This window comes from Balaenoptera musculus, chromosome 4 (genome assembly GCF_009873245.2).
Source record: "Balaenoptera musculus isolate JJ_BM4_2016_0621 chromosome 4, mBalMus1.pri.v3, whole genome shotgun sequence".
In the NCBI taxonomy this organism is placed as follows: Eukaryota; Metazoa; Chordata; class Mammalia; order Artiodactyla; family Balaenopteridae; genus Balaenoptera; species Balaenoptera musculus.
The window spans coordinates 39,184,897-39,461,244 of record NC_045788.1 but is presented as its reverse complement, the minus strand read 5'-3'; the positions used below and the strand labels follow the sequence as shown (position 1 = coordinate 39,461,244).

The 276,348-nt window shown below is 41.4% G+C and overlaps 2 protein-coding genes and 2 pseudogenes across 6 annotated transcripts; 2 read left to right on the top strand and 2 right to left on the bottom strand.

Moving 5' to 3' along the window:
* The first annotated feature begins 21,004 nt into the window (after positions 1-21,004).
* Positions 21,005-23,608, top strand: LOC118893959 (annotated as a pseudogene).
* An 11,656-nt stretch (positions 23,609-35,264) lies between these two features.
* Positions 35,265-161,307, bottom strand: SCHIP1 (schwannomin interacting protein 1). 5 transcript variants are annotated; one of them, XM_036850423.1, is made up of 9 exons: positions 160,627-160,792; positions 159,413-160,099; positions 65,012-65,130; positions 44,512-44,629; positions 43,364-43,561; positions 42,354-42,477; positions 39,814-39,907; positions 39,271-39,387; positions 35,267-35,906 (listed from the first exon to the last, which is right to left on the bottom strand). In XM_036850423.1, the coding sequence occupies exons 2-9, from the start codon at positions 160,079-160,081 to the stop codon at positions 35,855-35,857; spliced, it is 1,491 nt and encodes a 496-aa protein (XP_036706318.1). In that variant the 5' UTR covers positions 160,082-160,099; positions 160,627-160,792; the 3' UTR covers positions 35,267-35,854. The 5 variants fall into 5 exon arrangements, with proteins under 5 accessions (XP_036706320.1, XP_036706318.1, XP_036706317.1 ...); XM_036850422.1 differs by lacking the exon at positions 160,627-160,792 and adding an exon at positions 160,318-160,550; XM_036850424.1 differs by lacking the exons at positions 39,271-39,387; positions 160,627-160,792 and adding an exon at positions 161,242-161,307.
* A 26,424-nt stretch (positions 161,308-187,731) lies between these two features.
* Positions 187,732-187,941, bottom strand: LOC118894311 (cytochrome c-like). Its single transcript, XM_036850428.1, has one exon. It carries the CDS (start codon positions 187,939-187,941, stop codon positions 187,732-187,734), a length of 210 nt encoding a protein of 69 aa, XP_036706323.1.
* Positions 187,942-210,989: 23,048 nt separating this feature from the next.
* On the top strand, positions 210,990-211,300 carry LOC118894310 (annotated as a pseudogene).
* The last annotated feature ends 65,048 nt before the right edge of the window (positions 211,301-276,348 follow it).

Sequence of the window (276,348 nt, the reverse complement as noted above, 5' to 3'; positions counted from 1 at the left end):
CACTCTTTGACATAAATCACAGCAAGATATTTTTTGATTCACCTCCTAGGGTAATGGAAGTAAAAACAAAAATAAACAAATGGGACCTAATGAAACTTAAAAGGTTTTGCACAGCAAAGGAAACCATAAACAAGATGAAAAGACAGCACTCAGAATGGGAGAAAAGATTTGAAAATGAATCATCGGACAAAGGATCAATCTCCAAAACATATAAACAGCTCATGCAGCTCAATATTAAAAAAACAAACAACCCAGTCCAAAGATGGGCAGAAGACCTAAATAGACATTCCTCCAAGGAAGACATACAGATGGCCAAGAAGCACATGAAAAGCTGCTCAACATCACTAATTATTAGAGAAATGCAAATCAAAACTACAATGAGGTATCACCTCACACCAGTTAGAATGGGCATCATCAGAAAATCTACAAACAACAAATGCTGGAGAGGGTGTGGAGAAAAGGGGACCCTCCTGCACTGTTGGTGGGAATGTAAATTGATACAGCCACTATGGAGAACAATATGGAGTTTCCTTAAAAAACTAAAAATAGAATTACCATATGACCCAGCAATCCCACTACTGGGCATATACCCAGAGAAAACCAAAATTCAAAAAGACACATGCACCCCAATGTTCATTGCAGCACTATTTACAATAGCCAGCTCATGGAAGCAACCTATATGCCCATTGACAGATGAATGGATAAAGAAGATGTGGTACATATATATAATGGAATATTACTCAGCCATACAAAGGAATGAAATTGGGTCATTTGTAGAGATGTGGATGGACCTTGAGACTGTCATACAGAGTGAAGTATGTCAGAAAGAGCAAAACAAATATCGTATGTTAACACATATATGTGGAACGTAGAAAATGATACAGATGAACCGGTTTGGAGAGCAGAAATTGAGACACAAAAGTAGAGAAAAAACGTATGGACACCAAGGGGGGAAGTGGCGGGCAGTGGGGGTTGTGGTGTGATGAATTGGGCGATTGGGATTGACATATATACACTGATGTGTACAAAATGGATGACTAATGAGAAAATATAAATAAAAAATAAACACACACAAAAATATATCCACCTGGATAATTCAGGATCATCTCCTCTTCACAAGATGCTTAACTTAATCGCATCTGCAAAGATCCTTTTTTCAAATAAGGCAACATTTATTAGATTCCAGGGATTAGGACCTGATATAACTGGGGGCCATTAATAAGCCTGCTACAGACTGCTATTGATTTTGGTGTGTTAACCTTGGATTCAGCAACATTTAAAGGGTTTGTCTTAAGAGTCAACTTTTCTATATAGACAATTATATCGCAAGAAATTAACAATTTTGTATTTACCTACTGATTCAAAGAAGTTTTATTCTTCCTTTTCACTCCCTCTCCCTCTCCCTGGGCACAACCTTCTTTGCATTCTCCTTCTTTTTCTCTTTCTTCTCTTTATTACTTTGGTCTTATTTTCTTCTTATTTTTTTTTAATTAAAAAAATTTTTTTTATTTGTTTATTTATTTATTTTTGGCTGTGTTGGGTCTTCGTTTCTGTGTGAGGACTTTCTCTAGTTGCGGCGAGCAGGGGCCACGCTTCATTGCAGTGCACGGGCCTCTCACTGTCGTGGCCTCTCTTGTTGCAGAGCACAGGCTCCAGATGCGCAGGCTCGGTAGTTGTGGCTCACGGGCTCAGTTGCTCCGCGGCATGTGGGATCTTCCCAGACCAGGGCTCGAACCTGTGTCCCCTGCACTGGCAGGCACACTCTCAACCACTGTGCCAGCAGGGAAGCCCCTTATTTTCTTATTTTTAAATAATGAGAATAATTTTCAAATAATTATTTTCCTTTTGTGTTTTTTAAAAAATTTGTTTATTTTTAACATCTTTATTAGAGTATAATTTCTTTACAATGGTGTGTTAGCTTCTGCTGTATAACAAAGTGAATCAGCTATACATTTACATATATCCCATATCCCCTCCCTTTTGCGTCTCCCTCCCACCCTCCCTATCCCACCCCTCTAGGTGGACATAAAGCACTGAGCTGACCTCCCTGTGCTGTGCAGCTGCTTCCCACTAGCTAGCTATTTTACATTTGATAGTGTATATATGTCAGTGCTACTCTTTCACTTCGTCCCAGCTTACCCCTCCCCGTGTCCTCAAGTCCATTCTCTATGTCTGCGTCTTTTTTCCTGTCTAGCCCCTAGGTTCTTCAGAACCATTTTTTTTCTTTTTTCTTTTTAGATTCCATATATATATGTTAGCATATGGTATTTGTTTTTCTCTTTCTGATTTACTTCACTCTGTACAACAGACTCTAGGTCCATCAACCTCACTGCAAATAACTCACTTTTGTTTCTTTTTATGGCTGAGTAATTTTCCATTGTATATATGTGCCACATCTTCTTTATCCATTCATCTGTCATTGGACACTTAGGTTTCTTCCATGTCCTGGCTATTGTAAATAGTGCTGCAATGAACACTGTGGTACATGGTTCTTTTTGAATTATGGTTTTCTCAGGGTATATGCCCCATAGTGGGATTGCTGGGTCATACGGTAGTTCTATTTTTAGAGTTTTAAGGAACCTCCATACTGTTCTCCACAGTGGCTGTATCCATTTACATTCTCACCAACAGTGTAAGAGGGTTCCCTTTTCTCCACCTCTCTCCAGCATTTATTGGGTGTAGACTTTTTGATGATGGCCATTCTGACCGGTGTGAGGTGATACCTCATTGTAGTTTGATTTGCATTTCTCTAATGATTAGTGATGTTGAGCATCCTTTCATGTGTTTGTCGGCAATCTGTATATCTTCTTTGGAGAAATGTCTATTTAGGTCTTCTGCCCATTTTCTGATTGGGTTGTTTGTTTTTTTGATATTGAGCTGCATGAACTGCTTGTATATTTTGGAGATTAATCCTTCGTCAGTTGCTTCATTTGCAAATATTTTCTCCCATTCTGAGGGTTGTCTTTTCATCTTGTTTATGGTTTCCTTTGCTGTGCAAAAGCTTTTAAGTTTCATTAGGTCCCATTTGTTTATTTTTGTTTTTATTTTCATTTCTCTAGGAGGTGGGTCAAAAAGGATCTTGCTGTGATTTATGTCATAGAGTGTTCTGCCTATGTTTTCCTCTAAGAGTTTTACAGTGTCTGGGCTTACATTTAGGTCTTTAATCCATTTTGAGTTTATTTTTGTGTATGGTGTTAGGGAGTGTTCTAATTTCATTCTTTTACATGTAGCTGTCCAGTTTTCCCAGCACCAGTTATTGAAGAGGCTGTCTTTTCTCCACTGTACATTCTTACCTCCTTTATCAAAGATAAGGTGACCATAAGTGCTTGGGTTTATCTCCAGGCTTTCTATCCTGTTCCATTGATCTATATTTCTGTTTTTGTGCCAGTACCATACTATCTTGATTACTGTAGCTTTGTAGTATAGTCTGAAGTCAGGGAGCCTGATTCCTCCAGCTCCGTTTTTCTTTCTCAAGATTGCTGTGGCTATTCGGAGTCTTTTGTGTTTCCATACACATTGTGAAATGTTTTGTTCTAATTCTGTTAAAAATGCCACTGGTAGTTTGACAAGGATTGCATTGAATCTGTAGATTGCTTTGGGTAGTAGAGTCATTTTCACAATGTTGATTCTTCCAATCCAAGAACATGGTATATCTCTCCAACTGTTTGTGTCATTTTTAATTCCTTTCATTAGTGTCTTATAGTTTTCTGCATACAGGTTTTATGTCTCCTTATGTAGGTGTATTCCTAGGTATTTTATTCTTTTTGTTGCAACGGTAAATGGAAGTGTTTCCTTCATTTCTCTTTCAGATTTTTCATCATTAGTATATAAGAATGCAAGAGATTTCTGGGCATTAATTTTGTATCCTGCTACTTTACCAAATTCATTGATTAGCTCTAGTAGTTTTCTGGTAGCATCTTTAGGATTCTCTATGTATAGTATCATGTCATCTACAAACAGTGACAGTTTTAGTTTTTCTTTTCTGATTTGGATTCCTTTTATTTCTTTTTTGTCTCTGATTGCTGTGGCTAAAACTTCCAAAACTATGTTGAATAATAGTGGAGAGATTGGGCAACCTTGTCTTGTTCCTGATTGTAGTGGAAATGGTTTTTGTTTTTCACCATTGGGAATGATATTGGCTGTGTGTTTGTCATATATGGCCTTTATTATGTTGAGGTAAGTTCCGTCTATGCCTACTTTCTGGAGGGTTTTTATCATACATCCATGCTGAAATCTGTCAAAAGCTTTTTCTGCATCTATTGAGATGATTATTTGGTTTTTCTCCTTCAATTTTGTACTATGGTTTAACACATTGATTGATTTGCATATATTGAAGAATCCTTGTATTCCTGGGATAAACCTCACTTGATCATGGTGTATGATCCTTTTCATGTGCTGTTGGATTCTGTTTGCTAGTATTTTGTTGAGGATTTTTGCATCTATGTTCATCAGTTGTATTGGCCTGTTAGTTTTCTTTTTTTTGTGACATCTTTTTCTGGTTTTGATATCAGGGTGATGGTGGCCTTGTAGAATGAGTTTGGGAGTGTTCCTCCCTCTGCTATATTTTGGAAGAGTTTGAGAAGGATAGGTGTTAGCTCGTCTCTAAATGTTTGATAGAATTCACCTGTGAAGCCACCTGGTCCTGGGCTTTTGTTTGTTGGAAGAGTTTAAATCACAGTTTCAATTTCAGTGCTTGTGATAGGTCTGTTTATATTTTCTGTTTCTTCCTGGTTCAGTCTCAGAAGGTTGTGCTTTTCTGAGAATTTGTCCATTTCTTCCAGGTTGTCCATTTTATTGGCCTAGAGTTGCTTGTAGTAATCTCTCATGATCCTTTGTATTTCTGCAGTGTCAGTTGTCACTTCTCCTTTTTTCATTTCTAATTCTATTGATTTGAGCCTTTTCCCTTTGTTTCTTGATGAGTTTGCCTAATGGTTTATCAATTTTGTTTATCTTCTCAAAGAAACAGCTTTTAGTTTTATTGATCTTTGCGATCGTTTCCTTCATTTCTTTTTCATTTATTTCTGATCTGATATTTATGATATCTTTCCTTCTGCTAACTTTGGGTTTTTTTGGTTCTTCTTTCTCTAATTGCTTTAGATGTAATATTAGGTTGTTTATTTGAGATTTTTCTTGTTTCTGGAGGTAGAATTATATTGCTATAAACTTCCCTCTTAGAACTGCTTTTGCTGCGTTCCATAGGTTTGGGTCATTGTGTTTTCAGTGTCATTTGTTTCTAGGTATTTTTTGATTTCCTCTTTGATTTCTTCAGTGATCACTTCGTTATTAAATAGTGTATTGTGTAGCCTCCATATGTTTGTATTTTTAACTTTTTTTCCCTGTAATTGATGTCTAGTCTTATAGCATTGTGTTTGGAAAGGATTCTTGATATGATTTCAGTTTTCTTAAATTTACCAAGGTTTGATTTGTGACCCATGATATGAGCTATCCTGGAGAATGTTCCATGAGCACTTGAGAAGAAAGTGTATTCTGTTGCTTTTGGATGGAATGTCCTATAAATATCAATTAAGTCCATTTTGTTTAATTTGTCATTTAAAGCTTGTGTTTCCTTATTTGTTTTCATTTTGGATGATCTGTCCATTGGTGAAAGTGGGATGTTAAAGTCCCCTACTATTATTTTGTTACTGTCGATTTCCCCTTTTATGGCTGTTAGCATTTGCCTTACGTACTGAGGTGCTCCTCTGTTGGGTGCGTAAATATTTACAGTTCTTATATCTTATTCTTGGATTGATCCCTTGATCATTATGTAGTGTCCTTCTTTGTCTCTTGTAACAGACTTTATTTTAAAGTCTATTTTGTGTGATATATATGAGAATTGCTACTCCATCTTTCTTTTGATTTCTATTTACATGGAATATCTTTTTCCATCCCCTCACTTTCAGTCTGTATGTGTCCCTAGGCCTGAAGTGGGCCTCTCTTAGACAGCATATATACAGGTCTTGTTTTTGTATTCATTCAGCTAGTCTATGTCTTTTGGTTGGAGCATTTAATCCATTTACATTTAAAGTAATTATCGATATGTATGTTCCTATCACCATTTTCTTAATTGTTTTCAGTTTGTTATTGTAGGTCTTTTCCTTCTCTTGTGTTTCCTGCCTAGAGAAGTTCCTTTAGCATTTGTTGTAAAGCTGGTTTGGTGGTGCTGAATTCTCTTAGCTTTTGCTTCTCTGTAAAGGTTTTAATTTCTCTGTTGAATCTGAATGAGATTCCTGCTGGCTAGAGTAATCTTTGTTGTAGGTTTTTCCCCTTCATCACTTTAAATATGTCCTGCCACACCCTCTGGCTTGCAGAGTTTCTGCTGAAAGATCAGCTGTTAACCTTATGGGGATTCCCCTGTATGTTATTTGTTGCTTTTCCCTTGCTGTTTTCAATATTTTTTCTTTGTATTTAATTTTTTTTTAAATGGGATTTATTTATTTATTTATTTATGGCTGTGTTGGGTTTTCGTTTCTGTGCGAGGGCTTTCTCTAGTTGCGGCAAGTGGGGGTCACTCTTCATCACGGTGCGTGGGCCTCTCACTATCGTGGCCTCTCTTGTTGCGGAGCACAGGCTCCAGACGCGCAGGCTCAGTAATTGTGGCTCACGGGCCTAGTTGCTCCATGGCATGTGGGATCTCCCCAGACCAGGGCTCGAACCCGTGTCCCCTGCATTGGCAGGCAGATTCTCAACCACTGCGCCACCAGGGAAGCCCTGTATTTAATTTTTGATAGTTTGATTAATGTGTGTCTTGGAGTGTTTCTCCTTGGATTTATCCTGTATGGGACCCTCTGTGCTTCCTGGACTTGATTGACTATTTCCTTTCCCATATTAGGGAAGTTTTCAACTATAATCTCTTCAAATATTTTCTCAGTCTCTTTCTTTTTCTCTTCTTCTTCTGGAACCCCTATAATTCGAACATTGGTGCATTTAATGTTGTTCCAGACATCTCTGAGACTGTCCTCAATTCTTTTCATTCTTTTTCTTTATTTTGCTCTGTGGTAGTTATTTCCACTATTTTATCTTCTAGGCCACTTATCTGTTCTTCTGCCTCCGTTATTCTGCTATTGCTTCCTTCTAGAGAATTTTAAATTTCATTTATTTTGTTGTTCATCATTATTTGTTTGCTCTTTAGTTCTTTTAGGTCCTTGTTAAATGTTTCTTATATTTTCTCCATTCTATTTCCAAGATTTTGGATCATCTTTACTATCATTATTCTGAATTCTTTTTCAGGTAGACTGCCTATTTCCTCTTCATTTGTTTGGTCTGGTGGGTTTTTACCTTGCTCCTTCATCTGCTGTGTATTTCTCTGTCTTCCCATTTTGCTTAACTCACTGTGTTTGGCGTCTCCTTTTCACAAGCTGCTCATTTGTAATTCCCGTTGTTTTTGGTGTCTTCCCCCAGTGGGTAAGGTTAGATCAGTGGGTTGTGTAAGCTTCCTGGTGGGGAGGACTGGTGCCTGTGTTCTGGTGGATGAGGCTGGATCTTGTCTTTCTGGTGGGCAGGACCATGTCTGGTGGTGTGTTTTTGTGTGTCTGTGAACTTATTATGATTTTAGGCAGCCTCTCTGCTAATGGGTGGGGTTGTGTTCCTGTCCTGCTAGTTGTTTGGCATGGGGTGACCAGCACTGGAGCTTTCTGGTCATTGAGTGGAACTGGATCTTAATGTTGAGACAGAGATCTCTGGGAGAGCTCTCTCTGATTGGTATTATGAGGGGCTAGGAGGTCTCTGGTGGGCCAACGTCCTGAACTTGGCTCTCCCACCTCAGAGGCTCAGGCCTGACACCCAGCTGGAGCACCAAGACACTGTCAGCCACACGGCTCAGGAGAAAAGGGAGAAAAGCGAAAAAAAAGAAAGGAAAAAAAAGTTATTAAAATAAAAAATAAAAAAAATTATTTAAGTAAAATTAAAAAGTAATTTAAAAAAAAAGAAGAGAGAAACCAAACCAATAAACAAATTCACCAATGATAACAAGTGTTAAAAACTATATTAAAAAAAACCAGACAGACAGATTCCCTAGGACAAATGGTAAAAGCAAACCTATACAGACAAAATCACACAAAGAAGCATACACATACACACTCACAAAAAGAGAAAAAGAAAAAAAAAAATATTTAAAAAAAAAGGAAGAGAGCAACCAAATCAATAAAGAAATCTACTAGTGATAATAAGCTCTAAGTACTAAACTAAGATAAACGTAAAACCGGAAACAAATTAGATGTAGAAAGCAAACCCCAAGTCTACAGTTGCTCCCAAAGTCCACTGCCTCAGTTTTGGGATGATTTGTTGTCTATTCAGGTATTCCACAGATGCAGCGTACATCAAGTTGATTGTGGAGATTTAATCTGCTGCTCCTGAGGCTGCACAGAGAGATTTCCCTTCCTCTTCTTTGTTCACACAGCTCCTGGTGTTCAGCTTTGAATTTGGCTCCGTCTCTACATGTAGGTCGCCTGAGGGCAACAGTTCTTCACCCAGACAGGAGGGAATTAAAGGAGCAGCTGATTATGGGGCTCTGACTCACTCAGGCATGGGGGAGGGTATGGTAGTTATAATTGGAATTCAGGGTGAGCCGGTGGTGGCCGAGGCAGGTGTGACATTGCAACAGCCTGATGCACACCGTGTGTTCTCCCGGGGAAGTTGTCCCTGCATCACGGGACCCTGGCAGTGGCGGGCTGCACAGGCTCCCAGGAGGGGAGGTGTGGAGAGTGACCTGTGCTTGCACACAGGCTTCTTGGTGGCGGCAGCAGCAGCCTTAGCATTTCATGCCCGTCTCTGGTGTTCGCGCTGATAGCCGCAGCTCGTGCCTGTCTCTGGAGCTTGTTTAGGCAGTGCTCTGAATCCCTTCTCCTCACGCACCCTGAAACAATGGTCTCTTGCCCCTTAGGCAGGTCCAGTGTTTTCCCCAGACTCCCTCCCGGCTAGCTGTGGTGCACTAGCCCCCTTCAGGCTGTGTTCACGCAGCCAACCCCAGTCCTCTCCCTGGCATCTGACCTCTGAAGCTCGAGCCTCAGCTCCTAGCCCCCACCTGCCCCGGCGGGTGAGCAGACAAGCTTCTCAGGCTGGTAAGTGCTGGTCGACACTGATCCTCTGTGTGGGAATCTCTCTGCTTTGCCCTCTGCACCCCTGTTGCTGCGTTCTCCTCCATGGCTCCGAAGCTTCCCCCACACCCAACCCCCGTCTCCACCAGTGAAGGGGCTTCCTAGTGTGTGGAAACTTTTCCTCTTTCACAACTCCCTCCCAGAGGTGCAGGTCCCATCCCTATTCTTTTGTCTCTGTTTTTTCTTTATTCTTTTGCCCTACTCACGTACGTGGGGAGTTTCTTGCCTTTTGGGAAGTCTGAGGTCTTCTGCCAGTGTTCAGTAGGTGTTCTGTAGGAGTTGTTCCACATGTAGATGTATTTTTGATGCATTTGTGGGGAGGAAGGTGATCTACACGTCTTACTCCTCTGCCATCTTGAAGGTCAGTCCCCTTTTGTTTTTGTAACAGCTTTATTGAGACATAATTCACATACAATTTACCCATTTCAATTGTAAAATTCAATGGCTTTTAGTATATTTACAGTTATGTAACTATCATTACAATCAATTTTAGGACATTTTTCATCACCCCTTGTAAAAAACTGCTTATCCTTAGGACTTCCCTGGTGGTCCAGTGGTAAAGAATCCACCTTCCAATGCAGGGGACATGAGTTCGATCCCTGGTCAGGGGACTAAGATCCTACATGCCACGAGGCAACTAAGCCAGTGCACCACAACTATTGAGCTGGCGCGCCTCAATGAGAGAGCCCGCATGCCATAAACTACAGAGCCCACGTGCCCTGGAGCCCGTGAGCCACAACTAGAGAGAGAAAACCTGCACACCGCAACGAAGAGACCACGTGCTGTAACGAAAGATCCTGCAGGCCTCAACGAAGAGCCTGTGTGCCACAACTAAGACCTGACGCAGCCAAAAAAAAAAGGAAAACTTATAAAATAAAATAAAAATACTCAGTCTCTAAAAAAAACCCCAAAAAACAAAATAACCCTGCTTATCCTTGAGCCATCAATCCTCAATCCACCCCTCCCCTGAAGCCGACTCAAAGATGCATCCTTACATTAACCTTTTTCCTTCCTTGCTTCAACCTTCTATCTCTCACTTTTGCTTCCTGAGATCCCATTCCAAATAAACTACCTACATGCAAGCCTGTATCTCAGGCTCTGTTTTCAGAGAAACCCAGGCGAAGACAGTTTTGTCTTAGAAAGTAAGTTGGTAGCTTTCTTTCTCTTTAAAATTAGTTTGCTGAGATTGTTGCATTGGGTAGCAATAATCTGTTGAACGGTGTTAAAACCTGCCTATGAAACCACATTGTGCCATTTGTGAGAGGACGAGGGGAATTTTTCTCCCCTGGAACTTACTTAAGTTCTTAAATATTGTTGGCTTATTCAACTCTTCTGTTTTGCTTTAAATTTATTTATATGATTATATTTTTCAAATTTATAATGTTGTTCTCTCATAGTTTTAACAATTTCTACCGCATCTGTATTTATGTCTTCCCCTTCCTTTCTAATGCCATGCCGAATTCATGGCTTCTCTCATTTTTCTTGGTCACTGTAGTCAGGAATTTATTTATTGTCTCTTCAAAGAACTGGCTTTTATTTTTATTGATCATCATTAATTTCTGCTTTTGTATTTATTTCTTTTTTCCTGCTTTCTTTGAGTTTACTTTGAGTCAAATGCTTCCTGAGTTAACTCCTTTATTTTTCTTCAAAAGTTTTAATATATGAGATATCCTGAACACCCAGAAAACCAAAAACCAAACAACTCCCCACCCCCCAGTTAATATATATGTAATAGACACCAATGTAACTAAAACCCAGGAACAATTCTCCACCCAATTCAAATGTGTGGGAAACTGGGAGGAGGGTTTCCCATGGCACCAGGCAATTCTCTGACACCAACTGTGTGTCTAGCAATTCAATACAATTCTGACACTGTCTACCTGGAAATGGCATCAGATTCCACAGGTTAAGGGCTCAGTCTCACAAGAGTGTCTCCCCCTTCATTTCAGATGCCACCTGTGCTTCTGGTGGGAGGTTCCAAAAACCCCCTCTTTGGGTTTGATTAATTTGCTAGAGAAGATCACAGAAGTCAGAGAAACATTTCACTTACTAGCTCACCAATTTATTATTAAAGGATATAACTCAGGAAAAGCCAGATCGAGAAGATGCATAGGGCAAGGTATGGGAAAGGGCTCAGAGCTTCCTTACCCTCTCCAGGCACACCGCTCTCCCCCAGTCTCCATGTGCTCGCTAACCTTAAAGCTCTCTGAACCCTGTGCTTCGAGTCTTTACAGAGGTTTCATTAAGTAGTTATGAGTGATTAAGTCATTGGCCATTGACGATTTATTCAACCTTCAGCCCCCTCCCCTTCTTGGAGATCGGGGGTGGGACTGAAAGTTCCAACCCTTTAATCCCTTGGTTGTTTCCTCTGGTGACCAATCCCCATCCTCAGATGACCTAGGGGCGTTCCAAAAGCCACCTCATTAACATAACAAAAGACACCTTTATAGCTCTCAACACTTAGGAAACTCTGAGGGTTTTGGGAGTTCTGTGCCAGAAATCCGAAAGACCAAATATATATTTCTTCCTATAAATCACAATATCGTACCCAGATTTTTTAAATCTTATTTACTAAATATTTCTTGTATTTCTTAATAAAAGCAGTTAAGACTACACATTTCCATATAAATACAACGTTCATTGCATCTTGATTTTTTAGAGCTTTGATTATCTTTTAGTTACCAATATTTTGAAATTTTCTTGCAATTTCTTCTTGTACCCATACATTATTAGAATGATGTCCTTAAAATTCCAAATGTATTTTTTCCTATCTTCTCACATTGATCTCACACTGATTGATTTTATTGCTCTGTGGACAGAGGATATTAAATCTATTCTTTGAGATCAGTTGATACTTCTTTTATTGATTTGGAAAGATGCCTATGACATATTGTTGAGAGAAAACATCATGTTAACAATGATTGCACTGGGGAGAACAAGTGTGTGCATGCCTGCAGGGAGAAAAGGTGAAGGGGATGTAAGCCCAAATAGTTATCTGCCAGATAATTATAACCAAAGTGAAAGGACAGTGGAAGGTTTCTGGTTTTTTTTTTTAATTAGTTTTGTTTGTTGAATTTTCAATAATTTCTTCAGTGAACATTAAAAAATTAAAAATCAGTTTACTGTTTTTGTTTTTTTAATTTGTATTTATTTATTTATTTATTGGCTGTGTTGGGTCTTCATTTCTGTGTGCGGGCTTTCTCTAGTTGTGGTGAGCGAAGGCTACTCTTCATTGTGGTGCGCGGGCTTCTCATTGTGGTGGCTTCTCTTGTTGCAGAGCACGGGCTCTAGGCGTGCGGGCTTCAGTAGCTGTGATGCACTGGCTTAGTTGCTCCATGGCATGTGGGATCTTCCTGGACCAGGGATCAAACCTGTGTCCCCTGCATTGGCAGGCGGATTCTTAACGACTGCACCACCAGGGAAGACCCAGTTTACTGTTTTTAAAAAGTATCGATCTCTGCCCATTCAAAAAACTTTTAAAAATATAGAAATGTATACTCTGGAAAGTTCTTGCTCAATTTCTAAACATACAGAGCATACATTTATTAATTTTGAAAATGGCATTACATGTAAATATATATGTGTTATACATGTATATGTAAATATTTCTGCAACTTGCTTTTATCCCTTAAAATTACATTATGAAGACTTTGCTTCGCTAGAGCAGGCTGACCATACGATTTACACACTTATCCTTCTCAAATCTCATTGAAATGACAGCACAAAAGTATCCCTAAAGAGACCAAATCATGAAAATAAATTTTGAAAAGGGTAACAAAAAATAAAACATAAAACGAGTCTCAGGAAATGGTGGTACCATTGTCCAGGAAGGTGGGGGGAGATGGGTGGGGGCGTAAACCAGATGTGTTTGGGGAGCAGACCACTTCCACTTCCTTCCTGGCCCCAGTCAAGAGTTAATTCTTCAGAAAAATGGGTCAGAGATGCTCTTAACTTGGGGACGCCAGACATGGAAATTTCTCCAGGATATAATAGTAAGTGAAACAAACAAACATGCTGTAGAACAATACACATGAGCTAATCCCTTGTGCATTAACAGACAAAATAAAAATAGAAGTACATAAATATGAACTTAAGGGCACAGAATAACTGGAAAGGTACTCACAGTATCTGTGGTCATACTGTAGTTTCTCAAGGTTAGGTGCTGGGGTTCCTCTGTAAATTTTCTTCCTGGGTGATCTTATTCATTTCAGTGGCTTTACATGTCTTCATGCTGAAGACCCCCAAATTTTTGTCTCTTTTGGAAGGGGTTCCAATTCTGGCTCAGGCTAAGCCAATCATGGTACTGCATTCTGTGGCCACAGAGATTGGTTTAGGGAAGAGCATTAGACTCAGTTAGAGCCTATGTGACTTTGATGGAACTTCTTCCAGCTGGCTTTGAACCTAAGAGGAAGAAAAGTCTTGTAGCATTCCTGCCATAGGCTGTACAAGTTCACACTGCCACCAAACTGCTACTTATCCTAGGTATTACCAATTATTTATTTTTCTCTTTGCCAGTGTGTTAGGAGCAAATATATCCAGTTTACATATTGTTCATTTTTAACGAGGTTAAGAATATTTTCATATCATATGGTCATTTGTATTTCTTTTAATTTATTTATTATTTATTTATTATTTATTTTTGGCTGTGTTGGGTCTTCGTTTCTGTGCGAGGGCTTTCTCCAGTTGTGGCAAGCAGGGGCCACTCCTCATCGCGGCCTCTCTTGTTGCGGAGCACAGGCTCCAGATGCGCAGGCTCAGTAGTTGTGGCTCACGGGCCCAGTTGCTCCGTGGCATATGGGATCCTCCCAGACCAGGGCTCGAACCCGTGTCCCCTGCATTGGCAGGCAGATTCTCAACCACTGCGCCACCAGGGAAGCCCTGTATTTCTTTTATAAGTTGCTTATTCATTCTCTTTTGTCATTTATGATTTGAATTGTTAGTCTGTTTCTAGTTGATAAGTAAGATGTTTTAAGATATTGTGAATAGTAAAGCAACTATACTCCAAAAAAATTAATTAAAAAAAGATATTGTGAATATTATGCCTTTGTTATATGTGTTATAAATATATTTAGCACCCTGTTTCAAATAACTATTTTCTTTGTGTGTTTGTGTGTGTTCACAGCTATGATTTACTATAGCGAAAGGATACAAAGCAAAATCAGCAAAGAGGAAATGTACATGGAGCAAAGACCAGAGGAAACCAGGTGCGGGTTTCCAAGAGTTTATTGCCATTGGAGTCATGCAGAATGCACTGAATTCTTCCAACCACAGATTGGGACATGTGTGAAATGCTGTCTACCAGGGAAACTCATTAAGACTCAGTGACCTGGGACTTCCCTGGTGGTGCAGTGGTTTAGAATCCACCTGCCACTTCAGGGGACCCGGGTTCGCTCCCTGGTCCGGGAAGATCCCACATGCCACAGAGCAACTAAGCCCGTGTGCCACAACTACTGAGCCCGTGTGCTGCAACTACTGAAGCCCATGCACCTAGAGCCCATTCTCTGCAACAAGATAAGCCACTGCAATGAGAAGCGCATGCACCGCAATGAAGAGTAGCCCCCTCTCGCCGTAACTAGAGAAAGCCCATGTGCAGCAACGAAGACCCAACGCAGCCAAAAAAAAAATAGACTCAGTGACCAGGGTTCTTACTGGGAGCTGGTCATGAAGGCACACTCTGCCTAGTACATACCAGAATTCCAGACTCTTAAAAGGAAGGCAAGTACTCAGCATAAGCCATACTGCTTGCACATTTTAGGCACAATGAAACATTCTCGTTAAAATAACTATTTTCTAATTATTTTAGTGTTGTTATTGATGCTGAGTGTGTCCTGGGACGGTCACTAATCTACCGCATCTATAATTTACATCCTAATGAAAGAGCGTAGCAGGCTCTTTCTAAGTGCTTATTCTAGCAGCGTGTCCCCGCACTGGTTTAGTGTGGATTGGTAAAATATAAAAATTCTCCTCCACAGACTGTTAAATCTTTGAAAGCATAGACTATATTCTTCTTAACATTTTCAATAAAAAGAGTAAAACATTTGAATAATAATTTTTCCTTTATTTATTTTACCACTGAAAATACAAATTGCATCGAACACATTGACTTATATGTTATTTATCTTATTGATTATGAGTCATGTGAGTTTTTGGTCTTAAAAACTAAGTCCATTTAGCGGTAGGTTTTTGTGGCCTCTTTGAGTTCCCTGGACCAGCAATTAGGAAATGCTGATTTATCTGGCCAGTAAATAATAGGATAAGAATTAGAATAAATAATGAACATCGAACATTTATAAGCATCAACAATGTGTCAGGCACTGTCCTAAGTGTGCTACACACATTACATGCTTTATTTCTTAAAACAACCCTGTGGGGCAGGTGCTATGATTATCCCTGTTCTCCAGATGAAGGAGCAGGTGCAGGAAGGTCAATCAGCTTGGCCAAGCTCACGTGGCTACTTGGGGAAAAGTGTATGAACGCAGGCAGGCTGTACTCACTGGCTACACTTGAATCCACTACGCATGCTGCCTTCTTAGTGCTTTGTTTTGTTTTATTTTGTTTTGATTTGGTTGTCTTCACCTTAATTTTTTTCACTTAAACCCATATGGTGTAGATCTGAGTTTTATGTTAATATGGCATGGAAGTGGGAATTCAATGTAAAGACTCTTAGTGTGTTTAATATTGAGCTCTCCAAATAGCACTGGCCTATATTTCTAAGAGATTAAGAATCACTGAAAATATTCTATGGTGTTTCATGTAGTCTTAAGCAAGAATTGAAGTCAGATTTTGGAATATTTGTAATTTTGACCCATATGCAGAATATGGCATATATATATATATATATATATATATATATATATATATATACACACACACATACATATGTGTATATATATATGTTTCATATATACACACATACATATGTGTCATATATATACACATATGTATGTGTGTATATATGTTTCATATATATACACATATGTATGTGTATATATATGTTTCATACATACACATACATATGTGTATATATATGTTTCATATATACGCATACATATGTGTATATATGTTTCATATATACAGACACATACATATGTGTGTATATATGTTTCATATATACATGCACACATACATATGTGTGTATATATATATATTTCACTTAGTTTGTCTTTATCAGTCTGGTGGCTTGTTATTTCAGATGATCAGAAAGACAGATACCTGCTGTCTTGGCAGGGTTATGGGGCTCCCAAGTGTCACCTTAGGGTATGTTAGCCATTGCCTGGAGCCAGGCCGAGCTAGCAGGCTGATCTGGGCGGTGCAGGCTGCCAGGGCCCTGGCCACAGGAGCCGAAGGGAAGAGCAAGGAATCCAGGTGAAGGGACCTTTACCTCTTGGATGCACAGCTTGGGGAAAGCGGTGCTGGGCAGTAGGGGTGTGGCCCAGGCACAGTGGAGGTAAGATGGCCCAGGGGGTGGAGGTGCACTGGTCCCAAGGAGCTTCAGAACACGAGTCTGAGGAATGTGGTAGCCAGTGGGTCATTCTGACTGGATTCAGTGCCGTTTTGTTGGGCACAATTCTTCATCTGAAAGCAGCACTGTTCTTAAGCTCCTGCTCTCATTCCCCTGCTCTATCCCAGAACTGGTAAGGAGATTTCACGGCCAATAGCCTCTCATGTGGCATATACTGGGGAGCCCTAGAAATGATGATGTTTAAAAATATTAATAAGAACTAACATCTCCTGAGCTCAAGCGATGGGTCAGGAATGATTCTAAGAACTTCCACATGTACCAGGCCTCTGAGGCTGGTATTGTTTATATCACCTTCTTCCCCATTTTATAGTTGTGGCAGGTGAGGCCAAGGGAGCTTATGAAAATTGTCCAAGGTCACCCTGCAGTAAAAGAGGCAGGCAGAAAGGGGGAATGGGTTCAAGCTGAGGGAGTTTGGCTCCAGATCCTGCATATCAACTATTATGCTATATGCCTTCTTGGTATATTATTAAGGGGATTCCTCTCTCTGGATATAAGAGGAGCCCTGAATTTGCTACACTGCATAGAATAAAATATGTCAGGCCCAAAACAACAACTTCTTTCAGCCCTACAGCCCTCTCCTAGAATTCTAATTGTGCACAGTCCTGTACTGGGTTGTCATTTGTCCAAAGGTCCTCGCCTCTGGATTTTCTAGGCTGGGGAAGGGTTCAGTTCTCGGATTTTAAACCACAGAGGAGGTTTTATTACTCTATGAATAGTTAGTACGTCTTTTTACTGCTGCTTTCTTGTCCTATTGTGCTCATTTTGCCCATCAAGTTGCTCCTGAAGAACCAAGACAATCTGTGTATGCTGAGTGATGGCCAGCCACCTCCTGATTGACAGGTCTGGCATGGTGACGTTGAGTTTTGACTCGCCTTCTGAAGGCATCACTTATAGGAGAATGTCCACTGAGGCCAAGGATCAAAGCTGCTGGAACACTGAGAAGCCAAATAGAGGAAAACTACTCGTCTCAAAACCCAAGTTCCAGACTTCCAATAGGGCAGAGTAAGCAAGTCAGCAAATCATCTCCTTAGAAAATAATGATAAAACGAGACAACATTGTAAAGCACATCAATTTCAGGGCTCTGGAAATTGACCAAAGGCAAACAACAAACTGAGAAGTGTTTTTTTGTTTGTTTTTTTTTTCATAAAGAACTGCTATATTTCATTAAGAATAGTGGGAATCTGTGACATTCTTCCCTGGACTGGTCCCAGCCCAGTGCCAGCTCAGTCAGTGAGAAGGTTCTAGAAGGATGGGACATACCGATAAAGCCCGCAGCTTCAGTGCTTGGGAGAGTGCAACTGAGTTTTAGCAGAAGGCAGAAAACCCACCCCCGGTTGTGTTGTCAGTTAAAGGAATGATCCTGGTGGCAGGTTGGGGAAAGCAGTATTATGGTTGACAAGCTAAGAATTTAATTAGGAGATCCTAGAAATGAGACAACTACAGAACAGCTTGAACAACTACCCCACACCCACTGGCTGCCTTCTGAGCACGTGCTGGGCGGGGTGGGGACCAGAGATGATCCAAGCTCTTCACTCATCCCTGGCTAACTGATGCCATGAACTTGCAGAGATGTGAATGGGCATTCGGGAATCTTACGGGGTTGATAGAAATGTTCTAAAACTGGATTCTGGTGATGTTTGCCCAACTCTGTAAATTTATCCCAAATCACTAATTTTATACTCAAAACAGATTGATTTTAAGGTATGTAAATTATACATCAATAAATCTGTTAAAAACATTCAAGTTCTAATAAACAGCTCTAAGAAATGTTGTTTTAATTTTTCTTTGGTTATATTATGGCACTCCAAAACCAACTTCTGTCAGAACAATAAATAACTATTTTTGGTGATAGATATTGATCATCTACAATGAGTTCTTCAGCACTTTCTGTCCTGCAAAAGAGCTTAGAAGACTTTAAATACCCAAGATCATCAATAAGCAAGACTCACTTGAAAACCATATATTTAAAAAAAAGATGTGCTCATGATGTGTCAACGTTTATTGAGCACAGAAGTTTGCCACAGACAGAAGCTAGGAGGCATGCTGTTTAAATTTGACTACCCTCAAGGAATGTACACTGTTACAATTGTAAGTTAACATACAATAGTATGTTAACGTTAAACATTATATTAGTATTACTGGGATGGGGCTGGAAAAAAAAGATGCAGCCAACCACACCTGATAATTTATAAAAGATCTACTGCATTCACTATTGCATTTAACCCTCATAACAACCTTGTGGGTTTTGCCAAAAGGAGGGAAACCGAGGCTCAGAGTTGTTCAGCAACTTGTTCAAGGCCACATACATCAAGCAGAAGCTGAGATTTGAATCCATGTGTCTGATTCTCAAACAAATGTTGGCAAGGATCTGGGGTAACTGGCACTCATACTTGGTAAGTAGGATGTAAGCTGGTAAAGTTTCCGTGGAAGATAGCTTGGCCATACCTATCACATGACAGCTGCATATATTCTTTGTCTTTGGAATTTCACTTCTAGGATGCTTGTAGTAGAGTAGAAATGGCCATCAATAAGGAATTAGTTAAATTAGGCTCAATTCATAAAATGGAATCCTATGTAGCCATTAAGAAAGAGATGCAACTGAATATAGATATATGAGTAGAATGGTCTGCAAGATAATTATTAAGCTAAAAATAAGCTGTTCCCCACACTTTCTGTGTGTTGTTTTAAAAGGGACTGAGAAATGGGGAATTGTGGATACTATCAGGAGCCAATTACACAATTTTTAACTGAGGTCTGTGGTTAATTTTTAACTGGTGTCTGTGGTTTCCATATTTGCAATTAGCAAAATAGTGAGCTGTTGACTAGGATATGGGACTGCCTTGTGATGAAGTGAGTGTTTTTATGGTATTAGTGTTGTTAAATTCAAGTTTGTGTGCCCAGCATAGTGAGGCCAAACAAATCGACATGTCGGGGTTTGGAGCAGAGAAAGGTCTATGGAAGGTCCAAGCAGGGAGAACAGGTGGCAAATTTGGGGGGAGGGCTGCAGAATGTGCAACCTTCCTCTGATTGGTTAATGGTGAGGTAGCTAGGTGGTGTTCCAGGAATCTCAGTCATCAGCCTTCTGGTTCCAATCTGTCTGGGGTCCACATACATGTGCTCAGCCTGAAGCTACCATCCTCCACCTGGGTGGAGGCCTTAGTTTCTGTAGAAGAACTCAGAGATGTATATCAGATTGTTCTCCCCCAATCCTCCACCCCACCCCAGGAGGAACCAGGACCCTGTCCCATTGCGGTACTATTGTTTCTTTCTGCCTTCCTTCACTCCCCTAATGAGTAACTGTTTGAATCCATCCTTTGGAAATCAGGGAAGGTCTAAGAGGCTGAAGCCTTTTTCCTACAAACAGTAAACAGGGGACATGGAAAGGCTATTGTGCCCAGGGTTTTATTAGTTAGAAGGAATTCTTCCTAACCTTTCTTCTTATACTCTGGAAGCTCTTCTTTTTTCTGACTTGGCCCACCTACCTCTTCAGAGTTAGAAGGAAACTTAGAAATCATGTAGCTCAGTATTTAACAGCAGGTTTCAGCCTCCTAGTGAGTCCTGTCATCAGTTTTGTGGGTCACAACTAGCATTACTTCAATCATTAAAAATTTAGGGCTTCCCTGGTGGCGCAGTGGTTGAGAATCTGCCTGCCAATGCAGAGAATACGGGTTCGAGCCCTGGTCTGTGAAGATCCCACATGCCGCGGAGCAACTGGGCCCGTGAGCCACAATTACTGAGCCTGCGCGTCTGGAGCCTGTGCTCCGCAACAAGAGAGGCCGCGATATTGAGAGGCCCGCGCACCGCGATGAAGAATGGCCCCCACTTGCCACAACTAGAGAAAGCCCTCACACAGAAACAAAGACCCAACACAGCCATAAAAATAAATAAATAAATAAACCCAAAAGTTAAAAAAAAAAAAAAAATTTAAAAAAAAAAAAATTTAAAAATTAAATAATATGGACAAAAAGTATCAGAGTACATTGTACATAGAAAGGCTACATTTCACATTGAGAAACTTTGTGTTTTACAATACGATTTGTGTGTACATATGTGTATTTGTGTGTAGCAGGTGAGTTCGCGTGTGTATATGTGTGGTCTGCATGTGCATATATGTGTTTTTTGTGTGTGCATTTTTGTGTGTGCTGTGTGTTTATGCATAAGTGTCTCTGTGTGTGTGTGTGTGTGTGTGATGGTTGAAATGTATTTCTTACTGTTGATCCTGGACTAAAAAGTTTAAATCTATTGTCCTAGTTCAAAATACCTTGTATTATGGGTAAGGAAATCGAGGCTCATACAGGCCAAGTGACTTGCCCAAGATGAGTAGCAGGGCTAGAATTCCTGCTCACACATCCAGACTTATAGGTTTCCTCCTTGTTTCATATTTCATAGATGCCTCTGTGGCCAGAGCCACTGAAGGACTTTGCAGAGTGGAAAGGTAGGTAATTGGATTTGCTTTTCTGAAAAAGCATGAGGAATGATGTGGTGGATGGATTGGAGGGAACTTTGTGGAGGCTGGGACTCTGGGGAGGAGGTTTTCATATCAGCTCTGGTAAGAACTGGTGACTCACTCCAGTAAGGCATTGGCCCTAGGCCTGCTGAGGACGAGCAAGGTGTGAAATGTATTTAGAAGGCAGCCATGAGAGGACCTGAGGATGAATTTGAATTTGAAGTGGTTTCAGAGAAAGAGTCAAGAAGAAGTTCCAAGTTTCAGACTGGGGTACCTGGATAAATGGTAGGGCTGTTTGCTGAGCAAGAGAAAATAGGAGAAGGAGCAGTTTCAGGGGCAAAGATAATGAAGATAATTTGCCTGGATTGAAGGTTTCTAGAGATTTTTCCACTGGCCACAAATACAGCGTCTGTCACTGACTAGATTCATGACCTTGACAAGTTGCTTCACTTTTCCAGGCTTAAATTTTCTTCTTTAAGAAAAGGCAAAATGGTCTTTCTGCACTAGCCAGAGAGGGGTCCATATGAGATGTTTTGGGAACCCTCAAATAAAGACTTCCAGAAGGGAGTGAGAAATCCAGCTTAGGACACAGAAGAGAGCATGGGGATGGAGCTCATTACCTGAGAGTCACCAGTGGAGGCTGAAGGATAGCTATGAAGTGATCTCTTCTTTGGGTTTCATTGGTCCCTCCCCCTGAGTGTGGTTTCCAGAGTTTCTTATTGGAAAGCCATGAGCAGAAACTTCTCACAGTATATCACTTCAATCAAATGCTACAGAAATGCAAAGTGAAACCACTGGGGACACACCCAGAAACCAAACCAACAAATTCTTCTCTCAGAAACTCTTCCTTTATTTACTTGTTTGGTTTCCATTTGTGCCAGGGTAATAAAACAACTCTTTCTTTCTTTTACTTGGAACCTCTTTATTCAGCCACCTGGGACTTCCCTCTAGTAGGGGCAGCACCTACCCCAAGGACTTACCCCAGAGGCCTCAGAACAGAAGCAACTGCATTTCCACTTGAACTGTTATTTCTCTGTCTAAGGAATCTTCCTGACCAATAATCCTGCTAACCCTTTATGGGAAATTTGGCCTTGGGGCTCCGTTTACAGATATTAAATTCACAGTGAAACTGTACAAGACTCCCATTCATTAGAAATTCCATTCATACTCTCCAAGCTAAAAACCAGAAACCACATTTTGTGTTGTAGAAGTAGCCACTCTAAATGACCCAATTGACCTATTGTTTCTGTTATGATATATATATTTTGTGTGAATTCCAAGGGAATTCATGAAATAAAGGGAGAAACATTTTCTTATTTCACTTTTTATATAGACACTAAGGTTGCGTTGGGAGGTTACATGGGTATGGGGCAGGGACATTTCTCAGTGGCAACTATCAAACTGGGGCAACGTTAAAGGAAACTGGATGCAGAATTTGCCTGGATTGAAGGTATCTAGAAATTTTCCACTGGCCACAAATACAGCATCTGTCACTGTCTAGATTCATGACCTTGACAAATTGCTTCACCTTTCCAGGCTTAAATTTTCTTCTTCAAGAAAAGGCAAAATTGTCTTTCCACACTAGCCAGAGAGGGGTCCATAGGAGGGCGTTGTTCTGGGGTCCCCCTTGTAACTTACAGGGAAAATTTCACAATAACCGGAGCCCTTGATGTCCTGCAGATGAAGGAAGAGGATGTCCTCAAATCCCTCACAGCAGAGCCCACTTAGGTGGCACCAACCTGACTTCCAAATGGAACAAAGGAAAAGTGATGGCGTTACCTCATAAATCTGAAGAGAACCCGGGAGAAGCTTCTGCCAGCAGCTCGTGCCATTGTCGACACTGAAAACCCAACAGATGCCAGTGTCATGCCCTCCAGGAATGCGGGCCAGCGATCTGTGCTGAAGTTTGCTGCTGCCACGGGAGCCTCTCTATTGCAGGTGCTCCAACCACTCCTGGCAGCTTCACTAACCGGATCCAGGCAGCCTTCCACTGTGTGTTGTGCGGTTATCAGGGTGACCACCAGCCTCACAGAGGCGTCTTATGGTAACCCGCCTACCGTTGCTCCACGTCACACAGACTCTCCCCCTGCGCTGTGTGGACACTGCCATCCCTGCAGCGCAAGGGGCGCTCCCGGCGGGTCTGATGTGGTGATGCTGGCCTGGGGATTGTGCGCCTGCGCGGCTCCGTCTCAGGTGCGCGCTGGTGGGAGGTCAGGTCCCATCTCTGCTTCTACAGGGATCGTGAAGAGACTGAAAAGGAAGAGCAGGCGGGTGCTGAAAAGGCTGAGACCCCGGAGGAATTTCGGGGTGAATGAGCCGCTCCAGGTCCCGAGCTTATTGCTACTCAACCCGAAGTTGCAGACGGGTCTGAAGGCGCAGGTGGCCTCAGCACTTTCCAGCAGCATCTCCTGAAGGACCGCGGCGCGCAGCCAGCCTCTGAAGGCCAGTCTGCAGCTGCTGCTGCTCAGACCACTAAATGGGGAGAAACAAGCAGAGTGGTCTCAAAGCTGCTCTTCCACAGACTCCTAAACAGAAGATGGAAATAAGGTCGATGGAAAATAAGCAATTTCTTAAAAAAAAAAAGAAAAGGAGAAATGGGATCAGGTGGTTACTGAGTTTCCTTTTGGATCTAAAAATGCTTTGATTTTAGGAATGGTTCTACAGTATTCCTCCTTTAAAGGACAATTGTGTCAGACACTTTAGAAAGATAAATACAATTTCTTTGACTTGCAACTTCACTCAATTAATTAGACAAATTTGTATGAAGGAGCCTATTATGTGCCTGGCATTTTGCTTGGTGCTGGGGAAACTTAGGACAAAGGTCACAATATCCTCTGCCCTTGCAGGCTACAGAGGAGACAAGACAGCTGTGTTCCAAGATCAGCAGCTGCCTGAGCTTTCTATTTCTGGCTCTGCCATGCATGTCCATGTCATTGTCACGCTCAGTGTAAAATGGAGTCAAACTCTGATAATTTATTGTCTATCTCCTCCACTAGCATGGAAGGCAGGAATTTTGTCCCTGTTATTGATTGTTGTATGTCCAATAACTGGAAGAATGCCCAACATATTATTGGTGATTGACATACAAGGTGTAAGCATGGGTCACAAGTTTGAAGGATATTTTAAAAGGTGATAGAAGCTAACACAGTGGTCTTCAAACTGCAGTATGCTTATCCAGAAAGAGTTTACAGAGACTTTCCAAGAGATGGATGGGATGGATAGCTTTAGGGGAATCAATTTCCAGATCTTCAACTTCTGTATGAGTTATTTCTCAAAGTTGCCCTGCCTGAGAATGCACTGAGAAACGTGTCCTGCTGGTTTCTTTTCCATCTTCCGTTTTACAATCCTTTTCTCTTACTCCACAAATGAATAGCTTTTCTCTCCCGTCTTACTGAGATGCTTTCCCCCAGGTGGTAAAAAAACACCCGTGAAGAAACTCTGGGAGGTATAGGGACAGGTGTGAGACAGTAAATGGCTCTAATGACTGGTTAATATATTTTTGCAAGTCAAGTGGTTTCCAATACTTTGCTGTCACAAAACTCAAGAACTAATGGAGTTGTCATCTGAAAGATCACTAAAAATAATTTTTGCTGGTAGATCACAACATGTTTTTGGCATATAATTCAAAGGGAACTCAAAGAATTGATTGATGTCACTGTACAAGGGTCTTTCCATTCCCACCTACTTAATTATGAGCAGGATTTTTCCAAGATTTACATCTATAAATACAATAATGGGAATAGAAATAATGGAGAACTCTGTCTCATTCTGTCAATAAGTAATATTCATTGACAGATACATGAATGAATTGGGGAAAAAAAACCCATCCTCTCAATAAAAGGTGCATTTCCAATACAATTTCCCTTCTTATTCTATAATTGTCCATCAAAGTTTATAATATATGTATGTTGTTTTAGTCAAATGATTAATTATAGTAACTGTAACAAATATAGAAGACTTTTTTACTTAGAACCTTATGGTCACAGGAAACTTAAAAATGTAAATTGATAGTTATATATATATTTATGTGTAAAGAAGTTTGATAAGGTGATCAATAAACCATTTTGAAAAACTAAATAAAATTACATTAGTACTAAATTTTGAGGGGGAAGTAGAATAGAATAAGAATAAATAAATTAGAGCTCACTCATTTATTTTTTTTAACAGGATATGATAGGGAATTCCCTGGCAGTCCAGTGGTTAGGACTCCACAATCTCACTGCCAAGGGCCTGGGTTCGATCCCTGGCTGGGGAACTAAAATCCCACAAGCCGCGTCGTGGCGGCCAAAAAAAAAAAAAAATGGATATGATACTCAAATTGGTTTGGTATTTAAGTTCCATTGGACATTTTTTTAATTTATTTTTTTAAAATTAATTAATTAATTAATTAATTATTGTTTTGGTTGTGTTGGGTCTTCGTTGCTGCACGCGGGCTTTCTCTAGTTGCAGTGAGTGGTTCCTCTAGTTTCTCTTCGTTGCAGTGCACAGGCTTCTCATTGCGGTGGCTTCTCTTGTTGCACAGCACGGGCTCTAGGCGCGCAGGCTTCAGTAGTGTGACACGTGGGCTCAGTAGTTGTGGCGCACGGGCTTAGTTGCTCTGCAGCATGTGGGATTTTCCCAGACCAGGGCTCAAACCCGTGTTCCCTGCATTGGCAGGTGGATTCTTAACCACTGCACCACCAGGGAAGTCCTCTATCAGACATTTAAAAGATGCATTCCATTGGACACATCAGATATATTTTTAAATGTTTATATTTAGAAAGTTCTGGAAATGATATTTTTTGCAGTTCTTTAAATATAGGATGGACAAATTTTGAAGTCACCTTAGAAATGTATGAGGAGTGCAGAGTTTTGAACATTTTTCTGGGGGCTATGCCAACAAAAAGTCTGAAGACCACTGGGCTAATACTACAAGTGTGGCATTCTAATCCTGGCTGCACAGTTACTGTCAAGCCTCGGGAAATGCCCTTCTTAATTCCTCTGTGTCCATTTCTCTTTCTGCAAAATAAAAAGCACACCTGCTTGCTTTCCCTTATTCTCAGGAATGTTCTGAGATCATACGAGATAATGAACTAATGTGAAAAGTCTAGATTATTTCCTGGGGGCAAGTTGGACACCTCTGGGAAGTTTCAATAACTTTTTCAGGTTAACAGGATACTGTTAGTTCTCCAGAAAGTATAAATGAAAGGTATTCTTATTACTACCTCTACTTTACTATGGTCTCCACTTTCCCCCAGTTTTGATTCAGTGTTGGGAACTTCACGAGAGAGATCTAATATCATAGGGTTAGTTTCTGTGTCACTGCATCACAGGGTTAGCAAGGAGGGACCTAACTCTATTTCAGGGCTCAGTCCAAGGTTCTACTCTGATGGTCAGCAAGAGAAATCACAGACTGACTACACAACAGGAAAGCCAACAAGACTAAACTTTCTTCCCAAATGTATCTTAGCCCAGAGAACATTGACTCAGCCAGAGAACATAGTATTGTCACTATTAACACCTATTCAGGTAACTGAGGGTGGTCAGTCCACATAATAAGCCTTGAACATCATGCAGAGAGTTTCTATTTTATCCTGTGGGTGACAGGTTTTAGTACATTGAGCAGGGACATGTCAAGGTCAGATGTTTCTTAGAAATGTTACAAGATCACTTAGCTGTGTGGAGGGTGGGTTGAGGTGATAGGGACAAGGCCATAAGATCAAAGACAGAGTACAATCAGGACTCTTTCAGTCTTGACAGAAACTTGACTGAACTAGTATGAGAAAAATGGGATATTATTGGCTGCTATAACAAAATGTTCAGGGGAGGATCTGGCTTCAGACTAAATCCAAATTCTAGGATGTCATCAAGGTTTTCTCTTTCTCCCCCACCATCTCTTGGCTCTGCTGCTCTCCTTAGCTTCTGATGCAAACTCTCTCTCCACATAGTATACAAGAGGGCTGCCAGGCTCTTATTTTCTCAGTGGAGCAAGTCCAGTATCTGTATACCAATTCCAGGGAAGCTTCTGATTGGTGTTGCTGGGGTCACATGCACATTAATGAACCAATTATTAATGGAGGGTGGGGGGAATGGGTATTCCATTTGGGGTGACTGCCTGGGTCACTCCTGTGATAGAGAGGGTAGGCAGCAAGTCTCCCAGCCCTGGCAGAACCACACAGAGTTGGAAAGAGATCCCCAAAGAAACCAGAAGAATGGTAACATGCACTGAGAATACAAAGACAATAGCTATCACTGATCACAATAGCAGAATCTGATTACAGTATGATAGTGGAAATATGGAAGAGAGGACAGACAAAAGAGATTTGGGGTGGGGTATAGTTGACATCAGGACTTGTTTTTATTTACTTGATCTTCTAAAACAAAAGAGATTTCTGTCTTTGGCAGCTACCTGGAGATTCTACCACTGTGAGAAGTTTCCAGGTGTTGTTAGCTAGAGAGGGCTAAATAAATATATAGAGATAAATATATATATAAAAATGTAAATAAATATAGAGAGATATTTATTTGCTTATGACACCTTTCTCGGTTCCTCAAAAGAATTTGAGGCAACTTATTGGGATAATACAGTCACTTAACAGTTACATCACCCCAAGTTCTTAACTAATTTGTCATAGGTGTGCTGCAAATTTAGTTCTTTGCTTCCTGGAAGCCAAAGCAAAGAGGGCAACATTATCAGTCAAAAAATTGACAATGATCATCAGAGAAACTTGACTAATATTGGTGCTGACACCTGAAAGGAATATCTCCCCAGGCCCTCATAAAGTTGTCATGGTGTAATGTTATAGTAATATCTTTCTGTCAGTAAACATAATAGTACGTTTTGTGGGGCCCTTTCTTAGAATGACTTTCAATGGTGGCTAATAATGTCATATAGCTAAAACATTAGTTAGTAGAAGTGATGTACTCTGCAATGAATCCAGGATATTTTTAAATCCTAGAAAAGTTTTGCAGAAGCCAGCTCAGCTCAACAGTTATGTGTGTAGTTAGCATTTATTTAGCTGTGAATCCCTTTAGTCAGGATATGTGCTCTCCATCATTCCTTTTTGTTTTATACTCAACTTGTTTCAGTTACTTTCATTACCAATCTGGCTCCTAAATAGGTCAGCACGTGTGACCTCTGGAAGAGATGTACATAACCAGTTGTCCAACTCCTTGCCCCTCTACACAGGTCAACCTACATGTTAGTGTACCTCAGTGTCTTCTTTTCCCCTTCCCAGCTGCCTCTAATACTGGTTTTATCAAATACCTCTTCCATTCTCCTCCAATCTTCTTTGGACAAGTCCTCATGGTCGACCCTCTTGTGCTCTTGGCTTCAGGACTTGGAAGGTAAGGCTACCATTTTCATAAAGACCTGGCACCCCCCCTCCCCCTTGTAGTTGTTGTGAGACTGGTCTATGTTTTGGATGGTTTGCATGACTGGCCTGGAAAGTGAAGCCAAAGGAATTCCCAATGAAAATGCTTTCATCTTGAGCCAAGAAGCCTGAGTAACTTTGAGTTGGGAATGACCATAAGTATTGTCTCAGAAATCTGAAGTAGCCCTAAGATTTGTTTTTCACTTTCTGGTGTGATGTGAAAGCAATGCTGCTTGCCCAATTAATTGGTGGTAGAGGAAAATCCATGCAAGCACCTGAAATGAACGTCATTTGTATGTGAACTTCCTGCTTTCTTTGAAATTCAAAATTCTGAGGATGAGTAAGTATATTTGGCCCCAACTTGTATGCACAGAGGCTCTTAAGATATGAAGTGAAGGCAACTGCGATGTTTTAAAGGAGCGGTTAACTGCCTCAGATAAAAACAACTCTTGGATGATTTTATAGGCCAAAATTCTTGACAATGAGTGTAATTTAGGAAGTGATACACATGTGTGTACTTTTGAAAAGAGGAAGTGGGCATTGAGACTTTTTAGTTTAGTGGATTGGGGAGGGCATTGTTGGTACTACATTGACACAGCAGTTATGCAAATCAGGGGACTGGGCTGATTATAGTAGAAACAAGAGACCAAGAAAATAAGACTTGAGATACAGTTTAGATTTCAAGACAACGATTTATCTAGGACTCTTTCTTGTAAGGGGCAAATGGACAACAAATTTCAAGTGTGGCCAAAAGGGGCATAATTCTAAACTTTTACGTTTTATTTTTTATTATTGGATTTACCCCTTCCCTCTAAAGCCCATTAATTTGCATTTCCTGAGTGATTCTTGCCTGAGTGTTTGGGGGAGATAGCCCTCAGATCAGCTTGGGAAGTAGAGGAAACTCAAATGAGGTTTTTAATTGTTTACATATTGCTTGCAAAACTCATAACACCTCAGTTGTTCAGCCCCTTCAAGGCTGCCTTTGCCAAACCCCTTCCAGGCCTCAGACCTCCTGGAGGCGGGCCTGCCTCAGAGCTTCATGGGGTCCCACTGGGGACTGCAGAACATAACGTCCTCATGGGAAACTGCAGGTCCCTGAAAGGCACGCTGGGAGGTCTCTACCTCTGACTCTCACAGAGGCAACAGCACCAGGAGCTGCTTGGCAAACGGGTTCCAAGCACCAAAATGCCATCGCGGAGGATGTGGCCATCATGTGAAGTCCTGCAGCAGAGGTGCCCTGGTCTGCAGATGTGGCCTGGTTTCCTGGGCCGCTCATTGAAGCGTCCACGTCCCCAGTCCGCATGTTCGCCTCCCCGGCTCTTGGCCTCGGGTCCGGGAAGTGAAAACTGCTGTCTCCCTAAAGACCCAGCACCCCGACTTGCAGTGTGGTCAGACTGTTTGGGAACTCCGAAAAGGCCCATGTACTGTTTTCCTCCCACTCTTAGTTTAACCAGAACTGCAGGGAGACGGATTTATTCCTCCCATACGAAATATCCCCACACCAAATTATTGCTCCTGAGGCATTTATTACTTCCCTTAAAAAAATTACTTAGCCTGACAGAGTCGCCTGGAGCTCCATCCTCAACCTGATTTGCATCGGAGACAATGACACATCTTAAAATCGGCCTTCTTAAGCAGCAGGGATGGGAGTCCTTGACATCACTGGAAAGAGGAAACGGATGCTTTGTGATAAACAGGAAAGTCCTCCCTCCCTGTTGCCTATAAGAGTCCACACCGTTTTCACCTTGAACCCTCACATCTGAATTGCTCCCAAGGTGAACCCCTGGTTGTCTTTCAAATGCTATTTCTAATACATGGGGGTGCTCTGTGACCTAAAAAGCCCCCTCACAAGGTGAGAGAACACGTCATTACAGACTGTAATTTCTACTGAGAACTAACAGACATCTGGAAGGAAGTAACTTTATGAGGCAGAAAATTAAAGAACTCACTTCCAGCCTTGTCTATGCATTACCAGAGTCAGGATACACGCCACTATTTTCTGCAAAGCCAGAAAGCAAATAAGGTATTGATTGAATATAAAAGGAGAGAGACTCTGGTAGTAAATAATCATGAAGAAAGTTTGAATGGCTAGTCTGGAGGGTGAAAATAAAACTGCTTTTCACAAAGTATCACTTTTCTACCTTGTGCTCTTGTACAGTGTGCAAGGAAGTGGATTCAGTAGTCTTAAAAACAAGGGCCATGTTACAAACATAGGCAGAGCGTTGTTATAGAATAGGGGGATGGATGGAGAGAAGGATGCTCAGGCAAAGCATTTCTTACGGCCAATTAATTAGTCCTGGTAAATCATTTCCTACCAAAGCTACTAAATGAAAGACCTTTTGGATTCTCAGAAATTAGGAGTGAGACGTTCTTTTCATTCTGCGCAGCTAGACCATAATTCATAAATTATTTAATATAATACTAATTTATACCAACAATTGACTATAAGCCTCAATTAAAATATCCTGAAAAACTCATTACCCATCAACCTACTTCATAATGAATGTGTCATATCCTATTTAGAAAAAATAAGTGAACGTCAATGCAAAAGGTAATTGCATTTCTAAGCATCAGAATTCAGCTGGGGTGGTAATAGTCAAAGCCTGGTGCTGAGGATTGCAGATACCCAAGGCTCTTCCAGTTGGACACCAAAGTAGTCTCCTGTAGTCACTTGATAAATATTTGTGTTTCCGACATTATAGTAAAATCCAAGTTCTTGTTTCTGGCATGAATTGATTGTTTGCTCATGACAAATCTTATTTTGACCTTATCCAGTTTCTGCCCCAGTGGCTAAAGGAAAATATAGACTGGGGGTTAGGATTTAAACTAAACTGAAGAGGTCCATGAAGTGAAAAAGGGTGAGTCACTGACCTAGAGAAGATTTTCTAGAGGGAAGAGGCACAGCCTCTAGCAGTGTGGGTTGGTGGTTAAGAACACAGGGTTTGTCTTCAGAGACCTGGGTTTGTGTTCCAGCTCTTTCTTAAAGGACTATGGCTGTCTTTGTTAAGGACTTGCATTAGTTATGGTAATGCTAGCTATGGTAACAAAGAGATTCAATGCAGTATAATGGCTCAAACATAATCAGAGTTTATTTCTCACTTCTGCAACTGTATGGGGCAAACCCTACTGGACAGCAGGCAGCTCTCCTCATGCAGTGGACTCAGGGACCCAAACTCCTTCCATATTGTGGCTCTGCCTTCCTCTAGGTCCTTGTGATAGCAGCTGGTGCAAGGAGAAAAAGAAACCATGGAGAAGGCAAACCCCTTCTTCAAAGCCTTGGCTAGAATTAAGACACATCACACTCACTCTGTTGGTGAAAATCGGTCATGGGTCACATCTAAATGCAAATGGATGGTGGGTGGGAAATGCAGTCCCTGTTTGTTTAGCCACTTCCCAGGGACAACTCTGTAACTAAGAACATGGTGGAGAGGGATGAATTTCAGTAGATGGCTAGCTATACCCGCCATAGGGCTGTCTGTCAGAGACAGCAGAGATGACATTCTGTGGAAGGAAAGTCTCCGGGATCATAGATCAAAAATTTTGAGAGGGGAGGGACTTAAGAAGAGACAGCCAGTCACAGGGTTTCAAGCTTGAAAACAATGAGATTAAACCTGAGTGAAAATCAGGCTGAGGGGCTCTTCTGGCAGCTGAGAGAAGAGGTGTCAGGCATCAGGAAGAGTAGGGTCCACCAGCTAGTGGAAGTGTCAAAAGGGTGGGTCCCAACGATCAGCGTTTCTCTTCAAGAGAAAACTCTGCATTCTGTGCTGAGAGCTATCATTACAAAGATGGCTGAGGTTTGCCTCTACCCTCAAACAGGAAATAGAGAAAAATCTGTATTCAGGAAGCAGATGACAATCCTTGGAGGCTAAGTTACGTGTGTGTGTGCGTGTGTGCGTGTGTGCGTGTGTGTGTGTGTGTAATAGAGAGAAAGAAACAGTTGCATCAAGGAAGTAACACCTACACTCTAGAAATGAGTTGGTGTTAGTCAGATAAGGGGAGCTGGTCTAATTTTGTTTTAAGAAACTGAACTTCTCTTCAGTAGACTCACCTGGTCTTCCCTACCTTAATTAGCTCTCTGTAGTTTGAATTATCTAAACAAATACCAAGTAATGGTTAAAGAAAAAAATGAGGTCATCACAGAATTAAAGCACAAGGACATGTAAGTACAAGCATGTTTATTGCATCGCTGTTTTTAGTGGCAGAGATCTGGGAAGATCCTTCATGTCCATCAGTAAAGGGAATGACTAATAAAGTATGTTCCAGCATACTGGGCATTACTATACAGCTGTTAAAAAGAATGGCTTAGGTATGTATGTACTGACCTGGAAGGGTGTCCACGGATAAAGCAGGTTGCAAAGCACTTGAGTTTTACATGCTCCCACCTTTGCATAAACAAATTGAAACACAAAACCTGTCTGTGTGTATCTGTTTGTATAAGTGTGGAGAAAGGTGTGTGAGAATACACTCTAAGTTTTAACATCAATATTTGGAGGAGGGAGGGGGGCTTGAAGATTGAAGTGAACTTTTCCCTTAAGCATCTGTTTTGTAAGTTAATGATTAATAAACAAGAAAAAGCCTACAAGGATGTGTTAAACCTCAGAAACTGGTAAAATACCGAATGCCTCCTCCACCTAAACTGTGATCATTTACTTCTCCTGTCAACAATTATTGGGTATCTACTGGGTGCCAGTGCTTTCACGGACACTGTTTTATTCAATCTTTAGAATAATCCCAGGAGATCTTATTTGCAGAAGGTAAAACAAGATAACGTAGGGCTTTAGTAACTTGCTTAAGGTCAAATCACTAGGAAGATGGTGGAGTCAGCATTGGGCCCAGTCCCTTCCGGCCCCAGAGCCTGTGCATTCTTGCTCACACCTCTTTCTTAAAATTGGGAGGATAGGTGGCCCTATTTTTTAACTACAGGAATTCTAGCATCTAACTAAGCCAGGTAAACTAGTGAGGGTGCTAATTAACGTATGGAAGGGTGATCTAGTGCAGATAAGAATCCTGTTGGGAATAATCCCAATCTTTGCTGAAAAAGCTAATCAAAGGGACTGGAAAGACCCAATTTTGAAAGAATCCCCTTGGAGGTGAGTCACTTGGTGACATCCCTACCAGAGGCAGGGACATGTGAAAGGAACATGGGTACACTGGTATAATCTCCTTTGATGGTCTTGGGGTGGTGGGGAGAACTGCTCTTCTTTCAGCTGGCTTTGCCCCCGGAAGTGTTTTGAGGGGCCCTTGTGGGTGTAATCTCACTTCCTTCCTTCTCGAGTTAGGGCTCTTCACTTATAATATGGGTTTCAGACAACTGAAGCGTTTCGAGGCCATGGATTTCTTCAGAACATATTTCAAACCAGAGAGGCGGCATTGCTTAAGACAAAGAGAAAACTCATTTCTAAATTCTTACTGGAGTTGGCAGTTCTGGCAAGGATTTAAAAAATGAAGATCGTCTTTCTCGGTGGGCTGAGTTTTAGCGTCAGGATTTCAGGTTACAGATGTCACTGTAGGAGGTTTCGGTCACGTTACCAGTCTCACTTGGGCTCAGGCATTTTCGTGGCACTGTTCCTAGGTTGGCTTTCCCCCAAAGTTCCAAATTAATAGGAATATATTTCAATTAGAAAAAAAAAAATAGATACTAAAAAATGGTTTAAGAAAAGCTAAAAAAGAAGGAAGTCCAAGGCAGTGGTTCTTTACATTAGTGTCACCAAGGGACCTTTAAAAAATCCTGTTGCCCACACCACACCCCGGACCAATTAAATCAGTGTCTATGGGGGTGGGACCCAGGTCCCCGTGGTTTCTAAAGTTTCCCAAGTGATTCCACTGTGTCGCTGAAGATGAGAACCGCTGGCTTAGTGACCAATATTCTCACCCAGCTGAAGCAACAAAGCTCCACTAGCTGTGCCTGGACTTTCAGGGCTGGGGTCACCCCAGGGGAGCACTGACAGCTGGTGCAGGACTTCGGGGCTCAGTTAGACACCTTGGTGCAAAGAGGACTTCAGGCTCCACCCTTCAGCCCCGTGGCGAGCAACCTGTCCTGCTCCGTAGCCAACTGTCGAAAACCAAAATATGTTTATGGGCTGCATTATTTTTCTATTCCAAATGAAAATAACTTGATTGAAGCCCATAAAGAAATGATGAGTGTTTCAATGTAAGATGGACTATTTTACTAAAATAAGAAGGCTATGAAAATTGGCAACTCTGAATTACTTAAAATATCTATCTGGGTATTTTTGAAAAGGGAAACTGACTAACCTTCTATCTTCAGATTACATCACGGACCTTATAGTGAAACCAGGTGGTCTGTGGGTGGTTCTGGAATGTTGATTGCTCATCTCAGCTTTAGTTTAAGGTTCTCTAACACCTGCATGGGCATTTGCTAGTGACATCGATTTTCTGAAACTCTCTACCTATTGAGGAACAGTCTGTAATCTGCTTTAGACTTGGCATTTTTCTTCATGAGACCAACATAAGTGGTTAAAATGTGAAAAATGGCACCAACCGGCCTTGGGAAAAGTGTAAATGCAGTTTGGATGCAGTCATTGGCTCTGACAAGACCAGCAGCTATTAAATAATAAAGTATTGAAATTCCAGACTGATAACTTTGAGCAGTAACAGTGCTGGCTTTGATGTGCCTGATGTTGTCTTCTTTGGATCACACACACACACACACACACACACTCCCATACTCTCCACAATCTTCTTGGCGATTCCCTGCCTTTCTTGTCCTCCGGAGCCCTTTGTTTCTTCACTGATAAAAGCTTCCCGGTGGGGATTTCAGTTGAGGAAGAGTGAAGAGGGAAGAAGTACAGCCAGTGTAGAGCTTGCTAGTGAGCAAAAAGACATATCCTATGAAACAAAGTTTTAATTTTTATTTTACATATTTATACATAAAACTTTTAAGGAACCCTCTGAATCCAACAGAATGTTAATAGCACATCTAAAAATGAACTTCAGGTAGTCAACATTCACAAAATGTTGAAAACTGATTAAAATATACATATTACGGAGACCTACAACTTCACTACGAGGCAGGCATGTATTTTTTGACTTGGATAGCACCGTCATTTACAGTTCTTCTTTAAAACTACAGTGAAGAATGAAAGCAGTCAATGGTAAAATACTGCTCCAACTCAGAATCTCTAAACAAATAAAAATAAAGTTAAAACTACCCTCTTTGATTAACCATGATTTGTGATGGTGTAAGTACTGTACATTTTTTGTAACAATATTTTATTAAAATGCCTGATATTTAGTGGCACAGTAAAAAAATTAAAATAAATTAAGAAGCAAAGGCCAATCACTGGACGTTAAGCTTCAGACATTATCGATGACTAACACTGATATTTGTTTGTTTCTGTGCCACCTTTAGCAACAGCATTTTTACAACCACAGAAGCAAAATAAATTCTAGCTTGTCCTCTGGTTGGATGGCTTCTTTTCACTTTGCAGGCATTTTCTCGGCCATGTGCTTCTGCTGACTCTCAGCGTGTCTGTAAAATGAATAGTACAATTATTTAGTGCTAAGGAGAAAGCCAAACTGCTTTCCCATCAACAGCTAAAATATCCTCCAAACGGAGGCTCGGAGTTACTCAGAGTGAAATCAAGAGAATCAAGAAACGGTACTTAATTCAAATGGAATTGCCCTCTTCCAATTTTTATATTCTATGTATGATTCCTTTTGTTTAGTAAGCCACTGGATTAACCTGAGACATGTAGATGTCACATTCCTTTGAGAAGAAAAGTGCCATGTTTAAAAATGAAAAGAGGAAAGTAACTAGGATAATTTATTCAACAAATGTTTAATATGTGCCTTCTCTGTGCTCCTGGTGCTGGGGATTTGGTGGTGAGCAGACAATGATCTTTGTTCTCATGGAGCATGTATGCTAATGGAAAGAGACAAGAAAGGAACAGACAGCAAGCAAGGAGATAGCAGATAGAAGATTAAGTGCTAAGCAAAAAGTCAAAACAAGGTGTTGTGATAGAAAGTAACTGCGTGACTACTTTATCCAAACACGCACATAGATGCAAATCTAAGTATTAACAAGGCTCTTGTTAATAATACAGTAGTTCAATTTTATTCTTACAAAGGCTAATGTCTTCCAAACAAACGGTAGGTCTTTGTGGATGTCAAGATTTCCCACATTTGCATATTTTTTCCCCCACAGTTAGTCCCAAGGGCATGATCACGGCAGTGAGGGGGGGACAGGGCGGGGTGAGTCTTACTCATCAAGCCCTATTACGGCCTGTGAGCCCAAAGTTGGGCTAACCAGCAGCTGGCCAGTGGAGACGGAGTGGGAGGAATGGCCAAGCTGCTTACATCACTCGATCCGGCACTAAGTAAACGTCTTCCCAGAGAGTGGCAGGGTCTGAAGGCTGCAAGAAACAAATGTTTTGAAGGAGGATCTTAGGAAATTATAAATCTGGCAAGAGAAAAGCATCTAAGGGTGTGGTTTCCAGCTGTCATCAAAGGTCCAGGGGCAGTTTCTGGGTGCTGCCTAGACTTGGGTAGTCAGTGACATCAAGTTTAACTCACTGGTATTATGCAGAATGTCTCCCATCTGTGTTACAGGGAAGACCACAAATACATTCAGAAACAGAGAAGTGACAGCAGCGTCCCTGCCACACGCAGCAGCCCACAAAGAATATTCTGATATTCATTTACCAAAAAAGGGACTCAGGAAAAAGACATCAATAGCACCCTTTTCCTAAAAAAGAAATTATGCCTTCTAGCAGACCATCTTTTTTATCATTTTCATAAAGTAACTCATGGGCCTCACTTGAACAAATTCAGCTCAAGAAATATTTTGATGCCCAGTGACTAAGATTCCACGGTAGCTAATTAAAGTATAGTTCTTATAGCAGTTTTAAAATATGTATCTCTGTGTGTGTGTGTGTGTGTGTGTGTGTGTGTGCGCGTGCATACAAACAACAAGGGGTTTTCTGAGAGAGAAGGAAAGAACAGGCAGGCAAGAGCTTCAGAAAATATTGAAAGCTGGGTGTTATTTTGAGACATACATACAAGGGTGAATTTCATTAAAATTGTAAACAAAGGAGGGAAAGGGTTTCCGTCCGTAAAACCAAAAGGTTCTCGTCAACTATTTATAAAGTCTTTATTAGGATTTATTTCACTCAAGCCCCACAAGGACTTCTTTTTATCAACAATCCCTATTGAGGACCTACTATGTACTTGGCAGGCGCTGTATTAGGTTCTGGGGACACAGCAATGAGTGAAAATAGTGTTGTCTCTGCTTTCAGGGGGCTTATAGCCAGGTTGGTTGTCAACCATATAACACAATAGGATTAGCCTCTACTTGGGAGGGATGTCAGGCTGCCAGGAGCACAGAGGGTCCTACATCAGTCTTGGGGGATCAGGGAGCACTTCTCCAAAGAGGTATCTAAACCCGTGGTTTTCAAATTAGGCTGTGCATTGGAATCATCTGGAAAGATTTAAAAACTCCTAATGCACAGGCTACTTCACAGAATAATTAAATCAGAATCTCTGGGAGTGAGACCCAGGCATCAGTATTTTAAAAGCTCCCCAGGTGGTTCCAATGTGCAGCCAAAATTGAGAAGCACAGATCTGAACTGACACCTGAATGGCAGGAGCTGCACAGGTAAAGGGAATAGGTGAACAGGGCTTCCCAGCGGCCATGCTCTCGGCCTTCTGGGATCTGGCTGCAAAACTCTGGCACTGCTACCTTTAGGGAAGTTTAAGTATCCTTAGATCCCTCCATGAGCAAAATTATATTTCTGCAGCCAGGAATGGGCATAGAAACTTCTCCCCACCTGCTCTAATTTAAAGGGATCCTCTAGTACCTTTATATTAGTGACTCCTCTCCTTTGAACCCCATGGTTCTGCCCACCCTGTCTCCCATGATCACACCATCTGAAGGGATAAGCAAAATTCACTGCAAACCTAAGTAATAGCCTAACATTCTGAGAGAAGAGAGGAGCTCTGAATGTCGTGTCTGCAACGAGGGGCGCCAACGCCGCTCTGACGGGCAGAGAAACGGTCTCTGTCATCACAGGCAAGCCACAGAACTGACGAAAGAGTCTATATATTTTTCAGAAGATGCATGTCCTGGTTGTATATTTCACTACTGATTTCCCATAATCTTAATCCCTAATATGCAAAGTTTTTAGCCTAACAAAAAGGCAGGTGTCTTAACAATTGTTGGTGCAGTGCCTGAATACAGCTGTAGGGGGCACTAATAGTATTTGAGTGTTACTGTATTTCACATGCAGGCAAATATGCTAAGAAGGTATGAGAAGACCTTCTGGGTTTTTTTGTTTTTGTTTTTTTGTTAGGGGCGAGGCAATATAACATCCAAAGCATACAAAACAGAGTGCTGCCCATGGGTCTTTAAACACAAACTTAAACATAGTTCTGCAGCATTTATTTTGCTACCCAAGCTATTTTTATAACCCTGCGTTTAGAAAAATATTTTACCCAGTGTTACACATTGAGAAGTGGTCCCTGTGGTGAGTGCTGAGAGCATTTTCACTACATATGTTTTCAAACTTCTCTTGGATGGTTCTGGATCACGTGGTTAATTCCTTATGTTACCGTGATAAGCAGTTTTCTTTCTCTCCTTGGGAGCTTCTACTCTCTGAATACCATTTCTGGGATTAATAGTAACTGTTGCCTTGTGGTTTAAAGACTTCCTATAAACTGTCTCAGAAAAGGTGGCATCGTAAATACAATATAGGATCATAGGAACGCTCACGGTATTTCATATACTTTATATACTTATGGCGAGAGGCTTTTCCACAAGGAAAACTATGAAGAAATGCAAGATCTTGACCAGCATTAGCCTAGTTTCCCTATCCCCCAGGGAAGGAAGCATTCTTTACCTCTTTACAGACAGGCGCTCGGAACCAGGCCCAGCTAGAAACTCAAGTCTTGGAGTGTCCCCATGGTGAGAGCAATCTGGTGGCGCTGGTGCTGTGGAAAGATGCCAGTGTCCTTGCCTTCCGGGCATGGCAGATGCGATCAAGAGTCGGGTCATATAACAGCAAGTGCCACTTGGTGGCACCCACCACGTGCTGGAATCGTGCCAGCATGGAATGGCTTAGGGACGACTCTCAAGGGGACAGTCCTTCAGGATAAAGTCCTTAGGCCAGAACTGCTGGCCTGATTTAAGCGGGGGTGGACGAAGTTCTAATGCACTTACAGTCCATCACTAGGGGAGGATGGTTGTGAAGAAGCCATGCATTTGGATGGGAGCAGTTTTGGCCGCTTCCCCTCCATCTAAACAGCTGACACCAGCAGAGATTAGGCGAGTTACTCATGGAAGTAAGGAAAGAAGTTCTCTAGAGCTCGCTCGTGCCTTAATTCTTAGACTTCCAACCATCCCAGGCTTCTTCCCTTCTTTGGAAAGAGGAGGCACCACTGACCTGGTCAAGTCCTCTATGTCCACCAGCATGGCGTCTTGCTCTGTGTGCAGCTCATCTCGGATGAGGAGCAGCTGGACCAACTCTTCGTTCAAGCCTGGGGCAAAGAAACGAAAGCGTTTAGAAATAGATAAAATTGCATCTAAGTCAGGACGTGAAACTACTTATGGACCATTATATACGTACGTACGATACATACATATATACAAACAGCTAAACACAGTAGGAGACTATCTTTGCTAAAATGTAGAGTTCTTACATTAGCTTCTCATAAGCCCAGGAGAAGTCACCAATTTGAGAGCACGACTAGCTTGCGTACTTATAGAAGTGTTGAAAGAAAAGGAGTACAAAGTATATCCAATTACATTCACATTAGAGTGGGAAAAGAAATTGTTAGCTGTTAGGAAAAGAGCTTGTTAGAAGAAGCCAGATTTTGTTTTCAAGAAATGTGAACGCAAAAGTCTGGGGCACGTTAAGTTTTCCACCGTTCATCTTCAGGGTGCTCCTGCCACACGGAGAGCTGGAGGGGCCACTGCACCCGACAAGAGCCCCATCAGACCCCCCGCTGGGGAGGAAGGCGCCTTGAGGATGCTCAAAGGCTCCTCGGGGTCGAGGGGAGAAGCAGCCCTATGTGCAGGTTGTTCTAGGAAACAGTAATATCTAAAGCTGTGGGAGAACCAGATGTGTAAGACCTGAAGAAATAACCCCTGAGTTCTCCAGACAATGGGTGCTGAGGAAAATATTCTTTAGGATTTATACTGGGCATAAAATAGATGGAAACATAACTAGTCTTCCTGAAATCAGTGTACTGGGTTTAATTTGGCTTCTGCCATTGAAAAATATAAACAAGCAGGGGGCTCTCTCTTGTTTTTTCCCCCTCACATCAGCTAAGAATGAAAGCTTCTAGGTCTGGACATGTGGACACATGAGGCATAGCATTCATTTAGCAAGAGCTCTGGGCCCAAAAACCAAAGAAAGGAAGGGGGTATTCAGCGAGGTCCTCCTTGGAAATGTTTTCAGAGATCCTGACCTCAAATGATGCATTTGTCTGCCTTTAGTTCAGATTAGTTTTCAATTTAAAAAAGGAGAAAAAAAGTCATACAAAGAGGTCTAAAACTCCATCTACTCCTGAAAAGGACTAGCTGGCAATGTTATTATTTAAAAGTCTAAGGAAGATGTTTCAGTGGTAAAAGATCAGAAAGCCTTTTAAGTCCTTAATTCCTAGTAATTTATGCTCAACTAAAATTAAAATGTAGTAGAATTTTTAAAAAGCCTGTGAATCTATGGTTTCCTAATTAAAATGTTAAATCCTTTCTCTTGATTTTAAAATGCTGAAGGTATTAACCTGCCACTGAATACATCCAATTTTATTTTTTCTAGTGGGTTCTTAGGGTAGCTTTTTATACTAGTACTCAGTAGAGTGCCTGCATAGTGCGTGGGAATGTCTTTTCTGTATGAAGTTTTAAATTTTTTATTATGGACATTTTCAAAGAGATACAAAAGTAAAGAGAATTGTTTAAGGAATCCCCCTGCCCCATGCATCCAGCCAGCTTCAACAGTTATCAACTCATGGCCAGTCTTGACTCATGTATTACCCCCTTCTCCCTCTAGATCATTTGAAAGCGAATTTCAGACATCATATTATTTCATCTGTAAATGCTTCAGTATGTGTCTCTAAAGACAGGGCTCGTTTTTAAAACAATTTAACATAACCACAATACCTTTATTGTACCTGAATAAGTAAATACATCTTTAATAAAACATTTAGTCAGTGTTCGAATTTCCCCGCTTGGCTCCTCAATGCTTTTTTATAGTTGGTTTGCATTTGGTTGGCATGTCTCTTAGGTGGTTTTAATCTATCAGCCTACGGACTTTATGGACTTGTATGTTCCAGAGGCTGGAGGGCTCGTGAGTTCACCTGGGCTAAGCACGCTTTCCCAGTGAGTGAGCTCTCTCATTGGTCCAGCACCTGCCCTTCTCCGCGTAACCAATCACCTCGAGTGAATGCCACTCACTCACCACCCGCCCTGCACACTTCCAGTAGAGGTCCTTCTTCATTCTGGGGGAAAAAGGCCCACGCTTTCTCACCCTATAATTTTCACATATCGGTCACATATACTTTCACCACCTGGAGTCTCACAGCATAAGTCGAATAGAATTTGATGACCTAAAATGAATGTACGTGCAAGTAAAGCTGAGCGTATAACTGTATAATAAATGACTTGTAACTACTAAATTGTATTCTACAAACAGGTGTTGGGAGCCAACTATATGCCAGGCACTGTGCTGGGAGCTGGGGATTTCAGATGAATAAAAAGGATCCCTAACCTCTGTGAACCTTGAAAAAGTCTTAAAGTTTCTCAACATTTTACAGTAAAAAAAACAAAAACAAAAAGAGAGCCTTGTGATTCTCTTCTTTTCCTTGCAAGTACACAGGAGGACCCCAATGAAACGTACCAAGGAACTGAATCAAGGAAATAGTACTATCCATCCCATGATATTTTACACTTAATATCCCATTTTCCAGAGCATCTTACACTTACTTTCTATCTGGGAATGGAGATCATTGACTATCACTTGTAGCTGCCCAATAGTCATGTCTCTCAGGTCAGTGGGCTTTAAACTTCTTTTCATCAAGCATTCACTTATATGAGGCATGTGTGGCAGCTGAAGACAGAAAGGGAAGAAATGGAGGTGTGAGCAGCAAGCACACTGAACGTACGACCCAGTTTTCTCCTAAAAGACCCACCTTCATTCACCCACTTCAGGTTCCTTGCTTAAAAGCTTTCCCCATCTGACTTTCCCAATGTGAGGCCCTCCATATATGCACATCATCTGAAACACTATTGGCATCAGAATGGGACACTACTCAAATCAAAAGCTTTTGGACTGGTCTACAACTGAGAGTCACTTATTACATCCACAAATGAATTACCAGGGAGCTCAAGTAATGTCAGTGACATGGATAAAATTAAAAATATCAGCTATTCATTAACTTATAGCACGCTACAAGCACTGTACTAAGTGCTTTGACTACTTTTTCCACAATCGTGCTCTGACACAGCTATTATTATTATTCCCATTTTATAGATGAGAAAACTGAGACGTGTCCAGAGCCCCACAGTAGGTCAATGGCAGAGCTAGTCTTAAGCTCCAAAGCCCAGGGCTCTCATCCACTCTGCCATACTGTCTTCATTGAAAAGGGGGGAACAAGAGCTAAAGCAATAGTGAGTTTGCCATAGCAATGGGTTCTTAAACTGAGACTGCTTTAAAGGAATTAAAATATTCCCGTGACAGCTAATACTGCCCCTAAGAAACACAGTAGATATGAATCAAGAGCAAAGTTTACTTTTGTGAAATCTGTTGCGTGTGTATCCTTCAGTGATACAGTAGGAAGGAAAAAGAAACAGACTTAAATATTTCTCAATGACAGTACGTTTTACACACTGCCTTGTAAAAACCCAAGTTTGCATAACTCGGGGAAAGGACTGGGACAGCCTCAACCATTTGCAGCCACCAAACACTCGCTTGCGTTTCAGCGTTCGCTGCTTACAAGATCAGCGACGGGAGACTTTTTCCTGTTCTGTTTTTCCACTTCTACTTGCATTTTGGCCATTGGTTTGGCCATGGCAAGGGCCATTTTGGCTTCGGCTTGCAATTTCTTTTGCCTTGTGAGGAAATCCATGTCATCCAGGGATTCGGATTCCTCTTCAGTAGTGTCTCTATCGGAATAGGAAGAACTCTGTTTGCTCTGTGAAGGGAAAAAGAGCAGCCCTGAGCTTTGCGTGCCGGGTACCATCTTTGGCGATGAGCTACAGTCTTCCCTGAGCCCTCTCTCAAAGCAGCCAAGAGTCCCCTCCATCAAGGGACTCAACTCTTGATTTGATTTGTACCAATCGCCAGTAACATTTTAAAAGCTACTTTATTTTCTCAGTCAGTGACAGACTCTGATTTTAGCATAAAAAGTAACATAATTAATAATAGGGAGAATATATATTTGTAACAAACTTGAGACATTTCTTTGATTCTTACTCTCAAAACTTTCTTGAGGTGAACAGACACAGCAAAATATTTAACCCAGAGCTAAGGCGGTGCGTTGCTCCCTGGAGCGGACAGGATCTCAGATATCCAATGAAGTTCTGACGCGGCATTGTACTCAACAACCAACACGCTTTCCTGTTAGTTAGTTTTTGGTAAGAAAGGCGATAGACCTCCCAGAGAGGAAAGAAATCCAGCAACAAGCACCCAGGATCATCAAGCCATCTTCCGTAATATGTGTGCAAGGAATAGTAACCAATGTTTAACCCACATTACCTTGCTGGTTTCTCTGAGCAACATCCATGTGCTAGCCTTCCCACCTCTGCCTGGACCCCATCCCCTGCCTTTTAAAATGTGTCCCATTGCTAGTCTGTGCTCATATTTCTAAGCCCAGTGGGGAAGGATTGGTATAGGGCCTATGTGATTTCTCTTATGACTTAATATGAAAGTAGTCGCTAACTTTAACAGAGCTTATGTATCCTTCTTGGATCACAGTTTTGATTTTCCAATCACTGTCAAATTTTAGGAGCACGCCATGTCAAGAAATGTCATGAGACATTTCTTTTTTACTCTCTGAAATTTTTGCTTCTGACTAACAACAGAAAAGAAGCTAGATGACCAGGAAAGCACACTCTGAGCCCCAGTGGCAGCTTTGGGACTCACCATGGGAGACAAGGGGGTGTCCAAGCTCGTTTCAGTCTTGCTGTCATCAGCATCGCTGTCCTTGTCGCTGCCGCTGTCGTTGACAAAGCATATCTGCAGGTTCATCCCACTCTGCAGGCTGGGCACAAGCAAACAGGACACTCATTCCATTCAGCTATTTGTTATCTGGTAGCATCCAAAAGAACTGCCTGATTTTGCTAAAGAAAGTAGTTGAATGTGCTCTTCACAGGGAGCAGTGAGTGATCAATATTACTCCCGACTCTTAAATGATCACTTTTACTAGAAGATAAGAAAGATAACTTGATAAGTCGATAAATGATAAGATGATAACTTTTAACTCATACTGTATTAGGTTTTTTTCCACACACAAATTCACGCTGGGAGAAAAGTAATTTCAGGCCACGTTACAGCCCCCAGCACAATACCAAACACATAGTTGGTACACAAGAAAAATGCGTTGAGACACTGAGTTTACATTTTTTGTCGATGAAGAGGAATGGGTCCCCAGCCAAACAAGGCTGCCTGGTGTCATCCAGTGTCCTGCCCCACGGGGACAATCCAATGATGCTCATTAGATCCTGCATCCTGGGGCCAGAGCTCTCCGAAGAAAGACTCCTTTTTTTTCCCAAATAGAATAAGGTCGTCTGAAGGAAAATCTTATTTGAGGCGGTTGTCAAAAGCCAACCAAGGGAGCCCACTTATGTCATTAAGAAAAAAACACACCAGAGGTTCACCCTCGAGAAACTTAAGGAAACCTCCAGCTTAGTCAGAAAAGCAGAACGTTGGAACACAGCAAGGCTCTACAGATTGCCTCGCGTACAGAGCTTCAGAGGCAGAGATGTCTTGGGAGCTCATTATGTTTGTGGCGAATCCGGGAAGCTTCAGAGGGATGTTGCTGGAAATGTGGTCACAAAGGGCCAGCCGGCTGTGTATCTGCTATACACGCAACCAGGCTGTGGATCCAACTCTGTGTCCTAACCTTCATTTGAAGTCGAACACATTTCATTGCTGTTTGACAACAAAGTGTTTTTCAAGAAGCACTTTCTTAGCATCCCTAGTAGCCCCAGTCTGTAAGTTTAGAGAAAGAAAAGGCAGAAGGAAACTCCTAAGCAGCAAGGGGTCATAAGGAGGCTCCCGTAAGCCAGGTTTAGGACAGGGGACACCAAATCTGCTCTGGCGTTATTATTGTCACAGTGAGAAATGCAAAGAGCAACTCGTCTGATAGCTGACATTCCCATTTGCTTTTTTTTTTTTTTTATTCAAATGGGTAGAGATGCTCTGCATAAATTGCTCAAATGACTCATTTAAAGCACTTTGATTGAAAACAATACAGAACTCAGAAAAAGAAAATGTACTGATTTAACACAGGCACCATCATTGTTATGGGTATGTACCGCCACCTATTGTTAACTTCTCTAACGACTGAAAGTCCCAGCTTATTTTCCCCAGGAGAGAAACGCAGCCTTTCCCTCTGTAGGTCCAGTTCCATTCCCCCACTACCCTCCGGTGCAGGCAAGCAGGCCCAGGCCTAGGGCTGGCCGCAGAAAGGGACAGGTTCTGCTGTGATCCAGCTCAGGGTGCTTGGAATCAGTAGGACTTAGGTTTGAATCCTTACTTCTTTCCCAAGGCACATTACTTTATGAACCTCAGTTTCCCCATCTGTAAAATAGGGTGAATAATTCAGTGGTTTGTAGAAAGGATGAAAAGAGCTCAGAGATGGGCACGGGGCAGGTGCTCTGTTCATTATCCTCCTTTCTCTACTTTCTGAAAGCCTAGACAAAAAAACCACAGAATTTTAAAGGTGATGTGACTTTGTAAAGGGACCCTTGCAGTCACCTACTTGAATACCTGGCCTGGTCACAGCAATTCCTGATGCACAACTGACTCACTGGTAGCGTCCCGAGCTGACTTTCACTGTTAGGCAGCTTGAACATTTATTGAGCTGGAATTTGTCTCCTTTTAACTTTCTACCATTAGAACAATTTTTTTTTTCCTGGAGAAATGTAATATGTTCAGGTTACCCTTTGATCCCATATAAATTAAGTTTTAAAATTTACTGTCTGTAGTTGGTAAAAAAAAACCCCAGATCAACCCATTTTTAACAATAAAACTCAAGATCCATGGATTGGACAACAGTGGAAATTTAAAAAGTGCAAATTAAAAACAGACATATTTTAAAGTCATACTTTAAAATAAAAAAGACATTTTAAATTAAACTTAATTCAAATCAAGGATTATGTAGTATTTCCTATTTATTGAATAACTAAAGTCTTGAAAAGAAGAAAGAAGACACTATATACACAGATTATAAAAATATAACACATGATACCACTGCAAAATAAGGCTTAAAACATCCAAAGATATATATTTTCATTATGAAGAAAGTCTGATCATAAATTCTGTTGTTCTGCCCCCAAACTGACCTTTGTGCTAAGGATCAACTCAGACCTAAATCAACTATCCCACGCAGCGTTTCTAACTCAGGAAAGGCCAAGAAAAAAAAAAAAAAAAGGGAAGGATCTAGTAGCCGGAGTGAAATGAAAAAACACCTCAGGTAGAAATTCAGAAAATCGCCTTAGTAACACATTATCACCGTGGGAAACTGAGCAGAGCTTCTTACAGGGTGAGCCTTATAATTCCTTATAGCGGTAATCGCCAAGTGTTACTCTCAGGAAAAGGAAATTATATGATATTACAGCTAATAGTTCAGCGGGGATTTTAGTACAGACATCTTAAAACGGACTCAGGTTTCAAGAAGGATTTGTTTGCCTTTAGCCTTTAAGAGGGTTTAAGATGAAGGCGGCTTTGGGGAAACTCGACCACAGCTCGCAAGCAGCGGCCAGTGCTGCTGAGGGTCTCTGTGCCACTGCGTCCAGGAACGATAGCCCCTGTTCCTGGCCCCTTCCCATCCCGGGGAGGCGTGGCTGCTCTGAGGCTCTCCCTCCAGCCACTCAGAGCCCCTGCCCCTCGCACCGCGGCGTCTCGCCTATAACCAGGCTACGCAGTCTGGCGAAATCCCAGCAGCCGGGGGCTAATTTGCTTGGAGCTCTCAAGCACCATCTGAGGTGAAAATACAACACTATCCTCTTCTTGTTAATTAGTGGTATCATTTAAGGTATCCAGTTCAGGGTTGCTTGATGTTTGGAACGGCGTTTGGCAGAGGGCTATGAGCAAGAGGCTGCTTGATGTCTGCCTCGCCTGTGGATTTGATTACGGGAAGGTCTACGTCCTGGTCACCCCGGAAACCTCTTCTCCTTATGCCACGAAAAACCACACTGCAGCCCAGAGTTACTGACAGGGAGCCGAGGGTATGGAGAGGGGGTTGTCATGGATGGAGAAGGCTCAGAAACGTGACGAGATAGAGACTAAGTGTGCTTCCTGGACATCTCAGGGTGAGTGGACGTGGCTTTCTGAGTGACAGTTCCTGTTGGCCAGGATTGGGAAAGCATTTAGTTGATAGGCTGTTCAGCACCAGTGTCCACTTGGCATTTACAGTGAGGAAAACTTACTTAGAAAACATGTGTGCTGACCTCCAACTACTGTCAGCAGGGATATTATGAAAATATGCTCGGAATTGAGAGAATGATAGAGATGGAAAGATCTTAACTACTAAGAGGATATCTCAAAAACCTAGCTACCTGGTGATATGATTTGGTATAAAGACAATACCTTTTTCAAAATACAGGGACAAGACCAGTTTACTCCGTGGGAGAAGTGATGGGGTGATCTTAAAGTCTGCTGTGACTTCTAGTGGGGCAGCAGCATTGGGAATCTGGCCTTTGTTCTTGGCCTTGGGTTGCAGTGACGGGGAGTGGCCTGGTCTGACGGCCAGCTCCGAATCCCAGAACTATTTGGTGTTTTCTGATTTTAAGAACAGAAATCTCCCAGCACTAGCTTAGACCGCCAGCATCCACAGAGAAAAGCTGAAGATTCTTTGGTTCTATCCCCTGCATCACGCCTTAGTTAACTTCACTTGAACGGTTACAGTGAATTTGAGTTTAAAAGTGTGTTCACTTCACTCTCTCCTTGGGCTGTACAACCACCTGTGGATTACAGGCAAGGCAGCGGTTACTCAAAGAAGTCAGATAACTTGCCCCAGATCTGTGACAGCCTGATTATTAAAATGGTCCCAATTCTTCCCCTCTCTCTATCTGGTCCCCCTATAATAAGACTGCGGGTTCTCCATCAAGAGGTGGAGTCTATTTCCGGACCCCTGGGCTGGCCTCCTGACTTGCCTTGGCCAACAGAATGCAGAGGAAGTGACAGTATTCCGGTTCCGAGCCCCTCCATCCGCCCCCCCACTCCCCGCTGCCCCAGGGAACCCTGCCGCTGCCCGCAGAACAAGCCCAGCTCAGCCTGCTGGCAGAGGAGGGACTTCGTAGCACAGAACTCAATCGGCCGTTGTCCCAACTGAAGCCCCAGGCACCTGACGGAGCTCAGCCAAGAGCAGTTAGCGGCACCTCGCCAGCCCGTAGCCGATCATAGACACACGAGTAAGCCCCATGGGAACCCAGCTCTTATCAGCAGCAGAAATCAGTGCTTATCATCGGATGCCACTGATGTGGGTGGGTTTTTATTGCACATCACCACCATGGCAACAGATAAATGGTACAAGATCACAAAGCAAGAGACTATAGGCTGGGCCTCTGGTTTTTGAATCCAGTGGCCTTTCCCCCATACTGCACTTAACCTTAGGTTTGGATTTATTAGGTCTTGCCTGTGATGGCAATATAATTTTAAGCACATAATGCCTCCTGTAGTTGCTTATAATTTCAAGGCAATTGTATGGTTTCCTTAAGAAACAGAGTGAGAGGAAACTTTGAAATGCCTATGGATTTCAAACATGCATTGCTCATCTTCTGTCCAAAACCAGTGCGGCTGTGAGAGCCTCTGGCCCTGCCAAGCCATCCATTCATTATTCAGTATTCCCAACTAGTTTGTGGCTGGGCTGTTAAAATATATTATCTCTATTTATTTTAATGGATCTCCGATGCATTATTCAAAGGCTTTCTACATAATGAATATTATCACCCATTATCTTTTCCTGTTTCATGAGAATTTCAAAGGGGACGGAATATAAAATGTGGATTGTAATTACCCAAGGGTAGCTGTAAACACATTTCATTTTTCTAAGGATTTGTCGTGAAGAAAGAACGTGGGAACAATTGAGGTTTGGGTAAGTGTACTGCGTGTGTGATGGTGTCTCTATAGAATGTGCTGAGGTGGGTTAAAATGAGGTGCTGCTATTCCTTAATAAATTGTGAAATACCTTTCCCATTTCCCAAACCTTGCTCCTTACTCTTCTTTTCCCTACTGACTGCTTTGTATTGACATTTACCATGAAAGTTACAGCATTACTATTGGAAAGAAAAAAGGAAAGGCAAAGTTTCTGCTTCCCAATATTTGTTATTGTGAAAATATACTGCTATTTCTTATTTTACTTTAGTGGGATTGTGTTAACTTGCTTTTGCTAAAGAGTGTGCAATGCATGGGATGATAATTTGACTTTTTAAAAATTTAAAAATTTTAAAAATTGAAGTATAGTTGCTGTACAATGTTGTATAAGTTACAGGTGTACAATACAGTAATTCTCAATTTTTAAAGGTTATACTCCATTTATAGTTATTACAAAATATTGGCTATATTCCCTGTGTTGTACAATATATCCTTGTAGCTTATTTTATACCTAATAGTTTGTACCTCTTACTCCACTACCCCTATGTTGCTCCTCCTGCTTCCGTTTCCCCACAGCCATCTCTCCTAGGTGCCAAAGGTGGTAACCACTAGTTTGTTCTCTATAACTGTGAGTCTGCTTTTTTTTTGTTATATTCACTAGTTTGCTGTATTTTTTAAGATTCCACATATAAGTGATATCATACAGTATTTGTCTTTCTCTGTCTGACTTATTTCACATAGCATAATGCCCTCCAAGTCCATCCACGCTGCTGCAAATGGCAAAATTTCATTCCTTTTTTATGGCTGAGCTGACTTTTTTAAAAAGAGTGATATTCACATAACAGGTGCAAACACTGCTGGTCTAACATATACGATCATACACACAGAAGTACTATAAATGATTTTTACAACTCTATTAGAAAGAAAGGGGATGTTTAACTGTTCATTTGTTTGTTCATTTGATGATCAGGCAATAACATCTCTGCAAACCCCACGGCACCGACTGGCCAGTGCTGAGCTGATGCCTCCCCTTTGGCCAGGGCACACACTTTCTAGTTCACTACGGTCCCACCTATTGCCTTTTATCTGGGCTACTGCATTCCTTTATGTTTCTTGGTGACCCCTGCAGGTACGTTACAGTTCACGACCCCTATATTAAGTGGATGCATAGTAGTAGTTGATCCAGGGACAGAAATCAGGTCTTCTAACAGGTACCAAATGCTTGCATCATTAAATCACAATATACAAATAGAAATGTGGACTTTATAGAGCATTGGAACAGAACTCAGAAAAACACTTACTAGACACTCCCTATCTTCTAGATGAGAAAAGAAACACTTCCACTTACCTGGACATTAATTAATAAGTAAGGTGTTAACCAAGAAGAGTGAATGAGCAGGGAACTAACTGCAGTAGAAAAGCGGTCTGCGGGGTCAGGGAAGCAAATGCAGAAGAGGGATGGAAAGCCGGCTCTCCCACCGTTATGTGCCCAGAGCAGTTAAGGGCAGTTTCAAACTCTGTGCTAGAGAGAGGACTGGGGGAAAGGGGGGCACCATGTCTCTTCATGTCCTGTCCTGTCCCCACATCTTACAGGACTCAGGCTTTTGGCTTCCTCAGCGAAAGCCACGGAAGGTAGCTCCAAAGGCGGCTGGAGTGTGAATGGCCCTCTCTGGGTTTTCTTCTCCCGATCCTGCGCATACGTTTTGTCTGCTTCCTTTTCTAAGGCTCGTTAGTTCTGGATCTTCCATCTGTATGTGTTCGCGTGAGGGCTGGGAGGCATCTGACTCCACATGGCCACAGAATCTTCTCACTACTTAAGTGACGGATAGAGAAGCGGACTAGCGTTCACCAGCTTTTCTCTGGTGAAGCAGCAGCCCCTGTAGCCTAACCCGATTCTCTAGGGAGCTATAAATACTGGCATTCCTCAGACAGCTGCTGATTCTAATTCCACATCAGTGTCTCGTTCCTTCAATAATGGCCACTTCTATGTAATTAAATTTGGAATTATAGGATCTTAATGTTAAAAAATGCATTTTCACCAGAAATATTTTCTGCACGAATTGAAGACCAGAATGAGTACTCTTCTGATACTACAATAATAATGGAACAAAACAGCCATCTCTCCTAGGTGCCAAATGCGGTCTACTTTCTCTTAATTAAAGCCAAATGATTTCTCAGCAATCTACTTTCTGAAATAAAAAGAATTACCACTTTTGAGCATCTACTATACTGTAGGCACTTCATATATATTACCTCTAATCCTCAGATACACCTAAAACAAGTATTATGATCTCCATTTAGCATATGAGAAAACTAAGGCTCAGAGGTTAAATTATACAAGGTCACAAAGCTGGCATTTTATTCTAGGAGAGTGTGGTGAGAAGCCAGGGCACTATAAGAAGGCTAGCATAAATTCATGAATGGAAGAATAGAAGAGAAGATGAAAAAAAAGCAAAACAAAAACAAAACAAAAAATTGGAAACAACTTCAATGTCTAACAGTAAGAGATTAAGTATATTATGGATTGACAAATATACACAGATATGTATAAAATAGATAACTAATGAGAACATACTGTATAGCACAGGGAACTCTGCTTAGTGCTCTGTGGTGACCTAAATGGGAAGGAAATCCAAAAAAGAGGGGATATAAGTATACACATAGCTGATTCACTTCGCTGTACAGTAGAAACTAACACAACATTGTAAAACAACTATACCCCAATTTAAAAAAAAGATTGATAGAACTACAAAAAAAAGTATATTATGGTGAAATATATGACGGGCCATTATGCAGCTAGTAGAAACATATATAATGGAACAGTTATGAATATGGGCAAATATTCCTGAGGTATTGTTAACTCAAAAACAGAAACAAAAACCAAGCTCTAAAACAATAGGTATACTATGATTCCAAGTTTGTAAACAAAAATGTGGAGCTTTCTGTACAGAAAAAGTGGCAGGAAATATACCTAGATATTTTTTCGTGGAAGAAATTCAGTTGACTTCAAATTTTTCTCTTTTGAGTGTCTCTGAGCTGCTATGTGTGGGCCTTTAGCAGGAATTTTAAAAAGGAAAAGGAGAGAAAATGGGTGAGTTGATTAGCGCTCGTGTGTTGGAGAAAGGTGAGTAGGATTAAGTAATTGACAGCTGGAAGAGGATGGCTGCGTGTCTGACTCAGATGGTGTCTATGCAGGGACCATGACTCACGTGTGAGTCAGGCTGGGCTTTTGTTTTTGGCAGGGTGCTGGGGGTGGGAGATCCTGCCCCCAGCACAGGGGAGGGCAGTAAGAAACAAATTTTCTTATAAGTAAACATTTCTGTGGATGGACTCTTTGATTCAACTGTTGCCATCCCTCCTCAACCCAGTCTCAATCTCATTCTCCTTTTTGGATCTGCATAGATGATAGACTCTCAAGTAAGGGATATACACTTCACTCTTTGTATTTTTTTTTTTTTTAAAGTTCGCTGATATGGTTTCACATTCCACAATACAACTAACTCCTTATTTATTTATTTATTTATTTATGGCTGTGTTGGGTCTTTGTTTCTGTGCGAGGACTTTTTCTAGTTGCGGCAAGCGGGGGGCCCCTCTTCATCGCGCTGCGCGGGCCTCTCACTATCGTGGCCTCTCTTGTTGCGGAGCACAGGCTCCAGACGCGCAGGCTCAGTAGTTGTGGCTCACGGGCCTAGTTGCTCCGTGGCATGTGGGATCTTCCCAGACCAGGGCTCGAACCCGTGTCCCCTGCATTGGCAGGCAGACTCTCAACCACTGCGCCAGCAGGGAAGCCCCACTCTTTGTATTTTTAAAGCCAGCCTGCCTATTTACTCTGCTCAGCCCAGACAGACTTTAAACTTGTATCTGCCCGACCTGCTGATGAGTTTCAGCTGCTGGAGCTGAAGTTAGGCTCATCCCCTTCCGGACCGATGATAAGGTGTGTAAGGTCTCCTAAATATCACAGAAGTAAAAAGCAGGAAAGAGAGGCTGCCCTTGGGGTTCTAGCTTGGCTCTCAGAGTTCCGTAATGGAGGCTTACACTGAGCTCGTCATGGCCCAAATGCCAGAGTGACAAACCGTAATGATCATGGTCAGCATGTGCCCGTGGAGACTCAGCGTAGCCTCATCCACTGACCGCATCCCTCACGGGGGGACCGCGTCTCTTCATGCCTGAGGTCAGTGTCACTGACGGGACACACGTGCTTGAAGATACGGCAGTTGAAGAGTCAGTGCCTGTGGATGTTTCTGAGGGGTATGGTTAGATTTGGTGAAAATCTTAATTGCAAATTCTTTTACTGTCTTGAACACTGAATCACTGCTTTCACCACTTCTTATGGTTCATGTTTAAAATAATGTTGGGGCTGCCATTTAAGCTTGGTCCCATAGTAAGCTTCATGTCAAAGACCTTCTGTTATATGACTTAATTTGTGGTCATTTGATTCTATTCAGTCATTAAAAAGAATGCAGTAGATTTACTGAATTGCATTAATCCTATGACGCATGGTTATTCATCTTTGGCCATCTTCAACGTCGGGACATGTCTCACAATCTCAGCCACCCATGCAGCTGGTGGCATGACTGCTCTACTGAGCTGTAACTCTGTCGGCCAACAAACCATATAAGGACCACTGAAGAAGAGGTGGGCTCTGGTAGTTGACCATTCATGCCTTCTGATAACAAAAAAGTGCCAGCATCGAAACCTGCAGAATGGGGGACAGTGGCTTGGAAGGTGAGGCACAGCACCTCCTGATGGCACAAAGGGTGACACTGTGGGGAAAAGCAAAGATGGACAACTCTAAGGGAAAGTGGTTAAATGGAGAACTGAATTGTGAATGTGAAAAGGGTGTAGGACTACCTTAACCAATTTCACTTTTTCTTATTTTTTTGTATGCACAAAAGACACATGTGATAAAAATATATACCCAAATAAACCTGAAAGGACTTTTCAATAACTAAAACAAAAATTCTGGAATTCCCTGGTGGTCCAGTGGTTAGGGCTCCACGCTTCCACTGCAGGGGGAGCAAGTTGGATTCCTGGTTGGGGAACTAAGATTCCCGCATGCCGCAAGGCACATCACCAAAACAAACAACAAAAAACAAAAAAAATTCTAAGTGTTAAGGAGGCATGTGTCACCATTTAATTGGCAGTGGTTTTCTGAAATATCTTCTATGGGTTTTTTTTTTTTTAAACGTATTTTTAAATTTTTATTTATTTACTTATGGCTGTGCTGGGTCTTTGTTTCTGAGCGAGGGCTTTCTCTAGTTGCGGCAAGTGGGGGCCACTCTTCATCGCGGTGCGCGGGCCTCTCACTATTGCGGCCTCTCTTGTTGCAGAGCACAGGCTCCAGACACGCAGGCTCAGTAGTTGTGGCTCACGGGCCCAGCTGCTCCGCGGCATGTGGGATCTTCCCAGACCAGGGCTCGAACCCGTGTCCCCTGCATTGGCAGGCAGATTCCCAACCACTGCACCACCAGGGAAGCCCCATGGGTTTTTAATACATGTGATAATCTGAATGAGAATAATCTGAGGGGCACAGAAAATTTTACAAAAATACTGAACAAAAGGATTGTGTTAAAACTCCAGATGACAGAGCTCACGTGCAGTCAGTGAGGCTGTTTTCTCATAGCAGTGAGTGCTTATGTAAACTCTCAGAGGAGCCGGTCTTCATATGAGTTTTGTGTGTCCAGACACATGTGAGAGACCACTGTCTAAAGGGAGTGCAAATTTCAGTAATAAAGTCATGATAACTTGTCAAAGATGATGCACCAATGAAAAATCATTTCTAGAAGTTCTTTTAATTAAACATTTGGCTGTCCACTGGAGCCATTTTTAAATATAAAATGCAGCCCTGTGGCCTTTTTCTCCCTGTCTCCCACCCTTTTGCAGTAGCTCTGACAACTGAATTCTCACTGGCGATAATAATAAAATTCATAAGACAGAGTACAGCTGGATATGCCTCTAGCAAGATGTCAAATTTCACTTGCACAAAATTAATTGCACCTAATTAAACTGGGGTCATTGGCTTTATTGTAAAGTGAGGCTATTTATTAGACAAAGAAAATTTCACAAATGCCAATTTGCTTTTCTTTCAGGTTTGTAAAAGAGAAGAATTGCTTACACGATTAAATTTGTTTTGCCATTTTAATCTTATTACTCTTCAAAAGATCCACTTCAAATTTTGTTTCACTTTAAAAATTGTGTAATATTTTAGAATACTGCAGAGAATTCTTGGAGGAGGGCATAAAGATGATAGGTTTTCTGTAGATTACCCGATGAATTTTCAAATAGTATAAAAAAAGAATTTGCAAACTACCATTTGCAATGACAGGTACTTTGGAATTACTCATATGAAGGATTTTCTAAGCAAATTAATAGTACACATGTATGAGATTAATATGAAGTTCAAAAGGTATGTTGCATGTTACAAATAGGTTGTTGTAGTATGTACCTCTTACTTCAGGAAAGCAAATTTCATTGTGTTGAAACAGGACAACCTCTTCTCACCCATGCTGGGTATATATGACCACTGTGCTTACTTCTTCCAGGAAATTATGCAAAAATTATTACTGTCAGAGACAAAAGGATGATATATTTTCCTGGCAAAATGAGGCTGGTTTGACCTGTGATCTGTGGCAGATTATATATTCAGATTCTCAGTTCCTCACATTCGAAGCTCCTATGAATCCAATTTCTTTAAAGGCTCTCTAGATCACTGCTATCTGTCCTATCGATACAACTCCCTGGGCCATGCTGCCTCCCCGCCCCCTTCTCTCCACGCAGCCCAAACACAAGAGGAGGTGGTGGGTAACTATTACTGGTCTTATCTCAGCCATTCACCAATAAACCTATAAGAACAAGAAAGAAATGAGTTTTGATTTGGGGATGTTGGAATGGCTGAGATAAGTAAACAGTAATCATTATTCAAACCAGTGTCTCAAAAGCTCTCTGGGGAATTTCTGTTTTTCATAATCTTCAAAACGCATGGAGAGAAGGGTATATAGCCTTTTCTAGGTTACAATATTACATTGCATACTTTGTGAATAGACTGTATTATGTTGTATTTATATTTATGTGCATGTAAATAAAATCTATCTTAGGGTAAGGGAAGAAGAGAAGTCGGGGGTCAGGTTTATTTTGTGTTACTCTGAGAAAAGGAGAATGGAGATAGCAGAAAAAGTTTTCTCCATGGTGTCAAATCAGGTGGTAATGTTTGAAAAATGAAAGACTTCCTAGATGTCTATTACTAATGACCACTCTGTCTTGTGTTTTCATAGCAGCCAAGCCAGTTTCCATTCCTTTAATAACACTAAGTTATATAAACTCAGAATCTGAAATATAATGCTGATTCAAGATTAATCTGGTCAATGAAAAAATATTTTATAGCAAAGTATTATACTAGTCATAAGAGAAAAGGAATATTTAATTTTTCTAAGAACATGAGTAAATCTAACATTTCTTAGAAACTTATTTCAAAAATAGGTAATTCATTTCTCTCATTTCCTTTTAAGCTTTTAGCTGGAACATTTTTAAACAGAGAAAACTGACAAAGGTCATACGATCTCAGTTTGAAAAGGCTGATTATGTGTGGATTAGCACATTTTGAAGAAAAATATGGCACTTCCTATACTTGCCACATTTCAGTATAAGTCAAATTTAATTAGTTGAGTTATGAAGCAATATCAAAAATTCTTTTGCTGAAGTATTGGGCATGAAATGTCTTTATGGGATTATCGTAAGTCTAGCTTACATTTAATAGCTTGTCATTCTTTTAAAAAGTGCTTTAGGAGATAGCACCAATTAGAAAAATTCAGTGGGGCTGAAACCCAAAGGCCAACTGAGAAGGACCTACCCTCACAGGAGCAGCTTAAACATGTCTTCCCAAAGGACCCTCCCGCTACTTCACAATTTCTCACATAATTTGAAGTTAATTTTTACAGGTAAACACACACCCTTTAAAATGCATAAATAGAAGTCCACTATTTTGCCAAAGGATCCTACTTACCTGGGTAGGCCCTGCCTTAAAAGTAAGCTTAGCACTTCAGAATCCATTGCTTGGGCAATTAATTTTAAGTCCTGAGCCTCATTTAAAATTGAGTACTGAGCTCCTTAAAGCAGTAAATTCAGCTAATATTTACCTGGTTTTGATTATTTAACTAATTCAACATGTGTGTTATGGAGCATTTTGGAGTGCCACATCAGTGACCTCAAAGTTCTAACATCCCTCAAGTACTTTTGTAAGAAAGAGGTAAGGTACTTCTAGCTCAATGAAGAATTTCAGGAATTGTAATACATTAGAGAAAGACTAATTGTAATAGGGATGGAGAATATGGGTTACACAATTGCAACTGAACATTTCCTAAGGCTTTTCTCCTACATTATTACTGAGGAAGGAGAATGGCAGTCAGTCTTTGCAGACTTTAAATTTACAGGGAAAAAGTGACATTTCTTAGGAACGTTAAGTCTCATTATTAACCATCATCCTAAGGGGGATCCAAAAAGTCATCGTGTTCTCAGAGAGGATGATCTCATCCTTGAATGTGGAGAGGAAAACATATGAAAGAACAGGATATAAATAAACTTCCTTATGGCGAGTCAACAAGTGTAGCTTGTTATGAGCTACTGTGAAATACATATGTGTTTAGATAGCTGTCTCTCCAAAGGGGGTAGATGACTAAGTGATTCTCAAATTCTGCTCTGCCAGAAGAGTTTCAGGTGGGCTTCGAGGGTTTATAGGGGAGGGATGGTGAGGGGCACTGAATGCGAAGTAGAGTGGCATTGAAGGGAAATGGTGGGGGATGGCATGTTCTGGGCAGGGGTATCCCAACCCCTCTCCTTCAGTCCTCCTGGACCAGAGGTCTGCTTTGTCTTACATCCATGGTTTCTGCAAAGGATTTTATATTTCTGCTATTAAAAATAACAAAAACCTTCATGAGACTTCTAGTTACACATGGCATATGGAACACAGGAATTTATCTTCTCTCTCTTCTGAAATCCTACTAAAACAATATTAAAGGAAGAAATAAGGTATGAATCTACATGGACAAAGGAAATGGAAAAGGAGACAGTGGCACACAAGAGAGTTTGAAAAAATTTTGAAAGACAAAATGCAGATGGATGAGGGGTATTTGACTTAACTACTTCAATTTGCTAGGTGTCTGCAGGGGTGGCTGGTGGAGAAGGCACATGCATTTTCACTTCAGGATCCTGGAAATACTCAGGTGCATCCAAAGGCAGGGGAGTGGGGTAAGGCTGCGTACAAACCAAGACTGATTAAACAACTGAAAGGAAAACCTAGATCTTCTAACTTGCCCTGACTATGTGTGGCCTGGCAGAATGAGAAAGTTTACTATCTAGAGAGGCTGCATCAGGGGAGCTCTGGGCTAGGGCTCCCTCAGGCACAGCTGAGGTGGCAATGAAGCGCCTTACTGAAATCAAGGGAATTAAGTGAAATTCTACGTGCTGAATCGTCAACCGTTCCCCTGCTAGAGTCTTACACTGGCAGCCAGGCTTAAAATTCCTTAGGATGAAGTTGGAGAGTTCTTCCCTGTGACAACTTACAGCCCAAGAGAAAAGAACTTTGGGCACTTTTAATTGGATGCACCCTTACAAAATAGTTGTGTTTTTATTTGACCATTCTAAAGTGAAGTTCACCATTCATTAATTCAACAACTATTCAGTGACTGACTATGTATTAGACACTATCTAAGCAATAGTTATGGTGGTGAACAAAACAGACAAAGGCCTGCTCTCTTGGGGTTAATTATTTTCATACTAGAGAAAGACAAGGAACAGATTAAAAATATATATAATACAACATCAGGTAATGATAAGGACCACAAAGAAAAACAAATCAGGGTAAGAGGATAAGCAGGGTAAGAGAAGAGAAAGTGGTAGGTAGGTTGGGAGTTTACCTTTTAATTGGGTGGTCAGGGAAGGTCTCTCTGAGGAGACAATATATGTCTCCAAGCCCCAACCAGAAACTTTACAACAGCTTTTAGTGTTTTACACTTAATTATTAATAGAAATCAAAATGAACAAAAAAACAAACTCAGAAAAAATCATGGACAATGTAGAAATTAGAAGAAAACATCTTGAACAATTTAACTAAAATTAATGCCCTCAGTGAAATGAGAAAGTATGATGGGAAAAATTTTGAAAACATAAACAAAATGGACAAATTCTTAGAAAACACAACTCATCAGAACTGACTCAAGAAGAAATCAAAAGTGTGTACAATCTTAAAACCACTTAAAAAACAGAAGCAGTTAAACATACAAAGTAGACACCGGGCCCAGATGGTTATACTGGTAAGAAACAGCTCATTCCAATATTATGTAGACTTTTCTTAGACAATATGAAAGGGGGAATAGTAGCTAATTCATTTACACCAGCATAAACTTATACTAAAACCAGAAAAAAAAGTTACAAGAAAAAAATACAACAGACCCATGTGACTCATGAATGTAAGTATAACAACCCTAAATAAAATATTATGTATAAAATCCAATACTGTTCAAAAAAAGATAATACCCCCAACCAATTTTGGTTTATAATAGGTATGCAAAGATTGTTCAATATTTTGAAAATCTCTAAATGTAATTCATTAATAGATTAATAGAGAAAATCATACAATCATGTCAACAGATGCAGAAGAAGCACATGATAACATCAAATACCCATTCATGATAAAAATGTTTTTAAAATTATGAATATAAGGGAACAATGTGAATCTCATAAAGAGTAAAATTAAAGAAAACATAAAATTAACATCATCCTAAATGGAAACATTAGAAGCATTCCATTTAATATGAGAAATGAGCTAAGGATTCCAACTACTACCATTTTTAATCCTCAGTGTACTAGGGTACCTATCCAGGGCAGTAAAACAAAGAAAGAAACCAGAAGTACAAGGATTAGAAAGGAATTTTAAAAGCTGCTATTTTTTGTAGATGATATTGTTTTAAACTTCCAAAGGATGTACAGACAACTTTACTGGAAATGATAGGAGAGTAGAGAAATACTAGGTATAATAATAACGAAATGGCTGGATACACGACTAGTGTACAAAGTAAGCTGCAGCAAACAACAAGAAAGCATTATCAGGCTTCCCTGGTGGTGCAGTGGTTGAGAATCTGCCTGCCAATGCAGGGGACACGGGTTCGAGCCCTGGTCTGGGAAGATCCCACATGCCGCAGAGCAACTAGGCCCGTGAGCCACAGCTACTGAGCCTGCGCGTCTGGAGCTTGTGCTCCGCAACAAGAGAGGCCGCAATAGTGAGAGGCCCGCGCACCGTGATGAAGAGTGGCCCCCGCTTGCCGCAACTAGAGAAAGCCCTTGCACAGAAACGAAGACCCAACACAGCCATAAATAAATAAATAAATAAATAAATAAATAAATAAATAAATAAAAGAAAGCATTATCAAAGAGAATTTAAGATAATATCAGAATATCAAATATCTAGAAATAAATATAACAAAAGATATGCAGTATCTCTAAATGGAAAACAGGGATAGGAAAACTTAATATTGTGAAAATGTAATTCTCCCCTAAATTATTGGGTTGGCCAAAAAGTTCGTTTGGGTTTTTCCGTAAGTTCGTTTTCCGTAAGTTCGTTCAGGTTTTTCCATAATATCTTATGGAAAAACCAGAACGGACTTTTTGGCCAACCCAATATTTCCAGATTCAATGTAATTCTAGTCAAAAATTCCAAGACAGTATTTTGCTGAACTTGATTTGATGATTTAAAATTTATATGGAAGAATAAAAAACCAAGAATAGGCAGTAAAAGAGTAAAGAGTACAGATATCAGGACTAATTTTGAAGCTATAGTAATTAAGACCGTATGGTACTGGTGCAGGGATAGAAACACTAACCAATGAAACAGAATGTATTCCCATTAATGTATAGTCATACAGGAGTGGTCTGTTCGATCAGTCAGTAAAAGAGAATTGTTACTAATAAATATGATGGAAAAAATGGTCACGTATATGGAAAAAGATGAAATTAGACTTCTCCATACCATATCAGGAAACCAACCCCTGATTGCTTACAGACTTTAAAAAAAAAACAACACTTTTAACTCTTAACAGGAAATCTAGGTTAACGCCTTTTGGACCTTAGGGTAGAAGAAGATTTTTCATACAAGCCTCAGAAAGCATTGACTCTAAAAGAAAAGTTAGATAAAAATTACCATTAAAATTAAAATTAAGAACTTCTGGTCATAAAGACACACTGAGGAAGTGAAAAGATAAGTTACAACCTGGGAGAAGATATTTGCCATACATACAGCATATTTAGGATTAGTATCATAACGAAAGAACTTCCATAAGTCAATGAAAAAAGCATAAAGAATCCAATAGAAATTTGGACATGAGGCCCAAAAAGACATTTCACAGAAGGGGAAACAGAGATGGCTAATAAACGTAATGAAATATCATTTAATACCCATTCAGTTAACAAAAGTGTGAAAGAAATTGACAATATTGAGTGTTAGAAAGGCAATGGATCCACAGGATCTCTGAACCATTGCTGGTAGGAGTGTAACTTGTGCAACTATTTTGAACAGTTTGGCATTATCTTCTAAATAGGAACATTCATGTATTTTCCTAGGAATACCAGTCCAAGGTGCACACCAGAGAGAAACTCTTGCACACAGACAGCAGAAGACACGTACGAGGATGTTTATAAGCGGCACTGTTTATAAGAGCAGAACCTCTGAAACAACCCAATGCCTATCATCAGAAGAGTGGCTCGATGAACTGTGATACATTCACATGGTGGAATGTAATACAGCAGTCAAATCAGGGACTGGCAAAGGGGAAAATGGGGCAATTTAAACTTCAGAACAAACAATAAAATTTCTCAAGTAATCATAGTTTACTACATGGTTCAAGGTGAATAATATATGATCTTAATAATGTAAAATTGAACAGTTATTTGACCCCAAATTATAAAATAATTATATGAGGAGGATGGGGAGGGATATATAGATATGTCTGTGGGAGGGCTGTAAAAGAGAGTGAAGTCCCAACCTTCTGTATTTAGCAGTCAGTAAATGGTTTAAAAGTAAAAGGTAAGAAGATAAGCATTTTACTCAGAGATATAAATACCGGCAGAAACAACTCAGGAGTTAAAAGTTATTGTTTCTGGAGAGTGAGATGAGGATAGAGAGGGATGGGACCAGGGACTGTTACTTTTATTTTATGTTGTTATTATATACTCTGTAGTTAATTCTACTTTACTTTCAAAGTCATATAATACACACACACACACACACACACACAACTTTGATTTTAAAAACCACAGCTCCCGTTTGGACCAGATGGATATGACATGGCTGAGCAAAGAGATGGGGTTTCTAGAAGAAAACTTTTTGGTGCTTTGGGGACTACAGAGGCAGTAGCAGAGATCCATAAGACTATGGGGTCCAATCTACTCATTTTACAAAAATGAGGAAACTGAGGCATGGTAAAAACTAAGTAAATTGCTCAAGTCTCAGAATTAGAAGCTGACTAGTACTAACCCTCAGGTGTCCAGGTCCCTAGGCCCGAGCTCCTCCTGCCACATCCCACTAGGAGGAGAAAGAGGCGCTTCCATGGCAGAGGGGAAGGCTGACCTACCAGCTCTGGAATGACATATGCGGAGAGCGCGGGAATCCTCTGAGCCTGAGCTGGCCCACACCCAGCTGAGGAGGACACGCCTAAACACTGCATGGCCAGGCCACAGCTCCTGTCCCCAGGCACTAACCCACCAGCAGTGACTCCTACATATGCACATATATGAGTGTGTGTGAGTTTCTGATTTTTGCTGATTTAGGTGAATCTGTAAGGATCAGACAGAAGTATGAGGCTTACTGAAAGCCAGATAAAATAGATACTAAAGTGTCTAATTCTGGGCCTCATACGAAGGAAAGAGTGGAAATCCGTTGGCTGAATGAATGCATGAATGCTATCATTTGTCTCCCATGCCTGGTTTAACATGGTAAGTATACCTAGTATTTATACAGGGGATATTTGCTCTTAGAGAGCCCAGAGGAAGAGCTAGACATTCTGACAAGAAATAGATATTTGGGGAGGGATCAAGAGAATGCTGATGGGTCTTCAGTTACTACCATCTTTATTAAAACAATGTTTTATGCGCTTTAAGCACTTGGAATACCTGTACTCATAACAGTTAATTTTGCAGATTGTCTATACTCTCCCTAATCAAAGTGTGACCTATGGACTCGCAGCATGAACATCAGCTGGGAGCTTGTTAGAAATACAGAATCTTGGAACTTCCCTGGTGGTGCAGTGGTTAAGAATCCGCCTGCCAGTGCAGGGGACACGGGTTCGAGCCCTGGTCCGGGAAGATCCCACATGCCGTGGAGCAACTAAGCCCGTGTGCCACTGAACCTGTGCTCTAGAGCCTGCGAGCCACAACTACTGAGCCCGTGTGCTGCAACTACTGAAGCCTGTGTACCCAGAGCCCACGCTCTGCAACAAGAGAAGCCACCGCAATGAGAAGCCCACGCACCGCAATGAAGAGTAGGCCCTGCTCGCCGCAACTAGAGAAAGCCTGAGTGTAGCAACGAAGACCCAACGCAGCCAAAAATAAATTAATTAATTAATTTTTAAAAAAAAGAAAAAAATACAGAATCTTAAACCCCACCCCAACCTACTAAATCAGAATCAGCATTTTAACACAATTCGCAGGTGATACATATGCACGTTAAAGTTTGAGAAGCTCTGGTCTACAATCCTATTTTCTAGATAGAGTTATAATTTTAATATATTTTAATTGGAATTAGAAGTTATGCAAATGATCAATGATACCCTGAAATCAATTAAGATAAAAAAATAAAAACCACCTGCAGGACAGGTTAAGCTCTGTAATAAACATTCAATGATCAAAGTGGGAATTGTATTTCTCAGTTACCAGTATTCATTGCAATCAAATGCATCAGGGGGGTTAGGCTGGATGCTTTGGGACTGCTTAATGGGAAATCTGGTGGTCTGCCACACTTCTCCAAGCATCAGTCGGCTTGCTTAAGAGTGTAGCTTGATTCCCCCTTCACAGTGCAAAATCAGAATTGTGTCTAGAAAAAAAATGAAATATAGAAATCTGACCTCAAATGGCTGGGTAAATGGGCCAAAAATCCCCAAAACTAAAACCCAAAAAACAAACCCAACAAGCAGGTAGAGAGGGATCTGTCTAGCACGCAAATAAAGGTGGCAGTATTATGGGGAAAAAATACTCAAGGATTTAAAGGATATCTCTTATTAGACATACATAGTCAGATGACAAAATCCATTAGGTACATATCAGAAAATCAAATCAAAACACTCACCGGGAGGAAAGGCTTGGCTTCCCACTTTTGCTACAGCTGGTATAAATTCCCGGGCCATCATCAAAGAAGCTTCCAAGTGCCAACTTCTGTCGGATAGATTCTCTTTCATTTTTCTGTGCCTAAAATTTCAGAAAAATAAAACATGCCGATAAGCAGGCAGATATGTCACAACCAGAGGCAATCTAACTGCTAAGTCTCTTAGAACTACAATATTAGACAAAAAATAAACAGGCCAAAGCACAAGAGCATGTGAATTATTAAGACTGAAATTCAACCAGTCTTTCCTGATTCCACGTCTGTGAGCATTTTCAGTTCTTTGGAGTCCTTTATGATCACTAGTCTCGGAAATCACCATCATGGTAGTAAATGATCGTCATCAAGATAGAACCACAGTTGACCCCTGAACAACACGGGTTTGAACTGCTCAGGTCCACTTACAGCAGATTTTTCTCAACAGTAAATACTACAGTGCTACACCACCCACAGTTGGTTGAATCTGCATATGGGGAACCACACAGACGGAGGGCTAACTATAAATTATAGGCAGATTTCTGACTGTGTAGAGGGTCGGTGCTCCTATCCCCAGGGGTTGTTAAAGGGTCACCTGTAGATTATTTGGCACTATAATCTTTCTTCTTCTTACCTGCTAAATATAACAGAGTAAAGTCATGGAGGGCAAGCACTTTGTCCTAAACCAAATCACTTTTATCTCAAATGTGGCCCTTCCCTGGATCTTTTCCCTTCTTTACATGGTCCCTTCAGTCCACTTTCTCTATGGCAAGAACATTAATTCGTTCAACCAACAGGCACCAAGCCTCTCTGAGAGGCAGAAGCCACACTGTGACGCTAGAAGGCGGCCCAGGACGGATAGACACAGCCCCTGCCTCCACCCATTACAGACTTGATGGGGACTCTTGTTTCCATTCAAGCTCATCTCACCAGGTTTAGACTGTGAGAAATCCTAACCTAGTGCCTGGAATAGCTGGAGGATTCTCACTGGACCCATCTGTTTCATATTTTGAAGGGAAGTCAGGTCGGTGTGCATAGGAAAAGGATTTGGTAAACTACACTACTGAGATAACTTGGATACGTTTACAACACTTGGCTTCGCATAAAAGTCCCATAAAAACTCACCATGCTGAACTTTTAAACCCTTTAAACAACAGAAGATGAGACATGATTTCCTTAGTTAAAAATAAAACTACAAAAAACAAATAATGAGTTAGACATCCTGGGGTGAGAATGAGATTTTGGTTTTCTGTTTCGTGGGATGAGGGAGACTGTGAGAAGCACCAATTTATGTTCTGAGCAGGGGGCTGAAGGCTCTGCGGAACAAATTATATAATGAAACCCAGCTCACGCGAGTGGGTGCAGTTACGGAACGCACGACCGCCTTGATTCTCTCAGTAGGAGGTTCTGGAGCCACATTTGCTGCTACCAGTACCCACAGGTTACAGTGAAGGCTCTGAGCCATCCTCTGGGCATCACTGTGTCACAGCAATGAAATGTACAACCTATCGGAAGGGCAGGCTGAAAAATGGCTTCATTTCATCCCCAAGTGAAGGGCAATACACTACAGGTTAAGGCTGCTGTTTAATATGATAGTTACTAGTCACATGTAACTGTTTACATTCAAATTAAAAATTAACTAATTAAAAAATTCAGTCCCTCAGTCATACTAGCTGCATTTCAAGAGCTCCAGAGCCACAGGTGGCTAGTAGATATCATATGGGAAGCACAGAATAAAATATACGACAGCGCAGCACCGCTAAGACAGCGTCAGCTTCAACAGTCTGCATCAGAATTTCCTGTAGAGACTTTAAAATGCACATTCCCACTGCTTCTGAGCCTTTGGGCTAAGATCAAGTGTAAAATACACATCCCTAGACTCTAGCACTGGGTATTTAGTTTCAGTGGGTTTGAGAACTTCTGGTCGAAGGAAAGCTCATCTTTATTCTCCTTTTCTCTAACATTTTAACATTCTTGGACACTACAAGCACTCTTCCAACTTTCAAACTTAGCAATTATATTTAAATCTTTCTGTCTATATAGATATCCCCCCCCATTTTGTCATGTACCAGTGGAACTGTGTCATACTAGGAGCTCCTGTATTTGTGTGTATGTGTTAATACAGCCACAAGGTGAAAGACTACTTCTATACAGTTACAGACGTGATGCTGATCTCATATTGTTACTGGGCTAGCACAGCACTGAGCCCTGAGAAAGTAACCATGAAGTTGTAAAGGGAGGTAAGAATGCTTTTATTTTCACTAACTATTTGCAACTGTACTGCTGGGAACCTTAATTAAAGCAACCCACCCTTCCAAATATGTAAGACTGGTACTGGTGATGGTCCTGCCAAAACAGAACCACAACACTTGACATCTTTATTTAAAACAAATTCATTTCAAAATCCCCAAATCTGCCACACAGATTCAATGTAGTCAGTGAACCTATTTCTCAATCCATATAACAGCCAAAAGAGAATCTCACTCAATGTCCTCTACAGTCAGAAAACTGTTGAGTGGAATGAAATATTCAAATATAAAATCGGTAGATCACAACATGAGTGTTAATGACTAATGTTGTCTAACATTAGCCTGGGGTCTGGAAGAGGTTTTATTTAAAGAAAACACCTATCCCAGGTGTGAGGTGTGAACACACACTTGATTTCATGTCTATCTTTCCTGATTTACTTTGTACGCTAAAGCTATAGATAGTGGAGAAGGTCTTAAAAATATTTCTATTTACATTAATTACTATTTTTATACCGGAATACTTCATTAACAGTTTAAAGACAACTGTTTTGTAATACACAAACTTTCTCCTCTTCTCCTCTTCTCTCTCTGGATCCCACTGAACAAATCAAGAAAAGTATAAAGCATATAAAAGCCACCATAATCCCACCACTTAGACACAGATCGCTGCTAACATTTTGGTATATTTTCTTCTAGTTTTTTACCTTATGTGTGTATTTTTCTCTTTTTTATAAAATTGAGATCATAATGTTTATATTATGAGAATTTCCCTCCTTCATTCAAAATTCTTAAAAAATACAATTGTGAATGGCCGCATTATCATTCTCTCCTCTGGAGTTATCTTCTATTGTTACCCATTTAGGTTGTATCCAATTAAAAATTACAGAGAAGTTAGCATTTTACATAAATTCCTGCCCACATGTCTGATTATTTCCTCAGGATAAGTTCCTGGAAGTGGAATTACCGGATCAGCTGAGTGTGAGCACTTGTTGAGGCTCCTGACACATTCTGTCACACTGCTCGAGAGAAAATCTGTTCCAATGTACGTGCCCACCAGCAATGAAAAAGGGTGCAGCTTTCACTATATCCTGGCTAACACTGAGTATTTTCACTTAAAAAAAAAAATGCTAGTGTTTTTTATTTGATAGGCAAAAAGTGCTATTCTTTTTATTTTAATTTCTTTGATTACCAGTGAGATTAAATATTTAATTCTTTTCAGTTAATGTACTTGCTTTCCTCTACTCACTCCTAGCTTTGCTTATTTTTCTATAAAGATCTGAGAGTTTTGAAAATTTTATAGTAAGCATATGATTAGTCCTTTTGAGTCTGGAATCTAAATGTTATACAGTTAAGTCAATAGCTCACTCCCTCTGAAGTGTCTGCTGGCTCTGTGCTTGGAAAGCCCTTCCCAGTCCAGAGGTAAAGGATCCCACTTGATGTTGGAGGATTAAATGAGAAAATTTATGTAAATTGCTTAGTAGCAGTACCTGCCCTATGGTAATGTAAATCTGCAATAAGCGGTAGCTATTATGATTAATCCTCCAACAATTCCTGGTCTGAAGATGAGGAAACAGAGGGTGAAGGAAGGTTACTCTACTGTTAGACAGAAGAGCTAGGATTCAAGTCCTTCTTTCCGGTGCCAGATCTTCCTGCTCCTCTTCCACATCACTCCTCCACATCCATCAGTAAGGTGTCCATGTGGACACCATGCTGAAGATAAGAGGCGGGACTTAGATTCAGATCGACTTCTTTCCTGAGATGGATGTGATGCTTTCTCAGAAAAGGGGAACACACCTGACTGCAAAACATACACACCACATGCCTAATCATAACCGCAAATACTTACAATACAAATGTCTTCTTATCAGAGCCACTCATTGGACACCACTGCTCAATCTTCCTTTTGGAACAAACCGCCCTAACCTTTCAAGTAACTATGATTCGACTGACTAGTAAAATAGTTTTTCTCTTAAAATTCAACAATTGGAACCTGATTTCCTTCTTGTTGCCCACATGTGTAAAGTATGAGTGTGTGTGTGTGTGTGTGTGTGTGTGTGTGTGTGTATGTATGTGTAGTTTCAAAATTCTTTTGCTCTCTAAGGAATTACACCTGCAGGGCAATTACGTCCTCCAAACCCCCAAAGCCCAAACATGCCCCAGGGCGAGGAACAGCGAAGTGCACAGGAAAAGGGAGAGGCGGACTCAAAACTACACTCGCCAACTGTGTTTATGGCAAGCAGAGCCATGTCCCCTCCTAAAATGGTCTTGGGAAATATTGTCATAAAACAAAAGTGAAACGTCTAAAATTGATGTTGCAGGCAAAAAGCAAGAGGGCGCCTGAGGAGGAGCGGCTCGTCACTATGAGACAGAAAGACCATTATCAAGAGTGAAAATGTCCTCACAAACTCACCATTGACCAGCCACAAGCAGTTTTTTGTCCTTGCCTGTCGACGAATTCCCTGCTGCCACCCCCTGTGCCTGGGCAGATAAGGCTCACGATGGCTTCTGATGGCATCATGTGAGCCACGATCTCAGAACACAGACCACTGAGCCCTTTCAGACCCCGAACGCCGGTTCTCAGCCTTTCCCATTGTGCCACCGTTCTGCTGCAATTCCCCAAAGTCGACGAGAAGAAAGAGGGGGGATTTGGTAAAAGAAATAAAAAGCAAACGGCCCAAGCTAATGTCCTGCTTGGGTAAATATCGGCTATCTCCAAATCTGGTCCGTCCCCACGTCCTTTCCATACTTTCTTTGGGACACGGCTGCACCCGGCCCTTACACACCGGTTACCCGAGACCCTCCTTGGGTCCCGCCTTCGTCCCTCTGGCACCCCATTCACCTTGCTCGAAGCATCCTTGTGTCGCTGAAGCAGGGGCCACCTAGTCTTTCACATGCTGGTCTTATAAATGTATAAGCAGAAGACTGTGTGTCTTGTGCATTTCTAAAATTTAATTGGCAGACTGCATTTTCTTGGGGGCAGCTGCGGGCCCACTGAGGTTCTCAGAAACACACTTTGGAACATAACATCCTGAGCCTAAACCGAAAGCCAGCTGGTGCTCAGGACACTGCCAGCAGCTGCTTCCTTCTGACTCCTGCACAGATGCTGACCCCACATAGCTGGAAAGGAGAGGGCCTGTCTGACCCAGAGGAAGGGGTTCCTTAAACTCCCCAAAGGAGGAAGACATTTAAGGAAGCTTGGCTTAGAGAGTCAGGGGGCGCAGTTGATGCGAATGGCACAGCAGTGCTCTAGGAACAAAAGCAGATGTAAGCCTGGGAGCAGGGACAACCGGGGCCTGGACGGGATTCAGTTGTGGGGAAGGGAAGTGGGAGAAAGGAAAATGTTTCCTCCCAGGTTTCCTGTCTTCCATCTCTTCCCTGGATTGATCTTCCCCTCCTCCCCAGCTCCACGGTTTCTTACTTTTACCTGTGCACCATGGGAACTGAAATAGCCTGTTATATTATTGGATGTGCTTATTTTATAATCCTGCCTCAGTACAATTCACTACAAATCCAGGAAGATACCACTTCTAGCAGCCTCCTTTCTGCCTTGCTAAAGCTGTTACCTCCGTCAGTGCTTCTTACACTTCAGGGTGCATACAAATCCCCTGGGGATCTTATTAAAATGCAGATTCTGATTCAGGGGTCCTGTATTTCTAACAAGCCCCAGAAGTTGCGAGGGGTTAGCTATTTCACCAGAAGTTTCTCTCTCTAAGTTGAAGAAGCCTCCAGGCCTTGAATTTTCTTTCTCCATCTTCTACCTGGGTGTCTCACACAGGCCTCATGTCTGTTAAAGCAATGATAACTAATGGGAAAAAGGAAAACAATGTGCCATTGAGGAAAAACTTCCTAAGGGCTGGGGGCTGCATTATTCTAGAAGCTGATGAATACCCTGGTCCCCCAAGGCCCAGGAAGAAACTCTGGATGCAGGGAGGTTGCTGTGCCATCGGTGTGCCAAGTGGAGAATCGCATGGGTGGGTGCACGCACAACGTGACCCTCTCTCTCTCTCGTCACAAATTTCTTTAAACCAGTCGTGCTCAAACTTGATTATGCATGAGAATCACCTGGAAGGCTTGCAAAACCAGAGACTATTTTTCTGATTCAGAAGGTCTGAGGTGGGGCTAAGAAAGTGCATTTCTAACAAGTTCCCAGATGCTGCTGGCTCAAACACCCTGAGAACCATGGCTTTAAACACCTGAACAGATCAAGGAGCTACATGCAACACAGAGTTGGTTCTTCTTTAATTGAGCACAGATCTGCTGCCTGTGGAACGTCCAGACTCTGGATCCAGGTGCATTGCATTTGCAGTCGTCTGGCCTCTGCCAAAGGCCTTGCCAGGATGCCTGTTTTGAAGCAATTAATGATCCCGTTGCTTCAGTGCAATCTATTGCCTAGTGATATCTGGCATCATTGCCATTAGCGGCATCCACCAGGGAATGCAATTGGGATTCTGGAGCTCCCGGTGGAAAAGAACTCTTCCTTTAGTAAAATAATAGTCACTCTTATTTCTCTCCTCGGCTTAAGAAAGAAAGTTTTACTCTAAATTTATAGGCAGCATTCTAGTGTGGAGGAGTCTGAGGCTTTTAAACATTAGGAACCACAAGGACAGAACTTATTCGTTAATTAGGCAAATTTTATTAATTTTCTTTAAAACAAAAAATAAAACAAAACCCAAATATACTGATAGTACTTTCTAATTATTTTCTCACTATGGGTTTATCACAAGATCAAAATATGAAAACAGCATTCTGTAAAAATACGGATTGTATGCTTTTGAATGTCAAGGGCATAAATACTTGCTCTGTGCAGGTTATTTCAAGTTCTTGCATCTTACTTCAAGACGCAAGCTTCCTGGGAAGAGCTTTTCAATTATTAGTGGAAGTGAAAGTTAAATAACCTAGTATCTTTCCATTGTAACACTGAGTGGATAGTAAGTCTGGTTGTTTTGTTTTCAGTTTGTTTTCCTGACATTTTCTATTTCAGATACTTACACTAAACAATCCAGAAAGGTCTCCTGAAATGCTGTTGAAATCTCTTATCTTTGCATCCTCGCACCCATCTACCTAAACAAGTCCTCTGGACTAGACGTCAGGCCGGGCTGTTGGGCAATGTTGAGACCTGGGTTCGGCTTGCTCAGCATCAGAATCACGGGACAGCTGCCTTTAGATACCTGAAGTCCAGGACGGGCATCCAAGGAGGGTCCAGGGGCCTTCTGACACCTGTTTTACTAAAGGATTTGCCAACATCAAAAGGGTTGGGATGCCAGTTCAGAGGATGGAGATGTTTGTTTACAATTAGTTAACCCTGATGACGGTTTGTTTGGCCTATCGACTGCATTCCTTCTCCTCACGCTATAGGGAGAGGAGATAAACATGAGCAGGCAGACAGAAGTGCTGTCCTGCAGAGTCCCTAACACTTGAACATCTAATTGTTAAGGACCGGAGCAAAAGTATTTAACAAACCCCTAGGGTTGAAGTTCAGTAGCCATTTCCTGGCTGAATGGGAACTCTGGTGGAGGTAAAGGAGCCCAGGGTGCAATCTACAAGGATGACTTCTGTAGTGGGAGTGTTTCAATGTCAAATCCTAAAGGGACACAGTCGAAAATTAAAGTTTTCCTCACCTCTGAGCAGCATAGCCAAAACATGAACTGCTGGGTGCATCTTGAGCTCTCTCGGGTTCTCAAACGATTGCCTTCAGAGACTACTTTTATCACAGGACGGTGTTATCTGGGGACTCTATTTTTAACAGGTGCCATTTTGCAAGTCTGTAAAACCATCTCAGTCATTCAGTATCACTGTCAGAACACAACAGTCCAGAACACCTACTGCAAGGTTATGCAACAGCCAAACCACAGTCAACCACCAGGAAGCTGGTGTCCCCCGCCTCCCATGTCAAGGTGGGCTGAGGATCTGGGGGAGCCGAACACAGGTGTGTGACCAGGAAGGAGAGCAGGTGCCTGGCTCAGGGCAGTCGGGGCCAAGAAGACCCAAGTTCACCTCTTCACTCTGACACTTACTACTGCAAGTTACGGAAACAGTTTAAGCCCCAGTGTCTTTTTCTGAGAAAAGGGATAAAGATACCTTATTTTTTAGGTTGTCTTAAGGATTAAATACAATACTATATAGAAAGTACTTGGCACAGTGTCTGATCCAGAGAGAAATTCATGAAATGGTCTTGTTGCTAATATTAAAGGTAGGGGCGGGGTAACCTGCTGAGAAGAGTAGAGAAAAGGATGAAAGAGATACAGAAATGTCCAGAACAGACAAATCCAGAAAGACATTGATGATTGTGGTGGGGAGGTGGGAATCAGGAGTAATTGCTAATGGGGACAGGCTTTTTTTGGGGGGTGCTGATGCAAATATTCTGGAATTAGATACTAGTGGTTTGTAGAACCTTATGAATATACTAAAAACCATCAAAGTATATACTTGGACATGTGAATCTTATGGTATGTGAATTATATCTCAATTAAAAAATAAACCGTACCCTCCCCCCAAAATGTGTGTGTGTTTATTTTTTAAATTGAGGTATAATTCACATACCATGTGTCTGGAAAATCTAGTTATCTGAAAGAACCCACTCCCTACCACGCTGGCTTACCGAGGTGCGCCAACAGGGTTATATGATGCAAAGAGGCCTGAACTGGGAGTTACGAGGCTTCATATTTACAAGACCTAAAACCAACCGGGCCCGTTCCTCCCTTGAAAGAAAAGGAGACCCTGGCCCAGAAAGTGGAAGAGACTGTCCCGGGGGGCTGAGGTGGGGCTGGGCTCCGGGGTTCAGTAACTTAACGGAGTTCCTCAAGCATATTCAGCCCTTACAGACAGGAAGACGGGAGGGTTCACGGAGGTCGACGGCTGCTTTTCCTCAGTAATTGTGTGGGGAGGGCAGAGCTCTTGTCTGGAATGGCAGCTGGCATTCTGTGTTCCTGTTTATTACAGTTTATCTCAAGCAGTCATTTCCATTCACCTTTTTAAAAAAACATGAGGCGCAGCTGTGGCTGCACTTTAAATATTGTTCCTTCCAGCCTTTTAATTTTTTCACGGGCTCCTCCCTAATCTTTCACCATAATTGGATGCACCACACGAGAGACAGCACCCCGGAGAAACAAAGCCAGGCAAGCGGGCTTGCCCATCCTCCGACCACACACGGCCCTGTCCGCAGCTCCTCCTGCCAGGAGTAGCCTGGGCACAGAAGGCAAGGCCAGCTTGCCGGTGTTTGCTCTGCTCTGGGACAAAGTGGGAGGCAGTCCTCTACCGTGCTTCATGTTAAATTTTCTTGATTTCCTCTCTCTCTCCACTGCTATAATGTGGATCTATCCCCAGCCCTGAGATGGTGCAGGCTGTGCATTTTCTAGGGCCACAGTGACCATCTGAACGTCCTTCCAGGTGGCATCAATTCCATGGCAGCTTATTTGTTTGTACGCCTCCCCATTTGGACTGTGAGCTCCTTGAGGGAAAGCCCAGCCTCCCTTTCGTGATCCTGGCCCCGCACACAATGCCAGGGACACAGGAAGGCTCTTGGTGAGTGACGGCTGACGGGATCAGGACTTTGACTGGCAGGCTATGTGCCTCCGTGTCCTGAAGACAATGGGCTGTGGGACCCAGAGGGTCAGAGGTTGCTCAGAGCAAGGCAGGGCCATGATAGACTGGACTTACACACCTAGGATTCTGCCAAGGTGCAGGCTTTCCTTCCTAGATACTAAGATGTGCTTTCGGTTGAGTACAGTCTTACTACTGTTCCTAAACAAACCAGAGGTCCTTAATGAAACATCAGGACCTTCCCCAAGGAAATGGAACAGATGTGTACTCCTTTCCTTCCTTTGCCTGGGTGAAATCTAATTTTAGTCATCATAAAGTGACCTTTCCCCTGAAGGCTGTTTGCCTGACTTTAACACAACCTTGTAAAATAATCCCTATATACATGCAGTATTTATTAGTGCAACTGGTATAAAAAATTCTACCGTACCCAGGCAGGGATATACCAATTTTCCAAGTGTTTTGGACAACTGACCTCAGAGTGACAGGAGATGAAAGAAGAAGTTATTAAAACTTTTATTTTTATTTACGTTTTAAACTTCTTATTCTTAAAAATATCTACTTGTATACAGTCAGCCCTCCATGTCTCTGGGTTCTGCATCTGCAGCTTTAACCAACCAGAGATCAAAAATATTTGGGAAAATGCCAGAAAGTTCCAAAAAGCAAGACATGAATTTGCCATGTACCCAGTAACTATTTACATAGCATAGCATTTACACCGTATTAGGTACTATAAGTAATCTAAAGATGATTTAAAGTATACAGGAGGATGTGTGTGAGTTATATGCAAATACCATGCCATTTCATAAAAGGGACTTGAGCATCCTGGGATTTTGGTATCTGTGGCGATCCTGGAACCAATCCCCTGTGGATACCAAGGGACGGCTGTATATGTTTTATACATACAAGATGTATTTTTACAGTGGTATATATGTGTAATTTATGAATAGAATATATGTATATTAAAGGCTTGGGCTCAAAAACATTTTACTGATGAATACAAGGTGAAAAAACCCTACAGACCACTGCTTTATGGCATCTAATTTAATTTTCTAGTTAGTCAGCCAAACAGCAAAAACAAAACAGAGAAAAAAAACTTAGAAAAGAAAGATTCTACTTAGGAAAAGTGATTTTTATATTAGCTAATTATTTTCTATCCTTTGTATTTTAATGAAAGCATATGTTGCCCTGTTTCACTAGAAGTTCTTAATGAAATGATCAATAATGGTTTTTTAAAAAAGAAGCCTTTGTAGTTATCATGATATGCATACATTTGAAAGCACTTTGCCTGAGAAAAATAGTTAAAAGCTGAAATGACAACAGAGCGACTTCCATGTTTAGAGTCCACAACAATATACACTGATCTCTGGGCATCCTTCACATCTAAAAGTTTCATCTAGTGGTCTTTTGTACTAACCTCTCAGATACTATTTCTCTTGAAGTCACATGTGGTGTTCTACTGCCTTAGTGAGATTAAGGGTTGTACAATTCAACTCTGTTTTGTTGTTGTTGATGTTTTAAAGCTACTTGAGCCTTACATGTTTGTCACTTTAGTCAACGCTGTATCAGGTTGCCCGCATACCATGGCTCAGTCATTCCAGGCATCTGGGCTCTCTCTGTTTCTAAGTAGGATGAAACTACAGTGGTCATTACTTTATTGTTATTGCATTAGCAGTGGTATGTCTTTCATTTTCCGAAGTGCAAACTGGCCTACACTTTCCTAGCTGAGAAACGCTGTGACAAAGAAAACCGTGACTAGTCCTTTGGCACTGAAAATAGAGGAAATATGAGAACTGTGCACTTGTTCTACTGGGTTGGGTAAGTGCCCGACTCTGATTGCTGAGTGTCCCAAGTATCTTTTGCACACCCACTTCCGGCAGGAGGGGACATCGGAGAGGTGTCAGGGTTTCAAGACTCTGAGCACTTATCCCCTTGGGCCCTCACTTCCTTCTTGGGGATCACAAAGGACAAAAAACACACAGAGCAACAAGGCAGGTCATTTAAACCTATTTAAGTTTCAACTCCTGGAGAAAGAACATAAACTATTGTGAACTGCTCTAAGAAATAAAGTATGTCCTTAAAACAGGCCTCATACACACAATTATGTATATAAGATTTAAATTGCCATATTTTACATTATTATACGTAAAGATCTATCAAGACAGAAGCTTCTATCTCAATCTAGGGGAAAAAAAGTTAGTGACGTATTTGATCAAATTAAAAATTTAGGAGCAAGTTTTACTGTTTTAGGATATTTGCCTTTGAGGGAAAACAGGTCTTTCTTTCCAGGTCCATGACGGAAGGTCCCTGATTCTTCATACTGGGCTGTGTTGTGACCTACACTTGACTTATGGGAAATAATAAGGGGGAAGGACATAGTGTTTAGCCTTCTGTGGACAGACAAGCACATGCTTGTAGTTTAATTTCATGACCTCACACGTATAACTAAAGCTATTTTTACTTGGGGCTGTTATTACCAATTACCATAAAAAACATACCAAAAATATATTTACTGACTTTCAAAAGAAAAGGCAAGCAAAGAATTAGCAGATACTGTATCAGTTTTTTTTTTAAAACCTCACACTTCTGTTAGTAAAACTTTATATTTTTCATTGTTTAAAAAAGCCAAACTTAGAAAGATAGATTAAACATGCTAGTAATTATTTCTTGCAGGTGAACTGTCAACATGTCAGTAATTTAAAAAATTATTCCTTTACGTAAAAAGCCTGCCTAGAAACTATATGCATAATAGAATGTCTTTCAACTTCAGAATAACAACATGTGTATTCCAGTTACTGCTATAATATATTAATGAATACAAACTGGGAAACACAGAAAGAAGAACTCTCCCAGCTTAATGCATTCGATTCTGTGCATTTAGCCTTCCTGAATATATTATGGCAATGGCCACTGAGTGTGGAATTTGGCCACTCCTCAAGGGTGATCTTTCTCCCGGTTAGAAAAATGGTCCGATTGTTTACAAACAAAAGAGCTCGCCCCCCTTACCTTTTTATAATCCCCCTCCATATCCAATGGGGATTCTTGACTGATGATGTCATCCATTCCATCACTGTCCAAATTCATCCTTTAACTCTTTAGAATTTCACTTAAGAAATAACCTCCCATGAATTCTGATAGGCTGACGTGCAGTTGCCCAGGACCCTGGTTACTGCTCATGCTGACATGGAGAGCCAGCTAAGAGTCTGTGTCCGGCTGTACGTAACCTTGCCCCCCTCTGTCCCAGAGACACCGCCCCACCCGGCCTCCCTGGTCTGTCCTGCGCTCCAGCACGGGGGCAGCTGCTGTTCTCCGAGACTAACTCTGCCCTGACACTCAGCTGGTTGAGTTCAGCCTTCCCACGTCTGCTGTCACCTTACCCTGACGGATCCTGCCTGGATTCCTCTCCCCAGCACCTTTTCTACCCCAAGTCAAGGAAAAGCTGATTCAACTCCCCAACTCCCCCCTTCAGGGCTGAATGTGGGTAGGAGTTCTGTAAGGAATCCAGCAACCTTTTTCTGAACCAGGGGTAGAGTGTATGGGATAAAAATAGATGCAAAGCCCAGCCTCGCAGACTTCACTGGTAAGTTAAAAGCCGGGTCTCCCGTGCCAAAACCAAACAGTATAATTTAAAAGTTAACCTGTAAGACAGATGCTTGCCTTTTTTTCCTTTTTCCCATAACCAATCATTCCTTAAAATCAGATGTAAAAGTCTCATCTTCAGGGAGAAACCCCAGCACAAGAATGAAATTCATTTCCAACACATTTCCAAATTCATTTCTGCTCCAGGATCGCTGCTTTGTTCTATTAATGTAGGCAAGAGAAAAAGATCCATCAACTTTTCTTTAAAAGCCGGTGGCAGGCTTTTTCACAAAAGAGGACGTTCCTTTCTGCTGCTCTCTTTACCCTTTTCCCATGGCTTTTGGTTTTGTTTGCTGCCTTTACATACAGAGAAGGAAAAGGGCCACAGCTGGAGGATGTTTTGATGCAAGAAGCAGATAAACAGAAGTGCACACACACACACACTCCTTGTTATTGAATTACTACTGCCATAAACTAAAACTTATATCCAGTATTTTTTAAAAGTTACTGTGTGTGGGAGAAATGGACCAAAGAAGAATTCAAAGGCCAAGGCTCCGTTCAGCAGCACAGTCTTATAGTCTGACATGCTTCGACAGAAAGCAGCAAATGTACCAGTCAATACTTCTTCCAGTGTGAATTCCTGACCAACCTCAATGCTGTTAAGAACAGAGTTCTAGGGCTTCCCTGGTGGCGCAGTGGTTGAGAATCTGCCTGCCAATGCAGGGGACGTGGGTTCGAGCCCTGGTCTGGGAAGATCCCACATGCCGCAGAGCAACTCGGCCCGTGAGCCACAATTACTGAGCCTGCGCGTCTGGAGCCTGTGCTCCGCAACAAGAGAGGCCGCGATAGTGAGAGGCCCGCGCACCGCGATGAAGAGTGGCCCCCGCTTGCCACAACTAGAGAAAGCCCTCGCACAGAAACGAAGACCCAACAAAGCCATACATACATACATACATAAAAAAAAGAATGTAAGCAGACAAGAATAGCATTAAAAAAAAAAAAAGAACAGAGTTCTAAAGCAAAAGTGCTGTTCAAGACAGCTTTTGGCATCTGAACCTTTGCTGACATGCTCACATTCACTTGTCTACCCTTCCTCTCCACAAATTAAAAAAAATTCAATTCGTGGTAGACTTGTAGCATCAAGGTGTCTCACTGTAGTAGCCCTACTTCCTTAAAACAAATATTTTCCCTGCACCCCATGACCCACATCCAAACACCCCTTTAACTCCATCCACCCTCATCCTCCACCTCAATTCCCAAGAGAATGTCTTGTACCTTTGTCAGACAGTTTGACGGAAGTTGTATCTCCCGAGCCACACTTGCTTTTGGGAAGGGCTTCTCTCTAGCAGAGATCTCCCTTGTCCTTGGAACGTTGTCCACAGAAGGAAACATTAATAGTTCATATGAGTGCTTTTCAACCGAAATCTTCTGTGGAAACCACATACATTTAGAAGGTAAACACAGGTCTGCTCAGGTTGAAGGAGGGGGCCTACCGTGAACTTCAGTGATTTCAGCCTCTTACCTAGGCTAGCATCCTAGCCCACTTAGCAGTCTATAATCAAGAGCTAACACGGATGCAGCTATAAAAATTTATTTATTTATTTGGCTGTGCCACACGGCTTGCAGGATCTTAGTTCCCCGACCAGGGATTGAACCCAGGCCACCGCAGTGAAAGTGCTGAGTCCTAACCACTGCACCACCAGGGAATTCCCAATAAAAACTTAGAGAGTACAAGACTTAGTAAGGTACATAAAACTATAAGCCTAATTACTAATACCTTTTGACTTTAATTTTAACAGGGTGGCCTTAAATATACAGTTAAAATGACTGAACCCTCACTATTAACTATGTATATGTATAAACATATTCAAATTAATTTACATACACCAATAATACATTGACCACATACATACATATAAGTGCATATGCATATACATTAATAATATATTACCTTTTGGAGAAGGGCACCTCAAAATCCAAGATGGAAATTCCCCAGCCATACAACAGCAGCAAGGATTAGTACTAAGAAAGTACTAAAGATCATTCCCCTCCTCTACCCCCTACATCTTTTCTTGGCATAAGTGATGCTCTAATAAGTACTATATAGAGACAAGTGATAAAACATCTCCTCTTGAAACTTGGTCCCCAGTGGTGATGAATTTATTTTGCACCCTCCCTAAAGAAGTGCTCAGCACATACACTCGTAGTCCAGACCCTTTCCAGAAGGAGCTGTACCACTGCTATCTGGATGGCTTGTGCCAGCTTAAGATACCTGCTATTTTCCTAACATGTGAACTGATCTTCGATGCTTTCTAGAGCTTTGCTACTCAAAGTGTGTCCTCCGACCAGAGCACGCACATCACCTGGGAGCAGACTGCAAGCGCAAACTCTCAGCTCTCACCCCAGACCTACTGAATCAAAAAATGCACTTTTACAAGAGCGCTAGGATTTTTTGAGTGCGCTTTAAATTTTAGAAGCACAGCTCTAGACCTTGAAAAAATTCATTATAAGAGATTATATTATTTTAGATCATATTTCTAGGCATGGTGGCAAGATCTTGACTTTAGACGCCTGGGATCAACGCTGTAATTAATTTCACTTCCAAGAGGTCCAAATGAACGCAGGAAAGGAAAAAACAAAACAAAACAAAACACGACCTCAAAAGGCTTGAGCTGAACATAATGTTTGGTGGTTTTGTAGCAGCTACGCACAAACAAGGGGATAACAGTCACTCATGTCTTTCCTACAGAGAATTTTTCCTGGTTCCTTCCTCTACTGCTGCCCTCTCTAAAATGAACTGTGCTGGCAAAACATGGGCCCAGATACTAATGCTTCCCCTTAGAAAATGTACACAGAGCCACTTACAGTCCCTGAGGTTGAAAGGGCCTCTGCTCACCCCCCTGCCCTGAAATTCAAGGACTAGAACGGAGAGCTTCAGTTTCCTGTCAAGCCATGATCTGAACTGCAAGGTGCATTGCTCATGTGAGCTAATGCTTTTAAATGATCATTATCGGCCACTGGTGGAAATTATTGACTGTGAGAACACCCACCGCATTACTGGGAAATCACTCATGCATTGTCAAAAGATTCTCCTATTCCTATTGATGGAAACTATTTCATCCTGATTAACCCTTTAGCCTCCTACCGCCTTTCCTTCTACCTTAATATCCAAATTCCATGTGCTATACAAACCGACACCTGATTTATAATCTCTTTTCAAATAAACTATTTTCTTCTGTGCAATGTTCGTCTAAATTTGCTTTGCTTTTCAATTAAGGTATTCCGATAGCTAGATAAACCACGAATATATGCGTGCAATTTTGCAGTGGACTTCTCAGTGTAGGCTTAAAAAGTTAAACTAATGGCATTGGGAGCATGGAGTGGAGGAGGTGAAAATGTTGGGAGGAGACAGAGTGCCAGTCGTTGACCCACATCAGAAAAACTGAGGACCACAGACACCAAGCTTTCTGCCCAGCTGAAGACCTGAGTACAAGAAACTCAACTGCAGTCACTTGGACGACGGCGGCACAGCTTCCGAGGGAGACCAGGATTAATGCCCTCATTATGTTTTTCTGTGTTCTTAGCATTCTTTCCCCCTTAATGGCTCTCCTACGCTGATTGTCACTAGGCCTTTGGATGGTTGTTTTCTTCTGAATTCAAGCAATTTTATCAAAGTACTTTCTATTTCAGGAAGCTTGGTAATTTCTGATGCTTCTAGATAGTGCCCAGGGGAATACTAAGTACACCAAGGTTTCAAATTTTCCCTTGGTATAGAGAATATAAATAAATGATAGAATACGACGCTATTGATGTTGAGCTTCTGCATGTGAAATCTTAGTTTAAGATCGTGTGTGTGTGCGCGTGTGTGTGTGTGAAGGTGGGGTCTCTACTCTCCAAAAATCATGCATGCACTGATATGTATCATAGTGATGTTTCCATTTCCTTCCCCTCCTCTATCCCCAGCCCCTTTCCAAGAGAAAATACTAGACTTGGCTTAAAATATGCATATGCATATTTATTTCTTAAAATCGCTTGATGTCTAAAACGTGATGTTTGAGGCCCCCAGTGCTACTTTAAATAGGAATGATGTGCTTGTACTAAATTTCTATTTCAGATCAGGCCCATACTGAAATCCTGTATGAATACTGAAAAAAATCCATGATTTTTTCCCCCCATTTGGGCACCTATCACTGTGCTCCTTTTGTGGTAAAAAATATACAACATTAGATTTTCAGATATACAGCCTAAAAACAAGTGCAGACGAGTTTACATCCAGAACTATTTTCTTAATTTTTAAGGTGATGGACATGTTACTCTCTCCTCACACAAACACACCGTATCGCAACAAGGCAAAACACAACTATACCCCAACCAGGCAAAACAATGAAAACAAGTATTCTTCAGCACTTAACTATGGGGAAAAAAATTTCCCAATCAAATAAAAATCTATAGAACAAGATGGAAAAATAACTTCATTGAACTTTATTTATTTTTCATTGAACTTATATTTAAAAGCCTGTATCAAATAGTGCACTAAATGCTTTGAAATTCCCCTCTCCATTAGGTCAATATATTTTTTCCCTGCTACGGATGAAACCAGGCTTAAATTGAGTGGAATCTTAAATGAAGTCAAATTTGATACCTTGTTTTCTCATTCACAGGAAGAGGGAATTGGGAAATGAGCCCTCCCTCGCCCTGGTGTCAATAGGGACAGACTATATTTCCTTTCCTTTGTTAACCATGAAATAACCCACTAGAATCTGGGCATGAAAGGCTGTTTACTACTTTCTCCAGCAAGAATTTTTAATGTACTATTTAAACTGATATAATCCCTAGTTTTATCATTTGAGACCAATATAGGACATCTTTTATGTGCTGGGTATGACACTTCAATTGGGCTGAAACATTTTGTCCAAGAGGTATTTGGTGTTTCAGGAGCCAGTAAAATTATCCCTCTATATGGTAAAAAGATTTCTGAAAACTTCGCAAAATTCAATATATTAAGAAAGGTGGCTTGAGGATGAGTATTTGCCTCAACTGACCACAGGTATTTTGAAAAAGTACTTGGGGATGGACCATGAGGTTCACCTTGGGAAAATTCTCTTGGTGAAGGAGAAGTAGGTATGGAGGTGTGTTCTTAATGCATTGTCTCTGGGAAGGGGGGGTGTCTGTCTCTTTCATTTTCTTCATTGCACTGTGTCTCCCATCTCGGCATATGGGATGCTGGCAACTGGGAAAGAGGCTTGTAAGCCAGGTATAAGGAATACCAGGATCAGCTTCACCAACTCCCTGTTGCAGTGCACGGATCTGAGCTTCTCTCTGGTATTATGATGCAAAATCCTCGTCCTGGGGACTCGGAACAGCACCAACTGTAGAAGATGCAATTCAGTCCAACACACATTTATTGAACACATACTCTGTTTGCAGGGCAGGAAATGAAAAGCAGGTCTTTGTTCTCAAGAAGCCTGTTGTCTAGTGGGGGAGACAGACTTATATGTCACTAGCTGTAAATGGGTTCTAACAGAAGTAAAAGCAAAATGCACTGAGAAGGAGAAAGCTTCCTGAAGGAGGTGACATTTGAGCCTCAGAGTACATCAGCTTGCAACAGGTAGAAGCAGGTGTGTGGGTGGCAGACTTTGTAGGCTGAGGCATCACAGCAAAGAAAAAGGACTGATGGCAATTTGGGGGCAGAAGTATAGCAGTTTGGAGGAAGGAGTGCTTCTGCCCAGGGTTCTGATCATGGTTAGGTCTTGACTGCCATACAAAGGGGTTGGAAATTTATCCTAAAGAAAATGGGGAAGCATCAAAGATTTCTACTCTGCTTTTTCAAGACCAGGTGTGTATTTGAAGAAGAGTTTCTTTATGCTCCCAAGGGAGGAAAAGGACGAGAGTCATTCACATACCATTTTACTTTATTTCTCCTCCATTCCTGTGGTAGCTAAGAACGTGAGGGTGTGGTTTGTATCTGGGGTGGTGATAAGGGAATTTAAACAATGGAGAGAAAGGGATACAAGCGTGTCATTGGCTTTACATTCACCTCAATCTCCAAAATTAACTGCAGGGAGAGAGGAGAAAATATTTGGGAGTTTTTAAGCAAAATGGACCCTTTGACCTAAGCGTGTACTTTCAAGTTAACGATATTTCAAAGCTTTCTATCAGAGATCGTTTAGAAGAATCTGACCTCTTGAAGGCTGCCAGGCCTGAAGCTGTGGGCAAGGCTCTTTCCTGAAGAGACTGGCTTCCTCCCAAGACTGGAAAATGGAGGTTGATAGCTCTATCTTTTAACACGGCTACAACTGAAAATGACAACACATGCCGCAGCAACCTCTGTGCTAATGTAAACCCTGGGAGGGAGGAAAGTACACGAAGATGATGACAATGTGAGAACCTTTTAAAACAAAACAACCATGAAAAATTCTGCCTGAGAACTTCTCTCTGATCATCCCTCCTTGGATTAAGTTGTTCAAAGCACAGTGCATCCATCCACCTCAAGCAGTGGTTTTCAAGCTCTTGGAAGCAGTGACACTCTTTTTTTCAAAACAGTCATCTATTTGGAAAAGCAATACATGAGAATCAGCTATATCTACATATTAGTAATAACTAATTGGGAAGTGAAGTGATGTATGGTTTTCCTGGGCTGCTTATAATCTTCACTGAGCCCTTTATGTGCATTGGGAGAAGGTGTCTCTTAATTCACGGTAACTGACTTGCTGATGCAGAAAGGTGGCCTCTGGCAGGGACCTGCCAACTCTCATGCCAGGATGTTAACTAGGAAAAATCCCATTTCACAGATGAGAAAAGGAACAAGAATTAAGGGGATAATCTGACCCACAAACACTGAAACCAGGGCAGATTAATGGTAGGAGGTTAGAACAGGAATAGGGTTGAAAGTCACCCCAATGGCCATCAAAATGTAACAAACCACAATACTATAGAATGTTTACAGTGTCTTTCTTCTTAATCAACTTTATATACAGTAGGCACATCCATCCATTTTATTTGAGAGCTTGTTCTTAGCACTGGGAGAGCAGATGGACACAAACCTGAAAATCCCTGCCCTCAGGGAGCTTCCGTGGAGAGAGGGAGACAGAAAATAGACAAATGAGTAAAAGTCTGATGGCTGGTGATGAATGCCAAATATAAAAATAAAGTGCAATAGAAATATTGGGATAGAACTGGGGAGTTGGAAGTTGACATAGTAAGTCCAGAGAAGGCCTTCACAAGAAGGTGACATTTGAGCAAAGATCTGAAGAAAGTGAGACAGAAAGCCATGGGGGTTACCAACAGGACAAATACAGGATGCCAGCGTGAATCTGAATTTCACGTAAACAGTGAACAATTTTTTAATATAAATATGCCCCAAACACTGCAGATTGTTTGCTAAATCTGCAACCCTACACAGGGTACCTGGAGGAAGCACATGTCAGGCAGGAGGGGCAGCAAGTGCAGGGCCAGGCCAGCATGGGGGGAGGGGAGGAAGGGATGGAGGGAGGGGGATGTGGGAGAGAAATCAGGGGTGAGGTGATGTAAGGCCCTGGGGGCCCTGGGAGGACATGGGCTTTTATGTCGAGGAGGAGAATTTTGAGATGGGTGACAGGCTCTGACTTAGGTCTTGAAAGATCATTTTGGATACTTGTTGAAAACAGACTACGGAATGGGGGCAAGGGCAGGAGCAGTACCAGTCAGGAGGCCGTTACTGCTCTGATGATGACGACGATGATGGAACAAGAGTAATAACAACATATGTCTAGACATGTGCAGCAAAATGTCCAAGTAAGTTTGAGGGGAATGGCCTCCGAAGCCCCATTCATGGGCTCTCCATTAAGAAACCTTGGTACACATTTATGGAGGAAAGAAATCAGTCCTACAAATAAATTCCTTCTACTCACTGAGATGCTAACCCTGAGGAATTTGCTTTAACCACTACATTATCATCCTTAAGAATAAGTTAATAAATAAATAAGCCTTCATCAGAAAAGGGGAAGTTTCTGAAAAACATCGAACTGTAGATATCACCAGTGACCATGACAACATCAAGCCAAGCACTTAGAGAAACTGCCCTTTCTGAATCCAAACGCACATGGTGCCCAGTGGGTTCTAAAACTAAGGTTTCTAAGTAGGATTGAGACGTGGCTTCAAGGTTAATGTTTTTGTTTATGCTGAGTTATGAATAAAGGGAGAGCATTTCAAAAGAACATACACATGAAGATAGTCCTATAAAACTCCATGGAGATGCAGAATCTATTGCCTATTATTATCTGCCTAATGCACGTAATTTTATTGTGAAAATAAGCAATAAATACTTCAAAACTATCGAACACATAACGACTGTTATATGTTGTAGTTCATATAAAATAAAATCAATTTGTCTTCCTCTGGAAGCAGTAGGCTAAAAAAATCTCTCCTCTCCAGATGAAATTGCTGATATTTGACTAATTTTTGACTTGTAAAACCAGTGATTCCATGCTCAACCTAATGAAAAGATATAGGGAATAATCTTATAGTATCTTGCCTTTCAAAAATTAAATTACATAGCATCTTTGAAAACTGAGCAGAAAAATGATTTTAATTATTATAGTAATTTAATCACCTGGAGCCAGGCCATAAGTAGGTTAGGCTCTCCATGGATGTTGACACTACGCTCCCAAACGGTATTCTGTGTAAGTTTTGGTTGTTTCCTCAGATCATGACCCTTTTCTCTTGGAAAGAGCTCCTACGAAGCACAATCTTGATATTTAGGATCTATGGCCCTAAATGTACTATAAAATAAAAATACTATAAGTCTACAGTTACAAAATTCCAATTATTAAGCAGAGAAAAAGTGGATAAATGCACTTTCTAGGCACACAATACTTGGCTGAGAAACGACTGCCTTGAGTCTTGTGAGATGTACTATTCTGCCTGCATATATTCACCACTGTGAAACCCGACCTTATGAGAAACACCTGCTGGTCTCAGGTAACCTACCTCACACAAGGAAGAGGCATTGTTAGATTACAGAAATGGTCCCTTAGAGCGTCTAAACTCGGTCAGTTGAGCGATACCCTGATATTAACTCTCCAGGACTTGGACTAGCCATTGCTTGCTGCTGCAAAGAGCAATTTCTCCGAGAACATTCTCGTTGTCTGTTGACAACGAGGATACTTTCAATGTTGCCTCCACGGTCCAGTCACACTCTAGAACTGGTCTTCTGCAATCGTCTGTGTTTACTTCAAAACTCCAGAGAGCAAATTGGCACACAGATGAGTATGTATTACTCAAAATCTTCTATTTGGAGTTTTTTATGCATGTTGGTACCTTAATTCTTATTTACTAGTCATTTAAAACAACACACTAGTAAAAATAAGTTTGGAGAGACATACAAGTGCAACTTTAAACGTCAAGGGCATGCCAGCTCATTTCTGAAAATTCTTAGATCATCAATTATTACTTCCTATTTAATATCCTTCAAGACAATCCTAAAAACTGTATGTGAAGCAAGTCGCAACCCTACGCAATGAGCAAAAATCGTATTTTTCATTGTTATCTACGTGAAATTCCAGATAGATTTTCCTTCTCCAAAGCCCCTGAAATTCAATTACAGTTCAAAGCAGTTCGTCTCATTTGCACAGACATACAGAATGTGCAAAGCACAGATCACCTCAGTGGATTTCACATATGCTTTAAAGGCCAAAGAAGCAGTGTTTTCTGCCCCATTACTCCCCAGAAAATCTAATTACAATTCAGATACTGTATGCGATGAAGGCCAGGAGGGGAGGATAGCAAAATCCCTTGAAAATCCGGAAAGAGGCAACCTGCTGCTTTGGAAGAGTAAGGCCTCCTCTCCCAAAGGATGCCGGCCTCACAATCAGGCTTTAAATCTTACCTGATACGAACAGTTCTCCTGATGTACCATCTCAGTGCATCCTAGGGCGCAGACCCCAAACAGGACTGCTCAGCGAAGCTGCGGAGGGAAAGCGCGGAGCACCCACTGGCGGAGAGCAAGCCCTGGGAAGGCTGGGGCTCCCCGCAGATTAAAATGGATGCTGTTTCGCTGATCAACCTGCGCAGTGGCACTGCCTGTGCCGGGAAGCGCGCAGCGAGCCGAGCTGCTCTCCTCGGAAAGCAGCAGTGAGGCTTACAAACATGGAGCTAGGACCGGGCTGGGGGAGGGGGCGCGCTCATCACTGGCACAATCAGCCAATTATATTATAGGCACAAAGGAAAGGATCAGTCTGGGGCTGGTGTGACCTTCTGGTGCTTTATGAAGGCAGTTAACTGATGTGGAAACATTCTAGTCCTCATTAAAGGGAAAAAGGCCGGCGAGGGAGAAGGAGAGAGACAGACACAAATCAATGTTGCAGTTGAACATTTCTAACCTCCGGCATCATCCTTCCTGCGCGCAGATGCTGCTTGCATGGTGCTTATGAAACGAGAGGCCTTAAGGATCATTTCATAACTTTTAACAGGCGAAAGGGAAAACAATCCGTTCTGAATATTGACACTGAAGGGATGTTCTCTGTGTTGAGTGTCTGAAGTGTTTGTCAACTTTATAACTAAAAGGAGGGCCTTCATTCTTTCAAAAAATATTATTTTGTAATTCTTTTGATTTCCCACTTATTTTTGGCTCTTATCAGCATGTTTTTTTAAGTCAAACAGAAATACGATGAAATAATTTTCCTATAATTTTTTAGGGAGGGAGCTTATTAAAGTATTAAAGTCAGTATAATTCATTCATTTCATGAAAATGAAATGAAACTGCAAGGTTTTTTTTGCCAGTAAGGCCATATATATATATGGCCCAATGCTGTGACCTGAATATACAGACACCCCCAATATAGCACAATATGATTCTAGAGACAGACCATTCCACCTAAGAGACAGTAATGGAAAGGATTCTGGGCTTTCAGATAGTAATCAAAGGACATACAAGTTGGACCATACATGTCTCTGGTAAAAAGAGGAGCGAATTTCTAAAATACTTCAGGGTGGTTCTAGGATTTTAGGATATATAAAGAGGAACGACTAGGCTTATAAATTTGTGAAGCTAATTTAATGATAGATAATTTAAAAACTAAACACAATAAAATTTTCTTATCTATATTTCTTAGTTGCCATAGGGCAACTCATCTTGCTATTTCTTAATAAAATGGCTCTGAGCAAGTCAATGGTATTCAATAAAATCTTGACTGAATTTAAACCATCAAATAAAAAAAATTCAATAGAGATATTATTCTTAAGCTATTTTGATATAGCTATAGCTATCTTCTTAAATAATCTTACTAATAACTGCAAAGTCTTCATTATGCTATTAATCGAGAAAAACAAGTACTTTTTGCCCGATGAATGGAGTCAACATGTTTGACAAGTTTTCATATCCAGCTCGATCTTAAGGAATGCTGAGAATTTGTGTTAGGAATATTTGGTGATATATTTTTAATTTTATAACATCTCTGCTTCTTGGAAAGAAACAAACCTATTTTTCTAAATATTCTTAATTTTCGTGATTTGAGATTCTGACAGGAGAAAAGTTGGCCCTCTGAGTTCAACCCCAGAGACACACTCACAAGCCTGGCTTCAGCTTCCTGGTTAGGACAGTGGAAAGGTGGCAGGAAAGGCCTAGCTGATGATCTCACAGGCTGGCATTTCAGCACTGGTCCAATGGGTTCAAAGGAAAAAGCACTCTGGACATGCACCCTGCAAAGCTCACGGGCCTTCTCCCTAGAATCTAGGAGAGAGCTAGGCCACCTAACATGTGCAAGACTTTTGAGGCCTGTTCGTTGGCGGGTGGCACAATGAGAGCTTGATGAACAAAGCAGAAGCCTGAGCTAGATTATGAGTCTTCTTAAAAAGATGATGAAGAAAAGAGGACAGAAACTCTTCAGTGAAAGGAAATAACATGCAACATATCCCCATCCAAAATTTCATCCCTCCTTGTTGAGTAATCCGTACAGGACAGAGACAGAGACAGACTTCTTTGTGGAGTGCCTTGCTATACAACTGCCCAGATGAAGGCTCTGGAATCCGAAGTATGTGCAAGGAAAAGTAAGCCAAAGTAAAAGTTCCTTTTGCAAGGTAGCAAATAAGATCAAATGGAAATTTTATGCCGAACATAAAACACAATCCCAACTTTCCAAGACAGAACAGCTTTACTTGAAAGGCTGTTAAAACTTTATCCAAGTTACTACTTTGACAATCTATGACCTTAAGGCTTGGGAGCATGCTTTCAAGCTATACAAGGTCTAAGAAGTTGCTTCCTGGACTCTGTTCTCTTCTGAAAACTGAAGGCTCTGGGATATATTACATAAACTCCTAAAGACATTTATCATGTGTTGTTTAAAAAAAAAAAAAAAGCCTAAACATGATCCCACTGTTCACAGTTGCTGTTCCATAAATAGTGGAAGTGACTCAGAGGTGGCTCTGGGGAGAACAGACTTCTGACAATTGTATCCTAAATCCTGTCAAAAAACCTCTCAAGAGGTGTAAACAAGATAAAAAGAAAAAAAAGAGGAATATGTCAAGCAAGCTTCCCTTTATAGTCATTCATTGGAAAGGACTTTGTGTTATAATTTAAATTATGATTTGCTAGTACAAAAAACTTTAAACAGAAACCAGCTGTTCCAAGAACATTTAAGCTAGAATAACTTACCAAGCTACAGTGACATTTGTTATTTTTGGACTAAAAAATATTGATGAACTGTTTAAGTAGTGTGATCTATGTAGCATAGAGATTATTTTTTCTTCTCAGGTCTTCACAACTTCTCTTCCCATAAAAAGTATTGGATTTCAGATTTAGATGGGACCTCAAGAGATAAACTGTTATTTTCCAGATACGGAAACTGAGGCCTAAGAGAGTTGTGACATGCCCAAGAACATAAATTCTCCAACAGCAGCAAAAAGGCCTCAAAGTAAGAGGAAAAAAAAAAACCCTCCAGATTTTCTTTGTGAGTGTGTTCATATAAAAACTGCTAAATTGAGGGCCACTAGACTTGGCGAAATAAACCCCCTTGACTGAGCCAATGTAGGCTGGCCTTGAAATCAAAATCCATCATAAGGTAAGAGGGAGGTTGCAGTGTGGTTCTACCTAAATCCGAATCCAAGGTATGTTTTAAAAGAAGAAATATTAGAGCATTTCCTCATTAAGCTAATGATCCTATTTCTGCCACCAAGCAAACTATTATGTCTTTAAATCCAGAAAAATATTTTTTCATTTGTGGCAATTAATAGCAACAGAATGAAGATGGCCAACAGACACATGAAAAGATGCTCAACATCACTAATCATCAGGGAAATGCAAATCAAAACCATAATGAGATATCAGTTCACATACATCAGAATGTCTGTCATCAAAAAGACAACAAATAACAAGTGTTGGAGAGGATGTAGAGAAAGGGGAATCCTTGTGCACTGTTGGTGGGAATGTAAATTGGTATAGGCACTATGGAAAACAGTATGGAGATTCCTCAAAAAAATTAAAAATAGAACTACCATATGATCCAGCAATTCCACTTCTGGGTATTTTCCCCAAGAAAACAAAAACACTAATTTGAAAAGATATATGCACCCCTATGTTCATTGCAGTATTATTTATAATAGCCAAGATATAGAAGCAACCTAAGTGTCCACCAACAGATGAATGGATAAAGAAAATGTGGCATATATATATTACTCAGCCATAAAAAAAGATGGCACTCTTGCCATTTGCGACAAAATGGATAGACCTAGAGGGTATTATGTTAAGTGAAATAAGTCAGACAGAGAAAGACAAATACTGCATGATTTCCACTGCAGTATTCCACTGTGGAATATGGCATAAATTCCACTTACATGGGGAATTTAAAAGACAAACAAATGAACAAACATAACTGAACAGAAACAGACTCACAGATACAGAGAACAAACAGGTGGTTGCCAGGGAGAGGGGGCGAGGGGTCAAAAGAAAAAAAAAGGTAACTATGTGAGGTAATGAATGCTAATTAGCTTGATAGTGGTGATCACTTCACCATGTATATTAATGTGAAACCATCACATTGTACACCTTAAATATATACAAATTTTGTCAATTATACCTCAAAAACGCTGAAAAAAAAGATTAAAATAAATAAATTTTTGAAATAGCAACAGAATGAAGGGTTTTTTTTGCGGGGGGTAGTAAATATAGTGGTTAAAAAGTCACATCTGCAGGTCATCTGAGAATACAGTTTCAAAAATGAATTACTGGGGTCAGGGACTGACTTGGGAAGGGCATAGGGAACTTTCTGGCACAAGCTGTATGACTTGAAAGGGCCTGGTTTACAGAGGAGTATACATTTGTCAAAACTCATTGAATAATACATTTAAGATTTGTGCATTTCATTGTATGTAAAATTTACCTCAAAAGAATAAAAAAAGATCCGGTTAATAATATGCAGCTGAAGTATTTAGCGGATAGCTTAGGGATGTCTGCAACTCACTTTATTTTATTTTATTTTTTATTTTTATTTTATTTTTATTTTTTTAACATCTTTATTGGAGTATAATTGCTTTACAATGGTGTGTTAGTTTCTGCTTTATAACAAAGTGGATCAGTTATACATATACATATGTTCCCATATCTCTTCCCTCTTGCATCTCCCTCCCTCCCGCCCTCCCTATCCCACACCTCTAGGTGGTCACAATGCAACTCACTTTAAATGCATCAAATAAATGAGATGAATTGACGGATGGATAGATGGAAAGCTGTCGACAAAGGGAGTTTAGTAAAACAGTAATTGGAGAATCTGTATGGTGCATAAATGGAGATTCGCCTAAAAACTTTTCAGTTTGAAACAGTTTGTAATGAAATATTGGGGAAAAATGAAGTTATTGGGGGTGGGGAAGATGAGCAAGAAAGTCATTGTTTTAAGCAATAACTTTTAAGCTTTTCCTTAGGAATTTGTGGAAAGCAGGTAGACATTTTATATAGCGTTATGTTGTGCTTCTTTACCAGGCAAGGGAGGAAAAGGAATTATGAGGAAAATTAATCCTGTTCACATCAAGGGGAATCGGGTCCTTGAATAACCTGCCCAAAGAAGATCACAGTCAGCGTCACCAATGACGACAAACCTTGGAAAATGGCTTTACAGTTTACAAAGTACTTTCCCCAACATCTCCTTTGACTCTTACAACCTTGTGGTTGAAAGAAATTCCTATTATGTGCCACGTGAGGAAGTGTTTCTGCCCCCAAGGAGTTTGGTAAGGGAAATAAGGCAGTATACAAATGACTGCATAGAGTGATGAATGAGTAAAGTGCTACCAAAGAGATTTTGTTGTTTGCTCACTAGGAATTCAGGAGAGCAAGAGAACTCTTAGCTAGGTTAGCCAGGAGACGGCAATAATCTTGTTCATTTGGTTGTTTACTTCTTGAATGTCTGTCTTTTCTATTTCTAGATTAATGTAAATTTCCTTAGAACTTGGATCGTGGTTGGCTAATTCAGTGCTATTATCCCCAACATTTGAAATAATACCTGGCATATAATAGGCTCTCAATATTTTTAAATGAATGAATACATGATTGTGACTTTCAGAAAGTTACTTCATTGCTCTTAGCCTCAGTTTCCTCATCTATAAACTAAGGATGTTAATTCCTGGTTTATTGGGTTGATGATAGGATAAAATGAGAATAACATGTAAAACAGCTCTTAGGTGCCCTGGAAAGGAACAGAAATGGATTTTTTTCCCCTTCTCCTAATTAAAGGCAATATCAACAGTCCGAGGAATAAAGAGAGGCCTGAAGGATGGAGATGATAGTGGGAATGGAAAGTTAAAGACAGAGGAAGGTATTCCATGAGACTGTGAAAAATAAACTGACAGCACCTAGCCAGTGATCCGACCTGGAAGAGTGAACAGGACACGGGGTCATGAGGTTTCGAGACCACTGCCAGAGTAAACTTGGTGCTGTGAAAAGAAACAGGCAGTTAGAAGGAGGAACTGATTCTGAGGGATTGGGTTGCAGTAATGAGGTCTTTTATTTTTCACCATAAAGTTTTGAGTTGAAGGTGCAGGAGGCAACTGGGGCTCAAAAGAGAAGGCAGGTCAACAGATAGAACATGGGGGTCTTTTGCGGGGAGAGGATAGTTGCAGAAATGGATGAGATGAAGGGAGAGATTGTAGAGAAAGGACTGATCAGAAAAAAAGACACCACTGTGGTGGGCACATCGATCCCCAAGGGGGCTGGGGTGGGGGAGGGGAATTAGGCTTGCTAATCAGCTGACCTTGAGATGAGGAGATTATCCTGGGTTATCCAGGCGGGCCCAATGTTATCACGAGGGTCCTTATAAGGTAAAAAGAGGAGGCGGCAGAGGAAGAACCAGAGAGATGGCAGTGTGAGCAAGACTCTGCCCAGCGTTGTTGGCTTTGAAGACACAGGAAGGATCACGAGCCCAGGAATGTGGGAGGCCTCTAGAAAAGGGAAAAGGCAAGGAAGTGGATTTTCCCTTAGGGCCTCCAGAAGGATTGCAGCCCTGCTGACACCTTGATTTTAGTTCGTGAGATTCGTTAGGGACTTCTGACCTCCAGAATTGTAGGATAATAAATGTATATTGACTTAAGTCACTAAGTTTGGGGTGATCTTTTATAGCTGCAATAGAAAATGACAATCCCCTTGGGTGAAAACCAGCATTCAGAGGGCAAGAGGAAGCAAAGGGGGTGTGGCCAACAAGGTGAGAGGAGAAGGAAAACCAACAGAGTGAGGGGTCAAGGCTTCAAATACCGCAGGGAAGCAGAAAAGACTAACAGGTGGAAAGGGAAACACAACCAAAAGCCATAAGTTTTGACAATTAGGAAGTCATCAGTTTCCCTTGAGAGAATACTAGTGTGTTAGGGGTGGAAGCCGAGTTACAAGTGGTTAAGAAGTTGAGGGACGGTGTAGAGAGCAGTCTGTAAAGAAGGTTGTGGATGAATTAGAGCATTGGGGTGGTAGCCTGAGTGTATAATGGAATCAGAGAGGTGGTTGGTCTTTAAGATAAGGAGATCCAAACGTCTGTGTGGGCATCAGGGAAGGAGCCAGCAAGACGGGAGAAACTGACTATGGTGGGTGGGAAATAACTGGAAGGGCCAGGTCCTGGACAAGTTAGATCAGGATCACGTAACAGGGCTTCATTCAGCCTTGGAACTGAAGATACGGGCAGTGAAATTATAAAGGAACGTTGAGGAAAGAGGAGATTGTAGTGGAGATGGGGAAAGATGCAGGAGCACACATGGGTGAGTATCTTGATTGGGTCCTTGAAGGAGGAAGGATGGCGAAGACCTCAAGGACTGGGAGGCTGGCTAGAATGGAATCAGGGAGGCGGAGCAGTGTGGGGGAAGCTCTTCTAAGATATTTTGTAGAAGGTGTGGCTGTATTACTTGAGAATATTCGAGTAATGCTGATTAATGCTATAGAAGAAAAACAAATGGGCTAGATGAAACTTACAAGCTGTGTTAAGCATAGATAATGACTATGTAGTGGCTTGTCAGACACAAGTGAAATGTGCAAGATTTAGATGATGAGGCAGAGTTCATGAGATGTGAAGTATTAAAAAGTAAGTTAGGGGCTTCCCTGGTGGCGCAGTGGATAAGAATCTGCCTGACAATGCAGGGGACACAGGTTCCATCCCTGGTCTGGGAAGATTCCATGTGCTGCGGAGCAGCTAAGCCCCGTGGGCCACAACTACTGAAGCCCGCGAGCCTAGAGCCCATGCTCTGCGACAAGAGAAGCCACTGAAATGAGAAGCCTGCACGCTGCAACGAACAGTAGGCCCTGCTTGCCGCAACTAGAGAAAGCCCGCACGCAGCAATGAAGACCCAACACAGCCAAAAATAAATAAAATAAAAATTAAAAAAAAAAAAGGAAGTTAGTTAACTGGATGTGTTAGACCTAGATCAAGCTGAGCATAGAAAGGGATGGAAAGACTAAAGAAACGTCTAATATTCATGACACACTAAATAACCCCTAGGCACTCAATATTCATTAGATGGTACACTGACTGCCCATTGGTGACACCCATTCTGGCCCTATGTGTCCTCTGCCCAAGAAATACAATTCCATAGCTGCTCATCAGGTGAGGGGGTAAGCTACAGAGGGAGCCTGAGGGACTTGCCCCTGTGTCTCTGATAAAGCAGGTTGTGTGTCATTGGCAGACACCTTCTGTCTAATTGGGCTTCCCTTCTACAACCTCAAGGCTGACTTGTAACCATATCATCAACAGGGAAGGTGGCTGTGGCAGAAAGACTGGACATGTAAATACTGCATAACCCAAGACTCAGGTAGTGTGGTCCTTCACATTCCTGGACCATATCCCAAGTAGGATTCTGGCACCAATTCCAATTCATGTGGAGGTGGGGTTTTCCCTACATGAAAACACAGGTTCTTGGATACCAACTGGGTGTCCTACAATTCAGCTCAGTTCTGACACTCTCTACCTGGAGATGGCATCAGATTCCACAGGTTGAGGGCTCAGTCCATGTGATTGTCCCCCCTCCCCACTTCACATGCCAACTGCAAGTCCGGGTTGTTACCTGTGCTCCTGACCAACAGGCTATAGATGGGAGGTTCCAACGAACCCCTCCTTGGGTTCAATTAATTTGCTAGAGCGGCTCACAGAACTCAAAGAAACATTTTGCTTATTAGATTACTGGTTTATTATAAAAGGACATAACTCAGGAACAGCCAGATGGGAGAGATGCACAGTGCAAAGTATGGGGGAAAGGCAAAGAGCTTTCATGCCCTCTCCCTGAGCATTCCACTCTCCCTAAACCCCCAAGTGCTCACCAACCTGGAAGCTCTCGGAACCCTGTCCTTTTTGGATTTTTATGAAGGCTTCATTTCATAGGCGTGACTGATTAAATCACAGGCCACTGGTGACTGATTCAACCTCTGGCCCTTCTCTGAGGTCAGGGGGGTGGCACTGAAAATTCCAACTCTCTAATCCCTTGGTTGGCCCTTCAGGCAACTGGTCCCCATCCCGAGGTATGTTCAAAAGTCACCTGACTGACATAGCAAGAGACACCTTTATCGCTCCTATCACTTAGGAAATTCCAAGGGTTTTAGGAGCTCTGTGCCAGAAGCAGGGACGAAGACCACATCACAATATCACACTAAGTATGGCAGCTCATCCCATCTCCTTCCCTTGCATCTTGATACACATTTTAAATTGATTTAATCAGCTGTGATTTGAGTATCTTAATTTGGTCTGAGACTTCTCGGAGGAGTGCCTGGTAGTGGACTTGGAGGCTACTATTGCACCAAGGTCATTTCCCACAGAAAAGGATGCTTGGTATTTGTATAGTCCCACAGCTTCTTCCCACATAATCTGAGCCCCAGAAATGGAAAGAGAGAGAAGGGTAAAAATAGGTTGTAATTTTTTATCCTTATAACAAAATTACCTGAGAATCTTACAAGTGTATGTGTCAACTAATTTACTCAGAAGTTTTGACCAATGTACGGACGGTTGCACCTGTGTTTATCCTTTCAGATATTAAAAAATAGTTGCCTGAGTCAACTGCGAGTCAATGGCTGGCACTTTTTAAGTATTAGACTCTGCTTTTCAAGTGAAAACTAATGTATGAAACAATCAAAATTGTTTTTAATCAAAATAAAATTATTTTTCATTCCAATTGATATTCCCTCACAGGGAACATGAGGCTGTTTTGTTATACACAAACACTTGAAAACAGAATTTACAGAAGTCAGTTACAGTCTTATTCCCACTGTAGTTTTACATTTATGTCTTCATTTTGTTTGTGCCACACCAAGAGAATCCTGTTTCGCACAGATAAGTGGTTGGAAATGGTAACAGTCCTTTATAATAGCTTATGCTGCAATCTCCGGATATTCTTCATTAAACATGTCCGGGAGCTTGAAAGCAAAGTCACAAGAAATTTATTTCAAAATTGGTTTACTAATAACATACAGCAACTGCTCACATTTCTTATTAAAAACAAGATAAGAAAAGACAGACTACCCAAACTGACAATACGTCATCAACCAGGAACCAGACCTCCTCGTTTGATACATTGGGCATTCACTTGTGATTTGCACAATCCACCTGTTAGGCTTGATGTGGAACGTGCCAAACAGATGTGCCGCCCCTAACCTGGCACTGAACCCAGCTGGGCCTCTGGGACAGCCCAGATCATTTTTCCCACCTGGACATGCACAGGCACGAACTTTCAGCAAGACCAGTACAGAGCGACCACCTCCACGGTCAATGACATATTTACAAGTTCAGTTTTGAGAACTGTAAAAGACTACTTAACCTGGCAGGACAAATTAATATGCTGATGTCAGAAAAGGGGCAGAGAGAAGTTCTTTGCATAGATATGAAGGAATGAACCCCTACCATTTGGGCTGAAATGTTGTTATATGCTTCTCACCACGGCTTTACAGGACAACTCTTCTCCAAATGCCCAGAGCCTCACAATCTCATTTGCATCTCTATTCTGAATTGCTTTCACATCTCAGGACTCTTTAATTTCCAATTTGATTTTTTAGAGGCTGAGGTGTTTAGCAGTTCATATATTAGGTGCAAATGAACCTCTAAAAATACCTCCAGCAGCTCTGGGTTTCTACAGGTAGTTTGAAACCTGATGCATCAGGCAGTGCTGTAGCCGTGGCCTCCCTCTCCCTCTAGAATATTGAGATGGTTTATATTTCAATAGAATCTGCCAAAGTGCTTGTTTATTGGACACAGTCCTAGCCCTCTCCCCATAGTACTCTCTGGCTAACCCTGACTGAAATTCACACACTGCAGAAAAATAGTAACTGACTCATAGATAAGTTTGGGTGAAGTCTACATGGTTTCATCCCCAATTGTGCCAATGTTTAAGGACCATTTCTTTTAGTCTTCATTTAGTCTCTGGCTTTGTAGTCAGAGAGAGCAGTGGCAGAAAAAGTGGAAGGTAGTATAAACCTGCCAGGGCTAACACAAGAGTTTCCAAAGAAACATAAGTTGGTCTGTCAAGAGGGGCCAAGCCAGACCTCACACAAAGTGTGTGTGTGTGTGTGTGTGTGTGTGTGTGTGTGTGCGTATAGGGGAAGAAGGGAGCACACCTCCCCTTCATCCCCACTGATAGCCTTACCTACCAATATAAGTGCATTTAGCTAAAGCAACACATGAAATCCCTGACGACAGTAAAGGCTGTTTATCTCTCTCAGGTGGTGGTTGATTTAAAACCAGACTCAAGAGTATTAGGGAAGGGAACCGACCCTCATCTTGAAGAAAGGTGACCTCTAGTGGACAACTGCGTTTTGCAATCAGTTCAAACTACGAATAGGATTAGAGAACAATAATAATGTTAAAAATATGCTCCACTGTCCTACTGACATTTCAATGATATTTTTAATACCAGTTATAAATATAAATACATAAGTCTTCATTAATAAAAGAGTATAAAAGTCACACTAATGCTAATATATCCAAAATTACAATCTAGGCCATCTTTGATGGTTCCAGAATGGATGGAGCCTTGAACCAGGATTCATAGGCCTGGGTTCTGGGCTCGACTGTGCCTCTGACTAGATGTATTCTCTTGGGCAACTTCATATGTAAGAGCCTCTATTTCCTAATCTATAAAATGGGTTTATTCACAAAATATCATCTCCTTGTAACCCCCACTCTGCCCCCCTCTTTCAGGCTAACATATGGTTGTCCTTTAAAATCAAGTTTATTTTACACGATGAGGCTTCCAAATCAGCAACAACATCAACCATAAAACAAAATATCACATTATATATTAGCACTTGGTAGGTCCACAAAAACTATCTGCTTTCAACTTAAGGTCTTTCCTAATATAAATGTAATGAAAGGCAATGATTTTCAACTTTTCTTTTTACATTGACTGTGGGAAAAAGTATTTCAAAACTTAAACACATAGATTATGAGTTTTTATGAAATTTTAGTTTATTATGAAAGTTAGAGCTACTATTTTCAAAAATTATTTCATAGAAAACAAAAATAATGACAAGAAGGGAAACATCATAATTTATGAGTATATATCTCTTCTGAAAACTACCTGTTCACCAACTGACATATATTCCTACTTTATCATTGAACACAGGTCAGAGGCATAATAATTTAGGATTAAACTCAACATAATCTCTAAGGAACTATTAAAATTCTTTAGTGGCCTTTAAATCTTTTTTCCCCCCCTCAATACAAGAGCAGTGTTGAAATGCAACTAGTTATAATGGGATTTAGTACTTAAGAGCTTCCTCAGGTAAATTCTCTAACCAGCTTTCCCAGGGCCAGTTAAACAGCAATCTGGAATGGTTTTATAATCTTTCTCATTCTCGCTCCTCAAAAGAGGTGATTTTAGTTGCTAAAAGGCAGGAGATAAAACACTAGTCTAAAAAGTATTTTGAAGTATAATAAAAATGTCAGAATATTATTGAATGCTTTCATTAACTTGCTTTATCTTAAAGCTACTGAATTAAGAAAGTTTCTCATCTTCTAGAAATAAATTCTTTCACAATATAAAGGTACTGGTTAGGAAATTGTGCTACTCCAAACAGTGGACAAGGCGTGAACTTGTTAAGGGTTAAGATCAGTCATGGGTTCAGAGAAAGACAAATATCATATGATATCACTTATATGTGGAATCTAAAAAAAAAGATATAAATGAACTTATTTCCAAAACAGATCACAGACATAGAAAACAAACTTATGGTTACCAAAGGGGTGGGAGAGGGATAAATTAGGAGTTTGGGATTAACAGATACACACTACTATATATAAAATAGATAAACAACAAGGTCCTACTGTATAGCACAGGGAACTCTTCTCAATATCTTATAATAACCTATAATAGAAGGGAATGTAAAAAAGAATATATATTTATATATATGTATAACTGAATCACTTTACTGTACACTTGAAATTAACACAACATTGTAAATCAACTATATTTTAATAAAATTTTTTAAAAAAAGATCAGTCGTGGGTTATTCATAAGCAGTAAAGTTAATCTGCACATTAATCCCAAGTGTTCTAAAACTCCCTAATTTAACCAGTTTTCCTTTGGGAATAGCAAAGAGAGCCTCTTTCAGACACATAAGCTGGGTCAACAAAACGTCCGCTGCTCGTTAAGTGCTTGCGCTTTTTCATTATTTACTAAGAAAGCCAAGAGAGAAATTGGCAGTCCTTCTGCTGTCTGGTGCCTCCTAGAATACCTGTTTACCTCACTCCTCTCCCCTCTCTCCCCTCATCAGAGATGATGCTATGAGAAGGTAGAGTTCACTTGCTCTCATTCCTGCCATTCAGTCAAAGAGGGGGAAGAAAAGGAAAATAAACACAATCCATTTTTGCCTAGACGCCCATGCTTCCTCTCCTCTCATCGCCTCTGACCCCCAGTGTAACTTGAGGAATAGCAGCCCACTGAAAACGCTCACGTCTGCTTTGCAGACAGACAGTGGTGGAAGTTTATACAGATGGTTTAAGCTACTTGGGTCTTGTTTTGAGGGCTTTAAAATCAAATTCGTTTTCCAAAGGATGAAGTGATTTCTTCAGCAGAGCTGTCACTACAACTGAGGCAATCAGACCTATGACCCTAATTTTAGATGGCATAAATTTATAAAATGTCACTTTAAAAGAAATTTAGCCTCGTTCACTCACGCAGCTGCCCCTGATTTGATAGTCTCCGTAGCTGCGTGCTTTCTCGATCTCGTTCCCAAGTTGTTATACAAAATTAAGCGCTGGCAGACTTCCCTTTTGTGAATGAAAAATAATTCTAGAAACATAAGTCAGATTATGTCACATCTTGGCTTAAAACTCCTCAGTGGTTTCCCACAGCATTTAGGCTGAAATCCTAAATCCCTAACATTGCTTCTGCTCTACCCTCTAGGCTTCCTTTGTGCCTCTCACATTCTTGCTTACCTAGCTCTGGGCACACTAGCTGCCTTTCGGTTTCCTAGAAAAGCCAAGATTGCTGCTGCCTCAGGGACTTCTTAGGAGGTGTTTCTCAACCTGGACGCCCCTCGAGGGAGTAACATCTCTGGCTTCCAGTTGGAGGCCTTTCCTTAGCCCCCAGGCTAAATAAGGACCTGCTTCAGGTTCACTTAGCACACTACGTTTTCTTTCTTAGCGCTTACCACAATGTGTGTCTGTTAATTTGTGGGATGTATAATGTTGCTTTGCTCCACTAGACAGTATACTTCACCCTTCATGTCTACTGTTGTCCATCCAGCATCTAGCACAGTGCCAGGCATATAGCTGGTGTCCAACAAATATTTGAAGACATGAATGAATGAAATCCTTGAAGTTCTTTCATATCAGGCCTTGGGACCCAGGGCAGGACAGTGCCTGCGATCAGCGGCTATTAGTTCATCACTGTGGCAAAGCTGGTCAAGTAGCCACTTCCTCATCTCAAGACAGCAGAGGAAGCCTCACCTGAACAGCTAAGTGGGTGATGGCCAGTCTGTCAGCCGGGTGAGGCCTTCTGGCTGCATTTCCCTCCTCACTATGAACTGTGGCTCTGGCAGGCTCAGAGGGGCCCCTCACCCTGTAGATTTGCCTCAGAGACAGGACTGACTGTCAGCTGGACCTGAGGGCAAAAATAATCATTTATAGCTCCCCATGTAAGGTTAACACATACTAAAGTGCATTCACTAGACTACCGCCTCCAATTGAATCCAAAATTAGTAAGAAAAAAAAGGAAACAGCCTAGTGGGGTTTTTTCCTCCCTTCTCAATTTACCACCGGCAACTTGTACACCCAAAAAAAAAGGATATTGATAAGAGTACGAAGTCAGAATTCTTATATTTAAGGATGATAGAGAGTCCCAACTAGTTTTCTAACCAAAAGAATAAGATGCAAAATGACCGGTAGGAAGATGAACTGGGTTTGTGAATGACTGACATTTAAAAATTTGCCTGCCTCCCACGGAGATTTAGGCTGGAAAAAAAAAAGGCATAAAAAGAAAAAAATTAGCACATTTGTTTTCTTAGAGGAAAACAAACAAAAATGACAGCTTAAAAACAAGCAATAAGCTACAACTTAGGCTGTGGTTTTCCAGAAAGTATTCTACTGTTTGAAGAAGAAATGCTGGATGTGGCTGGAGTCTCTCTAATCCTAATGCGTGATCTCCATAGAAAATACTTACTGTTCTACAGCACAGCGCCATCACTGATGGTGATCTCCACAGTAAAGGAGCTACCCAAGTTTTAGGACTCCAGGCACTCGCTTGCCTTGTCTCGATGATAAATTAATCATGAATCCGGTCAAAGGATGCAAAGAGCACAGGTCTGGCACTGCTGAATCTGGGGAACCCGAGAGGTCTCTTCATTTAGCACAAGTCACCATAATCCAGGATTGATGCCTTAACCTATGTAGGAACTCTGCTTTTCCCAGACAGTGAGAAGATGAGGCAGGTATGGCGTCTATCCCCAGATAAATAACTGGTATGCATACCTGCCCTGCCCCGTTATCTCTTTCCTTCCCCGAAGGCTATTGCTCTTGACTGTACACACCATAGGAAATGGATGTCTCCTGTAAAGACAAGAGAGTTCCTACAAGCAGGTAAGAAAGGCTCCAAGGGAAGGATTCAATGCTCTGTTTGGCGTGATAATAATTCAGTCATGCTTCACTTGGAGTTAAGAAATTAACTTCAGATTTTAATGTATAATACATGGAGGTATGACAATAAATGAAGAAATCTTCTGAAAGTGATGCTGGTTCTTAATGTTGAAAAAAAATAGATGATTAAAAATTAGGCATTCGGGGCTTCCCTGGTGGCGCAGTGGTTGAGAGTCTGCCTGCCAATGCAGGGCACACGGGTTCGAGCCCTGGTCTGGGAAGATCACACATGCCACGGAGCAACTAGGCCCGTGAGCCACAACTGCTGAGCCTGCGCATCTGAAGCCTGTGCTCCGCAACAAGAGAGGCCGCGATAGTGAGAGGCCCGCGCACCGCGATGAAGAGTGAACCCCGCTTGCCACAACTAGAGAAAGCCCTCGCACAGAAACGAAGACCCAACACAGCCAAAAATAAATAAATAAATTAATTAATTAAAAAAAAATTTAAAAAAAAATTAGGCATTCATAAGATTTCAGATGCACTCAATTATTTTCTTATTTACAAATGATACAGTTAGGGTGTTTTCATTATTTGCAAATGACCCTTCATCACTGAAATGTTAACATGTGGACGGCATGATAAATCCAATGGCCTGACCCCTCTATGGTCACTTTTACCTGTTATTTGTTCTTTTAGGGGTTGGAATAAGTACAGGGCCAGTGACATACTCTGCAGGGCCCTGTGAAAAATGAAAACGGGGACCCTTTGTTCAAAGATTATTAAGAATTTCAGGATGGCAGCAGCAGAGCGTGAAGCCAAGAGCTGGTCCCCTTGAAGTCCAGGGCCCTTTGCTAACTGCAGAGGTTACACGCCCACGACACCCGTCCTGGGTGGCAGATGGGGGAGGAGAGAGAACCAGACATACAGACGTTTCCTTTGAGAATTACATGGGTTCTCAGATACAAAGAAAAAGTATCTTTGATTTTGGCATGCGAATATCAATGGAAAGATGTAACTTCCCTCAGTAGGAGAGGAAATGGAATTTCAGAGGCTGCTTAGGAGAAGAGGAAAATGACCTTTACCAAGCGCCCACCACATGCCAGCTGCCGGGCCCTGAGCTGGCCCTGACACTGGCGCTATTCTTTCTTGCTCCAGCGTGGGATTAAGTCCACACTGCAGAAGCAGAAGCTAACTGAGGTCAATGATGAGTTTAAGCTTAACCGCCTTAAGTTTAGAAAGAGCGGGGTAAGGGATGCAGACACCACAGGACACCTGGGGCTGTCCTGTAACTCTGGAGGGGATTTCTCTCCTGACCCACATCCTCCGCTTAAGACCACTCATCCTCCACTGTTATCAGCCCAAAGACCCCAGAGGTCTGTGTGCTCTGGGCAAGAACCGTCCCCCTGCTTCCAACACTAGCAGCGTTCCCCTCACTGTCTGTCTTGGAGACACATCATCAACCTTACCGCAAGGTCTTTTCACCCCTAGTTACGCTCCTTCAATGGCTCTGTACACCCCCCTCCGGCTCCCAAAGTCCTCCACAGCGTTTCCAGGGGGCCCGCTTCACTGTCTTGCTCTAACAGTCCCTGAAGGCACTGTCTCCCCTACAGCTCTTTTCCTTCCCACCACCCTCTTGCTAAAGGGCCTGTTGGATGGGGGGCGTCTCCCTGCTCATCTCCTGCTTGCAGACCACTGTTGCTCTCCCTAACACCCTGCTCTGACTCTCCCACCATCAGAGCCCTCAGTCACCCCTAGCTAGCCCTCCTAGTTAGTCACCTATTCCTCCCCAGGTTACTCTGCCTCATGCCTTGAGGAGTCCCTCTCCGATGTGAGACCTGTTACAATTCCAAGGAGTTTCCATGTTTGCTACACAATCCCTCTAATATCTTGGCCTGTAAATTCCTTGGCTCCTTCTTCTTCCATTGTATCTCAGTTATACCTGCTCCCATGCTCTTCTCCTGACCTTGCCATCACTGACCAAGCCTCCTATTCTCCATCAATCTCGCCTCATCACTCCGGCTAACTCTCCCTAGTATTCTAATTCCAACAATTCTTCAACTGCACTGGGCCCTATACCCCATTTCCTGCCCACCTTTCTACCATCCCTCTCTCCCATCATGTCCTCCCTTCTCTCTCTACAACATCGAAGACTCCATGGCCCATCGCTGCAGCCACCAACTCTCTCTCTGCTTCTCACTTGCCCCTCTCCCTTCACACTCCTCTGGTTAAGGTCCAACTGTGGATAATTCAGCTCTTTGCTACTCCGTGCCTGTTCCCAGGCTGATATGCTCGGCTGGAGAAAAATACACAACCATACTAACTGATCTCACTTTAAATTCATGACCACTAACCCCAAGGGGGTTAGACCAGCGCTGCCTGGTCTCCTCTATATCTCTCCATCCATTCACTCCCACACTCTCCTAGACAACCACAACACTCCTTCAGAGGGCTGTCCAGACTCACTGTCTACAGTTTCTCTCTGCCCTTTATTTCCTATTGAACACCCTCCAGCGAGGAGGCTTTCGTCTCCCCCATGCCATTGAAATGGCTACGCCTTCCTAAATCCCAAGAACAAGTGCCAGTCTTTCTCATACTAGATCTATGAACAATAGTCAACACTGCCAGCTTCCTAGACAACATTCTCTCCTGGTTCTTTTCCTACATTAAAGGCCTGTCCTCTGCGGATCCCTCCTCATTTCTTCCACTTTAACCTACTGGAGCTGCACTGTCCAATATGGTAGCCACTAGCTATGTGTGGCAATTTAAATTTGAATTAAATTAAATTACAGTTTTAGTTCCTTAGTTCCTAAGTGCTCGATAGCCACATCTAGTGGCTACTGTACTGGACAGAGTAGATAGAGAACATTTCCATCATCACAGAACGTTCTACTGGGCAGTGCTGAACTAGAATACCCAAGGCTCAGTCCTCGGGTTTCTCCTCTATCTGAACTCACTCTCTTGGAAATGTCAACCAGTCTCTTGGCTGCTGACTCCAAAACTTACACCTCTGGCCTGGACCATTTCCTGAAGTCCAGACTCCTTTGTCTGACTGCCCACTCGCCATTTCCACTTGCACGTTTCATAAGGATCTTATGTTTATCAATCCTAAAACGAACTCTTGATCTCTCCCAACCCTGAACTCCTGCAACTCTTCCACCTGTTCTTCCCCATTTTAGTAACCGACAGCTCCATGCTTCTAGTTCATCAGGCCTAAACTCTGGGGATCATCCTTGACTCTTCCCTGCCCCTCACATCCCACCACCCGCCAGCAAATCCTCTTGGGCTGGACCTTCAAATATATCCACAATCTGCCCACTTCTCACCACCTCCATTCCTACCATTCTGCTGTGAACCATCACCATCTCCCACCTGCACCATTACAGAGGTCTTGTACTCAGACGTTCTGCTTCTGTCCTTCCAATTTCTCCCACCTTGGTCTACCCTCAACAAAATAGACAGAGTTAATTCTTCTAACAGATAATTTGATTGCATCACTTTTCAGGTCTGCTCAAAACCCTCTCATAGCCTCCATCTCAGTCAGAGTAGAAACCAAATCCCTGCTCAGAGCCCACAAAGACCTCTCATCAGCCTCCCAGCACTCGTGGGCCTGTTCTTCCCTTTACTCACTCAGTTCCTGCCACAAAGCCCTCTTCATTAGCCCTTGATCAAGTTAAGCACTCTGCTTCTCATGCTTGGAACTCTCTTGCCCCACACAGCCTGTGACTTGCTCCCACACTTTCTCCAGATCTCCCCTCAAATGCTGCCTTAGCAGCAAGGCCTTCCCTGACCACCCTGTCTGAAGTCGTGGTAATCCCACCTCGATGCCTCTCCTTGCCCCCCGCACTCCCCACCCCCCAGTTCTGCTTTATTTTCCTCCATAGTACTTTACCACATTGAAAATACTATATATGTGCTTATTTGTTTATTGTTTAACTCCTGATATCATTTCAGCTTTAGGGCCACAGGGACTGTTTTGTTTACAGCTGTCTCCAGCACCTAGAAAACTGCCTCACATATAGCAGTCACCTTAATAGACATTTCTTGAATGAATGATCCAACAGAGGCACACACTTTCCTTCTTTTTTTTTTTTTTTTTTTTTTTTTTTATTCACACACACACACACTGTATTTTATTTTTACAAGACATAAATAGACTGACACCAAGCATTGTACATGGATGACCACAACAAAAGCAACAGTGATTGCAATTACGAAACATGAAACACACTCATACTATGTCATAATATTGACATTCAGTCCAGTAATCCTCCACTGTAACAGCTCCTTTACTTTGCAGTGAAAATTGATTTGTATATTCTTTGCCTCTGAGTCCTTGTGGGATTTTTTTTTTTTAAATTCAGACAGAAAGTCACAAAAATTATACTCATCCTCATCAGTTCACTCAGTCCCATGTAATTAATTTTTTTTCATCTTAATCTTTTGTTAGCACTTTTATGAGTTCATCAGTTTTTCATTAGAGTTCTGAAAATGCTTATTCATTCAGTTCAGCAGTACAGTCAGTTACCAGAAACCTGTACTTGTCAGAGTCTTTTCCATGAATTTCTTGAAGATGAAACCCTTTTATAGGAACATATTTGCAAAATCATCAGAGTACACCCAGAACTGTCTGTAAATGACAAAAGACTTAAAAATGACCACGGTTAAAGATTTGATGAAAGTTCATAATAATGCAGTTGACAAGAAAATTAGTTATTTCTGAGATATACATTTTAAAGTAATAACTAGGATTATTACTTATAACATTATACCAGAACATATAAGATTTTTAGAAATTTCATGTAATGTCTGAAACATTTATATTAACATATTTCCATACATATTTCCATACAAATACAAATATAAGATTTTTAGAAATTTCATATAATGTCTGAAACATTTATATTAACATATTTCCATACAAATAACCCAATGGAAGTTTAGTATTAGTTGTTTTGTTTGTTTTTTATACTGCAGGTTCTTATTAGGCATCAGTTTCATACACATCAGTGTATACATGTCAATCCCAATTGCCCAATCCAGCACACCACCATCCCCACCTCACCGCAGTTTTCCCCCCTTGGTGTCCATATGACCATTCTCTACATTTGTGTCTCAACTTCTGCCCTGCAAACTGGCTCATCTGTACCATTTTTCTAGGTTCCGCATACATGCATTAATATACGATATTTGTTTTTCTCTTTCTGACTTACTTCACTCTGTATGACAGTCTCTAGATCCATCCATGTCTCAACAAATGACTCAATTTCGTTCCTTTTTATGGCTGAGTAATATTCCATTGTATATATGTACCACTTCTTCTTTATCCATTTGTCTGTTGATGGGCATTTAGGTTGCTTCCATGACCTGGCTATTGTAAATAGTGCTGCAATGAACATTTGGGTGCATGTGTCTTTTTGAATTACGGTTTTCTCTGGGTATATACCCAGTAGTGGGATTGCTGGGTCATATGGTAATTCTATTTTTAGTTTTTTAAGGAACCTCCATACTGTTCTCCATAGTGGCTGTATCAATTTACATTCCCACCAACAGTGCAAGAGGGTTCCCTTTTCTCCACACCCTCTCCAGCATTTGTTGTTTGTAGATTTTCTGATGATGCCCATTCTAACAGGAGTGAGGTGATACCTCATTGTAGTTTTGATTTGCATTTCTCTAATAATTAGTGATGTTGAGCATCTTTTCATGTGCTTCGTGGCCATCTGTATGTCTTCTTTGGAGAAATGTCTATTTAGGTCTTCTGCCCATTTTTGGATTGGGGTGTTTGTTTCTTTGATATTGAGCTGAATGAGCTGTTTATATATTTTGGAGATTAATCCTTTGTCCGTTGATTCATTTGCAAATATTTTCTCCCATTCTGAGGGTTGTCTTTTCGTCTTGTTTATGGTTTCCTTTGCTGTGCAAAAGCTTTGAAGTTTCATTAGGTCCCATTTGTTTATTTTTGTTTTTATTTCCATTACTCTAGGAGGTGGATCAAAAAAGATCTTGCTGTGATTTATGTCAAAGAGTGTTCTTCCTATGTTTTCCTCTAAGAGTTTTATAGTGTCCAGTCTTATATTTAGGTCTCTAATCCATTTTGAGTTTATTTTTGTGTATGGTGTTAGGGAGTATTCTAATTTCATTCTTTTACATGTAGCTGTCCAGTTTTCCCAGCACCACTTATTGAAGAGACTGTCTTTTCTCCATTGTATATCTTTGCCTCCTTTGTCATAGATTAGTTGACCATAGGTGCGTGGGTTAATCTCTGGTCTTTCTATCCTGTTACATTGATCTATATTTCTGTTTTTGTGCCTGTACCATATTGTCTTGATTACTGTAGCTTTAAATGACACAATAGATCAGATAGATTTAATTGATATTTATAGGACATTCCATCCAAAAACAGCAGATTACACTTTCTTCTCAAGTGCGCACGGAACATTCTCCAGGATAGATCACATCTTGGGTCACAAATCAAGCCTCAGTAAATTTAAGAAAATTGAAATCATATCAAGCATCTTTTCTGACCACAACGCTATGAGATTAGAAATGAATTACAGGGAAAAAAACGTAAAAAGGACAAACACATGGAGGCTAAACAATACGTTACTAAATAACCAAGAGATCACTGAAGAAATCAAAGAGGAAATCAAAAAATACCTAGAGACAAATGACAATGAAAACACGACGACCCAAAACCTATGGGATGCAGCAAAAGCGGTTCTAAGAGGGAAGTTTATAGCTATACAAGCCTACCTAAAGAAACAAGAAAAATCTCAAGTAAACAATCTAACCTTACACACTTTCCTTCTTTTCTTCCTTTTCTTCAGGTTTCAGTTACCTTGCTCTAGTAACTGCCTGTACTGCTTTAGGGTAAGATTCATTTAATTTCAGACAGAATGAAAGCTAAAGATTTTAAAATAGGCTATACTCTACTGATAAATTCATTTGAAAATATATATACATATACATTTTTCTTTAAGAATAACTTGTCTGTAATTATAATTTTAAGAAATTTTAATCATTTCCTCTCACAGGAAGAAATCATAATTTCAAGTGTTTAGTCTTGGTGTCTGATTTACCTTTAAGTGGCAGAAGTTCCTAATACTTATTCTGATTAAGGTAGGTGCAGAGGGGAAAGGTAAAAACAACTTGATTCTAGAACTGGTTCTTCTCTCTTACTCTGAGAAAATCACTTTAAAATACAGAATTAACCTTGGGGTTTCCCTCCTAGAACCACTGAAGTCTTCTTATGGAAGGTCCACCTGGACTCTGGGCAGAGAGCTGGGAATGGCCATCAGAGAGCTGTCCAGGTTGTCTGGCGTGCGACCCTGGTAACCAACACAGCCTTCATTCAAACCTGGAAATAAGTGACCAATCCCAACTAAGACCAACTGGCCCAGAGAGAGATGGCTCCCAGGACCTGATTACCTGAGCCATCTGCCCTGAGGGTGGGGGGGTACCAGGTCATGGTGGGGGGTGTGTGGCTAAGCCCCACCCTGAGCCCCAGGCCTCACCTAGGAGACAGGAAGAAAAAGTCATGTGGGGAATAATCTGTGGGGTGCCCCAGGCACCAGCTCAGCCCCCTTTATGCCACTGGCCTGCAGGACAAAGAGTGGGAGACAGATTCGAGATAGCCCCCAAAGTCAGGGCTTAATCAAGAGGATAAGCTGTACCTCTGTATTTCCCAGTCCTTGTAAATTCCTTGGAAAAGTAAAGATTTCTCTGCTATGGAAACAACCATTTCCTTAGATAGCAGTTTAGGGATAGGAAACTGGAGGCACTGGGTGGTCAGAACATGCAAGACAAAGTCAAACAGAGAAAGAGCAAAGCAATTTGCTTTTTTAGTGATGGAGGTTTCTTCTGTTTTGCTTGCCTTAAAAGATGTATGGATATGGGTTAGAGAGAGTGGGGTGGTTTAAAATATGTCCACAAATTGTCTGATACTCTCCCTTTGAAGAGGTGGAGCCTTATTCTCTTTCTCTTGAGTGTGGGCTGAACTTAGTGACTTTCTAGTATAGAATAGAAAAAAAAAAAAAAAAAAAAAGCAGAAGTGACACACCAGCTACTTCAGAGACTAGGTTAAAAAAGATACATTTGCTTTCTCTCTCTCTCTCTCTCTCTCTTCTCTCTCCCCATTCACCCGCACTGGGGGAACTTAGCAGCCAAGTTGCAAGAACACCCAGGCAGCCTATGGGGAGGGCCACATGGTGAGGAAATGAGGCCTCCAGCCTCCAGCCATGTGAGTGAGCCATCTGGGAAGAGGACTCTCCAGCCTCAGCCAAGCCTTTGGATGACTACAGCCCCACGGACATTCTGACTGAACCTCACAAAAGACCCTGAGCCAGAACCTCCCAGCTAAGCAGCTCCCAAATTTCCGACCATCAGAAACTGTGAGATAACAAATGTTTGTTGTTTTAAACTATTAAATTTTATAATGAATGGTTACAAAGCAATAGATAACTAAGACAGATAAGGACATGTAAGGACCACACAATTAAACTTTTTTCATGTTTAAATTATGAGCCTATAACATATAATTTTGTTAATGTAAAAAATGTCTTCAGTTGCCAGGAAGGAAAAGGATCTATGATGTTAGCACAGACCAGAGCAGGCCTCTGGGCCAGCCATGCCTGATCCTCTCTCTGTGTCCTTGGGCAGGTAGCTTGGCTCCTCCAAGCCTCAGTGCCTCCTTGCAGTGTGGTTATGAGGGCTGCACAAGATCGCAAGTGCCAAGCACCTGGCACAGCTCCTGGCGCTGAGGAGGCTGATGGTGGTGGCAGTGATTCCCCCACCGCAGGCTGCCCTAGGGACACACAAAGGCCCAGCAGACTCCCAGACAGTGCTCTGCCCACGGCGCCATGCTGCCCCTTCCTGGGGAAGAGGACACAAACCTGAGGTGATCAGGAAACAAGAGGGGAGCAGGGAGAGATGCTGATGACAAAATGTTCGGGAGGCGTAAGGGTGATCAGACTTGCTGCACTATTTGCACACTCCGTCCACTTTGATTTTGAATCTAGAGTGTTATTGTCCCCAGTTGAAAGTATCCCCAGCTATTGTTTACAGCTTTTCAATTGCTTTTTATCCCTAGAACTTTAGCATGAGACACAGTGCTCTGCCTGGGGGCCACGTGATAAGAGCACTGAAACTATTACCTTGGTGTAAAGTGTGTTTTTCATTTAGCATCATTTGAGGATGAGTGAAATTGTCATACAGTTGTAGCTTACCTCTTTACACACTCCTGTCCTACTTGAGTGTGACATATACGACTTTGTAAACCCTCTTTTGCTGCTGACCATTCAGTGGGTTGTCTGAGTTTAGGATGTGTGCCTAGGCTTCAGTCGACCACAGTTGCTGAGGGTCTCACCATCAGACGAGTGTGAGGGGACTGCATGTTTATTTTAAATTCGAGTTCCTGGACTGTGGCATATTGTGGGTGTATGCATATAAAAAGGAAAATCAAAACAAATGAGGTCACTAGAGAGAGTCTGGAAGTCCATATTCCCTGGGCCATTCAAAAATCAAGGCTTAGAGGCCGTCACTGGCAAAAGTCCTGCCCATAGTAAAAATACAGTGACAAAAGTACAATAAGGAATTTAACCAGAAGGTGACAGGCTACACTCAATTCCTCCTCTGTTGTCATAAAAAATGCTTTAGTTGAAAACATGTTTTAATCCACTCGGTCATTCACCATAGGGTCACACGAGTTAACTTAAATATGATCTAATGAGTAGTAAGAAGGTGTTCTTTTTACAGTAATCCACGAGAAAAATGAGCCGAATTGTAGGCATTTTTAAAAAGTCAGCCACGAAGTACAGATAGGGTCCAACACCAAAACGGCCACACAAAAGTGGGAAAATTACTTTAAACCCGGCTAAGCACTTCTCAGAGTGACTTTCTTTCCCTGGAAACCAGATGCAATTCAGTGTCCACGTTGCTTTATGTGACGCTTAAGGTATTAGACTCTGCTACTCTCACTCGTGAAACCCATTGCTCGCTTTCCTCTCTCAAACCTCACCAGCCAGGCATGGCAATCGTTCTTAATCCACAAAGAAAATTTGTTACCTGAGTATGGGTTATATTTTTGATGTGCATGGGCTTCTGTTAGCTTAGTTTTATTCATCATAGATATTTAATTCCTTCACTTGGTCCACGCATTATCTATTGAATGTTTTAGATAAGGCAGTTATGTTAACAGGTGCAAGGACTAGAGATGCAATAACACAAACCCCATTTTCAAAGTGCAGACAGACACATAAACAGACAATCATACTATACATTACAGATTTATACTATTTATACATAATAGATGTCATAGGTTAGGGCACCTAACCAAGTCTGGAGGAAGGAGGGGTCAGGAAAGGTTTTCTGTAGTTAGCGATGGCTGAGCTGAGTTTCAGCAATGAGTAGGAATTAACTGGGCAAGTAACGGGCAGAGTGAACAAGGTGGAGGAAACATTTCAGGCAGAGGGTACAGCAGAAGCAAAGGCATGGAAGCTAGAAACAATGTGAATCAGGCAGGTCAGAGAGATTGCTCTCTTAGAGCATCAGACAGTAGCATGAAATGAGACCAGGGAAGGACCCAGATATGGGGGGTCTCTACTGCCACATTTAGGTTAGGCTTTACCCTGAGGAAGTCATTAAAGGATCTGAGAAGGAGACCCACCTGAACAGGTAGACAGGTAGATTGGGGGAGGATTTAAAGGGTGCAGGGCTGGAGGCAGGGAGACCGGATGGAAGAAGCTGTAGCAGTTGGGGTGAGAGATAATAGCATTTGTAGGATTAGGGCAGTAGCTGCAATGGGAAGGGGAATGATTTGAGACACATTTAGAAGGTAAAATTGACAAGACTTGGTGACTGATTGATTATAGGAAATGGAGAGCAGGGAGGAATCACGTGTACCTTGGTGGTGGCCATTGCCGTGAGCTGAGATGAAAGGTACTGGCACTGACTCAAGTTAGAGGACAAGATGATGATGAGTTGGGTTTTGAACATGCCACACTTGAGATAGTTTGTATACTTTATTCTCCCATTGTCTTCCGAAAGTAAAGGGATGTGTAAGTTAAATTTAACTATGGTCTGAAATAAAGGTAACTAAGGCTGTGACAGCAGATGACATCACTAATCCATCAGAGCATCCTTGCTCACACAGCCCAGACACAGCTTCAGCATCCTTCTCAACAAGTTGCTCTGTCCCCACGAGGCAGCCGCCATATGTTTCAGCACAGCATGGTGGCCCCTGCCAGTCCAATGGAGAGTGCAGGCATTGGAAACCCATGAATCCCCCTAATCTAAAGGCTTGAGAGAGTATCATTCTTTAAAAGATACATGTCATGATTTGGAGGTACCCTTGAAGTGAATTATACCTTTCCAAATTTCAATAAGCAAGACCACATTGATCTTGAGTATCAGAGTCACTGAGAAGTCTTAACATATTCCTGAGAGATTCCTAACTTAGTTTAAGGCCAAGGCAGGGCAGACTATGGTGATCAATAGAATCCAGTTTATCCTTTATTAACTGCCTACTCTGTGACGGGCCAGTTTCTCAATATGACTTCAGTAGGACACAAGCCTATTAGATGCTCCCTGGAAAGTGTCAGGAGTGTGGAAAGATCTTTCTGTTAAGTTAAGGTAAGATGATTTGAATTTCATCCCCCTCTCTGAGATCACAAGGCACAGCAGCATATTCAAGACTGAGAAATCTTACAGTAAAGAAATCCATTGAACGAAGTTTAGCCTAGTATCATCCAGTTATTTTGGCCAGGGAAGCCTCCTGTCACATGACACCAATGAAATGCCAGTGAAATTAGGAATATTTCAATCCTCACAGCATATCCATTTTCCAAATGAGGAACAGAAGCTCTAAAATCACATAGGTAGAAAGCTGGCAAGGGAGATCTTAAATTCAGATCTTCCTCTCCAGCTTCAGGGCCCGATTCACAGGATCACTGATGGATTAGCGCTTATTGCCCCAAGGCCAGCGCTGATGTATCTGGGTTATGCATTCACTTTTCAAAAGGAATGTCAGGGTGAGCTCCAATATTCTCACGGAGCAACATCTATAGCGGGTGGGTCAACCAGGCTTTCTGGAGCGTTCTCTATCAAGGCTGATACTTCACCGTGTTTTTCAAAGTCCTCCACCATCCGGCCATTTTTTTCTAGGCTTTTAAAAACACTATTCCATTTTCTCTCTGCTACATCCTCGAGAGGAATTGTGGCCTCTAGGCCTTTGTTCGTGTTGTTTCTGCTGCCTGGAAACCTCAAGAGATCGTTTGATGCAGGTCGGTTCCCCAGGAAGCGGACTCTGAAGTGAAGATCACCAGCAGGAAGGACCTTTACTGAGGAATACTCTGGGGATCAACCCCTGTGAAGGAATAAAGGCAGCAACACAGGGCAGAAGGAGAGGCTGAATTCTGACACAGCTGCAGCAAAGGCCTCACTGATCCTGTAAGGGAGCTCGGAGCGAGGCTGGCCCTTGACAGTTGACCCAAGCTGGGAGAATCGGGTCTCAGCTTCAACCAGACGCTGGATATGGGCTGCCCTAAGGAAGGTATGACCTTGGGCAAGGCAGCTCTCTTCGGGCAAAGGCACCTAGGGCAATCCTCAAAGAGAGTCTCTGATGAGATCTGTCAGCCGCCAACATTCCCAGCAGTGTCGGGGGTGGGCTGGGAATGACTGCTTCACTTCTGAAGGGGGTGCATGGTGTCATGGATCTGGGCTGCCTGAAGGTATCCTCTGCGTTGTTCCTACTCAGTTATTCAGGTCCATGCACCTGTCTGCATTCTGTAGCTGCCAAAACAACTTTGTGTCTGCGCTGTGGGCTCTGTTATACTAACTTTACCTTTAGCATGTTTCATGGGTTTTATCTCCCTCCCTACCTAAATTTTATATTTCTCTTGTATCCTTGGCAGGGTTTAAGAAAGTGATCAATAATCAATGATATATGTAGCGAAAAGAGTAAGGGATTTGGAGCCTGAAATGCTAATTTTAAATCCCAGAATTGCCAGGTATAGATGTATAAAATTATACATGTCACTTAATTTCTGTGAATCTTAGTTTAGTCATTTATAATGTGGGATACTAAGAATCCTTATTTTACCCAAGCTCCAGGGTTGCTGTGAGAACAGTAAGATGGTGAACTGAAAATGCTTTGTACACTAATAAACTAAAACCAGTGCTTTCCAGTGTTGCATACTAGATACTTATTAAAGGGAAAAAATATTGGGCCAATAAATGTAAAACTAGGTATAAATTTTTTATGCTGATAACACATAAAATACAAACAAATTTATAAATAAATATAAATAAAAATGATATACAATCAATTTCAATGAACAAATACGGAGTTGTGACAGGTGATGTTGCTTTATTAGCTTTTACACATACAATACTAACTTTAAGGCAAAGGTTCGTATGGATTGGAAATGCCTAAATTCTGTGTGCCATGCAATAATTCCATTTTCTCAACACTTGTCTCCATTTTATCCACTGTGAAACCTGTCATTTATACAATAAACCATGACATCATTTGACCTTCACGTAAAAATATCATTTATGGGGCTTCCCTGGTGGCGCAGTGGTTGGGAATCTGCCTGCCAATGCAGGGGACACGGGTTCGAGCCCTGGTCTGGGAAGATCCCACATGCCGCGGAGCAACTAGGCCCGTGAGCCACAACTACTGAGCCTGCGCGTTTGGAGCCTGTGCTCCGCAACAAGAGAGGCCGCGACAGTGAGAGGCCCGCGCACCGCGATGAAGAGTGGCCCCCACTCGCCGCAGCTAGAGAAAGCCCACGTACAGAAACGAAGACCCAACACAGCCAAAAATAAATAAATAAATAAATAAATAAAGTGTAACAACAACAACAAAAAATCATTTATGTATGTTAAGTCCACTTCTATTCCTTTAATTTTCTATTTTATTTGGCCATTAGAACATACAGCAGGATTTCAATTTAGCAGAAGAAAGTCCATAAAACAATGACCTTAAAATTTAAGGGACAAAGGAAGTATGAGATTTATTCACTGAAAACTACAAAATATTGCTGAGAGAAATTAAAGAACCCGAAATAAATGGAGAGACATTCTATATTCATGGGTTGGAATGGCAATTCTCCTCAAACTGATCTATAGATTCAACACAATTCCTATAAAATTTCTATAGGATTTTGGCAGAAATTGACAAGCTGATCCAAAAATTTATACGGGAAAGCAAAGGACACAGAAACGCCAAAGCAATCTGGAAAAAGAGCAAAGTTGGAGAACTTACACTTCCCAATTTCAAAGCTTACTACAGAGGTACATTAATCAAGATAGTGTGGCACTGCCACAAGGATGGACATATAGATAAATGGAACAGAATTGAGAATCTAGAAATAAACCCTTTAATTAATTAATTAATTTATTTATTTTGAATTATAGTTGATTTACAATGTTCTGTTAGTTTCTGGTGTACAGAGAAGTGATTCAGTTATACATATACATATATATATTCAGTTATAATATATATATATTCTTTTTCAGATTCTTTTCTATTATAGTTTATTTTAAGATATTGAATATAGTTCCCTGAGCTATACAGTAGGATCTTGTTGTCTATCTATTTTATATATAGTAGTGTGTATCTGCTAATCCCACACTCCTAATTTATCCCTCTCCCCCACTTCCCCTTTGGTAACCATAAGTTTGTTTTCTATGTCTGTGAGTCTGCTTCTGTTTTGTTTATAAGTTCATTTGTATCATTTTTTAGATTCCACATATAAGTGATATCATACGATATTTGTCTTAAACCCTTACATTTATAGCTCACCAATTTTTGACAAAGGTACCAAGGTAACCCAATAGGGGAAACTGCAGTCTTTCAACAAATGGTGCTGGGACAACTGGATATCTGCATGCAAAAAGATGAATTTACACACTTACCTCACTCATATATAAAAATAAACTCAAAATTGATCACAGACCAATGTAGGGACTAAAACTATAAAACTCCTAGGAGAAAATATAGAAGATCTTTTGTGGCTTGGGTTATACAGAGTTCCTAAACACAACACCAAAAGCATGATCCATAAAAGAAAAAAAAGAAAAAAAAAGAAAAAATAGACTTCACCAAGATTAAAATTGTTGTGCTTAGGGACTTCCCTGGTGGTCCAGTGGGTAGGACTTCACACTCCCAATGCAGGGGGCCTGTGTTCGATCCCTCATCGGGGAACTAGATCCCGCGTGCATGCCGCAACTAAGAGCCCGCATGCCACCACGAAGATCCCGTGTGTCGCAACTAAGACCAAGAGCAGCCAAAATAAACAAACAAATAAATAAATATTTTTTAAAATTGTTGTGCTTAAAAAATTACCAATAATAAAAAAGATAAGCCACGGTCTTAGAGAAAATATGTGCAAATATTATTTCTGATATCCAGAATATATAAAGATCTCTTACAAGTCAATAAGAAGACAAACAAACCAATTTAAAAATGGGCTAATCAGCACATGAAAAGAGGTTCAGCATCATTAGTCATTAAGGAAATGAAAATTAAAACAACGAGATACCATTTCATGCCCAATAGAATGGGTAGAATCAAAAAGATAAAATAATTATTGGTGAGGATATGGAAAAACTAGAACCCTCATACTTTGCTGATGGGAATGTAAGATGGTGCAAACATTATGAAAAAGTTTGGCAGTTTCTTAAAAAAAAATTAAACATAAATTTACCGTATGACCCTGCAATCCCATTCCTAAGTATCTACCCAGGAGTCATAAAAACACGTATCTCACAAAAGACCTGTAGGTGCTCATAGCAGCATTATTCATTATATCAGAAGAGTGGAAACAGTCACATATCCATCAACCGGTGAAGAGAGAAACGAAACATGGGACAGCCGTACAATGGAACCTTATTCAGCAATAAGAAGGGATGAACTACTGATACATGGACGGATCTCAAAACCAATAAGCTAAGTGAAAGAAACCAGATGCAAAAGATTGCATATTGTATGGTCCCATTTATATGAAATGTCCAACTTATAGGGACAGGAAACAGATCAGTAGTTGCCAGGGGTTGGGAGTGGGACTGGGAATTGACCGTCAATGGGCAGGCAGGATCTTTTGAGGGTGATGGAAATGTTCTAAATTTGGACAACTCTGAAAATTTACTAAAAATCATTGAATTGTACATTTAAAAGAGGTAAATTTTATGGTATGTAAATTATATCTCAATAAAGCTACTTTAAAAATTAGGGAGCTAGTGTTCCCATATAATAAGGTGTCTGTAGATAGCCAAGTCCAGGGCTGTTTTGATGATTTTTGTAGTCATTAGAGACCCAGGCTTTTCCATCTTCAGCCATCCCTAGCACGTGTTCTTGCCCTCTTGGTCATAGCTTGACTTTCGTCCAAGCTACAAAAGGAGAAAGAACAGAGTGTAAAAGGCCTGCTAAATCGGCCACCTTTAAGGAATTTTCTGGGAAGCCCCACCCAATAACTCTCTTGCATATTATTGGCTAGAACAGTGTCATGTGACCATTCTTAATTTCAAGGAAGGCTGGGAAATGTAGGAATATTGTCAAATCAGGGTCCTGTTAGTAAGGAAGAAAGAAAGAGTGGATATTGGGTAAAGCAGCTAGCAATCTCTGGGGTGGAGAAACACTTCTTGGGGTCAATGGAAACACAAATAAAACCAGCACTGCTTACGTAATAGAGGAGTACTCTGCTATAAAGGGATGATCGGGATGATCCAGAGTATGCTTATGGTTTCTCATCCAAATGAAAACAAAAACAATCAAATTCTCAGTGAAAACATAAGGGTCCCAGAGAAACTGTCTGTTACTCTGTTGAGAAACACTAAAGCTGAACAAATGTTTGTTGTTATTTGTATTTTTATTTCTAAGACAAAAATTTGAGAGCTGAGCCACTTGGAATAGTAGAAAGAACAGAGTTCTTGAGTTTGCAAACGCGTGGATTCACTTGGCCACACCCTTTAGCGCCTATGCCTTGGGCAAATCCCATAATTTATCTAAGCCTCAATTTCCTCACCTGTTCAAGTAGAATGATAATACCTGCTTTAAAGGGCTACTGGGAGGATGTAACGAGACTGCAGGTGTAAAGCACTTGCCTGTCCACTAGCCTCTCTCCTCACAGATCACACTGAAGTGTGGCACAACGGTGCCTCACACACCCAACAAAGAAGATTAAGACCTAATTTTTTTCTTGCCAAAATTAAACAGCTGCCTTAGAGTTCTTCAGCCATGGTTTCCCCATATTTCTCAGGCTAAAAATTTTTCTCAAGAGAATTCCTAATTAGATACCATCTATTCAAAACACACACACACACACACACACACACACACACAATTATAACTGCAGGGCGTGGGGGGGGGTGGGAAAGGGAGGGGAACAGCAAAAAAAACAAAAACAAAAAACCACACACATAAAACAAACAAAAACAAAACCAAAGAAACCACCCTGGAGATAAAAGTTAACCTGTAGAGAACAAATTTCTAAAAATACTTCTCTTTTCTTACCCAAAGTGTTGCAACCTTCCTAACAGAATTAGGAATGTAATTCATACAGACTTAGAGCCAGCACTTAGAAAAACACACCAACTAAATTTATGTACTTGGCACATTAAAAAGTGTGGGACCATGTGAAGTGCTTGGGAAAGCAGGTGTGCAAGTGGCTCTGCAGGCACAAGCCCCGCGTCATCCATTGCTTGTCCATTATTCATACATCGGTTTGACAAAGCCAACATGGAACCTTTTCCGTTACTTTCTCCCTGAAGCACAAATACAGTGTAAAATAGGAGACTGCTCAAACTAGCTGATTGGGATCAGTTTGCAACTTTAGTGGCTTTTTAGAAGTCAGTTAAACACTGACTGAATAACACCCATATTTCTGTAAGAACACTAAGTATCTATCTCAAAGGAGAAGAATGAATCCAAAGCGGAATGGTGAAATTCGTCAACTGAACACCAGAATAAGTATTTAGTACCTATCTTCATTCTCTCCAAAATACCAAATTGTATTAATGGTAACAGTCTTGACAATGAACAGCATTTCCTTTACTTAATTAAGAGATAAGAGCAGGCTAGCAAAACGGATATAATACTTTAGGACACGATGATATAGTTCGGTTTTTCCAGTCACTTTGTATCAGTGATTTAATTTTCCCCATCCCATAACCCATTTTCCCATTTTGTTTCTCCGTGTGAAAAGGGGAAGGAAGAGAAGGTCAGTGTGGGACTCGTCTCCCGGAGGGGACCTCGCAGGCTGTGTGTCAGGAGAGGGCCCTGCACTGGGCCAGCACAGCTCCTTCCCTGCACAGCAGCTGGCCCTGACAAACAGAACTGAACAGCGGTTAGGGCTTCTACAGCTGTGGCTGCCGCCATTTCCCAGAACTCTCTCCCTGAACTCCGACTGAGAAATCCTATCTGCCCTTCGGTGCCCTCCACGGCTTAGTGGCAGTTCATTCTACTCACGGGTTTGTGCAAAATTTCTCTTATCTTGAGAGCTGTCACATTTACGCTTGAATTAGAAGTCAATTAAAAGCAAAACAAAACCAAACCTTATTCTATCTTCTTGAAAGCCATCCTATATCATCATTACCATGTTCTTGCTTTTCCTTTCCACCCTTATCCCAAAGCATGGAACGCAGGAAAAGTCCTGTTACCCCAAATGCACAGACCAAAGAAGGACCCCATCTAACACGGCTTGTCTACAGATCAAAGGAGAGCTGACAGCAGTGGTGCTTGCTGATTTGCACAGAAGTCGAATCAGTCTTGTCTGCTATCCTACCATCACAAAGCACGTGTATTTTGGGTTGTTGGCATATTTTCATATTTATACGTACATATTCCAAACACAATGGGTTGCTTATTTATTTACTTTTTATTATTGTGAGTACAATTAGGCTGATCTATTGGATCTTTATAAGTGAAAGTAGTGGCTGGGAAAGGGGACAGGAGAGCTGAGCAACATCTGGGCTCTTCATTTACTTACACAAGTTTTCACTAAGCCTCAGAGGCTTGGGTGCCCAAGGCTGGGGGCTTCGCAGCCAGGTCTGACCTCAGAGAGCACAGCCTCCACTGAGGGAGGAAGAAATACTTTGGGTGACTATTCACAGGTATGACAAGGGTTCCAGAGTGTGCTCTGAAGGCGCAGGTCTGCAAGGTCAGGGAGGGCCTGTGTACTGGGTCTCGAAGGTCTTTGGAAGGGTTCTAACTAAAATCACATATTCATTAAATTACTTCTAGAAGTTTCGTTTTGCTCACACCCTCACTGTGTGAGAAGGGGAGCGGGTGGCACTGTGATTCTCATTTTGCAGCTTAACTCAAATCTCTGGATTCTCCCCCTCCAATGCTCTACTCCGAACACTAGGGGTCAGCAGCCTTCCAAAAGTCGAGAGTCAGCTAAGAGCCCCAGTTCCTGGGGTGCTGCTAGGGGTGGGTGGGGGATGAGTCTCATAACAGGGAGAGTCTAAAAGACACCGTGGATGCTTTCCCAAACCCCACTCCCAGTCTTTTAATAACAGCCTTAACTTTTATTTGGCTACCCTCAGCTGCTCTTGCAAAAGTCCAGGTTCTTGGGGGAAGTTGATCTGGGAGTGGGATTTGTGGCTCCACCTAAGTTAATTTGCATTATCCTCCCCCCCCCCCACTCCACAGTATTGGCTCAGAGATAAACAGGTGACCCTATGTGGGCCAATAGAGATTGAGAAGAAATTTTCTGAGGATGGCAGCAAGTTGTTTCCTTGCTCTTCTGGGAGAGCTTCTGTAAATCTCGCTCTCTCTCCCTCTCCCTCTCTCTCCGAGGATTAGGATGAAGAAACCCAAAGCTCTAGAGATATAGACAGTCATCTGGCAACCACCAGGTGTGGAGGAACAGCTATAAGACGAAGGTGACTGGAAAAAAAAAGAGTACAGTGGTGAAAGCATACATTTGAAAAGCAAAAAAATGGGGACAGACAGAGCCCCAGCTCTTTGCTACTGCCCTTCTCACCTGCTCAGCCCTAAGCAATCTCTACCCTCACAGCTCTAAAACAGTGGCATTTCCTACAGTTGACTGTATTGAGGTTTTACCTATAGCCTACCGGTTCAGTAAAGGACCAATGAGAGGGTCGAGGGAGCCTTAACACAGCTCCAGGGACCAGGAAAAGTTGACCGCACGTCCCTACTTTCCTTAGGCTGTTACACACAAAAACATTGAAGGGGTCCTTGTTCCTTCTTGGTGATAAAGGGTATAGATTTTGGAGTCCATCAGACCCAAATTCAAATCTCAGTAACTCCCCATACTAGTTACGTGACTCTGAGCCTCTATGTCTGTAAAGTGAGAATGAATAAAACCCTACCTTTCAGAGTTGCTCTGAAGTTTAAGTGTAGTAACATGTAATGGGTTTGGCATTCAAAGAATAGTTGCTAGCATTATTATTTCAGTATTCCTTGAGAGGAAAGGAGCACTCTGGCAGAAAAGCAGCCAGCTCCCTTAACATTCTCCCCAGTGTATTTACAGTCAGCCCTCCACATCCATGGGGTCCACATCCTCGGATCTTGTATTATGTTTATGATTCACTGTAAATGGCTATGGCACTTGAGCATCTGCAGAGTTTGGTATTCGTGGCAGGTCCTGGGTACCAATCCCCCACAGATATGGAGGAACAACTGTATTTACTTCCCACCCATGATGAGATTCCCTGGGTGAATGTTTATTGATGAGAGCAGTGGGCCAAGAACTTTGAAATCCGTGTCCCTTGTCCACAGTCTGTATCTGTGTCAGGCAGCAGAGACTTTGAAATGGAAGTCGAAAGCTTCAGATACTCATTGTAGGTTTGGAGCTAGTGATTCATTAATGATGTAATTCCCCAGGCAGATCTTATTTGCGGTGAAGCAGTGTGCAAATGAGCTACTAAAAAAATAAAGATTACTGTCATCTTTGATTCTTTTTTTAAGACACGGGCTCCTAAAGATTTCTATCATTCATTCGAAGAGTAAAAGTTTAGGACCCACATCTGCACATCTGTTCTAGGATTCCTGTCCTAAGGCAAGTGCACATAAGGTATTCTAGAACAGAGGCTGGATCAGAGTCAATCTTTCTCTATATCTCTTTTCCATTCTTTCTGTGGCAGACTTTACTAGTCCCCCAATATCTGTTCTCTCCCTATTCCTGATTGATAACATATGTCCCCGCATCCCCCTGCCCCCTCCCCCAAAAGACCACATTTTCCAGCCTCCCTTGCAATAAGGTGTGTGCGTTCACAACCATGGGACTACATTCTGGCTAAATGGATCTAAGCAAAGATGTCATGCATGACTTCTGGAAAGTGCCCTTAAAGGTAGGGAGATGTGCCCTTCTTCCTTCCCACTGGCCATATTATGACATGGTAGTAGGTGTTTAAGCAGCCAGCCTGGACCACAAGGCAGAAAGCCTTGTACTGAGGATTAAGGATGGATGGAGCAGCAAAACAGAAAACAATCTTCAGTCATCTTGAAACTGCCTGAGATTCCTGACCTCCACACTTCTTTTCCATGCATGAGAAATAAAATTCTACCTTATTTGAGGCACTGGCATTTTTTTGTTTTGTTTTGTTACTCATTGCAAAACCTAATCTGAATGGATACTTCCCTATATCCATTGTTTATGTTTTCTCCATGCATCTGTGATATCAGAATGGCACTGTTTTTAACGTGACAAGCCACTTACAAATGGGATATGGATTCATCAGTTATTTCCGTCATACTCCCCAAATCCCACTCACGGCCTACAGAATGAATTCTATCCACGGTATAACATCGGAAAGGTCATCTCCCAGACTGGGAAAGAAATAAAGATTTCTTTAAAAAAAAGAAAAAAAAAACAAGAACAAAACCTTTTCGTTTATTTTACAGAAAACCCTATCTATTCAAGATGACTGCTTTCTCCTACTTGAGCTGGCAATTTTATGACATGAAGACTATTTTCGTAGTGACACAAATGCTTACTATCAGTTAAAAATAAAATACTTGTTACTTGCAAGCATCAATTAGATACAATGTAGTAAGAGACAGTGTGCTCTGGAAGGTGGTCAGGGGCCTTGGCTTCAGACCTAGGAGCACTTTTTGGCTTTGTCACTTACTTGCAATGTGACCTTGGTAAGTAACTTAACCCCTTACTAGCTCCGGTTTCTTCAGCTATAAAATGAAACCTCAAACAGTACATGCAAAAAAAAAAAAAAAAAAAATCAAACAAATGAATATGTGCAACGCACCCAGGACATAAATAGGTGCTCTAGTAACAAAAGCTTCTTTTCATTTGTTCTTTAGTTTTTATTTGTTATAAATGAAAGTCTATAAAGTTTAGATCAGTAGAACCATATATTAATAAGTTTAGTCTCTAAAACTCCCTAGCTTTATAACCCTAGTGGACTTGTTACTCAAGACTCAGTTTCTTCGACTAATCAGGCTTATAACAAGAGGGATAATATTAATTGTAGCAATAACAACTGTTGGCATGTTGCATGATTATCGAGTGTTAGGCACTGCACTAAACCTTTTTTTATTATTATTTCAGTAAATCCTGTTTTTTCTTCCTCCTAGAGATGTTTTTAAGGATGTGAATAAAAGTGAGAAGGTGATTATAAACATACTGTGCATGAAAGAAATTTATAAAGTTGTAAGGTGCACACAAATACAGTAGTAGTATTGATCAAATGGATTATTTCTTTTAGAAGAAAATACCTTAATTTTAGAAAGAAAAAGATTTCAATCATAAAAGGAGGCGCAAAACATCTGGTCCTTCCTAAAACTTGTATTTAATTTAAAAAATAATCTAAAGCTACGTAAGGCCAGAATAGAGGCACATATTTACCTAATTGTTCACCATAAAACTGATAAAATATCCATACAGAATATATTGATTTTCTTTCTTTTTTACTTTAAGTAGGCCTTTGATTCATTTGATTCAGGAAAAAGTATCTGACAATTCCTAAGAAAAATGTATTATGTACTTACACGTAGTGTGTGTTAATATATATTTAATACATCTGCATGCACTTTCTCTCTTTTATTTATAAATAAATGTTTGTGTTCCATAACATGTGTTTGTAAGTTGACTAGAATTCAGAAATTTCTCCCCTTAGAGAAACAACATTTACAACATTACAACAGTACCACCTAACTTCTCCCAACTGAAAATTCCTTCTTATATAAAATCCTTGTATACACAAACTTCTTTTTGTATATAACTTTTGTATAAATGCAAGAACATTTTGGCCAATTTGGGGTCACTCCTATTGGACATAATGAGGGACTAAAGGACTCAGTGGGGAGTGAAAAGGGTAGAAAAGTAGCTGCCAGAAGTGGAGGTTTCTGCAGGGCAGCCTTGGAAAAGATCAAGGGAGTATCCAGACCACAGATGATTACAAATTGCATGCTTACAAAATGGACTCAGTTGCCAACATTTTAAAAGTGAGGATTTTCTTCCAGACACATTTTACATTCTGAAAAAAAAATAAAATAAAAATGAGGATTTTCACATAAAAATCCCATGACCGGCATTTCTACACAGGCACACACAGCTGGCCGTGTACAGCGCTATCTGGGCCCCCTTAGATGAAGTCTACTCTCTCCGCACCTGTGGGGAGCTTCCCTTAGTTAGAGACCTGCCTGGCCTGTATTGAAGACGTATGAATTTGCACATATGATTTAAGGTGTCTGGGTCTGCACATGCACCTCTGCCCTGTGTGAAAATGGAACGTCATGCAGCTGTAGGTCACGGGCCAAGAGCAACAAAAGAAAGATCTGGCATGTTCAGTTCTCCGTCTGTCACTGGGACCCTCTTGGCCCACCAGTTGTTGAAGACCACACTTGGAGAACCACTGCCATACAGCCTCACAGCAGCAATTACTATGGCGGTCTGTGCTCCTCAGACCCAACGGACTCGTTGCAAAGTTCACCTTCTAGCACCAGACACCATCTGTGTAACATAAAGCCAATAATGATATTCTGCTCCTGAAGGCATTTGAGTTTGTGACCCTGGCTGGTATTCAGTAGCTTTGAATTGGTCCCTTTTCTGCATCTGTTACTGGCGGAGGGGCAGCTGCAAGGGGGGCGCCCGGAGGAGATCAGAAGACTCTGGGTCTTGGGACTCAGGTGTGCCATTCTCCTGGTCAGAGATGTGCACTAATCCTGTGCACTGGGAGGCTGGCCTGAAACATGCTCAGCTCTGCTTGACCTCTCCTTCTTAAAGTGGGATCAGGGAGGTGGGTATCAACTTGGTCATAAAATCAGAGTGTTATATGCATTTCATTTATATTCACTTGTGTTATGTGCTGAACGCAGCTCCATGAGCAAGAGACTTTGTTCACTACAGTATCCTAGGCTGTTAGAACAGTACATGGTACATAATAGATGCTCGATTAATACGTGTGGGGTAAGTGATTGAATGAAAGCACCACTTTATTCTCCCTGGAAGCCTCCTCTTTCCAAGATCAGGCCTCCATCGTCTCTCACCTGGAAGACCTCGAATGCCTCTCAACTGAATTGGACTCCAGACCTCAGCACAGCTCCCCCTCAAATCCAATCTCGACCTTGAGTTATCTTTCTAGAATCCAAATCTCTGGGATCACTTCTCCACTTAAAACCCTGCAGTAGGTTTGTCATTATTCTTAGGATAAAGTCCAAATTTTTAAATGAGACCCCACCCTCCCCATCCCTCTGGCCCTGGCTAGCCTTACTGAACCTCTCTGTGTGCCCAGCACTTTCCTGCACACCCTTCCTTCCCATCTCCCACCAGGTTGGGTGGCACACTCCCAACTCAACCATCAGGTCTCAGTTTCTGTCTTCCATGTGTTCTCACCACCATCCTTTATTCCCACGCTGCGCTTACTATGGCCCTCTGTTGGACAGTCTGTCTGCTGGCCAGTTAACACTGTCAGGCTGTCTGTCTTGTGACCTGGGTCACCTGTGTCCCTGGCACAAAGGAGGCAGTGAGGAGACTTTCACTGGATAAATATGCTTTATTTTGTGCCAGGTTTGGTGCCGTGCTCTTCGTAATCCTCCATTTCATGATCTCATGGATGAGAAAGCTGAGGCTCAGGGAGGCTAAGTCATTGCCCAGGGTTAGGGTTCAAGTGCAAGTCTGTGGCCCCGAGCCTGCTTCCTTTGCATGGTGCCATGTGGTGGCACCTGGCACCTCCTTTTCCTGGAGAGCAGCCCAGGCAGCTCACCTGTGTCTGAGCAGCCCACCACGGTGCTTGCATCTATTACCTCAGCAAGAAAGAATGCCGCCCGCAGAAGATGGAATGTTTGCTGTTACTCAAGACTGTGAATAAAGCCTCTTGAACACCAGAGCAAAGGAATGTAGGTCAAATAACTGCCCTGCCCAGCGTCTCCCTCTTTTACCCAACTTTTCTCATTGCATATGTGAAGCCACAAGTGGAAGATAGCTAAATGGAAAATTCCAGGAGCTCTGTGACTATCATTAAAAACAAAGGCTCGTGAAATCCAGGAAAGATTTTAAAATCACTTTCTGTTTCATCTCATGATCATTCTAATTCAAAAGTTCAGATTCGTTCATTTGTTAAGAGCCAACCAGGTATAGAAAACTGCAGTAGGTCCCTGGAAAAATATGTCCTGTTTAGCTATTATGAAAATGGAGTAAATGATGGTGATAAAGAAAAATAACTAACCTTAATTATGGGTCAGGTATACACAACACAAATTAATCCTCTAACAGCCCTGAAGTTAGGTACTATCAATACCCCCATTTTACAGATGCAGACGTCAAAGCACAGAGAGGTCAAGTGATTTGCTCAAGGTCACACAGCTAGATGGGACAGAAAGGATTAGACCCAGCCCAGCTGCCTCCAAAACTTGCTCTAGGCAATACCAGCTTTCTAGTTTGTGTAATACTAATATAAATTACACTTTGTAATACTTAGTTTTACCTTTTTAAGAACAATGTAGTACAGAATTACTTTAAAAACACTTCAATACTAATTTGTATCTTATAAATGTGTTGTCTACAATAAGAAACTTCACAAAGTTGATATAATGCTTAATTTTTTTTAAGGTAACAATGGAAGGGAAGAAAGAGAAAAATCCCTTGGAGGAAAAATCTGAAGGAAGGTCTTAAGAAATAAGGGGCTGTAGGACTCTACATTTTAACCTAAGAGAAAGTTAAGGACATCTTATAAAATCAAGTTTTATAATGACCTGCTGGAAATTGTTACCAACAGGGGCAAAATAAACATCCAGGGTCAAAAGCATGCAATGACCTTACCACTTATCAATTCCATGCTGCAGAAATGGGTGGTACCCCATTGCCTCCCATCAACTTAGAGGTATTAAACAATAGCCATTCATGTCAATAATTTTGAAGGGTATGAGGTTGAAATAGTATATGTGGATCTCCCGAGGAGCAGAAATCCAAACACCAACACAACGGGAGAAGCCAGTTAGCCATGGAAAAATAGATAATCCAGTCACTGGTCGTTAAGTCCTTGTTCTAACTGAATGACATCATCTGGAAGAAAAACACAGTGGTGCTTGTCCAGAAACTTTCAGTCATTCTCCCTCCCTGACATACAGAGTGCATAGTTTTGGTTTTTAATCTCCCTTTCATGATTTCATGGCCTTGGTATGCTCTCAGAGTGATTCTTTTCCATGGTCAATGTAAGGCTTCTTTGTCACCAAGTATTTCTCTAGATCAGCACTTTGCTTTAGCACAATGACTCTCAACTCTTTGCATCACAGCTTCTATCCCGAATCAAAACTGCAAATCTCCTTTACTATGGTTATCATTACCTACAAGTGTCACACAGAGGGAGGACGGTGCTTACACAAATGGCTTTCTCCCTGTTACCTCCAGATGCTGTCACCTGGTCATGCTCTGTTTCCATCTCTGCTTTCCTCTGGGGAATCTGGGGAGGATGGGTGCGTGACACTCAACCCTGGCAGGTCTCTTTTGCAAGAAGTAGTACATCAAAGACTCAGTGGATTCCAAGCAGTCACTTCGTGCCCACCAACAATCCAGACTCCTCTCTGATACCCCCACCACCTCTCCCATCCGCCTCCACACAGAGACCACCTCTCACTACGTTCTGATGATCCTCCACGCTTTATATGGATTCTATTTCTGCCCTTTTCTCTTCCGCTGCCATCCGCTATCTTAGTTCAGGAGTGTTTTCACTTAGGACCATTATCGCCCTGCTAGAATGCACTCCCGCCACACCAGATGCCATCCCCCTGCACAGCGCTCACCTTCCTCTTCTACACTGTGTTCAGACTGATCTTCCTAAAAATTCAAATTTGACCTGCAGTGGCTCTGCCCGAGTCCAAACACCTCAGATGACACAGAAGACCCTCTATGACTTATCTTTCCCCTACATCCTTGTGTGTGGTTCACCAAACTTTAGTCTTCTTAGATGCATAGGACATGCTTCATTTAAAATGCAGATCGGGCTTCCCTGGTGGCGCAGTGGTTGAGAGGCTGCCTGCCAATGCAGGGGACACGGGTTCGAGCCCTGGTCTGGGAAGATCCCACATTCCGCGGAGCAACTAGGCCCGTGAGCCACAACTACTGAGCCTGCGCGTCTGGAGCCTGTGCTCCGCAACAAGAGAGGCCGTGACAGTGAGAGGCCCGCGCGTCGCCATGAAGAGTGGTCCCCGCTTGCCACAACTAGAGAAAGCCCTCGCACAGAAACGAAGACCCAACACAGCCAAAAAATAAATAATAAATAAGTAATAAATAAATTAAAGAAATCACTATTAAAAAATAAAAAAATAAAAAAAAAAATAAAATGCAGATGGCCAGGCTCTAACCTCAGTGATTTTGATTCATTATTCCCGGGAGAGGCCCGGATTCTGCATATCCAGTGCTTCTAATATATATACCTGATGCAGCACAACCCTGGAGAAACCCTGCTCCACAGCACTCACTACTGCTGCTGCCTTCCCTCCATATACCCTACTCCATGGCCAAATGCTCCCCAACACAGCCTCGCTTCCATGTGTCCATAATCTTCCATGTGCTCTTCCCTTTCCTGGAATGCCTTCTCCCACATCCTCCGGTAAATCCAGGAGGATTCATTTGTTTCAAGACCCAGCTAAAGATTCTTTTCCTCTAACCTACTCAAATGAAGTGAATCCTTCCTCTGGGCCACCACTGTGCCTAGTGCATACTTTTATCACATTGACTAGCCTCTTTGTGAGGCATCTCTATTTGGGAATCAAAGATACGGTCTCCAATTCCAGCTCTGTCCCTTTGCTAGCTATCTTAGCCCGTTCGGGCTGTTATAACTACCATAGAATGGGTGACTTAAACAACAGACATTTATTTCTCATGATCCTGGAGGCTGGGAAGGCCAAGATCAAAGTGCCAGCAGATTTGATTCTTTGAAGGGCCCTCTTCCTGGCTTTTTGCCATGTCCTCATATGGCAGAGAAAGGAGCTCTGGTCTCTATTACTCCTCTTATAAGGGCACTAAACCCATCACTGGGGTTTCATCCTTATTTAAACCTAATTAGCTCCCCAAAGCCCCACTTCCTAATATCATCACATTGGGAGTTAGGGCTTGAACATATGAATTTTTAGGAGACACAAACATTCAGGCCATAACAGCAGCTGTGATATCTTGGACGAGTTACTTAATATCTCGAAGTTTCATCTGTTAAATAGAGCCAATAAAAGTACCTACCCCACTCAGCTGTTGGTAACTATCCTAGGAAGTTATTATTAGTGAGGAAACTGAGGCAAGGAGATTAAGTAAATTTCCAAAGATCGCACAGCTATTTAAGTGGAGGAGTTGGGATTAGCCTCCAAGCAGTCTGGCTCATGCCCACATTCTTAACTACTGGAAACCTGTCTTCCCTACAAGGAAATGAGCTGGCTAAGGGGGGAACAGAGGATTGTTGAGCTGCCAAATGAGCTGGCTAAGGGGGGAACAGAGGATTGTTGAGCTGCCAAGTGTCTAAGTTTGGTTCTGTCTTGCTCCAAGGTCACAGAGCCTTCAGCAGACAGTGTTTGGCAGAAGAATTGGGCCGGGCAGGGGGGTGGCGGGCGGGTGGCGGGATGAGCTAATGGACTTACTGGCCGTGTCCACGTCTCAGTTCTATGGAACTGTTTACAGAGCCTTTACCCTTGACTTCTACCACACTCTCCAGGTCTTCCCGCTCTGCTTCACTTCTACAAGACCAAACTCAACAGCACTTCTGTGTCAGATGTTGGAACCTTCCCTGGAAGTCAGAATCTCTGTTGGTGGGTCCCAGGCACTGGTATTTTTAAGCAGCACCACCCACCCACCTTCTGACCATCATCCCAATAAGCAGCTAGAGTTGAAAACCACTTCCAGGAGCTTCCCCCTCCCTTGGGCAGCTTCCTGTGTCTCATGATCATCTTTTTGGTGAGAACTACCATTCTATTAGAATCCTATTTGTTGGCCTCTCATAGGAGCTAATCATTTTTATGTCAAGAGGACCCCTTTGGCACTCTGGCGAAGCTTGTGGACCCTCTCTTAGAACAATGTTTTTCACATGCATAGAGTAAAAAAAACATAGGATTACAAAAAAAATCAATTACATTAAAATACAAAAATATTGACCACTTGGGGTGACTTCTTTGACCCTGACTTTGAGGTCAGGAATGCAGTCTTCTTGTGTCTAGAGATCAAACACACACTTGGGGCTCAATAATTGCTCGTTGGAGGAATAAATTCAAGAATAAGTTGAGAAGCACTGTTTTAGTAGCAGGAAAGTACCCCACCTGAGGGATACATTAGCAATGCACCATTTCAGAGCTGATGAAATTCAAATGTTATGCAATCTATTTCTGAAACAATTCCTAAGGCAATTGAAAATTTAAAAATTGGTAGCCTTCTAAAAAGTCAATAAAATCAAATTTTTGAACATGGTGTCATCTCTTCCAGCCTTTGCAAAGTGTTCTTTTCTTGCCTATCAAAACTGTAGAGAAGGCAAGCTGTGGCTAACTCAGAGATTTCTGTACTCAAGAAAAATGGGGGGATTTGAATTTTTTTCCTGCTGCGGTAGGCAGAATAATGGTCTCTCCCGATATGTCCATGTCCTAATATAAATTTCCTTACATGCCAAAGAGACTTCGTAGATGTGATTAAGTTAAGGTCTTGGGATAGGGAGAGTACCCTGGATTATCTAGGTGGTCCCAATGTAATTACAAGGTCCCTTATAAGAGAGAGGCAGGTAGAGTCGGAGAATGAGATATAATGACAGAAGCAGAGGTAGGAATGATGTCCAAGGAGTGCAGGCAGCCTCTAGAAGCTGGAAAAGGCAAGGAAATAGATTTTCCTCTAGAGCCTCCAGAAGGAATTAGCCTTGCCAACAAGTTGATTTTAGCCCTGTAAGGCCATTTCCGACTTCTGGCCTCCAGAACTGTAAGATCAGTTATGTGTTGTTTTAAGCCACCAAGTTTTTGGTAATTTATCATAGCAGCAGGAGGAAACTAATGCATCTGCCCATATGCAATAAGCAATGAAATGGCCAATAGATACAACGTAAGAGAAAGAACCAAGCACACAGGTTGGCTTGATCCTTTATACCAGTGTTTCTCAACCCTGGTGGCATGTCAGAACCTTCTTAGATAGATAGATAGATAGATAGATAGATAGATAGATAGATAGATAGATAGATAGATAAATAGATAGGTGATAGATAAATAGGTAATAGATAGATAGACCACACACACACACACACTCTAATGCTAGGGTCCCAACTGAATCAGAATCTTAGGGTGGGGTGGGTGATGCCTTGGATCTGAATATATTGAAGGCTCTAAGGGATTTGATACTCAGGGAGAGCTAAGAACCTTGCCCCATACCAACAAAAGAAGGGTAAGATATAGTTTGTACACAGCCCTTTTCATCCAAGGTAAATATATGCTATATGCTATTCACCATTGTGAATCAAGAAGATGGCGAATACAAAATGAAAACAAGCAGAGAGAATAAAATAGTTTGCCTGCAGTTATGGGCAAATATCTGACATGGTTAAAAATAGAATCCAAGTTCTTTCTAAAATCTCAATTCAGTGCTCTAGTCACTGGAATAGAATACATCTCCCCACCCAAGTCCACATCAAATCTCCATTCTGATTAACAAACTGTCAACCTGTAAGTAAGTATGAAAGCCAAAGACCTAAAAAATGATTTAAGCATGTGAGTTATTTATTTTTAATTCTCTTATTAAAACCTCATAAATGACAAGCCAGCCACCTAAAATCCTTTCTGGAGGTAGGAAAGTGAGTTGTATAAAGCCTAAACAAACTTATGAGTTTAAAGATTTTAAAATTATAAAAATTTTAAAAGAAAAATTCCCTTCTAGGCCGATGACAACTAAAATGCTGATTAACTGTACAGATGAAACACAAATATCTAAGCAATGAAAAATTTACTATTAAATTTAATAATGTCTACAAAGCCTACCCAAACTATGAATTATTGCCAATAATAATAATAACAGTAAAAACATTTATAGAACACTTACTATGTCCCAGACATGATGTCAAGTGCTTTGTCATATATAATCCTTTAACAGCCCTGTGACACTAGTGTTTATCCTCATATCATAGATGAGGAAACTGAGCTTGACAGGGTAAGAAACTTAGGTGGTTGAGCTGGAACTCAAAGCCAAGTCTGTCCTAAGCCCAAAGCTATGCTCTCCCCCTTGCCTTCGGGGCACAGCCGGGCATTGGACAAGCCCTTCAAAAGGCTCCTTGAACTGAGCTGAATCCAATACAAGGAGGGCATTATCATTGCCAACTCCATCATCTCTGATATGAACAAACAAAAGAATTGTAGCAAAAAGTGATGCCCATGAAAGTCTGATCTTTAGGAGAAAAATGAATCAATTTTCCTAGATGCGAGATAGGCATGCACATAAGAATGGTTATTATGAGGACGTACTTTTATCCCCAAATAAAAACAAGACTTAAAATCTCAAAAGTGAAATGATAATATTACACAGTCATTCTAGTCTCTGGGAAACTTAAATGTAATGTTAAAAATAAGCTGAAATTTTTCTTTCCCTCATTAACACAGAAGTATTTCCTAATAACGACCGGGGAAGCATCTTGTAGGATCACCTGAATGAATTAATAGATCTCCTCCCTTGTTCTTAGAGATCCCTTTATCACTGACATTACCCTCACTTGAGATACTAAGTTTTTTTATAGAAATAAGTGAATAAAACTGAGAGCAGAGACCAACATAGGAAGGAAGGAAAGCAAAGAAAGCCAAGGAAGGTCTCTGCTCTACGATGCCAAGGCTGGGACTCTGCAAACCACACTCAGGCTCCTTTGCCACCTGGCTCCTCGCTAGACCCTGCCCATGGGAAGCACCAGTGGGAGACTGGCCAGTGGAGGGGAGAGGCATGTGCTCTGGGAGGTCCATTCCTTCAGCAGCTGCAGAGAGCGCCAGCCCTGGGGTGACCCTTCTGTGACCTGACTGTGGCTGCCAGATGCCCACCCCCCAGGATGCTCCCCAAGCTTTGCCATGTCCTCCAGGGGCTGTGCCCTAACCGCACGAGGCACCTCCCAGGAAGATTCTGGTCATATCATCTCTTCCCGTTTGTTGCCTCAATTCTAGGGGTGATGGCTGCTTCTTGCACAGTTACATGTCTCTAGGTGACCTCCGTGTCCACTTTTTGGCTCGTTCAGCCTCCCTTCACTCGTGTAACAAGTTCCCTATATTAAATCAGCTCCCTGAGATTCCTAGAATGGCTTCTGTTTGCTGACTGGACCCTGCACGGGTAGGGCAATGAGACTGGAAGGTTAGGCATGAGAACGCACCTGCCTTTGCCGTGTCCCTGAGACCGGTGTAGATCTACTTCTTATCGGCACTGAGGTCCGGGTACGGTAACCCAGGGGCAGCTCCACGGCCACCTATCCCTATGTCCGAAGGCTATTTATTCAATTGTCTTTCACGAGAAGTTCAAGGCAGGCCGGGTGGGAGAGGGTGACGGAGACAGCCCACAGATTTCTCAGAACCAGTTTTAAGGGTCTATCTTTACTCAAAAGGCCAAACTTTTCACGCTGAGGAAGGCAACTGCAGGATTCTTAAAAAGAGAACACTGAAACATATAATATAACTTTTTTGCAACACAATTTGCTTCAAAGGTCTGTATTAAGAATCCCATTCTTAATGTAAAAATCTAAAAATAGCCCAATGGAGGCAGAAAGCTAAAACTCAGAGAAAAATGGCTTCTAAACGGACATGGAACATTTTGAAAATATGAAATGTATAACTTTTTTTCAAAGCCAAATCCCCTTAATGTGCAAAGAAAGACGAAAATAGCCTTTGAAGGGGAGATTATAAATTCACTCAAATTACAACCAAGAAAGGATACCCAGCATATAAAGGGCACACACTAACAAATTCTAATGCTGCCCAATCTCCGCTTTCATAAAAACGGTATGTGTTACACCTAATGAAAAGTTACTATAAAAACTAAACTTTAAATGATTCACTGAAAGTATTTCCAATCTCTGTGGACTTTGAGCCCCACTGCTGAGTAGAGTTTGCAGTGCAGAGAGAAGCATTCTTTCAGAGCAGTACAAACAAGTTGTCCACTTAGAGCATCCATCCCCCAAACAACAGCCCTGTCTTAATCCATGTACAAAGTCCAAGGAGAGAGGGCCTTGGCCAGGGGCCCCTGAGAACAGGACCGACCTTGTGGTGTGGTAGTTGCAGAAGACAGTCAATCATCCCCATTCCCTGGCTCTGATTCTCCAGCTGCTTCTGATCGTGGCTCAGCGTTCCATGGAGTGGCCCTAGGGGAGACGATCCCTCCCAAGCTGATACGATTATTCTGCTCACTGTGGTAGTTTTAGTTCTTAATATAAATCTATAAATTTGCATTGATGTTTTACACAGCAGCTTTGTAATCTTGGTTTGTTTGCGTCTATCCCTGAGAAATAAAACAACCTTTCTTATGATCACAAAATCAGTTTCTGAGCCATGAGGCTAAGGGACAGCTCCTGGATTACACAGACCAGTGGTTCTCAAGGTGTGGTCCCTGCATCATCAGCGTCACCTGGGACTTGTTAGAATTGCAAATTCTTGGGCCCAATCCCAGACCTCCTGAGTCAAGGGAACAGGAGCCAGCATTCTGTTTTAACAAGCACTCCAGGGGTTTCTGATACCTGCTTAAGTTTGAGAGCCATTAAATTGAAATGACATAGTTATTTGGGGGTGGTGGTAGGGGATGGATGGTTAATTTTATGTGTCAACTTGGCAAGGCCATGATGCCCAGTTGCTTGGTCAAATGCCAGTCTAGATGTTGCTGTGAAGATATTTTTTTTAGATGTGATTAAGATTTTACATAGGCTTTATGTAAAGCAGATTACCCTCCACAATGTGGGTCAGTCTCATCTAATCAGCTGAAGGCCTTAAGAGAAAAAAACTGAGGTCCCCTGACTTGGAAGGAACTCTGTCTCCAGACTGCCTTTGGACTTAAAGTTGAAGCATCAACTCCTGGTGGCCTGCCCTGTAGATTTCAGACTTGCCAGCCTGGACAAGAGTTATTTCCTTAAAATAAATCTCTCTCGATAGATAGACAGACAGACAGACAGACAGGCAAACACAAACACATCCTATTGGTTTTGCTTCTCTGGAGAACCCTCACTAACACAGGTGGGTTCAAAGGTTTAATGTATGTGTCTACATAAGGACTAGGATTCTACCGGTTTCTTCCAGTACTGTATGCTCAGCGCCCAGGATATAATAGGCTCTCTCTATATTTTTGGTAAATGTATGATCTGCAGTAAACTCACTAAGAAAGGGAAGTGGATAATTTGGCCCTGAGAGGGGGCTCTTGGAAAACAGTCAACACTGTTGGAGGACACTTGCACTAAATTCCTGTGAGCAATAAACCTCTCCTCAGGAATCTTCTAGAGTATATAGATGAACCAACAGGAAATCACATCAAGGAATTGTGTTTAGTGTTTCTGAATTTAATTTCTTACAAGTGAAAGCATGCTCAGCACTCAGCAGGCCATTCTTAAGATTCTGTTCTGTCCACAGGACCCACTGGTTTAAGTGTCATGAGCATGGTGACTGCAACTTGTCACTTCGGTTATCAGTACACTGCTTTTCTGGAAAGAGTGAAATTGAAAACTTAGTCTCAAACATTGTCTATTTTAATGTCTGCCCCAATACGGTAATCTAAAAAAATCTACAAAATGTGCTTTCCTGGGTGACAGAAACAGAACTCAGGGACAAGGACGCTCCCCTTCCCTTCCGTGTTAGCCACTCAGTGGGGCAGCCAATGAAGAACAAAGGCAGGGCTTGGTCTCCAGGTGGAGGCGACTGCTCTCAGCATGGGTCAAGTCATCTTCACTAAGCTATTTTGAAACCTCAGGGATGGTCATTCTACCTGCCACACGAAATCACAAAAAATAAACATTCCTCGGCTAACCTTCTCCATTCCACCTACTGAAGCCCAAGTCAAGTTTCGTGGAAACCACAGCCGATTTTCTGTGCTGGCTGACCGGCTCAGGCAGGGCTGAGGGGAGCTGGTCCCAGTGCAGTGGAGGGGCAGAGGCCGGCAGAAAGGAGGACTCAAGGCTGACAGCTGACCTCTCCAACACAGCAGTCAGTCCTTGGGTTGGATCTTTGAAAGCCCAGTTCAACCACAAAGGTGTTTTTTCAGAGGGGAAAAACACTAAGAAGTAGTCTGTTGGATTTGCTCTCCACTCACCTTAAAAACAGAATTTGAGGAAGGGGATTCATCATTTCGCCATGAATTCATTCAGCACACTAAGTACTCAGCGAGGGGCAGACTCTGGGGCAAGGCCCTGGCAGGCACTGTCATTCAGCTTCCGGAGTCGGAACGTACAGGCCTCAGCCAAGTGGGTGTGAATGTGTGAGGGATGAACAGGGATTGCAAAATTGAGGAAGGTGCCTCAGAAACTTCTAGTGCTTAAAAGACAACCCAAACCCAAACCAAAACAAACAAAACGGGTTGGAGGTTAGGCTGAAGCTCATATTCTACCTTCAGCTTGGACAGGAGCTATTTTGAAACAAATTCCAGGTATTTGTTGCAGCGTTTAAAAGTCTTAGACTAAAAATAATTAGATATATAATGAATCCTATTAACAGAAGGATGGAATGAAAACTATTTTCTTTCAGAAACCAAGCAGAACATCGCATTTCCCCTCCCGTCCCCCCACAGAAGGAGAGAAACAGCTAATTGTGTGTGTTAAATGGTCAGACTGTTTAAAACAACAATAAATAAGAAAATATACACACAAGAAAACTACAGACGATGTATTGAAATTTCCTAATCAAGTGAGTATCACAGAAATAAATCTGATGATTTCAACCAGTCTGTTTCATAGAAACCAAGTAATCACTGTCTGTGAAAGAATAAGCCGTTCCAGTGACAGACAGCTCTTTTGTTTCTGCAAACAGCAGTGTTCAGTGGATACCCTGGATGTTTTGTTAAAACTTCTGACTAACATCCTCTTTATTATTCAGATTGATTAGGAAAATATCTTTTTCTTTTGACAGAGTTGGGTTGCTTTTTACAGAATTACTTGTTTCAAATTGCATCCTTCTATTGAGCACTCGAATTTTGACACCGCATGGCATGCATAACTCACAACTTGCTGCTCCCCACTTCCCAACAGAAGACGGTGGCCCTGCTGGGGATGGCTCTGTATTTACATTCAGCCTCACACATCAGCATCTACCAGTGTGAGGCCGAGGGCTGTCAGCTCCTGGCTCTTAGTCAATATTTAATCACTGTGCAGTTATGTAGGTAGAAGGAAACATTCCATCTCCCAATAACATGCCTTTAATATGAAAAAAGCTCTCATTACATTTATGGATGCACGGTTACGCTTTTCAGAAAAGCTATCAAATTGAGAAGTTGCACAACCGCTCTGATATGGCATTTTAAGTGTATTGCCTTTGGTAGGTGGATGATCCGAATAATACATAGTTGTGATTTTTTTAAAAAGTAATACAGACCTTAGAGTTCACCCTAAAGCCTTTTTTCTTTTTTAACGGGTAAGGGTGTTTGGAAAAAAAAAAAAAAATGCAATACTTGTCTAGTTCATAACCTCTAGGCCCTAGTTCAGTCTCTAGGTTATAAAGCCAAGGAGCCATACTAAGGAGGAAATTCCAATTGGTTTTTCGACTTTTACTTAGTATTTTGCAGTTTGGTTTTTGATAGAGATGTATAAACAATTTTCTCAGACCCAGCACAATGCTATGAAGCCGTTTATTTTTCCACTTAGTCTATAGGATAACTGAAAGAACAGAAACCATTGGTTAAAGGAATATAGTGATGGAAACCAATGGGAGGTACCCACGTTACAGGGAATCCTTAGGCTCCAACCTGAGAAAAATATTTCCCGTTTCTTGTGTAGCAAATGGGCCTGAGCTGGAGACGTTTTTACCATTTAAATGAGATCTGCACTGTTCCATAGGGAAGGCTGATGCATTACTTACAATATCAAGATGAAAGGAAAACTGCAGTGAAGGGGAATGGTAGAAAGTGAATCAGAGTAATAAGTATCTAAAATGCCTTAACTCAAAGGCACACAGTTCTTCTCTTTCACTCCTTCTACTAACCAACGACCAGACCAACAGGTGTGGACTTGTTCAACTCGATGATATGCGGCAGGAAATGTCTTCACTTCAAAGTTGCCAACCCTATTTGACGTTCAACAGCTTTTCACTGTGGGTGGGTAGAAGAGAGGATTAAGCTTTACCTCAGCTCATACAATTCACTGGTCCTGCTCTGACCCAGAAACTACCCTTTAGCTCCTAACCAAGACTTCAGATCCAACATCTCGAATTGGATGGATGGGGGAGGTGAGGGGTTTCTCTAACCTCCTTGGACCTGCCCACAGAGCATTGTGGGTGTTTCTGAAAGGAAGTCCCCGGACGGAACGCTCACATGGCCGGCATCAGAATGCCTGACGCTCTGTCCCCAATCCTGTCAGCATCTGGCATTTCGACATCTCTGCCCCATCCTAGGTTAGTGTGTCTAAAGCACAAATAGCTCATTAGGAAAAAGGCTGGGACTTCTGTGTTTAACATATTCCCAGCCCACAGCATCCAGGAGACCTGAGCAGAAAACCCCACAAATATGCCAACTCCTTTAAACCAAAAACACTCAAGAAGTTCCGGGAGCCGGAGAAGTTTAACATGAATTCATTTCTGAATTCAAATAGCTTCTTCCCTCTTATTTTCCTAAAAGGCTCTATTCCCCACTGTACCCCAATTCTCTGGGTACAAGGAAATGGCATTTCAAGCATTGCCTCTATTATTAAACTCCTTGCAGCATAAACATTTTTAAAATTTACTATAGGAAAATTGCAAGGTGATTTTATTGTGAAAAAGATGGCTTTAAGAGTGGTGGTAGAAAGTTCCAAAAGTGAAGTACAGACTCAAATGCCTGGGATGTGTGTGCTGAGAAAGAGAGTGATTTTGGTTAGGGATCCCCCGGCTGATTTCCACAAACTTTTCCAAACTCCCTCCTGCCCCACGGCCCTTCCGCTCCAGGAAACTCTTGCCATCCCACCTTGCGCCGGGCTCCCTCCTCTCCAGATCTCCATTCCGCTGTCCCCCTGCTGCCTCTGCCTCCTGGACCTCTCCTTCACAGCACTTACCTCGGGCATTCAATAAATAACCGAGGAAGCTGTTTAATGTCCACCTCCCTCACCAGAATAACTATGCCCTTTGGGCAAGATCAACAGCTATCTTGTCTCCTTAGTGTCTAGCACAGTGCAGCTACTGAGTGAATGACTATTAAGTAAGTACATGAATGGGCAAAATAAAAATAAAAATCACAGAAGGCAGTGGGTTCAGCTGCAGCTTGAGCCCCTCTGCTTCACCCTACCCAACCTTGTCCCTCTTCCTGGTCCCTCAGGTGACAGTCTCTTTTGTTAGACCTACTGGCTCAGATGAAGCCATAGCTGAATGTGGTCCCAGGACTTCTGGGGGGAAAGCTCTCCGAGTGCATTGCCCACTGGATGGTAAGGGCTCCCGAGGCGTGCTCCATCCGCTCAGGGCTGCCTGGAACCTCAGGGACCCACTGTCCCATTCTATGCACAAGACAGTTTACGAGGTGCAGCCAGCTCCGGATTGGGCGTCAAGGGAGTGAGAATGCACAGTTTTATCTCCATGTGCCTCCACCCAACCAGGGGATCATTATGTTCCCTTCAAGCCAATACGTAGGGTGAGTTTTTGACTGAGCCTTAACAACTGGATAGATTTGATGATTAAAAGTAAGCATAGGGGTGGTGACGGGGACCTCCAAAACAGAGAAAACAAACAGAAAGCCACGCATTTATGGTCAAGTGAATTTCTAATTATTAATTAAAGTTTCTGTTTATGAAAAATTCTCGAATAGAAGCACGTGGGTGTAAGTGGATATTATATATCAAGAGATCACAGATATTCAGATGTGGCCATAGCCACCAGCAAAACTAAGCAGTTATTGTGTGATGAAAAGTCAGAGGGGCTAAATTCCAAATAGTTGGTGTAGTGGTTTCTAGTAGAAGTGGAAAGCACATGGCCCTTGGAGCCAGAGGGACCTGCACTAGCTCTGTGATCCCACCACACACTTCAGTTTTTTTGTCTATAAAATGGGAGTAACAGCAACTTGCCCCATCGTGCATTAGGCAAATAAATGAAAAGCAGCCACATCAGTGTGTGCCCAGTAGGCACTCAATAAGCAACAGCTTGTTTCTCTCATTAAAACAGGTTTAGGGCATGTCTCTGCAGTTCTCACAGCATCATGGCCTTCTTTGGCAGCACCTGCCACATTTGTGTCCTTATATGATTTATGTGAGTCTCCCCTGCTTGACTGCAAGCTCCATGAGGGCAAGAAGCCCCACGACATGACAGCCGCACATGGGCTTCTGCTCATCTTTATCCGCCATCCCTAACACACAGCAGATATGCAAATATATAGTCACTGACTGAATAAAGCTAAGGAGAAAAAATAATGACATATATTAAGGAAAGTCTTGGCAGACATCATATTGCACACTTTTCACTTTGCTGAAAACTTTCACACAAGCAATTTTAAAAATATAGCTTTTGCTCCAAAATGAATTCAGAAAATTTACCCTCTCAAAGCTCGGAGACTTGCTACACTTACAACATAAAAGCACAATTTCTATAAACTAAGGGATGTCTAGAAGACAATCTCTAATCCACATTAAAAACATGAGATTTATACCATAACATTGGTTGTTTTTGCGCCCCTAATCATAAGGATGCCACTACTGCTGTCCTGGGCCAGGTCTACCCGATTCCGGAGCCTGCTGATAATCACTTCCTTATGCAACGTCTGAGCTGCATCAAGAGGACACGTCTGGACGGGCATCCGAGGGCACCTTTCAGCTCAGCGTTTGAATATTGTTTATAACACCACCAGCCATAGGTTGAGGTCCTATGTGGTCCAGTTAGCTTTGCTCCTTTCCAAGGCCACTGATCTTCTCCAAGGCCACAGATGGCTCTGTCTTTACTTCTGGCCAGTCACCCTATAAATGGGTACCATGGCTCACAGGGTCAGGGAGGTAGAAGGAGGGTGTGAGGTCAAGATGCCCTGGGCAGAGGACTCATGAGATCTCAGTGTAGGATGTCAATGTGGCATGTTCTGTTTATGACACCTTGAAAGTCACTTTCACTTTGTGTGGTTATTTCCTCACCTATAAAAAAGAAGGGGACTGTACTCAGCATGAGTTACCCTTCTAGCTCTAAGGTCCATTCCACCTTTATTTTTGTTTTTATAAATTTACTTATTTATGGCTGCGTTGGGTCTTCATTGCTGCGCGTGGGCTTTTTCTAGTTGCGGCGAGCAGGGGCTACTCTTTGTTGCGGTGCGCGGGCTTCTCATTGCGGTGGCTTCTCTTGTTGCGGAGCATGGGCTCCAGGCGCGCGGGCTTCAGTAGTTGTGGCTTGCGGGCTCTAGAGCGCAGGCTTCAGTAGTTGTGGCTTGCGGGCTCTAGAGCGCAGGCTCAGTAGTTGTGGCGCACGGGCTTAGCTGCTCTGCGCCAGGTGGGATCTTCCCGGACCAGGGATCAAACCCGTGTCCCTCGCATTGGCAGGTGGATTCTTAACCACTGCGCCACCAGGGAAGTCCCCATTCCACCTTTGATAGTCAATGATTCTGTGAAAGACTCGAAAAACCTTAAAGGCCTCTATTTAGTGCTATTGGGCCTACAACTGTCATGTTTGAATCTGAGCCATAAGTCAAGAGACTGCCTGCTGTTAGTTAGGGTTCCTGATGTGAAAGCAATAAAACCAACGCTGGCTGATTTAAGCTCAGAGAATCAACAGGGGGTGGGCACTGAGAAACCAGGGGAGGCGGGGAAGGTTGGGAAGCAGAAGCCACGGCCGTGGTCCCCTCATGGGAAGGGTTCGGCAGCAGTCACCACCGCGAGGAGGCCTCCCATTGCTCCTGAGGGCCTCGCAGGGAACGCTCTAGACCCAAAGTCCCAGGGGAGCTCTTCCACCTGTGGCAGAGTCAGGGGAGGGAGAACCTGGGGTAAGGTTGCCCGAACAGGAGTCAGCCACTTGCAATTGACCTCCCACCAAAATCGCACACAGCAGAAAAGAGGTAATTCCCTAAAAAGAACCTGGGTGCTGTTAGGAAGGGTAAACCCATGCTGGGCAGAAACCCCATGCACATCCACCACAGGAGGAAGAACCTAAGAGTATAGATGTCAGTGTTGTGCATACGTCCCATCCTCGAGCATAGCATCTAGTGAATTTCAAAGGCGTATATAAATTGAAGCAGCTAGTCAAAACATTTGGTCTGCAATATCCTGTGATAAACCATAATGGAAAAGAATATAAAACAAAGAATGTCTATATGTGTATAACTGAGTCACTTTGCTGCACAGCAGAGATGGGCACAGCATTGTCAATCAATTACACTTCAATACAAAAAAAAGAAAAAAAAACATTTTGGTCTGGAGAACACACAGTTTTCAACCTGATTATATGGGTTTTACTGAAAGAAACGTTTACTTAGTAGTATCATAATCCACAATACATTGAACATGTAATTAGTAAAAGAATTCTGGGAAATTTGAAGAAGTCCTAAGAGGAAATCACTGATCCCGCCAGCCAAACCAGGCCACCCAAAGGCAGGGAATGAGTAACCGGGAACGCTCCTTATGAGAAGTCACTGAGTCATGGGGACATCCTTCTATTGCTGATAAAACTATGCCTGGAGCCCACAACCAGTTTAGCTTTGAAAATCTGGATTATTCAATCAGTCAGCAAATACTGAACATTCTGATATACCAAGTTCCTTTCCTTTTCCATTTTCACGAGAGTGTCAAACCTCTTTCCTCACCATTTCTAGTCTGTGAAGTCTCCCAAATGTGTTCCTCATGACTTAGCCCTCATTTCACAGCCTGAGTGGGCTTTGTCCCCCAGGCCACTTACACCTCTTTCTAGTCAACTGTAACTTACTCCCTTCTGTGGGAATTTTCACACCACAGGCTCACAGAGCCTTCACAATTCCACCAGACCCTTAACTTTAAAGAAGGAGACTCCCAGGCCAAAATGCTGCTTCCTCATTAAAAAACAAATAAACATATGGTATTTATTTTTCTCTTTCTGATGGTTCTGAAGAACCTAGGGGCAGGACAGGAATAAAGATGCAGATGTAGAGAATGGACTTGAGGACACGGGAAGGGGGAAGGGTAAGCTGGGACGAAGTGAGAGAGTGGCATGGACATATATACACTACCAAATGTAAAACGGATGGTTAGTGGGAAGCAGCCGCATAGCACAGGGAGATCAGCTTGGTGCTTTGTGTCCACCTAGAGGGGTGGGATAGGGAGGGTGGGAGGGAGACGCAAGAGGGAGGGGATATAGGGATATATGTATATGTATAGCTGATTCACTTTGTTATACAGCAGAAAGTAACACACCATTGTAAAGCAATTATACTCCAATAAAGATGTTAAAAAAAATCATTAAAAAACAAATAAACAAACGATTCAGATGTTGGCGAGCCAAATACCGTTCCAAAGGACAGGGACAATTTGTGGCTGGCCGCAGCCCGTGAAAGCAGACGACGGCTCACAACACAGCCCCCTGACTCCTGCCTTCCTGCTGGGAGGAGCCTTCCCTCCACAGGCCTGTGGAGTTTCTCTCTTCACCTGCCTCTCCTGCCCCTTCACAACACACGCTTCCTCCTGCAGGGGAGAGACTGAGGGAAGCCAGCCTCGTCGGAAGAGGAGGTAGCAGTCTTCAAAATGCATTTACAAAGCAAACACACTAGCAGAATTTCTGTTCCGGTTTCAAGTTCGCTTGGGATGACTTTGGGGGGGCCGAGAGACAGCACGAAGGATCTAACTCTCCCCTCTCTTCAAAAGCCACAACCTGTGTGTTATTTATTACCTTTGTTGGGTAGTTTTAATACAACCTTCTTAATTTTAAAAGCTAATATAAATCCAATTAAAGCCTCCAGTTTAGGTAATAATACTGTGCCAACGTTCATTTCTTAGTTTTGACAAGTGTACCACAGTTATATATATAACACACACACACTTACATATACTCAAACTATTTATTATATTTGAAGAAATATCAGAAAACAAGTATATTTCTCTTAATAATTATATATGTGTATATTATATATAATATACATATTATATACAATGTTAACATCAGGGGAGGTTGGTAAAGGATATTCAGAAACTTTCTGTACTATCTTTGTAACACCTCTGTAAATCTAAAGTTATTCCCAGATAAAAAGTTTTTTTTAAAAAAAGCTAAGTGAACGTTTCCCATTTTTCCAAAGGAAAGTGAATTAACACCCCAAACTTGTCTCATTTGTTTGAAATCTGTTGACTTTGGACTTATAGCCAATAGTTCTAAAGAAGAAAAAAAAAACTTCCCAATCTCTATACTTTCAATAAGTCCTCCTAAATACTATATATTTAGTTAAATAAAAACAATACAATTCATCAATATTAAAGTTTCATTAGATTCTATATAACAATAAATTTTATTAGAACTCACCCCTACCACCACCCCTTCGAATTAAATGGTCTCAGATGAGTTTCCAGCAGATAAAAGAACTGAGGCCACATATCCTGCATTTTGTGTGTGTGTGTGTGTGTCTGTGTGTCTGTGTGCACATGCATGTTTATGTTTAAGACAATCTGTTCTTAAAGAGCCCTTCCCTTTTCATCCTTCATAAATAACGAAATACCCCAAATCCAAATAACAAATCAATTTTTGAACTGCTTTGAAGATGAAAGAGAAAACTAAATTCTAAGTAATGGAATGTATAAAAAAATAAAGTGAAATAGAGGAAGGTGTGTACGTAAGGCATCTCTTATTTTTTTCCTCTGGATGTTACTGTTTCAAATTACTTTAAGCATTGAAAGGGGGAAAAATGTTATGCTGGTGTCAGTAAATAAGACCAACACTCCTTCAGGAGTTTTCCTCCCTGAGATCTCTCATTTCTAGACTCTTACCAAACCTCTTAGCAAGTCATCCCACCTCATCCCCACTTCAGGTAAGTGATCTAACATCTTTGGGTCTCAGTTTTCTTACCTGTAAAATGAAGGGGTTGGGTTAAGTGTGGGATGGAAAACTGGTAGCCCAAGACCATCTTTTGAACCACAGACCTGTTTCTTAGCTCCACAAAATTGTATTTATTTAAAGTTATTTGCAGTGCATTTAGTATTCAAGATACTTCTCATAAAAACCTGGGTCTTGGGCTTCTCCTGACATATCATAACTCTGAGACTCTGTTCTGGCACAGCAACAAGTCAGTAGTATGAAAGAACAGCTGTCTTCTGTCCCTGGGACCTGTCCTCCACTCCTCTCATTAGTTTCCTCCGTGGCCTCTGGAAGCATCTGAGTTTGCCACCCTTGCTATGGAGTGCCTTCCAGCTCTAATATTCACATTCTCAGTGTGATTGTTTACTAGTAAAACAGAATTTTAATTTGCTTCCAGTGCACTGGACTTTCTGCAGAGGTCTTACATGTTAGTTTAAGCACAACCATTGTACATTTGCTTTGTTGAAAGTTTCCATATGAAACACAAGAAAAATACATCTAATACCGAAATCACCATACCATAGTAGAGCCAGTATTCAGAAAAATTTAAAACTACTGCTGCCTAAAGTTGTTCTTCTAGAATAAGATCTTACTTTAAGGGCTATTTGGGTCAGACGGTGGGGTCACTGTTGGCCGGATAACAACTCTAATAGGAGATCATTGATTACATAATTTACATAATTTAAGTATTCAAAAATAAAATCCCAGTGGTCTTCTCTTACTCCTCACAGAAGCAATTTTAGAGTGGAAAAAAAAAGGACAGAGCACTTAAGATGTTGTTGCTTATAATAAAATGTCAGACCCGGTCAAAATGGACCAAAATTCTGTAAGACTGCACAAAGAAAAAAATTGTAATTTTCATAAGTGGCATAATTTTTAGCCACTGGTGCCATGAGGAGAAAAACAGAAGGCTAAGTTGGTTTTGAAACTATTTGAAAACATGTTATTTTTATAGGAGTGGAGATTAGGCTTTACGTTCTTTTCTAAGAAGACACTGTGCCAGGTTCCCAGAGGTCCAGCCCCTCCTTATTTTAGAAAGAAGTTTAACACTACTCTTTCTCTGGATGGAGAAAATGGGGGTACAAGCTATCATGCTGACGGACTTGACATTTAAAATGCCCTAGCATTTCATAACACAGCAGCTTTTCTGTTTTTATTTTTTTAATGCTCTAACCTCAAATCTAAATTTAAAACACGGCTGGAGATCTCAGGAATTACGAGGAAATTACCTCATTCCCTTTCAACTTTTTTAGACAGCGAAGTTCTTTCCATATATGGCAGACCAAGAAGGAAACAGAATCAAGTTACAGAACCAAGTAGCTGTCTGGACTTACCTGTTGTTTTGTTCGGGGCATGTCTACAGCCTATTAGTGAGCGAGCGGTCCCTGGCCACCGCTAGCTGGCCTCGGAAGAGTGCCTGTCCTCAGCTCTCCATCACTAAGAGGTCCACGAGGGAGCCTGGCCAGGGGCTCTGGCCACCAGAGGTGCCCAGTACTAGAGGAGCCACTGTCTTACGGACTCTGTATTGGTTCTCTTCACAGACAGGTCACCCACACAGGAGGGAAACGGGAAACAGAGGCAGGTTGCGGATCACGGCGGGGGGATCCGAGGGGAGGAAGCAAAGGGTATGTGCTGCCACGGGGACAACGACCTACCAGCCTGGCTGGTGTGTGTCCAGAAGGCGCCAGTAGAAAATCTGCCTGTTGCAGGCCTGACTGTGAGGCTGCAGAGATGCTGCTTTGTTCTCTGCTCTTCCTCAAGCACCGTGAAAACAACCCCGTCCACCTGGGCAAATGGAGCATCACCTGGAAAAGCCCCCAACCCCACGCCGCCACCACTTTCTGGATAGAAGCTTTTTGTAACATTTAAAAAAAAAAAAAAAAACAAAACCAATAATTCATGAATAACTAAGACATTTATTTCTACGAGGAAGAGTTTTGAAGAATCAATCATCTCTCTTAGGACACGGGTAATAAAACTCTTGAATTGATGAATCTGCAGAAATCAGCTGCTGACTAATGCACTGCTCCTTGTAATCCATAAAAATTGAAATTTTTTTTTTGGTATACTATGCTAGTATCCCAAGGAAGATTCACAATCACTTTCATGAGCCACAAATATTAAGGAGAGACTTCGAGAAATGGAAGGAAAAAAAAGAGAGAGAAAGGTGACATGATATTGCTGATGATGGATACACCAAAAAGTTCACTCAATTACAAGTAAATATAAAATATGTGGATGGAGATACAGAGGTATCAGTAAAATGTACAGATACAAGAGGCAATTATTAGGAAATCTGATACACAAAGCTAGACTGAAGAAAACTGGTAACTTTTTCACTTGCAGTAAGCTTTGCTTTAAGTATAACCTCATGTCAGTAAAACATAACTAAAAAATATTTTACAAGTACTTTAAAAACCATCAACCTCGTACTGAACAAGCAGTGGTCGAGTTCATTCCTATCACCTGGGTGTTTCCTAGTTTAAACCATCACCCTATTTTCTCTCTTTTTTTTTTTTTTGGCTCTGCCACACAGCTCCCAGGATCTTAGTTCCCCGACCAGGGATCAAACCCGGGCCCTGGCAGTGAAAACGCAGAGTCCTAACCAGTGGACGGCCAGGGAATTCCCAACCATCACCTTTGAATCGCATATATTGATACTTTATAGAGAAAATACCACAAAAGTAGGAAACAATGGGAATAACCTATAATAACACAAATGTTGAAAAACAGGTCAGGTGGAGAGAATAAAATTAGGTTAAATATATGCATGAATGAAAACAGAGAAAAACAAGTGATGAAAATTAGTGATAGAACATGCTTGACATAATTATTTAACAAATATATAAGGAAAATAACAGAATCATTCACAAAAGTGAATAGCAGTAACCAAACCAAACCAAAACAAACACACCCAGAACATCTGAAACAATGAGCGCTCTTATGGATTTGATAAGACTTGGTAAGTGAAGGAGAGTGATTATTACAACTCTCTTGGACCTGACAAGAAGAAAGAGTGATGATTCACTTCTACAGATTTAACTGGGAAACTCAGAAACGCCATACAGGCAACGTAAAAACCCAAACACATCTCCCTTCCCTGACGTCCATTTTTCTATTCCTAGTTTTCATCCATATTCTAACAAAGCCAGTGTCCTAATAGAGACTACTTTATGGGCCTCTCCTGAACTCCACAAATGCCTTTCTTTCTAGTCTCTTCTTGGTTTTGTTATTTTGCTCTTTTTTGGGCTTATAATAAACGATTCACTTAAAACTCTGTCTAGTTAGAACAAAATGTTTCCACTTGTGTGGTGAGCCACATGGAAATCTTCTCCGCCCTGTCTATCTGAACCCGGGCATGGCCTCATAGCCTGACAGTCGATGGACGGATTGTAAATGGAAGTGGCGTGCACAACGGTCAGCCCTCACCCTCGCTGCTCCCTCCTCTGCCTCCTGGTACTCAGGCGGCTCCTTGCACGGTCCGCAAGGGCCAGTCGGCCCTGAACCTGTGAGAGGAGAGGACTGCGTGTTGCCCAGTGCTGGAAAGGAGGGTGGACAGCCAGGAAAAGGTGTTTACAGATGGCGAAGGAGAAAGGACAGAAAAAAAAAATCTGTCAACCCAGGGAGAGTGCTCTTCTGCTGGCAGAAATACGGTGATGAGCTGAAATCCGAATGGAAGGAGGCAATTTTATGATTGTATTCCAACATGGGTTTTAAAAAAAGAAAAAGAAATAAACAATAAAATGAAACTTTTCTATCAGGTGATAAAAATTAGAATCTACTTCCAGTCTTGAAGCTCTTAAGTGATGAGGCTGGATCTATCCTCCAGTTAAGTTGTGAAAAGACTCTTTTTAAAAGACGTAGCTGAAGGGGGCCGAGTTCATTAAAAGTGGGAATTGTGAGTCAGGTGACTTGAGGCTGGGTCAGGCCTGGGCTGAGGAAGGTGGGTGAAGACGTTTAATCTTCATAAGCCTGCTTCCTCCTTTGAAAGTGGCGAGGGTTTGATGAGATGACCTCTCAGATCCTTTCTATCTTTAAAATCCTATTACTTTTCTATGAAAAATGCTCAGTTTCATAACTGGCACTTGAATTTCTACAAAAGCTGTGTGCAAAATTATCTCCCAGTCACTGACAGTATAAAGCAGCAACAGTATAAAGTGTCATCTGTCCCAACAGCTCAGGGAACATAAAGCAGCTAAAGAAAAGCATTTGCAAAGGTCCCTGTTGTTAAAAAAAAAAACAAATAGGACTGAGCTTCAGAGGTAAGAAAACAAAACCATTCATGTCTTCAGGGACAAAGGTCCAGGAATAAAAACAAATTTCTATTTTAAAATGCAAATGTAATGTCACAGAGTTCAGATAAACTTTTAAGGAAGGATCTGTAATTACTATTATTAGTATTAATAAAGTTCATAGTATACCGGCTTTGAGCAAATTTAAAAACTAAACAGAAACGTGGTACAAAATACATTAACCAGGTAACAAGCATTCATCAAATGTCCAGTCCTCAGGAAATGCCCGAGCCTGTACATGTATGCGTTTGAAGGGGAGGAGGGATTTAAAATAGTTGGGCAGATAAGAGACATACCCACAAAAAGAGAATGCAAACAATGTCACTGAAAGAGCCTGAAACCAGAGATTGACAGGTCTGGTTTGAGTTTTGTCAGGGATGAGCCTTTTAAAACCTAAGAATGAGGAAATGGAACACAAGAGGAGTAAGAAGTTCGGAAGAGAGGTTGCTTAGAGCCGAGATGATCAGGTACAGCTTCCCAAAGAAGCTGAATCAGAGCACGCCTTGGGGAAGAGAGTGCTGGGCAGTATGGTGGACAGTAGCGTCCGGACCTGCTACAGAGCAAAGGGCTCATGCTGGGCCTTCCTGGGAGTGAAGTCACAAGGAATGCCAGGCAAAGGTTCTAGAGTTGAAAGTGCATTCTGAGCTAGAAAGGGATGGAGGAAGGTGACGTGATGTCGGCGGTGAGATGTTCAAACAGCTCAGTGAATGTGTGATGAGAATATCTGTATCTGTTTTTCAGATCTGCGGCACGACAGTGATCCTTAGAATGTTCTAAAGGACCACTACGTACAAACCACTTGGTGGGCAAAGATTTCCTTTAATCCAACTACAATATTTTCAAAAGGCTCTTCTGCAGTAGGATGAACTATCTGATGGTAGCTGAAATACACAAACAGAGCCTCAGAACCTGTGGTTTACCTGCAACCTAAGTTTTTGGAAAACCCAACCATATTTCTTTAAAGTCTTGAGTACATGCTAATGCATAGAGCAGCCTTTGCAGCTCTTAAACAGAAATCAACATAAATTAGAAAAGCAGACGATGATGACACTAAACATTTCAAGGTAAAGGTTGAAGCAAAGAATATAGCTAGTCCGGTAATTTCCGGTTATGGTAAAAAAAAAAAAAAAGTTATTTTAACACTGTCATGTCATGCTCTCTAAGAGGGATAAGTGATAACTGCAAACCACTCAGAATGTTTTCACTGTGGTATCCCAGGCTGATGAATCACATAACTTATTAAACTTATAAACTTTACTATATTTTTCAGGAATAATAAAGACCTCTTATTTCAGTCTGTAAAAATGGGAATTCATGCAATTTAAACATAGCCTGAGTAACTAAGGAAACAAACTACTCAGCCATTCAAGCTACTTTAGTAGTGTCATTGACGGAGAAGGAGTAACTGGGCTGTAATTCTTACAGAATAATACATTGAAAATAACCTGTAATTAGTACCATTCTAGGAAGAAGTGTAGGCTATTTAAAGTTTGCTACTAGTTAATAGTACAAACAAATAAAAAGACAAATTGCTTTCAAGTACTTTGGAAATAACTTCATCAGCACTTGCTTTCAATTAACATGTTGATTAAAATTATTTTTATCTTCTCATTAATGGAGGAAAACGCATCTGTCACAGGCAGTAAAAAATAATAAAACTGCAATGAAAATGTGTCAGGTCTACAACTAGAACTCCTCTTTAATTTAAAAAAGAGTCCTTTCCTTTTTTTGAGCAATGGGTGTAATGACTTCGGTTGGCTATAAGATGTGATCCTGGTACTTTGCTGTTGTTTTCTCTTAAGAGATAGGGGATCAGTCACCCCAGTCACCTGAAGAGAGATGTCCTGCAAATCCCCAAGGACACAGATGGAATACACCAACAGGTGGGAGAGGAAACCAACATCAAATGGTGCAAATTCTTTGGAAAACAGGCAACTTCTCGAACAGTTAAACACACAGCTCCCATAGGATCCAGCCATTCCACTCTCTGGTATTTTCCCAAGAGAAATGAAAGGATATGTCCATACAAAGAGTTGTACGTGAATGTTCACAGCACTTTTATTTGTAATAGACAAAAACTAGAAACCACCCAAAGGTCCATCAACCAGGGAGTAGGGTACATCCATAAAATGGAACTCTACTCAGCCATAAAAAGGAATGAGCTATTGACATACACGATAACACAGATGAATCACAAAATAATTATATGCTGACTGAAAGATGCCAGACAAAATTGAGTACATATTATATGATTCCTTTTACATTAGTTTTAGAAAATGCAAGCTAACTTATAGTGATAGAAATAAGATCAGTGGTTGCCAAGGAACAGAATGGGAAGGATTGCAAAGCAGCAAGAGGATACTGTTGCGGGTGAGAGATAGACGCATCACCTTGGCTTTAAATGTGCAGTTAATTGTATGTCAATTCTACCTCAATGGAGCTATTTTTTAAAAAATAAAGAATCAAAAGGAGGGAGAAGTAGGAGGGAGAAAAAAGGGTGAAGTTATACTCCACTTAGGAAGAGGAGTAGGTTGAGGCAGTGGGTACCCCCCTCCACTTGGTGATGGGGAGGCAGAAGAATGGTACTGTGACACACTAAGGTCCTGGCGAAGCAGGAGAAAGACAGAGCCTTGGGGCTGCGCTCAGAAGAGGGAAACGGGAAGAGAAGCTCCAGGTTTCCCTCAGGACCGCCCCTCAGGATTGTCTGCGCCAGTTCCCATAGAGCAGGCAGGGAGAAGAGAATTTAGGATGAACGCGAACATATGGGGGCAGGGCTCACGTAACTTGGCACCCTGGTTCTAAATCTCACTCCTGGGTTGTGTGTGGCCCTTGAGTTTACCAGTGGCGTTCACACACCTGCAGGCCCAGGGCAGGACCATGAGAAACACAGGGACACAGGATGGAGGCGGGGAGGGGTCTGGCCAACTGGAGGGGGCACTTCCAGGAGTAGTTCTGGTTGTTGGGTGAAACCTCTCCCCTCCCTGTCCGCCCCCCCCCCCAAAGAGTGTGTCAGGCACAAGGGAGCTACTGGGGATAAGGCAGTGGGATAAAGTGACCTCGCTGCCCTCAAGGCTCTGACGTCAAGGTGAGGGGTTGGGACGTTGAGGAGGGGGTGGGCCACCTGAGGCGATGCAGGTTTGTGATGGAGCAGCCCTGAGAAGACAGCAGGAAGTCAGGCGACCAGAGCTTCCTTCAAGACTCCCCAGGCACCTCCTGCTCTGACACCAAAGGTGGTTCCCAGGAGCATCCAAGCTCATGCCCCTCCACTGGCACCAAGGGAGAAATGAGCTGCTTACAGCTTCACAAGGTAAAGGTCAGCCCTAGGTTTGAAGTCCTACCCAAACGCTGCGTGTTTTTAAATGTGCCTCTAAATCTTCCCTGGATTGGAGACAGCTGATCGTCAGCACATCTTTGCGATCTCAGTCTTTCGTTTGGAGTGTATCGCTGTAGCCAAGAGGAAGAAAGGGGCGTTGGACAGGGATGAGAAGGCAGCTGCTGCTTTGCTGGGCAGAACTCAACGTGTTTCCATTCACACCAAACCCCGTCTGTGAGAAGAGACCCGTAAAGTCATGGGATTTTGATTATTTCCTAGTTTACTTCTGTCCTTAACACTAAGGAAATCCAAGAGAGGACCTGTCATTAGGAAACCCTTTAAGTTATTTCAGGAACATGGAAGCTCTTTCCTTTCCTCTTGTTTCAACTAATTTTGAGCATCAAAAGGAAAAAAACCTAGTCTGGCATCAGAAGGAAGGACAAAAACCCTTTCGTAGTTTTCTTACTGGGATCTTCGGCAAATCTCTTAACCTCTCTAGGCCTCAATTTTCTCAACTGTACAATGAGGGGACTGGCTTAGGTCTGGGCCGTGTGAGTCTTATAAACACTTCATTTATTCAGTATTTGAGAACCTACTACTTCTCGGACACTGTCGCAGGCTCTAGGTTACAACAATGAAACGACGCAGGCAAGACCCCTGCACTCCAATTCGATTCTAGAGAACCAAAAATGAAGAACTGAACATGATAATGTCAGGCAGTGATAAGCACTAATACACGAGGAGTGCCTTGGTAGGTGGTGGAGTGCCTTACTCTGTATCAGGGAGGGGGGCCGGGGACAGCCTCTCTCAGGAGGTGAGTTGAGCACAGTCTGGGATGATGAGGAGGAACCAGGAGGAACCAGCCACTGGATTCCAAGCAGAGGTAACAGCACGGGCAAAAGTCATGTGGTGGGAATAGCTTATTTGGGTCTCTTCACAGGTGAAGGAGCTGTACCTGCCTTTTTCATTTTATACCCCTCCTCCCAGTACTATGTATTAATTTCACCTAAATGTATTTACACACAACTTTTTAAGGAGGAGCAAAAATACCGCTCGATTTGAGCAACTCCTTCAGGACAGACTTCTTCTTTTACACCAACTCCTTTGTTACTCTCAAACTTCTGTCCTCAGGGTTATAAATTCTTGCACTTATTCCAGGCAGGAGTAAACAGGATTTTAACCAGTGTTTTCCAAACTTTTATGACAGCGACCCACAGTGGGAAAGAAATCTTACACTGTAACCCAGCGTCTACATAAAACTGAAACAAAACTTTCTAAAAAAAACAATCTTACTGTGACTACCTGCAACACACTGCAGTACATTCTATCTTATTTTTTAAAAAGTGATAAGGTGATTTCATGGGGAACTTGCAGTTTGAAAAACACTATTCTAAACTAACAGCAGCTAGTAATTTTGTTCCAATACAAACCAAAATATGGAAAATTTCAATATTAAACAACCTCACAGGCCACTTCCTTCTCCCGTTTTTTCTGTACATAGACTTACTTTGAAGCAATGGAACCCAAAATTCGGTGTGACTTGTGGAGGAAATGCCCAGGTGGGGACATTTTCAGGAGGGCGAGGGAAGGAGAGGGGAGGAACCCACAATGCAAACTGTTCACTAGGTGAGGAGACAAGACACCCTCAGGTTTCAAAGATGGCCCAAGAAGGAAAGATTCAGTCCTTATTCTTCAATAAGGAAGAAGGTGTGTGTGTGTGTTGGGGTAGGCTGGTCTGTTAGGTTAGCCATTAAATTGTAAGTTCCTGGGGCGGGGGGCGAGGAGTCAGTGTGCATCCCTACCTCGCTCACCGTAATTCCAGGCCCACGTGGTCAGATGTGTAACCGCAGCGCTGAGAATCACACCTTGAATTTAGCACAGAGCACATGGGCGCTCAAGAACTTTTTGAATAATGGAACTCATTGTCATCATCAAACCCTAACTTTGCATGTATACCCAATTATTACATTTTCCTGGAATGTAAAAATGTCTGGCCATAGTAAAGGAATCTTATGTATCTTCAAGTCATTGTTTAAGTCCAGGGAGCTTAATTAGGTATTTTTCTCAGCACTAGGTGGGAAAAGCATGTTGTGAATTGCAAGGTACAAGACAGAGTACTACCTGTAATGGAAAGATTCCGTGTCTGCGAGTGGCCACGGTAAACAGCTGGTATTAAAATGAGTGTGTTAATTTAATAGGTAGTTTCTCAAGGGACACTAACCAGTGGGCCCTGTCAGCCAAGGGCTCCCTCTGATAGAAACCGTGCCAATCAACTGTCCTTACCCCTGAAGTCAGAAGTGCATGCACCCAATTTCCAGTAGCCCCAGGGCCCTGGAGCCGAAAAATTACACCTGCAAGCAGGCATTCTCCCACACTGCCACACACAGAAAGCAGCTCATTTAAACTGTATGCCCTTCAGCCCCATTTAGGATCTGTTCATTAATGATTTCAAATTACAACTGTTGCTTTATCTCAAGACAGTGATAAATAGGGGAGCTACATTCATGACGCTTTTCTTTTAAGTCATTTATCTGCTCTCCTCTCAGGGGCAAAAAAGATGTTGAGACAAGTGTGAACCTGCCAGAGCTTCTTATTATAGATGTATCCCTCCTTCCCTCCCTCTCTCTTTTCCACTCCAGCACCGTTCCCTCTCTGGGTTTCCTGAACTGAGGCGCAAGCCTCCGGTAAGGAACTGCTTATCAAAACTAGGCGGGATTCAGCGGAGAGGGGGTGAGTCAGCCCACAGAGGAAAGAACCACTCCCTCATCCTAGCAGGTCAATTCACCCGTTCCCTCAGGTCAACAATAGATCGGGTTTCAGAAAGGAAAAAATCTCAGAGGAGGGCGGTCAACCCATTACAATTCAGGAGCATCCGCTCAAACGCCAAGAGGGAACAATCCCTGCTGCCTCACCGGAGGTGTGGGCAGGCGAATGCGTGCTTGTGCGTAGGGACAGCCTGTATAGGGATGAGACATTAGTGGCAACGAAGGGACACCCACCACGGCTGACAAAGCCACAACTATTACGACCTAAGATATCACCCACACACAGGCCACCGACTTCGGTGCCAAAATCTCCCCGGATTTATTTTCAGTCAAGTGACTCACAACCTCGTCTCCATAAGTAATTCCATTAAAATGAGTCGCTGGTTCCACTAACCCGACTTTCCGCTGCCCTCTGGCTGCCCCTCCCTCCTCCCCGCCCATCCTGCAAACCCAGACAGCTCAGAGACTGAGCAACGGTACCCCAGGAGAGCATAAGTCAGGCTCTCCTGCCCGGCACCCACCCTCGGGGCAGGATGAATGGGGCCGCCGCCGGGCGGGAGCGCGGGTAGGGCGCGTGCGGGCTGTGCGCGGGGTGTGTACGTGTGTGCGCGCGTGGGCACGCACCCCGGGCAACTTACCGAGGTGGAGTTGGTCCTCGCCTGGCCCTGGTTCCGCACCTCCTGCTCCCGGAACTGCAGCCCAGCCAGATGCTTCTCCAGAGCCTCCCAGTCCATAGGGGGCACCGGGGGCTCCTCCGGGACGCACATCCCGCTGTCCGTGGGCTGAAGACAGAGGCCCCCGGCCGCCGGGCCCCGGCCACCGCGCCGGCCCCCCGCCGGCTGAGGCTTCTGGACCGCCCGGCGGGGGCCCCGGGAGCCGCTGAGCCGGCTGGCCACCACCACGTTGCCATTGTGCCTGAGGTCCTGGGGGTCGTGCGCGTGGAGGTTGCCGTTGGGCACGGGGGGCGGCATGGCGGTGGTGGCGCCCCTGCCGCCGCCGCTGCGGGTCCTGGCGCTCACGTCCCCCCGCTCCTGGGCAGGACAGCGGTCATCCCGGTACCCTCGCTCGCCGCGCTCCTCCTCCTCTTCCTTCTCCCCGTCCTCCTCCGGCGCCCACTCATCAATCACCTTCTTCTGGTAGACCGGGAAGGGCTCCTCATAGTCCTCCAGGGCAGACACCAAGTCCAGGCTGCCCCCCGGCGACGACGAGGATTTGCACTCGGAGCAAGGGGTCACTTTGGTGGAGTTGGACTGCGAACTGGCGCGGCTACTGCTGCTGCTGCTGCCGGCGTCACTGCCTAGATCCATCCCATCCTCTCGGTAATCCTGGGGGGAGGAGGCAGAAAGAGTGAGCCGCCGGGCCGAGCCTGCTCCGGCCGCCGCCCGCCGCCCGCCGCGAACGCCCCGGCCCAGGGCCCCGCGCCCGCCTGGCTGGAGGTGCGCCCCCCAAAGAGGCCTGCGGGGGGGGGAGCCGGCACCAGCCTGAGGCTTTCCTCATCCCATCCCCTCCCCTGCGACAGGCAGACTTCCTCCGGGTAACTAACCCTCAAATCAGCAAAGGGGGTGCCCAGCTACCGGCACGTAGACTTTCCATAAGAGGCACCCCGGGGCGCACATGGACTTTGTTTTAACCATTTTGCGCCGGGCGCGCCCCCGCACCCCGCCCCAGGGATTCTCCGAGAACCAGACACTTTCCCAGAGAATTATAACTCCCTGGGGGCGGGGACCGAGAAGAGGGTGGGCGGCTACTAAATTCGCACCTCGCGCAGGGCGCCGAGACCACCCCCTACCCGGCCCCGCCCCGCCCCCGCCGGCGGCCGGGAGCCCGGCTCCGCTGGCGAGCCGAGCTTTACTTTCTAAGGAACCGCAGGCAGCTCGGAGGTCTCACTCCCGCCTCCGCGCCTCCCCGGCCGGCCCCTCCTCGGCTCGCCGGAAGGCTCGGGGTGGGGGCCGCTCTCGGCTCCCGCCGGGCAGGGTGGCCCCCGCGGCCCCCAAAGGTGTGCGGGGCCGGGGCGCGGCGGCCGTAGCTGCAGGCGCCGCCGCCGCCGCCCTGGGGGAGGGAGGACGCGCCCTGCCGGCACGGAGCCGGTCCCGCCACCGAGCATGCCCAGAGGCTGCCGGGCGCGGCGCAGTCCGCTCTCCCGGCTTTCTCGGAAGCAGGCTGGGGCGGGAGGCCGGGCGGGGATCGCGTTGGAGGGGCCGGGAAAAGGCCCGAGGGAAGGGGACTCGGGGCTTTAGGGGCGCAGACAGGACCACTTAGTAGGGGCGGCGCCCTGGGGAGGGTGGTGAATTTTAACCCCCAGACACACTCATATTTCCTGGGAGAGCCTCAAGCCCTCTCTGCGGGGCTCATTACCCAGCCTAAACCCCCGCGCATCCCAAAGCGCAGGCCCGGTGCCTCCCAAACCCGCGCGGAAGTCCCCAAGTGACCCCTTGCAGGACCTCCCTCCCGCTACATGCGCACATACACAAGCCCATGTGGGAGTCCGAGTGACGTGTGCTCGGTGGTCATGCACCATCATTTCCCTTCCACCTTCCTCCTCGCCGCTTCCTCTCCCTCCACCGCCCAGCTCCAGTCGCCTGGCCGTCTCCCCTTGTTAAGTTCAGGCTGTGGGTGGAACCTGTTGCGTTAGCTCACGTTTTCTTTCCCCTCCCGGCTGCGCGCCGAGGATGACCTATGAGAGGTGTGTGTGTATGAGGAATGGAGGAGTGTGAGATGCGATTGCTGTCTGGCATGGAGGTGGGGAATCTGAGCTAAAGGTTTGGGCGAGCCTCCAAAGTCCCCTTTGGCCACCTCCAATCAAGGGGACATTAAAGGAGGGGAAGAGGTGGGTGTCAGGTCACAAGCTCCTGGCACAGACGCTGGCTTGGCTTCCTTAAATTTTTCAGGAAACCGAGTCGAAAAAAACCTCTGCTGGATTTTTCAAAACACAGCGACGGCCTTAGTTTGGCAGCTTTAGGAACAAGGTTCCATGAAGGGAAAGATAACCAACACTTGGAAAACGGATATGGGTCGCAGAGCACCTTTTAAGGATTAAGACTTTACTGTGAAGAAACTGTTACCCAACCCTGGGGAAGTAGGAAATGCCCTCTTCTCTGGTTATGAAAAACAGCACTTAGAAGTTAAATGTCCTCCCACAGGCAAAAAATGATAAATATGTGTGGTGATGGATGTAACTAGATGGGGGGAATCCTTCCACAACATATATACGTGTGTGTGTGTGTGTGTGTGTGTATGTATATATATTTTTTCACCATAGTGGACACTTTAAATATCTTACAATTTTATATGTCAGTTACATTTCAATAAAGCCAAAAAAAATTTTTTTAAGAAAAAGAAGGAAAAACAAAATCCGCTTAATTTTACTACAGATTGGGGAAAACCAGTTTCCTTGAACGTCCAGATTTGGGCCTGTTACTGATTATTCCCAGTGAATTCTAGTCTGGACCAGGCCACCACCCTGGCTTGGCACCCTCCAGATGGAGGAATGGGGGAATGCTTGGAATTCTTTAGTAGGGAGTGGCTGCCACCCTGACGTTTCTTCTAGGTCCTAAATGGGAGAGACCCTTTGTTCAAGTGATTTCTGTGAAGTGCGTCCCTTTCCTCTCTTAGGTAGGCTTGAGCCAGGGAAGATAAACTAATCTTTTAACTTGTCTGGAAGCAGCTATCTTATGAATAACAGGCAAGGGGGCCTTCTGGTCTGGCCCCTTTACAGCCCTTCTATAAAACAGGACTGATTATAACTTAAAATATCTTTTATGGTGACATCTGTAAACAGCCTGCCCCGTGCTCCAAATGTGGTTTGATTTTGAGGTTGCTGTGGAGCCCTGGGTCAGCTGGCTGCCCCCCTGTGGAGTAGAGGTGGCCCTGTGAGTGTTCAGAGATATGGGAAGAAAGCATTGGGTGCGTCCTGGGAACTAGATAGCTGCTTTTCAAGTCACCACGTGACTTGGCAAGGCTTAGGTCAGAAAAAGCTCCCTGCTCTGTGGCAGGACAGAGGTAGACAGACAAGTATTGATCAACTGGGGTGATAAGGGAGAGTTGTGGTCTCCGTCCAATTTTCAAGTATCGGTACCTCCTCAGCCAGCCACCCAGACTCCCTCCTGGGCTCTGGTTCAGCCCTTTGCTGCCCAGATGGTCTGTGTTCAGGGAATGCAAAATGACGCCTTAGAAAAACATTTGGCAAGGTAAATCCACTGCCAAAAATGCATGGCATTTCAAAGCCAAATAGAAACATCTTTGAATTATCTGCCCTTTTAAATTATTTTCTGACCAGATATTCTGGATCAGATGGGAAAGTACCAGGTTTCCTTTCTTTTCTTTTCTCTTTATGCAAGGTGCCTGGCTAGCCCAGTTCGCATTCTGTTTCCAGCTTTCCATCTCCTGCCAAGAACCGTCCCACTTTGGAACAGGAAGCCCTGCCAACTGCTAGGCCAGCAACAGTCTACAGATATGTCCAGCGGGATGGAGAGATGATTTGCAAAGTGATTGAAAGGCCCTGTCTTCCTGTTTACAGGAACAGTTCCTCAAGTCAGGGGCTTGGGGCTTACAGACTTAGATTTGTCCCCTGCAACCTCTGTAAATTAGGTGTCAGACATGTGAGTCAGATGGGTGTCATCCCAGACTAGCACCTTTCCCCATCAATCACCAGGTCCTGTCCCTCTCAATACCCACTGTCCCCACCCTAGTCTAGACCACTGTGTCCTGAAATTACTAAACAGTCTCCCTACTCTCTCTGCCCATTCTCAGCAAGCAGCCAGAGTGCCTTTCTAAAATGCAAATCTGAGCAAGTCTCTCCTTGCTTCATTAACCAACTGCCACCCCCCACGCCTCCTCCCACACCAGGGCTCCTCACTGCCCTTAAAGGAACTGTTTCCTGCCCAACCTCCCCCAACTTCTTTTTTTTTTTTTTTTTTTAAAGTATTTGTTTATTCCCCCAACTTCTTTTGGTTAATTTCTACTCATCCTTTAAGTCTCAGCTTCAATGCCACTTCCTCCTGGAAGGCTTCGCTGATTCTTCATACCCACCCAAAGGGGATCATGTGACTTTCCTGTGTCACCATGACACTCACTGAACTTATCACATATGCTGAATCCAGGTTGCTGTTTAATTTCTTATCTTCTTTACTAGAATCAAGAAATCCATTTTATATCAAGACCCAGGCCACACATACATATAAAAATATTTTTAAAGTTTCCTAAAACTCTTATTTTGTAAAATTCTATCCTAAGTCACTGAAAACAAAATGTGGTCACACTTCACCATTGACTTCACAACCCTTAAATGGGTCAGGCTTCCTAGTATGAAAAAGTACTCTAAATTCCATGAAGGAAGGGGCCATTTCTATCTTGTTCATGGTAATTGGAATGGAATAGGAACTTGATATTTGTTGCTGGAATTATTAATAGTAACATTTAATCCTCAAAAACCCTATATATATATAAAAAAAAAATAGTATCTCCATCTATAGGTAAGGAAGCTGAAGACAGTAAGGTTAAGTAACTAATGTCAAAGCCGGGTGGCAGAGCCAGGATTTGAACCCAGGTAGATGGGCTTCAGAATCCTTGCTCTTAGTCATTGAGCTAAGAGCTCAGCATCCATTGGTCCAGATGCATACAGGTGTACTGACTAAGCAAAAATATCAGACAGGGTCTCCTAGCAGCAACCTCAATGAGTTCTCTGTCTCCTGCCCTGCAGAGCCTCTTTGGGCAGTATTTATGTCTATGCAGAGGAAAAGGCAGCTGGCAAGAGCAGCTGTTCCCCTCTGCTCATAGGTGCTCCAGTCAACCTCCTCAACTGTCAACAAGTTCAGCAATAATCAGCAAGTTGAGGGATTTCATTGTCTAAAGGAAGAGTATAGACACCTCAGAAAATGAATTTCACATTGTTATGAATTAGATGACTTAAGTTCCCCCCAAAACAAATCCTTTAAGAAGGTAGCCACCCTGAGATTGGGGTATTCATTTTGACATGGATAGGAAACTGGAATAATAGTCTAAAGGTATGGATGAGATCATCGTCCTTAGGGGTCAGTGCTATTTATAGGATTTTAATCTGTAAAGGCAACATTTGAGAAAAGGCATGACTGAAATATTTAAATCATAAAGAGTAAGAAGAAGTGGGGAAAAGATTTATTATATTTGCTGAAGGAAACAATAGCAAAGATCAATAAAACTAAAAGCTGGTTCTTTGAGAAGATAAACAAAATTGATAAACCATTAGCCAGACTCATTAAGAAAAAAAGGGAGAAAACTCAAACCAATAGAATTAGAAATGAAAAAGGAGAAGTAACAACTGACACTTCAGAAATACAAAGGATCATGAGAGATTACTAGAGGCAACTATATGTCAATAAAATGGACAACCTGGAAGAAATGGACAAATTCTTAGAAAAGCACAACCTTCTGAGACTGAACCTGGAAGAAATAGAAAATATAAACAGACCAATCACAAGCACTGAAATTGAGACTGTGATTAAAACTCTGCCAACAAACAAAAGCCCAGTACCAGATGGCTTCACAGGTGAATTCTATCATACATTTAGAGAAAAGCTAACACCTATCCTTCACAAACTCTTCCAAAATATAGCAGAGGGAGGAACACTCCCAAACTCATTCTACGAGGCCACCATCACCCTGATACCAAAACCAGACAAAGATGTGACAAAGAAAGAAAACTACAGGCCAATATCACTGATGAACATAGATGCAAAAATCCTCAACGAAATACTAGCAAACAGAATCCAACAGCACATGAAAAGGATCATACACCATGATCAAGTGGGGTTTATCCCAGGAATGCAAGGATTCTTCAATATATGCAAATCAATCAGTGTGATAAACCATATTAACAAATTGAAGGAGAAAAATCATATGATCATCACAATAGATGCAGAAAAAGCTTTTGACAAAATTCAACACCGACTTATGATAAAAACCCTCCAGAAGTAGGCATAGAAGGAACTTACCTCAACATAATAAAGGCCATATATGACAAAGCCACAGCCAACATCGTTCTCAATGGTGAAAAATTGAAACCATTTCCTCTAAGATCAGGAACAAGACAAGGTTGTCCACTCTCACCACTGTTATTCAAGATAGTTTTGGAAGTTTTAGCTACAGCAATCAGAGAAGAAAAAGAAATGAAAGGAATACAAATCTGAAAAGAAGAAGTAAAGCTGTCACTGTTTGCAGATGACATGATACTATACATAGAGAATCCTAAAGATGCTACCAGAAAACTACTAGAGCTAATCAATGAATTTGGTAAAGTAGCAGGATACAAAATTAATGCACAGAAATCTCTTGCATTCCTATACACTAATGATGAAAAATCTGAAAGAGAAATTATGGAAACACTCCCATTTACCATTGAAACAAAAAGAATAAAATACCTAGGAATAAACCTACCTAAGGAGACAAAAGACCTGTATGCAGAAAACTATAAGACACTGATGAAAGAAATTAAAGATGATACAAACAGAGGGAGAGATATACCATGTTTTTGGATTGGAAGAATCAACATTGTGAAAATGACTATACTACCCAAAGCAATCTACAGAGTCAATACAATCCCTACCAAACTACCAATGGCATTTTTCACAGCACTAGAACAAAAAATTTCACAATTTGTATGGAAACACAAAAGACCCCGAATAGCCAAAGCAATCTTGAGAACGAAAAATGGAGCTGGAGGAATCAGGCTCCCTGACTTCAGACTCTACTACAAAGCTACAGTAATCAAGACAGTATGGTACTGGCACAAAAACAGAAATATAGATCAATGGAACAGGATAGAAAGCCCAGAGATAAACCCATGCACATACGGTCACCTTATCTTTGATAAAGGAGGCAAGAATATACATTGGAGAAAAGACAGCTTCTTCAATAAGTGGTGCTGGGAAAACTGGACAGCTACATGTAAAAGAATGAAATTAGAACACTCCCTAACACCATACACAAAAATAAATTCAAAATGGATTAAAGACCTAAATGTAAGGCCAGACACGATAAAACTCTTAGAGGAAAACATAGGCAGAAGGCAGAACACTCTATGACGTAAATCACAGCAAGATCCTTTTTGACCCACCTCCTAGAGAAATGGAAATAAAAACAAAAATAAACAAATGAGACCTAATGAAACTTAAAAGCTTTTGCACAACAAAGGAAATCATAAACAAGACGAAAAGACAACCCTCAGAATGGGAGAAAATATTTGCAAACGAAGCAGCTGACAAAGGATTAATCTCCAAAACATACAAGCAACTCATGCAGCTCAATATCAAAAAAAGCCAACCCAATCCAAAAATGGGCAGAAGACCTAAATAGACATTTCTCCAAAGAAGATATACAGATTGCCAACAAACACATGAAAGGATGCTCAACATCACTAATTATTAGAGAAATGCAAATCAAAACTACAATGAGGTATCACCTCACACCAGTCAGAATGGCCATCATCAAAAAATCTAGAAACAATAAATGCTGGAGAGGGTGTGGAGAAAAGGGAACCCTCTTGCTCTGTTGGTGGGAATGTAAGTTGATACAGCCACTATGGAGAACAGTATGGAGGTTCCTTAAAGAACTAAAAATAGAACTACCATACGACCCAGCAATCCCACTACTGAGCACATACCCTGAGAAAACCATAGTTCAAATAGAGTCATGTACCACAGTGTTCAGTGCAGCTCTATTTACAATAGCCAGGACATGGAAGCAACCTAAGTGTCCATCAACAGATGAATGGATAAGGAAGATGTGGCACATATATACAATGGAATATTACTCAGCCATAAAAATAAATGAAATTTAGTTATTTGTAGTGTGGTGGATGGATCTAGAGTCTGTCATACAGAGTGAAGTAAGTCAGAAAGAGAAAAACAAATACCGTATGCTAACACATGTATATGGAATCTAAAAAAAAAATAAAAAAGGTTCTGAAGAACATAGGGGCAGGACAGGAATAAAGACGCCGACGTAGAGAATGGACTTGAGGACATGGGGAGGGGGAAGGGCAAGCTGGGACGAAGTGAGAGAGTGGCATGGACATATACACACTACCAAATGTAAAATAGATAGATAGTGGGAAGCAGCCACATAGCACAGGGAGATCAGCTTGGTGCTTTGTGACCACCTAGAAGGCTGGGATAGGGAAGGTGGGAGGGAGACGCAAGAGGGAGGAGATATGGGGATATATGTATATGTATAGCTGATTCACTTTGTTATAAAGCAGAAACTAACACACCATTGTAAAGCAATTATACTCCAATAAAGATGTTTAAAAAAAAAAGATTTACTATATTTGCAAAATTCCCAAACGAATTCTGAAGATATTAGCCTTAATGCTAAACCTTCTCTAAGTTGTGGCATTTAGAGTAATAAAGAAATGGCTGGCAGAGGGGTTTGTATTTTATCTTTATTACATGAATTACATGCAAGTCACACGCAGTACACAGATGCTCTCCTATTTCATCACCTGAGTGTAACTACATGGGAATATTTAACAGGACTATGGGGTGAAGTGTCCTTGATATAGAACATCTGGGCTTTCTTTCCAGCCCTGTCTCTAACCGCCTTTGTGACCTCAGTTTCCTCATGAAGGGGCTGGATTTCATGATCAGGGTGTTAAGCAAATAGTAAGAATTAATTGAATGAATGAATAAGTGAATGCACTAAAAGGCTTCTTCCAGCTTAAAAACCCTTTGGAAATGTCTCTGCGTCATTTTATCATGTTCCTTCTTGGGAGATACAAAGTTCGTTCCTCTACTAGTTCAAAACCAAGGTCTATCTCCCTTGGGTAGGTTGAATACATGGTGTTTCTCCTTTATTTCTGTAGAGCAAATGGGTTGATCTTAACTTATTTGTATGTGTAGATATTTTGGAGATGGATCCTATACACACCTAAAATAATTTTTTTTCTTTCTTCCATTTATAGAGCTATATTTTAATGAAAACAAACTTTAAAAAAAATTAACATCTGAAATGTTTTGATTCTCTAGCAAACCATGAGATTGCATTTATTTCCTACGTTTTCCTCAATATAAATGAAATAGCAAAATGTGGGCAAAACTCAGCCCTTAAAAGAGAGTTCCAATGACCTATTTTCTAAACCTGAAACCAGGACACTTGGCTTGACAAATACTACAGCACTTACAGAAACTAGGTGAATGCATGTTTGAAATGAAGATTACCCTGAAAAATCTGTAGGCATTGGTGAAGAAAGCAACTCTAACTGTGACAAAGGGACAGCATCTTTATCAGAGAAAAGTCACACAGAGGATGTCAGTCAGGACCTTAGCATATGGCCGCACAGAATGTGCCCTGTACAGTGCCAGGAGGATTGTGAACTGCACCACAGGTCCTTGCCAGGAGGGACCACTTGGCACCATTCGCATAGATGGCAATGTAAATGATGCCCCCTGGAGTTGTTCAGTGCACAGCAGTACACGTAGGCTCTATTAGGAACTCCACTGATAGGAAATTTGTTCTCTGTTGACAAGATTGGAAGAGGAAGGCTGCTGTTCTTTTCCTAATCAAGTCATACCTCAGATTGGATGGCACTGACACAAATTCAACTTGTCTAAACTCTCCATCTTTTTCCAGAAGTTTTCTGTCATCAGGTTCTACTTTCCGTAAGTTCCTCACAATTCTTGAAAATGCAAGTCTGCAAGCAACTCTGAATTTATTTTTTGAGCTTTATTGAAGGGTATAAATTACATAAAAAGACGTTTAGGAAAAGCTGGGAAAGTTTGTAGACGCACTGCATGAGCTCAGGGAAGCGTTACAAGTGATGGGAACTGAAGCGCACGTGCACATTACCCGATACGGGACGAAGTGCTCAGAAACCGTGTGCCTTGTACTTTGATGTGTTATGCTTGTCAAAGAGGAACATCCTCGCAGGATGTTCTAGGAAGTGAAAACTCTATTCTGGTCACTTCTTGACATAACTTTGGAAGCACTCTAAAATTAGAAAATAGCTGCTGGCATTGTCAGTGCAATGTGAGCAGGGGGAATTCATTCAAAGTGAAGAAGGAGGCGGTGAGGTGGGATAGGAGAGAACTCTTCCAAGAGACTTGGCTTTGCCTCTGACCAGCTCTGCATTTATGGGCAAGGTGGTCCCTGTAGCTCTTTGGGCCACTGGCCTCATCATGAAAGGAGAGTTGTATGAAATTATCAGATGCCTCCAAGGGTCAGGTAGGTGAGGTAAATGAGTGAAGTTGGCAGCAGGGACAACAGGAAGTCACAGGGTGAGCCACTGAATCACTGAACAGCACAGTACAGGGCCATCTGGGTTAAAATCCAGAACAAAAAGCAAGTTTATCCTCAGTTTATCGCTGGATCACCACTTGGACCTCTGTTCTGAGCCCTACGTCCTTAGAGTTCTAAGTCTATATGAAAATGAGTTAGAGAGACCAAACATCTTGGCTTGTACAGGACAGTCCTGCTTTATACCTGTTGTCTTGGCATAATTATTAATGGCACCCTCCCTCACTCTCAAAAGTGTCCCAGTTTCCATGATAAATTACATGAGCATCCCAGGTAAGGGGAAATCATCAATGACTAAACATAAACCTTATGGAGGAGTATTTCCTAGATCTGTCCAGACCTTCAGATGAAGATAAGCAGGTTTGGTGGCACTGTTTTATAGGTAGAAAGATAATTAATCTAAATAAGTTTCCAAAATATTGTAACAAAAATGGTTCAATAAAAGCATTATGTCATGAATTTTAAAAATCACAGAAAATATATGAGAGGCTATCAATTTGTGTAAAGTGTTCAACTTCACTAGTAATCAAAGAAAGGCAATTTCAATCATAATGAGGTAAAATTTTGCCTGTAAAAATGTTTAAAAATTATTTAGAACTACAACAGTCAGTGTCAGGATGGGTGTGATTGCAGGAACACTCATATACTGTTGGTGGGCTTATAAATTGGTTCATACAACCTTTCTGAAATACTATGTGATAATATCTTTTAAATGTCTTTACAAAGTTCATACTCCATGATCTGTTAATTCAACAAATGTTTATTGAGCACCTATTACATGCCAGGCACTGGGAGATATAGAGGTGAAAGAGACAAATACTATTTGCCCCAAAATGGAACTTCATTGTAGGGGAGAAAAAGACATTACATAGGAAAAAAATATGTAACAATTTAGATTACAATTTATAATAAGTACCAAAAAGTAGACAGATATGACACCGAGAGGCACATGGAGGTAGTGTTGTGTGTTGGGGGAAGGTCAGGAGATGGATTGGTCAGCTGAAGAGGGAGGGAAGGGTCTTACAGGCAGAAGGAACATCTTGCACAAAGGTTTTGAGGCTGAAAAAAGCTTAGCACAATTGAGTAACTGAAAGGAAACCACTAGGTTGGAGCAAAAGAGTTCAGGGAAAGTGGCAAAATGAAGGTGGAAAGGTGAGGAGAGGTTGCCATGAAGATCTTCATCCTACCAGCTACTTAGAGGTTGTAAAAGCAGACTGACATTTTAGAAACTTTCTCCATGGTGGAGAATTGCGTGGGGAGAGGCTAGAGCAGGACAAGAGTGGATGCAGAGAGACTGATTAGGAAGCAAATATAGTGGTCCAGGAAAGAGATGGAAAGATATATTTAGATTGTAGACTCAACAGGGCCTGGAGACTGAATAGATGGGGGTGGTTAGGGAGAGAGAGATGTCACTGATGGTTTCCAGGTTGTTATTGTAGGGAACTTAGTGGAAAGGTGATGTCTCTCTACTGAATTGGACAATTAGGAAGGAGTTTGGGCAGGGGAGCAGAAGGAAGGGAAATATTGACTCCTTTTTGGACATTTTCTGTTTGAGGTGGTATAAGACATACAAGTGGAGATGACATGAAGGTATTTGGATATATAGGTCTGGAGCTTAGGAGAATGATCTGGGGCTGGTGATGTAAACATGGGAGTCTCAGCATATAGATGGTATTTGAAAGCTTGGGTATAGGTGACATCCTCTGGAGACAAATAGAGTGGGAAGAGAAGGCCAAGTCTCTAGCCCTGAGGAGCCCTATCATGTATAGATCTAGGAGGAAGAAGAATGTGTTTATAAGGAAGACAAGGAACAGAATGGGAAGAGAGACAATAGTTACTCTTTTAAAAGTGTAGCCTAAGGACACAGAAATGAGGATCTAGATTTATGCATAAAGATGCTCATTGTGGAATTTACGATAGTGAAAAATTAGCTTCAACCTAAATGTCAAAAAATGGGAAGACATTTAAATAAATTGTGACATATTCAGTCTGTGGAATAAATGCAGTCAAATAAGATGCTTTTGAAAATTATAACATTAAATGAATAAAAGAGGGTATATTATTATACATACAATGTGATCCACATTTAAAAAATTAGATGGTTATATGCCTAGAAAAAGATGTAGCCAAATGTTAACAGTGGTTAACTCTGGATGGCAAAATTACAGGTGATTTTTTAACCTTTGTATCTATTTGTATTTTTCAATTTCTTTACGATCATCACAAAACAGGTGGGAATATTTTATAAAACAGAGAACAAATTATGCATATTTATTTTACTTAAAATGAATGATTCTAAATTTGTTAAAGAAGTCCATTAAGATAATTTTTCAGATGGGCTAGAATGTATATATATTCTGTGATGAATCCTTTTATAACAAATAATTTTACGGTTCCATAAATCACTTATTAATTTAAAGTTTCTGAATAACAGATTTTCCTTTAAAATATAGATTGAGTCAGCACACTTCTGAAAAAAGTTTGAGGTCCTAATGAATGGGAAGTAGGCGCCGGCAAACTTTTTTTGTGAATGGCTAAGTAGTAAATGTTTTTGACTTTGTGAGTCATACAGTCATGTTGAATATTCTTTTCTTTTTCCTAAGTAACCCTTTAAAAATGTAAAAACTCTTAGTTCTCTGGCCATACAAAACGAGATTGCAGGCTGGATGTGGTCCACAGACCATAGTTCGATGACCTCTGGAGTAAAGGATGAATACATAAGAACAACACATAACTACTTTTTCATTAAAAGCTAACATAATACTGGGATTGAACCTAGGTGAATCTTCAATTATTAGAGTCCTAGAACCGGTTGGGATCTATTTTCAACAGGAAGCAGAATAAGTGGAAAAGTTCTAAAAGAGCAAACATTTTTTAAAAGTTTATATATTTTTTAATGGAAAACTGATCCTATGCAAATATGTCAAGAAGTTGTTATTTTTACCCAGAAAGTAAAAGCTAAAGGAAAATTTCTTTACAAATGAAGAATCTTTTCACAATTCTATAATCTTAGATTTTTGGTACTATGGGGGGAGTGTTGCTGTTATATACAAGAATCCATTCACTTGTTCAAGCCACAAACCTGGGAGCCATCTTTGTCCCTCCCCACCTGGGCCTTGCCTCCAGTCACCAGATGATGTATGTACTGCTGTTAGTATTCCAAGCAGATCCCTGTTCCTGGCCACTACACCCACCCCCCAGCTGCTGTGAATATTGGCTTACGAAGGCTCACAGCTATCCTCTACAGTGCAATTTATCCCTCCACCTTCATCAGGCCATGGAAAGACAATCTGATTCACATCCTACTTGACATTTCTCCTGTCCCATCCTGCTTCTCTCACTTCCTTACAGGCCTATCCCTTAATAAACCACTTGCACCCAAATCCCTGTCTCAGGCTCTGCTTCTAGGGAACCTGACCTAAGACACCAAATCCCAGTGATTCTACTTTCTAAATATATTTGGCTTTCTGACCACTACATCTGCTTGGAGAAAGGATACAGGACTGGATTATTCTTAAAATTTTATTCTAATTTCAAAAATTAGAATAAATTTCAAAATTTACTGTATGATGTCAGTAACTTTTATGAATACCAGGAAGTAGTTCTTATAAAATATGCAGCAATGGGGGCTTCCCTGGTGGCGCAGTGGTTGAGAATCTGCCTGCCAATGCAGGGGACACGGGTTCGAGCCCTGGTCTGGGAAGATCCCACATGCCACGGAGCAACTAGGCCCGTGAGCCACAATTACTGAGCCTGCGCGTCTGGAGCCTGTGCTCCGCAACAAGGGAGGCCGCGATAATGAGAGGCCCACGCACCGCAATGAAGAGTGGCCCCCACTTGCCGCAACTAGAGAAAGCCCTCGCACAGAAACGAAGACCCAACACAGCCATAAATAAATAAACAAATAAATAAATAAATAAATAAATAAATAAATAAAACTGACTCAGTAGAGTCTTAAAAAAAAAAAAATGCAGCAATGATCTGATAAACAAAAACACCCATAAAGATAAACAAAGAACTTGGAAGAGATTTAGCTTTCAATTGACATTACTATATAGAATTATTGCTAGTATTATTTGTGCTAGTGAGTAGAAAGAGCTGCATCTCCAATATTATCAATTTTGCTAATTGTTTCTGATTACATTTTTAAAATTATACTAATAACCAATAGGCTATAAATAATCTTTTATTATAAGACTTTCCCATTTTATTATACTGTAATGGGTTCATTGATGCTTACTATGATGTGATTATTTGCTGACTCGGAAGAATACCTTTATTAGAATATGCATATGTATTCAATTTATCTTCTCAATTACACCTACATTAAAAACTTCAAAATCAAGTTTGCAAAAACAGGCAAGCCGTAGCGCCTATATGGTTTGTGACCTCGTGCACTATTGCATCTGGTTAATGATTCATAATAACCTTCAAAAATAAGCACTGAGTAAATCATAGGGTTCTTTCTGTGCATAGCTCTCAGAGAAATGTGCACAGCAGTCCAAGGGCTGGATCTAGCACAGAGTGAGAGCTGGAAGCATGATGAACACAAATCTCCTGCAATAGCCAGGTAGATGCTGCACAAAGCATAGAGTTTCCCCAATGGAAACTTAACCATTTTTCCCTCCTCCCTCTAAAGTGATTTCTCTTCACTTTTCCTATTCTGAAATAAGGAAATCAGCTACTTCTCTACTCTCTCAATGAAATACATTTTGCTTCAAGTTATTCATAGTTATTCTCAACTGATAAATCTATTATGAAGAACTAAGTTGACCATTCTTTCGTTTGATAATCACTGAAACTGAGTGTTTAGGGTTTAGGTAGCCATGATCAGTGAATAAATTGCCAAGCAACAGAGACTAAAGTGCCCTTTTCCCCTCCTTACTTATTTCTTGGGTTCAAAATAAAACAAAACAGAAACCTCCGAGTATGCTGTTATTTAAATAGAGGCAAGTCCACATTATTCCAGTACCTATAATGAGTCTACTTCCTAGGAGTTTCTTTTCACTCTCATAAAATACCTTCAATGAATGATAGCCATATTCCTCAACCTGAGCATAGGGATCACCTCAAACTCCTCTCCCATTCTCAGTAGAGGACCCAGGCTCTCCCTCAGGTGGATCTGGGCACAGTGCTGGAGGGTGGTCGGGTTGGCCTGAGCTGGCAGGTAGGGCAAGGGGCAGTATCTGGGTCTAGGCTTTCTGTCCAAGTCACAGTCACTTGGCTACCACCTCCAGGATTTTGCCATACTGTATACCACCTCTACTCCTATTTACATAATATTTTTCTTTAAATGAATTGTTTTTAAATTAAATTCATTTGAAGGGGAAGCTTTATATCACTATGATAAATGGAATATAAGTATTATCTGCTAAAATAGAAGTGAAGTGTACACAAACTACATTTTATCAATTTTAAAAATAATTTAACACCTCTGAAATTTGGATGTATCTTAGAATCAATGGCATCTTGCAATTGTAATTGGCATCATCATATTATAGTAGCACATGAAATAATGATGTGTTTTACTTATCAGTGGTATATTAGATTTGATGAAATATAGTAAATTCTATAAAAAACAAAGTTATTAAACTTTTAAAAATGAAAAATGAAAAATATAATAAATCAAAATGTATAAAATGTATGGCTGAATATAAGTTTCTTGTTGATGACAATGGAACTTTTGGATCAAAATAGCTAGAAATCCTAATTGATAGTTTCAGACAAAGATGAGGATCTACATCAATGAGACAAATCTGTCAGTTTCTATAGTAACCCACTAAAAAGCTGAACTCCCATGAGGATATATTTAGATAGCTCAAAAGATATTTACTGTTTTATCTGTATTATTTAAATGTATATATACATACTCAACTTCAGGAAGTGATATTTCGACATATCACTGAATAAAACACAGAGGTGCTTGTAGAATTCAGTGAATGGGAGGTCTTCCCTATTGGTGTGAGTCCTGGCTGTCTGTGCTTCTAATGGTTCAGTTATTGAGGGCTTGGAACACTTATGATTATACCTGAGCATCCCACCCCTGATTTATGAGGTCCAGGTAAGGTTGATTACCATGGCACTACTACATTTGTCTCATCCTGAGCAATATTCTCTATGAAATTACAGGTTTTATGTGCTCATTCTCTGCTGCCAGATATATGAATGTAAATACAAGACTGTCAAAATACATTTGTCTGAGTATCACCTAAAAATTATTGGGTATCACACTTTGGGCAACACTTGTCTAGATGGAGCACCAAGTATGAAGGACTCAGTAGAGAAAGGGACAGTTGGGTTACAGCTAGAACCAGGTGGGTCAGGTAGGTTGAAGAAGGCAGTTAGGAGGCAAAGCCTGAAGGGGCTGCCCAGGACCAAGAGCATTGACCCAGACCTCTAGAGAAGGCCCTTGGGTAGGGAGGTGCTACCTCAAGAAGACAACAGCATTCATTTTTCCATTCCTCTGTTCATTCAGTTACTCATTCATTGAAATACCTGTGCCAGGCACTGGATTGGGCTTTGGAAAGAAAGAGTTGGAAGAGGTCAAACACCTCACAGTCTAGAAAGGAAAATAAGAACATCAATGATTACAGTTGGGTTTCAGAGTATTAGGGTGGGCGTAGTCAAAGAGTGTAATGGAAAAAAGTATTGGCGGGCGCATTTAACTCAATGTGAACAGCTCAGGGAAGTCTTCCAAAAGGAGTGATGCTTGAATTGAGTCTTGAGGTATAAACAAAAGTTGCTGAAGTCCTCCGGAGGCCGAATGACAGAAGGACATCTGAATCTCAGAGAACAGTATGGTCAAAGTTTAGAGAGGTTAAGAAAGCATGATCTGTTACCCACAAATGAGACACTTTAGTATAACTGGAAAAGAGAGTGAATATTGGAGGATGGTAGAGAAAGAGGCTGGAAATGGTAGGAAAGCATGAACTGGATGTGAAGGTTACTGGACTTGAATTTGAAGTTCAGAGAGAGACCTGAAAGATTTTAAGCCAGAAATGGCTGGATTATACATGTGTTTTATGTGTTGACTGATGTTGAGAAAAAGTAAATTCTGTATCAAAACATAACCTGAAGGCCTTAGCCAAAGTGCTAGACAGTAAGCAGATAGAGATTTGCATCATGTAAGAAACCATTTAAATCAAGGGATAGGATAGTGGGCTGCTGAAAGGGCGTGAAGGTGCAGACGATTAGCATTGCAGATGTGAGGTGTTGGAAGAGCCACACACCAGCACAAGGAAATCTCCCAGGTGAGAACAAGAGTTTGGAAAGAAAGGAAGGGGAGGAGCAAGTGCTAAACTTCACAATGAATGCAGAGGATTGGCTGAACTTCCAGTAGGTAACAATGACAGGGAAGGTTGGAGAATGATGGAGGCATTCCTTCTCTGTGTATCTTAAGATAATCCATTGGATCAACTTTTATTTATATATCTATATTTTTCTTTTTTAAAAAACTTTTTATTGTGGAAACACTTCAAACATTTACATAATTGAATAGTACAATGAACCGCATGTATCCATCACCCAGCTCGGCCAACTATCAACCCACGGTAATCTTGTTTCACCTATAATCCTTCTACTAGATTATTTTGAAGCAAATCCCAGACATCATATCATTTTAAGACAATGATCTTTACTCTTAACCCAAACCTGTGTCAGAATCAAAGGATATGATGAACTTTGAGCTGTGGCCAATTAGAAAAACACTGAAAAGTCATAAATATGTAAGCAAAGTCTACTTTCTAATAAAGAGAAATTAATAAGACAATATGAACGTGATTTTCAGTTATTTAGAGAAATGGGTAAAACAATAATTTAGAAATAATGCTAATCTGGTAAACAAAGTTACTAGCAAAATCCTACGACATGAATTAAACTAATGGGGTTAAATATATGAGCAGGAAACAAAAGAAAATTGAGTTTAAAAATGTGTAAACTAAAGCATCAAGGAAATAAGGTATGAAATAACTATTAGACTGGAAAGGAAAACCTGAGAGCAGAAAGAAAGCTGGTCCGAGGGTGGGATGGGGCAACAGGTTAAGTGTAAATTGGAATATAGGCTAGCTCATTTAAAAGAGATCCTGATTAGTTCCTCCACTCAGTAATTACTGAGCACTTGCCATGTGCAGGGCACTGTGGTGTCTCCGGAATGTCACATGCCTTTAGTAAACCATCTTCGTTGCTTAAGGAGAAAGCAGCAAGTGACCTGGGGGCAAGCAGCTGCACACACCCGATACTGCCTGAGCCTCATCCAGATTCTTTATTAAACACCTGGCTTCTTGAGAAATAGAGGGAACTGGAAGGGGCTCAGAGGAGTGGAACAGAAAATAATTTGATCAGAAAGATCAAAGAAACCAAATATAAGGAATTTGACTAAGCCAGGGCTCAGCAAAAAAATAAAAGAGCTATTCAAGGCGTGTAAAGAGTGAAGCAAAATAAGAAGTATTGAGCTGGTGCACAGAGCATAATGGAGAGCCTCGGACAAACCCAGGGAAAGGCAGCCGCCAAGGGCAGGACAGAGGGACAGCCCAGCTGAACACATTCTGACGTCAAGCGGGCTTCTGTCCAATGGCTTCCAGAGGGTGGGCATTATTTTTAGCCTTTCAACTTTGGAAAAGAACGTGTGCTGAATCAATCCTGCCCTGACAATCAGGATGGGAAGGGAGGGGAAAAAGTATTTTCCCTCAAATGTAATTCATAGATAAGTTCTAATGCTTCTCACTCCCACAGAGATTTTTCCAGTCAGCAAAAATTTTACCAGTGAAGGCAGAGAGAGAGAGAGAGAGAAAGAGAGAGAGAGAAAGATTAAATTTTCACTTAATGTCTTAGTGGCCTTATTTTGGCAACTTTTTTTAGTTCTTGATCAGTTGCTTTCATTCAGGCTCTGGGTCTTTAGTTTTTGGGAGGGAATTAAATGCCTTTTTATTTTAAAATATATCATACATACAAATCAGGGTATAAAAACATAAATGCACAGTTTAAAGAATAATGATCAAATGAACACCAGCATTTCCCACCTCTCCATTTAAAGTCAGATTATTCTGGTACCTTTGAAGCCCTCTGGGTGTCTCACCCTAATCACACTTCTCCCTCTGTTTCTCCTTCTGACTCCTCAACATTATCCTAAAATTTAGCTTAACCCCTTGCCTTTCCTTAAAGTTTTACAATAAGGTATAGTCGAGAGTTTAGCTAAGCTACTCCATGGTATTGCTGCTTCAGCATCCAATGTGTTTGGCCAAGAGGCCTGTGGGGTACTTAAACTGATGCCAGCCCCTCATGTGATCAAGCACATGCCCTAGATAACAGCCTGCAGAGTCACAGCAAATGTGAGCTCCTGATATAACTCCTCCGGCAGCCCTGTGATAAATAGTCTCTCCCACCTCCCAGGGCCTTCCCCTTGTGCACCCCTTAGATAAGACCCCTGGGAGCCTACCAAAACCCTGCTCTTTTTGGTTCAAATAAGGTTTATTACTGTCATTACACCTCTGGTTGTATCATGGTCTCATGGTATGCATTTCTCCGGTCTCAGGACAGCACTCATGAGGGCCAAAGGGACTCACTTCTTTACACAGTGAACAGAAAAACTAAAAATAATTGAGTTCATGACATTGGCTACTCAGGTTGCTTAGACAAATGGATGGATGAACCATACATCGCACATCACCACACTGAAGCTGGAGATGTACTTTGTTCTTGCTTGTGGGCAACATTCTGGAAGAAACCCCTCATTCAGTATCCCTTGGGGACACCACTGGCGAACCCACACTTCTGGGGACAGCATCTCCCTGCCCCCGCCCTGCGGAAGCATCCGTTCAGCAGCAGGCCTGGTACAAGGAAGAGGCACAGTCAACTGTGTTTCCCTTTTCCTTTTGACCCCTTTCCTGAGTCTGGAATCACTCGTGCGTGGTCCTCCCTGATGAGGCCAAAGCTCATCAAACAGTTGGCCGCTGCCCAAAAGTTTTGACGCTGCACCGGATCTCAGTCCCCTCAGATCCAAACTCCTGGAACTGGACCAGCTTGGGTGTGTCACGCTCTGGGCCACCTCTGCTGGCAGCCTCAGCCCCCTCCTTTCCTCCCAGCACCATACCAGCAAGGGTTCACCATTTCTGGTGACCTGGCTAGGCAGACCAGGGGGTTCATCCCTCATGGCCTTCCCTACGTACTTTAGCAATTCTAATTATTAGGCCAGCGTGGTTATGAATTTTAAATAAGTGAGAGGATCAAAGTTTATGAAGACAAGACGTAGTCAGTTTTAAACTTTCTGATTTTTTTTTTCTCCCCGAGAACAGCTTAAAGAGGCATGAAGTCAGGAAGTAAGGGATCTGGAAATTCCTACTCAGCAATTTTATACTAGGTTTTTACAAATATAAGACGTTCCAGAAAGGCTAGGTAAAACTCTAGTATTTCTAAAATCCTGTGAAATTGGCATATCTCAGTGGAGACATAGGGTATTAGAAACTGTGAGGTCTGAAAATTATTGCTATAATTTCTAAAATTCCCTCTTCTCTCTTTTTAATTCCAAGAAGTCCAAGATCTTATGGGCAGAATATACGGCTTTTAGCAAAAACTGGCTCTTGAGCTTTGAATTGGCTCGGGCTCGTTCTTCTCTATTTTTATATCCTCCCTTTCCATTCATTCAACAACAGACATTTATTGAACATCTAGTAAGTGAGTGTCAGGTATAGCGTTAAACCCTGGAGATTCAAAGAAAAAACCTGACATTGGTTCCTCCGTTTGAGGGCGGGGCGTTGAAGAGCTAGTGGAGAGAGAGAGATGCAAAGAAAGAAAGAAAGAAAAGCAGTAGTGTTCTAGGTGTGCTAACAGGAGCGTTCTCAGGACCCAACGGGGGCAGCATGAGGACAGTTATTAATTCAGACAGAGAGAGAAATAGGAGTTGGATGAGCTGGAGGTTTGTTTTGCAAGAGGCTTTAGGGGAGCCATGAAGACCTTGAGCTGAATTATGAATTACAGCCTCAAAGCACATCAGAGTCGGAAAGAGCTTTTGATCAACTCTATTTTGGAAGCCCAAGAAGGTGACCTTGTCCAAATTCACATGGCTAGTTGGTAGCTGGATCTGCTAATGCGAAACGTTTGCTCCTTCCCTTCCAATACGTGGTCCTGGTTTCCCCCTTTGCGGTCAGCAGTGAGGTGGCCCACCACTTGCTGGACCACACCTGTGCCCAGAGGTGAAGGCAGAGCTTCCTCTTCCTTGGTTTTTACAGTTCAGTGAGACCACTTGCTTTTTTAATTCCTGGGAGCTTGGCTTATGTAGATTAGGTGATGGGTTTCAATAATTTGTCTTGGGGGGGATGGTCCTATCCACTCTCTGTGTCTCTTCTTCAGCTTTATCTAGAAATTGGAAGGCAGGATGTGACTGGGTGCGTACCTGGCTCCACCAGCTCTAGCTGGAGGCTGTGGTGTGTTGTTTCGCCTGCCGGCATCCGGTCCCCGGCGTTTCTCTGGTGACTCCCCCCCCCTCCGCTCTCAGGACGCAAGGTTCTGGTGGGAAGACCCACCTCTTGACTTCCACACTCAGTGGGACCATTCACCCGTGCGCAGTGGCCTGAAGCCAGCTGTCTCCTCTCTCTTCATCTCCTGCCACCGCCGCAGCTCAGCCTGGGGGCCAGGAGGCTTCTCCCCCCAGGAATCTGAGAAGTGGGTTCTTCTGCAGGTGAGCTAACAGCTTCCCACATTGTTGCTTTGTGGATCTCTGCATTGGCAGGGACACTCCGAGGACAGTGTAGGGGCACTTCCGTGGGGGGGGGACAGGAAGAAGAGATGGCTACGACGAGAGAGGAAGATAGCAGCGAGGAGGATTCTCTGAAATTGTGGAAGCTGAATTGCCTTTGTTGGGGAGTAGCTGATGCACCTGAAAACTATTGGCAAGGCTTTAATGCCCGAGTAAAATTAGTACTGAGATGCCTGCGATCTCTTCAAGAGATTTTGATGTTCACTTCATGTTCCTCTTTCAGCAGAAAAAATGTGGACTTGGTCCCTGTTATTCATGTGATTAGGAACCGGTTTCCTAAAATGATATATGTAGGCTAATTCCTATTGACCCTTCAGAGAGAGAAATCACATATTGTTATTCAAGAAGCGCATGTAATTTTCTCTCTTTTTACAAGCCCAAATCAAATAGATTACCTTCCCGAGCTATGAACAACTTGAAATGCACACAGATCTGTGAGGTTCAAGAGAAAGAGGATAAGGACTTGCATTTGAACGAGCGAGGTCTGTAATTCGGTGCCGCAAAGATTCTCTTAAACGGCTGCAGAGGAAACCAGTGGATTCCGAAACTGTAAAATCTTTAAAGGGAAACAAACGATAACATAGGGTGTCATGAGAAATGGCATTTATATTTATTTAAGCAGTCTTCTTCTTGAAGTTAGAAATACTTCTCAAAACCTTCACCATGACCCCCCTGCCCAGGCCACCATCGTCTCTACTCTGGATTACTGAAATAGCTGCCTGTTGAATTTCCCTGCTTTCACCCTTGGCTCTTACAGTTCACTCTCCACTCAGTAGCCAAAATGATCTTTTAAAGATCATCTTTTAAAGCTTACAACTCTCCAAGAGCTTCTCACTGTACACAGGATAAAATTCAAACTTCTTACCCTGGCCTTGGAGATTCTTCAGGATTTCTCAACAGAGACAATATCTTCAGGACAGTATGAGCAGCACAAGTCTTCTCATGTGCCTCCATCCAAAGCAGTACAAGATGTTTAGCATCCCTGGTCCTGCCCACAAAAGCCAATAGTGCTCTGTCCTCAACTCCATATTTTGCACCCAAATCACCAGCTGCACATCTTCAAACACCACCTAGGTAGGGGAAGGAGGGTTGCATCACCCCCGGCTGAAAATCCCTACTAGCCTACTTGATCTGGCCCTTACCTACCTTCAACCTCAGGATCTTTGCATGGGTTCTTTTCTCTGCCTGGAGAAGAAGCACTCCCAGACTACCCAGTCTGGCTCCTTTTCCACATTCAAGTCTTAGCTTAAATGTCACCACCTCAGAAAGACCTGCCCTGGACCACCCCATCTAAAATAGCAATACATACACACATACATGCATACACACAGAGTCACTCTCACTATGTATACTTATCACGATACACAATTTTCTTCTTTGTTTACTTGTATATTGTCTGTCTCCCTTCTCCAGAATGTAAGTTCCATGAGAGCAGTCTGTTTGTTTGTTGCTATATCCCCAGAGCCTGGGGATAAATTTTTATAAATATTTGTTGATTGAATAATAGATGCCATAAAGTTATTTTTTCATTTAATCATGTACATAATACATATTAGGAAGAAGCAGAAAAGCATTATGAAACTCATTTTTTTAGATAAAGCACTAAGACACTAAAAATAACAAATCTCACACTGAATATTAGTGATGGAGGGAGAAACAAAACCAGAAATGTCATTGCCTCCTTATTAAGTCACAGTGGATTATTTCAGTATAAGGCGATCTATTAGGTCACACTGAAAGACATATAACATACAGAGACATACATAATTAATAAATTCTCTCATCCCTGTCACTTTAAGGCTAAATGTCCACTATCTATATACTAGCTGCATTTCATTTTACTTTACAAGTTATTATACCTTTTCAAATCTAGCCTCAAAAGTTTAGATTCAGGGGCTTCCCTGGTGGTGCAGTGGTTAAGAATCCGCCTGCCAATTGCAGGGGACACGGGTTCCATCCCTGGTCTGGGAAGATCCCACATGCCGCGGAGCAACTAAGCCCGTGCGCCACAACTACTGAGCCTGCGCTCTAAAGCCCGCGAGCCACAACTACTGAGCCCGCGTGCCTAGAGCCCGTGCTCCACAGCAAGAGAAGCCACCGCAACGAGAAGCCTGTGCACGGCAATGAAGAGTAGGCCCCGCTCGCCACAACTAGAGAAAGCCTGCGCGCAGCAACGAAGACCCAACACAGCCAAAAATAAATAAATAAAATAAATAAATTTTTTAAAAAATTTAGATTCACCCTTTAGAGAAGGGGATGAAAAAGGAAATAAGTTTTACTGTTCTCTGTGGAACAAATTTGAATACCCATCTCTCATCTGATTTCAGTAGCTGACAAAATTGATTCACGAACAAGGCATCGTGTGGGGATGGCAAATACACAGCACCTGGGTTCTCATTCTGCACTCCTGCATCTCGGCAGGTACAGCTCACCAATCCTAGTCCTTCCTCTTGCTGAGCACCCATTCCACCTGGGACTCTCCACACAGTGCTCCAGGCAGCAGCTACCAGTGAACTGGAGTTGACATACAAGGTAAACATCTATGTGCCAGACCTGGAATAGTGGAAAGAGCAAATCTTTCCAGATCAGTCTGAGTTTGAATACCATATCTGCTCTTTGTCACTGGTGAGATCTTGGTTTCTCACACTCTTTCTGTTTGTTTCATAACATCAAACTTGTAGGGTTATTGGGAGAGTGCAGATAATGTCTGTAAAGTATTTAGTACCATGCTTGTTACAATCAGAACTCGCTAAATAGTCGCACAGAACAGTGGTAAGGAGAAGGCTCTGTTTCACACCCCCATCCCCGTCCCCAAGAACAGAGAGGAGGTATTATCTTGGTATGTAGGAGGCGGTGCAAGTTCCTGGAAACACTAGAGTGAGACTGAGTGTTGGATGAGTGGTTCCCAAAGTGTGGTTCCGAGACCACCTGTGAGCTTATTACAACTTGCAAATACTCAGGCCCCAGCACAGACCTACGGATCAGAAACACTGGGGATGGGTCCCAGCATTGTGTGTGTTAACAAGCCTTCCTGATGCATGCTCTCTCTAGTTTGGGAAGCACTGCAGTAGGGAGAGGGAAGGTGGAGGGGGAATAGATATGATAAAGTCAAGGCAGAAGCATGTCTGCTCACCTGGTGATTAATCAGAGAGGAAACAAAAGTGCCGCCCCTCGCAGAGGCTGTGACCATGAGCATGCCCCACCCTAGTGGCCGCTTCCACAGGCAGGATAGCAATTTGCTGCAACAAAGGACAGACCCAGAGCTTGTTAGGAGAAAATGGGCTTGTAGCACAAGGCATAAGGATAACTTCCCAAATGCAGCCCCAGTGCAGGTAGACAACAGATGGAACTTGAAACGCTCCTTCCCTGAGCAGAGGTAGGTGGCCCTTGTTCTTGGTTGTTTCAAGAGCAGCTTTGACTGAAGGCAAGAAGCCGATCTAGACACTTTCTTAAGCTTCCCCAGCTTGGTGAATTCATGAAAGAATTGCATCTGACAAGCTCAACGTGCATGGGGGCAGTGGGGAGGAGGAGGCATCAAAGATGTGTCAAGAGATTCAGCTCCACCAGGATTTCTCTACTCTACGTGCTCAATCTAGACCATCGTGTTCCCCCATTCCGACTCTTTCTGTCAGTTTACCAGACACAGAAGTACCTCCCATGGGGTCAAAAATTATAAAATATTTTTAAATAATGTAATCAATCCAAAGCCCTATGTGACCCAGCAGATTTTAAACCTGTTTCCAAAGTTAACCCCTGCAGCACGATGTAGAATGGCCTCAGCCCCTACTTTTCTTTGCTTCCACCTAGCTTGAAACTTAACTTTTATTAAAAGTTTAAGTCACACATTCTTGGACACATACTCATACTTGCAGATTGGTCTAAAGGGTGTAGACAAGGTCTATGGCCACTGTCTTATTAGTAAAGAACAAGGACCTTATTAGAGACCATCAGGCATTTGGATCCAACATAATTACTGAGCTCAGCACTGCCAATTCTCCTGTCTTTCCCATAACCACATATGTGGGAATTGTTATCATTCCCACGAGGCAGACCACAGAACTGAGACTCAGACACGTAAGCCAGGTCCCACAGCTACTTTAAGTGGCCAAGTGTGAATCCTAAACACCAGTCTCCTGACAGAGGCGGTGTTAATCCACCACTAGAAGATTGGCTACAGGGGTGACCTACCCTTAGGTCATTGTCATTGACAGCTGTCATTGTCATTGACAGCTCTCAACTCCCAGCTGATGCATGTGCTGCGATTTGTGCTTCCAATGGAATGTTTCTGCTGCTGAAATTTATCACCACCTTTCTAAGCTGGTGGAGAGAATGTTTCCAGATTAAAAATGTGTCCTACACATAGCCCCATTGCAGGTATGGCAACCCTGCTCTTACAGTGGCCTGAAGTGAACGATGAAAATTCTGAGAGTAGCACTAACCACGTTCTTAAAGATAGCTGTGTGAACATGTTAGGAGATTTTACAGAAAGGTAGCAATTAGTTATTATTGAACCACTTGTAAGAGGTGGCTTCTAATAACAACAAAAAAAAGTTCCTTTAAAAATGCTGTTCAAACTTGCTTTTGGATAGCCCACCTTTATTGAGATTCTGAGGTGGCTTACTATTGTTCTTCACGCATATGGAATAACTATACCATAGGAAGAAAACCAACAATTCTTTGTATTTCTGAACACAAAATAGGTAGAAGTGGGTTTGCTTTAAGAAGGACTTCTGATCAATGAGCCTGGTTAATAACTAGGAATGGATTTCCAAGGGAGTTGGGCATCCTTTTTTGAAGGACGGTGGGGAGAAGGGGGTGAACTAGCAGTGGTTCTAAAGTTGTGCTACAGAGCTGGTTTCCACTCTCAAAACTCATTTCCTCCCCCAAGGAACAATATAGTTTCCTAAGTCATAAAGAAAAAGAAGGAACTGTAAAATAATATTTATGGAGACTCTACTGGATTCTAAAGTTCCTTTAATAATTTTTCTTCTTTATTTATTTGTTTATTTATTTTTGATCCGTGACTTTGTTTTTAATTATCTCCAGCCTTAGGATCACATAATGTACAAATTTGTGCTGATGGTATATCTCCTCTAATCTTTCTAATGAGTTGGCAAAAGCACCATTGCCAATCATGCATATATGGCAATTCTACAGTTGCATGTGTTTTTGAATAGCTGTTTAAAAGACAATCCTGAATTATAACTTAGTTTGACTTGGTAAAGAATTCACAAGCAAAGTTTGCTGCGATAGCTTGTGATGCTAAATTTTAAAAGCATTTGATCTTATAGATCACCTATGAAATGTGAGAAGTATTAAATATTCTTTATTTGATATTATACATAAACCACACTAAAATGCCTTTCATTAAGTAAAAGACAACATTTTAGATACAGGGAATTTTAATTTAATTGGCATAGTTAAGACCAAAAAGATAAAGTGGACACTGCCAGCTTACCTTCAGCCCTGGTCTTTAGCAGGCTAATGAATATAACGTGAAATGCAGGTGAGTCTTACTGTTCTATGAGACAGTGAAGGGATATCCTCTGTATTTAAATATATTAATATAACCAGTTATATAAATTTAAATATAAAACCAATTTCCTGTAGGTTTTGAGATGGTGTTCACCATCTCTGTGAAGAGTTGAACATCAAGTCCAATCATATCTTTAGAAGGGGAAAACAGGGATAGCACTTGCTGAGCTGGAATTAGTATCAAAATTCAAAAAGCTGATCATATTAATTGAACTAGGAGTCAATCTATATAAATCAGGGCCGTCCAAAAGAAATATCCTACCAGCCATTCATGATTGGAATTCTGGTGTATGAGGCCGATTCAAATATGGTACACATAAAAAAAAAAGTCATGAGACACTTCTGTTTTGTAATAAGGCAATGGCCAACTATTACTCATTAGCAGCTTTTTTGAGATAAGCTATCAAGTCAGCCCCTTCTAATGCCTGTGAAAATCATTTTTGTTCCAGGGATGTACTTCTTGGGATTCTCCATATACCCCATCAGTGTCTCCTCTCCCCAAGAGATGCCTTTGTTCTTGCTGGCATCTGTGTAAGAAAATCCAGGGGCCTGACCTGTCTTTTGCCCAGACAGATCATGGAGATTTGGCCCAGTGTTGTGCTTGCCTCTCTGTTCCATGGTATGGCACTAGGCCCGCTTCTGAACTAAAATCTTCTTGCCCTTCTCAACATCACCCATTTTTATTTTTTTAATTTTTATTTTGTTTTTTTAAAAAAAATAAATTTATTTATTTATTTATTTTTATTCATGTATTTTTGGCTGCGTTGGGTCTTCGTTGCTGTGTGCGGGCTTTCTCTAGTTGTGGCGAGCGGGGGCTACTCTTTGTTGTGGTGCGCAGGCTTCTCATTGCCGTGGTTCCTTTTGTTGCGGAGCACGGGATCTAGGCGCGCGGGCTTCAGTAGTTGTGGCTAGCGGGCTCCAGAGCACAGGCTCAGTAGTTGTGGCCCACAGGCTTCGTTGCTACGTGGCATGTGGGATCTTCCCGGGCCAGGGCTCGAACCCGTGTCCCCTGCATTGGTAGGCGGATTCTTAACCACTGCACCACCAGGGAAGTCCCAACATCACCCATTTTTAGATCGTCCATTTTTCATGCAAGATACAAAGGTTCCTGCTTGTGAGCAGGACATCCTGCTCTCCAAGTCCAAGGACACGCAAGCCTGAGCCTGTGTACTGGTAGGTTCCTCTAATTCTAATGACATTGTTAATTATTTACTCTCTTTACAAATAAGGAAACCGAGGTTCAGACTGGCTGTGTAACTTGTCTAAGGTTATTGAATAAATGAAAGGACTGGAAATTTAACCCAGATGTGCTCAATTCCAGCTCCAATGGATCTTTCCACTTCATTGGAAAGTCTCTCCCAACAATGCACGGTTTAACGGCGAGGAAACCGAAGCACAGATAAAATAAATAGCTTAAGAGATGTTGTGCAGTCAGTATGTGATTGAGGGTCACCATGTGAAATGTTCAGGAAGCCACATCTTTTTTCCTTTTAGACACTTTGATTTAGCTTATAAAAGGTCACAGTCTGTTACTTTTAGAGATTTTCCAGCTTTGAGGATTGGATTTTATTTTTCTTGGCAGCATTCATATTTGAAAGCAGTATATTTGACACCGCTTTCTGGATTTAACTTGAAACAAAGGAAGCAAAATTATACCCACGCACCCTGCTCTCTTCCAAATTATGAACTCGAAAGTTAACTTTTTGCTCAGAACATCCGTGTTTCTGAATGGGTAAGGCCCAAGTAGAGCCCTTTGCTGTTTTTAGAGTCAAGAACAGATCTTCCTATTCAGCAAGCTATAATCCCCACTTGGCCCAGCCATCAGAAGTGAGAAAAGGGGAACCCTTGCACTAACAAATCCCTGTTGATAAAACAAATCTTTTTTCATGAACATTCTGTCTTTAGAAAACAAGTAGATAGAGCACTTGTTAGTTAATAATAAAACGAATTCTTCAGTGACTACCCAGATGAATGAATATTTTTTAAAGGCATGGGGTATGTAAGGAATTTTAATCCAGCCTCCGTGTTCACTCCCCACACAACAACTGTAGAGAAACCACTGGCCTCTGAATGATGAATGGCCCCAGACTCAACCAAGAGGGAAAACAAGCCCAGTCCTATAATCTGGCATCTCTCTTTTCAAATTCCTGGGTAGACTTCTATTTTGGTTGTAGCTGATGAGTGGGCTCAGTCAAAGGGCTTTGCTAGCGCATCTTTAGCCTTTAAAAAGTTCTATTCGTTAATTCCAAATTAATATTTTAGGAGGCTCCAGGCCACAGGATAAAATAAGTCAGGAAACTGAATTAGTAAATGACAGAGCAGTAATCAGCTTAAATGAGACTTCTTCTTCCAGTTCTTTGCTTGTGGATGACACAGAATTTCTGAGCTTAGAAAAATCTCTTTTCTCTGCAGGTGGGACTGTGGGGATACCAGAGATGCGGTTCCACGATCACAGTCTTATGCATTTATTTTAGTCTTCTACCACAATACTCCACGCAGGCGTCCCCACCCTCACCCTGTGTTCTGTGCTGTCAAAGCCTACTTGCTAATCAGCCAGGTTGAACGAAGGGTTAAGGCTGCAGCCTTCCATTCCAGTAGATGCTGCAAACATTCGCGTCCACTTTCTCTTCTGCAGTCAGCCCTGCAGCTCTGCAAAGCCTTCAGCATTTGCAGAAGCATTATTTCCTCCCACCTATGTCTGGTTTAAACTTGCATCTGACCAGGTTCTATAGCTCAGAATTCCAAACGTAGCCCTGTGGGGTCTTACCTAGCCTCTGTCCCTCTTCCACTGCTGAATTTGTTTCCCCTGCCCTGTCCCGAAAAGCCTCAGGGCCTCTGGTAACCTGGATGTTTCCTCCCCACTGGAAGTTAGAAGCCTCCTCACTGCCTGCATCACTGCACATTTCCCTAGTAACCTTGTTTTTTCCCTTCAACTCAAACTTCTCCAAACCACACCATCTCTACTGACCCTGAATTTCTCTAGCCCTCTGTAACAGCATTTCCAACCAGCCACGCCAGGAGAGAGACTGCAGGGGGCAAATTGGGAAAAGAAGGTTTGGGAACTCACCTGCACAGCTGCGAGGCTCAGACACAGGATGGGGCCGCCCGCAAACTTCCCAGGGACCATCTGCAGCCAAGTCTCTTGGCCTTAAAGCGACAGGGCACTTTTCACCATATAAGGAAGACAGTTTCACTTGTCTGCTTCGGGACCAGTTTGGGCAAAGCAGCTCCTTCTCTGGACATTGCAGAGGCTTAAGCGTTCTGGGGGCATCTGGTACCTGTCAGTTTGAGAGGATCTGTACATAGTAGGCAGTTTGATAACTGCTGGATAAGGCACAAGAATAGTGTTTGGCAGGCCATTTTCAAAGACCGGAAAACCCTTTATATGGGGCTTGCCCCCTACGGAAAGGGTTTACAGTGATTGGGGAGTCTTCCTCAATGACAACAAAAGGCTCTGCTTCTATTTCAGGTCTGGCTTCCTGGAAATCAGTGATCTTGCTCATCTCAGAGAGGAGAGGCAGTTGGACCCCTTTCCTTCGACACTGAGACAAACGAGAGAGGACAGCAGAGTGGTGGTGGGAGATTTTTGTTGTTTCAGGCACGTTAGCATTGCTCCCTAAAAACAGGCGAGATAGCGATGATTTTGTTATTTCAGCTAGCAGGGGCCCTTCCTAAACAGACACACACACCCCCAGTTCTCCACCAAAGCCATCTCCACTCCTCAGCACCCCTTTTGGGCCCCCTTGGCTAAGGCCCACAGTTGAAGTCTGAGTGCTTTTATCTTAACTGGCAGGGATAAGAATGTGTTTTAGCGAGAGCAAACATTTTCTGTGGCTGATATTCAAATGCAGGTCTGGCCTGTTAGTTTGAGGTGTATTGAAAGCAATTATAAAATGTTAGATTCTGAGAAAAAAAGTGGAGCTCAATTTAGTTATCACTTGGATGGTCACACACTTTTCTCTTTCTCTTTTTTTCCCTTCATATATTTAATCAATGAACTAATTTTTTATTGAAGTATAGTTGATTTACAATGTTGTGTTAGTTTCAGGTGTACAACACAGAGATTAAGATATATATATATATATATATATATATATATATATATATATATATATATATATATTCTTTTTCAGATTCTTTTCCCTTATAGGTTATTACAAAATATTGAGTAGAGTTCCCTGTGCTATATAGTAGGTCCTTGTTGGTTATCTGTTTTATATATAGTAGTGAGTATATGTTAATCCCATCTTCCTAATTTATCATACCCCCCTTTCCCCTTTGGTAACCGTAAGTTTTTCTATGTCTGTGGGTCTATTTCTGTTTTGTATACAAGTTCATCTGTATCATTTCCCGTCTCTCCCACACACACTTTTTTCTTCACCAGAAACTGAATATTGTCTCTTTATTGCCAGCTGACTATGCCTAATATTTGATGTCTGTACCATAGATTTCAGAAGAAAAAAAATGTAATTTGGCCCCTGATTCTATAGTCTCATACTACCTTCATATCTTACCTTCTTACATAGATTTTGACTCTTTAAGGACAAAGGCCACTTCATATCCTTCCATACTCTGCTTAACACCTAGCATGGAAAAAGCATAGAGCAGACTGGGAAATACTTATTGGCTTAAATCAGTTGAATGGAACCCAGGCTCTTTGTATAAGGTCTACCTACCCAGTTTTATGAATAAAATGGGGTTTTACTAAATTATTGTTATCAAATAAAGCCATGATTTCTCTTCTTGATCATCTCTTTTATAGCAACTAGTATTTGTTTTCCATGCCATCACATTTTCTTCAAGGGCAAAGGTTCAAGGAATTTCTTTAAAAGTAATCACTGTGATAAACTCTTTGACCCAGCAATCTGATTCCTAGGAATTTAATCTAAGGAAATAATTATACAGAAGCAAAACATCTGATAAGTAGAGATGTTCATTGCACTGCTGTCTGTAATAGCAAAAGCAAGAGATGACTTGAAGGCTCCAAAGTCATTTATACATCAATAATAAGAGTTCACATTTATTGACTGCTCACCATGTACCAGGCACTGTCCTAAGTACTTTATGCAAATTAATTCATTTAATCATGACAAACCCATGTGGTTGGAATTGTCATCAACCTCATTTTAAAGACCAGAAAACTAAGGCACAGAGGTTAATAAACTTACATTTGAACTGAGGTGTTTTGGCACCAGCACTTAGACTAGCATCATCCTATGCTCTCATCAGTGCCTATTATAATAGGCACTGGAATAGACAGAGTAATAAAATTAATCAAATGGCCTTCATGCAGCCATTAAAAATAATAATTATGAAAGCTCTATACAAACATGGAACCATGCTTGTGATATAAAGTTAACTGAGAGAAACAGAAGATAAAATACCTATGATTGTGAGTAGCTAACTATCTATAAGAAATGGAAGGGCATATGCAAAACTGAAAATAGCTGTATAGTTCATAGTGTTGGACTATGATATGATTTCTCTAAGACTGTCTTAAATGTTATTTACCATTTTCATTTTTAAATTAATAAAAATTAATTCTTGCTACAAAAACACTGACCTTGGCATTCTTTTGGCTCTTAGCTTGTCTAAACGACGCTATCAGCCTAGATTAGTGAGTGTCAAGAGGTTCTCTTGATGGTGCCATTATCCCAGGGGAGCTCTCTGCCAGCTGAGTGACTCACTGCACCTGGGGGTGGGGCCTGCATGTGTCACACGCCACACACCTGAGCTACCATTCAGTCGCCCTTGAACTGACTGTACGTCAAAGTGATATCCTACAATGTCCATTTTCACTGAATATCTTATGATTTGTGGACCTGGTAAGGATAAAGCATTATGTGATAGTGATGTTCAGGAAAGAAGTCTCACAAACATGTTTCCTTATGTGGGAAGACTTCCAGCGAGAGATTCTAAATCTGATAATGTTTATCAGTAAACAAACAGATATGTCTCAGAGGATGGGCTTATTTTAGGAATAAAGAGGGAAACTTTGGTGTAAATTAACTAGCAGCTAAAAATTATATGTATTGCTTAAAGCTGTTGAGGCTTGTATTAAGTGAATATATTTATACCTTATAAGGTATTGCAAAATCAAAGAAGTTAAGCTATAAAAAGCAAACTGAAAACTTGCATCAGGAGGCATTAATATTTTTGTAGCTTTTGACTCAGTAATCATATTTTCTTTTCTAAAATTATTTCAGAGAATTTCTCTCATGGGAGAAGGGAAAAGAAAGGGAGAGGAGACCATGTGATTCCAAATGAATGTGTAAATAAATCAAGACTTAATAAACGTAATAAAATGCTTAAAGGAAAGTAATAGATTTTTTCCCTAATAAAATGTTGATAATGTAAACTAAAATTTATCTAGTAAAGATGTAGCTTGATCAAACTTATTTAATATTCTTTTTAACTAAATACATATCAAGTAATAGTATTTTACCCATTTGGAAAAGAAAAAATGAGTATAACAAAAACCAAACAAACAAAATAAACTAAACAGGTTGAGTAGAGTGGTTATTAATCCTCTTGTGGTCACAAATCCTTTGCACATGATGGTGAGAAGCATCAGTAAAGATATATCATTTTACGTGTGTTATTTTTATGTTCAAGCTTAAGGTTAAGCTTATTCTTAGGAATGTCAAAGTATTTTTTGCAATTTACATTTGCTTTACAGTTTTATAAACTTTTTTTCCAAAAATCCATGGATGCCGATTGTAAAAAGTGAAAAGGGAAAGTTCCCTCTAGAGGTATCTCTTAGGGGTTATGGTGGAGCCACAGGAACACGTCAACGCCATCATTCCCCCCTCATGCAAAATCCCCCAGGAGCCAATACACACAAGGAGCTGCAGATTAGGAACCAGAGTATAATGTTGCTGGTGGCTGTAAGAGAGCTCTGCACCCCACTAAAGAGTTGCTAAAGGCCAGATTGGAGCCAGGACTATATCACTGACCCAGCTCACCAGAATTCACAGCCCAGACCAGAAACCTCTTACTCTCTCAGGAAGCAGCTTGGAAGGAAATACGGAGGAGCAGGCTTGGCTCGGAGGAAGTGGATAAAATACTGTTTCACTCAGGCATCTACTATTTATGGTTTGATATTTTTCCTTCCATACACTTTTTATGCTTACACACAAAAATTACTACTACTACATACATAGTGCTACAATTTGATTTTCCACTTAATAACATTATAACATGAACAACTTTCTATGTTATGTATGGACTTATTGCATTCCTTTTAACATCTGCATAGTCCTTAGCTGTACCAAAGTTTATTAAATATCTCCCACTGGTGGATATTTATTTCCATTTTTTTATTATGAATATGTATTCACATTCTAAGTCGTAGATACTATAGAGATAGATAATGTTTTAGTTGCCCCCTCCATGCCATGCCCCTCTCTCCTTGTGCGTGTCTACTTGTGCACATGGGCAGGAATTTCTCTAGGATATGAGTAGAAGTTGACAGCGGGTAGATGGGAATGCCCATTTACATTTTGATACCGTTAACCTGAACAAGTATCTTTTTCAGGTCTATGCTTTTATTCATTTTATTGCTTAAAAACTTTTTTTTCTCTTGAAAAGTTAAGATATACGTATAGTAAAAACACTAAATGGCATAAAAAGGATATATAGCAAAAAGGTAAGTCTTTTCTACACCATCCCCCATTCCTTATCTCCAGTGGCAAAGCTTCTTGAGTGCTCTTCGAAGCACGTGTATGTGTGTGTGTGTTTACACATGACATCATAATATATCTATGTATATATGTGTATGTATATCTATGTGTGTATATCTTTATATATCTACACACGTATAGATATAGTATGTCATTTGTGTGTGTGTATGTATTTCTGCAACTTGAGCTTTTCAGTTAACAATACACTTAGAGATTATGCCACATCCAGGCCTGCAGATCTCCCTTTATTCTATTTTATTTTATTTTACTTTACTATTTTGTTTTATTTTATTTCATTTCATTTCATTTCATTTTATCTTATTTTTAATTTTTTTTGGCCACACCATGCAGCTTGCAGGATCTTAGTTCCCTGAACAGGGATTGAATTCGTGCACTCGGCAGTGAAAGCAGAGAGGCCTAACAACTGGACTGCCAGGGAATTCCCTCCCTTATTTTTTTAAAATAGCAGCATATCATAATGGTATCCTCTGGGAATAAACTATAATTTAACCAGTCTCTTATTGATGTACATTCATATTGTTTCCAGGCTATGGCAACTACAATAATTGTGTAATGAATATCTTTATTTGAGACATGTGATTTCAAACAATAACCAAAAAAACTTCTTGGCATTTTTGTTGCTGTTACATTCAATGAATAATTTAATTTAAAGAAAGTTGACATCATTATAATACTTAATTTTTAATCTAAACATTGAAAATGCCATTTTATTCTTTCAAGATTCCTCCAAGTCATAAACATCCTGAACATTTATTGTTATTTTTCTTGTAAAGTATTTTACTATTCTGAGCACTCTTGTAAATGGGAATTTTTTTCATTACATTTTCTAACTTGTTTTTATGTAGAAAAGTTACTGGTTATAGATTATTGCATTTTATAACCAGTTTTCCTGGATTATCTTATCATTTCCAGTAGTTTTCCATGTGGCTCGCTTTTAGCTATGTGATTATATCATCTATAAATAGTTATCATTGGGGCTCATCCTTTTCAATTATTTATATATATTTTTCTCTTATCCAATTGGGTAGTACTTGAACAATATTATATGTGAAATATGTTACCAATGTTGCCTTTTCTTCACTTTAAAGGGAAACCTTGTATTTCACTATTGAGCAAGAAGCTGCCTTGGAAAAAAATTAGAATGGATAATTCCTTGCTAGAGTCTGTCTTACAGAGTGAAGTAAGTAAGTAAGTAAGAGAAAAACAAATACCGTATGCTAACACATATATATGGAATTCAAAAAAAAAAAAAAAAAGGTTATGAAGAACCTAGGGGCAGGACAGGAAAAAAGACACAGACCTACTATAGAATGGACCTGAGGACACGGGGAGGGGGAAGGGTAAGCTGGGACGAAGTGAGAGAGAGGCATGGACATATATACACTACCAAATGTAAAACTGATAGCTAGTGGGAAGCAGCCGCATAGCTCAGTGCTTTGTGACCACCTAGAGGGGTGGGATAGGGAGGGTGGGAGGGAGATGCAAGAGGGAGGGGATATGGGGATATATGTATACGTATAGCTGATACACTTTGTTATACAGCAGAAACTAACACACCATTGCAAAGTAATTATACTCCAATAAAGATGTTAAAAAAAAAGTTATGTATGAAATTTCAATTTTACTAAGAATTATCTGGAACAAGTTTATTAATTTTAGTGACTAAACTGACTGCCAGGGATAATTCTTCCTCTAATTGTCCCTCAGCTATTCCTCCAGGTTTCCAGATGCTTTCAGAGGCCATCTCAAGCATAAGCAAGGCAGGCAGAGCCTCCTTTTGTTCTCTCTACTCAGCTGTCACTGCTACAAGTGACCTTCACGAGATGCTTCTGAACTCAGCTGTCCTCTGCTGGTGACCACTGCAGCTCACCCCATGACAGCCTCACTGGGGGTAACAGGGAAGGGGAGCTCTTCTCCCTTCTGTCACTCCAACCAATGTGAGACAGATTCCCACCTCTATCTCCAAGACAGTTAACACCAGGATAAAATACAAGAAGACATTACTGAAAGGTGGAAGTGAATGGAAGAGAAATAGAACAACACATCCTGGACTGGCCTCAGGGTCCCCTTTGGGGCTGGGTACCTGCCTCCAGATGCCAAGAGAACCTCTACTTCCTGGAGTTTGGACAATATGACTACCCACCCTCCCCCATAAAAGAGGAGAAAGATAATCTCTGACCCAAGTGTAAGGCCCACTTCCAGAGCCCTTATTCTCTGCCCAGTATTGATAACTTCCAGAACGACAGTGAAAAGAAAGATTCATTCCCTTCTAGGAAGTGTTCATCCACACATCCACAGGCATATGGTCTGTCCCTAAGGGCCTAGCAAGACAATCACCGCGTAACCTGAAATCATGTAGATTACATACTTAAAATGTGCTCTTGGGAGCTCATACCAGGTGGAGGCCTCTTTAAAGATTACAGATTGCCTTCCTTTTAAAGACTGGGTGTTTTATTTGGTGATGCTATGGGTGTGACCTAAGCTGAGAGGGCAGAACCAGGAATCATCTGTACACCCATATTTAGGAAGGACTGACTAACACATGATGTAGGGTACAGGAAATATACTGAACAAAGGCTTAATAATTGGTTGACTATCATAAAGTCTTTGCTAGCAATCCTTCTTTTTATATAAAGTTATAGGCATGGAACCAATACTCCCTGTGTATACTCCACACTTTGCCCTGTCCCCCAGCCCCACACTAGCCCAGGGAATTGAAGCCCAATATCATTAGTTCCTCTAGGAAACCTGATTCTTTCCATAAGATCCTTCAATTCTTTGTGTCTTATTGCTGTTTGTTCTCTTTTTTAATGAATACATAAATGAATATTATTTGTATTTAGGGTTTCAATTTCTGCCCCTTGTGAGTCCACGCTCCTTCTGAGGCTTGGGAATTTACTCATTCTTTGACAAAAATGTGCTGAAAGTCTACGACATGCTGGGCTCTGTTCAGAACCCTGGGGTTATAGCTGTGGACAAAATGGGCAAAGTCTCAATAATCATGGAGCTTACATTCTCATGGGGAGAGAGACCAATAAAGAAATAAAGGAGAAAATGTCAGGTAGTGATAAACTCCATGGTGAAAATAAAATAAGATATGTGAAGGGGATGACTGTGTGTTGGTCAGAAAAGGACTTTCTGAATTCTTGACTTTGAAGCTGATCTCATCTTTCTTCTTAGTTCCTGTAGCACTTCATCTTGCAAATGGTTGACGCTCAATCAATATTTTAGAATCAGGTATTTATTTATTTTTTGAAACCTGACAAAAGTTTCTATTTTATGACTTCTAACTTCATTGGTTCAGAGAGTAGAATTTATTTTTTTAATCTCCAAATCAGATGGCATTCTCAATTGCCTTTTAATGTAAGCTTCCTCTCCTATGTTTCCAGTACGTTGTCAGTTGTCACTTATACTAGTTAAAGAGCAAATGCAAAAAAGAAAGGGATCTCAAATTCCGGTCAAGAAACATCTGCTAAATAGTTGGCATTATTCTTAGACTATCTTCTCTTCAAGCAATTTTGGAAACTTCCTATTTGTACTTCTGTAAGGGTTGCACCTGGGGAATGGCACAGAGGCTTTTATGAGGAGTGCTGTTACAGGCTTCTCGCCAGAGCTGAGAGAGAAGAGGCTGTAGGGAGCTCTATTTTATGGTACAGTGAGGTTAGCCGTTTACTGTTCCCATAAGCTATTTCACTTGCAATAAAGGTCAATGGGCCTTTTTAGGAAGGAGAGCTAGAACCCTGTCTAAAACTGCCATCTTCCACAGTCAAAAAGACAGGCTGCTTTAGATTCTTCTGTAAAGTGGCAGGATGTTTATTTAGCTGGGAGAGTGGATGAATATGACCAGCTGATGAACAAGGCAGTAAGAATTCACCGACTTCTGGGCGGAAGACTTAAATCCTAAGGTAGCTTGACCGCAAAGCTAAGCAGGGCGTGGGTGACTGTGGGTCTGGTTGTTACCTTGACATGTGAACTCTGCCAAGAAATATGTTTCTGTGTCTGGAACTCTCTATCCCTGGACTTCCTGGGAAGTTGGTGTCATAAACTACTGTGGTTTGCAGCTCACGGCATCTGCAAGTCCAGTGCAACAGAAGCAGTTCCATTACAGTGTATTTTTCTTTCTTAGTTTTTTAAGAAAGAAATCAAACTGGGTGGGTGTTTCCTTAAAGATAGGATAGGACACTGGGCTGCAATGCTTTTGTTCACTATCTCCTAATGGAATTTTGAAAAACAATGCACCCTCCTTCAGTTTTATGTTGTAATGTAAAACATTTCATCAAAATCTTGAACAGTAGCAAAGGATATAATTTATGGTCTGTTGTCAGTACTGGCTTTTTAAAGTGATACTGTTACTTAACTCATCATAATAAATAAATAATAATAAATCCAATGGAATGGAATGGAATAAATACTACAGCAAATTGATACCTGCTATCACCCACTGGGTAAGAGTTGCAAATTTTACATCTTTTCGTTTTCCCCTTGCATTTTTATTTCTATTCATTTACCGAACTTTATCCTAATAAAATGTCTTTTTGTGATTAAGAGTATTTAACTATTTCCCATTTCATACTTCTCTATAAAAATAAAGTGAAATTAGAGCATTTTTTTCCTTACCTCTGGTCATAAGGTTCTAACTGCTAAAAAAAAATTCACCTGGATTGAGTCATCATTACAATCATTATTGGGAATACCTGTGGCAGAAACAATGCTCTGTTCACCACATCCTTTTATCTTCTTGGAGGTACAGGAAGTTTATATTTCTCAGTTTCCCTTTGGGAGTCTGAACAGAAATGATGTATTGTTTCCTGTCCTAGTTCACAGTGAGTTGAGCTCTAGTTCTCCTTCTCTCTCTCTCTGTTGAAAGCTGGAAACTCTGAGATGGCAAAGATGCAAGATGGAAGCAGAGTTATCTAAGGCCCCCTTGGAGGAGAGTCCCCCAAACGAGCCTCCTTGTCTTCACCAGACTGTGATATAAAAATTAGCAGTACACTTTTGTTGGGTAAGCCATTGAAGTTTTAGGTTTATTAGTTACTGTAAGGTAGCTTACACTATCCTGATCAATATATGCCGTAACTGATCAAAACAGCATGGATCTATTACAACTTTTTTTTTTTTTAATCTATTTTTGGCTGCATTGGGTCTTTGTTGCTGTGCGTGGGCTTTCTCCAGTTGCGGTGAGCGGGGGCCACTCTTCCTTGCGCTGCTCAGGTTTCTCATTGCGGTGGCTTCTCTTGTTGTGGAGCACGGGCTCTAGGCTCGTGGGCTTCAGTAGTTGTGGCACGTGGGCTCAGTAGTTGTGGCTCACCGGCTCTAGAGTGCAGGCTCAGTAGTTGTGGTGCACAGGCTTAGTTGCTCCGCGGCATGTGGGATCCTCCCGGACCAGGGCTCGAACCCGTGTCCCCTGCATTGGCAGGCAGACTTCTAACCACTAAGCCACCAGGGAAGCCCCTATATTACAACTTTTGATAGGTCATTCTTAAGAAAAATAATTTTTAATTTTTGAAAATGCATCTCAGTAAAAACACTGAGAAATTTTGTTCACATAGATGGGACTAAAGGTGGTTATAGCAATGTCTCCCAATATGCGTGCCCTAGTGCAAATCACCTTAATGAGATTTTCTAAAACAGGAGAAACACTACTGGAAAATTGAGGTAGGAAAGGAGTTCTCAGGCAGTCGATTTAAGGAACAAGTTATATGAAATGTGAGGATCTGGACTTAAAAATCTCTCTGTTTATATACCCCTTTGAAAGTCTCTGTGAGTATCCAGTGACACCTGTATTCCACATTTAAGACACATCTAGGGAAAAGGAAGAAGAGTCAGGAGGTGGAGCGTCCCCTGACCTGACCCTCTTTTGGCTGCTGACCTTTACCCAAATCCTTGGTCCATCTTTTTCTGCCTTCCTTCTAATTCCCACTAGCTCACAATGAAAAGGATCCTGATCAAGATTAAAGTCTGTAACATATAAAGAGTTATTTTAAATCAATAAGAAAAATATGATTATTTCAGAAAAAAACGGGCAAATGATCACTAACGGCAATTCATGAAAGAAGAAATACAAATGGCTAATACCCACAGAAAATATTAAAGCTCACTTGGAACTTGTTTTAAGTTTAACTGTACAACTTAAAACAGTGAGATATGATTTTGGAAATAAAATTGAAAAACTAATCTTTAGTGATAGTTGGAAAGAGAATAAACTGATTTAACATTTCTAGAGAGCAATTTGGCAATATAAGTCAAAAAAAAATTTTAAATATATAAAGTTGAGCTAGCATCCCACTTCTAAGCATTATTCTATGAAATAAGCATGAATCAGTTTAAAAAAAAAAGATTCAGCCTTGAGCTTTACCACAGTTTTTTTAGTTAGCTTCTTTTGGTTGCAAGTATTAGGTTGCAAGGCATGCAAGGCTTTCAAATGGAAGCATTTGAAATGCCTATTCTCTTCTGCATTTTCTGGTTCTCTTAGTTAAAATTCTTGATTGATTTGGACTGATTGCTTGCTGAGTGCCAATAGATTGACTGACTTCATCCAATCAACTATTGTTTGTCTGGGAAGAGAACTGTCATAGGATGTACAGGGTTACTTCTTCCAGGGGCTGTTTGTGGGATGAGGGTTAGGTGCTCCATGCTCCATAAGAGAAAGGAAATTAAATCAGCATAGCATATCTAGAATGGTGAAGAATAGGAATCCCTTAAAAGCCCAACCTGGAATATAATGTAAACTGTGACACCATGCAGTGAGACAATCATTAAAAATGTTCTTATAGAAGACTCTTTAATGGCCTGGAAATATATTTGTGATATATTTCTATTTCTAGAGGAAAAGAACATGTAAAGAGAATAAACAGTATATCTTAATTTTTAAATATTTACATTTATAAAGAAAGAAAGTGCTATGGACTAAATTCATGTTAAGGGGACTGAATGTTTGTGCACCTATCCCACCCTTCCCCGCATTTTTATGTTGAAACCCTAACCCTTGATGTGATGGTATTTGGAAGTGGGATCTTTGTGAAATATGTGAAAGTGCTTGAAAAAAATGATATGCATACAAACGTGCATGTGCATGTACACACAGGTCTCTATACATACACACAAAATATATATCTTATAAATGCTTAAGTGTATATGTCACACAGTTGTGGATATAATAATCAGAAGCCTAATTCCCTGATTTGACCTTGGCTAAATGCAAATAAAATGATAGATCATTATGGATTTGATGAGATGCCTTGAGAAGGAAATGTCTTGTTGACCCAAGTACTTTGAGAAGTGCTGATTATTACTCTTTTCCATAAGACAAGAAAGAGAAGGTTAGAGAATATTTACTTTCTGGTGAAAACAGGAGCACAATAAATGAGGAACATTGTTGAAAGACAACAGAGGGGAACAAAGGTCTAATTTAAATTTAAATATTTGCCTACAGTGTTTTAGAATATAATATATTATAGCTCCTGTCTTTTCATGTTTACTGAGAAGAGGCCGACACTAAGATTTTCAAATATTAACAATAAATATGACCATTAACCACAAAGTCTGAGATTGCCACAAAGCTTGTAAACATGTCTGATACAGGAAATGGTATTTGTTCACTTAGCTATAAAGTATGTTATAGGAAATTATATTTGTTCCCAGACTGAATATGAACTCTGCTTTCAATAGTAAGCCCATTCCTTAGTCAATAGACTCACGAGCCTAATTAAACCCCCAAATATGTGTTGGATAGATTCTCACATGAGTCCAAACGCTTCAAACACTTGGTTCTAGATTTCTCTTGGTAGACCACTTGAAACAAAGGGTGCTTCTAGAAGAGTCAACTTCAAACACAGTGAAGTCTGATTTATTTCACAATGTTATCTGAAGTTACATCTGGGGAGTGACAGCGGGAAGTGAGAAAAGAAAAACGAACTTCTACTGTATGAACTTATGTGTTGGTAGAATATTGTTTTTTCAAGCATTTACTACATTTGTAATAAATACATTTTAAGTGCTTTGAGTATAGCACAGCACCATACAAATTGTTATTCATATATCGGCTGATGGTGAGGGGGCAGGGCTTAATCTTCTCTTCTTCCATGTGCTGAAGTGGACCAAAAACTACCCTCTGGTTACTTGCCATGAAGCTGAATCTGTTAACAGATGTATTTGATCATCTCCCACATTATTGGTCTGCCTGTTAATTTTTATTAAAAATCGATTTAATTACCAGCATTTAAAAGCTCAGGTGATTTTTGCATAAAAATACATTGTGGTGGATAAGATAGATTGCTGCTTTGCATGCATTCCACACACCCCTCCCTACCCCCAGAGACTGGGCAGCTAAAAATGACATTTCTAAACTGGGCATCTGGAAGTGACTTTTAGCTTAGACCAATCAGATGCACTCAGGGGAGATGTAAAAGGCAGAGGTCCCAGTTGCCCCTGGTGGCAGGCCCGTCAAGGATGCTTTGGGTTTTTCTGTAGCAGCATCCCTGACAGCAGCTTTGTGGGGACCAACGGGTGAGATCAGTAGCATCTTTTAGCCGTTGCTCGCTATTTTTGTTGCCAGCATGGACTTAAAAGGTGAGGTATGGCTCTGGAGCCAGCAGTGACTGCATCAGTAGCTACCTAATCTCCAGACTGTTCCTAGAGCTAACAGTTCAGGGGAAACTGAACTGTTTCCCATCTTCCTGACTGAGGCGGAGTCGGCAGCCTCCTTGGGGGATGGGTTCTTCATTGTTCTTCTGGTGGTCAGCCCTGGAGGCCCAGCCTTAACACACTCTGAGCACCTAATTCCCTGTTTGAAGCCCTTTGCCCTTCGTGCTTACAATAGCTAGAGTGGTTTCTGTTTTCTGTAACAGAACTCTGACGAATATATAGGAAAAAGAGGAGCTCTGGTAACATCCAGCCCTGATTTTGGTTATGGTAACAGTAGACTGGTAATGAGCAGTGGCCTGTAGGTTGCATAGATCCCACCACATCTTAGTGAACTCCCCAACTGGAGGCCATTTTCACTGTATTTGTAGTATGTGTGTGTGTGTGTTTAAGAGATGTCTCACTTTTCTTAGTTATTTTACCTTCCTGGACCCTATAGGAATTTTAGTTTGCCACCTCACTAATCCTTAGCTACAGATTGGCTGAAAACGATCTTTTTTGTTTCTTAAAGGATATAATTCTTCCATTTCGAATATACTCCAAAATGCCCCCCCAATCAAAGCCAGAATGCTGTACATCTAAACTGCATCATTTAGGTCCTTGAGAGAACTGCTTTTATTGAACTATGAAACTAGTTGTTCTATTAACCCTAAGGATGTTGAATAAACGGTAATGTCACCTCTGTGACAACACAGCAAAGAGGTTTCCTTCAAGTCAAATTTTACCTTATAAGCATGTAATAGATCAGGTTTTGCTTTTTGCACTGGCTGTCAGAAAGGTAGGGCCAAAGGCCACCTGAGTGGTTGACTTCTCATAGCGTACATGACATCATGCTTGTATGTTGTGTATTAACCCCACCCCTGACCGTGTCTCATTGTTACTCATTGGTTTTCTTTTCACCCAGATTTCTTCACATATTAAGAAAAATCCTATTGTATTATGTTTGAAACCCATTTTAAATCCTTGTTGTAATATGATGGAGAATAAATATTTAAATAAAGTGCGTTCACTTTCCCTACTCTATTCCTTGTGTTATGTCTACTAGACCCCTGTTCCTCAGTCCTCTCTGCTTTTGTGTGCTGAAGCATGTATTTCTGCCAATGTCTTAATAGACCTAGGCTATTCATGGGTGTGCTTGGGATTTTGCAATCTAGCGAATATTCTAAAGATGTGGTCAAGCTGAAGAATGAGGCACCTTTTAGCAAAAAGCAATTTGTTCTGTGACTATTACTGAGTAAAAATCCCAGGAGCTACAGATTTCTGTGTAAACCAAATGCAATACTCAGTCTTTTGGGGAAGCAAATAATTACACTTCCTTTGATGATATAAGGCCAGAAAATATCTAGCATCTGATCTTAAGCTAACCTGTTTTTTCTTTTTTAATTAAACATTTTATTTTGAGATAATTATAATTCACATGCTGTTTTAAGAATATATTAGTGATCCTGTGTACCTTTTACCTGGTTTCCCCCAATGGTAGTGTCGTACAAAACTATAGTACAATGTCACATCTTGGATATTGGTATCAATACAGTCAAGATACAGAACATTTCCATCACCACAAGAATCCCTCGTGCTGCCCTTTTATAGACACCCCCTTCCCTCCCAACCCCACCCATAACAACTACTAATCTTTTCTTCATTTCCACGCTTTTTTCTTTTCAAAAATAGCTAATCTCTTTTGATGGCATAAATGTTCATCACAGATGACTGCACTACACTTACTATCACCCTTCCCCTGCCTCCATCCATTATCTGCCCTCTTCTAACCTACTCTGTGCTGGAGAAGGCCAGCCCTTGAGGATTACATCACCAGGCTCCCTTGTTCTTTGGTTTCCAATTGGGGTCACCACTGGAGGCACTGGCAGAAGATGGTGAGAATGGGAGAAAAGAGGTGTAAGAATAATCATCCTTTTGTGCACAACCCCTCCCTCATGAGGCATGGGGAGAAGAAGAGGAAGAAGCACCACTACCACCACCACCAGAGAGGAGTGAGTGCCCAGATGAGGAAATGGACAGAGACCTTGGTCAGTTGAGGTGCCTGCCTTCAATGGTGAAGCTATCTCTGACAATGAATTAATCACTAATAACCTTGACAGACTGAAGATTAGGAAGGGGGAAGGAATCCAGTCACAACTGAGATTGAACTCTTTGATCTAGCAAAAAAATTTCTTGACCTGGGTAAAGAATAAGATTTAATTAGATTCAAAGAAAAAGGAAGAATTGTGAGATTTCTTTCATAACAAGTTTGTGGACCATGGTTCACACTCTCTACCTTTAATGGTTTGGTGCTCCCAGCCTTAACGCTGGGATACTTAATGTCCCAGAATCTACCAGTTTGCAGTTGAAAAGGCTTATGTTTTGCCTTCAATGAATAAATTGTCATTGTCACATCATGTCTATTTATGGATTATAGACAAATTTTAATAAACACTATGTATTAGGCTTGGGTTAAGCATTTTACATTCATTATTTCATTTATCTTAGCCAACAACGCTGTGAGATAGATATTTTCCTAATTTGACAGGTAAGAACCCTTAGGTGCAGAAAGCCTAAATAACTTGTCCAAGGACACACAACTCATAAGTGAAAGATATGGAATTCAAGTCTGTCTTTTAATAATTAGGCCATATTTTCTCTCAATGAGGCATATTGTTTTCCGCCAGGAAATGGAAAGACAGGGCTGCTCTTTCCAATGACCTTGGTTGCTCTGCCCTTCCCTCCTCTCCTGAATAGCTCCTACACGTCCTTGATCTCTAATCAAGAGTCATATTCTCAGGGAGCCATCCTCACCTTCTTGCCCTCATGAAAGCTTTCATAGCACCATGGATTTCTTATTTGTAACACTTGTCACCACTGAAATTAATATCTGTTTAATTACTTGATCAATGTCTGGCTTCTCCCCTAAACCGTAAGCTGCATGTCATTTTGCCCCATTACATCTCCAGCGTTTAGAACACAGTGCCTGACATATAGTGAGTGATCAATAAACATTTATTGGTTGATTTAATAAGACTTTTTATCTTTATTTTACAGACTTATAGATTCTCAGAGTCAGAAGTCCCCCCAGCTGCTAATTATTCCACTCACTCATCAGAAGTCCCATGGAATCATTCTAACCAACTGGTCAATCAACTGTTCTTGAAACATCTTTGGACCACTCTGACTGCTAGTGCCATCGTTCAGGGGAGCATACTAATGAACTTCAGTTTTCCTTACCCACAAAAAAGCCTTCATCCAAGTCTTGTCTTCTTCGGGCTGCATGTGTCCAGTACCTGGGACAATCCTCGTATGATCATCTGTCCACATTCTCTGGAATGTGTGCTCGTCATGTTCAGTACTCAGGATAAAGATCTGAACTTTGTATGTGTTCTGACCAGATTTATTAGACTCTAAAGTAAGATGCTAATCTTATCTAGGATTGATATAGAGTTTGAAGAAATTTTCAACTTCTATTTAAGATATGTGTAATAAAGGTAATTATCTAATCACTATCCAGTGGCCCCCTAGTACCTGCGCTGGGCCCCTCTCTTCCATGCCACTCTATTCTCCAGCATCACTGGAGGCCAAGGATTCTCATTCACCCTATTAAGGGACTGGTAGGAGGCTTACAGGTATCCTGGACAATAAAAAATGGGGATTATTTACATGGGGAGGTATGGATGGAATTCAGAAAAGACTTGAGATACAAGTAAATGTTCTTAGGTTGGAAAATCCACAGGTGACGTGAGGACACCTATTGATAGAAGGATTAGCAAAGTAGCTCTTCTGCCTATGCCTCGTGCAGTGTTCTTTCGAGAGGTGACTAGTAATCTCAGATTCCCCCTGGTGCTGAACTCCAGCAGTGCTGGGGAATCTTTTGGTGTTGCCTATACTCACCTCCACCAAGCCTCTTCCCTGTGGTACTTCACAGGTACCCCAGGTCATGTCCTTTTGTCCTCCATTCCCTGTCCCTAAGTGCTGTCATCATGTGGGCTGGTGGCTTGGTCCTTCATCTAATCTCTTTTTGTTTCTATGTCATGATCTCTGGGCTCTCTCAAGGTGTCCCTTTGATTCGCAAAATCCTGCTTTAGAGCCGCGAAGCTGAACATGTACCATTCTTCTCTTTTATTCTCAATCTAATCATCCTGCTCTCTTTGAGGCAATGCGGTCAAATAAAAGAAGGTTGGGAAAAGAAAGGCACAAAATTAATTTTTAAAGATATTATCCTGTTACAGTTGTATTGCTACTAAGCCCTATCTGTACTTGTGCCATTGATCCTTTTAGCCTCAAGAACAGGATTCAAATTTTTTAAATGGTGTTGAAGAAAGATTATTTTCTGTAAAGGAAATTCTCATTTTAATTTTCAACAGAATTGCCTACTACAAAAAATAGCTTCTCATTAAAAAATGTTCATTCATTCAAGAGATATTTATTAAGCTACTGCTAGGTGGCAGGGAACTTGCTTTTCCACTTTCCTGATTTAAAAAGGAGGTGTCTGGAAATCATAGGAATCAATATACTGACTGGCAACAAACAGGGCAGTCTTTATTCCAATGAAATAACATTCTAGTGAGATTTTAGTATGGGTATACTCATTCATTCAGTTATTCATTCAACATGTTTTCTGAGCCCCAGGTCAAACTTTGGCACTAAATATATAGGAAAGACATGTCACCTGTGCCCACTGTATAGCAGACAGATAGGTAGATAAAACAATAATTACTTTACATTGTATTTAACGTTATTTGATGCAGACAAAGAAGGCCTTAGGAGAGGGCGTCATGGGGGACTTCCCAGAGGAGGTGAAGCTAGGCTTTATTTGTAGAGATGAGTGGGAGCTTAAGAAGTGAGAAACATGAGATGGATACTTTAGAACACAAGAAAAACACAGGCAAGAGATGCAAGAGTATGTTTGGAGAATGACAATTTGCATGGATTTAGACCGAGTAGAATGGCTTTTGTCCAAAGCCATTTTGTCCATACAGGTCAACACACAAGAAAGAACTCAAGTTCTCTGAATTCCTGTGTTCTTTCTTTCTTAAGAATAAAACACTCAGGCTTCCCTGGTGGCACAGTGGTTAAGAATCCGCCTGCCAATTCAGGGGACACAGGTTCGAGCCCTGGTCTGGGAAGATTCCACATGCCGCGGAGCAACAAAGCCCGTGCGCCACAACTACTGAGCCTGCGCTCTAGAGCCCGCGAGCCACAACTACTGAGCCCATGTGCCACAACTACTGAAGCCCGTGCACCTACAGCCCGTACTCCACAACAAAGAGAAGCCACCGCAATGAGAAGCCCGCGCATCGCAATAAAGAGTAGTCCCTGCTTGCCGCAACTAGAGAAAGCCCATGTGCAGCAACCAAGATCCAACTCAGCCAAAAAAAAAAAAAAAAAAAGGAATAAAACCCTGACTGTGTAAGTGGATGCCATTCAAAAGCATGCTGGTATGAATGAAGTGCATTATACTGGGGGACACTGGTGCCTCAGAAATGCTAGGAACCCAAAAGCAGAGATGTGTCAGGGGTTGGCTCCAGTAGGGAGATTGCTCGAGGATCCAATTTTTGTAAAATATCGTGAAAGGTCCTGCTGTGGGACCTCTAGTTCAATCCTGCAGTTCTTTTGTGACATAATTTACCCATATCTCTATGGTAGGTCAGCTACAAATCTTGGGTGAAATCCATCCCAAGCTAATGGCAAATGTAACTTACTGCCAAGCTTTGACGTGATTTTTCCTCTGCCATGTGTTCTTAGGTTAATCAGGGGGAAATGATTACGGAAAGAGAACATTTATAGAAGAAGATTTTGAAAACCAGTTTCCTTCAATGCAAATGGTTAATGGAATAAGGTTTTTAGTCTTTCAAACTATAAGCACCCTGGAACTTTACTGGATACTGCAGCTCAAATTCTTAAATCATTTGATTCTTTATGGATGAACTTCCTTTCCCTCTCCAGTCCAGGCAGAAAGGTACTACACTGGCTTCTAATCATTGGCTGAATTAAGATCAGAGGTATGAATTCAACTCAAGGTCCCAAACAAACGCCTCCTCCTTTACACCTCAGCACTCAGAGAATGGCAAACAGATGAAGAATAAATGCATGTAGTTTGTCAATTACACTGACAATTGTTTAAGAAAGAATTGTCATTCTTATACTGATAAATGGAAATGCAAGAAAAATTGTATCATTGACTGGCTTTAACAAGCCTACTTGGTAAGTCTACTTGTTTCAAGAGATCATCACAAACTCTTGTTATACTTTGGTTTAGAAAATAATCCTTTCATTGAACTGGAAAAAATATTTTTAAACTTTTAAAATGTACAAACCATGTATAATTAAATTCATGTGGTTGAACCTTGGAAAATTAAGTGCAGGAATGCAATTGCACTTTCAGTTTCAAACGCTGTACTCATTTTCAGAAAATCTCAATCAGAAACTAACATCAGGTTCTAAATTCACCTGCTAGGAGTTATCTGGGCAACTTATTTTCAGAGTGCATTTTTTTTCTTTGTAGAATTCAGCTTAGCTTCTTGCTCTTAGTGACTGGCTCTCTCAGATATAGAGAGCTCTGCCCCACACATTTCAAATTAGGTTATGACTACATGGGCAATTACTTTACAGATGTTCTCTGCTTAATAGCAAATATTTTGTTCCTTACCCATGTACGACACTTATAGGCTATTTGCTGAAAAGATCTCAAAAACATTATGAACATGTATGTTGCCATTTTGAACAAAATCAATTCAGGAACTACTCTTTTACAGAGTAATCTGGTCCAGTTCACTGTAGATAGTTTTATATATTTAGTACCTTTACCTTTTAGTCAAAGAAACCTCCAGATCATTCCTGGCTGCTGAGGGTCTCCTGCAGCATTACTAACGATGCTGGGTTTTGTATTTATTAAAATAATTTAATTTAGAATCTTATCTTTAGATTACAAAGAAGTATCAAAGCACAGATTATAAGTGCTGTGCGAGGGATCACTGGTACTCAGCAAACCACCTTGTTTGTGATTATTTGGTAAAGATCAAGGTCACAGGCTTCCTTCCTCCAGCAGCCCGGCAGATAACCCAAGTATGTGAAGCAGGTGGGCCTGAGGGGGTATGTGTCCCTTCGAAAGGGAGCAGGGCTTCTTAATTCTGGTTAAAAGCAGCCACACAGGAAAGTTAGTCCAGAGTGCCATTCTTTCACATTTGTTGACTCTTCCAGACAACCCCAAAACTCATATTTCTATTTGAAATTTCTGGATTAAAAACAAAAATGCCACGTGGGTCAAATGTCTTCAGCTTACCTGTTTTCAACCTCTGATATAAACCTAGATAGGCAGCGACGCGGCCGGGCAAGATGGCAGACAAAGAGAAGAAAAAGAAGGAGAGCGTCTTGGACCTGTCCAAGTACATCGACAAGACGATCCTAGTGAAGCTCTAGGGAGGCCGAGAAGCCAGTGCAATCCTGAAAGGGTTTGACCCGCTGCTCAGCCTCGTGATGGACGGCACCATCGAGTACATGAGAGACCCTGACGACCAGTACAAGCTCACAGAGGACACCCGGCAGCTGGGTCTGGTGGTGTGAAGGGGCACCTCCGTGGTGCTCATCTGCCCGCAGGACGGCATGAAAGCCATCCCCAGCCCTTCATCCAGCAGCAAGATGCCTAGCGGCCGGGGCCGCCCCTCCCCCAGGACTCAGGCCACCCCTAGGAACGGAACTTTCCTTTTTGTATAGCTTATGTTTTCGTAAAATGAATGTATTAATTCATTGCTTTGCTTGTTTACTAAACAGACTAGGATTCCCTTCACTATGGACCATGTCTTACCAGTTTTTGTTTCCCCAAAGCCTAGAACAGTGCCTGGCACATAGCAGAGCACAAATATTTGCTAATAAACTGATCTCTAGATAAATGAGGGCCAGAGAAGGGTATTTTTTTTAGAGCTGGATAAAGCTATTAAATCTTGTGGACACTTTGGAAAGTTAAACATTCACAACTATTATAAACTGTGTCCGTTCCAGGCAGAACATTCCTTTTAGCGATCTGCAGACTTCAAAGCTCATTTTTATGGATGTGTTCTGTCAGGAGAAGATTAGGTTTGGCTTTCTGTACTTTCATGGAGAAAAGATAGACAGAGGGTCTTAATTTATGTAAGAAAGTAAAAGGAACAGGCGTTACGTGAAATCCCATTATTATTTAGATTATTATAGTTTCTTGGGATATTAGAAATATTATGACTGAATTGACAAATTACTTTGGTTTAGTCAGAATTTACTCACAAAGTGAGAACTGAGGAAAGCTTTCACTTTGCCTATGGAGCATGTGATAAAATGAAAAAGAAATCAGGAGATTTCTTCAGCTCCTCTAGTGCCTCTGAAAACTGGTGATGAACCAAGGATTCAAGAACACTGACCAGTGGCACTACAATGACCCTCTGGGGATTTCAGTTTAGCTAGGAAATGATTTTTTATAATTCCCTTTTCATTACTACAAGTATGTAAGCCCTCTTAAGCTCATGCATTATTTCAAGTCAACACTGATTAATTTCCCAATTACGACTTTTAGGAAATCTTTCAGGATTCTGCAATGCCCCGACCTTTAGCCTAAGGCACCACCAGATGTGAGTTTGGATTGGAGTGGGTACTGTTATTGTCATCAGCCACATTGTACAGACGAGTACACTGAAGCTTAGACATGATAAGCCTGGACTTCAGTCTACATCAGTCTTTATCCAAAGAACATGCCAGTAACCACTACACCCTTCTGCATTCTGAATCTTGCACTGCTGGAAGTCTTCCCATCTCGCTATCACTTCTTCTCCTGTGCTACCTTATGTAAATAGTTCACATAACAAAATAGAACAGGAGGCAAAAAAGATCAATCAGGATTAAGAGGGTTGCTATATAACCTTTAAAACACAAGAAAAATTACAAGAAAAATGGACAAATCCACAGTTGTAGTCAGGGATTTAAAAATACATGTTAAAGAATGACAGCATATTGAAAATATATAGACTCCTGCATATGGAAAATATGCTTTCTTTTCAAATATTTACCAGGTATTAGGTTACATAGGAAAATGAAAGTTTAAGTATAAATTCTTATTGAATCAAGATTATACAAACCATTTTATCTGATGACAGTGCAACTAAATATCAAATTATCTGTTAAAAATTCCCAGTTATTTGAAAATTAAAAATCAGACCTAACTCATTGTTCAAAAAGGACACAGTGTCGATAGTGGGGGATTTTGTATGTGTGTGCGGTCAGGAGATATGTGGAGACGCTGTACTCTCTTCTCAATTTTGCTGTGAACCTAAAAGTGCTCTAAGAAACAAAGTTTATTAATATTTTAAAAGGATACACACATGTATTCTTACAATGAAAATGACAAAAACATTAGAGTTGAATGACAATGAAATTCTATCTAAAACAGAAAAGGGAAAAAATCCATAATTTCCTCTCTAGAGAGCCATGACCACTCTAGAAAGTCTGGTGTATATTCTAGGAGGATATAGCAAATGTTTACTCTGCCAAACTTTGTGCTTAACATTATTATATTTAATTCTCATAGCATCTCTATGAGATAGGAACTATAATTTACTTTAAGATGAGGAAATAGAGTCTCAGAAAGGTTGATTTGCTCAAGGTCTAACAGTGGGAACCAGCCTTACATTAAAATCTAGGTTTTCTGATTACCATACCATGCATATGGTCCATACTGCCTGTACCCTGCTTTTTTTCCTCCCTCTTACTTTACTTTTCTGTCTCAATACTGCATCCTTTTCAGTGGAAGCACTGTATTTCCACCATTACAAACAACAGAGCAGTGGAAACCCACATACACACACGTACTCTATTGTCCAATTACTTCCTTGAAATGACTACAAGTTGTATTCTTATACCAATTACTTATTTCTAAATTAAGATCTAAGTATCTTTTATTCCATTTATCTCCCTTTATTTCATGCCATTAGGCTGTTGGAGAAACTGGGACATTTGTGGTTGGAGAAACTGGATTTTATAAAATATAAAATTTGGCTGATTACTTCCTTGTGGTATCATTTAACTTGTTTCTCTATCCCCTCCATTTGCTATAAACTGATCACTAATATAGAGGTTTGGTTGGATTCAGATTAATTTTTTTTAAAAAGCAAGAATACTTTATAAGAACCAACTGCATTTTTCTGATGAAAGCAAACCACTTACTTTTGATGTTCTAAATCACCTTTTGTTAAGATTAAAGCCTTTCTAAACAGTGGGCTTGGTTGCCTCTGAGGGCTTCACCAAGTGAACCAAGATGGCCTGGCATTACAGAACACCAGTCCCAATGACGCCTGTTATATTTCCTAGTCATAAGTATCAGGCACATGAGATCTCTGCCCAGCGCATCTTCTCCATCTCTCCTTTCCTTCCTTGACCAATTCAGAAAGCTTCTCTAATGTGCTTCTCTTGAGCACAAACTACTTGCCATCTGTTTCCTGGGGTCCATTTCCATTGTCTTATGGATACTTTCACTCTATTTCCTTATGCCACCACTAGTACTATTTAAAGGAGAATTTCCACATGATCCTGCTGTATCTGGCCTTAATGATGAAGACTTGGAGGGAATTCTGCTAAGATTCTACAGGTTACCCATGTCACTGTTCATTTTCCCATGTCTATTCTTGCCTCTCCTCTTGGACGTGACATTATCATGTAGCCTTACAACCACAATGTGAACAATCCTCTTGGACGTGACATATCATGTAGACTTACAACCACAATGTGAACAATCCTCCAGCACAATTTTAGTTTTCTCTCCTTTGCTTACCTCTCAAGTCTGTATTTTGTGATAAGCACCCACGATGGCTCCGTTTAACTCTCTTCCCCAAGTGCTACCTGGTTTTACTGGGTTCACGCCAACCTTCAGAATGTGACCCAGCCAGAAATCCAGATCTAACGTAGTGGTTAATAGCAGAGGCTTTGGACGCAGGCAGACCTGGGGTTGTAATTGAGCTGTACCACTTTTTAGCTGCCAAGTTATCCATACATACACGCTTAAGTTTCATCTTCTATAAAAAGGGGATATTAATTCTTACTCTATGGGATTGCTGTGAAGATTAAATGAGGTAGAGCAAATGCCTAGGCCAATGCCTGGCCCATGTAAACACCCAAGGAATGGAAGCACTATGGTTAGTGTTGTCATATCCCCATGCTCATCAGATGTCTCTAGCCCTTTAGTTTCCACCAGCCATGGAGACATAGTCAGTATATCATAAAATGGTATTTAATAGAGAACAGATATAATAAAATGATGAAGCAAAGTCAAATTTAATAAAGTCTACATAGTTTAAAATAATAAAATGTTCCTGAGGGTATAATAAAATAATAAAATTATAGAGCTAGTAGGGGGTCTTAGAAGCAACCAAATCCAATCCCTCACTTTACAGATGAGATCACTGAGGCCCACACAGGTTGAACAACCTTCTCTGAGCTCCTCCACCTACCGAACAGGTGCATTGCAACGTGCACCCATGTCTGCCTTTGGCAGGAATGTTTTCCTCTACTATGTATGCACTTGATAACGACTCACTTGAGATTTATCTTTTGGCCTTGTACTAATGACTGGGATTATGAAACAGAAATCAAAAATAAAAATCTCTCAGTTGTACTTCCTAGGCTTTCTGATGAAATGAAAGAATCAACAGAAAAAAAAGAGACATGCTTACAAAGTAGCGGGGACAGAGTCTTTCAGTAGTGGAGCCAACATCCGTTTCCCTTGCTGGTAGACAGGGTTTGGTTCCAGAGACTGTGTTCCTATATTTAAATGTTATGTTCAATGAAAGAACAAAAAGATTCAAAGAGTTCCCTTTGAAAATAATTAGAAAATTACCACTATAATACACAGGAGGAGTTTTGCTGTATCTTCACATTTAAGATCTCTGAGAGGAGCAAGTAGAAAATGGAAAGCAAGGCACCATGACAGGCCACTGCTGAAAGGAAGTTTGTGTGACGCCAAAGGTGAGGCTTAAAGGTTGCTCACTTTTGCTTCTCTTTAACTATCCCTTTAATCTCTGTCTCTTGCTAATCATTATGCATAGACAAATATGATTATCAAATTTTAATTGCACCATCACAGACACGTATGAATAATGATAATAAAATAGCATTTGCAACCTGCTTTGGTAATTTTTGGACTGTAACTGTGCTTTAATTTGTAGAAATGAAATGCATTTGATTGGTCTTCAGAGTAGTTATTATTCTATGCAACTTTTTTCCCTAGATTATCCATTCCAGTACTGCTGTTCTAAAAACTTGGTTGGTGCATATTAATACCATAATAATTTTAATCTTTCAATATTTTATATTCAGGCAGTTTTTTGAATTAAACTTGGTTGTATTTCACACTGTTCATTCACTTATTCACTCACATTCATTCATTCACTCATTCATTCATTCAATAAAATGATCAAAGCACATACTCTGTTTCAGGCATGATATTAGACCCTGGTGATACAGAGGTAAATAATGTATGGCTCTTGCCTCATTAGACCTACTGTCTAATGGCATCATATTCATCCTCTTGGTCTTAATTAATTACAACCTATATGCTAGTGACTTTCAGATGTCTATTTCCAGACTGGTCTTCATCTTCTTCTCTGAACTTTAGGTCCATGCATATTCAAATGTCCACTGGACAACTTTACTTGTTTGTTTCCCTCAAAATCTATGTGTCCCAAACTGAGCTTTTTTCTTTCTCTTAAAACTGCCTCTCCATCCAAACATTCCCAATTATGGGAATGATACCTACGATCCTCTAAATCCAGAAATTTGGGATTATCCCTGACTCTCTCTCCCTCACGTCTTTTTTTCTAATAAGTCAATGAATCCTGTCAATTCTACCTCCCAAGCAGCTTTAAAGTTTGTCCACATTTCTTCACCCCTACCGGTACTATCTAGTTTCGTCTACTATCATCTCTCATTTGGATTAATAACAGTGTCCTAATTCGTGTCCCTGCATTTAACCTCTTCCTGATCCCCCCAACCACTCCATTCTCATGGGCTGCCACAGCGATCATTCTAAAAGGCAAGTCTGATCATGTCACTCCCTTCTTATCTTATTCTGATCAATGGCCTTCCCATTATTTGGGGGATAAGAACCTAAATTCCTTAAAAAGGCTTCCACAGCCCTCCACTCGCCCAAGCCTCTACCGCCTCTCAAACTTGGTGTCTTGCCAGACTGTCTCCATTTGTAGTGAACTCCTTTCACTACAAATGCATGTGCTCTCTCATTTTTAGGTCTTCCATGGGCTGATGCTTTTCCTAGAACATGCCTCAGCCTCAGCTGAAGGAAGACTCCCTAGAGAAGCCTTTTCTGACCTTCTGTCTGGCTGGTGTTAAGAGCCCCATAACCTGCAGAACCTTCCACTTTCCCTCCCATGACACTTACCCACTTTATTGTTATTTCTCAGGTGTCTTTCTTCCTTCCTAGACTGTAAGAACTGGAGAGTAGAAAACTTGTCTAAGTTGCCCACTATCGTATGACATATGGTAAATAAATATTGGTTGAATAAATGAATGAGGCTGACAAAATGAATGTTATCTATGATTGCTGCTGTAATAGAGGTATTCATAGAATGCTTAGGAGCCCAAATGAAGGACATCTAAATTGGAGTTACGGTTCAAGGAACACATATACTGCTCTTAGCACAGTGCACAACACACAGTAAATGCAGTCTGAAGGATCAGTAAGATCAATGAGAGTAAATTTGACTATTCGTGGTGAAGGGTGGTAAAGTATGCCAACCCAAAATGTGCCTCTTTGGCAGAGTTATTTTGAGCTGATTATTTTGAGAAACAGCAGACAGAGGAAAAGCTTTGAAAACAGAGTAGAAGTTACCCTTTTGTAAGGGAAATTTATATTTATAAAGGAAATCTCCATTTATTAGAGTCTCTCTCTCTTTCTTTCCCTTTCCCTACCAGGGAGAGAAAGATGACTCTAAATCACCAGAAACACTTACGAATGGAGATTTAAAAGAACGTAAATCTACATAACAAACCCTCCTGCTCATGGTCATCTCCCCATAACTGGCCTCCTCCACACCATTTTTTATTTTTATTTTTTTTTTAGCTTAAGATGGTATTTAAGCCTGGATTCTAAAGCCACCTCTTTTGAGAGTTACTTATTTTTCCCTGGGCATCTCTCATGTATACATGAGAGATACATGCTAATAAACTTGTTTGCTTTTATTAATCTGCCTTTTGTTACAGCTGAGAAGTTAGAAGGACAGAGGGAGAACTAATTTTTCCTCCCCTACGATGAGAAGAAGGGCATTCCAGGAGGAGGCAGTACATGTGAAATAGTGCAGGTGTGAATCAGCAGAAGTTACAGGAGCCACACACTGTTCTATACGGTTGGAATAAAGAGTGCATGGGTGGATGGTAGGTTGCTGGGAAAGGAAGCTACTAATGGAAGCAAGATCTGATCATGAACTATGTGTCATAAACCAAGGAGTCTGAATGTTATTCTGAAAGCTGTGGGGAATCAGGCCAAGAAGTGACATATATTTTGGAAAAAATTCCATGGTTGCTTTTGGAGGGATGAATTTGATGGATGGAGGTGAGGGCACCAGTATGGTGTGTGGTGATGGGTGGTGGTAGATTGGACTAATCAGTGAGGGGGTAGGGCAATAATTCAGGCCAGAGGTGACAAGAACCTAAATAAGGCAGTGACAGTGAAGATAAACCCATAGGGCTTGGTGACGGAGGGGATAAGGAAGGGTTAGTGAGCAGGGAGGGCCTTCGATCATTCCTAGGATTCTGGTTCGGGTGAATTTATAGATGGTGTCTTTTCTCTGTAAGTTCAGGCTGGTTCGGGGGGAAGATAAAGAAGGTAATGGCTTGTATGGGACATGGAGACATTTACCGAAAAAGCAGTGAGATGAATAGTGGCTAGATCCTCATACCAATACCAGAGTGCTTATTTAACCAGGATGTAGCCAGGGAGGCTCAACTCTTGAGTCCCAAACTAACTCCCTGAACCCTATCAGGCCCTGAACTATTGAGACAAAAGCCACATGTTTCCTTGGATCTCCCTGTCTTTTGAAGACTTTGAAATCCTCAGTGAGAAGAGGAATGAAGGAAGAAAAAGAGGAAACTAGATGAGGGATGGAGCAGCTGGGTGTGAGAAGCTGGGAGGTAGGATTGAGATGAAAGTGGGGATCAAGTTGTGATTTATTTGGTAAGAGGAAAGGACACGGAGAATAAGGAAGAGTGGGGACTCTGGAGGAAGGACCAGTAGTAGGGCAGGGGGACTTCTCTGGTGGCGCAGTGGTTAAGGATCCACCTGCCAATGCAGGGGACACGGGTTCGAGCTCTGGTCTGGGAAGATCCCACATGCTGTGGAGCAACTAAGCCTGTGCACCACAACTACTGAGCCTGCGAGCCACAACTATTGAGCCCACATGCCACAACTACTGAAGCCCGTGCTCCGCAACAAGAGAAGCCACCGCAATGAGAAGCCTGCGCACCGCAACGAAGAGTAGCCCTCGCTCGCTGCATCTAGAGAAAACCTGCACACAGCAGCGAAGACCCAACACGGCCAAAAAAAATAGTAGGGCAGTACCTGGGGAGGTAAATGAAAGCCTGTAATGGAAGAGGAGAACATGGCAGTGGCTATGCTAAAGTCATATTAAGAGTTTGGTAGCTGAGAACGAAGAGTGAGAACATTTAACACTATTCACTTTATTGTGGGTCCTTTTCAGACCCCCATTCAAGACACTTAAGACAGGGTCAGCATAGGGCCTATAGTGCCCAGTGCAGCCTCTTGCATATGGTAGGCACTCTACAAATATTTGTTGGATGTATTCATAAATGAACACCAAAGGTGCAAACAGTGGTTTCCTTTAGGAGGAATATTTGCCACGAAAACTGTGGAGCAAGAAGCTCTAGAATTTTGGGGATGGAACTTGTCTTTCACGGTGGGGACAAGTCTTCTAAATAACTTGGTGGCCCGTTAATTGCACTACACAGCAATCAGTCAAGCACTGGGGCCTGCTGTGATAGATACAGTTAGCCCAATCAACCAATCTATCAAGAATCTCAAAGCAATTGAGCAGCTCAGTTCGACGGAAATGAAGTGCTGTTGCGTTAACCCCAGATATCTGGTTTCAAGGAAAATTGAGCTGAAATAGCCCCTTATTCTGTCAATCGCATTTCTGGAATTAGCAGTGGGCTCAAGAGAAGACTCCTTTCTTGAATCAGTGACAGGTATCTTAGTTGTAAACTTAGCAGATTTGGGTTATTTGAATGTGTGATCATTTAACTTTTTTTTTTTTTTTCACACACACACACACTGTATTTTATTTTTACAAGAGATCATTTAACTTTTTAAAAAATATGCAAGAGGTCATAATTCTCATTATAAAAGTATTTTACTACAATGCCTGGGAATTGAAAGGCCTGCAAAAGTCTCTGTTGATTCTAAGCTTAAAGGTTAATTATATCATGACATGATGAAAAGGAAAACCTAGGGCTTACAGAAGAGACCTTATCTATACACAGGTGTGCGTGTGTGCCTATATTCACCTACTTGTATTCACCATGGGCCTGAATTTACTACCACAGGCTGAATAAAGCACAAAGTGAGGAGTCAAGTGAGACAGAGCTATAGTTGCTGTGGAAACCATAGCACTGATCTTAATGACACGTGTACCCTGAACTCTAACACTGTGTAAATGACTTAATAATGGATAGATTCACTTTTCAAAAACAATCTCAAAAACTTATTGAAGTGAAATCTTAAAAATGGGAAGGTTCTATAGTTTGTTTTTGTAAATTTCAGCTCTAGGTGAATCCTTTTTTCATAGCTAAATCTCTGATAATTGGAGGATTTTGTTGTTGTTTGCTTTAAATACAGATGTACAGAATAGAGGCCGATTCCATAGGACTGATATGGGCTCTATCAGTAGTTACAATCAGAGATATGCTAAAAAACTTATAGATATTCCAGTGTATTCTTAATGTGTTTTCCAGTTGGTCTTCGGGAACATTTCAATTCTAGCTGAAAGAGGCACTGTACTCTCTAGTCTAAAACATTGATGGTCAGCATACCAAAAGTGGAAGCTCATTTACGTATGTTGGGACCCAATTAATCCTTTCTGATGACTTTATCTACTTGGTTTATATCCAAGACTGCTGGCAGGAAAATCATCTCTGTATTTCCTTCCAAATATAAAGTTGGCAGATTTCACCTGCTTCTCTTTATATATATTTTTATCATCAAAGGAAAGAAAGATCTTAGAATTTGTGTGAAAAACAGTTACTCCTTCAATGAAACCCAAACTATTTTTAATAATGATAAATGTTGTAATATTTTTAGGTGATGAGTAGAGTCATTTTTGAACTGTCAATGTATGCCATGATTTCTCATTAAAAAACAAAACCCTCCCTAATGACATTTAGGGGTGATGTAATCATGGTAACAGTATAGCCTTCTTAATTTTGAGATTAAAAGAAAATGGATTCTATCTTCATAGCTACTAGCCAAAGTAAATATATCTTTGTTCCGAATCTTCTGTTATCTCAATAACACTATTTTTGACCTGTGTTATGAGAAATGCATGGTAAATTAATACAATTTGCCAGTGGCCTGCTCTTGAAACCTATGGGCTGATCGAATCCTTATATAACAAAACTCTATGGCCCACATATTTTTGCCGCAGGATAATTTTGTTATACCAAGTTCATTGTTAAACACGTTTTCTTTTTGTAGACACTGGGTAAGAAAAGTTGTTGGGGTTTCCTGGTGGCGCAGTGGTTGAGAATCTGCCTGCCAATGCAGGGGACACGGGTTCGCACCCTGGTCTGGGAAGATCCCACATGCCGCGGAGCAACTAGGCCCATGAGCCACAACTACTGAGCCTGCGCATCTGGAGGCTGTGCTCCGCAACAAGAGAGGCCGCGATCATGAGACGCCTGCGCACCGCGATGAAGAGTGGCCCCCGCTTGCCACAACTAGAGAAAGCCCTCGCACAGAAACGAAGACCAACATAGCAATCAATCAATCAATAAATAAATCTTTCAAAAAAAAAAAAAAAAGAAAAGTTGTTGGTGCAGCAGAATAATATTTTGAAATATTACTGACTGTATTTTTCCTTCTCAGTAATTTCCCTTTACCCTCAGCCTGAGAGAAATATACGTCTTAGAGAAGGGAGAACACAAGCTGGTAAAAACAGAGTCATACTCTTAGCTTTGAGTTTTCAAAGACAGTCTTCAAAGCCAGAGCTTTCAACGCTGAGAGCAAGATTCTTTTTTTTTTTTTTTAACATCTTTATTGGAGTATAATTGCTTTACAATGGTGTGTTAGTTTCTACTTTATAACAAAGTGAATCAGTTATACATATACATATGTTCCCATATCTCTTCCCTCTTGCATCTCCCTCCCTCCCACCCTCCCTATCCCACACCTCTAGGTGGTCACAAAGCACCGAGCTGATCTCCCTGTGCTATGTGGTTGCTTCCCACTAGCTATCTTGATAAGAGAAAAATTTTTATTGTTATTATTTGTTTGTGGTTTCCATTCCAAAAGTTTGAATATCAAGACAAAGCATGGAGGTCTCAGAGCATAGAGTTGATACAATAAACATAAAATAGGAAAAAATTCTTCAATAAGCACAGAATATTTTCCTGCAGTGTGAGAGGAGACAGAAGCATTTCTGGGATGGATGAGAAGCTTGGCAGAGAGGGAGAGGAGAAAAGAGAGCTCTCTTTCCCATTCTGCTTGAGTCTGGGTAGGGAGGGGAGTGGGGTCGTGAAAGACAAAATATCCAGAAAAGTTTGGATCTGACTGAGAGGGGATTTTTGCCCCACTTCTTGTCTGGAAAAATGGAGCTCCCTAGGTGAGGTTTTAGGCAGAGAGGACCTGAGGCTGTCCCATAGAGAGCGTATGGCCCCAGAAGGTAGCCCAGCAGCTGGGAATTTTCCATGTTTTCTAGAGGCACAGGCTAGGACTTATAGTTGGGACGAGCAAGAGTTATCTGAGTGAACAGAGTGCAGAAGTGAGTAAGGGGGCTTTGATCATGGTACAACTGAGGAGAGAGGCCAATGAATGCCTAAGGAGGGGAGAAAGCAGGATTAGAATACAGAAGAGGACAGAAGACCTCACAGAGCAAACCACCATCCAAGGATGTACAAAGCCCTGGAACTTATATAGTTCTGAGTTACTGAGTACTGATCACTGAATATTTACCCCAAGGAGACTAAGTGTAACCTGGAGATGTAATCAGTACATTTGAAATTCCCACATCAGCAGAAATAAGGGCTCAGGAGGTTCAATTATGGAGAAAAAGACATTTATCTTTTTATATTAATTATTGTATTTTTTAATCTCCAGAGATTCTATTTGACCCTTTAAAAATAACTGCTTTGACAATTTTATAGATTCATGCTCCTTTCAAATATTTTCAAGCTTTAAAGTTTTCTTTAACTATGACAAGCATTTTCTTTTAATAATCTGAATGTGGTAATTCCAATATTTGAAGTTTCTGAGTGTCTGATTCTGCTGTCTGTTCTTCCTACTGGTTCTTGCTCCTGCTGCCTTGTTTCTTTGTGTGCTTGGTTACCTTTGATTCTGTGCTGCTCATACCACTTGAGAAAGTATAAGTTGAGGACTCTCAAAGGCTCAGTAAGATGAGCTTTATTTCTCCCCTGGAGAAAGTTTGCACTTGCTTCTTTTGGGGGCTTGAGTAGACAGTCTGGTACCACTCTAAACTAGATTTTGGGCAGTGATACAAATTTGGGGCTGTACATTTTAGGCTTCAAATATGCCTATGGTTACAGCCTCTTGGGGTCTGGGTTTCCTTTTTTTCTCTTCCTGCTCTGCTCTGTGCTGGATTAAAGCAACTCTTTCCATGGCTCTCTGAGGGGGGTGGGAGGGGATGAGCTGACTTCTGTGTTCCACTTTAATATGGGGTTCTCCTATTATACTCTCCACATTTGGTGGGCCCTGGGATCTGATTTCCATTCCTCTCACCCCAGGAATCCATTGAAGCCACAGCTCAGTTTCATAGTCCAAATAGGCAAATGCCCTTGGAACAAAAGCAGCTCCTAGTGTTTGGCCTACTTTTCTTTGTTCTCATCTATTCTGGGCCTGGTAATGCCTTACTATGTTTTGGCTTACTGATGTTTTTTAATAAGATGAAAATATATTTTATTCAGTACTTTTAGTAATTTTCAATAGGAGGATTGGTCTGACTAAATTAGCTCAGCATTGATGGACATCAGAAGTCATGCCTGAGTTATGTGAGTGTGAAATTCATGCTCACTAGATCTATGGTGAGGTAAGAAAAAAAAATTAAAAAATGTTCTCAACTCCGGAATGGATCAAGAGAACTGACAGAATAGTACTGTTCCTTTCTAAAAGCTCCTTGTAGTTTTGGCAAATCAAGCAAACTGGTTGGGTAAGTTTGGGAAATTAAGCAAGTTCTTTTCATAAGGGTAGTAGAGCTATTTAAGAAAAAAGTATGAGACAAATTTAATGGTATCATGCTGATTACAGAATTAAAGAACTGCAAATAATTGTCATTTACCTCTTCCCCTTAAATTTTGGGTCTTTGATTCTAAACAGAATATGGAACATAAGTAGAGAGCAGATAAATTATTATTCAGAATTAATTTTCAAGTAACAAGAAAATAAAAACCAGAGGTTCTGAAGACATGAAATAGCTTTGTCATGAATTTTGTGTCATGTTTGCTATAATGGCTTTAATTGAATTATTATTACTTTATTATTACTAAGTCCTTTAAAAGGATATAAAACCAGTAGGAGACCAAGTTCCTATTGCAGAACTTGGAATCTCTTTGGGGAGGACATGCACATAAAAATGTAAGCTCCACAAGGGGCAAGGACTTTTGTCTGTTTTGTCCACTACTGTATTTCCAGGGCTGAGCGCAGATCCTGCTATATAGCAGTGGCTTGATAAATATTTGTTGAATGAAGGAAACAACTGAGATGGATATAACTTAACAATGAGAAAGAAATTGACCCCACTTGCAGCGAGTTGACCTGAGCTCCAGATGACATGAACAACCCTGATGTTGGACGGTTAGGTGAGACCCAGCTGCATCTTGAGAAAGGTTTTGAAATGTGATGGACAGACCATGGACTGTTGATAAGGAAGACTTGCAGTGGGCGAGATGGGGAAGGGTTTCACACAAAGGAAATAAAGTGTTTGCAGACAGGAAAGGGATATAGTAGATTTAATCTAGGACAGTGTTTTTAAAAAATTTATTCTATCTACCAGAGTCTTATCTCCAAATAAATTTTATGAGGAAGCACAAGTGGAGCTCTGGTTGGAATGGGGATGGAGAGCCTGTGAGCCCATGTTCCACTCTGCCCTCCCCCACTGCAGTGGCAGCCCCTTTGGTTCTCGACGGAACCTCGAGAGCTTTGCTGAGTAGTTTGAAGGCAGCTTATTTTGGCCCAAGTGGACAACTGGGCTGGGGAGGAGTTGGGGACAAGGCCAGTGAGAAGACATTGGGGAGACAGAGGGAAGGCCTTTCATCATCAAGGGACAATTCTAAATATAATGAGGTGATCCAAAGGAACCATGCTATATTTATCATGGTAGCATGATAAATGTAGACCTTTAGGAGGGTTCCAAAAATGATAGAAGAAAAACACAAGGGTAGGACAGCAGCTAAGAGACAGTTGCAGTGACCCAGGCACGAGCTGTGAAGCTCTGAACTTTAATGTTCATGTGAATTATCTAGGTAGTTTATTTAAAATGCAGATTCCTAATTCCTACTTCTAGAAATTCTGAATCAAGAGGTTTGCGATGGGGCTCAGAAATAGGAATTGTAACAAGCATCCTTGATAATTCTCATGCGAGATCAAATTTAGAGAAATAGTTATAACTGAATACTTCTCACTTCTACTCTCCTCCTCTTTGTTAATTTTACAGTTAAAAGTATATTAGGGACCTAGAGATTATCATACTAAGTGAAGTAGGTCAGACAAAGACAAATATCATATGATATCATTTATATATGGGATCAGTCATAAAAAAGAAAAAAATAATGCCACTTGCAGCAACATGGTTGGACCTAGAGATTGTCATACTGAGTGAAGTAAGTCAGATAGAGAAAGACAAATATCATACAATATCCCTTATATGTGGAATCTAAAAAAATGGTACAAATGAACTTATTTACAAAACAGAAATAGAGTCACAGATGTAAAAAACAAACTTATGGTTACCAAGGGGGAAAGGGGGGGAAGGATAAATTGGGAGATTGGGATCGACGTATACACACTACTATACATAAAATAGATAACTAATAAGAACCCACTGTGTAGCACAAGGAACTCTACTCAATACTCTGTAATGACCTATATGGGAAAAGAATCTAAAAAAGAGTGGATATATGTATATATATAACTTATTCACTTTTCTGTACAGCAGAAACTAACCCAACATTGTAAATCAACTATACTCCAGTAAAAATTAATTTAAAAAATTATATTATGGATATAGAGATTATCATACTATGTGAAGTAAGTCATACAGAGGAAGTCAAATATCATATATCACTTATATGTGGAATCTAAAAAAATGACACAAATGAACTTATTTACAAAACGGAAATAGACTCACAGACATAGAAAGCAAACTTATGGTTACCGAAGGGGAAAAGGGGTGTAGGGATAAATTAGGAGTTTGGGATTAACAGATACACACTACTATATATAGAATAGATAAATAACAAGGACCTACTGTATAGCACAGGGAATATAGGGAACTATATTTAATATCTTGTAATAACCTGTAATGGAAAATAATCTGAAAAAGAATATATATACATACATATATATGTATATATATATATATCTGAATCACTTTGCTGTACACCTGAAACTAACACACCATTGTAAGTCAACTATACTTCAATAAAAAAAGTATATTAAGAATAAGGAGGAAGGAACGACTTAAGTCAGCACCATCTTATTTTTTTAACATCTTTATTGGAGTATAATTGCTTTACAATGGTGTGTTAGTTTCTGCTTTATAACAAAGTGAATCAGCTATACATATACATATATCCCCATACTCCTCCCTCTTGTGTCTCCCTCCCACCCTCCCTATCCCACCCCTCTAGGTGGTCACAAAGCACCGAGCTGATCTCCCTGTACTGTGCGGCTGCTTCCCACTAGCTATCTATTTCACATTTGGTAGTATTTTTAAGTCCATGCGGCTCTCTCACTTCGTCCCAGCTTCCCCTTCCCCTTCCCCGTGTCCTCAAGTCCATTCTCTACGTCTGCATCTTTATTCCTGTCCTGCCCCTAGGTTCTTCAGAACCATTTTTTTTTTTTTTAGATTCCATATGTATGTGTTAGCATATGGTATTTGTTTTTCTCTTTCATCAGCACCATCTGAAATTGAAGGCATCAGTGGAATATACAAATGAAACAATGGTTTGAATGTCAGTTGTGGAATTTGAGCCCAAAGGGAATTTTATAAGGATTGTGTTGGTAGAAATAACTGCAGTTGCCAAGGGACCCAGCTCAAGTAGGGTCGTGCTCAGGTTACATGCTTTGTCTGGTGTGCTTAGGTCACCAGATGGTCAGTCCATTTCAGTCATTTCTTTGTGATAATGTCCTCTGGGGATGTCTAGGAGAAGTACATAGTTTCCTTCTAAGAGCTAGATTTTCAAAGATTTAGTATATAGCCCAGTCATCTATTGTTTTGAATTTATCATCCACAAATTCATTTAAACTCGTTGATTTTTTTTTTTTTTTTTTTTGTAGTTCATTGACATCACTGTAACCCAAGTATAAATGGGCATGAAGTAATCAAGCAGCTGAACTCTGACGAGATGCACCAGCCGCTTTCTCATGTTTCTGAGCTGGAGCTGAGGTCTCTCCTGAAGTCATTTCATGCTCATCTGGCTTTCCTGGCAATTATTCAACCTTAGCAGTATCTTCTTCAGACACTCAGTATTCACTTAATATGGTAAAGAAAAGGGAAGGAAAGAAAACTAATATTTATTGAGTGTTCGCTATGTACTAGGTCTTTTAAATATGTTGTCTCATTGAGAGGTTGGATTATTTTTATTTTAACGATGAGGAAACTGAGGCTCAGAAAGGTGAAGTAACTGAGGTTTAGAGAAGTGAAGTGAGTTGCTTAAGATACCTCGCAGCAAGACAACAGAGGAAATTAAGCAGGAAAGGAAATAGAAAAGAGAAAGTTTTGATCACTGGTGGCCATTGAGAATGTCTCCTGCTATTGAGAATAATGTATATTCTGTGCTGGAGGGTTTGGGCTCCTGTGGGAGCTTCCTTGTGCGAGATCCAGCATCCTCTTCCTGGAGGCTCCATGCAACACTCAGAGGGCTACGCCCTATCTTCCTACAATCTCCCCAGGCACGTGTGCAGACTGTAGGGATGGGGTTCAGCCTTACCCTTCCAGAAATGTTCTAATCCAGACCCTCTCTTTTTATAGACAGAGTGAGCAGTGGGGCAGAGGTGGGGGTGATTTGCCTAAAATCACAGAGAAAGATAGTAACAAGGTTGGGAGCAGAAACAAGACCTCTTAGCCCCTGAGCACCTCCCTGTGCTAAACCAGGACAACGTGGGCTTCCATTTGCTCCTTTGAAAGTCTAGCTATGAAATCAATGGGGAGCATAGAGTTGCTTTTGACCAAGAACTAAAGATGAGGAACGTGTCCCCGGACTAGCAGGACTCCAGTTAGAGAGAACGGTTAGAGCAGTGCTTCTGCACCAGGTTCTAGGGAAGCCAAATGCTCGCTCCCTTAGATGGTCACCATGTGGTCCAGGAAGAGTTCTTGATGATCAAAGTTTGGGAGAGCTAGATTAAAGTTATATAAGTGCCTTTTCTAAGAATGCATATCTATATATCTGAATATATATATGAATCACTTTGGTGTACACCTGAAACTAACACAACATTGTAAATCAACTATACTTCCAAAAAAAAGTGCCTTTTCTGAAAGATCTCTCAGAACCTTTAATATATCAATGTGATACTCAAACTCCAAGATGTGTCTATTAAATACATTTGTGGACAGGCTTCCCTTCTCACAGCCTCCCCACCTCCTTTCCCTGACTTAGCACAGAACACTTATTAGTAGCACATGGGAATGTCTGAGGAACATAGTTTGGGTAACGCTAAGTTATGTCAAGTCAGGTAACTAAATTGGAAGATTTTTTCAAAGTCCAACTGACAACAGGTCCAGTGAAAAGAAGAGTCGAGGGAAGTAGCCCAGAAGGAAGGGAAACTACCCCTGAACAAGTAAACTGTGGTACATCAGTGACCTAATGGAATATTCTTCAGGCACAAAAATGTGATAATTTTCAGAATGCTAAGATAATGTGGGTAATGTTTATAGACTATCATTAAGCAGGAAAAAAACCCAAAAAATACAAAATTTTATCTATGCTATGATTGCAACTGTATGAAAAATTACATGTGCTTGTGATCGGGAACTAGAAGAAAATATGAAATAATGAAATCAATCTTTGTTAGGGCCATAGACTCTCCAAAGGTTTGAAAATATTCTTTTACTTGCGATGATGTTAGTTTTACAATGAAAAGTAAAATAAAGAAACCTCACCTGAGAATTAATTTTCCCCTTCTTTTTCATTAAAAAATATTTTTCTCCTCCTCATTCTCTGGGAACCTAAACTTTCTGCAGGGTTATAAGAAGTTCAGGGAAATGCTGTTATGCTTGCTTCTCTCACCAAAGATAAAAAAGAAAATAGAGAAGAAAGTTCTCATTAAATTGTGCAACTTTCATTTGCTGCAAGGAGGAGATTAACCCTGAGTGCCCAGACCTCGTGTGACATATAGTTAACATGGCACCTGCAGATCAGGAGACTGAGGAATCAGTGGTCCTTTCTTAATGTACAGAGTACTTGCCCTTTTCTTTCAGATAAATTAGGCAAGTGAGTAACAAAGCCAAAATTCTGAAAGTTGATATTTGGAACATATGTAGCTATATACTGTCTTTAGGATCTTTAGTTATAATGATGAGAAAAATTTTTAAAGTTTTAAAATAAATATTTTTAGACTGAGCAGAAGAGAAATAGAATGCTATTCTTCCCAGGTCATGCTATTCATGTTATACTGTGTAAAAAAGAATATCTATCGTTGTAACAAATAGCTTTAATAGTAGGAGGTGAGGCAAAGCATACACTAAGTGTTTTAACATATCTATTCACAAAAACTTATTGCAAGCCTAGCATGTGCCGGGTGCTGGGGATACAGGGGTGAAAAATCCCTGTTTTCATGAAATTTATATTCTAATGGGAAGACATACAATAAAGTAGGTAAATCAGTAAAGTATTCTGTGCATTCCACAAGGAGAAAAATAAAGCAAAGAAGGGAGATAGGCAATGTGAGAGGGAAGATCTCAAAGAAAAGGTAGCATTTCAGCAAAATATCTGAAGGAGAGTGGCTGGTGGTGGAACACTCCAGGCAGAGGCCAGAAAGAGCAGAGACCCTGGGGTGAGGGTGGGCCTGGTGTGAGGAAAGAGAGCGAGACCGGTGAGGGGCGGGGCTGAGTGGACTCTTGCTCTCAGGGTGTAGGGAAGGTTCGGCAGGAAACAGAACAGGAGTGCATTAAGAAAATGCACACTTCTACAAATGGATGGACAATGTTGAACTTCCCATGAGCCCTGCACTCCTGAAAACGGTGATAGTTAAGAAATCTCCCTCCCCTTTTGTGTTCCTGGAAATGGCTTACTGTAAAGGACCACCCTTCCTCATGTGACTTAGACAAGGCACATGGATGACTCCCTTGTCTACCTATAACAGGGACAGACATAGACTCTCCCAATGCCCATCTTTGTTTCATAACTGATTAGCCAAACCGTTTGTCTCCCTGTTCCTGACTGATGGAGACTTTCTCATGATAGAAGCATCCCGACCGGAAAATCACTCCCTCTGTAACATGTCTACTCCTCCCTACACAAGTCCAAGGTGAAACCACGATGCCAAGATGCTCTGATTTTCAGATCTGGGGTGCTCTCCTGATTGCAGTCAGAAGAATAAAAGCATTTTCTTCCTTGCTCCATTTTTTGGATCTCTGACAGGGTGTTAGACATATTATAAAACCATAAGAGGGGTTTTTCCCCCTCATAACACATTTGCCAACAAGCCCTCTCTAAATTTAAAATTAACTCTCTTGGGTTGAAATCACCTTCAGGAAGGCTTGAAGAGCAGAGACAGTCATGATTCAAATTTAATTATCAAATTCTGAAGTCATATTCTGTGAGAATTAAATTGGGAGTTAGAGGAAACAGTTCATCAATAGAATCCTCTGGGCAATGTTCAGTATTGAGAAAGTAAGTTTCTCCTCTGCCAGTCAGTGTTATTGATCCAGTAACTAACTAATTAAGTTTAAATTAGTCTATTTTCTTTTACTAGGCTATTTATTATATGGGATATTTTACTGTATTGGTCTTAATTATAAATAGATAATTTATAAAATTAAAAATATATTTCATCAGTGTTAATAAATTTTTGCTAATAAAAATTTTCACCAATTAAAAAAAAATTCTTATCTATGTTGTTCCTAAAATATGCCTATAATAGCTGGCAGCTGAAATTACTCGCTTTGTTCAACTGGAGTTTTTTGAAATAGTCAATTGCAATTGAAAGCGTGAGAAGGAAACTATCAATCATTCATACTGTAGTATGAATTAGTGTCTGCAGACTCCTTTTCTTTCACTTGGATAAAATCATCTTCAATGAGGAAATGGGACTTTATAAAAAGTTGTGGGTGAAGGACAGACTAGGACAATTTATGGGGATGCAGATTTGGGTGAGAATGCTGTTGTCCAGCAGAGATTTTGGGTAGCTAGCGATAGCACAAAAGCTATGGGTTCAAACGAGGATGAGGTGGACACAAAAGGCAGATGAGATTTATTGGGTAATGTTCCTGCTCCAATTCCTAGAGCTTTCACAGGTTTGTGAAATAACTAGAGCAATAAGAACACATCTGATAAAGGTCCTTCTTTCAAAAATGGCCTTTGAGCAACCCCAGATGTACACATTGAGAATTGTCTGTGTTCAGTATAACTGAAGAACTGAGATGTGATCGGGAAGTAGATTAGCAGGGTGTGCAGACACAGGTGATGCTGTAAAAAGAGGATCCTCACCAGCACTGGAGATTTCCCTAGGCACTCCCGCTCTGCAACACTGTTGGGCCCCAGGACAGGAGGACAGATGGAGGCCCACACACCATATGTCTAAATATTTAGAAGTCCTCAATTAGGCTGTTAAATGAATATGTCCCATCCTGCTGTCTTAACAAATATACCTTCATAACTACCTGGAAGATTAAGTTCAAATGTAGGGTTCTGTAGGACAGGAAGCTGGCTCACTGGTCCTCAGCCTGCAGTCTGACTCAATTCTGTTCCCGCCCTGCACCATGGGGCCTTGTGTGTATATGTGTGGACCTCCCTGGGCTTCTGCTCTTACGGTACTATATGTCCAAATTTTGTCCACATTCTATGTCAACAGTCCCCCTCCACCGGTCACTCCTTGGACCTCTGAGCACACACACTGGAGGCACAGTCTGCTCTTGGGGGAAGGACGGGGGTAGAGACCTGTGTAGGTCAGTGATGTAGGCCTGGGATCATTTGAGCAGGAAATTCTAGGGTCCTGAGTACCTGAATCATTGCCTAGAAGGGAGGGCTTGGGTTCTAGGTGGACAAGACCCCTTGGCCCCTTGAACTCCTTGCTATGGGAGGTGGGGGATATGGCTGGGAATGTGGCTAGAGGATGGCCAGAGAGGGACCCTCTAGAGCACGTGGGTCTAAGGCCAGTGCGGCTGGTACCGTAACAGACATGGCGGGCACAATCCCTCTGCAGTCATGCCTCAATCGTGTGTGTAGAGTGTTTGCTTTATACTTAGTAACTGTTTAATAAATAGATTTCATTCGTAATGTGGATTTAGTTCTTCTCAAGGAATTCACATTATTGACTCTCTAAAATCTTTAGTTAAAAGACTTCCTTCGAGTTTTAGGGAGACTGGATGGCTGAACGGTTGTGGAGCTTGGAGCATACAGCCCAGGTAGCAGCTCTCTTGGAGAGCACTGCCTGGCCCTAGTTGATTCCAGCCAGCAGGTCACACCTTTCCATAAGCGTCCCTTCTCCACTCCTAACCTCCTGACATGTGGTTTGAAGGTCTAACCACAGCTAGAGATACTGGCAAGGTCTTTCTGCTTTACCCAAGAAACTCCTTGTGCTAAAGAAATGCCTAGTTGAAGAATTAACATTTCAAAAATGATTTGTATTGTTTGTTTGTTTTAAGGGATCTGAAAAAAAATCTTTGTTGCAGGTTGAGGCCAACTAGATAATATTCTATATAATGAAGAAAGAAGGCTCCTCACCACAGGGGATCCCTAAAGCATTCATTCTGACAGTGAAATAGACATTTCTGAAGTATTCAATGAGTTTAATTTGCTAAATAGTAATTAGCTATGATTTAAATAGAAGATTATTTGAAGAACCGAACAGAATAATGCTGTTTATCTTCAGTATAATCTGAGTAATTTCCTGCTCTTGAACTTTGATGTAGATAGAAGAAACTAACATCTGTTTCTTTGGAAGATTATTTTTGAAAGGAAGAATGGTAAAGGGTAAAGCCTTCTAGAGCCTGGCACCCTACATATCCAGAGAAGCACGTAGATTCTGCATGTAAACATTAAATCACTCTTCTGAGCCCAGACCTGACTCTAAGTTTTCTGTCATGGGCAAGAGTGGGCAGGTCTCACTACTCTTTGCATTGGTTTTAATTTCCAAGTATAAGGGACCTCTGCTTTCTCTCGGGTGTGCTGGGGAGGATTTTTGTGAAAGTAAAACTGGCGCTAGCTCATAAGTGAAGTTGTTTAGGGCTGGCAGCATTCCTGAACTGCTCTCAGCAGAGCTGTTCAAACCCATGGTATAGACCAATTCCATGCAGGCTCAAGGGCAGTTCCTTGGTCCTTGGTGATACAGTCCCCAAAGATTTCACAGTGATGCACATCGTGTCCCTTTTACTTCGGGTAACTATTTTTAGAGTGTGAGAAACAAAGACCATGATTTGACATACACTCAAGCTAATGAACTCATCATGCATAGCTGGGGGTGGTGTCATCCTTTGCTACTTTCACATGTATGAGTGATTCAGGGAAGCACTGGAATATATCTGTAGCTCTGCTTTTTCTTAACTTACAGACTGCGTAATTTAATATATGCCATTTTCCTCCTCACCATTATCATTGGCCATAGCAAACATAGGATTTTGCAGAGCACAGAGAAGCTGTGCCCTGTAGTCTTAACAGCCTTTCAATCTTGGAGAGGAGATATACGAGCACGTCCAACCAACAAGTTCAACATTTCTGTCTCTGCACATCTAAAGACGTACAAATCAGCTGCCTCTCTGCACATCTAAAGACGTACAAATCAGCTGCCTCTCTGCTATTTCCTCCAGCTCGACCTCCACCCTTCTTAAGCCCTGAAGCCAGGCCCTCTGAAGCACAGACTCCCTAAAGCACAGACCCACGTCTGCGGCCAGGGCTCTGTTCTGGGCTCGTCTGATCTGATATGGGGTTGCATCAAGAGTGTCCTCCTCTTCCCTACGGGTGCTGCTGGGAAAAAGTCGCTTCCAAACTTGAGCTCCGCAGGCCCTGCTACCACTGTGTGCTCTTCACTGTCTCTCTTGATCCCTGCTGCTACTTCCTGGTGACTGTGAGTTATTGTTGCCAGTGAGACCTGGGTGTGCCCCAGACACCCCTACAGCATATCCTAATTGGAACCTGCCCAGCCTTTGGGACTGAGTTTTTTCCTAGGTTCTCCTTTACTGATATGGCTTGAATGCATCATTCCTCCCTCTTTATCCTGCTCTCAATTCCTATCGATCTTTCTAGAGATAGTTCTTGCCAGTTCTTTCTGGAGGTTTGATTCCTGACGCCACACCTAAGGACAGTGGACCAGGTCTTGTTATGCGTGGACAGGTCTCCTCCAAAGACAACTGCTATGAGTCTGGCCTTGACTTTCAAGGATCGCCTGGATTCCCAGTTGTTACATCTCGTTCACCTGCTGGATGTGCCAAGAATAGGCACAGGGAAGTGGGCCTGTGTGCATTGTACTCGGGCTGCCCCGCTGCCCTCTCGGGGGCACCGTCTATAACTGGGCCAGTCCTCCCAGGCCCTCCCCAGCCGGTGAGCGGCTTAGCTCAGTGCCCTCCGCAGTGCTTCCAGACCCAGTTCACTAGGTGTCTATGGTTATGCCTTGTGCCTAATTCATGGCATAAGGAGGCTGAACTTTACATGAATGTGTAGGTTACATCTTGTATATATATGAAGGGGATGGCAAAGGACTGATGAAGAAAGTTAAACTTTGCGGGAGCGTGGAGCACACTCACGACCTGGGGCAGGTTTTGCAGAGGAGGTAGATTTGGAACAGACTTTGAACAATCAAGGAAGTGCTTTGATCAAAATATGTAAAGAGGATATTTCGGGTAAGGTTGGATCAGCTCCTTGGAAAAGACTCAGCAAATAATTTCATGGTCCCAGGCACCAGAGTAGGAGGAACTTCAGGAGAAGTGAGCAGTTCAGCACGAGCACCCTGAGAGCAGGGACGCGGCTTGTTCAAGGTCGTACCCTGTACCCAGCACAGCACCCTGAGCGCGCTTGGCATTGGGTAACAGTCCTTCACTGAGCGAATGCTAAATGAGGCCTGAGCATGACGTCTCTTATATTAAAGCCATTTCCTGCTGGGAAACAGCGTATTAGACGGTAGATAACTTTCTCCCTCAGCTCTCCCTTCTGATAAAGGCCAAGCTGGCCTATGCACTTCTGATGATATACCTTGTTCTCTTCAGGGGACCTAGAAAGATTCACAGTAAGGTTCATTTGCCCCCCCAGAGGAAAACCCTGCCTGTATGGCCTTTTTAGTCGCCCACATGAGAACATTCTGAAGTTCTTCCTGGTAGGAACCCACAGTTGCTTGACATCACTAACAAGAAATCCAGAATCAGGTAAATACTTGCCAACTTGGCCTTCACCCTGCCTTTCAGATGCATTTCATCAAAAAAATAGAAAGCAATGATGATAGGAAACAGTCTGTGGCAGGATCAAGAAGTCACAGGGAGGTGTGTTAGTCGGGAGGGTGGGGGGACATAGCGTGTTCAGTGTTGAAGTCCTGGGACAGGACCCCAGGGCAGGAGCACACAGACCGCACATGGAGGCTCAGCTCCATGGCCTGTGGAGACTTTGTGCCTTATTAACGCCCCCAAAGATCATTTTCTTTCTGAAGGCATTACCCTAACTAAGACAGAGAGACACAGTGTCAATAAAAATTGAATAAATAACGGAACAGAAAAGTTGCTTCAAGTCCACGTGGATGGACAACTTGGACTCTTGTGTGTTTGGGAAGGGATGGAAAAGAGTGAGCACAGCAGAGTGTTCTAGACACGTCTAAACAGCTCAAACGGGAAACAAAGGGAGAAGAGCATTTTCTTTTCCTGGTAATAAAAAAGCCTAAATGGTTTCTGAGTCTCTCTCTTTGCCCAAGTGTTCATGGAGAATGAACACTCCTCCTGTTGTACAGGAACAGACAGAACACACCACCACTTCCATGACTACTGGTGTCAAGGCTGGGTGTCTGTGTGCTGGGGATCCCACTGAGGCGCTTTCCCTTTATATTTATTTCTATTATTTATAGCAACCGTGCAAGTAGGATATTTCTTTTCTTTCCTGAAGATGACGAAACTGAGGCCCAGTGAGATTAAACATCCCACCAAAGTCTCTCACAGTTTGTTTCTCAGCCTTGGCACTCCTGACACTTGGGACCAGATAGACTCTGTTGAGAGGGGAGGGCCTGTCCCGTGCATTGCAGGTTATTTAGAAGCATCCTTGGCCTCTAGGTACTAAATGCCAGTAGCACCTCCCCGGGTTGTGACAACTAAAAATGTCTCCAGACATTGCCAAGTATCCCCTGGGGCGTAAAATTGCCCCTGGATAAGAACCACTGTTCACAGCGTAACTGATTAACCTGGGTTTTGCATCCAAACCTGACTCTTTCCTTAGCTAGAAACTAAATTAACATGTAAACATCAGCACTCATCTGAAGAAACTGCCTTGAACAGCAGCAGAATGATTCGATGTACTCTGGCTGTCACAGCAATTAATGTCATTTCAAAATAAAGGACCATATAGGAATAACAGCCAACATTTATTGAGGGCTTACTATGTTCCAGGGAGTATGCCAAGCACTTTATACACATTTGCCCATTTAATCATCCCCACAGCCTTGTGAGGAATGATATGTCTGCAGACTCAGCAGATAATCAAAAAGATTCAGAAAAGGAAATTTTGCCATTGCAGCAGCATGAGAGAATTCTGCAATGGCTAATAACTTTTCAAAGTTCAACTCCGGAGTCCTTGTGAAATATTAGATTTTAGTGACATCTGCAGTTCCAATTATCTTCAACCATGGAATGTACCTGGTCAAGCTTGAGCTGTCAAAAAAGGATTGTTCTGGACAATTTTCATGAAGCCAACCAATTAGCTGATAGGATCACACATACTTTTTGGTGTGGAAGGTTCCACTCTCCTGGTGTGGAACTGCCTGTCACCCCCTCCGTCACCCCCTCCCAGGGGAGTGAATGGAGCCTGTTGGGGAAAATGGAAGCAGTTCAAAACCGGCTTCTTGCATTTCTTAGACTCTTGGTTCCTTACCACTCTCTCTCCTAAAAAACCATCGATTTTGAAAGTGTTTTCTATTTCAAAGTCACAGTCCCAGAAAAAAAATGTGATTATGAACTCAGCAGTTTGAGTTAAGGCAACGGTTTAATAGCAATCATTTCAGGGGGAGAAATTCTAGCCCAGTGCCAGAGAAAGAAAGCTCAGGCATCAGCACCATGCTCCAAATGAAGGAAGGCTGGCTCAGAAGTCGGTCTAGTAACTTGTTAACACAAGGGACTGTGCTATGGTTCACATAGAGAAGAATTCTGACTTATAGGTCAATTACTCATGCTGAAAATCTTTACTGAGTTTACTGTTGAGTGTTGGTTTTATGGGAGAAAATGATTGGAACATGGGATGGAGAGAAAGAAGGACCTGGGAGAGTGGGGCAGAGATGCTAACTCTAAAGCAGAAGATACCTGGACAGTAAGAGGGAGGAAAACGGGGAACAATAAGCAAAATCGATGAGGAGAAGATGCCCAGACTGGCAGGGGCCCAGGGTGGGGGCCAGCTTGCCTAGATCCATGCTGGGAGGTCTCCTTAGCCTTCAAGCTGCCCAAAGACTCTCATCACCCTTCCTCAGGACAGAATGGGTTAATTGGGTATGTGTAGAATGAATAGGTCATGCAAGAAGGTATGGTGGGACATAGCTGCGGGAATGAGGCTGAGGAAAGCTTGACGTGTTAGGGGGGGAATGGCTTCTGGGGAGTGTGAGGACTTGTATGACATTTGCAGCTCAGCACAACCTGCTCCTTTGGCCAGCAGAGGGCTGGCTTATGCACATGAGATCTGGGAAGCTGCACAGTGTCCTAGGCTTGGAAAGGCCCATCCTTGGCTTAATGTTCTGCTGTCACTCTGTAGACATTCTTATAATTTCTGAATGACTGTCCCCATATTTTCATTTTGCGCTTGGATCTGCAAATTATATAGCTGGTCTTGGGCAGCAGTGACTATACTGTCCTGATATACCTTTGTGATAAGCCATCTCTACATTACTCTAGGACCCAAGGGAGGACAGGCTGTTTAGGAGGGGGTCGTAACTCAAGGACTGTACACAAGGCACTGTGCTGAAAGTTCGTGGACAAAAACAGTGAAGCATCCTGTTTCTTTAATTCTAAGATAACATCAAATCTGACACTCGATTGGCTTTGTGGCAGCTTCTTCTTCTTTTTTTCTTTCTGAGAAAAATAAACACATTAGCTGTACATATAAAATATCCAGTCTACACTGATATAAGAAACATTTAATTGTGAAACAAACAAACTAAAAAGGTCACTTTAGAATGGCAAAAATAATAGATCAGGATGAGTTTTCATCAACCTTCCGATTGAATTCCAGACAGTAAAAGAAAATGTTCCCCTTGCCCTAGCTGGTCTCTCTTCAGTTCAGGGCTGTTTAAATCCAACTAAACATCAGTATGTTTTGTGAAAGAGCAGTTAGGGGCTCCTTTATGTGTGATTAGTTGCAAGATATGAACAACTAGGCACTCAGGCTCTGAGATCTAACTTAGATGATGTTGAAAATTAGTGAGAAGAAGCCATTTGAGCTTCTCCTTGTCCTGGGTTTGTTTATTCTGCTTAACTTAAGCAGACCTAATAATTTTAATACATACTTTGAATGTTCTAATCCAGCTGAAAAGCAGACTGACGCATCGATATAACCAAGATTTTGCCCTCAGGCAGAGCACAAAGTCCCTTTTCCAGTTACAAGCTTTCCCTACATCAGGTCGTTTTCTTGGAATTTCGGTCGACATCCTCCTTCAAGGTGAATGTTTCTTTAGCTGTTCAGAACTTGATGAATCTCTCTTCCCCAGAAAGCCCCTTGCTAAGGAACTAGTTGCTCACAGTAGACACTGACTCACACAGGCTCACTTATGACAAGCTCAGGCACCAGCTTCCTCCCATATGCCTCTTACCAGCTCTTACTTGAAAAGATTCACCCACTGCTTCCTCCCAGGACTGAAGGATATAATGCAATGACTTTCCTCTGAAAAGGGACTCAGCATTTGTTCCTTACCCTCAATCACCACGAATGCACTAAAACATAACCTGGGCATCTGACGCAGTGTCATAGGATTGTCTAACATTTGCATTTACCCACCTGACAAAGCTTTGCCAAATACCTGCCATGTGCAGGGAGCAGAGCAAGGTGAGGGGCTGGGGAAAATTTGAAAACAAATGAAACAGAGGCTTTGACCTAAGGTTTGGCGAGAGGGCTCTTCATCTAGTAGAACAGAAAAGATCTTTGCATAAACATCACAGCTATACCAAGGAGGCCAGTTGCCCAGTTCTTGCTTCCTGTGATCTATGCATTTCACGTCATTACATAGAATGCTATCACTTCACATCCGGGTCACCCAGCCTAAAGACCTTCCTATTGGATATAGGCACTGGGTCTCATGCTCTTTACAGAGTGATGTAAGCAGAAGGCAGCCTCATAAATACTTAACAATGTAATGACGATACTAATGATCCTTTTCTTTCTTATTTGGTTGCAGTCAAAATGAGCCAAGCTTTCTTTGGGTCCATCTAACAAGAAACTTGTAATAATTGTGGTGATGACAAAAACAACAGCAAAACTACAGCTACTACTACTACTAAGCTATTTTTCAGTATCTCCACGTGGCTTGCACTCTCCTTTGTTTTACGTTGTTTCCTATCTTTATAACAGCTCTGCAAGATAGTTATTATTATCCTAGCTTCCCCGAAGAAGCAATGACATGTCAGCAAGTTGAGTCGCTTGCCCCAGAGGGTGAAGCTGGAGTTCAGGCGGAGTTTCCCTCACAACACCCTACCAAACCACCAGAGGGCAGACAGCAGGAACAAGAAGAACTACAATTCTGCAGGCTGTGGAACAAAAACCACATTCACAGAAAGATAGACAAGATGAAAAGGCAGAGGGCTATGTACCAGATGAAGGAACAAGATAAAACCCCAGAAAAACAACTAAATGAAGTGGAGATAGGCAACCTTCCAGAAAAAGAATTCAGAATAATGATAGTGAAGATGATCCAGGACCTCAGAAAAAGAATGCAGGCAAAGATCGAGAAGATGCAAGTAATGTTTAACAAAGACCTAGAAGAATTAAAGAACAAACAAACAGAGATGAACAATACAATAACTGAAATGAAAACTACACTAGAAGGAATCAATAGCAGAATAACTGAGGCAGAAGAACGGATAAGTGACCTGGAAGACAGAATGGTGGAATTCACTGCTGCGGAACAGAATAAAGAACAAAGAATGAAAAGAAATGAAGACAGCCTAAGAGACCTCTGGGACAACATTAAATGCAACAACATTCACATTATAGGGGTCCAAGAAGGAGAAGAGAGAGAGAAAGGTCCAGAGAAAATATTTGAAGAGATTATAATCGAAAACTTCCCTAACATGGGAAAGGAAATAGCCACCCAGGTCCAGCAAGCACAGAGAGTCCCATACAGAATAAACCCAAGGAGAAACACGCCAAGACACATAGTAATCAAACTGGCAAAAATTAAAGACAAAGAAAGATTATTGAAAGCAGCAAGGGAAAAACGAGAAATAACATACAAGGGAACTCCCATAAGGTTAACAGCTGATTTATCAGCAGAAACTCTACAAACCAGAAGGGAGTGGCATGATATACTTAAAGTGATGAAAAGGAAGAACCTACAACCAAGATGATTCTACCCAGCAAGGATCTCATTCAGATTCGATGGAGAAATCAAAAGCTTTACAGACAAGCAAAAGCTAAGAGAATTCGGGCTTCCCTGGTGGCGCAGTGGTTGAGAATCTGCCTGCCAATGCGGGGGACACGGGTTTGAGCCCTGGTCTGGGAAGATCCCACATGCCGCAGAGCAACGAAGCCCGGGCACTGTAACTACTGAGCCTGCGTGTCTGGAGCCTGTGCTCCACAACAAGAGAGGCCACAATAGTGAGAGGCCCGCGCCCTGCGATGAAGAGCAGCCCCCACTTGCCACAACTAGAGAAAGCCCTCGCACAGAAACGAAGACCCAACACAGCCAAAAATAAAATTAATTAATTAATTAATTTTTTAAAAAAGCTAAGAGAATTCAGCACCACAAAACCAGCTCTACAACAAATGCTAAAGGAAACTCTCTAAGTGGGAAACACAAGAGAAGAAAAGGACCTACGAAAACAAACCCAAAACAATTGAGAAAATGGTCATAGGAACATACATATCGATAATTACCTTAAACATGAATGGATTAAATGCTCCAACCAGAAGACACAGGCTTGCTGAATGGATACAAAAACAAGACCCATATATATGCTGTCTACAAGAGACCCATTTCAGACCTAGGGACACATACAGACTGAAAGTGAGGGGATGGAAAAAGATATCCCATGCAAATGGAAACCAAAAGAAAGCTAGAGTAGCAATACTCATAACAGAAAAAATAGACTTTAAAATAAAGAATGTTACAAGAGACAATGAAGGACACTACATAATGATCAAGGGATCAATCCAAGATGAAGATATAACAATTATAAATATATATGCACCCAACATAGGAGCACCTCAATACATAAGGCAGCTGCTAACAGCTCTAAAAGAGGAAATCGACAGTAACACAATAAACGGGGGACTTTAACACCTCACTTACACCAAAGAACAGATCATCCAAAATGAAAATAAATAAGGAAACAGAAGCTTTAAATGACACAATAGATCAGATAGATTTAATTGATATTTATAGGACATTCCATCCAAAAAACAGCAGATTACACTTTCTTCTCAAGTGCGCACGGAACATTCTCCAGGATAGATCACATCTTGGGTCACACATCAAGCCTTGGTAAATTTGAGAAAATTGAAATCATATCAAGCATCTTTTCTGACCACAACACTATGAGATTAGAAATGAATTACAGGGGAAAAAAACGTAAAAAACACAAACTCATTGAGGTTAAACAATACGTTACTAAATAACCAAGAGATCACTGAAGAAATCAAAGAGGAAATAAAAAAATACTTAGAGACAAATGACAATGAAAACACAACGACCCAAAACCTATGGGATGCAGCAAAAGCAGTTCTAAGAGGGAAGTATATAGCTATACAAGCCTACATGAAGAAACAAGAAAAATCTCAAATAAACAATCTAATCTTACACCTAAAGGAACTAGATAAAGAAGAACAAACAAAACCTAAAGTTAGCAGAAGGAAAGAAATCATAAAGATCAGAGCAGAAATAAATGAAATAGAAACAAAGAAAACAATAGCAAAGATCAATAAAACTAAAAGCTGGTTCTTTGAGAAGATAAACAAAATTGATAAACCATTAGCCAGACTCATCAAGAAAAAGAGGGAGAGGACTCAAATCAATAAAATTAGAAATGAAAAAGGAGAAGTTACAACAGACACTGCAGAAATACAAAGCATCCTAAGAGACTACTACAAGCAACTCTATGCCAATAAAATGGACAACCTGGAAGAAATGGACAAATTTTTCTAAAGGTATAGCCTTCCAAGACTGAACCAGGAAGAAATAGAAAATATGAACAGACCAATCACAAGTAATGAAATTGAAACTGTGATTAAAAATCTTCCAACAAACAAACGTCCAGGACCAGATGGCTTCACAGGTGAATTCTATCAAACATTTAGGGAAGAGCTAACACCCATCCTTCTCAAACTCTTCCAAAAAATTGCGGAGGAAGGAACACTCCCAAACTCATTCAATGAGGCCACCATCACCCTGATACCAAAACCAGAGAAAGTTACTGCAAAAAAAGAAAATTACAGACCAATATCACTGATGAATATAGATGCAAAAATCCTCAAGAAAATACTAGCAAACAGACTCCAACAACACATTAAAAGGATCATAGAGCATGATCAAGTGAGATTTATCCCAGGGATGCAAGGAATCTTCAACATACACAAATCAATCAATGTGATACACCATATTAACAAAATTGAAGAATAAAAACCATATGATCATCTCAATAGATGCAGAAAAAGCTTTTGACAAAGTTCAACACCCATTTATGATAAAAACTCTCCAGAAAGTGGGCATTAAGGGAACCTACCTCAACATAATAAAGGCCATATACGACAAACCCACAGCAAACATCATTCTCAATGGTGAGAAACAAAAAGCATTTCCTCTAAGATCAGGAACGAGACAAGGATGTCCATTCTCACCACTATTATTCAACATAGTTTTGGAAGTCCTAGCCATGGCAATCAGAGAAGAAAAAGAAATAAAAGGAATACAAATTGGAAAAGAAGAAGCAAAACTGTCACTGTTTGCAGATGACATGATACTATACATAGAGAATTCTAAAGATCCCACCAGAAAACTACTAGAGTTAACCAATGAATTAGGTAAAGTTGCAGGATACAAAATTAATGCACAGAAATCTCTTGCATTCCTATACACTAATGATGAAAAATCTGAAAGAGAAATTAAGGAAACACTCCCATTTACCATTGAAACAAAAAGAATAAAATACCTAGGAATAAACCTACCTAGGGAGACAAAAGACCTGTATGCAGAAACCTATAAGACACTGATGAAAGAAATTAAAGATGATACCAACAGATGGAGAGATATACCATGTTCTTGGATTGGAAGAATCAATATTGTGAAAATGACTATACTATCCAAAGCAATCTATCGATTCAATGCAGTTTATATAGCCACTATGGAGAACGGTATGGAGGTTCCTTAAAAAACTAAAAATAGAATTACCATATGATCCAGCAATCCCACTACTGGGCATATACCCAGAGAAAACCATAATTCAAAAAGACACATGCACCCCAATGTTCATTGCAGCACTGTTTACAATAGCCAGGTCATGGAAGCAACCTAAATGCCCATGGACAGACGAATGGATAAAGAAGATGTGGTACATATATACAATGGAATATTACTCAGCCATAAAAAGGAACGATATTGGGTCATTTGTTGAGACGTGGATGGATCTAGAGACTGTCATACAGAGTGAAGTAAGTCAGAAAGAGAACAACAAATATCGTATATTAACACATATATGTGGAACCTAGAAAAATGGTACAGATGAACCAGTTTGCAGGACAGAAATTGAGACACAGATGTAGAGAGCAAACTTATGGACACCAAGGGGGGAAAGCTGCGGGGGGGTGGAGGGGGGTTGTGATGAATTGGGCGATTGGGATTAACCTGTATACACTGACGTGTATAAAATTGATGACTAAGAAGAATCTGCTGTATAAAAAAATAAATAAAATAAAATTTAAAAATTAAAAAACAAAACAAAAACACCCTACCCCAGCCCTTCCTTCAGTGACAACTCTGGTCTTCTGCAGCCCCTCCTCCCAATGGGAGCACCGAGGGAGGATGAAAGCTCAGGTCCTCTGGGAGCACTGAGGAAAAAGCCTGAGGGATGAGCTGGGACTGTCTGGCTCAAAATGGAAATTGCATATGCTGGGGTAGAACCTACGGTCTCATAAACGTTTCTTTTTTGTCTTAGGTAAGCATTAGCATTCTGGAACAGCCAGAGCACTTGCTTGCTTGTAAAAAAGCCCTGTAACATTTTTATTTGAGAAGTCTAATGGCACAGAGGGAGGAAAAGGCAGAAAGAAGTTCTCTACTGCAGAAAGAGGAAATGGAGAAGGAATTGAAGGAAAAACATTCCTAGAAAATTCATTTAGTAGACTGAACTATTCAAAATAGCTACTCAGCTCTTCCCAACTGACAGGAACTGCTGGGCTCTGAAGGTCCTGGGGAGAATATCTTCAGAGAAGGCCAGTACTGCAGGCCCTAGCAGAGGAGTTGTCAGGTGCGAACTTGACATCTCTGTTATCAAGGCCCTTGTGCAAGCCCAGGTGAGAAAGGACACGGTTAAGGAGGATAATGGGACACACCACCCATGCACTCCTCCAGCTGTTCCAAGTCCTACCGAGCTGTCAAGTCAGGTCATGAGAAGGCTGCGTACTTGAGGCAGCTAATTCATTTGAGTTAACAGAGGTCAAGTTCTGTTAAAATGACTTTTTTGAAGGCCTACCGTGTGCAAGGCATGAGAGATTCAAAGAGGATCCAGTCTAGTGGGGTCTCACTGATTTTCCCCTCTGCAGCCCGACACTTGCAGCTGCACGGTGGCGAGAGACCTTTTTCCCTTACTAAATATCTGTTCCAAACAACCTTCTCTCTCACCATCTTGGACCCACTGTCTCCCCAAAGGGTCCTTCTCCATCTTTTCCCTTAAAGCAGTGTTTTTAAAACTGTGAAATAAAATAGCGTTAAAACAAAGAAAGAAAATGGAAGTGATAATATCAGAGTGCAGCATACGTGGTAAGAGTAAGAACTGTCTTGTGAAACTTTATTCAGTTATCTGTGTTCATGTGTACTGTGATGTGATGTAAAACACATTTCTCATTGTGGGTCATGGTCCAAAAAGTTGGAAAAGCACTGCTTTACAGGAGTCCTCCAATTTCCACCCCCTTCTCTTCTAGTCAGACCTCATTACAGACCCTTCATTTTGAAGGTCATTGTGGTTTTGTGCCTGCCTCTGAGACTCAACATTTCAAACACTCCATCTTTCCAGAGGCCAACTGACTCATGACTGGGACGTTGGTTCCTGTGTATCCCATGCCCGCTACCTGTACCAGCCCATCCCCTCACCCTCCACCCTCCACCCACCATGCACACGGGTCTGCGGCCTGAGGCTCCAGCCTTGCCAGAACACTGGATGCCCTGACCATCCAGGTAAAGGTGACTCAAGAACCTGCCATATATACACGTCCCTTCTGCATTTGCAGCAAAACTATTATCAACCTAGTAGCTATTTCTTTACAACGTCACCTGCTGGTTGCAGAGAGTCATGCTTTAAAGAAAAACCAAGGCTTGCCTGAGAGGGTGAAATCTGAGCATTGCAACAGGTCAACAGCACAGAGGATGGACATCTTTCAGGATTTCTCCAGAAGACTCCTCACCCTGGCTTCCCTGACCCCTTTCCTCATGCATCCTTTTTTGGGCATCAGGTATAACTCTGGTATTTGATCCAAGCCACAAGCTGCAGCTCCCCTCCTGGGCTTCAGTAATAAGAACTAATATATTGAGGACTTACTCTGAACCAGACGCTGTGCTAAGCACGCCATCGCCTTATTCCACATACTCTCACAGCAGATCACGGGTGGGTATATTTTACCCTCATTTTACAGACAAGGAAACTGGAACCATTCTAAGTGGATGGCCCAAGGTCAGCTGGCATTTGAACCTGGCCAGCTGGCTTCCATGCCTGCAAAGTCGACCACTACATCATGTAGATTTGGTTGTATGTAACTATCGAAGTTCTGCCCTCTCACCCAAGTCTCACCATTGCTGCCTGGCCAAGATATGAAAATTAGTTAGCTTCATTGTGATACATTTCTTTAAGGGTTGAGATTCAGGAAAAGAGGTTTGTCTTCTAAACTTCAGGTATATCTTTATCCGCCAGCTAAGAATAATACAATTGTATTTCCTTATTTTGCCTTGGCTTCTAGGAGGCTCAGAATTAAATTTAAATATAATGTTTATACTAAGTGTGCTAATTCTATGGTTTGCATAAATCCTTTCTCTTTATACGGCTCTGCTCTTTCACTTCTGTTTATGTGAACATATGTACATGTATATTTGTGAACAGATGTATATGTAAATTTGTAACAAAGAATGAAATAAACAAATAAGCATTCTATTCTTTCAGAAAGAAACTGAGCATTTGAATTACTTAGAAGACTTGATCATATCATTATAGAAAATTATGTACAACAGGGTTTTCTGCTCTAGTTTTGCCTTGGAAAAAAATGGATGTACGGTATTATGCTTTACTATTTGCCTTGGCAAAACCTCAGCGCTAGTTGTCAGGGCTGCCACATATGGCTGTGCCGATTAGGCACTGCCCAACTCCAGGGGATGCCATTCATGTGGTAATCTATGGAGCTGCTCAGTGTGCAACTTGCACATCTGTGTGTGGCAGTTCAGAGTCTAATTGGGCTCATACCACTCTGCTTTCTATCAGCTAACTACATACTGACTGGGATTGGAGTTATTGGAAGAGGAAGTGGCTGTGGAGCAGGAAGGTATTCCATTGCTCCTGTTTGTCTTCCCAGGCAAAGCTATTCCTCCCTGCTTTGGGTTGAAGTCCCAGGAAACGTGGGGGACCAGGAGAGCTCCCCCCACCTCTGTGCAATAGTGGCGAGGCGGGGAGGTTGGGGGAGGAGGAGAATGGGCCTAGGGAGATGCTAAACTGAGCAGGCAATCAATCATCTCACAACCTCTCTCGAGTTTCTTCTGGCTTTATTTCAAGCACTAATTGGAAATGCCTGCTCCCCCCCCAACAGAGTTTGTTTTCTCAATAGAAAGGAAAGAAGGTTCCAGCTGAGCCTGGAGATGCTGAGAAGGATGTGATAACTTTTCAAACCATTGGCATTCTCCACTGCTTCTCCCTCCAGAGCCTCCCTTTGGGGCGCTTGTATGTGTGGTCTGTCAACTGCAAGGAAACTCCTTTCATCCTGGGCTCCCCTCTCTGGGGACCACCAAGCAGGGGGCGGAGGGGATTTTATTAGGATGTCGAATGTGTGGCCTCATTTTATTTATTTCTTAATTTTAGAAAATATTTGTTTCAACCTTATTGAGGTATAATTGACAAATAAAATTGTAAGGTGTTTAAAGTGTATATGGTGGTGATCTGATATACAAATACATTGTGAAAGAATTCCCCCACCTAGTTAATTAACACATCTGTCACCTCACATATTTATCATTTTTTTTTTTTTTTGGTGAGAATATTAAAGTTCTGCTCTCTTAGCAAATTTCAATTATACAATACAGTGACATCAACTATAGTCATCATGTTATACATTAGATCCTTAGACCTCATACATCTTACAGCTGAAAGTTTATACCCTTTTACTAACCTTTCCCTATTTCCCCTCGCCCTCCGGCCCTGGCAACCACTTTTTTACTTTGTTTTTATGAGTTTGATTTTTTTTTTTTAAGATTTCACATAAATGATACTACATAGTATTTGTCTCTCTTTGTTTGGCTTATTTCACTTAGCATAATGCCCTCAAGGTCCATCCATATTGTCACAAATGGAAGGGTTTTCTTCTTTCTAATGACTAATATCCATTATGTTTATGTACCACATCTTCTTTATCCACTCATCCACTGATGGACACTTAGGTTATTTCCATATCTTGGCCACTATGAATAATGCTGCAATGAACATGGGAGTGCAGATATCTCTTTGAGATATTGATTTCAATTCTTTTGGATATATACCCAGAAGTGGGATTCTATTTTTAATTTTTTGAGGAAGCACCATACTGTTTTCGACAGTGACTGCACCAATTTACACTCCTACCAACAGTACACAAAGGTTCCCTTTGTGGGAGGGAAGGGACTAGTTCTGCCTTGATCCTATAGCACTGGCTCTCATCAGTCTTGCAGGGATCATAACTAGTTATTCAGAAGAGGTTTATTGTTGCTGAAAATGATATGAAAGTAAACAGACCCCAGTAAAGAAAATTTTTTTTAAATCGGCTCTGGTTTAGAGAAGTAGTGGGTCTGAGTCCTCGGGTTGCACACACTGTATCCTAATCTGGGCTCCAGTACTCTACCTTGGACAATTAACTTCTCCAAATCTCAGTTTCTTCCTCTGTAAAATAAGAAAAAGGGATAATAATAATAATATCTGCATCATGAGATTGTGATGAAGATTTAAAGAGATAATGGGGGCGGGGAGACACTCAAAGCAAGCATCCAGTCCATGGTTGACAGAAATAAAGAGAAGTGTCAACCCATTCGGGGAGCTCTGAGGTACGTGAGATTGGGGATGTGGTCAGCTGGTCTCACGGAGACTTGTTTTCTATGTGCCTCTTCTATCTCAGCCATTAAGGCATGTTCAAGGGTAATTTTGACTTTATTTGATTTTCAACTTATATACTATCTTTAGAACCTAAACTCCCTCCCTGAAAATGTGATCCCACCGTAAGTGCTCAATACACTGTGGTTATCATTATTAAAGATTGCCCAGTTAGCAAGTGTCCAAGGATTTGTGATGAATGAAGATGATATTTGAACTTTAATAGCTGCCTGTTAGACCAAAGGAAGTATGCCTACTTTATTTCCTTAATTCATAAGCAATGTATGAAAGTTTTATTTTTCTTCATAGATGCTTATTTGTAACCCTCTCTCTTCTACCGCTTTCCCCCTTCCCCTCATTCACCCCCCAACACTTTGTAAATTTAATCTTAAGGATGCTGTTACTTTGTACCTACTTCTCTGACTGTTTAGTTGATGATTTAGTTTGTGCTAAATGGAAGTTTACCTCATGTTGTCTATGCAAAAAGGCCTTTCTGTTAAGAGTCATGGAGACATGGTTGCCAAGGGCATGGGCAATCTAGTATTGGCCATTAGAAGATAGACGATGTTAATTACAGATCAATGTTACCAAGGCCTAAACTAGAAGAGAGTTGATTATCAATGAATTGCCTCTGAGAGTAAAACTTTCCCTACGATTAGCACGTTACAGATGACAAAACGTTAGTCTAAACAAGTGATCCTCAATCCTGGCCCCATGTTAGAACTATACCAGGCAAGTTGTCAGAAAATACCAATGCCAGAGCCTGGCTCTCAGATTTAACTGGCTTGGGTTGGGGATCAGACATCTGTATTGAAAGCTTCCCAGCTGACTCTAATGTGCAGGCTAAACCTTTCAACATGGTCTATACTCCCTTAAATCACTGGAGGGCTTGGTAAAACACAGATTTCTGGGTCCCACCTCAGAGTTTTCTATTCAGTGGATCTGAGATGGGGCAGAGGATGTGCATTTTTAACAAGTTCCCAGGTGATGCTGATGATGCTATTTCCAGGACACACTTTGAGGACCTCTGGTACACACAGCTGCTGACGGTCCACACTTAGGTGTCCTCGACAGCCTTGTGGTAGTCAGGGTTCTCCAGAGAAACAGACGAATAGGGTATAGAGAGAGAGAGATAGAAGAGATTTCTTATAGGAATTGGCTCACGCCGTTATGAAGGTGAAGTCCCACACCTGCCATCTGCAAGCTGGAGAACCAGGAAAGCTGGTGGTGTAATTCAGTCTGAGGCCAAAGGCCTGAGAATGAGGGGCTGATGGTGTAAGTTCCCAGGAACTAGGAGCTCTGTTTCTGAGGGCAGGATTAGATGAACGTCCCAGCTCAAAAACAAAGAGAGAGAATTCGTCCGTCCCTCCTTAGCCTTCCTGTTCTATTCCAGCCCTCAGCAGGTTGGATAATGCCCACCCACACTGGTGAGAGCCATCCCTTCACTCAGTCTACTGAATCAAATGCTAATCTCTTCCAGAAACACCCTTACAGACACACCCAGAAATAATGTTTTACCAGCTATCTGGGCATCGCTCGGACCAGTCAAGTTGACACATAAAATTAACCATCACAAGCCTTATTTTTGCCTCTCACAATTTTTATACTCTCTTCCACCCCCCAGATCTCCTTATGTTCCTCTAATAAATACACGTGCTCCCTCTACCCTACAGGTCTCTGAACACACCTTTCCTTTTGCCTGCAATGCCTTCCCTGTCACAGAACACACTTCACTGAGAAAAGGCTGTAATTCAATTTTCATTGACTTGGCATTAGGTTTTATCCAGCAAACGTAAATTGTGGAACTTGTACTGAATTTGTTAATGGTAATACATACACTTTTACAACATGTAGTTTTTCATTAAATAAGCTTTTATTTCCTACACTGAAGTGAATACAAAAATAAACTATGGCTGTACTTTGTTTTTTCAACACTGGGGACGTTTTAATACACTTTACGCCATTATAAGCCTTTTTTGTTAAAATCCATAATTTGTAAGGAACAAATAAGGACATAGAACTGCTATACTATGAATAGTGGAATCACAGATGAGACATGGAGGGAGTATATATCAGTATCAGTAAATATAAAGTAGATCGTGGGTCTCTCCACCCTCTGCCCACACAAGCCAGAGACTCATTTCTCTTGCGGTGACTTTGCCTCTGGGGAAAGGGCGCTGGGCTGAGTGGGGAAGAGATGAATGAAATGCCTCTTTCTCCTGCCCCTGGCAAGTTTTCCTGGTCAGTTAGCACTTTATGACCCCTTTTTGGCTCCCACTACTTCTATTAAATCCCATCAGAAGGACCAAACAAAACGAGAGAGGCAAACAAACCTCAAATGATGGAATAGGAGATACTGCCCAATTTAAACTTTGTTTTTTCACACTGAGTTAGTGATTTTCAAAGCAAGGGGAACTCTTATAAGGTCTGTCAAAATTGAGGTCTAAAGCAATTACTTTTGCACCTTACATCCCACTATAGCTTGTTGAAATGAATAATTTTGATGTGCTTTTTGTGCAAACAACTGCTGGAAAAATATTATTAAAGCATTCTATCTATTATTACTCTCTCTCTCATCTATCATATATATCCCTCCTGTTGTGATGAAACTGGCTTTAATTTTCCTGACCCAGGGTTTGTCCATCTAGAAGCAATCTGAAGTGGAGAATTAATATCTGAAAGACTGTCCAGATGTTCAAAACTGCTCCTGCATAACGTAGTTATTAATGTGTCAGTCATTGTTCTAAGTGATATGTGTGTATGTGTATCATACACACACATGTATTACCTTACTTAAGCTTCAAAAAACACTGTGAAATAGGTCCTGTTATTATGCCCATTTCATATGTGAGGAAATTGAGGTACATGGAAGTTAAGCCACATACCCAAGGTCAAGGACCTAATAAAAGGCGGAGTTGAGCTATGAACTCAGTCTAGAATCTACGTGCCAAACTGCTACCATTCTAAACTGCTTCCTTGGTTATCTCAATCTATTTAACCAAATGGTCATTTAATGAGAAGGAAAATAGTCGAATGACATAGACAATAGCATTTTCACTTTTCCTGGAACTGTGCTGCTTTTATTTAGACCAGCATCACCTGGTCTTTCTGCCTTTAGCTAGGACAACATTGGAGCAGTGCCATGGGGGATGTGTTTCTTGGGTGGAAAAGTTATTACAACCTCTTGGATAAGACCTCCCTGCGATCTACTGGAAGGTGGGGACCGGGAGTGGGATTTCTTTGTCCTTGTGATGTTCTTAGTCAGAAAGACCCCATCTGACATGCGCAAGCTCAGGACTGAATCCAGGGAGATGAGATGGCCCCTCTTGGTATGGGTATAAATTAATACCCTTGAAATTATTCAGTTAAATTTAACTCAGTTGGATCTGAGGTAGGATTTTGAAGGTAGGAAGAGAGGGGAAAGTTCGACTCATCCCAGGGATGTGTATGTGAGTGTGTGTTGTGTTGATGGCGCAGGGGGTGAGAGATTCAGGGGGAAGTTCCGAGGTGAGCTCTGACAGGAAGTAGAAGACAGATGGCTGTGACAGCCGCTGAGTGAGAGGAATCCTCCCTTCTGTGACCTCTGCTTCCCAAGAGCCTATTTTTTATGTTATTGAGGACAATAGTTCCCACACCTGGATCCATCTCCCGGATCCCTTGTGTATCTAACTCCTGAACAGTCTGTAGGTTCCAATTTAGTATCTTCTCCAGGAAGTACCCTCTGACTACCCTCACCCCCTCCCTCCCTGATCACCACTGAGGTTCCCTCACCATTGGCTCCAGCTGGGCTACACTGAACTCCCATAAGAGATTCTCTACAAGTCCAGATCCTCTGTTCCCACTCCCAGATGCTCTGATTCCGTAGGTCTGGCATGGGCCTCACACTTGAAGAGCCTCCGCCAATGAGTGTTAATTATCTTTACAGGTAGTGGTGTGCTGGTAAACTGGTTTGCCAAAAATATATATAAGTCAATAAAAATTAGAAGCCTGGGTTTTCATGGTATAAACACTCCCACGATGGCTGATTTCGTTATAAGCAATTTAATAACTGTCTCACGAGATTCCTGAACATTGAACAATTGGCTGTTGCAAGCTGGTACAGGATGCTTCTAGGACACCAATATTAGGCAATTTAGGAAAATCTGGCAAATATTTTTAAAGAATCATATTTCCTTTGACTCTGAAATTCTAAGATTTTATCCTACTGATATGTTTACCTACATAGGCAAAGATCTATTACAAATGTTATCTGTAATAATGAAATACTGGAAATAACCTAACTGTTCATCAATTGGAGATTGATGAAATACATTATGGAAATTCTAATCAATGAAAGTACTATGCAGTCAAAAGAAAGAGTAAGGTCGATCCATATGTACGGCTATGGGACCTTGTAACTAGTCACATGACACAGTAAATGAAAGAAGGAGAACATTATGGGTGTCATTTCTATTTAAAGAAGTGTGGGGAGACCTACACATATATTTACTTCTTTATGTGTGGAAAATTTTCAGAGGGACGCAAAACACTTATTAACAGTTTTGGCCTAAAGGGTAGAAGGCTAGGATTTTGATTATATGCCATTTTGAATAGTTTGATTCTTTTAAAACAAGTGCATATATTATTTTTTTCCCCATAAAAAGCAAACAGAGTATCTTCTTATTTTCTTTCTTTTCTAAATCAGAAAACAACAAAACTACTCAGGTGATTCTGATACACACTGGGTTCAGAGCCCAACAGGCCTGCCCAGTTGTGTTTTTTGCTGCAGTTCATATGAGTTAGACTGTCTCCATACCTAAATGCCAAAGTCTTCAAGCAAGGGCCATTGAGCCACTGAGCGCTGTGACTTTGGGAAGTGAATTGGGCATTATTTTCCTCACTTGTAAAAGGAAGGGCTTGTACCAGGATTCAGGAATCGTTAACTCAAAGCTTTCAGGACCAGGCTGTGATTGGGTGCCCTGGAAACTGCAGAAGTTCAGTCTCACCATCCCACCTCACCCATCATACCTAAGAGAAACATTCAAATTCAAATTAAATTAAACAAACCCTATGCTGGCTACAAAACACATTTCACTTGCAGGCCACCATAAATTAGACAATCTTTAATGTCTTTCTAGACTAATAATACTTGCCATGAGTATTAGTATGTTGCAAGCTATTAGTGACTAAAAAGATATAGCTGTAATATATATTATGATATATGTGATAAAGGTAAGGTAATAATTATGACAATGATGATGATCTTGATGATGACAATAATAATAAAAGCTCCACTTGAAATCAGAAGCTCTGAGCTCAAGTCTTAGTCTTCCTTCCAAGGAGACATATGAAATCTCATTTCATCTCTCACAATCATATATATATATATATGATTTATCAAAATATATATACATGTATGTATATATATTTTGATAAATATATATTTATATACATATATGTAGATACATATATACCATATAATATATAGACTATATATTATTATATTTATATTATATTATATGGTATATATGTACATGTCACAATCATATATATGACTTACCAAAATATATATACATATATTATATATAAATATATGTATATATTATGTATATATGTATATATATATTATATGTATATATATACTTTTTGTAAATCAGGATCACAATATTTTCTTCACTGGACTTTTGCAATATGACTGTGAAACTTTCTGGTACAGACTTGGCACATAGTAGGCGCTTAGTTTAAAAATTTGAAAATGTTATTTGATTATGGACACAGTCTATTTTTAAACAATGTATAAGATGTTTAACAAAATTTATTCCTATAATTTACACATAGCTGGGCATGAGCGTGAAAAAATATTTATGTCAGTTCTTAATATATGGAGAAATACCTATATGGAAAGTGCCTCTAAAATGCATAAAAACTATTATATAAGTTATCTGGTGTAAATAAGGAAATAAAATAGGAAATTCAGCTTTCACGTAGTTTAATCCTTACAGAAAGGTGCTCTGACTCTTGAAATCTGAAATCTCAGATGACTTTTTGATGAAAAATAGTTACTCCTGGGCTTCCCTGGTGGCGCCGTGGTTAAGAATCTGCCTGCCAATGCAGGGGACACGGGTTCGAGCCCTGGTCCGGGAAGATCCCACATGCCGTGGAGCAACTAAGCCCGTGCGCCACAACTACTGAGCCTGCACTCTAGAGCCCGCGAGCCACAGCTACTGAGCCCGTGTGCCACAACTACTGAAGCCCGCGCGCCTAGAGCCCGTGCTCCGCAACAAGAGAAGCCACCGCAATGAGAAGCCCGCGCACCACAACAAAGAATAGCCCCCGCTCGCCGCAACTAGAGAAAGTAGTGCACAGCAACGAAGAACCAAAGCAGCCAAAGATAAAATAAAATAAATTAATTAAAAAAAAATAGTTACCCCCTCTCTATATACCCAGAGCCCCCTACTCCTGCCTTGTCATAGCTCAGCAGATGGCAACCAGAGTCTGGGTTTCCTTGTTTCTCTCACCCACTGGGCTGAGAGCTCAGTAAAGTGAGGGGTTCTGGGTTTTATTTCATATCCACAGCACTCTGCACAGTGTCTAACATTAGTATACACTCACTGTATGAATGGATACATGGGTAGATGGGTGGGTGGGTAGATGGATAGGTAGATGAGTAGATAGGTGGGTGGGTGAGTGGATGGATGGATGGATTTCCCTTTTCCCAGCTGCAGACTGCTGCCTGATTCCGTGGGCTGATTTCTCTACTATTCCCTTTCTTTGAATCCTTTTGGGCCAATTTCTCAGACAACCTGCGGCAGATAATGTATGGGTTGACTCAAGCACCTATTGAGTTATCTTCTCTACAGTTACTGAAAGAAAACAGTAAATTCATGATCTTCCTGAAGTTTAGTCTTGCCCTAATCACTTAAATCCTCATTCCTCTTTAATTAGTGCCTTGAGTATACTCACAAAAGTTTCTTTTAAAATATTTTTTTCCTGTACTGTCAAAATATATTTATTATATGTGTGCATGTATATGTTATATGCATATGTGTGTATGTGTATATATATACATATATATGAAATGTATATCATATTGATTTAATAGAAATTCAATCGTATGCATATTAAGTCATGACAATCTATGCACAGCTGAAATAAATGGCACCTCTTTAGTATGCTACAGCTATGTTTTCAAAAGCAGTTTAAGGAAAAAAGACCCTGGAGAAAAGGTATTAAAGCGAAAAGGTAGCTGTGTCAGCTTTTATTCCTGGTCTCCTCCCAGTCATCGCCCATACACCGAGCTTCCTTTGAGACCATTTCATATCCGATTCCCATCTTCGTTTGCGTGGCGGAGATAAGGAGAGAGTACACTAAACCAGCTGCCCTCAGTACTGTTTCCTGCTTTCCTTTCTTCTCAGTGACCATTCCTTCAGGATTTGGAGATTTGATTTCAAAAATAGACTTTAATTCACTGGGCATCAAACATTCAGTCTTAACTCTCCCCAGCAGCTGCCAGAGTCAGAAGGAACGAAATGTAGTGTCAAAAGATTTCAATATAATCCCCTCAAAATGACTAGATGGTGTCCTGTGTTGCTTGAACTTGAGTTAACCCTCCAGAAGCAAGGCGATCACTGGACAACACAATATATAATTCCGTCTATTCAGAGGCTGCCCTCCCCCTTTTTTCATGCTTCAAACTTTTGCAAGAAGGAAAAAAAGTTGGTGTCTTATTTGTATTATTCATGCTACTTTCTGTTCTGTCAATTCCAGCACACATTTGAAATCATTAATATGTCATCACTTTCCTTCGTCTAGCCTTCTCAGATTTTTTAAGATCATGAAGCACCACAAAAAGGCATCATGATTCATTAACAGGATATTATTTTTATATTTTTAGTTCACCATTTTCAGTCTTCTTAGCACAATTTTAGAAGTACTGAATGTTCAGTGAAGTAGGCCCTGAAAATTGTACCCGTTTAAGGGGGCTGTTGTGAACAATCCTACTAGGAACACGATGGCGCTTGGAAAGGAAGCCACGTGGTTTGGCAGTGCTTGGAGCAGTGCCACGTGGGTAAATATCTCACCCATTTGCAACAGGCTCATAACCATTAAAAAAAAAAGATGCACCATTTGGATATGCTGAGTACCCAGCCTCATCCCAAGCATCTTTTCACTCATTCTCCAGCAAGCTCCCTCCTCTGATGAGTTTCCTACTTGCCCATCCTGTACCAGCTCTTGCACTGGCACACAACAGAAAGCAGGACGGGCGTGGGCTCTGTCCTCATGGAGCTCTTTACTACGATCAACTGGATCATTGCAGTATTAGGGATCCTTAACCGAGCCCAAAGGCATGAGATAGCAGGAAATGCCAACTAGGAATGACTGGTATTTGGCTCATGCAACTAAAATGGAATTATTTAATGAGATCGAAACAATTATAGGAAGAACAAGTTCATAGGGGAAAGATTAGAAATTTGGTTTTGGGTCCGCTTGATATGCCAGGTAAACATCTAGTGGAGGTGTTGATTAAACAGTTGGATGTGTGAATCTGGGCTTTGGATGAAATGTCTGAGGGGCTGAAGATGACTGTTTGAAAGTAGTCAGCATGTGGATGGGTTTAAAGCCATGAGACTGGATCAGATCCTCAAGGGAGTGAGTGTGTACAGATAAGAACAGAGGCTCAAGGACTTAACCGGGGACAGGCCAACTTATAAGCATCAGGGAGATGGGAAGAAGCCAGCAGGACCATTAGGAGTGAGGTGTTCTGGAAGCAAGTAAACTCAGGGCATCATTCCTTCCTTTAATGTATCTCAGGTGTTCTCAGAGTTTAATATGATATGAATATCTGAACAAAATATATAAAAATTGGTGCACTGTACTTGATTTGCTATTTAAGGGATTTTTCAACAGTTATTTTTAATGTTTGCCGTTTCCCACCTTTCTCATTGACTTGAGAATCTAACCCCTGCTCCTTATACTCAGAGTTGGAATGACTCCACAATGCTGCATTCTGGGTATCAGAGTCATAGAAGGGAGACTATGAAAAAGGCAGATATCATGTCTTCTTTCTGAATCAGATAGAATGTCAGTATTAGGAACTGCAGAGTTTTATGAAACAATTCACACATCTCCCATCAGGACTCTTGTTCACCTCCTCTCCATACTGATAGGCACTCTGCTGCCCCTTCTAGGTAACTAACTGTGGGAGGAAGTGGGCCAGGCATCACTCTTGGAACATTTGCCAGACTTTGGTGGCAAATTAGCTCAGAAGCCACTGATTCTGCTAGGACAATGCTGGAAGCAAAATGGCCTTTGATGGGACATCCTGATTCCTTGTGCCTGTCCTGGGTTCCAGCTTCTGTCTCCTGGAGAACAGGCCCATCACCACAGTAACTGCATCCACATAATGCGTCTCCAAGTGTTCCCTAAATCCTTTCAGTTGCTTCTTTCCCATTGATGACACATTAATTGTTAAAAATAAATTTATTTATTTATTTATATTTATTTTTGGCTGCGTTGGGTCTTCGTTTCTGCGCACGGGCTTTCTCTAGTTGTGGCGAGTGGGGGCTACTCTTTGCTGTGGTGTGCAGGCTTCTCATTGCAGTGGCTTCTCTTGTTGTGGAGCACGGGCTCTAGGCATGCGGGCTTCGGTAGTTGTGGCACACGGGCTCAGTAGTTGTGGCTCACGGGCTCAGTTGCTCCGCGGCATGTGGTATCTTCCCGGACCAGGGCTTGAACCTGTGTCCCCTGCACTGGCAGGCAGATTCTTAACCACTGCGCCACCAGGGAAGTCCGACACTTATTAATTTAAAATCAGATCTCACAATTAGCTTGTCTTCAGGAGGTCAGTATCTCTCTTTTTTCAAAGTTTGGAATAGTTTATTTTGCAACAAAAATAATAACCAATTCACCATCTTATCTATAATAAGCCAACGCAGGTGGCTGATATCTCTGTTAATCCCGACTGTTGCACTGACGACTGAAGGGTTCAGGACCTTCAGCACTGTTTCCTGAAGAGTTAAATGACACTCAGGCAGCAGGAAACTTCTGTCAATAAAATCAAAATCTAAACCGGTTGCCTTTTATTATCATTTAAATTATCCTCTCCACTTGACGTGGATTTATTGGTCAGTTTAGACTCTGTGACAGAATTGGTTGTAGTCACACGGAGCATGACTAATGACCTTAACTACAAGCCTGTAAACGGAGCGTGATGTACGTGTACATTATCACCATCTAATAATATCTGTGAGCTAATTACATAAAGGCTAAAGTAAATGAACACCACAGTGGCTGCCATGAACAAGCCCAGAGAGAGCCATTCATGCGCTTCGGCGGCTGACCTGGGCAGTCAGGTAGGGCTGGGGTAATGGTGGAGGTCATTGATCGGTGTCTTACACTGTCTATTAGCACCATCTTCGTTTGAGGATGGTCACTTGTATCTCTCTCTTAGTGATTCCTAATCTCCTCAAAGTTTATTTCAGCCAAAATAATTGATGTAATGTTTCTGGCTCTTTTAACTATGTGTAGGCTTCTGTGGTTATACAGGGGGAATCCATTATGCTTCTAGTGGTTTATTTGGTACACTCAAGATCGGCAGTGTGCTCAAGGAAGGACCCCACCCACTCACATGCTGTGAGCATGATAGGGTAGGCCACGTGACTCAAAGCTCCCCAGATGTCACTGGAAGGAGGTAAGTGAACACATGGGGACACAGGGGCTGTGTGGAGGGGAGACAGCTCTGGAGCAGAAGACCTGACTTGCAATCCTGACCCCGACTCTCTGATGCTGTGTGACTGCGCAGGTTACAAACTTCTCTGAGTTTTAAAATGAGTTTTAAAATGCACAGTTTTCTCATCTGCAAAATGGAGACATTACCTTACAATTGAGACTTGAACAGGCTAATAAAAATAGTTTTATGCCATATATTTTAGAGTCGATTTCCATAAAACCTATGAAATAGATGTAATTGTCATTGCCATCTTAAAGATGAGGAAGCTCAGATTCTGAGAACTGAGATCTCTTGCTCAAGGTCATACAGTATATAAGCGGTAGAGTCAGGATTTGAACCCAGAACCCATCCTCTTAACTACTATATTGTGCTGCCCTGAGCGGGGAATATACATGACTGGCAGCACAGTCTTCCTGTTTTATGAATGGAGGCAGTTAGTGGGCACTGAAGTGACATAAAGGACAGAAGGACGTGGCTGGGCTCACCATTTCTGGTCAGTACTGCTGTCACTGGTGACAAATCAGTGTGTCACTTTGAATGTGTGCAGATTGCCTTTTCATGATTTATGAGGAATTTTGTTGCTGAAAATAAAGTCATAGACCATGCTGTAAAGTAGCTTCATTTTTTGAGGAGACAGTAATTGAAATTGGAGTGTCCTGTAACTTCATCCATGCCCACACTCTAAACCACACGGACCCTTACTTCTTCCTCTTACCTCCCTGGAACTCACATACACTCAGCCCCATCTTCTACCTGCTTCCCTTCCCCACTTCACGCAGACCTGTATCGTCAGTTCACAGGCACATGGACACATACAGGCCATGCCCTCAGGGAGGACAGAGGCGGAGGCTCAACTGATCATCTGACTGGGGGCGGGGGAGGGCGGGGGTTGTAGACCGTGAATTGTGGACCATAAACTGTTAGAACTGAAAGGGACTTTAGAGATAATCTGGGCCAACCACCTAATTTTATAGATGAGGAAACTGGGGTCCAAGGTAACCCAGCAAGTTCAGTGGGTCTGCAGAGCCAAATAACTAATGAAAACTGGAGGCTGAATCTGAGGGAGTAGGGGCAGTGCACTAGAGAACAGGAGCGGGGGAGTGAGGCCACGGTCCGCAAGAGCGTGGGGTCAGATGGAAAAAAGTGGTTCATTATCCACTCCTGTTAACATACCCTAACTCAGAAGGTAGCTCAGAAGCAGAAGTGGGGAGTTGCTCTGACATCTTTAGTCGTTTGATTAAGACTATCTTCCTAATTATTTATGTTAATAATTTACAGAACGAAATCCTATAATTTAAGAGAGATAAAAGCAGGAAGTAGTGACTGACACCAAGTATTAAAAATAATTTTCCAAGAACATACAATGGTATGTTTTAGACTTCTTCAGCAAAATTTGAAATTAGATTCTGAGACGTGGATGCATCTAGAGACTGTCATACAGAGTGAAGTAAGTCAGAAAGAGAAAAACAAATATCGTATATTAACGCAAACATGTGGAACCTAGAAAAATGGTGCAGATGAACCGGTTTGCGGGGCAGAAATTGAGACACAGATGTAGAGAACAAACGTATGGACACCAAGGGGGGAAAGCAGCAGGGGGGTGGTGGTGGGATGAAGTGGGAGATTGGGATTGACATGTCTACACTAATATGTATAAAATAGATAACTAATAAGAACCTGCTGTATAAAAAATAAATAAAATAAAATTCAAAAAAAAGCAGAGCTGTCTATATTTCTGAATTTCATAACTAAATCAAATTATTGTGTTGTTTTATTTTTGCTTATCTACTTGAATATAAACATGTCTTCTCCAAACTTTTTTGTTTGCTATTTAACACAACAACAACAACAAAAAAGAAAAAAAAGAAATTAGACTCTGATCATTTTTGTAGAGGTAAGAGTTTAGTGATCATTAGAAGCTAACCCTCAAGAGTTAAGCTTTAAAGATCACCCTCCCCACCCCCACCTTGTTTTTGCTGTGACTTCAGGCTTCAGCTCAGATGTCATTTTCTCTGAAAGGTCTCCTGGCCACCATCATTGCACACCCTTCCCCCCATCCCTGTGGTCACTTTCCCTTGTCACCCCTAGTATGTCCTTCATGACACTTATAGGCTGCAATGGGCTTGTTTATGTATCTACTTCCTCGTTTTTCCCTCATTAGGATTTGAGCTTCCCAGGGCCAGGGACCAGCCCTGGCAGACACCCAGTGAAAGCACAGAGCAGGTTTCAAAACCTGAAAATTAGTAGTGACTTTGTTGGGTTTCTTTTTCCTTTTAAGTGTACGTACTTCTTAATAAGGCTATCGCTACATTAAATGTATTAAAGACCACCTATAACTGCCTCAGCAAAAAATAATAAATGCAAATAAAAATTTTCCTCCAGTAATGCTCAATAAATTTCTTGAGGATTCTACCAGATACTAATGAAGATGGTAGCCTGAATAAATTGCTTCTATTAAGTAAATAAGGGCCAACTTTACAAGAAAGCAACAAAAACACATTTAAGTAAAATGTAGCCTCTTAAACTGTAACAGGTGTACTGTTCTTTTACTCATGGTAATGTTTTGAGCAGGTTACAATAAAATGCTTTAGGCTTTCAAACTTGCTTTTTGGTAGACTTTTTAAAATAAAAGTTTGCTTGCTAAAAAGTAATAGAAAGTAATAAGGAAAATTGTGTCTAATGCTTTCATAATTATACAATTTACCTTTTACCTTGCAACTGCTTTTCAGAAAGGTGATAATGGAAATTGTTAAACCTTTTGTGCACTTACTGAGACAAAAATGCATCTTAACGTGGTTAAGGCAATAACCAAACAAGTGTGTTGTTAGTAATAATGGTAGTGAAACTACTTAGGAAGTTGCACTCTCACAAAGAGGAGAAGTGATGGTCTTTGTTATAAAAGGTTTCCAGGAGGTTGCCTGTCTATATTAGTCACCTATGGGAGATTCAAATGTGTGCTGAAATTTCTAGATTCACTGATACACTTTATTAAAAAAATTCTTCCTATACTTAAAAAAAGTTTCAGTCATTTGAATTGCAAAAATAACATATTTGTTGCAATAGTTCAAACAGAAGCTAAGTACCTATATAAAATTTATAGTCTTAACTTCTTCCCCCAATTTTACTCTGCATATAATAGATGCTACATATTTAGGTTAAATTCCATCTTTTCTCTTTTGCTTATATAAATGTAAACATTAACTATAATAATAAAAATGATAACAAGTAACAATCTTGTTCTTAGAATATGTTAGGTATTTTTTAAAGGACTGAATATATATTATGCTATACATGTAACCCTACAAGATAAATTATTAGCCCCATTTTATAGATTAGGAAGCTGAGGCACAGAGAGGGCAAGTAATTTGTCAAAGGTCACACAGCTAGTGAGTGGCAGACATAACATTCAAACTCAGGTAGTCTTTTTTTTTTTTTTAACATCTTTATTGGAATATAATTGCTTTACAGTGTTGTGTTAGTTTCTGCTGTATAACAAAGTGAATCAACTATATGCATATGTATATCACCATATCCCCTCCCTCTTGTGTCTCCCTCCCACCCTCCTTATTCCACCCCTCTAGGTGGTCGCAAAGCACCGAGCTGATCTCCCTGTGCCATGCAGGTGCTTCCCACTAGCTATCTATTTTACATTTGGTAGTGTATATATGTCAGTGCTACTCTCTTACTTCATCCCAGCTTACCCTTCCCCCTCCCCCTGTCCTCAAGTCCATTCTCTACGTCTGTGTCTTTATTCCTGTCCTGCCCCTTGGTTCATCAGAACCATTTTTTTTTTATTCCATATATATGTGTTAGCATATGGTATTTGTTTTGCTCTTTCTGACTGACTTCACTCTATACAACAGACTCTAGGTCCATTCACCTCACTACAAATAAATCAATTTCATTTCTTTTTATATCTGAGTAATATTCCATTGTATATATGTGCCACATCTTTATCCATTCATCTGTCGATGGACACTTAGGTTGCTTCCATGTCCTGGCTATCATAAATAGAGCTGCACTGAACATTGCGGTACATGACTCTTTTTGAATTATGGTTTTCTCAGGGTATATGCCCAGTAGTGGGATTGCTGGGTCATATGGTAGTTCTATTTTTAGTTTTTTAAGGAACCTCCATACTGTTCTCCATAGTGGCTGTATCAATTTACACTCCCACCAACAGTGCAAGAGGGTTCCCTTTTCTCCACACCCTCTCCAGCATTTATTGTTTGTGGATTCTTTGATGATGGCCATTCTGAATGCTGTGAGGTGATACCTCATTATAGTTTTGATTTGCATTTCTCTGATAATTAGTGATGTTGAGCATCCTTTCATGTGTTTGTTGGCAATCTGTATATCCTCTTTGGAGAAATGTCTGTTTAGGTCTTCTGCCTTTTTTTTTTTGAATTTTATTTTATTTATTTTTTTATAAAGCAGGTTCTTATTAGTCATCAATTTTATACACATCAGTGTATACATGTCAATCCCAATCGCCCAATTCATCACATCCCCATCCCCACCCCCCCACAGCTTTCCCCCGTTGGTGCCCATACTTTTGTTCTCTACATCTGTGTCTCTATTTCTGCCCTGCAAACCGGTTCATCAGTACCATTTTTCTAGGTTCCACATATATGTGTTAATATACGATATTTGCTTTTCTCTTTCTGACTTACTTCACTCTGTATGACAGTATCTAGATCCATCCATGTCTCAACAAATGACACAATTTCGTTCCTTTTTATGGCTGAGTAATATTCCATTGTATATATGTACCACATCTTCTTTATCCATTTGTCTGTCCATGGGCATTTAGGTTGCTTCCATGACCTGGCTATTGTAAACGGTGCTGCAATGAACATTGGGGTGCATGTGTCTTTTTGAATTATGGTTTTCTCTGGGTATATGCCCAGTAGTAGCAATCTAGTGATTGCTAGATCATATGGTAATTCTATTTTTAGTATTTTAAGGAACCTCCATACTGTTCTCCATAGTGGCTGTATCAATTTACATTCCCACCAACAGTGCAAGAGGGTTCCCTTTTCTCCACACCCTCTCCAGCATTTGTTGTTTGTAGATTTTCTGATGATGCCCATTCTAACTGGTGTGAGGTGATACCTCATTGTAGTTTTGATTTGCATTTCTCTAATAATTAGTGATGGTGAGCAGCTTTTCATGTGCTTCTTGGACATCTGTATGTCTTCTTTGGAGAAATGTCTATTTAGGTCTTCTGCCCATTTTTGGATTGGGTTGTTTGTTTTTCTAATATTGAGCTGTTTATATATTTTGGAGATTAATGCTTTCTCCGTTGATTCGTTTGCAAATATTTTCTCCCATTCTGAAGGTTGTCTTTTACTCTTGTTTATGGTTTCCTTTGCAATGCAAAAGCTTTGAAGTTTCATTAGGTCCCATTTGTTTATTTATGTTTTTATTTCCATTACTCTAGGAGGTGGATCAAAAAAGATCTTGCTGTGATTTATGTCAAAGAGTGTTATTCCTATGTTTTCCTCTAAGAGTTTTATAGTGTCCAGTCTTAAATGTAGGTCTCTAACCCATTTTGAGCTTATTTTTGTGTATGGTGTTAGGGAGTGTTCTAACTTCATTCTTTTACATGTAGCTTTCTAGTTTTCCCAGCACCACTTATTGAAGAGGCTGTCTTTTCTCCATTGTATATCCTTGCCTCCTTTGTCATAGATTAATTGACCATAGGTGCATGAGTTTATCTCTGGTCTTTCTATCCTGTTACATTGATCTATATTTCTGTTTTTGTGCCTGTACCATACTGTCTTGATTACTGTAGCTTTGTAGTATACTCTGAAGCCAGGGAGTTTGATTCCTCCACCTCCATTTTTTCCCCTTAAGATTGCTTTGGCTATTTGGGGTCTTTTGTGTCTCCATACACATTTTAAGATTTTTTGTTCTCGTTCTGTAAAAAATGCCATTGATAATTTTATAGGGATTACACTAAATGTGTAGATTGCTTTGGGTAGTATAGTTATTTTTACAATGTTGAGTCTTCCAATCCAAGAACATGGTATATCTCTCCATCTGTTTGTATCATCTTTGATTTATTTCATCAGTGTCTTATAGTTTTCTGAGTATAGGACTTTTACCTCCTTAGGTAGGTTTATTCCTAGGTATTTTATTCTTTTTGTTGCAGTGGTGAATGTGATTGTTTCCTTAATTTCTCTTTCTGATCTTTTGTTGTTAGTGTATAGGAATGCAAGAGATTTCTGTGCATTAACTTTGTATCCTGCAACTTTACCAAATTCATTGATTAACTCTAGTAGTTTTCTGGTGGCATCTTCAGGATTCTCTATGTATAGTATCATGTCATCTGCAAACAGTGACAGTTTTACTTCTTCTTTTCCAATTTGTATTCCTTTTATTTCTTTGATTGCCATGGCTAGGACTTCCAAAACTATGTTGAATAATAGTGGTGAGAATGGATATCCTTGTCTTGTTCCTGATCTTAGAGGAAATGCTTTCAGTTTTTCACCATTGAGAATGAAGTTTGCTGTGGGTTTGTCGTATATGGCCTTTATTATGTTGAGGTAGGTTCCCTCTATGCCCACTTTCTGGAGAGTTTTTATCATAAATGGGTGTTGAATTTTGTCAGAAGCTTTTTCTGCATCTATTGAGATGATCATATGGTTTTTCTTCTTCAATTTGTTAATATGGTGTACCACATTGATTGATTTGTGTATATTGAAGAATCCTTGCATCCCTGGGATAAATCCCACTTAATCATGGTGTATGATCCTTTTAATGTGTTGTTGGATTCTGTTTGCTCGTATTTTGTTGAGGATTTTTGCCTCTATATTCATCAGTGATGTTTGTCTGTAACTTTCTTTTTCTGTAGTGTCTTTGTCTGGTTTTGGTATCAGGGTGATGGTGACCTCGTAGAATGAGTTTGGGAGTGTTCCTTCCTCTGCAATTTTTTGGAAGAGTTTGAGAAAGATAGATGTTAGCTCTTCTCTAAATGGTTGGTAGAATTCACCTGTGAAGCCATCTGGTCCTGGACGTTTGTTTGTTGGAAGATTTTTAATCACAGTTTCAATTTCATTACTTGTGATTGGTCTGCTCATGTTTTCTATTTCCTCCTGGTTCAATCTTGGAAGGTTACACCTTACTAAGAATTTGTCCATTTCTTCCAGGTTGTCCATTTTTTTTGGCATAGAGGTGCTTGTAGTAGTCTCTTATGATGCCTTTTATTTCTGTGGTGTCTGTTGTAACTTCTCCTTTTTCATTTCTAATTTTATTGATTTGAGTCCTCTCCCTCTTTTTCTTGATGAGTCTGGCTAAAGGTTTCTTAATTTGGTTTATAGTCTCAAAGGACCAGCTTTTAGTTTTATTGGTCTTTGCTATTGTTTTCTTGGTTTCTATTTCATTTATTTCTGCTCTGATCTTTATGATTTCTTTCCTTCCACTAACTTTGGGTTTTGTTTGCTCTTCTTTCTCTAGTTCCTTTAGGTGTAAGGTTAGATTGTTTATTTGAGATTTTTGTTGTTTCTTGAGGTAGGAGTGTATTGCCATAAACTTCCCTCTTAGAACTGCTTTTGCTGCATCCCATACGTTTTGGATCATCATGTTTTGTTGTCATTTGTCTCTAGGTATTTTTTGATTTCCTCTTTGATTTCTTCAGTGACCTCTTGGTTATTTAGTAACGTATTGTTTAGCCTCAATGTGTTTGTGTTTTTTACGTTTTTTTCCTGTAATTGATTTCTAATCTCATAGCGTTGTGATTAGAATAGATGCTTTATATGATTTCAGTTTTCTTAAATTTACCAATGCTTGATTTGTGACCCAAGATGTGATCTATCCTGGAGAATGTTCTGTGTGCACTTGAGAAGAAAGTGTAATCTGCTGTTTTCGGATGAAATGTCCTATAATATCAATTAAATGTATCTGGTCTATTGTGTCATTTAAAGCTTGTGTTTCCTTATTAATTTTCTGTCTGGATGATCTGTCCATGGTTGTAGGTGAGGTGTTAAAGTCCCCCACTATTATTGTGTTACTGTCTATTTCCTCCTTTATAACTGTGTTAGCATGTGCCTTATATATTGAGGTGCTCCTCTGTTAGGTGCATATATATTTATAATTGTTATATGTTCTTTAATCCTCTTGTCTGCTGATGCATGGGGCTGGGTTCCCTCCCTGTTGGTTGATTGGCCTGAGGCGACCCAACACTGGAGCCCGCAGGATCTTTGATGGGGCTAATGGCGGACTCTGGGAGGGCTCAAGCCAAGGAGTACTTCCCAGAACTTCTGCTGCCAGTGTCCTTGTCCTCACGGTGAGCCACAGACATCCCCTGCCTCTGCAGTAGACCCTCCAACACTAGCAGGTAGGTCTGGTTCAGTCTCCTATGGAGTCACTGCTCCTTCCCCCCTGGGTCCTGATGCACACACTAGTTTGTGTGTGCCCTCCAAGAGTGGAGTCTCTGTCTCCCCCAGTTCTGTCAAAGTCCTGCAATCAAATCCCACTAGCCTTCAAAGTCTGATTCTCTGGGAATTCCTCTTCCCGTTGCTGGACCCTCAGGTTGGGAAGTGTGATGTGGGGCCTACAACCTTCACTCCAGTGGGTGAACTTCTGTGGTATAAGTGTTCTCCAGTGTGTGAGTCACCCACCCAGTGGTTATAGGATTTGATTTTATTGTGATTGCGCCCCTCGTACCATCTCATTGCAGCTTCTCCTTTGTCTTTGGATTTGAGGTATCTTTTTTGGTAGTTCCAGTGTCTTCCTGTTGATGATTGTTCAGCAGTTAGTTGTGATTCTGGTGCTGTTGCAAGAGGGAGTGAGCGTACATCTTTCTACTCTGCCATCTTGAAGGATATGCACATTGTAAATCCTAATAAATACTACCTGTTTACCTTCCCTAAACGTTGTGAAAATTTATAACTGTAGCAAGGGTGAATCAGGACCTTTCTCGTTACCTAATTCTTTAAATAAAAGTAATGTTATGAGTATATAACTTTTATAACAAATCTTGTATTTTATAGTTTTTGGTATTATGACCTATTCCTGAGAAGACATTCGTGGGTTAGTCATAAAATGATTATATAAACACAAGGAAAATAGTTAAGTGGTGTAATTATGAATGGCAGTTTAGAATTTTCCCTTTTTTTTCCTGACTTCAAATGTACAGTTTTTGTTTTCTTCTGCCAACAGTGTTCATTTCTTATTATTCATTCTCTTCCATCTCTATCATGCTTCAGGGAGGACCAAGGTGAGATAGACCACCATCTGTCCTGGATAGTTTACACCAGATTATTTCTGAAAGTCCCTTCCAGCTCAGTGATTCTCTGAGAATATGAATTTTTTAAAAATTGAGTTACAAACTCGAAGATGATGGCTTGTGATTTTATAGGGCTCATGTGTGGTTCTATTGAAAAAAAAAAAAAGAGCCATGCTAATAAAATAAGAAGAGCATATCCATGTCTTGAGGAAATATAATTTCTGGAAACATGACAGCAACCAGAACTATCAGGAGTTTGTATATTCAGGGTTGTTTTAGGTGACACAGGATTCTTGGACCCTTTCCACTTTGGTCCTATTGTTTTGACTCAAAGGACATTTTTGAATATAAATATTTTAATCAGAACTATAACACTGATCAATTTTCATTGAGGAAAGTATTCCTAAAATGGACTTCAATAAAGCCAATGTGAATCTCTTAATCAATTTTCCACATGATGTTGTTATGCCATCTCTATATTGTTTAATTTTCATTTTATTTAACTGAAGTTGCTTGTATTGGATTCAATTCTTTTTCGTTTAAATTGAAGAGATTTGATTCATCATTCAGTTTTCTGTCTGTATAAAATTGTACTGATGCTATCTTCTGTCATTTTTTGATGGCCATAATTTCTGCAAAGTTCTCTTTTTGAGTCAATGTTTGCAGGTCTAAATTTTGTGATGAAGATTTGGTTCTTTTGTCATTTTTATTCGATATTAATTTTACAATGTAGTTTTAGCCATTGTCAGTTTTGGGTTGATTTTTCAACCATCAACATCTATTGTATTATGAATTTGAATAAAAGACTGGTGGTTTGCATTTATCTCCTAGTTAATGCATGATAAATTTGTGAACACTTTTGTGATAGAGAGAGCAAAAGAAAATGGAGACTGACTGAGAGAGACAGACATAAGAGATCAACTTATTCCTAAGGAATCATTGCTGAATTCTTGAGTGCACAGAGGAGCTAAAACATCTTGCAGGTATAAAGTGTCAGAGATAAATACCCTTGGAGTCAAATGGCTGAATCAAATCCTCTTGTTTTATTGTTGTTGAAGTGAATGCAGGTATTGAAATCTCTAACTTCTCTCCTTGGAATCCTCTCATCAGCATTCTTGACCTGTATAGTCAAGTCCCATTCTGTCTGTCTTCTATCTCCAAGAAGTAAAGAAGATGGAGGTGGGGCATTTAATTAGGATTAGTTTCAGGTCCCAGTGACAGAAGATCCAAAGTAACCAGAAAGAATTTCTCTTTCATCTACAAGAAATCCAGAGGGAGGCAGTGAGGAGAGTATTATTTGGACCCTGAGAACTGGAGCTGGGGAAGGGCTGCTGTCTCAGTGAGGGACCCAGCCTCAGCTAGAACCGGCCTGCTAAAACTGACGGAAAGTGAGGGGAGAAAGATTCTGACCTTTCTCTGCTAGTGTGTTCTACTGGGAGAATGTTGGTGTAACTAAACAAGAGATCTAGAGAGCCTGGCAGAAGCTGTCCATAGGGGTCAGTTAGGGGGGAACAGAGAAGGGCAAGGAATGGATTTGGGTGTGTGTGTGCAAATCCAGCATAAGGAAAGTAGACATAAACTGACTTAATGGGAAGAGACAGTGTTCAATGAGTACCATAAGAAAAGTACCAGTTTCTATGATAATACTGTTAGCTACTGTTGATTGAATAGTGCTAACCACGTTCTGAGCAATATCCCATTTGGTCCTCACGACCATTTGTGAGGTAGACATATTGTTCTTATTTTAGGAAATGGGAAACCGAAGTGGAGAGATGTAAAGAACTGGTTGAAGTTAAAACACAAGTGGTAGATACAGGGCTCTATAGTAGTCTGCTTGGCCCCATCGTCGTGCTCTCATCCACGATTTGATTTCCTGCCCTCAGGTCATCAGGAGCACATGACTTCCGATGGAGATGCACAGCTGCCTCACTCTTAACTTCCTGTCAAGGGCGAGGACAACACTCTTTTCTCCCATTTTTCAGGGAAGGGAAGTTGGGGGCTGGGGGTGGAGAAGAGTGTGCCTGACAATTCCAGTTCCCCACCTTCCATTCCTGTTCCTTTCAGGAAACTCTTGCAGCTTCCTCAGCGCTGGCTTGGCTGTCACTTTCTGAAAAAAATTGAGCCATGGGCAGGTCCCTCTCACTGGCCTGGTGGGATTTAGGGGAAGAAGTGGTTTGTCTCTTGTCTGCTTCATTAGCTTTCTTCTGGGCAGAGAGCTCTGGATAAATCAGGTTCCCCATGACACTGAGGAAGGAAATCCCGTTTGTTGGCCTGAGGTGGTGGGTGGAGTGGAGCGGGGAGGGAGTTTTTGAAGATAGGAAATTTAAAATAGTACACTCTTTCCTGCTTTGCAAAGAAACCGAGTTGGAAGAGACTGGGATTTAGTTCTAGTGATTTTCCATTTTTGTTTCTGTCAGCAACTACACCAGTTGAGCTTCTAGACAGGACATAGGAAAGTGAACAGTCCTGAACAACTGTATTATCTCAGACCAGTCCAGGGGGTAAAAGTAGTAAAAAGCATTGAAACATTAGCTATCGTGGCTTTCCAGGGCTAAGTGAAATGGCTATGAAGAAACACAATTAGCAAAGTCATTTGTTCTGATAAACACTGCTGGCCAGCGCTTCCAACAGGGACAAAGCTGTCATGGAGCTGCTTTTCCATATGAAGTCTACTGTTATTGCTGACAATTCTCACAAGCACACATCCCTCTAACCACAAAGAACCTGAGAAGGATCTACATTCCTTTCCCCCACAGCTTTAACTCTCTCCTTCAGTTCAATGACAAGGTTCCTGAAAGGTCCCCACCTCATTTTCCAGCCAACTCTCAACTCCCTGGCAGGTTGACCGTCTCCTCTTCCAGCTTCCCCATCCTCACCATTGAACTCATTTCACTTGTGGCCTTGCTCAACCTCAGAAGCATTTGCCGCTCTCAACCATTCCCTTATTTCTGGATTTCTCTTTCCTCTTGGCTTTCTCTGACAACAACTTCTGATTTTCCTCTGCCTTTCTGCTTTTTCCCCTCTCACTAACTTCTTTCCTCCCTGCCTGTCCTTTAAGTGCTGATTTACTTTCTGGTTCTTTCCTCGGCTGTTGCCTATCTTCCTTTAACATGCTCTTTATTCAGTCTTGGTGACCTTGTCTTCTAGTCTTCATCCAATAGCCACACACTAATAGCTTCCAATCTCTAGCCCAGATCTCTCTCCTGTGTTCCAGACCTATATAGATAACTAACTTCCTTCTGGATGCAGCAGACAATGCTGGTGCTCTGCCCAGACCCCGTAGGTCCCTTTTAGTATTTCTGTGTGTCACAGCCCCACTCCCAAAGCCAGTCCTTATGCCTCAACTCCCCCCCCCCAGGAATGCCCTTAGTTTACCAGAGCAGCTTTGTGTACATGCATGGAGAGTTTATGCGTGGCCCCTGTCCCTACCCAAGTCTGCTCCATTGCAACTCTTAACCAATGACTATTGGGTCTGGAGTATGAAAGCCCAGGTCCCTTGTGTTGAGTAGCATGTTGAGTCTGCCAGAAAGCAGATGTCAGGATGGAGTTAGAAGTGCAAGTAATTATTGGAGGGTAATGCCTATGGAAGGTAAAGGACAGAGAGAGCAAGAGTAGGCAGAGAAAGCCTTTAGACCAAGAATTGATCCGACACCTGTGGAAGGAGAGAGAGGAGGGAGGAAGATTGGGTAGAATGAGCCTCAGACTGACATGCAGTGCTCACAAAGTCTCAGCTAGTCCAATGGGGTGCTCCAGTGCAAAGATTGTTTGTAGAGGAATCCCAGAAATGGCGAATTATTATAATTATACCTCTGTGCTCAATAGTTGGCTAGAGGTTGCCTGGGGGGGCGCATTGTCTCAGCTACAAAGCTGAGTCTGAAAGCACCAATAGTTAATGCTAACAGCTAATTGAATTCCTTGTGGAAGTTTCTCTCTTGAAGATGGGCCTGAGTTTCACATTAGATTCCATGCTGCTACAGGTGGGGGAGCTGTGCCTTCCTTGTTAAAATTCCCCCATGGGTCAGGCTAAAGCCTGAGCTCTGTAGAACTTTTGTCTGAGATCACATCCTTGTATGACTCTCTCCCTTTCCTCCACCTCCTTACTAGTCTCCTCTGTTCCCCCACTTCCTTACTAGTTTTCTCCTCGGAAAACTTCTTTTAGCAATTACTTGCATATGAATTCTTGACTCATAATCTTTTGGGGAGAACCCACCCCAAGACATGAACAAATCCATTTTGATATTCTGTAGAATCTCTAACTACAATCTTATCAGAAGAACACATTATCTTCTCACTTAGACTTTCCCTTCTCCAGAGCAAGTGGTACCTCCTCTGACCCAGTCACCCAACTCTGAAATCTGGGCACCACTTTTTGATCCCTGTCTTCATTCTGCACATACAATACACATCCAAATCTTATTTCTTTACACTCATTAACATTTCTCAGATCCATATCTCCTCTCCAACCGTACTGACATGGATACTATGTCATCTTTTTGCTGGATTATGACAATGGGTCGCCTCCAGAATACCCCACCCCAATCCATCCTCCACACTGCAGCCAGGATGAGCTACCTAAACATGCAGGGGGTGCCTGGTAGAGGCAGAATCTATAAATTGTTGGAAGGGCAAAATGGCTATTCTGGAGGTTGCAAGCAACCCTTCCATTCTAGAGTGTGAAACGGAATTTACGTTTGAGAATAGTGTATCACTGTGTTCTGGGAAGAACCTTTTGAGTTGTGTGTTTTTGTTTTTGTTTTTCGATGATGTAGATATACGGCAAGAGTCAACCCACCATTTCTGTAGATGTCAATGGGGTGGGCACTTTTTGACTCACCAGATTTCTAGGGCTTAGATTTTGTTGGTGAATCTAATAGCCAGCATTCCTTGCTTCAGATAAATCTAATCAGAGGGTCAAGCTGGGGTTGGGGCTTGGGGGTATTAATTAGAGGGAAGGATCTTTCTCAGGTTTGTGCTTGAGTCATGGCTTCTCCAACTCTGACCTATGGGGACTGTCTTGTCCTCTTAAGAATTTCTGAAAATGAAAACAACTATCTCAGCCTTTTTTCCTCCATTAGAATTCTGATATATTAGGTAAAACATAAAAAAAGATCAGGGCAATATTTGGTTAAGGTGGACATTCTCTGCCTCAAACTTTTGGGGGCTGCTAGCCTAGCTATGCTTTGAGGACCAGTCAGTCAGAGAGGTGGTCAAGATTCAGTTCAATGGCTCATTACAGTCTTTTGTCCCAACTAGAGTGTTAGCCCCTTGGGGGCAGGATCTTTGTCTGCTTCAGTTTTTATTCTCCAGAGTTTTTAGCATATGATAGGTGTTCAATATTTTTGTCTGTCTGATAACCTGAGTCTTGCTATCCCATGTTTCAGAATGTTTATATTTTAAGTGCCACAAGATAAGCACTAAATGTGAAAAACTAAGTAAAACAGGAATATAATCTTGTGATTTTGTAAAATAATGAAGCTAGCTTTTAATTTGAATTTAGTGGGTATTATTCAATTTGCAGAATTGTGTTCTACCTTGTTTACTTTTGGAGCAATAAGTACCTTTGTAGATCTGATTATTGATTAGTGTGAAGTGAACCTTTTATCTAATCTTGTTTCAATCCTTCTGTGGTCACCAGTGCAAAATAAGAATGGCTCATGCAAAGCTCCACATGGACAAAGAGAAAAAGATCAAAAAGTAATGTGGCTGATGCATTTATTCACAAGCATTACAGGTAGTCTGAAGAAAGTAGAGGAAATAATCACTTGTAGAAAGTTAGTCTGTAATGTGTGCCCAGGTAGTTACATAGTTCCTGATCAGTGACAAGCCAGTTTTAACATGTTTGTAGGTTGTGGAGATGGGCCAAAGCATACAAAATGAAATTTAATGGGAACAAATGAAAAATACCACTCAAAAGCCAGGGAGATGTAGGTTAATTTAACAAGATGATTTAAGAGATTTAGTTTATTAGTTTATTTGAAGCCCAAGATAAATCAACAATGCAATTCTGCTGTTGAGGAAACAAATTCTATCTTAGGTTACATTACTAGAAAAATGAGTGGATGGGTGGTAGTTTCTGGGAACGCATCAAACCACACCTGGAATACTGTGTTTAATTCCAGGTGTGGCATTTTCAGATGGACATTAACAACCTAGAAATGTTCCTATGTTGAGGGGGGGAAATGAAGAGTGTATTCAAAATCACTGTAACTGTTATTAGTAAATGGGAGCTATGGTGAAGTGCTCTCTCTGCCCTGTTCACCCACCTCTGCCCCTAAACAGAGAAGGTAGGGAAATAAGATAGATGTCTTAAGGTCAAATCATAAAAGTCAACACATTGGATAGGAAGAGAGAGATCCTAGGCCTCCATGAAACAGTATACAAAGGGCCATGTATATGTATTAATATACATTAAACAAACCTAAGGAAGAAAGGATCAATTAGAGAGGTGGAACATGGGAAAAAAAAGGAGTCAGAGAAAATGATCAGAAAACCAGCCGATCCCAGTCTAGGGTAGAAGGAGTCTAAGGTTATGGAGTTTTGCAGATAGTCAAGGACATTTCTATTATGACGGAAGAATACAAACAGCTCTTATAGTCTGATGACATTAAACATTCAAATCATCTAGTTCCTTGTGTCCTGATTCTGTGCTCGCCACGCTACCTTCTGATTACCAATTGACTTCCCATGTAGACACACCTACAGGGAAAGAATGTGCCTGTTTGCCATCTGAGTATTCTGGGCTATGTGACAGTAATAGCTCTCATTGTAAATGAGTCTGTTGGCAATCGGTATCTCATGGGCTTGGCTAATGGGAGTCTGCCTCAGAGGGTCAGAGCCACTCTTGATGTGCATACAGATTCTGGTTTAAAAATTGCAAAGCTGAGCCACAGACTCTGGATCACAGCAAATTTGCCAAGGTAACAAATTCCATGTCATTGGGAATTCTTGGGAAGTGAAATTCTTTTGGAAATCGGAACAGTAACCTTGTGAACACGTATAGCAGGTATTGTCCTTTGATTCTTAGATATTGCTCCATTAAATCTTGACTTCGTTCCTTGAGGGGCTGAATTTGATCCACTTTTGTATGACAGTCACCCTGTATCTGCAGGTTCTGTACCCATGGATTCAACCAAACGTGGATTGAAAGTTTCAATCTGCGGTTGGTTGAACCCATGGATACTGAGGACCGACAGTAAGGGAACT

Coding starts and splice junctions, on each gene's coding strand:
- LOC118894311 (XM_036850428.1), bottom strand. CDS start 187,941: ATGGAACAGAGAGGCAAGCACAACACTGGGCCAAATCTCCATGATCTG.
- SCHIP1 (XM_036850423.1), bottom strand. CDS start 160,081: ATGGATCTAGGCAGTGACGCCGGCAGCAGCAGCAGCAGTAGCCGCGCC. Junction 43,562..44,511: donor ACACCCCCTTGTCTCCCATG/GTGAGTCCCAAA, acceptor TTCCCTTCACAG/AGCAAACAGAGTTCTTCCTA. Junction 35,907..39,270: donor GAGCGCCTGTCTGTAAAGAG/GTAAAGAATGCT, acceptor TTCATTTTACAG/ACACGCTGAGAGTCAGCAGA.